We start from the raw sequence: 280,984 nt of genomic DNA, 5'->3' as shown, positions 1-280,984 counted from the left end.
TTAGAGGAAATCTAGATAAAGCTCCACCCACCCCTTCTTACTAACGTGTACTCTGGCAGAGCAGTGACCCGCTGGGGAGTCTCGTGGAGGGTAATCCATTTTACATCCCTAAATAAACTTACCTGTTCCCTTTGGGTGGTCCAGTATTTCCATGAAATGAGTTCATAAAAGAAAAAGGCATTGAGGAAATTCAGAAGACCCTGTCAGAAAAGGGCAAGAAAGAGGAAGAGGAGGTTTGGGAAGACTCTGTAAAATATAAAGGCTTTTTGGTCAGTGACAGTGAGCATAGTGGGCTGAGGAGAACGAGTCGGAAATGAAGCCTGTGGACGTCTGACTGTGAGAACTGATGGCGACTGGTAATACCCAGGCCTCAATGTTTCTTTGCTGGAGAGAACAGCTAACCTACTAAAACTACAGACAAATGGTGTAAGGCTGTAACATCTTACGGAAAAAAACCAGAACGAACTTTTTGGCCAACCCAATAAAATAACAAATACTACACAGTTCCAAAAATGGGATTCTGATTTAGAACTGGAGGCATCGAGACTCCTCTGCCTCTACCAGACAAGGTCTGCAAAAACAGATAAACAAAAAGAAACTAAGGATTCAAAAGTGACCTCACCAATAAAGAACATGGGCAATCATACGAACAGTTGATTAGAATTAGTTGTTTAGAAGCCATTTGCGTTTTAGGGTAGGCTTCGCTATGATGCCTTATCTGAGTAACTGCTTTAAAAAATAAGCTTATATCAAATGGATTTGTGTACATCTAAGAGACATAAGGTTGAGAGAATCTTGCTGCTTCTGAAGAATGAAAACACACACACATTTGTTCTATTATCTGCAAATAAGCACTTTATTATCAAACGGTTCAGCATCAGAACAAGGTTTCCAAAAGAGGTTTGTTTCCCTACATAGTATCATATTGTGAAAGTACATGTTAGGAGACTCTACATCCTACATCCTGTTCCATTTTCTCATTTGTAGTTGGGTAACTTGATCTAAACAGTATAAATTCATCTCTTTCTTACTAGTGCTGTCCATGAAATGTAAGCGTAGTTCCTTTTCGGCTAGTACTTTATAATTACACTGTGCCAAGTTAAAAGACCTGTTTTATAGTGACATAAAAGTCAACTACAAGAAAAACAAAATCATTTCTACTTACAGAGGCAAATCTCTCTTAACACAGAAGTAAAGGACATTGTGCAATTATGTAAGGCAAATGAGCCCAGAAACAACATTCATTCAAAGATAGTACACTTCTTATTCGATAACCCCGTGTGAGAAATTAATGACTCAGAGTAAAGACAGAATTAAAATTAGCCCTTGGGTCTTTGACAATTTAATTGCTAAGGCCTTTTGTGAATTCCAATTAACGCTCTAAATTAGCCACTATTTCTTAGAATGATGTACAGAAGAATATGAGCCTCAGACGTTTTAAATTTGTTTTGTGAAAGTTATTCCTTCATCCAGTATCCCACAAATAAAGCTGTTCTCGGGGCATAATTAAGATTTGTATAAGCTGAGTGCCTTACTCTATGCAAGACACTGTGCTGAATGCTGCAGGTGTGGTAGTGACAGCATTCCTTGTCAAGCTATCTATGTGGTATCAGCCTGTTGAATATGGAAATCTGGCCAGAATAGCATATACTTAGACCCATGTACCTACCAAAAGTCTCCAACTTAAGTGACTCGAAAGAGGAAACGGTAAGTATAGTAAGACATTTCAACTTTATTCCCTTGAGCTTAGTCCCATCTGATCAGAGAGCATTTAATGCCTTCTCTCTAGATTGTGGATTTCAAAAGGTGGGGAAGACTGACCACCATCCTTCTTTTGACAGAACATTAAGTATTCAGCCAAATGTAGCTCATCATAAATACTATTAAAGAGAAACTATTCTCTGGCTTTTGCAGGGAGAATGGAAATGCTAAAAATTCTTTCCTGCAGGTGAGGATTAATTTTTAAAGGCTCCAACTCTGCTTGCTTTGCTGATAAAGTTCTTCAAGAGATCATGGTCCATTTCTGCAAAGCCTGACGTCTGTGTTACTACAGTCAAATGGTTTATGCAAAACCTGAAGCAGAATTCTTCTAAATCCTAGGAATGACAACAGAAATTTAACAAATAAAACGAACAAATTTGTTTTAACAAATTCACATATCCCAATGCAATGCAACGTAGCACAAAAACTCCTAAAACACATAGGCAAGGAAAAAGGATTTGATGGCCAGCAGAAGGCAATGGGACAGCAATGCCTAAAGAACAGCTGTAAAACTATATAGCTAATATGAATCTATGCTTGCAAAAATTTAAATAACAGAGTAAAGCATTCAAGTGCCTCCACACTAACCAATGCAGAAAATGAGACTTTTTCTTCCCAGATAGGCGCCTAGATGTTTTGTTCATTCCACTTTCAATATTTATGCAGAGTACGACATTCCTCTTGTTTGTCTGTTTAATAAATATTTATTTATTGCATGAATGCACTGAGTAAATTGTTTAAAAGATTTTCTTTATGTTGAGCCCAACACTCCTCTTTTATATTCTTCTAGGGGCTTAAGTAGTTTTACCTGTAAGGAGTTTGTGAGAAAAGCTTAAGCCATAAAACAGTCATCTTGGGAAATGCTTCTCTGCAGTCATTAACGGGCCACTGCTCTTTCTCCTTTACAAGAAGATAAAGGCTGGGATGATTAGATTTCATCAGATCACACATAGCTTCAATAATCTGAAGTGGGAAAATGCTTTGAAGAAATCACGACTTTCTGCTAAGAGAAACTCCACAGAGTGGTGATTTCTGGCTTACTGTAATGTACACCAGGCCAAAAAACAGTACTGTAGGGATTCTCTTGATTAGATCTTCAAACCTGAGATCAGAAATAAGGTGGCTGGACACTTTTTTGGTCTGAGAGAAATGAGAGCTGAAGTCAGGCCAGCCTGCGGAGATTCTGATATGTCTCAGACCCGGGGCTCTGCTGCCCTCCTGACGCAGCTCCTGCCATGCTCCTTAACGTCTTTGCTCGAGTCTCCTTCTAAGTGAGACCTTCCTTCCGTCCCAGACCACGACTGAAAACTTCAGCTTTAATCTCAGCCTGCCCCCCACTGCCCCACTGCCCTTCTCTAACTTACTTTTTTATATCACTTATCACCACCTAACAGACCATGTATTGTATTCGTCATCTATTGCCCTCACCAGAAAGTTCCAGGAGGGCAGAGATTTTGGTCTGTTTTGTTCACTTCATGTACCCTTAGTGTCTAGAACCACGCCAGGCACTTAATGGGCACTCAGGGAATATTTGTTGAATCAATGAATAAACATTGCTGATTTTAAAATATGGGGGCAATAGAGAATTGTATTAAAATGTGTCGTTTTGAAATCTGTCCAATACTGGATTGCATTCCAGCTTTACAATTATTAGCTTACTAAGAATTTACTTAATCTCTCTGAGATTCAGCTTCCTCATTTGTAAACTGGAACAAATAATAATAATACATATATTCTTAACAAGGTTCTTTTGAGAACTAAAGGAGATATGAACTGTGCTTCAAATAATCCCTGGTGTGTATTAATTACGTATTAAGTGTAGTCAAGCATGAGGGATAATTTGCTGAAAAGGTCCATTTCTTGCTTATTAGAGTCAGCAAGTAACAATACTAGTCAACTCAAATATACTGTTCTTTATTTATAAAAACTTTTATATTAAGTATACATTGAGTCTATTTTACTTGTGGTCTATTACACTTATTTAGGGTACCACACACAGACAGCCTGTAGTAAAATACAGTGCCTCTACAGGCAAAGTTGGACATTCATTAAACAAATATTTAATGAGCACATACTATGTGTCAGGCACTATCCTAAGCACTAGGGATATGGTTGTGAGCAAAACAAAGTCCTTGCCATTTGCTCAGGGAGCCTGCTTTCTAGAAAACAGGGCTGAATGGTAACCATACAAATAATTCACATAAACAGGGAATATGAAAAAGTCTTGGACATTAATTCTAGTTCAGATGGAAACACTATATGCCCACAATCTCATCATCTGAGGCAGCCCACCAGAGTCCAGTATTATCAGCATGACTTTAACAAACTCGTGAAAAAGCACAGTTATTGTCTGGCCATGAAGCCTTCTGCCTATTGTAAGTGCGCAAAGTATTATTACCTTGATGAAAGACAAACATTCACTATGCTTGTAAATGTCAATGCTTCAAGGTGGGTAAGATTTTTTTAAATGTTAAGTGAAAAAAATCTAGTATTTAGAAATATATATTAGGTTGGCCAAAAGGTTCGTTCTGGTTTTTCCATAGGATGTTACAGAAAAACCCAAACAAACTTTTTGGCCAACGCAATACATAACCTAGGAAAAAATCAGAAGGAGCTGTATGAAAATGTTAGTGTCCTCTGGTTGAGGAGTCATTTCCTTCCTCATACTTTTTGTATTTTACAAATTTTCTTTAATAAGCACACTATTACTTATATAAGCAGAAAAGAAGTTATAACCTTTTTTCTGCCCACGACTAAAATGTCCCTGTTTTCTGACCAAAGGAAAGGATATCCTTAAGGAAATCGACTCCAAAAAGTATGGCCTGTTTCCTAAAGATTTAACTCTAAGACAAGTTTTCTTTCCTTTCTTTATTATCAAAACAATACATGGTCACTGTAGAAACTTCAGGAAAAACAAGCAAAGATAAGGAAATAAAAATCATCCACAATCCCACCATTCAAAGATAACCACTGACTGTATTTTTCAGTCTTTTTTCCTATGTAGATAATAAATTTTGGTCTTTTTAAATTCAGCTATTTATACTTAAAAAAATTTTTTTTACTATTTTTATTTAAAAAATAAAAATAAATATACTTATTAAAAAAATAGGAGCACAGTTCTTCAGTCAATGATATATGTTGAATAGTATTAACATTTTTTAGTTTAAACAATCCTTTCCTGTTCACACTGACTTTTTCCAATTTTTAAAAATTATAAACAACACTGCAGGAAACATCTTTGAAGATAAAACTTTGTCTGAATCCATGGTTACTTCCTTAAGATAAGTTTCTATAACTGAATTCCTTAAAGAATTACATTTTTAAAGCTTTTAACACATATTTTACCAAACAGACCCCCAGACTGATTATACGAATTTGCATTCTCCTCAGCAGTTTAGAACACCCATTATCCTGAGCCTATACTATTTCTAAAAATAGACTCCCTGGTTTGACACTTGAAAAATTATACCTTATTTTCATTTATATTTTTCATTTGTTCATAAATCCATTTGGTCCATTTTCTTCCATCAAACTGCTCATGTTTTCTTTTTGTTTTTTTTTAAGAATTATGTATTAACTATGGTGAACTTGCTTCGTGATATTACAAATATTTTCCCCAGAGTATCACTCACTTTGGTTTTTTCTGTTTATTTTTTTGTGTATAAACATTTTTGTTTTTTTGAGATCAGATCAATCCTTTCTTTTATGGTTTCTGCCCTTGAGGTCCACCCTAACTTTATATAAACATTCCCTTATATTTTTTCTGGTACTTTATTTGTATACCTCAGATCTTTAATTTACTTAGACTTTCTTTTAGTTTAAGGCATGAAGTAGACAGCTAACCATTTCTTCCAGAAGGTGAGCTCCTTGAAAAAGGATGCTCTTCTTACCTGAGCGTCATACTTCACGGCGGCCGAGAGCAGCGCGATGGCATTCTCCTCACAGATTCCTTGCTTGATAGTTTGTTGGCAGAGTTTTTTCAAACGATTTTCTCTATAAAATGTAGCCAAATCTAGCAATCCTGGTGGAAAGAGATGTTTCTTAGGGGAGTGATCTCAAGCACCCTGATTTAAACTCACTCAGCCTGTCAGAGATGATTTTGAATATAATCCTCAGTGAAGGGCTGTGGAAACAGAGACTTGGGCTTACTCTGAGCATGTGGCTCTACCTGAGAACGCAGCTGCACTGAGCGAGTGCAATACACAAACAAGCAGCTATGGAAAAACAGGAGCAAGTGAAAATGGCCCTAGTCTTTTCCTTAGAAATGCTCTAGTTAGCCCTCCCCCTGAATTATCAACATCTTCTCCAGCAGCATTCACACGTGCTGTAATAGTGCCCATCTTCTTCAAAAAGAAAAGAAATGCCTTTCAGGCCTCCTGCGACCCTGCCCCATTTCTCTGTTCCTCTCCTGAGCGAGCCTCCTGGGGAGAGAGGTCTCTGTTTTCTGCCTCTGTTCTCTCACCTCCTATCCCCAACTTAAGCAGAAGCCCAACCCCTCTGCTCCCTGACACCACACCTGTGATTGTCACTAATGGCTCCCATGGTGCCAAATCCAAGGGGCTCTCCTCTGATTTCATCTTACTCAACATTTACACAGAATTTGATGGGGTTAAGGATGCTCCCCTTCTTGAAATGCCTTCCTTCATTAGTTACTCTTCAGTCTCCTGGCTGGACCATTTTTCCTGACTTCCACATAGCTGAATGCCCCAGAGTTCAATATTCAGACTCTTATTTCACTTATTTCCCTAAATGATCTCCAGCCCCTCAGTTTTAAATACCATCTGTAAAAACTGATGATTCCTGTTATATTATCTGTCATCTGCTTTCCAATAACTCAACATAGAGTGATTTAGATGGTTAAGTTAATTTTAATCTACCCCAAGGGATACTATGAAGCACTCCAATCAAGAATGGTTGGCCAAGGGCTTCCCTGGTGGCGCAGTGGTTGAGAGTCCACCTGCCAATGCAGGGGACACGGGTTCGTGCCCCGGTCTGGGAAGATCCCACATGCCACGGAGCGGCTGGGCCCGTGAGCCATGGCTGCTGAGCCTACACGTCCGGAGCCTGTGCTCCCCAACGGGAGAGGCCACAACAGTGAGAGGCCCGGGTACCGCAAAAAAAAAAAAAAAAAAAAAGAATGGTTGGTCAGTTTGCATTTGAAAGGCCCTTGTCAGGGGCTTCAGTTATGGCTACCTAAATCTTCATTAGAGGACGTGTTAATTAGCATAAAGAATGCTACAAACACTTCGTCACTGGTGAAATGAGTGGCACTCAGGTTATGTGGCTTGGATAGAGATACTGTGAGGGTGCTTTTGGCCCCTGTGTGATTGGGGTTCAAGCACCATGGGCTCAGCAGTCCTACTGCACCCTTGGAGTGGTACATTCGCTGGGTCTAATTCAGTCCTGGTTGCCACCTGATCCAAAGGCTAGCTGAATCCTGATTCTAGAATATTGTCACGTTTACTTCACGTAAAGGTTACTTTACAATAACCTTTCACGGAAGGTACTTCATAGAGGGCCCAAAGGACAGAGAGCCAGGATTTCATCAACCTTACAACATTAACTGTTTTTATATCTGCTAATAAGTTTTGTACATGTGGTAGAATTTGGTAGAAATTTCTCCTAAGTTTGGTAGAAACTTGCTTTCACTATAACATGACAAATATTATCAAAATTATAGAAGAAAGGCCTACGGCCCTCTGAAATCTTTTGAAATCTTGAGAGTCGTGAATGGCCCGATTGTTTCTGGTCAGTTCTCAACAACTCCCAAATTCACATCAACAGCCCCACACACTCCGAGCCATCAGACTCCCATATGCGTGTACTCACAGGTACTGCCCTGAGCCTCCACTCCAGGGGGCCCAGCTCTGCACCCGTTCTAGGCACCCCCCTCTCCACAGGCTGGCCAAGGAGCCAAGTGCCCACTCCTAGACCACACTTTGTGCTCCTGGGACCCTGGGGTTCCCTGAATAATCAGCCCTGAAGCCACATATGTCGGTATTTCCTCCCCTGCAGACCACGTGCAGGCCCCCAGCGCCCAGGGGTGGCCGGGGGGGTGGACTGGAGCACGGACATGCAGGCTGGGTGCCCACACACCCCTGGGATGCAGGATGTAACCGGTGGTGGGTAAAGAAAGAGGGCAGGTCCTGAGCTGGAGGCCAGAGGCCTGTCCTTCCTGTGCCACTGTGTCCCAGCACAGAACTCCACGAGTCCTACAACTCTAAATTCCAGCTGAAACTCCTACCTGGCCTTTCAGTTCTTGATAAGGTATATTTTTCAAGGTATGAGGATTGAACAAATTTTATCTGAAATTTTTTAGCTTGACATATAACTTTAAATTTTTAGACAAATGGTGCACAGGCCTCCATTTAGACTCTTACCCAGGGCCCTGCAAATGTTAGGGGCGGGCCCATAAAAAAAAACCTGCCACGCAGACATCTGAAAAGCAGCTCAAACTCCTTTGATTTTTCAAACTCAAGAGCAAAACCTGGTGCTCTCCACACTCAAGCCAAATACCTCAGAGCAATCATCCTTCTCTCTTTTGCCCTCAAAACCCACATCCCATCCACCAACAAATCCTGTCAGCTCCCTATTTAAGATATATTCAGAATCGGATCTCTTTCAACACCTCCACTGCTAGACCACCCTAACCCAGGGCACCACCATCTTAAACCTCAACCATTACAGTTACTGATCTTTTAAAAACAAATCCTCTCACCCCTGGAGTATAAGCTGCTGGTGCCTCTCCCTTCATATGTGCAGAAACCCATTCTCCCTTTCTTCCAAAATCGTAGACTACGTGGCTGAGCCATGACCATCTAGAAATAACCACCTCCCCCAACTTCCTGTGCAGCTGAGTTAAGGCCTTGGTTATCTCTGGTCCATGGTTTAAAAGAAGTGGGACTTCCTTAACCAACACTGGGATTTGCCCTTTGTCCCTTGTCACTGTCCCTTCCTCCATCCTGCTGCCTGTAATGCACATGTGGTCTTGGACATGAGTGCAGGGGCCACATGTAAGGATGCCTTGCACTGTATCCCTGTGTGACAGAGAGAGAGAAACTGTCGTGTTTAAGCCACTTCCTTTTTTCATTTTACTGCTAAAGCAAATCCTAAATAACGCAACCCTCGTGCTCAAAACCTTCCAAGGCTGTCCATCACGCCAAGAATAAAACTCGAGCCCTTCACGGTGGCCTCCAAGGTTGTACCTGGTCTTGCCCAGATCCAGCTGCCTGGCCTCAATTCCTCCGACTGCCGGTCTCATTCTCTCCCTCCAAACCACTCGGGCCTTCCCCCTCCCCACTCTTCCTCCTCCCCTCCCCCTCCCCCCTCCTCCATGTGCTACCTGTGTTCTTGTCTCAGACCCTTGCACCTGCTGTCTCCCTTGTTTAGAACACTCTTCACCTGGGCGTTTGCATGCTTCCCCCAGCTCTCTGCTCAGCACATGTCCTCACAGAGGCCTTCCCTGACCTCCCAACTGACTGCTTTTATTTCTTTGTTTAGGGCTGGCCTCCCTCCTCCCAGCAGCAGCTCCACAGGAGCAGGGCGTCGGTCTGTCTCATTCATAGATGCAGAGGGGAGCACAGCACATAGTGGGCCCCGGGCGCTCAGGTAGTGTGGGAGAAAGGAAGGAAAACTATAAAACTTAAGAAATCAGACTTTTGTTTACCTAAGGAAAATTAAATGCTGATCTGGTAAAAAGTGTTATTGGATTTATACGTGTAAAATGAATATTTAATTGAAAGATTTGAGAGCTGAACTCTTTCTTCAGTTCCTTACAGAAGTAACTCCTTAATTCTTCTGTCCCATGGGCCAACAACATAGCTGACAGCTGTAAACTGAAATTTAGTATGTTTTCACCTTGTGCCCGCTGGACGCCCTGTGCTGCTTTCCTGCCGTCAGTAACCCTGAGGTGCAGTGATGCACCAGATCACAGTGGGCCGCCCCGAAGGGACAGTCACAGTTACGGAGACCAGCAGGGCTGTCTGTTACATGCATTTTATCATTTTTATAATGTAAATATCTTGAAGGCAGCAGCTGTGTGGGAGCTAAAAAGTCGTGTACAGTATCTAGTAATTCAGGAAGAATGGCACCTGTCCCACAGTGCTGATGGTTTCATAATTCATCCATATCTCATTTTATCCATCCAGTCAACCTTTGTGTGAAGTGGGAACAAGGGAAAAGCATTTGGGTTCAACACACAAAAGGAGAACTGCTTCTGTGATTACCCTCACAGCCACTTCCTTTTAGGCTCTACACGAAGCACCTTTCTGCCAATCTCTTGGTCAAGTCTGGTGGCAATTACCTACAGCCTCCTCGGGGGACAGGCTGATGCTGTCTGTGTACAGGTACTCCAGGAAGGCTCGGTAAACAGGATATGAAAATTCACTCATTTCTACAATATCATCCTCACTGTCTTCCAACGAAGAGCGAAAGTGCTCACACCTGAAGGAAGAAAGAAGCATATCAGGTCCTGGCTTCTGCGCAAGAGCCCATGACCTTCCTGAGGAGTGTGTGCTCGTGGCGGTTAAAGAGGAAACAACTAACACGGAGAAAGGAAAAACACAGCACCACGCAACTTCGTGTCCTTGCCTGGGCCCCTCGCTTCCCCTGCCGGCCGGAAGTCCGCAGTCGTTTATTCGACGAGGCTACAAATGCTAACCTGCTGCGGGGCGGCTGCCTCTGCGGCCACGAACTCCCAGGGGCCCTCCCACACCACGTCCGCGGAGCAGCACTTATAGAAATCAGGTAGGTTTATTTTCATAAACTCTGAGTAATTTTGTTTCTTCTCCTCCTGTTATGAGTTGAATTGTATCCCCAAAACTCATAGGCTGGAGTCCTAACCGCACTATAACAGTATTTGGAGAAAGGACCTTTACAGAGGTAATTGAGTTAAAAGGAGGTCATTAGGGCGGACCCTAATCCAATCTGACTGGTATCCTTACAAAAGGGGGGATTTGGACACAGGGAGAATGCCGTGTGAAGACTGGAGTTACGTTGCCACAAGCCAAGGGCTGCCAAAGACTACCAGCAAACCACCAGAAGCTGGGACAGAGGCATGCAACAGATTCTTCTTCAGAGCTCTCAGAAAGAACTCATTCTATGAACAACCCTGATCTTGAATTTCTAGCCTCCAGAACCACGTATACATATAGCTGATTCACTTTGTTGTACAGCAGAAACTAACACACCATTGTAAAGCAATTATACTCCAATAAAGATATATATTAAAAAAAAGAAAACAGAGAATACAGAAGAAATGCCACGTATAATGTGTTTACCCCACTGCACGGCACGCTCATAAGAGCAAAAAGAGCCTTACCTTTTTTCAGAATCACAGACGTGCCTAACATAGTTCCTTGGAACTAGAAAACAACAAACATATTTATTTCAATTCTTGGAATAAATGATTCCTTACCTAATTTTGAGAAGGACTTTATGCGCATAAATGTACTTTCCATCCACCAGAAATCTCAGGTCTGCGGTGCTGGGATTGTCAAATTCTCTCTTCAGGGACTCAGCCACGGTGAGGTGGCCGTCAGGTTCTGGGGGGCGGGGGGGCGACACCAGCGCTTTCTAAGGAGGATGCAGGCCCAGCACGGCTCTGCTGACACGAAAACACCAGTTCCCCAAATAACTGCCCCACTGAGCTATGCGCTGTTTTCCTAAATACAGATTCCCGCTGCTGCAATCATTAAGGATAAGAACCTCAGACACATCTGCTTATAAATCTGGCAAAACAACTACAGTCCCAAACCACCACACTAAATAAAATTTTTGAAAGTCTGAGTAAATATACCAGCTAAAAATAAAAGCTATAGTTTCCCAATCCCATCAGAAAGCAATCCAAAGGACTTTCAATTTAGTATGAGATACTGATTTCTAATACTTTTGAGAAAAATGAATCGATCCAATGAGTTCCCTTTCACAGGAGCTCATTAGAGGGAAATAAATTGCCTGATACTGCACTGAACAAAGTCCTCACTATCAAAAAATGAAAACACCAGAAGTTCTCGTTCTAGCTTTCAGGCCACCACCCCGATGGACAGCAATCAGCTCACCCACGGACAGGAGGCGCCAGGTGACGGCGGGCGTGGCGAAGCAGGCGAACACATCGTCGGTGGAGGAGAAGTGGGTGAGGTGAGGCAGGGTCACCGACTGGCCCCGGCACTGGCCCCACATGTACACGTGCCCTCCCTGCGTCTTGGCTGCAGACGTGTGGGTAGAGTGGCAGGCCGCAATCTCTGTAATTCTAGGTCCACAAACACACACCAAGTAAACACGGTAAACAGGAGAAGAAACAAGGTGACTTTTTCTTCCCTTAGGTCTAACTAAGTAAAAACAAAAACAAGACTTAAGACACCTAAGCGTCTCAACTGTCAGGCACCCAACAGTTATTTATATGTAAGCTGTGCCTCAGTGGCACTTATGGAAGGTCTGCTTGTTACCACTTCTAGCCAGTAGGCCCAGAAAAATATGTACCATCCTGTTCTGAAATTCAAGTATTAATACAATCCAAGAGAGCAGAGACCAAAAACAAAGACGAAAAAAAAAAGTGATTTAATTGTTTTCTTAAAACATTACTTACTAAAGCAGATCAGAAAGATTTGGGCCATCTCAACCCAGGGTCAATAAATATTTTCATCAAAACTTTACCAATTTTAGGGTTAAATGAAGCCTGCTGTGGGTCACCCCAACTCACACTGCAAACAGTAAGTGCAGTGGTTCTGACTCACCGGACTATATCATCCGGAACCCAAGAGAGCAGTTTTCTGGGATCAACCACATGTTAGACCCTATTTCAGTAAGTTCACGATTGATAGGCAGGTAGTTCTCAGAACACTTCCTAGTGGAAACCACTGTTTTGTTGAGTTGAAAATAATTATTTTCTCTCAGACTAAGCCACCATACAGAATTAAAGAAAATAAACTATTTCCCCAAGTGAAGTACCATCTTGATTCTGTCTCGGGCAATGGTACCAGCATCCTCACTGACTTAGGCTCAGAACTTCAGGGTCATCTTTTACTTCTCCCTCCTCATGTATCTCTTTCTTCAGAACATCCGCTTGACGAATAACAGCAATTCTTTCTTTGTAGCGCCTCCCATTTGCCACACCCTCATCAAGCACCCATACCCGGACCAACACAACTCTTCGGTCTCCCTGCCTCCGAACTAAATCGCACAATGCTGGCAGGTTAATGATCCTCTTGAAACACCATTCTCATCACTACATTCAAACCTTCATTGACTTCCCATAAGACAAAAATCCAGACACATGACCTTAAGGCATTCCCTAATTTGCCTTCCATCTATGTCCAGCATTCTCTCAAATCACCTTTGCCCACACACTCTCTGTTCCAATCAACAGATGTACTCACTGCCCCTCAATGTCATTATGCACAAAGTCCTTGGTCAGGAATGTTCTTTCACACTTTGGGAGACCACTTACAATGACAGCCTCTCTTTTCCCTGATAACGTTCCATGAAAAATGTAACTGATTGGAACACAATTGTGTCCTTCTATGCTAAACTACTCAACATCAGGAAATCAAAATAACTTCATTCCCACATTCACTTCTGAAATGTTTACCATTAGCCTCGGGAGAGGGGAACAGCCTTTGCCATTCATTAGAGGAGGTGGGACACTGCTTCCACAGCACAGGGGTTAAGGACGCAGAAAAGCTGGGAAAGCTGGCCCTCCCTGAGATTGGCCTTGAGGCATTTACCTGGAGCAGCCAGTGCCATGCGGGAAGTCAGGGGTGGGGCTGAGGCTTGGCTGACTGCAGCAGCTGCTAGAGCAACCGAGAATGGAGAAGGTTTAGAGGGAAGCTTCAGGTCTCAGCTTGGGACTCGACCATCAGCCAAGGCGCCCTGCCTTTGCCTGAGGTCATCTGTCCTTACATCTGATTCACACCAAGAAGCAAATGTGGAAGTTCAGATTTTCCAGTCATACAGGCAACAGACAATGACTATAAACTGAGCTAACCTTTACTGTCAGGATGTCTGGCATATTTCACACTTTATTTTGTAGCCATTCTTAATGGAAAAAATTACTATATGTTCATAATAAATAGGTTTGGTGTCACCTCAACGGAATGATCTGCAACAATGGCACAGCTTAATGTCTGAGAAGCACTAGACATGAAACAGCAGAGAGTGAGACAGAATGCAAAACAGAAAACGAGGAAAGAAAAAAGGTAATTTGTAAGGGAGGAGAATAATGGAGAAGAAATCATGATTATAAGAAGACCAGAGCACTGTTTCCCAATCCTGGTTCTGTACGAGGCCAACACATAATAATGACCTCAAGAAGTCACAAAATACACAAAAATTCAAGGCAAAGTTAGTTTTGGATCAATCTAACTTAAGCTGTGTTTTTAGGGAACTTTAAAGACATGCTGGTAAATCAAAGTACTGAAAATTCAGAAAGACTGGGAATGACTGGGTTAGAGAAGAGAATCATTTTAATTATTAAAATCACTTCTATGTGAACATAAACAGTGTTAGCATTCCTCACCATAAATAGACTTAATCAGGTTTTTCTTGGGTTGCTGTTTGAGCAAATAATTCCACGTAGACAAATTTCCCCTTTCTGCTTCTGTGAACACGTAACCAAGACCTGACGACCCACCCCGCCCCAAGTTCAATGCTGTTCGTTCTGATTAGCCAAGCCTCCCCGTGATGGGCCCCAAGAGTCAGGAGTTCCCGAGAGATAAGTCATAACATATCTGCAAAGTTTCAGTCACTGAAAAGGGCGGGTAGGTGCCGAACAAGTCCCAGCAAACCCATAGGTTCCTCCCTTGCAATATTTGTGCGATGGGGAGCCTGCAAGCTCAGCAACCACCACCTGAAATTCAAGCACGGAAAACTGAGAAAAGCGGGAGCATCTCATTCAAAACACGCACCCCTGACATCCGTAGCCAAAATCGTGTTTACGTGGACAAGACCAAGTGTGCAAGTATTTAGCTATTTCTACTTTTTTTTACATATATAATTCAAAGAAATGTTTTGAGTTATGAAGTTTTTGAAAAAGACAGAAAGCAATAGATAACTCTCCAGTGCCACGTGCCCTGACACTCACATAACTTCCGGGCCCTGCTTCTCTGCCTCTTTTGCGCTTTCCCACTGAGCCGCCCTACAGTCTGTCTGTCCCAGTGTGACCACAGTCAGAAGACCTGGCACTCACTCTGGGGCTGTCAGGACCAGCGGCGCAAGGTGGGGCGCGTCGCTGGTGGGCAGACGGCAGCGGACTCTGTGCGTCCAGACAGAGGAGTTCAGTTTATTTTAAATGTGGCAGCACGAGAAAAATGGTAAAGCGCCATACAGACAGTCCGTTTTTATACCCATGTTACCTCTGATCCTTTAACACTTCTTCGCTATTTTGTCTAAATACCAAAAGTCCCCACTGACTGGATTTGCTAGCTGGAGGCATTTCTGTGATTATTCAAAGCCTCAAGACTGTCTCTTCTCTTTTTACTGAGCGGCTCTGAACCACCTTTAAGAGAAACGAAAGTAACATGGCTGCTTGCATCTCCTGTGTGCCTGCCAGCTCGTGACCTTCATTACCTTTCCTCTTCCCCAATTCTTAAGGAGTCTAGGGTCTTACTGTAAGATATGGGGGAAAAAAAGGTTCTTTAACCAATTTAACATAGGTTAAATAAAAGCAGCCAGGTTCACAATACTCAAATGAAAATCAAGGGAGCTGAAAATGACCATTTGGTTCTTCATTTTCATTGCTAATATTCCAGTAGAAACATATAAAAGAACTGCTACAAATGCAAAATAATTTATCCATATATTTACTTAAAATCAGATATAGCAAAAATTAATATGTAAAATAAAAATGAAAACAGCAATATTAATTTCCACAATGATTTCAACCCTGGCCTAACAGAACAGATAAAATGTTCTTGTCTGTGCTCCTGTGTCAAGCAATGAAGAGTGAAAAGGCAGTGATATACCCATGTTTGAGAAATTTCAAGAGACCTTCAAAAATAGTAGGATAATCTGGGGGAAAACTCTGGATATGCTACTCACTTAATACAACCTTGCAAACAAGTGCACACTACTCAGTTTTAATTTTTTAACCATTTTGCTCTGCTTCACAGTGATAGCCTGGGAGTTGAAGTAATGAAACAGCCCTATTCTTTTCAACTGGCAAATTTTATAAGTAGCGGCCCCCATCTGAGATACTTTCATCTTCCTAAACCATAGAAGATAGACCTCCAACGTTATCAACTTCTTCTTAAGAATGTGAAATAGAAAACAATGAGAATGCGGGGGAAAAGGTCTTTTTTGAGCGAGAAGAATAATGCGGAAAAGCTGTTGGAGGTTTAGTCATTGTAGTTTGTGTAAAGTAGCTATTGGAGGTATAGATGAAATACGGGTATGTGGAAACAAAATATTTAACATCAATCAACTTGCCTCAAAATTCTAAAGCCAATTTTAAAAAGGAATGAATGGTCTTGTTCAAGAATATTCTAATACTAGCAGTCAATTGCCCATAATTCTATACAATGCCTAAGTTTAGTTTAATCACGAAAGAACACTGAACTTATTTTGAAAATGCACATATTACCTGTCCTTTTCCACAACAACAGGAGTAGGGTAGGACTGGTTACTTTTATTGCCAGTGCCCAACTGGCCGTAAGAATTTGCGCCCCAAGCATACACTTGACCTTCATCTGTTAATACTAACGTGTGTGCATAGCCACAGGCAACCTGGAAAGAGAAAAACCAAATCCACTCAGGCTTGAAAACAGAAAGAAACATGTTTCACAAGATAGGTTAAGATTCAAAAAATGAAAAATAAAAAAGGGAAGAGGCAGTCTGCCAGAGAGGCAGGCATTAGGTTAACCAGCATCCCTCCAGATCTAGCTTAGGCCCCGTGTGTGGTGAAAACTGCAGTGAGATCAACATGAGTCCTTCAGTGACAAAGAGTCCAGTTTATTCACCTTTAATACGGCATTCATTATGCTCACAGAGATCAAGGGGTGTGAAGTGAATAAGAAATAGACACTTCTATTTTTTAAGAATTATTTTCTCCTTTTATTATAAAAGTAAAAGATGTTCAATGTGAAAAAAATATAGGAAAGTATAATTATGAAAGTCATCTCAAGATCAGGATTTTTTTCTATTTATATATAAATATAGAGATATGCACTGATAGCTTTTTAAAAAAGTGATCATATCTGTATAAGTAGTCCTGTATCTTTCTTTTTACTTAACATTGCATATAGCATTATTTCCCTACCATTAAAAATCCTTTGTAAGCATCATCTCTGTTAATATAAATTTAGTCTTGATATTAATTTATTTAACCATTAACTTACTGTTTGGTTAGGTAAATTGTGCTGCTATTATTTGTTATCAATTTTTTTCTTTCTTTTTTTTTCTTTTTTTTTTTGCTATATCTTTACTACACCTTCTGCAAGTCACTTTCTCTTTGGTTCCTTAGGATAATGCCCTAAATTTAAGTAGAATTACAGACCAAAGGGTATGAATATTTTTAAGGCTCTTGATACATACTGCCAAAGTTTCCTTGGAAAAGATAAAAATTTACATCCCAACAGCTATGTATGAGAGTGCACTGGAAATATAAATTTTCTGATAAACATCCACAACTAAATTCAGGAAAAGAGCTTTAACCTTTACTTCAGTCAAGATAGCCAAGCAGCTTACTTTTTCATCCTGCTAAGACAACTGAGTTTTTAAGTACATTGGTATCCTTGCCCCTGTAGCCTTAAAAACAGGCAGCATGTGAAGCAACAGTGGACATACCCGCTGGACACGAATGCCTTGCAAAGCTGCTACCCTACAGGGGGTTGGCTGGTTGCCGCTGCTGCCGAGTCCCAGCTGCCCGTTTCCATTGTAACCCCAGACATAGACCTGAGAGAAGATGAGAGACTCAATGCCCACGAAAGATGAACAGAAGCATTCCATGTCAGTATGACACTGAGAAGGTAGACAGGCTTTTTTAAGCGACACAGAAAATAACTTTCTTACCTCCCCAGTGTTCACCACTGCCATCGAGCACATCTGTCCACAGGCTATGTTCACAACTACTTTATTCTGTAAGCAGCCAGTGACTCTTCGAGGGATCGGCTGATTAGCTGTTGATCCAGACCCTACCTGCCCGGAGTTATTATAACCCCAGGCAAATACCTATTTGAAAGAAGAGATCAATAAATGAAACACACTAATATATAAAGTGTCTCAATTGGCACTTACGGTGCCTCATCTTTGCCCTCAAAGTGCTTGATAACCATAAATGCTCACAACACAGGCAGGGAAGTTTCCATAGAATGCATTCTTACAAAATGTATTACTTTATTTTTTTTTTTAAGATTTTTTTGATGTGGACCATTTTTAAAGTCTTCATTGAATTTGTTACAATACTGCTTCTGTTTTATGTTTTGGTTTTTTGGCCTGAGGCACGTGGCATCTTAGCTCCCTGACCAAGGATCAAACCCGCACCCGCTGCATTGGAAGGCAAAGTCTTAACCACTGGACCGCCTAGGAAGTCCCAAAGCATATTACTTTATAAAATTTGGTTACTGGCATTACCTACACAAACAGCAATGATTATAATCAAATATCATATAATCCTTATAAAAATATCTACTTTGCTTCAGCCATATTTTCCAGCATTTGGGGATTTTTCTTTTTGCAAATAATCCCCTTGAGTATAGCAACATAGAAGTAACAATACATCCTTTTAAATTTTGCAGTTATAGAAATCCTTACTACATACAGGCACACTTCATAATATAAACACCATGACTATGAACTGCTAACAAGAGTAAGACTGAATTTGAGGTAGGTGGTTATTTTAATCAAATGATCATATTTCCAGGACTGCTACAGGAATCTATATAATGTACTGAAATTAAAATCTTATTGAAATCTTATGATCAGTGGGATTTATGCTGACTATTCTCACCTCTCCATCAGATGTTAGCACCAAAGAATGGTAAGACCCACAGGCCACTTCAATGACTTGTTTGTTTGACAAATTAGTAGAGATATGACAGGGCACTAGACCATGATTAGTTGTCCCATTGCCCAGCTGACTGTAACCATTGTGACCCCAGGTAAAGACTTCTCCTTCTGAAAATAAAAAGAAACATAACCAACTTTCAAAACATCTATTCTTATATGAAAATATATATATTACACACTTCCACAAATGGAAACTAAAACTTCATATGCAAAAGCTAATCAACTTCCCTATTCCACAAAACTCATTTTATAAAAGAATACATTTGGGAAGTTTAACTACATTCTACCTCAAAGCAACAAGATAAAATTTAAATGGATTCAGTTATAATAGCTAGAAGATAGGTTTTTAATAAACAACAGAGAAAAGGCTGCTAAAAGTAAGAGAAAAAAAAAACAGATTGAAATTAGACTGACTGTAAGGTCATTTAACTTCTCTGAACCTTAATTTCCTTATCTATAAAATGATCTCCAAGTTAACTTTTTGAATCTTTGTTATATTACTTATTGTGCAGTATAATACATATTCAGAAAAGTTCTTAAACTGTATATACACAGTTTTATAAATAATTGCAAAGTACACATCCATGTACTACCACTCAAGTCAAGAAATACAATCTTATGATCACCCCAAAAGCCCCCCCACGTGTACATCCTGGATAACAGGATTTAGTCTTTCTTGGTTTTGAACTTAACATAAATGGAATAATACAGTATATACGCCTTTCATCTGTATTTTTCTACCCTATTGTCTCTTTGTGCGACATTCCAGATAATTTCTTCTGATCTACCTTCCAGTTTATTAATTTTCTCTTGCTGTGTTCAAACTGCTGCAAAACTTGTCCACTGATTTTTTCATTTTGATAATTATATTGTTTATTTGGTTCTCTTTCAAGTCTTCTATGACCTCTTCAGGTATCTTCAAGCTCATTTTTTATTTTTTCAAACATAATAAGTACAGCCATCTTATAAGTGGTATCTGGTAATTCTAATATCTGATATTTAGTAGTTGTTTTTTGCTGTCTTTTTTGCAGGTTCTTATTCAGGGTGCCTTGTTTCCTTGTACCTGCTTATCTTTGACTATGTGCTACTAATTGCCATTGAAAAATGATTTTCGATGGCATTATATTCCTTCAGGCCTAGAATGAAGGTACTTTCGTCTAGAAAGAATTTGCATTAACTTCTCTCATGTTCTTAAGGCACTTTAAAGGTACCTCTCTGATAAATCCAAGGCCTGAGATTTCTTGGACCATCCAATCTAAGGTGAATTGGAATACAAATCCATGGATACAACACCTCAGGGGAGGTTTTCTTTCTTTTTTTCTCCTTGCTTTGCTCAGAGCCAAGGAATTCTTCTGTTGAGTCCCTTAGAGATGAAAGAACTGACTCATCCTTGCCCTGAGAGTGTAGCCCTTTGTGGTCCCAGCCTAACATGTGAGGTCTTTGACTTGTGACCCCTTCACCTCATAAGTACATCAGACCACAACACTCTTTAAGTGCATAGGCAGATGGCTTTAAGGCAAAATTAGCTTCAGGGTCCCCTCTAACTTCTTAGTTCATACTTTCTCTTAAATATATTTGGTCTAATAATTCCTTTCTGCCTTATCAGTGTTTTGATGCTTTTAGAAAATTAAAAAAGTATATTTTATATAGAATTTGTATTTGTTTTCACTGCAGAAATGGTCTGAATAATCCAGCCTGCTACTACTGGCAACCAAAAATCCCTAAAACTTATTTTTAAAATGTGAAATAAATATACGAGAGTATTTATAAAATTTATTTTCCATTTAAAGAACACTAATAAAATGAATACCCAGCTTGAGGGAAACTCTAAGGTATGTTTTAATTATGTTGTCTTCTAAGTCTGAATGCATGAAATAGCCATAAGAATATTTAATTCTTTATACTATTAATACCAACTAGAGCCATCAGTGACTGTTTAAAGTCAGGATCACAGAACGCTAACAGTTAGAGGGGATCTTCGAATCTAGCTTTCATCGCTCTTCTCGTAGATCAAGAATCTCAAGTTCAAAAAGTCCTGAGTGAGTTCAGCATTCTAATGCAAAATAATTACACATATCAACAAAAGGAGTTCACTGGGCTTATCGCATTGTCATTCTTACACCCAAAGTGCCAATAACTGCTAGATTCCATCTGCTACATTATCTTACTTTGATATTGATACTGATATTTCATATTGTCCAAAGCACAGTCAAGTTCCCAGGGCAGAGGCAGAAAGCCAATCAAGAAGTATGTTCTCAGTGTAAGGGGTGGTCCTAGTCTTGTTCCTCAACAAAGAAAGCTATGGCTAAAATTCCACCCTGTGTTCCTAGGTTACCTGCTGTTGCAAGGACAACATGTGGACCACTCCCATAGCTGAGGCAGGCAATTTTTTTGCCACTTAAAGAATCCAGTCTCCGAGGTTCAATGGTGCTCTGGACATCACCTAATCCCAAACAGCCACAGCAGTTTGTGCCAAGCACAAAAATCTGTGGGAAAAACCAGAGTTAGTTCAAGCAGTTCTATTTCTGACAAACCTGTACATTGAAACAGGCACAGTTCCCCTAGGGAAACTGCTTCATTATTTAATAAATAAGAATCTACTCTCCGTGCATTTTTTTTTTACCTTAATTCCTTCCTTAACTCCTTAGTTCCCCCAAGATCTTCAATTCAGCAAATCCATTACTGAAAATGTAATTTTTTCTTCAACATTACCTCATCATTTACTGTAGTATATAAAACTTCGTTGCCAGCACTGCCAAAGACACAGGCCTGACGAACTAACTGCAGTTCTTCCTCAGAACAAAGGGAGAAAATTGGCCACTTTCCCACATCTAACATCTTCAAAGATGACAGAGTAGCCTGTACTGGCTGAAAAAGAATTAAAAAAATAAGTAAATAAAATAAATCTATATATATATTGACTAATAATAAAAAATACATTTTCTTTGCCCCCTTCATTTCTGTAGAAGAGTTAGCATTGGTTTGAGGAGGAACAAACCCTATCTATTTTGGGAACTGCCTTTACAAGCCTGACTGCTTCAGGACCCTCTCACTGCAACCAAGAGCCAGAGGTCCTGGATGGAATCAAATCTCACCTATTAATTTTCCTCAAGGACACAGGAATCATACAAGGCTGAACTCTGGGGAGGTGAATGTCTGGTAAGCACTTTCAGTGTCGGTTATATCTTAAATGTAGCTCTGGAAACTAAGCTGCTTATGAAAGCAGGAAAAAAGGGAGAAGACTGCTGTTTCATCTGCTGCCCAAGTCTTAGCAAAACAAGTCCTTGGGAAAGAACAATGCCAAAGGTGACACCAAGGAAAAAGTCCAGAAGGTTTCAGTTCATGGGTCAGTTCTGACCATTCAGTTTGAGCAACTGGTGGGTTCCCTCATCCCCCCACTCAGGTTTGGGGATTGGTAGGACGAAAACACCCAGAAAGGACATGTATTCGTTTGCTACAACTGCTGAAACAAAGTACCACAAATTGAGTGGCTTAAACAACAGAACTTTATCTTCTCACAGTTCTGGAGGCTAGAAGTTCAGAGTCAAGGTATCAGCTGGTCTGGTTCCTCCTAAGGGTTGTAAGGGGAAGATCTGTCAGGCCTCTCCCCTCGGCTTGCAGATGGCCCAATTCTCCCTGTGTCTCTCACATCATCTTCCCCCACATGCGTCTGTCTCTGTGTCTCAATTTCCCCTTTTTTATAAGGATACCAGTCATGCTGGATTAGGTCACCCTCATGACCTCATCTTAACTAAACAATCTGCATCTGCAGTGAGCCCATTTCCAAAAAAGGTCACCTTCAAAAATAATGGGTATCTCAGTCAATTTGCTAAACCAAAACACCATAGACTGGGTGGATTATAAACAACAAAAATTTATTTTTTATAGTTCTGGAGACTGGGAAGTCCGAGCTCAAGGCGCCAGCATGATCATGTTCTGATGAAGGTGCCCTTCCTGGTTCAGAGCCAGAGTCTTCTCACTGTGTCCTCTCACTGTGTCCTCTCGTGCTGGAAAGGGCTGGGATCTCTCTGGAGCCCCTTTTATAAAGCACTAATCCCATTCATGAGGTTTCTCCCCTCAGGACTTAAACAATTCTTGAAGGCCCCACCTTCTAATACCAATACCATCACCTTTGGGGGTTAGGATTTCAACATATGAATTTGGGGGGGATACAAGCAAACCCACAACAGGATGCATGAAGATCATGAGCATTTGCACTCCCATAAGAGCATTCAATGTGGACATGATAAAGCTGTTTTTATTTATTTATTTATGGCTGCATTGGGTCTCCGTTGCTGTGCACAGCGAGCGGGGGCTACTATTCGTTGCAGTGCATGGGCTTCTTATTGCATTTGCTTTTCTTGTTGCGGAGCATGGGCTCTAGGCGCGTGGGCTTCAGTAGTTGTGGCACACAGGCTCCGTAGTTGTGGCTCACGGGCTCTAGAGTGCAGGCTCATTAGTTGTGGCGCACGGGCTTAGTTGCTCCGCAGCATGTGGGATCTTCCCAGCCCAAGGATGGAACCTGTGTCCCCCTGCATTGGCAGGCAGATTGTTAACCACTGCATCACCAGGCAAGTCCCTGGTGTTTAAAACAGATAAAGCTGTTTTAAAGAGAGCTTTTACTTATTTGCTACACTGGAAACATTTTTACTTACATACTTTTCAACTTCCCAAAATTTTTAAGATTATAATAAGATGCATAAATAGCCAACATGCCTATCAAATGCCATGTCTAGCCATTTCCCTCAATAATCACCAAACTCTAGCTTAATTTAAAGGAGCAAAGGATTTTCTAAGCCCTATCTTTCCCATCAGATATTAAATCAGTCTTACCAGATATATGTCTAGTAGAGAGCAGATCAGACTAGCTACTTGTTTTAGAAAGGATATTTGTGCTTTTCACCTTAGGAGTCAGGGGAAAAAATTATTTATTTATCCAGCCATTCATTCATTCATTTATAGGACTTGGCTCACAAGATTATGGAGGCTCAGAAGTCCTATGTTTGCATTTATAAACTGGAGACCTAGGAAAGCTGGTGGAATAATTCAATCCGAATCCAAAGGCCCGAAAACCAGAGGAGACAATGATGTAAATCCCAGTCTGAGGGCAGAGGATGAAATGAGACGTCTCAGGTAAATCAGTGAAGCAGGAAAAAAGGGATGAATTCTTCCTTCCTCTGCCTTTTGTTCCAACCAGGTTCTCAACAGATTGGATGACGCCCACCCACACCAGGAAGAGCCCACCCATTTACTGAGTCCACCAGTTCCAGTGCTATTCTCATCTGGAAGCACCCTCACAGACACACCCAGAGACAATGTTTAACCTGGGCACTGGGGGCCCACTCAAGCTGACATGTAAAGTTAACTATGTGAAGACACACAGTGAAGATGGAGGCAGAGACTGGAGTGATGCAGCTATATGTGCCGGAACACCAAGGGTGCCGGGAGCCCCCAGAAGCTGCAGGCTTCTTCCCTCAAGCCTTCAGAGAGCGTGGCCCTGCGGACACCTTGATTTCAGACTTCTGGCCTCCAGAACTGTCAGAGAGTAGATTTCTGTTGTTTTAAACCACCTGGTTTGTGGTACTTCATCAGGGCAGAAACTAATACTAAGAAACTAACACAGAGGGGAAGCAGTTTGTCACTGCTAACAGCATCACCCTTAGTGAGTGGCATAGCCTGAACCAGGGGAAGATCCCCTGATGCCAAATCGGGCCACTTCCCCCCATGACACCACCAAACTGTAAGACCCTGCCTGGAGAATGATGTCTTCTATTATCTTTTGGGCAGCACCTAAGGCCACTGTGGGGCTAATGACAGAATCTTGTTCTGTTACCTTTTAGTCTAAGCTTCTACTTTAAATTACCCACCTCCTTATATTATGAAGGATTCTTACTTTCTGTGAGGTGTTCATTTTAATTTTTTTTTTCTGATTTAAGTCTATAATTTTCAGAAAGAACAATGTTTGGGATGTGGCATCAAATATTTCATGTAGACGTGCTAACGTGCTAGTTAAAAGAGTTCTTACGTAGTATTTCTAATCTTCACAAGTGTAGGACATACACATTGCTATCCTCATTTTACATATGAGGAACCTGAGGGCCAGAGAGACTGAGAAATATTCCAAGATCACCAGCTTCTCAGTGGGCAAGCCAGATTTCTTTCCACAAATCATCTGTTGCTAAGTAAAAAGTTCACATAAAAAGTGATAACTCCTGGGCTTCCCTGGTGGCACAGTGGTTGAGAGTCCGCCTGCCGATGCAGGGGACCTGGGTTCGTGCCCTGGTCCGGGAAGATCCCACATGCCGTGGAGCGGCTGGGCCCGTGAGCCATGGCCGCGGAGCCTGTGCTCCGCAACGGGAGGGGCCACAACAGTGAGAGGCCCGCGTACCGCAAAAAAAAAAAAAAAAAAGTGATAACTCCTGGCAGGCCTAGTGTTTGCTTGCACTTGTAGGGCTTTGGCTGTTGTGCTCATGAAGTCCTTAATGAACAGGGCGGTAATGCCCACTGTGGGTTGTCTTCCTTCATGGAGCTCACAATTTAATAGAAAACAAATAATTCCAATATAACCTAAATATAACAGGTGTGAATACATTGCTTTTTAAATCTCTGCCAGAAGGCTGGCTACTGGAGGTCAGTCATCAAAAATTCATGTTTCTAAGTCTGTGGGGAAACTTCTTCATAGGGAACCAATGACTTCATTTATGAAATGCACATGTTTATACTTTTTTGAAGTAAATATTTAATATCAGTCTCCAGGAATTGAGTATCTTCTCTCACAGAAGAAAAATACATTCTTCTGTCTGGCATAATCTTGAGCATATATAGTTATACACATTGTACATACTGTATACATATGTACATATATAGCATATATGTATACTCTGTACATATATATACATTGTATATAGTAAGAGTGTACATAATATAAGGATGCACACACTTTGGGAGCCTCAGTCACACTACAGCCAGCCTGCACGATAGCAGGCATCTCCGCAGAAGGCACCCAACTACCTCTGGGCCCAGCTATTAAGTAAGGGACTGGCTGAGCAGAAGCCAAGAGTGGGCAATAAAAAAACTGTAGGGGAAAAAAAGCACTACCAGGGAGCAAGAGCTCGGCAATATACATCATCAAGGTCGTGTCCCAGGAATCTGCATCCTAGCTTGGAGCCTCCATCATGCACCTGTCACCAGCGTAGGTGAGAATTAACCCCAGGCCAGCTTACCTTCACTGCTTTGCTCACATCCAAGCCACCTCTCTCATCTTTCACTGGCATCTGTTTGGGAAATGCAAAGCAGTAAAATTTTTTAATATTAGCTCAAGGAAAACATAATTAAGGAAATACATCTCCATAAAGTTAGAGACCAAAATGCATTTTATCGTTGCTTTGAGTGTGTGCTCCCTGTATTAACTCTGCTTCTCCATCCATATGAAGAACCAAGTGGATTATGATACTTCATTTAACTATGGACAACTATTAAGTTGTCACAGTTCAATTTAAAATACCGCATATAAAAACAGAATTAAAATTACATGTTGGGCATGCCTAGCAAAAAAAAAAAAAAAAAAATTCTTAAAGAACAGCCAACACCTCACGTTTTGAGAATTTCCTGGCAGCATAACACCATGTAATAAAGTAATTTCTTTGCTAATTCCATGAGTTTTTTATTTTACAAAATCTGTGCCCAGAAGAAAAATAATGAAATTTTCTATGAACATTCTATAAGACTTTCAGGTTCTATACATTGCTTTTGTAAGCTACTTTCCTACAGGAGCTCACAAATGAGCACTTCGAGTCAGCACGCGGCAATACTATGGTTCAGTTCAGAAGCTGTGCTGTTTTTGTACACTACGCTGGCTGTGATGATGATTTACATCGTTTACTGAATTTTGACCGTATTTTATTTTTTAAAAAGTGGAAAACAGAAAAATGAAAGTGAATGGTGGCAGTTAATATTAAGCTGTCAGCAGTGAAGAGCAGATATTTCATAAATTTCATAAAATCAACATGAGATAGAGATCGATGCGCATGCTGAAAGATGTGAAACTTTTAACATCACTTGCACACTGACCGGACTTAAGCTGGCTGACTGTAATATTCAGATGTGATGGAAACGAAATAAAGAATATCTGCGATGAATTAAGAACATGTCATCTAAGATTAAGTATTTTGTCATTTTTTTTAAAAGCTCTGGCAGTGGAGCAAACATTGTTCAACTCAGACCCTTTTGCAGGACAGCATTTTCTGTGAAAGTAGGGGTGGTGTGGCTCCTCATCTAGCTCAAACGTCACCGCCTCTGGGGACCCTTTCTCTACTCCTCACACAATCCCCAGAGCCCCCTGCTGGTCCCTCTGGCATTCTCTACACCCATAACAGTGATGGGCCAGCCTCTCGGTCACTATACTGAGAGCCCCTCAAAGACAGACACTATCTCATTGATCTTCCTATTGGATGACCAATAGAGGTTTGATGAAGTATGTTTTATGTGACAGAAAATATATGCTCCAAGGGCATGATTTTTCTAACCTTGACACTTTTTCCATAGAGAAGGAAAAGTTCTTCTTCCATATGGTCTTCCATGGTCCTGTGCAGTCCTTGGGGAAAAAGTATGTGGTAAAATCAAGATCCCATATGTCGAGTGAAACTGGGCAGGTTAAAATTACTTTACTTCTAATTAACAGAGAAAATAAGCTAAGCTCAAATATGGTGAAGGAAAATAAGGGAATTAAGTTTGGGGCATGGGAGTTAATAGCTGTAAAACCCAGTAGATGTTTTAACTGTTGTTCTCCTATGAGAATCCTCCTGCTGAGGTGTGGAAAAATAATCCCAAGATAAACCTATATTCTTAAATCTATTAGGGAATGAGTAGAAAATTTTCATTTCAGAGTTGACTTCCTATAGATAAGAAAAAATAAACTGTAGACCTTGGTCAAATTTCCCCTGGGATTGGAAAGTTCCAAATCACTGTGAAGAGTAGACTTATCAATTCTTAGCTCCACTGAAGAGTGTATGATTTGCTAAGGGGGAGGGAGGGGGGAATGAATGAAAAGAATAAAAGGATGAAAGAATGAATGAACAAATGTGACTTGTTATCTTAACAAAAAATCTGAAACAACAGCCATCCAGTATGTAGCTATAGCACTGAATGTGCTTGCCTTAATGAACCAGCTCCACAATGACTACCTTCTACCACATACAAGTAACAGCAGAAGCAGCCCTATCACGTAACAGGCAGTATGTCTGGACTGTGGTTAAATCATTACACAGTTATCACTAAAAATAAATATGAATAAATATTCTCTCTCCCCTCAGAAGCAATTTAATGAAATCATGTTTAATAATGTTGATATTCTGATTCATTAGGCTGGCTCCTATCTACTCACATACAACCCATATTTCAAATGCCTAAAATCAGAACATTTTATCTAATACTACCTACAAGCAGTTAGAGCCTTGCAATAGATAAAAACAATAACCAAAATAAGGCTAAGTCTTAACAGTGTTCCTTATCAATGTTTTATATTCACTTGAGGATACTGGTAAAATTCTGTTTTCTTCAGCTGTAAAAGGTCTCTCAGCATATAAGGAATAATAAATAATATATTCAGAATAATTATTACTCAAACTATGGCAATTAATACAAATCATTATTTCTAATGTTTGGGAAAGATATGCTTGTTGTGAAAAGGATCACTTAGACTTTTCTCACTTATAAATTTCTAAAACTTGATCTGGTTGCCATCATGGAAAAATAATTTCATGCAGCAGCTATTCCTATATCATCTGTCTTCTCTATGAATTTTCAAGCTCTTTAGGAGAGAGGACCGTGACTCATTCATTGCTATAACTACCACAACACATGGCTCAGAGCAGAACACAAGATATTCGTTGAAAGCATCTTCTGAATACAGCTTTTTGTAGATTGCAGACAGCCTATATTGGGGATTCTTCTCTTTTTGGCCTCATCTTAACTGGAAATACCTTTTCCATAACTGCCCCAAGTTTACTGGAATAAAAAATAAAAAGATAAGAGAGGGAAGAGAAGAAAGAGGAAGAGAAGAGAAATTAGAAGAGGAAGGGAATTCAAAGGCAAAAAAGGAAACAAACAAGAGAAGGAAAAGGGATCTAATTAGAGAAGTGAATGCCCCTCACTGGACTTTAGGACTCCTTTGTGTCCCTAGCAGAAGGGAAATCTTGCTAATATGCTGAGATCACTGAACAGTAATCCTGGGGTTTGTTTTGTTTTGTTTCCCCACCCCATCCCTCTACCATTGTAGGTAACCAGCTTCACTGGTTTCTGGTTTCTTCTTCTGTTTCCTTTTGCAAAAATAAGCAGGCATATATATGTGTTTTTATTCCCCAGTTCTTTCTTGTACAAAATATAGCATACTTTGCATACCCTTTTGCAAGCTTTTTTTTTTTCACCTAACAATGTATCCTGGAAAGCACTCTATATCAGCTAATAGAAATTTTTTAACACCTGCATACCTTGGGTTTTTAAGGAGAAAAATGAATAGCTCTTTTCAGTGTCTTTGATCAGTTTCAAGTAGAGTAACTCTTTAAAAATTAGAATGGTGAAAAGCAGGTCATTCCGTTTATTTGACTAATCAGGTTAAGACATAATTACATGTATGGCATATGAAAATTACCATATTCAAAGAAATAACATTCAGTAAAATTCAATTAACACTAAAGATAATATTAACATCATTTCATTTTTGTCAGTCAGAATGTCCTTGAAGATTTAAAAATGATTCATGATTAATTACTATTATACAGTACTGTGAAAAAAATGATGTCAAAATCTGTAGCATTGTGGAGAATGGTTGGCTTTATTTATTTATTTATTTCCCTTTTGGCTGTGCTGCGCGGCTGGCTTGCGGGGATCTTAGTTCCCCGACCAGGGATTGAACCTGCAACCTTGGCAGTGAAATCACGGCGTTCTAACCACTGGACTGCCAGGGAATTCCCTGGTTGGCTTTTTTTTAACATTATTCCAATGTGATACAAATAAAATAGAGAAAACTAGCTTTCCCAATTTGCACTACTTGAGGAATATAGTTTGCGGAATATATGTGAGGATTATAGTTATCTCAACCTGTTATATGTGATATCACCAGGCTATTGTTATAGCAACGTTATAGTAATATATCAACATATACGTCTTAAAAATCCATAATACGCACATAGAATACCACATCCATGATGTGATAAACATGAATTCTAAATAACAGCAACAATAATAACAGTTAAAATAAACAGTTACCCGGTGCCAAGCACTAAGTGCCTTATATTACCTCATTTAATCTTTACAATAGCCAAAAAGAAACAGGTGTAATCATTGCCTCTGTTTAATGGACATATTTCAATACTTTGACTAACAGTCACCAGTCAGTCAGGGTCAGAGCCAGGACTAATTCCAAAGTCCTTGCTCTTGGACCCTCCCCTGTAATGCAGGGATATTTTAAGTTTTCCTGTGTACATTCCAGATGGTTTTACTTTGTACTGACTGGTTAGGAACATTCCCACCAAAAATGTTTGTACCTGATTGTTTCTAAATTTCTGGAGGCCAGTATTCAGTCATCTTTAACCCTGTTCCTTCTAGATCCTTGTGAAGTTGTCGTCTAGGGTAAGGTAAATGTGACTGAAAATGGAAATACATAAATAAATTCTATTAGAGAACAAAAGAAAAGGACAAGAATATACCATCTTGAAACTTTAACAAGCCAGTATTTATCTCAGAAAAATACAGTTAAAAAATTGTATCAGCTCTATTTACTGTTAGAAAGTCAGCAGCAGAGGTGCTCAATTATAAAAAGAATTAATATTATAAAATATAACTTTCAGATATTATAAGTTTTGGGAAAGGGCTTCAACAATTTGGATGCTGAAACTTACAAAACAACACTTAACGTTTAATCTATAGTATTTCAACATAAAAAAATGCAAGGGAAACCATTTGGAAAGGGAAAAACGCAAAATTTTCAAATTTTTGGAAGAAAGTATAGAAAACATCTTTATGACCTCAGGGCAGGGAAAGATTTCTTAAATGAGACACACAAGCATAAACCACAAAGGAAAGACTGGTAAATTTTACATTAAAGATTAAAACTTTGGCATAATAAAAGACAAAATGAACAAAGGGAAAAACATGCCACAGAATGGGAGAAGATATTTTCAACATATATAACTGATACCTAATTAGTATCCATAATGTATAAAGAACACCTAAAAATCAGAACAAAAAAGGCAATCCAATTTAGAAGTGGACAAAGGATACAGGCAATTCACAGAAGAAGAAATTAACAAACATATCCATGGAATTTATCATGGAAATGTAATCACAATCAGATAGATCTCACCAATCAGATCGGCAAAATTAAAGGGGATAATACATAGTGTTTGCGAGGATGAAGATCAGAAGGCACACTCATATAGCTAGAAGGAATGTAAAGTGGCACAATCACTTTTAGAGCAACTCAACAATATTTAGGTCAGAGCAGTGTCTTTCAATCTTTTTTGATACATATATGTACCTGAAACAAGAGTTTCACAAAATAATTCTTACCCTTCCTATATGAGATGCTAAGGGATATCCTCTTTCCTATTTTTTTCTATTTTACATTATTCGATTCTACCCTACCCTATTTTGTCCTTTTCTATTTCATTTTTTCAATGTTGGTTTCAGCCCACTAAGATGATTTCAATATCATTAATAAGTCATGTCTTGTAGTCTACAAAACAATGGCCTAGATGAGCTCTAGTGCGTATACAAAATTGTTTGCAATAGCAAAAAACTAGAAATAGTGGATAGAATTGATCAACAGTCTCCATCAACAGAATTTATAAACTGTGGAAAGTGTATACCACACAGCAATTAAAATAAATTATCTAGAATCAACACAGATAAGTCTCCAAAACAATTCTGATCAAAAATCACTAAGTCACAGAATGATGCATATGATACACTATTTGATAAAGTTTTAAAACATGCAGAAAACCATACTATTTTAACGTGTAATGGATACTGACATACACATGGCTGGACTTTGATGGAAATGTTTCATAAGAAAGTTTTGATGGAGATAATGTCAAAGGCAAAATTTGCCATGTAATTCTATCAATGAATTGGTGTGATATGGCTTTTCCAATTAACAAGACAGTTTTCAAGATTTTAAGCTTAAGTTAATCATCTGAGTATGGGAGGATAAGGTTACCCAATATTAAGGAAAACAAAATTGTAGAATCAGAATACCACCATTCTAACACTGCCTTTACTGCGAACATAGGAATTCAACAGAGCCTTGATAATGACAACTCATAAACCACAATTTCTTTCACTGTCAGTAAAATAAAATTTTACCAACACCATAGGAAGATAATAACTCAATAACATAGAAAAAGTACAGTATCTTAAATGCCATGGAAGAAAAATATGAAATAGAAAAAAGTGTATCAGAACGTGTTTTTTACTTCTTGTCTTAACCTGCTTACAAATTTCCCCCTTTTCTGCACAGGAGGGAGACCCAGGGCAGAGGCTGGCATTTGTATTGGGAAGCTCTTCTTCATGGTGACAGTGTCATGGCATAAGATCATCCCATATGATACGTACTGTATGTTGCTTTATTGTTTTTTTTCCTTACGTGTGTTTTGGGATACATGACTTGGCTCATATATATACTTAATTACTCACATTAAAAAGTGCCTTGTGTTTTGAAAAGTAGTTTCTTATGCATTTCCTCACTTTGTTTCAATGTAATAAAAAGAACTATGTTATTATAGAGTCTTACTGTACTGATATTTGCCTTACAATATAAAAAGAAATGGGAGAATAGGTACCTTCTTCAGCCAGAAGCTCCTGGCACTGACCTCTGCCTTCAGAGGCTCCAAACTGGACACTCAAGAGCCAATGTTCCAAGTTTTTGCATGAGTAATTTTCTTTTTTCTTTTTTTTTCTGGCCATGCCATGCAGCATGCGGGATCTTAGCTCCCTGCCCAGAGATTGAACCCATGCCCCCTGCAGTGGAAGCACAGAGTCCCAACCACTGGACCATCAGGGACTTCCCACAAGAGTAATTTTCAAAACCAAATATGTATCAACTAAGGTAATCTTTTGCATGACATTTCCTATTTTGACTGTTTTTCTAAACTTGTAGAGTTCAGTAATTTATTTCCATATTATCCCTGTTTGGGACAGATAATTCCTTTTCGTACATATTGTATTTTGAGAGTTTTCCCTATACTCTTAATAACTACACAGTTGAAGATCAGTGGACAAGATGACAGTCTTTCAGTAACTGAACAAGATAAACATACCCATCCCTAATCCTCTTAAAGAACAAATAATTCACTTCCCTGTACAAAGCATATAATAAGCAGTCTCTACATGTTATTAATGGTAATCAGTATTAATCAGTGTGTCTGCTAATATGACAATGTGTCGTATTACTTAATAATGCTTCTGACCTAAATGAGTTAAACTGATTATAGGACATTCATTTGCCTAATTCATTCAACAAACATTGACTTAGTGCCTGCAGTGGGCACTAAATTGAAAGCAAATACATAAAAAAAAAAAGAAGTAACTTGGAGCAAAAGGATATCCAGCTGGTAGCTGCCTGTGTCAATATTACCCCAACCCAGTAGTATGCAAAGGCCTTAAGAGCTAATAAACTAGATACACTGTATCTGAGAGAAGGCATTTTCCATGGAAATTGTTCTCTTGCAATTAACTAGAAGCTTCTAAATGCTGGTATCTGTTTTCTAAAAGTGATCCCAGAAGGAAAAAAGGAAGAATTTTTGCAGAGAAAGTCCAGTGTCATGTATATTTTAAAATTCAACTTAACAGTATGAGGTCAAATCTAAAGCTATGCTTGAGACACATAATGTATAGAAAAGTTTTCTTGCAATACATAACTCAATGCTCTCAACAAATTCTCCCATCTGGGCAACACAGTTGATGATGCTTTTATAATCAAAGAAACAAGGCATGAAGGAAAACCAATGTCTTTTAGGACACCAGCATACAGTTTACAGTATCAGTGTGTTAACGAGCTCCAGACCAAGTACATGTCAGTGGGATAATGAGGGTTCCCACCTATATGCTTAGCTGAGTCATTAAATGGTATGTCATCAGAAAGCTAGAAATAATATAAATACGTATAAATGTAATATAAAATAATTAAACATGATCCCAATTATCGCTTGCAAAAAAGGATGATAGGCATAATTTACCTCCACTTGAATGAGCTGCCATAAGTCAATGACAAATAACAGTAAGATACCCTACACAGCTGCTAACTAAAGTGGGACAATTATAAACAGGATGGACAAAACTAAAAAACTAAAAGCCGAACTAAAACTAAAGCACAACCTCAGTGGGAATGGTATTGCCATATGTGTATGATAAACAGCAAACTGACTTATGAAACACAGAAACATAGTTGCTATTTTAATGATTTCACTGTACAAAGGTTTCCAAACTTCGCCAAGAGTGATGAAGTAGAGCTTTAATCCAAACCAAAGTTGCATTTAGTTCGAAAATATTACTGAGCTCATTAAAGTTGGTCTTTTCGGCCAAGCACAGCAAAAAGTGTCACTTTCAAATACGAAAAATAATCAACGTAAACTATACAAATATTTTTAGATTGTTATACTAGCCAAAATGAACTGATACTTGAGACATTTGTAAATCCATTTGAATTTTAGATTCTTATATATCTAATACAATTTTTTTTAAAGCCCTTAACATGCCTATTAAATAGAATACTAACTGTTAACCATCTCTGCCCCACAATGTAAATATTCATTCAACATGGTAGCCCCTCTTGGCCTTGGCTCATTTCCATTTATGATTCAAACTGTTCAGTCAAATACATTCAGCGTAATACAGAACATATTATAATGGGGTCACAATTCATGATTTACTCACATTCTGGTATTTGTCAATGTCTTGCTCCCCGGGGAGACAGAGGTACTATTGGGTTGGCCAAAAAGTTCGTTCGGGTTTTTTCCATAGAATGTTACGGGAACACCCAAACGAACTTTTTGGCCAACCCAATAGATATGAGCTCAGGTTAGATTAGCAAGGCTGAAGACACATAGAAGACACACCCCAGTGTCACAGGCATGCTGAAAGAAACTACTACACCTTAAATTCCCTGGAGACTTTCACGTTAAGATGAGGTCACTGTGTGAATTAGACACATGTTCCTTCTGGATAATGAAAGCGAGAAGGATCATATCAGCCTTCCATTGAAGGACACTATGAATATCCCTTTCAGGGAGGGAAGCTATTTGCTCCTTTTAAGTAAGTATCCTCATTTAGCCCTCCATTTTCATGAAAAGGAGTCCCTGATGCCAACCTACAACGCTGATCATTCCATTCCATCATTCCATTCTCTTCCAAAGATATTCTCATATCTCTTTCCTGGTCAATTTTGATTTATAGTAAGTCAACTCCAGTAAACCTCAAAAGTAACAGCATCTTAGGGGCATTTTAATTTCACTTTAACCACGTGATAAAACCAAAATTAAATATGACAAACTGCTAAAGTCATAAGCAAATCCCATGGGTACTCTACATTTATAGTTTTAGATTAATAGCTTTTGATATTTAAACACAGTGTTTGTAATCCACTTAAGTAAAGGACCCAAAGGGAAAAACACTTCACTTTCTAAAATTGTTCCTATCAGCCTCTTTCACTAAGCATCCTTTAATTACGGAGTGCAATTTGGCTAGGCTTGTCTGGTTCCTTCAGAAATCTCAAAGAGCAATAATTTAGTAACTTAAAGCATGACATCATACCAGGTGAATCTTCAACACAGTTCCAAATAAAGAAAATCAACAACCACTCTTAGAAAACAACTTCACCTAGTCATCCACAGTCAGCGGGACATTAAGAAGCAACTGCAAAGTGCAGTAAAACGTGAAGAAAATATACATGTTTTTTTTCAACCCATCTGTAGTATTCGTTTGGCCAGTCTTTTCCATTCAAGAGCCCAGTCTCTTCATTTAATTTGCTGCATTAAAGTAAAATCCTGAATAATGTGAACTTTTTGGAAAAAATATTTTTTCACCTATATACTACAAAGGACAGTTACATTTGTCACAATGGACATGCTGTGGGGCCCCATGAAACACATAGCAGAGAATGGTAAAACAAACAAAGTTCTCCCAGAAAGATACTGAATTCTAAAAACCAGTTCTCCATCATGAACATCACCTTCAGTTTATCCTTCAGACCCACCATAACCATGCTGTTGAAAATTGCAAGGCACACCTGTACTCAGTCCCCTTTCTCTGCTCTCCTTTTTTCATTTTTTATGGCACTTATAATTTTCTAACCCAATAAATAATTAATATGTTTACTGTTAATCATGCTTTGCTAGAATGTAAGCTCCAGAGGGAAGAGATCTTTGTCTATTTTGTTCACTGACATACTCTAAACAGCTAGACAACCTGATACAAAGTGGTCACTCAGTAAATGTTTTTTGAATGAATGAATGCACACTGCGACTTCAGTATAAAGTACTTCTGGAGCCAAATACCAATTTCATTTATACAGTTAACAAATATCTACTGAGCTGCCATTATGGGGAAGACAGCACATACACATACAAATCCAGAGTATCAGATAGTGATAAATGCTACAAAAGCCAAATAGAGCAGGATAAGGAGATGGACAGTGAGAGAAGTGGCTCTTTTAGATGAGGCAGTCATCTCTGAACTGATGGCAATTAATCTGAGATCTGAATGACGTTGGGTGCCATGCAGATTTGGGTGGAGGGGGAAAGTGAGCTTTGAGCATCGAGAAAATAGCAAATGCACAGGCCTAAGGGTGGAGGCCGACTTGGTAAACCCAGTAACAGCAGTTAAGGCCTGCGTGGAAGGAGTGGGGTGTGCAAGAATATAGCATTCCACCTGCCTTTACCTACTACTTAATAACGTGTATATTGCCTAGTGCCCTGGTTAAGAGAGATTACATTTCACCTTTGAGTACTCAGATTCTCTGATAGTTAAGGGCTTCTTCTATTCTAGCCTCCAAATGTCCGTATCATCACATCATATAAGATTACAAAGCACACAGTAATGACGTTAAAAATCATTCCAAGAACATCCCCAGGAGTCACGAAACTGACTTAAGTACCACTGCCCAGGAAGGTGTAAAGCCAAGCAGGAACGTAGTACTAGAAGGGTGCAAAGCCAGGAGGCTCAATAAACATTAAACAGGGACTGTCAATTCCCAGTCTGGGGGAAAGAGCGTCGTTTCAATTAAGTCGCCAAGCGCGGCATCAGGCAGCTCTACGACATGCATTTTGTTACAGTCCTGGGCTCTAACTGTTCCGACTTATTATGTAATTTCCCAAAGAACAAAAGCAAAAAGTTCACTCTGAACTAGCCTTCCAACTCAGGCAGGAAGTTCTTTCTCGGCCAGGGCAGAGCACTTGGAAAGTTTTCAGCGTCTGAAAATCCCTATTTCCGGGGCTAAGCAGGGTAGTATCTTCCAGCTTAAAATAAAGATTTATGGTGATTTCTCCCCATCCCTCCACAGCAGTTCGAAAACAGCTTCGCCGAGCTTAGTCAAACTTTCTGCGCTATCCCTCGACATCAAGACCAAATGTCGAACGCGTAATAATGAGTTTAGCGAGCCGTGGCCGGAAGCTGGGTGAATATAGATACACAGAACGGGAGCCGAGGGTCTAGGCGACATAAATGAAAACAGCAGCCTAACGAGGTCGGAGAGTGCGAAAAGAACTCCGAGGCAGGTGCCTCCCCTGCGCTGGCCGAAGGAGGAGAGGCCTCCAAGAAGGCAACAGCCCTGGTGCGAAGCCAGAGACAACCTTCGCGGCGGCGCGCCACTTCCGCCAGGCAACTCACGCATGCGCAACGCCGCCTTGGCCCGCAGCCTGGGTCAAAGTACAATCCGGGAGCCGCGCGCCCAGCCCCAGCCAGCGACTTTGCGCACGCGCGGCGACACCTCGGCCCTAGGCCTGGGCGAGGGTGTCGCTCCAGAGCCCCACTCCCAGCCCTCGCCAGACGACCTGCGCACGCGCGGAGACGCCTGGGCTCGCGGCGCGGGCGGGGCTGTCGCCCCAGGGGCTACTCCTCACCGAAACCTCGCCCGGAGCTCGGGCGGCGGGGGCGGTGTGGGGAGAGGTGGCTCGCCGCTGGGGAGGTCTGAGAGCGGCCGGCTTCTAGCCTGGCTTCCCCCCCCCGCGACTTCCTACGCCATCCCCTATGTCCTTACCACAACGCAGGCCCGAGCCACATCCGCTCCGCCTCCCAGGTCGCCGTTACTGCCCGCCGCCGCGATGAGTTGGCGCCTCCCCTTGAAGTAGCCCGGCCTCGGCGGGACGCGCTCGGGTGACCGACCGGGGAGGGAAAGAGGAGGGGTGCACGCCCGTAGGGAGGGGAGGGGAGGGGAGGGGGCCGGGCGACGGCGCCTCGCCCCTCCTCTCCGCTGCCCCCTGCCGCCCCCTGCCGCCCCCGCCCCTTTCTCGCCGACTGTCTCGGCTCCGATCAGACCCCTAGGAGTGGACACTAGCTCTCCCGCTGGGTCCATCTCCGCCGTTTCCCCGGGGATTCCGCCGTGGGAAACCCCCACCTTCTCCAGGGTTCTGGTCCCCAGAGTCTTGGGAATTTGGAGATGCCTGACCCGGAAGGGTGAGGCGCGCGGATGATGCGGCAAGCTCTTACACAGTCCCTCTCCCCCCGTCTGTGCCAGCTTTTCTACTGGTGGTCCCTCCATCAAGGAGCTCAGATCACTTCTCGCCACGGTTTCCCTGCTTTCCCCTCACTGCTGTACCTTTCTAATACAGAGGCCGAAATAATGAGTGATGGGTGCTGAAGGGATGACCTGCCTACCTGGGGACCAAGGTCTTCTGGAACAACCGCACTCTCTCTTTATTAATTTGCAGTGATTTCTTGTATTACACTGCACTTCTCTTGGCCTTAGTAGATTTTAGTAAAATGCATCACAGCCTGATAATGTGCAATAATTTCTCCCACTTTACTACACTTACGTCGGCCCCAGTGGGTTTTGGTAAAATGCTCCACAGCTGGTGTTATTAGCTGTTCCTATGGAGTAAAGCTGACTGCTTTCACACTGGCTTTTTAATGACGCAGGTTCAATGTTCAAATGATTTGCCAAAAGTAGAACAGCTGGATGGAATAACTGATTTCAACCCAGAATGACCATGTCAGTCTTTTGTTTGGTCTGGCTTTTGTCATTTCATTGGAAAAGCATCATTCCAGAATGTCTAGCTGCTTTTATGGCAGCTGCTATAGTTGGCAGATAATTATGTCTATCAGCGCATAGTCCTTTGAGCCCCAGAAGGAGGCTTGCATTTATTCGATTTTATAGGATATAAGCCGGGCAGAAATCTAACATGCACGGCATTGCATACGAAGAACTTCTCCCCCGAAACAATGTTATCCTTTGGCCTTTTAATGTAAACTGTGATATAGCCATAAGTGAAAGGACAGCTTAGAGTTTTCATTCGAAAAGGATAATCAGAAGGAGCTCCTTCAACAGTATTTATCTAAGGCGGAGGGTGGCCAGACTAAGGAGAGTAGTCAGATGAGGTGGGGTTATCACTTAAACATACCTTCCTTATACAACAATTATTTGTGATATGTCTGTCTCACTAGATTGTGAAACTCTTGAGGGCACAGATCATGCCTTATTAATACCTGTATCACAAAATGCTTAAGAATTGTTTGTGGAATCAAATTGACATTGATTATGTGCCTTTAGTTCCTCAAATATGTTTTCCTACTGCATTAAAAGACCTAAATAGGAGCATGAATCCATAGTCTACTTTCATTTTGGATGATTTGTGCCAGTTCTGGGCCTGACAGCCTGGATAGACGCACCTCTTAAGTGTGGTTGATACTAATCCAGATAGGCTTTAAGTCACCTTTTCTTATACCCTGATCAACCAGTTTTCTTCTTCCTCCTTTCCTTGTGGCAAAGCAGCATAACGCTGAGTCCACGTTAAAAAATCACTTATTTTTCCGTTCAGGAAAAGACTTTTCCTCTGATCACCATCAAAGCTAAAATTCATCATTAAACAAGTTTAGGAATTCTTTCTAATTCAAACATTCAATATTTCCTTCCACTTTGTCCCTGTATCCAGACTACATTATATTTAAGGCATTTTAAGGGATTTGAGTCACCATTTAGAGAGCAAAATTATAGAAAACCACTTTCATACAAAATGTCACACATAATTTACAAATCAACCTGTATAATAATCCTTTCCCTGCAGAAATAATGTGCTTTACAAATTAGTATTTATTTTTTAAAATTAGGGTATTCTTAAAATAAGATAGATACTTCTTAAAAGTCCTGAAGTTTTTAGTCCTGAGATTACTCCTAAATGATGAAAAACGAAAAGACAGTTTATAGCATAGACTTTCTCTGATATCTACCACTGAAACCAATTGCTAATGGGGAACTTAATGTTAAGATGTGATTACAGCAAGAATGATCAGAACAGAGGATTCAACAGGTGTAGTCCTGGAATATAGAATAGGAAACTTCCGGCAACAAATCTGACCCCTAGAGCAGCTGGAATGTGGAAAGAAATTGTTAGAATATCTCTATTTTTATCTAAATTAAGAAATCAAACTTTACTAGTATTTAATATGGAGACTGACAATACTGCATATATTTTGTGATCAGAGTACATGATCAAAAATGTGTAGAAAAAAAAATGTGTAGAAACCAACTTCCTTAGAGTACCATCAGCTCTGCAGGCAGGCATCTGATTTCACCACGTTTTGAATTTAAGTAATATCTTAAATACAATAATTTGGATTTATATAACATTTTAAATATTACAATCTTGAAATATATATAATATTTCGTTTTACCTTTATATTAACTTTTACTATGCAATAAGTAAATGTTTATTGTTTAGTCACTTTTAACATTAGACATTTATTCAGCAAATCTTGGTAATTTATATAATGTTTCTTTGCAGTAACTGTAGCTTTGTACCATCAGATTTAGAAAATCATAGAGCTGAGAGAGATTAAATATAAATCTTCATTTTATAGATGCCGTGATTGTGAAGTAAGTTGTCTCAAGTCCTTGGAATCGTAGTTGCAGTGCTTCTTCCAATCCATCCTGCCACTCGTAGGACAAATAGCAGGATTTCGTTATCTACCACATGAACGATAACAGCAACGCCATTGAACAAGATGCGAAGGTACAGGTACTTCTCATAGGACTCTAAGTAGAAGAAATTCTTTCTAACTTTTTACTTTAAAATAATTATAGATTCGCATGAAGTTGCAAAGATAGTACAGAGAGGTCCCATGTGCCTGCCCCATTTTTCCCCCTAGTTATATTTTGTAAGTGGAGGAAATTTATCAGTTAATATGTTTGTTCTCAGAAAAAGCTCAAACTGATAGGTTTAACAATGAGAGCTACAATTTTTTAAGCACCTATTTTATGTCAGCAGCTTTACCTATATTACCTCATTTAGAGCTTACAACAGTCCTGTAAGGCAAGAGGTTATCCTCAGTTTACAGGTAAAGCAACTCAGATTCCAAGAAATTAAGTCACTCCTATCAACTCTCAAGGCCAGATCTTCCTGCCTTGCATGTTCCACTTTTTCCACATTATGGACAGTTGAAGGTCATACATTCCTTACACTGTATTCCAGCTGAATCCTGACAATTATCTAACAATAAAAACATTTTCTGTATTATTATCATTTTTTAAAAATTGTGTGAGTATTTTCTCAGAAGTTAAAACTGTTTCTTTTTAAAAAGAATGGATATATATGTATATGTATATGTATAACTGATTCACTTAGTACACCTGAAACGAACACATTGTAAATCAACTAAAAATTTTTTTTAAAAACTGTTTCTTTTTAGAAAATCTGTGTACAAAAGAGTGTGTTTCATTAAATATTTCCATTTTATTTGGGACCAATAATTTTCCCCAGGGAGTTCAAAATTAAAAGCAGGAGGGAAAGATCACATGTAAGTTCCTTTCCAAAATCTTTGATTACTTTGATCTATTGACTTAGTATTGCTAAATTCTTTGAACTAGAAACTTTTACTCTGAGACATTATAGGTCACTATTTTAGAGATTAAAATTCCCATCACCACATCTGTCAAGTTTATCTACTGTTTTAGTTCTGGTTGCTTTAACAAAGTACCATAGAATGGATGGTTTATAAGTAATGGAAACTTGTTTTTCACAGTTCTAGAGGCTGGAAGTCCGAGATCAAGGTGCCAGGAGTGTGCAGTGGGGAGGATGGTGAGCCTGGGGCCAGGGGGACCATGTTAAGGCTCTATTGCATCAGCCCAGGCAGGACACAAGGAGTCCTTGAACTCAGTGTGACAGTGGGGTGGGCTTAAAGACCGAGGACAAGATGGATTTGAGAAGATTTTGAGAAAATATTCACATGGTTTTCCATAATAATAGGTCAAAAGACTGCAGTATAGTGTAGACATGGCTTTTTTATGCACTGGGAAACCAAGGAATGAATGTGACTCACCTTATTGCAATATTTGCTTTATTGTGGTGATCTGGAACCCAACCTCCAAGGTATGCCTAAGTGGGTTGCATGAGTTTTTTGGTTTCCCAGTGCATGTAAGGGTTGTGTTTGCACTGTACTGTAGTCTATTAAGCGTGCAATAGCATTATGTCTAAAAAATGTACATACCTGAAATAAAAAATGATAAAAAAAATGACAAACATCATCTGAGCCTTCAGTGAGTCGTAATCTTTTTGTTGATGGAGGGTTTGAAATACTGTGAGAATTACCAAAATGTGACACGAGACACGAAGTGAGAAAACGCTGTTAGAAAAAATGGTGCCAATAGACTTGCTCAACAGAGTGTTGCCACAAACCTTAAGTTTGTAAAAAAACACAGTATCTGCGAAGCACAATGAAGGTGTAGTACATTTAAAAAAATAGGTCAAAGCAATAGGAATGTTTTGATTGATGCTGAGAACATCTTTGATAAAATTCAATTGTCAATATTCATTTTTGATAAAAGAAATTTTGCTAAATGGCTACATACACACACTGAAAACTAGCTTCATGTTTAATGGTGAAACCCTAACAGCATGTCCATTAAATATAGTAATACAGTGGTGCTACTTATCTCTAATTAATGCTATAATGCTATTCTGGAAGTACCAGCGAATGCAGTTAGATAAGAAAGTAAAGTAAGGAATATTGAAGACTGAAAAGGATACAGAAAATTTACCATTATTTATAGATGATGCAGCTAATGCAATTAGATAAGAAAGTAAAGTAAGGAATATTGAAGACTGAAAAGGATACAGACAATTTACCATTATTTATAGATGATGCAACTAGATTTTTTGGCTAAGGGGTGCTCACAGCCTCTTTTCCCTAACTCATTGTTCCATTCCAGTTTTTGGATTGATCTAGTTCAAAGGCACTTTACAGTTGCCTGCCCCCAGAGAAAGGAGCTGTTATTGTGCCATCCTGTCTAGTGGGAGGCATTGAGAGTGGCTCTTGTGGCTCCATTTTTTTAAGGCTTGAGAAAAAAAAGTCAGAGCTTCCTCTTGTGAGACAGCCAACATACTAACTCCATTTGTGACTTTACATTCCTTGTGCCTGAAAGGCAAGCTCAGTGAGAATCCAATTGCCCCAAGTATTGTAGCAAATGCTTTTTTACTCTAGTACATGCTTCTCCTGGCCAAGTGCTCTGGCTTGTCCTTAGCCCGCATTGCAGGGGCAAGAGCCAAGATCCAGGACAGGTTTCAGGGCCTGCTTTGGTTCTGTCATGTAGGCATATACAGGGTAATGGTGTAGCCTGATCTCCCTGAGTTCAACACTAGCGCCCAGGGCAAGTTATCAGATAATAACAGTGATCACTTGCCTTGCTTTGTTTTTCTGTGCACGTGCATGTACTTTTCTTGGGGACCTTAAAGAAAAGCAGGTCAAGAGCTGAATTTGAGTTTTTCTGGATCTCTTTGTCAACCACCACCTTAATTGCTCTTACTTTTGGCATGACCAAAATATACCTTGAAAACCCAGGAATATAAACTGAAAAACTTTTAGAAATTATAGAGTTTAGTGACGTGACCAGTTACAAACTCAATATACAAAAATCAGTTAGAAAACTATAAAACTACTGAGACAGAGGAAGGCAAAATTGAGAGGAATACTGTTTTTTTATTTTTAAATTTTTAATTTATTTTTTTAACATCTTTTTTGGAGTACAGTTACTTTACAATGTTGTGTTAGTTTCTGCTGTATAACAAAGTGAATCAGCTATATATATACATATATCCCCATATCCCCTCCCTCTTGCACCTCCCTCCCACCCTCCCTATCCCACCCCTCTAGGTGGTCACAAAGCACCGAGCTGATCTCCCTGTGCCATGCGGCTGCTGCCCACTAGCCATCTATTTTACATTTGGTAGTGTATATATGTCAATGCTACTCTCTCACTTCATCCCAGCTTACCTTTCCCCCTCCCTGTGTCCTCAAGTCCATTCTCTATATCTGTGTCCTTATTCCTGTCACCTGCCCCTAGGTTCATTAGAACCTTTTTTTTTTTTTTTTTAGATTCATGTATATGTGTTAGCATTCGGTATTTGTTTTTCTCTTTCTGACTTACTTCACTCTGCATGACAGACTCTAGGTCCATCCACCTCTCTACACATAACTCAATTTCATTTCTTTTTATGGCTGAGTAATATTCCATTGTATATATGTGCCACATCTTCTCTATCCATTCATCTGTCAATGGACACTTAGGTTGCTTCCATGTCTGGCTATTGTAAATAGTGCTGCAGTGAACATTGTGGTACATGACTCTTTTTGAATTATGGTTTTCTCAGGGTATATGTCCAGTAGTGGGATTGCTGGGTCATATGGTACTTCTATTTTTAGTTTTTTGAGGAACTTCCATACTGTTCTCCATAGTGGCTGTATCAATTTACATTCCCACCAACAGTGCAGGAGGGCTCCCTTTTCTCCGCACCCTCTCCAGCATTTGTTGTTTATAGATTTTCTGATGATGCCCATTCTAACTGGTGTGAGGTGATACCTCATTGTAGTTTTGATTTGCATTTTTCTAATGATTAGTGATGTTGAGCATCCTTTCATGTGTTTGTTGGCAATCTGTATATCTTCTTTAGAGAAATGTCTGTTTAGGTCTTCTGCCCATTTTGGGATTGGGTTGTTTGTTTTTTTGATATTAAGCTGCATGAGCTATTTGTATATTTTACAGATTAATCCTTTGTCAGTTGCTTCATTTGCAAATATTTTCTCCCATTCTGAGGGTTGTCTTTTCATCTTGTTTATGGTTTCTTTGCTGTGCAAAAGCTCTGAAGTTTCATTAGGTCCCATTTGTTTATTTTTGGTTTTATTTCCATTTCTCTAAGAAGTGGGTCAAAAAGGATCTTGCTGTGATTTATGTCATAGAGTGTTCTGCCTATGTTTTCCTCTAAGAGTTTTATAGTGACTGGCCTTACATTTAGGTCTTTAATCCATTTTGAGTTTATTTTTGTGTATAGTGTTAGGAAGTGTTCTAATTTCATTCTTTTACATGTGGCTGTTCAGTTTTCCCAGCACCACTTATTGAAGAGGCTGTCTTTTCTCCATTGTATATTCCTTCCTCCTTTATCAAAGATAAGGTGACCATATGTGCATGGGTTTATCTCTGAGCTTTCTATCCTGTTCCATTGATCTATGTTTCTGTTTTTGTGCCAGTACCATACTGCCTTGATTACTGTAGCTTCGTAGTATAGTCTGAAGTGTGAGAGCCTGATTCCTCCAGCTCCGTTTTTCTTTCTCAAGATTGCTTTGGCTATTTGTTTTTAGATGGGAAGATTCAATAATGTAAGAATGTCAATTTTCCTAAGATAAATTTGTAAGTCTAATGCTATCCTAATAAGAATCTCAATGATATTATTTAAATAATTTAAAAATCCATTTGAAAGTGTGGTTTGGTAGAGCCCTTTTGAAGACAGTTTGACTTTATGTGTTAAATTTGTCCTTTGACTCAATAATCCCACCTTTAGGAATCTATTAATATGAAAAGATGTATGCAGAAGGATGTATGTCACAGCATTTTTATAATTAGGAAAAAATGGAAAACAGCCTATATGTTCTATGACAAACTAATTAGATTAATTCAAGTATGGCAAATACTGTTGGTTGCCTACCTAAAAGCCGCCCTCTCTCCCTTCCTTCCTTCCTTTCTTTTCTTCTTTCTTTCTTTTACTTTTTATTAGGAAAAATTTCAAACATATACAAAAATAAGCAGAAAGATTAATAAGCCCCCAAGTACTCATCATTCAGCTTCAGCAATTAGCAATTCACAGCCAAAATTGTTTTATCAATACTTCTCTCCACCACCACATTATTTTGAAGCATCTTATCATTTCATCTGTAAATATTTCAATGGATGTTTCTAAAAGATAAGAACTCTTTCATAAAAAGCATAACCAAAATATTATCATACTTTCAAAAACTAACATGAATTCCTTGATCATGGGACATCTTTTCAGAGTTCAAATTTTTAATTACCTTCACAAGTACCATATATATTTTTTAACAGTTTCAGTGACTCAGGATTCAAATAAAGTCTACTCATTGCAATTGGTTGATATGTCTTTTAAGTCTCTTTTAATCCATAGGTTCCCTCTTCAGTTCCTTTTGTTTCCTTGAAATTTATTTGTTAAAGAAACCAGGTTATTTGTCCTCTGGATTTTCCAAAATCTGGTTTTTGCTGAATGCACTCTTCATGCTTTTCATAAATTGGCAATCTAGAGTCTTGGTTAGATTTGGGTTCTTCTTTTTTTCTTGGCAAGATGACTTCTTAGATGGTGGCGTGTCCTTCCATCAGGAGGCATGTGATGTTGGATTGTTTCTTTCTGTGAAGTTAGTAATTGTTGATGCTCAATGCCTATATCCATACTATACTGGGCACAGTCAACTGAATTAGATTAACATCTAGTGTTATAAATGGTGATCTCCTAACTCCATCATTTCTCCTCCATTTATTAGCTGGAATACTTTTATAAACAGAAATTACTTTCCTTGATGATTTGGTTTCCCAGTGAGAGCAAGATAAGCATTTAATTCTTTCTCTTAACTTGCTAGTTTACAAAATAATGAGTTGTTTCACTAACAGTCTCCAACGGTGACCAAATGAGTTTGTCTGTCGGTATCATTGTGAATTCATGGGTTTAAACTTGCTTCATGTGTTCCTTCCCTTTTTTCTTGCTCACAGAACCCTGTTTTTGTTTAGGTAGTGATGCAGTCAGTCACAGAGAAGAAATCCTGGCTTGTGTGAGCGCATCATATCAATAGATTCTCATTGGCAGTGTCTGGGGTCGACAGGTGACTAGTCCCCGATGAAGACACTTATGAGGAAGGTCACGCTGAAGAAAGACCTCTCCACCCACTCAGCTGCTCCTTTCTTCTCTTCAGGCTTTTTTCATATTGTCTCATGATGACTTGATATTTGGAGAGCTGCTGCTGAAGCTTGGAATGTCCCAATGGATACACATGATACATATGCACAATTATGAACTTACATTGCAGTTCTAGACTTATTGACAGGGAAAGATATCTATGATATGTTGCTGATATGATATGTAACATTAAAACTATTTACATAAAATTGAACACAATTGTGTATATATGCACCAAGACCTGCCTGGAATTATGTTCATTTAAATATTAAGAGTGGTCATCTCTGAGTAGTGAGATGTTGGTGAATTTCTACTTTATTCCTTATATTTTTCTGTAAGGTTTAAGGTTTAGATTTTAATGTGAATAATCAACTTTTTAAAAAAGTATGATTCTGGGCAATTCTCATCTATCTCATGTTGCTTATAATGGATTTTTTTTCCAAACAAATATGTCCCATCATAAAAATTCTTTTTTATAAGACCGCATAACTGGCATCACATGATTTTTCTCCATGGCATAATCATCAGACAGGAAATGTTTTGATTCTGGAATAACATTTCCTGATAAACATTTGTTGGAAACATTTAAGCATTTCCTGATCTGAAAATTTTTGAGATTTTTTTTCTTTGTGTATCTTATTGTTATAATTAACAATACTCTCTAGCCCAGTGGGACAGAATCAACCTGTTGCAGGAAAAAAAAAAAACTTTGAGAAAAACATGGATTTTATTAGGAAGACATTTTCCAGTCACCAAGAAAATAAAACTGGCACAATTTTCACCTAGTGGTAAAAATAATAAGTAGTCTCCCCTTAGCCTACATTTAAGAAATTTAAATTTCTTTGGCACATTTAATTCTTGAAAGAAATTGCATATGCTAAAAGCAAAAAAGATGTTAAAATCTTTTAGGCTTTAAGAATAGTCTAGGCCTCTAGAGTAAAATTGAAAAAGGGTCTTTCTTCCAGTGATCACTTCGTTATTAAGTAGTGTATTGTTTAGCCTCCATGTGTTTGTATTTTTTACAGATCTCTTCCTGTAATTGATATGTAGTCTCATAGCGTTGTGGTCGGAAAAGATACTTGATACAATTTCAATTTTCTTAAATTTACCAAGGCTTGATTTGTGACCCAAGGTATGATCTATCCTGGAGAATGTTCCATGAGCACTTGAGAAAAATGTGTATTCTGTTGTTTTTGGATGGAATTTCCTATAAATATCAATTAAGCCCATCTTGTTTAATGTATCATTTAAAGCTTGTGTCTCCTTATTTATTTTCATTTTGGATGATCTGTCCATTGGTGAAAGTGGGGTGTTAAAATCCCCTACTATGAATGTATCACTGTTGATTTCCCCCTTTATGGCTGTTAGTATTTGCCTTATGTATTGAGGTGCTCCTATGTTGGGTGCATAAATATTTACAATTGTTATATCTTCTTCTTGGATCGATCCCTTGATCATTATGTAGTGTCCTTCTTTGTCTCTTCTAATAGTCTTGATTTTAAAGTCTATTTTGTCTGATATGAGAATTGCTACTCCAGCTTTCTTTTGGTTTCCATTTGCATGAAATATCTTTTTCCATCCCCTCACTTTCAGTCTGTATGTGTCTCTAGGTCTGAAGTGGGTCTCTTGTAGACAGCAAATATATGGGTCTTGTTTTTGTATCCATTCAGCCAATCTGTGTCTTTTGGTGGGAGCATTTAGTCCATTTACATTTAAGGTAATTATCGATATGTATGTTCCTATTCCCATTTTCTTAATTGTTTTGGGTTCGTTATTGTAGGTCTTTTCCTTCTCTTGTGTTTCTTGCCTAGAGAAGTTCCTTTAGCATTTGTTGTAAAGCTGGTTTGGTGGTGCTGAACTCTCTCAGCTTTTGCTTTCTGTAAAGGTTTTAATTTCTCCATCGAATCTGAATGAGATCCTTGCTGGGTAGAGTAATTTTGGTTGCAGGTTTTTCTCCTTCATCACTTTAAATATGTCCTGCCCGTCCCTTCTGGCTTGCAGAGTTTCTGCTGAAAGATCAGCTGTTAACCTTATGGGGATTCCCTTGTGTGTTATTTTTCCCTTGCTGCTTTTAATATGTTTTCTTGTATTTAATTTTTGACAGTTTGAGTAATATGTGTCTTGGCGTATTTCTCCTTGGATTTATCCTGTATGGGACTCTCTGTGCTTCCTGGACTTGATTAACTATTTCCTTTCCCATATTAGGGAGGTTTTCAACTATAATCTCTTCAGATATTTTCTCAGTCCCTTTCTTTTTCTCTTCTTCTGGAACCCCTATAATTCGAATGTTGGTGTGTTTGATGTTGTCCCAGAGGTCTCTGAGACTGTTCTGAGTTCTTTTCATTCTTTTTTCTTTATTCTGCTCTGCAGTAGTTATTTCCACTATTTTATCTTCCAGGTCACTTATCCGTTCTTCTGCCTCAGTTATTCTGCTATTGATCCCATCTAGAGTATTTTTCATTTCATTTATTGTGTTGTTCATTGTTGTTTGTTTCATCTTTAGTTCTTCTAGGTCCTTGTTAAATGTTTCTTGCATTTTGTCTATTCTATTTCCAAGATTTTGGATCATCTTTACTATCATTATTCTGAATTCTTTTTCAGGTAGACTGCCTATTTCCTCTTCAATTGTTAGGTCTGGTGGGTTTTTATCTTGCTCCTTCATCTGCGTTGTGTTTTTCTTCCCATTTTGCTTATCTCACTGTGTTTGGGGTCTCCTTTTTGCAGGCTGTAGGTTCGAAGTGCCTGTTGTTTTTGGCGTCTGTGCCCAGTGGCTAAGGTTGGTTCAGTGGGTTGTGTAGGCTTCCTGTGTTCTGGTGGATGAGGCTGGATCTTGTCTTTCTGGTGGGCAGGTCCATGTCTGGTGGTGTGTTTTGGGGTGTCTGTGGACTTACTATGATTTTAGGCAGCCTCTCTGCTAATGGGTGGGGTTGTGTTCCTGTCTTACTAGTTGTTTGGCATAGGATGTCCAGCACTGTAGCTTGCTGGTCGTTGAGTGAAGCTGGGTAATTGTGTTGAGATGGAGAGCTCTGGGAGATTTTCGCCATTTGATATTATGTGGAGCTGGGAGGTCTCTTGTGGACCAGTGTGCTGAAGTTGGCTCTCCCTCCTCAGAGGCACAGCACTGACTCCTGGCTGCAGCACCAAGAGCCTTTCATCCACACGGCTCAGAATAAAAGGGAGAAAAAGTAGAAAGAAAGAATTAGTAGAAGTAGAAAGAGAGAAAGAAAGAAAGAGAGGAGGGAGGGAGGGAGGAAGGAAGGAGGGAAGGAAGGAAAAAAAAGAAAGGAGATAAAGTAAAATAAAATAAAGTAAGATAAAATATAATAAAGTTATTAAAATAAAAAAATAATTATTAAGAGAAAAAAAATAAAAATAAAATGGATGGATAGAACCCTAGGACAAATGGTGGAAGCAAAGCTATACAGACAAAATCTCACACAGAAGCATACACATACTCACAAAACGAGGAAAAGGGGAAAAAATCATAAATCTTGCTCTCAAAGTCCACCTCCTCAGTTTGGGATGATTCGTTGTCTAAAGGAGGGAAGGAAGGAAGGAAGGAAGGAAAGAAAGAAAGAAAGAAAGAAGATAAAGTAAAATAAAGTCATTAAAATAAAAAATAATTATTAAGAAAAAAAATTTTTTTTAAAAATGGACGGATAGAACCCTAGGACAAATGGTGGAAGCAAAGCTATACAGACAATATCTCACACAGAAGCATACACATACACACTCACAAAAAGAGGAAAAGGGGAAAAAATAATAAATCTTGCTCTCAAAGTACACCTCAATTTGGGATGATCCGTTGTCTATTCAGGTATTCCACAGATGCAGGGTACATCAAGTTGATTGTGGAGCTTTAATCCGCTGCTTCTGAGGCTGCTGGGAGAGATTTCCCTTTCTCTTCTTTGTTCTCACAGCTCCCAAGGGCTCAGTTTTGGATTTGGCCCCGCCTCTGTGTGTCGGTCGCCGGAGGGCGTCTGCTCTTCCCTCAGACAGGACGGGGGTAAAGGAGCCGCTGATTCGGGGGCTCTGGTGCACTCAGGCCGCGGGGGAGGGAGGGGCACGTAGTGCGGGGCGGGCCTGCGTCGGCAGAGGCCGGCGTGACGTTGCACCAGCCTGAGGCGCGCCGAGCGTTCTCCCGCGGAAGTCGTCCTTGGATCCCGGGACCCTGGCAGTGGCGGGCTGCACAGGCTCCCCGAAAGGGGTGTGTGGATAGTGACCTGTGGTCGCACACAGGCGTCTTGGTGGCGGCAGCAGCAGCCTTAGCGTCTCATGCCCGTCTCTGGGGTCCGCGCTTTTAGCCGCGGCTTGCGCCCGTCTCCGGAGCTCCTTTAAGCAGCGCTCTTAATCCCCTCTCCTCGCGCACCAGGAAACAAAGAGGTAAGAAAAAGTCTCTTGCCTCGTTGGCAGGTCCAGACTTTTCCCCGGACTCCCTCCCGGCTAGCCGTGGCGCACTAACCCCCTGCAGGCTGTGCTCACGCCGCCAGCCCTAGTCCTCTCCCTGCGCTCCGACCGAAGCCCGAGCCTCAGCTCCCAGCCCCGCCCGCCCCGGCGGGGGAGCAGGCAAGCCTCTCGGCCTGGTGAGTGCCGGTCGGCCCTGATCCTCTGTGCGGGAATCTCGCCGCTTTGCCCTCCGCACCCCTGTGGCTGTGCTCTCCTCTGTGGCTCCGAAGCTTTACCCCTCCGCCACCCGCAGTCTCCGCCCGCGAAGGGGCTTCCTAGTGTGTGGGAACCCTTCCTCCTTCAAAGCTCCCTCCCACTGGTGCAGGTCCCGTCCCTATCCTTTTGTCTCTGTTTATTCTTTTTTCTTTTGCCCTACCCAGGTACGTGGGGGGCGTTTCTTGCCTTTTGGGAGGTCTGAGGTCTTCTGCCAGCGTTCAGTAGGTGTTCTGTAGGAGTTGCTCCATGTGTAGATGTATTTCTGGTGTATCTGTGGGGAGGAAGGTGATCTCCGCGTCTTACTCTTCCGCCATCTTCCCGGAAGCCCCTGTATGATTCTTTTATGCAATATGTTTGAAATGACAAAATTTTAGAAATGGAACACAGATTAGTGGTTGCCAGGAGTTAAGAATGGGGGGAGAGGAGAGCTGGATGTTGTTATAAAAGAGCAACAGGAGGGATCCTTGTGGTGATGGACTGTTCTATATGTTGGCTGTGGTGATAGATGCATGAACCTACATATGTGATAAAATTGTATAGGACTGAGTACATGTTAAGCTGGGGAAATATGAATAAGGTCAGTGGAATGTATCAATGTCAGTATCCTGGTTGTGATATTATAGTAGAGTTTTGCAAAGTGTTGAGGGAAACTGAGTAGAAGGTACTTTCTGTATTATTTGTTATAACTGTATGTGAATCTACAATTATCTCAGTAAAAAAATTCAATTAAAAGTAATCTAAATCAATTTACTAAATCTAAATTTCTTTTTCTACTATAGTTCCATTCTTTATCCTTTACCTGATTTATTTTGCACACAGTTACAAGATAAATAATTATACACAATAACAAGGTAAACTTATTTTGCAGATTACTTCTTAAAGAGGAAAAAAATAGGGAGATGGATACACATGCTCCCAATAACAAACAATAAACAGAACATTCTTGGATCTAGTGGTTTTTTCAACTGAGTCAGTTATATTAAGAATTATCTTCTTTAATTAAAGGAGTAGAATTTCAAAGAAGACACTTGCTTGGATGTGATCAGGCGGCACTTTTCTTTGATAATGAAGTGCTTAAGACCTTCTGTTCTTAGAATTCATAGTAGGCACAGCATCGTGGAATTGAAGAGACGTAGCTCTTCAAGTCTATCTGTTCCATCTCCCTACTACTGCTGAATTGTTCTCTATGCTGCACTTATAATAAATGATGATTACTATGATTAATACTAATGGCTCCAACAATATTATGCAGCATAATGGCTCCAGCAATTATACTGAGAAGTTTGATATAGGAATTATTTTCCTGAGCTCATGCTAAAATTTCTTCTTGTTCAATATTATCTTGTTATTTCTATTTATTTCTCTCCTAAAATACCCTCCCCATTACTTCCCCTGTAATGATAAGCTCACTGAAGTGAGGCCCTTTCATTTTGCTTTCCTCTTCACTGCCTGAAGCACTGCGGGCACTCAGTAAATGCTGTTTCACTTTTGATGTTGACATCTTCAAATGGAGACAGGTGGCTTCATGAGTTAAGACAGTCATTGCATCAACCAGGATTAATTTGATAATTTGCTTCAAGCTCATTATAATTTTGGCTCTTCTTCAAGCACCCTGATTTTTAAAAGATTAGTGCTGATTCCCCAGACTTATTCATTCCTTTCAGATTTGAAAAATCTGACTCAAAATGCTCAGGAACTTTTTATGGTTTCATTGTTTACAGTGATATTTAATGTAAAAAATATATAAGATCATAATAAGGTTGACTTTAGCCAATTAAACATTGATAAATATTAATATTGCTATTTTCAGATTTATTTTTTATTAAATAACACAGATCCATAGCAGATTAGCATATGAACTGGTAAATTTACAAACTCTTAAGCAGAAGAATAACGTGCATAAAAAACTGACTAAGCAGCTACTGTACCACTTGCTGCTCTGATGTTTTCAAAAACTGAGAAACACAAGATAAAATGAACAAATTACAGGAACTACATCTAATAACACGACAGGTTAAATAAATTAGATTCTATCGCCTGAAGAGACCATATTTTCTACAGTGCCTGTCAGAACAGTGCGTTCAGTGAAGGTGCTTAGTGAATGTTCATTGAAATGAATTTACAGACCCACTGGATATACAAATTCTGCTGTTGAAAGCAAATCCATAATTATCCTGATGCTGATGCTGATAAATCAGAAACCAAATCTAACGCAAGTAGAGTTTATGTTGACCAGTGTGTCTTGTTTGCTGAATGTGACCTGTAAAGAAAAAGTGATATACTGACTTGAGATATTTTAGTGCCTTATCTGTGGGAAGCACCACTAACCTGAGAGAAAGAGAAAACATACACGAGAGATTCAATAAGAGGCAGTGAGAACTGTGTCTGAGCCACAGAAATAGTTACATACACAGAGTGTGGCTTCACATTTAGACGACCTGGGAGATTCCAGGTGTGGGTTTCTGTTCTGCTATGTGGTCAACCTCATGGCTCCAAATTGCAGACCTGAATTTGGTACAGTTTCTCCAGATCAACTAAATAGTTGATACCAAACTTAAAACACAAATTAAGGGCTTTCTGTATGCCCAAACTTGGACAAAGTATGGGAGAACACTAAAATTATTTTTTTTGCCACACCACGTGGCCTGCGGGATCCTATTTCTCCGACCAGGGATGAACCCGGGCCCCCGGCAGTGAAAGTGCAGAGTCCTAACCACTGGACCGCCAGGGAGTTCCCCAAAATGATGTTTAAATGGTTCCTTACTTGGTGAACGGGAGAAGCCTGATGGTGTTAGTATAATGTGGGAGAAGGTGGGTAAGATTAATAGGCACAGTGGGTGTGGGTTGAAACTGGGAAGCGGAGGATGCAGAACGAGGGCTCCTGACCACGATTCCTGCCCTCTCCAGTGACTTAGATATTAGGATCTCCAGAATGGTTGTCCGCTTAACCATAATGATCTCCTTGCCTTGAATTCTTCCCATCGACCCCCTTTTCAGTGGTATCTCAAGATTGCTAAAACCAAGAGTAAACGGCAGAAAACATTTGGTTCCCAGAAATACTTGACTGCCTCCTCTGTTGGACAAGATGGTTTCTAGTGCAATCTATTCTTCAATGAGATCAGAAAATGTTGAACTTGGTTTTCTTCTTCTGAATCCCTCTCTGAATTTAAATGCACCTAAATGTTCCCAGAAATCAGTGTTTAAGGCCTAGAGCCATATGCCCTTTGCCCATATCTTTCTAGGAGATGTATATGATACCCAGCACTACGACTATAATAAGGTTGCAATTTAATTAACAGATATATCTCTTTATTGTCAAAATAGCCAAAAATAATACAAATCCATCATTTAATGGAAAAACACTGGGCCAAATCTGTTTTGTCCAGCAACTAACTGCTGGCCTTACATGAGTCACCAGACTTCCCTGGCTCCCAGCTTCCTCATCTATAAAATAAAAGGCTTCTCCTTGATAACCCCCCCAAAGTCCCTCCCTGCTCTGACACTCCCTGATTCTGTAGAGCACTGAGAGAGAGTGAACTTTCCCTCATTTCTTTTTTTAAATTGGGGTATAGTTGCTTTACAATGTTGTGTTAGTTTCTGCCGTACAATGAAGTGAATCAGCTATATGTACACATATATCCCCTCCGTCTTGGACCTCCCTCCCCCTCTCCCCTCCCCCCTCCCCGGCCCCATCCCATCCATCTAAGTCACCACAGAGCACCGAGCTGAGCTCCCTGCGTTATACAAGGTTTCCAATTATCAATTCCATTCTTCTGGTTGCTTTGTATCCAAACCCAAATTGCTTGAATTGTTTAAGGGGAATTATCACATTTAAATATGTGTTTGAACTATAAGGGACAGTGGCCAAAGGAATCTTAACATAAGGCCATGTGACCCTTCACTTAATTGAAACAGCTTCCTGTTTCATCAACCATCCAGTCATCCACGCTTGCACTGGCCTTGAGATGCTTTTAATAAGCTGTGTGACTCACCAGGAAAACAAAAATAATAGGTTCTGTTAGTGTTTTAGACTGTTTGCTGGTAAAATTGTCCAAGGGAAGACATGATACAAAGGTGCCAATCAGCATCTTGGAAAGAGATTGAAACTGAGGTTGTGATAAAAAAAGCAGAAGGACTCTTAAGATCCTCAAGTTTTTTAAGTAGAAATAAAGAATGATAAATAAATGCTATCCTTTCTCTGGGGTAATTGGTGATAACAACTCACACACACACACACAAAAAAATCATGCTATTTCAGCAAAGAAAAGTGATGATAATAAGAGGCCATGGCAAATAAAGAAGGATGTTTACGCTGGTTTAAGGAGATCATCTTTCTTTGTCGGTGTTTTACTTCCTTTTCAGGCTGCTGACCTAGTCTATTTTGATAGTGATAAGAGGCACTTTGAGAGGTTTTACAAATACTGACTCTGCATAAGTTTGCAGTTATCAGTAAGCTTGGCCCCATGCCACTTATGTAGGCAAAAGAAAATGAAAATAAATGGTGCAATGCAGAGTTTGCCTTGGAATTGAGTATTATGGGAAGAAAGGGGGAAACGTATGTGAGCGTGTGTGAGTGTGAGTATGAGTGTGTGTGCGTGTGCCCCAGATGAGGCACGCTTGTGGGTGGGGAAGCTCTTCTTCAGAGGACCGTGAGATTTAGCCTAGGGAAAGCGTGAGGCCTCAGACTTTAGTTTCTGTAGACTTCAGGTGATATTTCATCTCTTCATATTTTGTAGACATTCTTACAACTGGGACCATGAAAGATGGGCTCTTAAGATTTGATGGGGCCCATCTGAGTTTGTCACATTAAATCAAAATGTCCCCCTTCTCAGAGACACTACAGGTGGGTTCCAGGCTTCTGAATAGGTGCTAGCAGAGTGACAGCCTCATCAATGATATTCTGGCCTTTCGTGCCCCAGGGTCCGTGACACGTAGGTCCCTTAGGTGTTATGAGACTTTAAGTCTTTTGCTGCAATGGGGTAGGACATGATGGAGACAGAAATTTTATGTGTTTAATTCAGTTGCACTTGTTATTAAACTTCAATCAGTCTATTTACAATGCAGTATGAAACCTAAGGTGATGTCTGAATCAAATATTCTATTAAACAAATTGCAATATGTAGTGGAACTTTATTATACTCTTTCCATCAAGGTGATTATCTGCGTGCATTTACAAACGCCATATACCAACACTTGCAGTTTTCAGTTCTTCATATATATTCTATAACACATACATATATAAGTATGGGGTGTGTTCTTTCCTTTTAGAAAAGCCTATACAGTAAAATCTGAAGTTGGGAAACGGATAACCCTCAAAGTGTTTTTTTTGTGTTATCACAGAATTCTTTACTTTCCAGAATAGTTTCCCTATTCAATTCCCTCTCCCACCCCAAATTGTTCTGTTTAGCATTCTATAGTTTTGCCTTTCCCAGAATGTCATGTAAATGGAATGTAACCTTTTCAGACCAACTACTTTCACTGAGCAATATGCATTTAAGACTCATATGTCTTTGCATGATCTTTTTTACACATGCCTGTAAGTCTTTGCTTTTCTGCTTTCTGGCATAGCACAGGCTCATCTTGTATTCCATCCCCCCACCATCCTAGCCCTGAAACTCTTCCTTTTCTCAAGGAGTCCAGTATAATGGCATTTAGAAACCAGTATCTGGGCACACAGTGTGTTTATTGCTACTGAGGTATCATCGTTTCTAGGGCCCTTCAGTAGAGAGAGTTAGAGTATATATTTATTTAAGCCATGGCTGAATCACACTGAATCCTCTGTTCCTCATCCAAACCACAGGGTTCTGCCTTTAATGGAAAGGTATTCTACATTCATTAACTCAAATCAGTTCCCCCTAGTCAGGAGTGTTTCTTGTTTGGCATTCAAGTTTGGAACCATTTATTTCTTATTCTGCTCCCAGCCTGACTCAGTAAAGGGAAAGCTGATGTGAAAACTGATTAGCTTTTAGGAACCACTTTTCCCAAGCAGAATACAATAGTTTCCATCCCTTTTGCCTGGCTCTGAAAGTGCAATCTGTTATTTCTTTTAGTATCAATATCAAAAAAAAAAAAAAGCTTTTGAAGATCCTAAGTACTTCACATGTCTCTAAGGTTCTGAGGACAGCCCAACTTGTATAGCTTTCTCCAAGGAGAGCGCAGGAGAGAGAACAGAAAGGACACGGGCTGACTGTCTCGTGATCTCTTACAGTCTACATTTGTATTTCTTAATATTTGGAGTCTTAAGACTAGGAGAGTTTACTTCTGTTACCAGACAATTAAGATGCAATGTCTTAACTATCCTTCTTTTCTGTTGCACCTCAAGGGTGTGCTGTGGAGAGTGTTGCAGAACTTCGTATCTTCATTGGCTCCAAAAGGCTGCCCTATTTCCTCAAAAGAAATGTGTTTTTCGTAACAAAGCTGGCTTAATTTTCAAGTGGCATGGTATAATTGAAGTGATGGTAACAATGACAGAAGTGCAGGTTTCCTGCTTCTTTCCTTTCAATGAAATCAAAGGAGGAAACAATATAGAATGCAAACATGCAAACGGAAGATTTCTTTGTCCTCCTACTGCGTTTTGTTTGAGGTTCCAAATTCAACATGCAGCTAAGGCAAGGAGGGCACGCTGCAGCTGCAGCCAGGATTAACTGCACTGTCTTGTTCTTTTGCCAAATCCATTCCTGAAACAAAAATGAAACAGTCGGGCTTCCCTGGTGGCGCAGTGGTTGAGAGTCCGCCTGCCGATGCAGGGGACACGGGTTCGTGCCCCGGTCCGGGAAGATCCCACATGCCGCGGAGTGGCTGGGCCCGTGAGCCATGGCCGCTGAGCCTGCGCGTCCGGAGCCTGTGCTCCGCAATGGGAGAGGCCACAACAGTGAGAGGCCCGCGTACCGCAAAAAAAAAAAAAAAAAAAAAGAAAAAAGAGGCCGAATACACGGTGCAGAGAGTGCTGCGCTTCGGAAAATCTCTACTTGGGGCCGGTTTTACCACTTAAGGCAGCAGTGGCTTTGAGCGCAGCGCTCGTTCGCTCTGAGCCTGTTTCCTTCTCTGCAAAATGAGAATAAAATTCACCACCTTGCTTACCTCATAAGGGCGCTCGAGGCTCAAATTAAATGCGGTAATGTCAAAGAGCTTTGTGAACTCTAAAGAACTATAAATATAAGGTGTTATTAGAAGTGGTTGGAAGGAAATGATGAGACAGCTTAATTTATTTCAAATGACTCAGGATCGAGGAGAGCTGTGTGAGGGTTAGATATTGTTATTGCTCTATGGTAAGAGGGGAGAGAGGGCAGGGCTGGCAAGGGGAACGGGGTGATTTCTCCTCTCCCCCAGGAAGGAGGGCAGAGTTGAATCACTTTCTGAAGAAGGCAAGAATTATATCACAGGGGTTTTGAGACTGCAACTATGATGATGAACCAGGATGTAATTAACAGGAGACAGAAAGATTGTAAGAGGGGCCGAACGTGCTCCAGAAATACCGGAAGTGGAGCAAAAGATGGGGGGTTGCCTAGAAGTGGAAAGAAAACAAAGGAAGTCAAGACTGATAAGGACAGAGGCGGGACAGCTGCTCACGGCACGCAGGGGCGGCTGCACAACTGAGAGGAGGTGAGAAGGCATTTTGAGACTCAGGACCAGAGGGCCCAGGGCGTCAGCAACCCCAGGGGCAAACCCTGGAGAATCAGCTGGAAAAGGGCTCCATATCCTAGACTAGTGGTTTTCAGACACCTAGAGATTTACTTATTTACAAGTGTCTCCTGTGTGCCAGGTACTGGACTATGTGAAACAGAAAAAAATTGAAGCTGCTTTTTTTTAAAACCCATTATGATTTATTCTCTACAATACTTTGTTGAAGAGTTCAGTGATTTGCACTCAGAAGTTATATGGCCAAGAGGCAACCAAGTGTAATACAAAGAATTGATCTAAGGTCTTTGCACTGAAGGCCATGCAAAAGTCTCTGCTTTGTTGAAGCCAGGCTTGGAGAACCCAGGGCCTCCCAGCTTCCCTCTGAAGCCTGTTGGCACCTTCCAAGGCATCTGTGCAGGGACATAGGGTTCTACCGAGAGGTGGAGATAAGCCCACTCAACCTTGTTTCATCTCTGGCACCCAGCACCTGAGAGGTACTCAGTATTGCCCCAATGAATGAATGTGATAGAGGATAGGTGGTCTACAGGAGAGAATTCAGATAAGTGGGTTCAGGGGATTCTGTAACTACATCATGAGGCTGTAACTTATCATCCACGCATAGTGGATATATGAAAGTTTTTCAAGCTTTAGACGTGGAATGTGGCTGGTTTGTCAGGGGTGCGGGAGGCCCCTAGTTAGGGGTGTGTGTCCAGCCACAGGAGCCAAAATTGGAGAGGGTAAGACAAGCCAGAATCAGAGGACACTTCTATGGAAAATATCTTGGTCATTTCATCATGAAAACACAACCAGTCCACTACTCGGCTCCTACACTAGTGGGGCAGAATCACAGATAAAAACACCTAACATTTATTGGGTGTTGACTACTTGCCAGGCACAGTAATAACCCCTTAATGCTGTGTAGTGACCAAATAATGGCCCCCAAAAAACATCTATGTCCCAATCCCTGGAGTCTGTGACTATGTTCCATTAGACAGCAATGGAGGAATTAAGGCTGCAAATGGAAAGAAGGTTACTAATCAGCCGACTGTGAGATGGATTGATCATCCTGGATTATTTGGTGGGTCAGTGTAATCCCAGGCGTCCTTATAAGTGAAAGCAGGAAGCAGGCGTCAGTGCCAGAGAAGGAGAGGTAACGGCAGAAGCAAAGGTTGAAGTGATATGATGTGAGAGCTCTACTGGCCATTGCTGATTTTGAAGGTGGAGGGGGCCATAGTCCAAGGAATGTGGGCAGCCCCTAGAAACTGGAAACACAGGGAAACAGTTTCTCCTCCAGAGCTTCCTGGCCCTGCTGACACCTTGATTTCAGCCCAGTGAAGCCCGTTTCAGACTTCTGACCTCCGAACTGTAAGATAAAAATTGTGTTGTTTTTTAAGCCACTAACTTTGGGGTAAAGTTGCAGCAGCAATAGGAAACAAATACAGGTTTTCTCACTCCCCCTTTACAACTGCCCCATCAGATGGGTACTTAATATTGCTATTTTGCAAATGAGTAGACTAAGGCTTGGAGGGGTTGACTCATTTGACACAGAGGTGAGTGTATGGCCTGACTCTGGAGCCACTTGAAGATGGTTTTACTTCTTCATTTCACAAATGAGAGAACTGAGGCCCGGAGATGGGTCGCAATCTGCCTCACACGCAAGTTGCTGACAAGACTCACTGTTCCTCCGTGGGGATAGGGTAGACCAGTGCTTCACAAACACACAGGTGCCCGCAAGTCCCCAGCAGTCCTGCTAGGATGCAGGCTCAATTCAGCAGGTCAGGGCTGGGATCCAGGATGCTGCATTTCTGACCAGCCCCCAGGCGAGGCCAATCCTGCTAGCCATAGAGTAGCAAAGCTGTACCAGTCCTGTGCCCTGCTTTGGGGGTTCTGAGCAACCCAGAGCCATCAGACTGCTTTGGGCATCTAGTGGGATGAGGGGACCCTAGGGAGGGAGACACAGGAACAGATGCCTCACAGTTGTGTGGTCAAGGAGATTTAGGGTCTTAGAGGGAAAGGTCAGAGTTAAAGACAAGGCTATCACTCACTGGGTACCTTTGAGAAGGATGTCACTGAAATGTGATGATTATCGTTGTCATTTGAAAAGTCATTCAGAATTTGCTGGCATGGGTCTGGCATCACGATGGCCTTTACTCTTTTATGGGACAACACATGCAGGTCGAGGACATTTTCCTGCCGCAGAGACAATAGCTACATGTGATTGTGTGGGAAAAAGCAAAGGTCTCCATTCCCTGACATATGTTTTATGTAAAAATAATTTCTTTCGAGAAAAATAAGACAGTCAGTTTATCCTTCGAGAAACATCTCTAAAGCTTTGATGAAATCAAGGAGCTCTTGCCCCTGGCCTCTTCCTCTCCTCAGCCACAACACCACGTACACAGTGGACTGCAAACGAGGACAGGTAGGTAGTTCAGTCTGTAACTGCAGTTGTGTTTCTCTGAGTCTTCATTTTGTGCTTCATTTTAAAAGAAGTATGTGACGTGTGGGGGGGAGCTGCTGGGAGTTTCCCTTACCCTTCTTCACTGCGATTGCGGAATTGCCAGCTCTCCGTGGCTCCCGGAGCTTCCTGAAGGCTGGGAACGTTCTGCTTTCATTTTGAAACGACAGCCAGGCACGCAAGCAAGAAATAGCAGCTTTTGTTTCAGATACAAGAAATCAGAAGAGATATGGGAACATATGTATATGTATAACTGATTCACTTTGTTATAAAGCAGAAACTAACACACCATTGTAAAGTAATTATACCCCAATAAAGATGTTAAAAAAAAAAAAAAAATGAAGGACCTGTAAGCAACAAAAATAAAAAAAAAAAAAAAAAAAAAAGAAATCAGAGAAGGAAGCCAGCGTTTTGCTGTTTCCTAGGGGTATAGAGTGAAAATATGCCTCTGTGTACTTACAATGGCTCAAAAATGAAAGGATTTTTTTTCCCACTCATCTACCTCAGCACTATTAACCTTTAAAGCTCCCTAATCTACAGTTTGAAAATGGACCTTTAAAGTGTTTCTAGGGACTTCCCTGGTGGCGCAGTGGTTAAGAATCTGCCTGCCGATGCAGGGGACACGGGTTTGAGCCCTGGTCTGGAAGGATCCCACATGCCGCGGAGCAACTAAGGCCGTGTGCCACAATTACTGAGCCTGCGCTCTAGAGCCCGCAAGCCACAATTACTGGAGCCCACGCGCCTAGAACCCGTGCTCCGCAACAAGAGAAGCCACCGCAATGAGAAGCCCGCGCACCGCAATGAAGAGTAGCCCCCGCTCGCTGCAACTAGAGAAAGCCCGTGCGCAGCAACAAAGACCCAACGCAGCCAAAAATAATAAATAATAAACAAATTTATTTTTTTAATAAATAAACAAATTTATTTTTTTTAAGTGTTTCTAAAATAAGGTTTCTACAGACTTTCTTAGCTCTAGGGTTTGCTTCTGAGGATAGTGGTAATTCTTCTGGAAAAGAATAAAATATATCCATTAGTTGTCGGGATCAGTCAGCAAGCACAGAGCAGCCCTGTGAAGTACAAGGGAGGTATCCGGCTGGGCTCTTTGCCTTCTTCAGGTCTGGATGCTCCGAGCATGACAGGTCTGGACACCAAGACCTTTAGTGGGGAGGACTCTGGCCAGCCTGGGAACTTGATGTTATGGGCAGTTTTCAGTTATCAGTGTGGGGTGGTGAGAAAACACAGTTTGGGAGTCAGACAACCCTTGTTAGTGTGTTTTCTTGTCCAGGGCCCCCAACCTCTTTGGTTTGCTTCACTATGGGCTTGTGTCCTTATCTGCAAAATACAAATAATCACACCTCCTCTCAGGATTATTGTGAGGATTAAAGGAGATAATACAAGTGGCACAAAGTAAGCCCCTAAAAATATTTGCTCGTCCAAGAGCCAGAAATAAAGAGACTTTCAAGAATAATTTCTGTTTGACCATGGAATGTATTATGTTACTTTCTGCCTTGAATCATTCTCCTCATTTTATTTTCCTTGGCCTACCAATAATATCCTTTTTATTTCTTTTGCACATACAATTGATGATGGGAGAGACAGATCCAAAGGACAATTTGTGGCCATCTGTTGTGGTCACAATCCACAGAATGAATAAATTCAGGCACATAACTGGACAGATGGCTGTTTTTAGAAAAATGGGTAATAAATCAATTAATTGATTTATCCTGGTGATGTGAAACAAAGATTCAATGCCAGAAGAGACCTTCTTTGGTGCCTACTAGTAATTGCTGGGGACCAGGAGACTTAGACTGGTTTTCCTTTCTTTCCTGTCTCCCTTCAATTCCCCCCACCCTGCCCCTTCCCCTGCCACCTGGCAGGGAAAGTGCTTCCAGGGTGATACTGATGGGAATGCTCCTTCCTTTGCCCTCTGCTCATATCCCTTAAGCCACATAGCCAAGGTCAGCTCAGGTGAGCCAGGTGCCAGCCCTACCTCTTCACCTTCCCCAAGCCCATTCCTCCCCCACCCCCATCCTCAGGGCAGAAGTTGTAACACTTTACATCGGGGCAGAAGGATTGGAGTGCTGGCCAGTTTCCTGCCTAATTACCAGTCAGAGCGAGTGAAGCTTAAACTGCAGGGCACTTCCTTTGCACTGGCCCTTCTAAGGCCCTAGAAATAGGTTCTCATGATCATATGGTTTTTTAAAACATAATATTTGCAAGAGATACTTTAACCACAATCAGTGAAGATCCTGTTTCTTCTCTGATTTCCCTTCCATCATTCTTTCCCATCTGGCAGTGGCATTGTGGGTTTCCATGGGTATTTGGGGGGAGGTTGAGTTGGAGATACATCTAGTTTGGGACTGGTTGCTCACGGGGTCTGCTACCCAGCTATGATTCCAACTTCTCTTCACCAGCACCCTGGGAATTCCCTTTGCTCACACTCTGTGTTGGAGCCCCTGTTTCCTAGAATCTGTGTCTTCCTCTTTCGTGGTCTAATTCCTTATTTTGGTAGAGCACATCCTTCTGGAACTTTCTGAGAAGGAGTCGGTAGAGGGAAATTTTGAAACACTTGCTGGCCTGAAAAAGGCTTTATTTTACTTTCATATTTAATTGATAGTGGAGCAAGGCAGAGAATTCTAGGTTGGTGAGGAGTTCCCTCAAAACTTTGAAGACGTTTCTCCATTCCCTTCTACCTTTTGGTGTTGTCGAGAAATCCAATGTCATTCTTTCTTAGTCCTTTCTGTAAACTTTCAGGGTCTTTTCCTTATTGTGGGTGTTCTGAAGCTGTGCAGTAGCATGCCTTGTTGGGCCTTTTGTCTTTCAGTTTTCTGTTTCTGAGCATACTTCAGTTCTGAGAAATGTATTAGCTTCTTAATAAATGTGTCCTTGCCATTTTCTTTGCTTTTTCTTTCTGGAGCACCTAGTATTGTTTTATATTTTGTAGAGCTCTGCTTTATACCAAGAACAGTTCTAGGCTCTTGGGACATAAGAGTGAACAAGAGATAAAATCCCTCCCCATGTGAAACTTGTATCCTTACAATGGTGGGTCAGATATTGGAGTCTCTGAATTAATCCTCTAACTTTCTTGTCTTTCATATTTCCCCTCTTATCCTTTATTTTTCTAATTAAGACTGTACTTTTTAAAGTAATTTTAATTATAGAAAAGTTGAGCAGATTGTATAAAGGGTTCCCATATGCCCCTTTTTCCTGTTTCTTTCCTGCTTCACTTTCCTCTGTTATTAATATTTCTAAGCAGTGTGAGACATTTGTTATAATTGATGAACAAATATTGATACATTTTTGTTAACTAGAGTCCACAGTTTTCATTAGGCTTCACTCTGTGAAGTACAGGCCTGTGAGCTTTGACAAATACATGTCATGTACCCTCCATTACAGTATCGTACAGGATAGTTTCACTGTCCAAATCACCTGTGCTGCATTTATAGCCCTCTCTCCCTCCAACAAGCCCTTGGCAACCACTGTTTTGTTTTTTTATATATATATATATATATATATAGTTTTGCCTTTTTCTAGAATGTCATATAGTTGGAATCATACAGTATGTAGCCTTTTTAGATTGGCTTCTTTCACTTAACAATATGCATTTAAGGTTCTGCCTTATATAACTGTTTATGGCTTGATAGCTCATTTCTTTTTAATGCTGAATAATATTCCATTATCTGGATGTATCACAGTTTATTCATCTGTCCAAGGACATCTTGGTTGCTTCAAAGTTTTGGCAATTATGAATAAAGCTGCTGTAAATATTCGCATATAGGTTTTTGTGTAGACACAAGTTCCGACTCATCTGGGTAAACACCTAGTATCATGATTGCGGAATCGTATGGCAAGACTGTGTGTGTGTGTGTGTGTGTGTGTGTGTGTGTGTGTTTCCAGCTTTAATGAGATATAGCTGACATACGACTGTGTTTTACTTTTTAAGATACTGCCAAACTGTCTCCAAAAGTGGCTGTACTACTTTGCATTCCTACCAGCAACGAATGAGGGTTTCTGTTGTTCTGCATCCTTTCCGGAATTTGGTGGTGTTAGTTTTTTTGGATTTTTAGCCACTCCTAATAAGTGTGTGGTGGTGTCTCGTAGTTGTTTTAATTTTCAGTTCCCTGGTGACAGATGATATGGAGCATCTTTTCATTTGCTTACTTGCCATCTGTATATCTTCTTTGGTGAGGTGTCTGTTCAGATCTTTTGTCTATTCAAAATTAGGTTGTTTGGGACTCCCCTGGTGGTCCAGTGGTTAACACTCCATGCTTCCACTGCAGGGGGGCATGGGTTTGATCCCTGGTCAGGGAACTAAGACCCCACGTGCTATGTGGTGTGGCCAAAAAAATAAATTAAAAAAAAAAATTAAGTGGTTTGTTTTCTTATTGCGGGGTTTGAGTTCTTTGAATACAAGCCCTTTTTATCAGATATGTGTTTTGCAAATATTTTCTCCCAATCTGTGACTTGTCTCCTCATTCTCTTAACAGTGTCTTTTGTGTAGCAGAAGATTTGATTTTAATGAAGTCTGACGTCAATTTGGATTTCTCCTATGGTGTTCTATTTAAAAATGTATGCCAAACCCAAGGTCACCTAGATTTTCTCCTATGTTATCTTCTAGAAGTTTTATAGTTCTGCATTTACATTGAGGTCTGTGACTCATTTGGGGTTAATTTTTGTGAAAAGTATAAAATCTATGCCTAGATTAATTTCTTTTTCTTTTGCCTGTAGATATACAGTTGTTCCAGCATGATCTGTTGAAAAGATCTCTTTGTTTATTCTACTTCTGAGAGATTTTCTCATCAGCAACAGATATCTCCATCTTGGCTTAGAGTAGTTTAAAAAAAAACAAACCCTGTCTTGGCCATGGAAGGACTGGACCCATGCCTTCAGCACCCTCCTTTAACCCCCAGCATCAGCATGTGTTTCTGTCTGTACCTCATGGTCACTGTGTGGTGTCCATCCTACTGGGCTCCACCCTATTTCCTACTTTGCGGTTGATCATATTGGCAGGTCTTCCGTAGGTATGAAAATTCCAACTTGTGGAGAAAATAGATTATTTAAATTCAGTGCAAGAATAGGGACTGACTTCCTGACACAGAGAAATACTGAAAGGACACAGAGACACACAGAAAAGGGCACTCAGAGAGTCACCGTAGTTTAGCGGTTCCAAGTATAGACAGCCTGGGTTCAAATCCCGGCTCTGCCTCTGCCTGGCCATGAAAGCTTGGATAAGACATTTAAACCTTTCTTGACTCAGTTTCCTCATCTCTAAAGTAGGGGTAATAATAGAAATTGCTTCCCAGGGTCGTTTGTAGATTAAATGACTTGTTTCATGCAGAAGGAGTAGAACGATGCCTAGCACACAGGAAGAGGTGTAAACATGTTTGCTGTTATCGTTACTGCCTGACTAAGCGTGTGAGTCACCAAGAGCTCAGAGTCACTTCAGTCCCCTTGTGTAACTGGTCATTGTTCACTTTGAGACAAGACAAGCTGGGGCTGGAATCACAGAGGCAGCTGAATCATTCCAGCTCTTCCAATCCTGACAAGCTTTCACGTTTCAGTGCTAATTTAGAGTGAAGAAGTACCTGCATCAATGATAAGTGAAAAGGTTTACACAACTTTAGCGAACTACTCCATTTTAATGGCTTCCCAGAAGTATCAAGACTCCAATTAAACTAGTCCCAGGAATTAGGACTGTTTATAAGGTCACCATTGGATTGTCCCAACTCAGTACTGGATGGGGAACACTATATCTAGGTACCAGGGAAACTTCAGGTTCTTTTCTGATAACCTGACCCTATTTGCTTGGCTCTGCTCCTATCGTAACCCACACTACCTCTGGTCTTAGCTCCCACTTTCAAAAGCAGGATGTTGTCCAAAGCCCTCTCCATCTCCCCAGGAAGACCCCAGTTTTCACACCAGAATTTGATCTTTTATTGAGTTTGGAGGCGGAAAAGCTCCCAAAGGACTTGGGATCCAGCCCAGAGCACTAAGTTCAAAGGAAATAACACTGCTCCTTCTAATATCATCACGTAAACAGAAAAGGTCAATTTATGTAGTGAGACATTCTGGGAGAAAAAAATGAAATAATTTTTTGAAGAGTTCCAAGATGTTTTAAAAAGTTTCTTTAAACGTTTTCCCTTCCCTCTTCTTCTGATATATGTCTTACACCTGGATTCAGGGTATGGTTGAAATGTCTAGGCTTGATTGCTGGAAGAATGTCATCATCAAGTTCAGGTGTATGAAACACGGATCTCTAAGAAATTGTGGCTAACCCTCACTTTCTCAGTCCTTGACAGCAAGGTCACAAAGAAATGGAAGGTGGATTAGTTCTTTTAGAAAGTGTAGAGGAAGAGGTGGAAAGGTTAGAAAGGTCAAGTCTCTTGGAAGCTTTGTGTGGGAATTCCATCACTTTATCTTCAGGATACAAGGTAATGATGGTGACGATGGTGATGACGGTATGAGGATGATCCACTGTGCTCACCCTAAAGCCTTTCATCTGTAGACGAAAAGTGCAGCACAGCCACTAATTAATTCTACGGGCAAGGTAGGCAAACATCATTGTCTCTGATTTAATGGTTAGGAATCCAGGCAAGAGGAAATTAAACCCTTTACCCAAGATCAGAAATGAAGAGTCCCTGCCTCCTTACTTTCCACTGGCCACCCTAAAGGTAGCTACAGAAGGGCTTTCTTTTATTTCACAGAAAGAGCTAGCTCCTTGCCGCATCTGACCCTTCCCTTTACAGCGTTTGATAAGGGCAGGAAAGAGATCTGGTAGAATGACGCCTCTACCACGGAATGATTTTGAGGGCTGCTACATCTCTACCTAACCATGGAAGCAGAAGTGTGGGAGGTGTACATGAAACACTAGAGTCAACTTGAAGGTAAGAACTATATAACTTATACTTTTGTGCCACCTACAGTACTCAGCATAGGATCCAGCCATAGATCTTCACCAATCTTGATTCTTTCTCCATTGATAGTTCTGTTCTTTGGCAAGGAGAAAAGATATTTCCTTTTCATCTAAAGTCTACTGAGCTAGTTTAATTTTCCTGTTCCAAGAAGGAATTTAGGGAGTGTGGCAGAGAAAGTGTAGCTGACCACAAAGGATTCATGTTTCTTCCCATATAGAGTTGTTTTGGGGAAGAGACTACCCAACTGGGAAATATATTTCCCAGAAGTTTCGCATCTGGGTGACTAGTTCTGGCCAATGGAATGTGAGAGGAAATGGTGTGTGTCATTTCCAGGTTGAAGGAGTCGATTATCTGATATCCTTCCTTATCTTTCTACCCATTGCAGCCACGTGTTGAAAAGGACTTGGGTTCCTCCATCCCCCATGTACAGGGGAATCACCAATGTCTGCATCAGACTTAAGGCAAGTGAGAGGTCAACCTCTCTTATTTCATTGAGATTTTGGAGTCATTTGTGACTGCAGTAGGCCTACTCTGACTAATACAGGTAACCTTTAGAATACATCCAATGTGATAAACAACAACTTAGAGAGGAAGCAATTAGGGCAAAAAGAAAGCAAGGGTAGGAAAATAGGATGAAAACAAGTGCAAAGCACACACGGAAAATACATGTCCTGTGGGACTGTGCAAGTTGTTGGAAGTGGGCAACATTTTTGGCTTTGAATTTCCCAGCATCCAAAATAAAGAGGCAAATTCTCTGAGATGCAAGATTCATAATGCCCGGAAGAGAAGACACACTAACACTGAGGAGAAATACACATTTTCCTGGTTATTCAAACCGAGAGACATTTCTCCTAAGACGCCTGAAAAAGGGGATCAATGCTGTCAGCTGGATTCGGCCACATCCTCAATAGCACCGGTACAGTGGCTCTCACAGAAATGTTCCTATAGCTGACATAATGTTCCTTGATGCAAAAAGTGGCAGTCTATGAAAAGCCGGTTCAGAAATGGTACTTTTAGGAGAGGCTAAGAAAATGCAGGGCACAAAGGCAGATGTCTGACGGTCTGGCTTAATCCAGTGTCCCAAGACCCCAGTGGGGTGGCTTCCTCACTCTAGCACAGGCTCTGGGGGGTATCCCTAGAGAATCAAAACCATCTGCTTCTGGACGAGCCATGAAATATAAGCCCAGCCACACCATCCTGCAAGAAACAGCCTGACCCACTGCCGGGATAATCTTGTCCTTTGATCGGATGTGCCAGGAGGTGACCCAACACCTGTCTTGCTGACCATAAAGTGAGGAAGTTCCCCTCCCTGACCTGCTTGTTTGAGTGGATGGCCCCAGTGTGGGTTTTCATTCAGTTTCCACATCTCAAGGGCGGTGATGGGAAGGAAATCAAGGCTGCGCCTACTGAGATCACCCTAGGTTTCCTAAGGTCCACAGGTGTGGATGAGAAACATCTGGTCAGGAAGCCAGTCCCTGGAGTGAGGGCTCTCAGCCACGCCATCGGGAAAGAGGAAAGCTTCTCAGCATCATTCTGGCCAGCATTCAAATCCTTGGGGTTTATGGAGCAATGAACTGCTTCATGCAGTTGCCCTGCCCAGGTCTTCAGGATGAGGTAGATTACATCTCCAAATGTCTAATCCTTCCCGCAGCCAGGTGCTTAACCACACTGGCAGGGATCATACATCTCCCTCTGAAGGAAGTAACCAGTTGTTCTTGGGAGAAATAGGGAATGACTTGACATTTTTCCCAGAAGGCATGTTCTCCATTTGCCCAGTGGGACAGAAAGTGGACATGTGTCAAAGATCTCAAAGCTGCTTTAACTCCTGTCCTCTCCTCTCCTCTTTTCTTCTCCCTTCCCTTCCTCCCTTTAAGACACAGATGGAAACAATATATTAACTATAACCATGGATATTGTATTTACCAGTGATACTTATTTACAAAGGCTGATACCAGTAGGATACAATATCCTTCTCTTCTTTTTGAAGATTTTCATGGAATCTTCTTTTTTTTCACTCAACAAACATTTGTTGAGTGCATCCAGGGAGTTGATGGAACAGTTGGTTAAGAACACTGGCTTCTGGCTGGCTCACCAGATCTAGATTTTATCCCATATGACTTTATCAGCTGCTGGACCTTGGCAAACCCAGAACTTCTCTAAGCCTTGGTTTCCTCACGTGATTGTCTGGGAGGTTTAAGGGAACTGATGCTGCACAATGCCTAGCAGGAGTAAGTGGGAGTTCTGCTTGTTAGTATCCGTTCTCTTCAGGCTAGATAGATATAGATACCAATAGAGATATAGCTATAGGTATATACTATACATGATAGGCATAAATAGGTGGTTCATGGTCTTTAATTAATTCAGTCACTTTATTATTGTTATTTTGAGCAAGATAGATCGTTCACAATCTTCTTCTGAACATATTGTAAAACATGTTAATTTTTCTAAATCTGATACAGTTAAATTGGATTTACTTTAAGAATTCGGATGAATTTCAGACTCCCTTTGAGACTGTAAAAGAAACGATGACTATCTGAAAAAAAGTAAGAATCAAAACACTAAGCTAAAGCTCTGTGGCTGGTCATCTCTTTGCTACTTGTATCCTTTAGAGCCCTTGCCAAGACCTTTAATTCTTCGGAGGAAGGGGTGTATGGGGCTGACATTTTTCCTCTTCAACTAATTTTTCACAAGCTTCAAAACCGTTATCCTACCCAAGGGTCACCAAACCTCCTGGGATCTGAATCACTGAGAAAGTGCCTGGAAGAGTGAAGTTCTGGGCTCCGGGGGCAGCTGATGCTCTTCCCCAGGGGCAGGTGTTATCCCGGCCTGGCCTGGCTGCTGCTGAGGCTTAGGATGTGGCTTTTAACGTCGTAAGTTCCCTCCTGAGAGCCTCCGATGCTGTCTCTCTGGCATCTCTGGGGCTAATCCTCTGCAATACTCTTACTGAGCGTAAAGAGAGGCCAGAAAGACTCTCAGGGAACATGGAGGATAGCGTCTTCCCTTCCCTCCTTCCTCTCACCCTCTTGACTTAGGGAACACCCTGGCTACAGCTCCATTTGAAGGTGGGCTAGGGCTGAGTCTTCCAGTTAACAGTAAACTGGAAGGAACTTTCCAGTAAACTTCCAGTTCACCAGTTTCCTGGTCACTTTCTTCAGTACCTGGATGACAGCACTGGTTTCTGGGACTCTGAAGCCTATGTATAATAAACACTGCCTTTACCTTGGGTCTTAGTCTGATTGAGCTGCTATGACAAAAATACCTTAGACTGCATGGCTTAAACAACAGAGATGTATTTTTCACAGTTTTGGAGGCTGGGAAGTCCAAGATCAAGGCACTGGCAGATTTGGCGTCGGGTGAGGGCCTGCTTCCTAGTTCATAGACAGCAATCTTTTTGCTGTGTCCTCACACAGTAGAAGGGGTGAGGGAACTCTCTGGATTCTCTTTTATACGTGCAGTAATCTCCTTCATGAGGACTCCCTCTCATGACCGTGCAAGAAAAACACCATCTCCCAAAGGCCCCACTTCCTAATACCATGACATTGAGGGTTAGAATTTCAACACAGGAATTTTTGGAGGGCGTAAATATTCAGTCCGTTGTATCTGGTGTTACCATCTGGAAATAGGAAGCCAGTGGTTCGGTCTGGAATAAGCCAGTGCCTGAATAAGCCAGCTTACCAGTGGGTCAGGATCATAACTAGCCTATATTAAGTGAAGAAATAGGGCACAACCAAGGCCATGATGTCATGCAGTGTGGACGCTCGTCTCCACAAACCACAGAGTGTGTATGTATTAATTTGGTCAACTGCTTGGTCCTCGCCGTTCATTTCTCAGTCTACCTTTCCCTGCCTGCCTTTCCCTCTATGGAAGGGCCCAGGCTGGTATTTAATACACGTGGTAAACTCAGGGAGAGCTGCTGGATGTTTTGTATGCGCAGAGAAATGTCATGTGAATATGGGCATTTAGTCAATAACTCTTTGCCTTTGGTGGTGGTGATGACAGATTCCTTCCTGGCAAGATATACAGTTCCTGATATAGTGAGCCTTATATTTTTGCAGTTAACTGTGTGCTTAAATATATGTATACCTAATACACTATATATAGTACAATATTTATGAATGTGTATACACACACACACATATATATACACATATCAGACACAGGCACACATGTAAGCACTCTGAGATGCTGACAATTTTAGAAAACACAAGAGGACTGGAAGTAGAAAGCAATCTTGTGGTTTTTCTTGTTGTAGGTTATATTCATAACTTTCAGTCCCTTGAGAGCAGCAAATCCCTTGACATTGATGTTCTGTCTGGGTGGTGCCGTGGTGCAGGCAAGCAGACAGAATGGCTGAGTGGAGTCTGTGGCGCTCCTTTTACACCTGTCCAGACGTCTCAGCAACAAGGCCCACCCTCTGGAAAAAGCCACCTCCCACACCAGTCCCTGATGCTGGAATTTCTTCCACCGGGAGCAAAAATTTCTATTTCAGTTCTAATTAAACAAATATCAAATACCCTAGTGGAGGCAGCCAACACTCACAAGTTAAAACTTCCCTGAAGGCAGTTTTTACATCTAGAAAGAGAAGTGTGTAGCCACTTAGCTGGGGGTGTGAGGGGGACACCATGGGGAATAGACACATTCTTGGAAAGAGGAATTGAAAGTCTCAGAGTCAAAACTCATTACTTCATGCTTGCTCTTTCAACCTCATCTTCCTTCCCTGTCTCATCTTTGAAGAAGCTTTCAATTCCTGACACAGCAGTGTCCAATGCGAGCCATGGATTATTTGCCATGCTTTACCTGTGCTTGAAATGTAAATTTTCGACCATTTATTCAAGACCTGACAATAATTAACTCGCTATCAGGAAATCACATGATTTTCTTAGTGAAATGGCACCAGAAAATAATTCCCTGGAGTCACTGAGAACTGTAAACAACTATAGTTACATTTAGGTCATTTCGTGTCAACCAGTGCCAAAGTCCTCTGTAATTATAGATGGTGTCTGCCCTTTCTGGGCGCTGTTAGGCTCAAGCAATCTGAGTGAAGTGGGCTTTCAGGCATGTGGGTGAGTCTTGTAGACACACAATTGTCCTGTGTGTTTAACCAAAAGCTTCCCTGGAGCTGGAAGTAGCATGACTGTCCAAGTATCCAACACTTTTTTGAGCACCTACTTAGTATTGGTTACTGTTAGATTCTGGAAATCAAGAAACTGGTAAACAAACAAACAAAAAACTACTGTTTCGGCTCTGAAAAGATTTGCTTGACACAGAGGCCTTTCTGTTATGATCAAACAGCTACTCTCTTCTCAAGCCCACAAATGCTAAAACTCATTCTTATTTGAATTAAAATTATCTGAAGGCAAATAAGGAAACTTAGCCTAGAAAGAACCACTAGAAAAAAAAAAAATTTTCCAGCCCTGTAACGTTTTACCAACGCTGCCCTCTGCAGGGCAAAACTAGAATCTCAGCTCAGCAGTTCATACAAACTCCCCAACACTGGTCAGTTTGCAGAGACATTGAAGGTCCAGGGATCTTCAGACTTTGCTCATAACCCCCCTAAAATAGTTGTGAGCAATTATGTGCCCCCTGTACATTTCAAGGATGACATCTAGATTTGTATCCTCAACTTCATAGTTGTAAAGGATGAACTTTCCCACGTTTTCTAAGTAATTGCAGCTTGAGCCCCCCCTAGTGGTTGAATAATGCTCTCCCTCTCCGTATCTCATCGTGCGCAAAGCCAGCCCTCACTGTCAAGCCAGTGGTCAAATTAGAATTACTTTCTGACAGGAGAAAAAAGTTTACTTGATTGCTTTCCATTCAAGAAACTGTTTTTTGGTGGCAACCATGGCACTCTTGTCTTATATTAGGGCAGTACTCGTGACTGTGGCACTGCCCCGTTAGGATTTTCTTTGAGAAAGCTCCTTTTGCTTTGCTGTCATGGGACTTTTCTCTTAGATCTGAAGTTTCCTTTTGCACTGTTGTTTGGTGCACGTTTTCACATCTGGGGACCGTGTGTGTGGTAAGATGTGGGATGGTTGGAGGTGTATGTCTTTCTTTTGTTAAGTGGGAGAAAGGGGAAAGGGGAGGCATACACAAGAGTGAGGGCAGCCCACCGACTGAGCTACCACAGGTGCTTCTGGGGCAGTTTTCAGAGGGAGAACACGATTGTGGAAGATGTGGGAGATGATTTCTGAAGGCTGACCTAAGGGGTAACGTTCTCCAGTGTGCTGTCCTAATTCACCCAAGGAGCACGGTCACCTGGGGGTCACACTCCGGCCACAGCCGGGGTCCAATAGGTCACTTACGTTCAAGTGACTCCTCTTATCCCTCCACGCTTGCTTTGGCCTTTACAGACAATGACTTTGCTTCAGGGTCACCTGGAGGGCAGGACTGTGATGTGTCTCTGTCATTGTTTAAAGGTTAGGCTTCCTGGAAAGTAACTTTTTCTTCTCTGTCTCTCTTGAGGTTTTGAAGATAACTTTTGGTCCCCAGGAGCTACTTGTCAAAAAGTAAATGCCACTGTACGGCAGCTCCCTGCACATATAGACGGGGCAAGAGGGGTGCCATCTGGATAAAGAGCCCGATGTGGATGCAGATAACGAAGCCAGAGGGCCTGGGTGAGAGTGGGGGTGTGGAGGATGACCTACTCTCTGCCACAGGGCACCTTGAATGCCAGAGTAAGCCGTTCGAGGTCCTGCACCACCTGACCCCAGCCTACCTTTCCAGGCTCAGCCCCTGCACTCCCCTGCATCCTACTGATGGGACTGGCACGTGCTTCCTTACACACCCTATGCTGTTCCCTCCGTCTGGCTTGCCTGGACCCTCGTCTTGGTCGTCAAAAGCCACTTTCAAGGCTAAAATACTGTTTCCTAATTATTCCCTAGTCCATCCTCTCTCCTTCCTCTTAATCCTATAACATTCTGTACTTTTTTAGGGCATGCATTGTATTTAGCCTTGTGTTATAATTATTTGACTACATGTCTCATGGCCCTTTGAGGAGAGAGAGGCAAATTAATCTTTATATTTCCCAGCTGTCTAGCTCAATATCTGCTATGGAGCAGGGGCTCAGAAAGTATTTCCAGCCCCAGGTCCATCCCATACCACTGCTATGTGAGTTTATAAAATACACCTTCCAAGTATATGCAGATTTTGTTTCTTCAGATCAAAGCAAGCATTTTTTCTCATCACACATCTAAAGGATGACAGGATAAGTTCTGAAACTTGGTAGTTTCTTCTGGAATTCCAGCCAAAGGCATCTGTGAGAGTAGGGGAGTTATGAGTGTGATCAGGGATTTTTGTCATGGATGATGACACACTTTGGGTGACATTTGTAAAGCACTGCCTGGTGCTTCTAGGTCAGTAGACCTGAGTTGAGTGATGGAGGGCTGTGCATCAAAGGAAAACCAGGAAGCTCAATTTGATTCATGCTTTTTTTACCCCCTCTCCTATAGGAGATATTCTGCTCAAGACCCAGATTCATTTGTTGATTTAGGTAGTTTTTAAAACATGCCAGTTACACAAAGGTCTTTGGGAATGGTTCCAAACGTTATCAAAGACATAGAAACATAAAATAAACAGAAATCGAACTTCAGGGTAATGCCCTAAGCATATTCTAACCCCAGCTAAATGTGTGGATTAGATTTAAATGATGGTCATGTACCATCACTTAATGGAGACAGGATACATGAAAAATAGAAGTGATAAAAAGTTTCCACCTAAATCATATCTAAATTGGCAGGGGCCAAGCTCATTTAGATATTGATAAATCTGCAGATAGAAAGGAGAGTAGCTGGAATGGCTCTGCAGTGTGATAGTTTTCCAAAATAAATCAGCTCAGTCAAACCAAAAAGTTGAGAAAATGGAAGCTGTGTAAATTGTCTTATACACAAAGCATAAAGAGTGATGCGTCTGGAAAAGTGTGATTTTACTTGACCCTGAGAGAATGAAAATCTCAGTCATCAAGTAAGAAAGCAAATTTTTGAACGGAAATATATGCCAAGTCACATGGCACAGCACGACTGTTTCTTGCCTGGGGGCTTCTTGTCCCAGCTCTACCGCTAACCAGCTGAGTTGACTTTGCCTGAAGATCTGCCCATTTTTATACTTAAAAAACTGAACATTGGCCTGTGAGCGCAGATAGGAACACTTTGGGTGGCTAATTAGTCTTATTAAAGAGTCAGCCGCTTTTTAGATGCTGAAGTTAAGAGAATTCATCTACCAGCTCTCTCACCCAACCTGCGCTTCTTCCCTGAGCACCTACTACAAGCTCTGCACGCCTGGCACTCGAGTATTTGACAGCCAGGGTGTTCCCATGGAAACCAGTTCTACTCCGGGAGAGTTTTCCAGTCTGGCTATAAATTGGGGTTACTGAAGGCAGCCTCCATCCCGCTAAGAAACAAAGCCAGCCTTTCACAGGAGCAAGATGCTCTCAGTTTGCCGAGTGTTTATCCAACATCCTCTATAAAAACCCTTTGTGGTGTTCCCTGGACGACCTCTTGCTGACCTTTCTCTTATGTTCTAAATGCCATTCTCATGCCAAGCTTATTGAGAGTTTTCATTCTTACTGCAATAGTAAGGTTGTCAGATTTAACAAATAAAAATACAAGATATCCAGTTAAATTTTAATTTCAGATAGAAAACAAAGAATTTTTAAATCTACAATATTTGGGACGTACACTAAAAATTATTCATTATTTTTCTGAAGTTGAATTTAATGAGGTATCTTGTTGGCAACTCTATACAGGGATTCAAACGTCCTAATTTTCATATCCACTGGAATGTTTGTTTCTTCTGTTGCTCTCTCATTTCAGGAAATGATGCTACATAACCCAGGACTACTTTACTTACCTAAAAAGAATATGCACTCTCCCTCCCTCAAAAGTTATCAAAAACACATAATAGATACACTTTTCATTAATGACTGTCCTGAGGTTTGTGTATTCTCTTCTCTGATAAATCCTAAAATGATTGCCTTTCAGTCTTCACCTCATTTCCATCTCTGTCACCACTTGTCTCCCTTTCTTAAATAAAAAAAGAAAAATCCTTTTTTTTCAACCACTGAAGGACAGTGGTTCTCAAACCCTTTATTCGTGTGGGCTATGGAATCCCTTGAGTTCTGAATCTAATAATAGAAGAGCTACCCGGTACCTACTCTTTCTGTCGCTAAGTAGCGCTTGTATGAAGTAAAGGGAGCCCTCACATTTTAAATATTTGGAAAAGACCCCTTATTTTCCTTTTTCTGAGTTAACCTGATAATCTGGGGGACGGTTTAGGAATCAGGAACAACCAAAGTCTTCACCGCTGGCTTCTGCCCTGACTGTTGCCACAGTCAGGCGTTTCCACCCACAGGAAGGCTGCAGTCCCTCTTCAGAGTTTGGCCTCCGACCAGCCTCTGACTGCAGCTGAGTCTGTGTTGGAACCTGCTGACAGTCTCTGGGTTAGCTGGCCTAACACGAGCTAGTGCTACACTCTGGGAGGCGACAGGGAGCTTGATGACACAGAAGAAACAGAGCCAGCAGGACGGGTCATTGTCAAGGGTGGACTTATTCCTGATAAACTGCGTGGGGAGATGCAACAGGAAGGTATAATCACAGGGGAGTGTTTGTACCATCAGAGATAAGCATGTGTAGGATCAGGCGGGTAAGCATACTCTGACTTCTGAAATGAAATAAGTTGTTTATAACTTGGCCACACACAAAGTTCAAAAACAACCACCAAAAAGCAACACCCAGGAAGTGAACACGGGTAGATACTGGGGCACGAGACATGAGGGACAGAGAAGCAGAATCCCCCGGTGGGTACTAGAAGCAAACTAGGCAGAAAGAACATTTTAGAAACACTTAGGAACAGGACATCAATTACACAAATCTCCCTGGATTGACTCATGACTCAGACACAAGAGAGAGGACTCCTCTCACAGGATCAAGTGCCAACGACCAACACCAACAGTCAAGGTCCGCACATGTCCCAGCCTGTCCCTCAGATCTCTCTTACTTGCCAACGGGTGGGGTCAGCCAGAAGGTCACAGGGCATTGAATCTGTCTCTGCTGGTGCTCTGTTAACCCAGACCACCTACTGTATACCCCACCTAGCCAGGCAGCATGGCCTCCTTGCATTCCCAGAACACTCCTGGTGCTTTTTCCTCCCATGCCTGTAATAGGAAAGCCCTCTCCTTTGCAGCTCTCTCTGCATAGTCCCCCCTCACCAACCCCATCTTGTCTGCCCCATCCAAGCCTCTATTCTTATTAGCTTGAACCCGAATCTAGCAGGTGGGTGAATATGCATGGGCCTTCCCCATTGAGCCTCAAACACCTAAGGGAAGGAGCTGCCTCTTAACCTGTTTTTCTACCTACATCTCCTGGATTGGTACAGAACCTGGAACAGAGTAGGTCCTTAGTAAATGTTTGTTGTTGGACTAGGTAGATGGATGGCTGGGTGGATGGATGGTTGATGGGTGGATGGGTGGATGGATGGATGGGTGAGTGGGTGGATGGATGAATTTGTGGGTAATGGCCGAGTGGTAGAAATCCACACTGACCAGGAAACCATCCCTACGTTCTCCCTGGGCTAGGGAAGCCGCAGAGCAGGGGAAAGAGCATGCACAGAAGGCAGAAATGAGTTGAGGGTTTTCACCTTAGCTTCTTCATCACTGGACATGTAACTTTGGGTGAGTCACTGAACCCCTCCAGCCCCAGTTACCATTCACTTATAAATTGGTGACAAAAACACCTATCTGTCAGAAGTTAGGGAGTTAGCCTGGATGGTGTCTTGAAGTCTTTTTCAGCTGTTTCTCAGCATTTATTCTTTCCACACCTTCTCCCAAGACAGGCCACAGTGAGGAAGTTTCCCTTCACAGAGCTTCTGGGGTAGTATGTGGAATGGGGGAAGCAGCTTCATAATGTTTTATTGGGTGACGATCCACAGGGCCTGAAGTTTTCCAGCATCCTCGACGCTAGTATGCTAATAATACTTGTCAAGCACTTTGTAACCTCTATGCCAGCCTACCTCAAAATACAACCTATGAATTTTTGCCCAGCTTCTACTGTTCCTCCTGGACTGAACACATTGAACACAGAGCCCAGCTTGTTCCTGTCCATCTCAGAAGGCAGAGCCCTCATTTATGAGAAGTTTCCCCCTTACAGACTAGAAGAATGTGTCCTGACAGCCTGAATGGGCTGCTCAGTCTGTTCTCCTTCCACAAGAGAAAGGATTAAATAATCAACTTGCTTTAACACCAAGAACCCGGAGATCAAGGCTTGGTGAACACATTTTTCCAGAGCGGCAAAAAGTATTATAAAAATTCCAGTGATGCCTGAGATGCTGGTCCTTGGAGCAACTAGAGCTGGTGTAAATCATTTCCCCGCAGAGTTCTAGGTCTGACCCTGGGAGGAGTCCCCCACGCCCACCCTCCCACTGCAGACTGACGCCCCCTCATCCCCCCTCCCCCAACTTGGGGAGGTAGCCAAGTGTGCGGTGGATGGGTGGGTGGAGGTAGAGGGTGAGTAAAGCAAGAAGGAGCAAACTAGGGTTTCATGGCAGCTTTGCTTGACCCCTGGAATTCAGAGGACCCTCGCTCAGCAGGGTCTTTTGGTGGCTGAATATTGCTTTGGGGCAAACACTCCTTCCCCAACCCTGAGCATCATGCCCCTTCTGTGTATATCTTTGACACACCTGTTTTGACCTCTCTGTCACCTCGTTCTGCGACCTAATGAGGGTGTCAGGTAACATGTCCACGTTTGCCTCGACCCGAGGGTGCACGTACATACCTGTTTATGTGACGTGTGTGTGGGCCTGTGAGCTTTGCCCTGGCTCCTGGTTGAGAGGTCACCAGGCCAGAAGCTGGTTCTTGTGTCTGCTGGGCAGATCCTCAGAGCTGTTGGCCCCCAGACTGCCTGGACATAGCCTGAAGGAAAATCGCTGGGCATATTGTGTTTGGGGACATAGCATTTAAACTTCCATCCTCCACAGACTTAGGGGGTTTAGAGATAAGAGGTTAAACGGAAAGACACCCTGCGCTTTCTTCCACTACCATCCGCTGTAATCTTCCTGCGGTGACCCTGGCAGATAAGTATCATAACTTCTGCATTTTTCACGCGAAGAATCTAAGAAGCAGAAAGCTGAGAGAGGAATTCAAGTCCTTGGTTCCGGCTTCTCTGGTCTTATCTTTTTTTTTTTTTTTGCCTGGAGGTCTCCCATGGCTATGATTTAATTTCTTTTATGCAGTAGTTGAAAGTAATAATGTATTTCCTGTAATCCTTTCGTGTGTGTGGTAAAGCAAGCTCTTTGTTTAACAAATGTTTCAAACCTCCAGGAGAATATAAAGTGGAGATTCCTGCCTCTCCTACAGCCTCCCTCTCCGAACCATTTCTCTGAGGTAACCCGTCAGAGTGTGGGGCTCAACCCCAATATTCATCGCGGTGATTCATTTCTTGAAGCTTTCTGTCTCTTATCAAGTTTCTGCCTCAGGGCTGCCCTTCCTTCACTTGATCATTTCCTCACAGCTTTCCGCAGTTTGTTGTCACAGCTGATGTCACACCAGTGTGTTCACTGCCTTGGGGCCCGGCTCAACCCTCGAAGGGACTCGAGCTACCCTCTCGTGGTTTCTCATTTACGTCAGGAAAAGTCTCTCTGTTCTTGGGGATTTTTTTGCTTTGTAATCATAGTGTTTTCGCTTGGGGAGTGGGTACAGAGGTGGACAGGGGGCTAGGAAAGGTGGAAAGGGAAATCACCTTGTTGGAATAAATGAATGAGTCTTCCCACAGAGAACGAGTTCCTCAGCGTGTGAGGCTTAGGAGGTCTGTGCTGAGATTTTTGCAGCAGCCCAAATCATCCTTTCAAAGAAGGCGCACCAGGGTTCAGCTTTCTGGCTTTCAGGGAAGGATTTGTCACGGTAGCCAAGTGTTTTGATTGATTAACTTAAAGCTGGGATTCTCTATAAATGCAGATGGTCACACCTCCTCTCACCCAGGGACAGAAATGGGGAGTAGCTGAGGAAAACGATGTGGAGTTGCAGTTACTGGCTGGTGATGACTTCACCTGAAATGGAGTTCTCTCAGAGTAGGCGTCTCTGCTTGTGCTGCTGCCTCGTCACAGTCTAGACATCGCAGAAGGTGACCACCTGAAATGGAGGCTCAGCTTTTGCCACCAAGGCCGGCTCATGACAGTGTTGGAAATGGGAACACAGGGTGCCAATGAGGACTCTAGATCAGAAGGGGAAAACATGTCACCGACTTTCTGATCTCCGTAGATACAAAGGAACACGCATTTTTGGAGTTTTCTCGTGTATCAGATTCTGACCTCACTCTTACTGGAAACTGCAGTAAAGTGTGGGGCCGGGCAAGGACTCAGAGAGTGACAGGAACAGATGCAGACCCTCCCCCCCACCTCATCAGAGAAGTTAAGGGGAAGGCAGGCAGAGCCAGGCTTGGCGGTCACACCACACTGGGCTGCCATTCACAGCTTGGTGAACTTGGGCGCTAAACTTAACCTCTGGGGCCACTGGACGTCAGCGGACGTGGGGTTTGCCTCGGGGGGCGCTGAGGGACCTCAACAGTATGTGTCAGCAGATTGCTTAGCACAACGCACATAGTAACTGCTTAACAAACACCAGCTTACACTTGACCATGACTTTGTTCCATTTGGTGTTTATCATTTATTTCCTTTTGACACTTTTCTCGCAGAACCTCAGCAGAGAGCTGAGGTCAGCTGGCCTTTCTTCCTGCCATTCCTCAGGGCCTGTGAAAATGGTTTAATTGCTCTCAAATCAGAAGAAAAAACACATTTTAATGAATACATAACAGTGAATCCAGCCTGTATTATACTAATCTTTATACCAGTGTGGTCATGAAATATAATTTTTTTTTTTTTATGAAGGAAGGAGCCATGAAGGTGAGGGGCCTTGGGCCCTCAAAAATCATAATTCAGTCCTGCAGGTTCTAGAACTCACAAGAGTTGGCAGCTTGAGCTGCTTTTTGGCAAAGGCCGGGGAGGGACCAAGCCAACAAAATATCCCTTGGGGCTATGTACGAGACATTGTTCATCAGTTATGGAAAAGCACAAATCTTTTCCTGGAGAAAGCGCTCAGCGTCCAGATATGCAGAGCAAACAGTTTGCCCAGGTAACTGAATAGGTCGAGTGTGAGGGGACATCTCGTGGTGAGAGCTTGGGGACTCAGCATGGGGGATGACGGGGGCCACGTGCGGGCATTTTTCAAACAGCTGAAGCTTGCATCTTAAATCCTATGTGGGTGCTTGCTGACGCCAGCCATTTTTGAAGGAAATCTCTTTATAATGCACCACATTCCCTAGCCATCTCTGGGCATTTGTAACTTTTATCAGTGGTATGTATACACACACATGTTAAGTCCAATAGTACTAAGAGATAAAGAGAAATAACAGTGGCTCCCTGCTTCACATTTCTGTCTTTCTGGCTCTGCATTCCTGCTCCTTGAAGGCAATCACCTTCAGCTCCTCTAAGCCCCTTCTATTTTTCTGGTATTGAACTGAATATTTCTAAGGAATATACACATACATCTATTTCCTGACTTGTCAGTTTCCGATGGGAGCTATTGTCATCCTGTTGTGGTAGATGAAGATTTAGCTGCCTGGCATCCCCCATCCCCACCTTATTTCTCCTCTCCGCTCCAGCTGCCAATTAGGTTATATCATAAGCTCTTTTTTTCTTTTTTTTTTTTTTAAGTCTATATTTAGAATGTTCATTATTAGTGCTGGGCAATGTCCACGCTGGGTCAACCATTACATTCCTTCTTATACAATATTTAGATTGTCCAGAGTTAATATTTGTCTCACTTGGAATATTTGTTTGGTTACCTTTTTGTGCCACGCTTTAATGCTTCCTAAAGAGGCCAAGTAATCTGTAGAACATGATCAAAGACATCAGGCAATTTACCTGTTCCTTTTCTCCCTCTGGAGCCCTGTTGGGAAATGGGGTGATCTCACGCCATTCAGGGGGCTCCCCTGCTGGCCTCCCGGTGCCCCGCTTTGCTGCACTCCTGTGTGAGAGCCTAATGTTCTGGATCTACTGCCTTGCCCTTTCTTCTTTCTGTATTCATTCTTTCCCTTTCTTCTCACATTTGCTCTCTTGATTGGTAGCTTCTTGAGAAAGCAGACATGAGACATAAATCTTGACTTATTGTGCACCTGAAAAGGTCTCAATTCTACGTAGCAACTGATAGATTGAGTTCCTAGAATTTTGGAACACCTCTCTGACATATTCTAGCTTCCAGCGTTGTTGAGAAGTCCAAAGTCATTCTGATTCTTAGTTCTTTACATTTGATTGGAAGCTTTTAGGTAGTTCTCTTAACACCAGGGGTCCTGAAATTTCATGATGCTGTGTTGTAGGGGTCCTTTTCATTCACTGTATTTAGTGGACTCCTTTCAACCCAGAGACTTATTTCCTTCAGCCTGGTTAAATGTTCTTGTACTCGTTCCTTGAAATTTCCTTCCCTGTGTTTTCTCAATTCTCCCTTTCTCCCATCTCCTATTAATAAGGTATTATACCACATGATACCGAGCTTTCTTACCCCTTCCCAATTATCTCTTTTTCTTATTGTGCTACTTTCTGCGTCATCATATTAAGCGATCTAAGTTCTACACAAATAAAAATCTCTGAATCTCTACAATCCTTTAGCATCTTCTAAAACTGTGTGGACACTTCTTGCCCATCATTGTTTCCTCTTGTGTTCTCTTGATCCTTGTGCATTTATACTTTTAAAATTCCTTGACTGTCACTTTGGTAGGGGTTTTCAGAAGAAGGATTCTGGTGAGCAGTGTTGGTGGGGATAGGGACAGAGTGGAGGTTTCAACACTGTGGCTACCAGCTGGTTTTGTTTCTATCTTGCTGCTGATCTCTGTATTCCATAGGACCTAGACACACCATTGGGTTCGGTCACTACCTCCCCTTCATCCTCAGTTTATAGAGGGAGAGGATATAATGGAAGATTTCTAGATTGGGGTCCTACAAAATCAGCTCAAACTCTAGTTCTGTTCTTCATTAGCAGGGTCAGCTTAATCCAGGCACTAAATCTCACTGCTGCCATGTCCTCCTCTGTGACATGGCTCTCTCACCTCTATGCCAGGTGGTCATTATGAGCATCAGATCAAGAGATATCATGTGTATACAGAGAACACACGAGTGGTTACCAGAGGGGAGAGTGGTAGGAGGAGAGGCAAAATAGGTGAAGGATATTAAGAGGTACAAACTACAAGTATAAAATAAATTAGTTACAAAGACATAATGTACAGTGTAGGGAATATAGTCAATATTTTATAATAACCTTGTATGGAGTATATTCTATAAAAATAAAGAATTACTGTGTTGTACACCTGAAACTAATACAGTATTGTAAGTCAACTATACTTTATTTTTTCCTTAAAAAATTTTTTTTATTAAAGTACAGTTGATTTACAATGTTGTGTTAGTTTCAGGTGTACAGCAAAAAAGTGATGTCACGTGTAAGAGTGTTGTTAAACTGTAAGAATTACGAACATGTTAGTTAGACTTGACAGTGAACGTAGAGCTGACAGCTAGATGCTCGGGAGGATCTCATGTCTGGAGGCAGAGCGCGGGGTGTTTAATTTCCTGGCTGCCTCCATGACTCCTTCTGAATACTTGCTACAGACAATGGCTAGACTACTGGGAGCCTTGAACTTGGAAACTCAATTGCCTGTTGGGGAGGAAACGAGGATGAATCAACATATGCTGCAAAGGACTGACTCTCCCCAAGAGATACAGAGGAGCAGCTGGGGAGACTCTAGCAAGCCTCACCCACTCTCAAGCAAGATGACCAGGTGCCCAGGTGTAGTCACCAGGTGCGGTGATTGCAAGGTGGGTGCTAGAACTGGCTTGTACCTTGTCCAAAGAGAGAATGTGACACCCCAAGGGCAGATCTGCCAAGTAAAGGGAGGTCATGGAGCTAAGTGCTGTCGGTGTCTTCAGCACCCTCCAGTGAAGGTGCCAGTGGGGACACGTGCCCATCCCATCTGCTTGGCAGCTCTATTTTCTTAGCAGAGATGGCTGTATCACTCCACCTAAGCCTGTCACCGCCAACAGGGCAATTTTCCTTGTCCTAATTTTATGTTGATTACAGAATTCTTCGTTCATTCAACAAATATTCACTGAGCATATGCTATGTGAGGGGCATTCTTTTAGGTGCCTGGGATACACTGGTGAAAAAGAAAGGCAAGGTGCCCGTCCTCCTGGAGCTTACTTTCTACGAAGGAATAACTTTTTGAGTGCTCATTCACAGTGCTAGGGGTTGGAGTGAGAGTAATAAGGGCTCATACTGGCCCCCTAGGGACACACAGTTAGTGGATATGGTTTTCCAATTAGATTTTCCCATAAGGAGAGAATGGTTGATGAGCTAATTCAGATACCTAGTCCCTTTGGTACACTAAATATTAATTACCTGCATTCTGGTCTCTTGTGAGTTTGGTTAGCTTGAGGTGATTTCAAGATTGGGTTTCCAGACACAAAGGACATATAACAAAAGCCTGGAAAGGGCTGACCCCGTACTGTTGATTTTCCTTAGCTACCCCAGGCCTGGATGTCCCTCCGTAGTTTCTCTCTCGTGTCCCTTTCTCTCTCTAACCTCAACAGAGATGTTCCGTTAGGTCATCCGTAATCACAATGTCTCTTGCAGAGCACACAGAAGAAAAGATAGAAGAAAAGAGCTTTCATATATTTAATTCTCTGGTATTTCTTGAGACCTATTATATACCAGACACTGTGCCCATCAGATGAACACGGCAGTTTCTCCCCACAGGAGCTCAAAGTCCCGCTGATGACAGGATAGGTAGAAGAAAGCTCTCTTGATGGACAGAGTTGAATTCTAGTCCTGGATCTGCGGCTAACTTGGGAGAGAGACCTCTGCTTCCTGGGCCTTCGAGATCTCACTTGCAATGGAGAAGTTGGACTAGCTGAGCCCCTGACTTTCTGTGTCAGGAAGGTATGTGGTGGGACTGTCTGGAGAGTAACCAAGAAGGAAAACAGTATGCCGCTTGGAAGACAAGGAGAGAAGAGCAAGGATGCGGGCTTCTGCTCTTTCTGTATTTTTCCACCACCAGAAGCTTTCCTCTTTCCTCAGCAGTCCTGAGGAGTCACCGTCCCTCAGACATGCCAGCCTTGCCCGTGGTTTAAGTGCTGTCTGCATAGCCACAGAGTCAGGGAACACAGACTTCAAGGAAAAGGAGAGTTTTCCTTAGGAGAGTTTATCATTCAAAATCCATCCAATGGAGGCACACATCTTTATTGTGTGAGTTGAATCCTATTTAGAAATGTATTGACAACGGTGCTCACCAATGGCCTAACGAGTCAGCTCCATTTATAGGAGAGTTTTCTTCAGTCTGGTCACAGAATTCATTGTCATTTCCGTTTGCTCCTCATTGAACGCCTATTACATGCAAAGCTCTGTATGTGTATTGTGGAGAGGAAGAGTTGTAAAGACCAGCATAGAAAGGCAGAGTTTTCACTGTAATGGAATTTATAATTCAGCAGGACTTTGAGCAAACTGAATGTTAGTGGAACCATGCATTGTTTAAAAAATTATAGACTTCTATTAGACAATATTTCCTGTGTTTGGGGGTCCACTTCAGATTCCCAGAGGGTCTTCCAGGGTCCACCCTCAGGTTCAGTGATTCACTAGAAGACTCACAGAAATCAGCCAAGCTGTTATAATCATGGTTATGATTTGTTACAGTGAAAGGATATAGACTAAAATCAACAACAGAAAAAGGGTTATAGGATGGATTTTAGGAGAGACCAGGCACAAGCTTCCAGTTGTCTTTTCCCAGTGGGGTCATGTGGACAATTAATTCTGTAGGCAACAACGTGTGGCAATGCACATGAAGTATCACCAATAAGGGAAGCTCACCTGAGCCTTGGGGTCCAGGGTTTTTATTGGGGTTCTATCACATAGGCATGGCTGACCGCTTGTGTGGTTGACTTAACTCCAGAGATCAACCTGATACCACATGGCCCAAGGGTCCCATCATAAGTCACGTTGTTAGCATAAACTGTCTGGTGTGGCCAGAGACCCTTAGGTAATCAAAGACAATTTTATCTGACAGGATATTCCAATGACTTAGAGGTTATCTCCTAGGAGCTGAGCAAGAATGAAAGCTTTCTCTGAAATGGGCAGGGTTTGGACAACCTAGAATTACTGGTCCTTTACTGTACAGTACCCCCAATGAATTCTTATTGTTCAAAAACTTCAGACATAACAGGTAGTTCTAAAGCACTCTTTCCCATGTCAGGAGCATCTTTACAAATTCAGCATGCACCAGAGCACTGCGGCTAGAATCTCTGTTGTCATGTGCACTTGGATTCTTTCTCAGAATAACTTCAGTTCCTTGTTAGGAAGGAAGAGAGATGATGCAAAGTGCACTTAACATTAAAATAAGCCTCACACATATTTCCCAAGAAATTGTCAGAAGGACTTGACTCCAAGTACATTCCATTTGGATCCAGAAAAATAATGAGAAAAGCTAAAATAAAAATTTTCTCTTGGGAAAGGAAGACTACGCGTAAGAGGCACTTGTCTTCAAGCCAGCTTCAAATATAAAGTGGATTATGCTAGTTCCTCTGGGATCACTGTGGAAGGCTGTATGGACTTAGAATGCTAAAATCGATAGAATTTGTTTTGATTCTTGGCTTTGCCACTTCTTAGTGACTATAGTGGGTTGACTTGTGCCCTCCCCCATAGATACATTCAAGTCCTAACCCCTGATACCTGCGAATGTGACCTTATTTGGAAATAAGGTCTTTGTAGATATCATTAAGTTAAGGATCCAGAGGTGAGATCATCCTGGACTTAGAGTAAGATGCAAATCCAATGACTGGTGTCCTTCTAAGCGAAAGGCTAGGGAGATTTAACGTACACACAGACACACAAAGGGGAAGACCTTGTGACGAGGGAGGTAGAGACTGGAGTGATGTGTCTACAAGCCAAGCAATGTCTAGGTTGGCTGCTGCCACCGGAAGCTAGGAGGGAAGCGAGCAAAGATCCTTTCCTAGATGCTGCAGAAGCAGCCAACCCTGCTGACACCTTGATTTTGGACCTCTGGCTTCAGAAACTGTGAGAGGATACATTTCTCTTGTCTTAAACCACTAAGTTTGTGGCAATTTTTTATGGAGCACTAGGAAACTAAGACAGCAAACTTGTGCTATTTTCTGAATTTATCTAGTCCATTGCTTTCATCTATAAAATGGTAATACCCACCTCCTGAGGGGATTAAATGAGATAACATATACATAAGAGTGAGAATTTTTTCTAATTTGAAATTTCTCTTTTCCTAGAAAATTGTAAATGCTTCATCAAGATACTGTACTGTTTTCAGGGGTTCCAGGGTATGGTTTTATATTTTATCAACATGGTGACCACGAACGCAATGGAGGATGAACTTCAGAGAGAGATTCTATGAAATCTTGCATGATTTCAGTGCAAAAGGATAAGAAGAGAGAAGTATGAATTAGAATAAGTTAGCTACCTAAGCTCTCCTTTAGGAGATACACATGTCCTTCCACTAAGACAGCTATGGCTGAGTGACTTCATTGCCTCCTGGAAAGGTCAGTCCCAGGGGCTGGGGGGCCCACAATGGGACGCTGTGTCTAGTGGCGCTCACTGCGCCCATGCATGGTGGTGAACAGAACCACTGTCTCTTTCCTCTGGGTCCTCTGTGTTGATGCTGTGCTTTGACACAAAATGCCAGAAGGCACTGAGGGGCAAGGACTAGGTCCTTAACAGCAAAAATTATCCCCCCGTGGAGCAAGAATTCCTGTTGCTGCAGGAACAGAATTTCCATAACTTACCACTCTGGCTCTGCCTGTCCCTCATGTTGGCATGCCAACATGTCATTGCTTAGCCTCAAGTCTAGAAGAGCAGTCTCTGGTGTAGGTGCCAGGAGCCATGTGATGCCATGGCCCCACATAAATTTGTCCTTGTCATTAGAAGGACTCATATTGAAGAAGCCCTAGACGCTCCTTCAGGATAATCAAATCCTGTGCTTATCAGAAAAGGGGGGTGGTTAGAAACTTAATTTATTGGAAACTATTCTGTGCCAGGAACAATGTTAGCTGCATTTATGTACATTTGATCCTCATTTGATTAACTAGGAAAGATCCTAGTTTAAATTGGATCTGGGGGATATGGCCTAAAAATACATTGACCCAAGAATTCAGTCTTCACAGGCCATTGGGAGGAGGATTATCTACCTTAAGATGCCTTGTTATGGAATCACAGTTTTGTCCCAACAGAATCATTCGTTCATTTTGGCTCACCCATGCAACAAATATTTACTAATTTCTTTCTGCATGTCAGCTTTCATGAACAAAACAGGCAGAAGTCCCCATTCTGAGGCACTTATATTCTAGCTTGAGGAGAAGACATAATAGATTGGTAAATTATATGATATGTGAAAGGATGCTGTGCAAGATGGAAAAAATAGAGAAGAATAACAAGTTTGGGGAGTGTAGGGGTTGGTAGATTACAATTTTATTTATTTTTTGGCCACATGGCTCGTGGGATTTTAGTTCCCTGACCAGGGCCCAAACCCTAACCCTAATCAGGGCCCTTGGCTGTGAAAGCACAAAGTCCTAATCACTGGACTGCCAGGGAATTCCCAAGTAGATTACAGTTTTAAATGGTGGTCAAGGTACACCTCACTGAGAAAATGACACCTTAGCAAAGACTTGAGGCAGGTGAGGGAGGAACCATATGGGTATCTGGGGAGGAGCCTCCTAGGCAGAGGCAGGGGTCCTATGGTGGGAGCATGCTTGGCTTGTACAAGAAACAGTAGGAAGCCATACAGCTAGTGAGGATTAAGGGGGAGGTGAAGGCAGGAAGAGGAGATTGTAGAGGATCTGCAACTGTAAGTCAGCAACTGTAAGCACTTCGACACGGAGGATATTAGAGGGTTTTGACTGGAGGAGTGATATGATTGGAATCACCTTTTAAAAGGATCACTCTTGGGTCTGTGTTGATCTAGACTGTAGAGGGCTGTATTCACTTCCTTGGGCTGCCTTAACAAAGTGCCACAAACTGGGTGGCTTAAAATAAAAATCAATTCCTTCACAGTTCTGGAGGCTAGAAGTCTGAAATCAAGGTGTCAGCAGGGTCATGCTCCCTGGAAGAATCCTTCTCGACCGCTTCCAGCTTCTGGTGGTTGCCAGCCTTCCTGGATGTTCCTTGGCTCATGGTAGTAAAATTCCAATCTCTGCCTCTGTCTCCACATGGTCTTCTTCCCTATATTTTTGTGTCTCCAAATCTCCCTCTCCTTATTGAGGACAGCAGTCATTGGATGAAGACCCACCTGAATCCAATATGACCTCATCTTAACTTGATTATATCTGCAAAAACCCTATTTCCAAATAAGGTCACACTCACAAGTACTGGATGTTAGGACTTCAACAAATCTTTTTTGGGGATAAGATTCCACCCCTCAACAAGGGCCAAGGGTGGCAGCAGGGAATCCAGCTAAGAAGCAGTGGCAGCCCAGAGATAAATCCACACACATATGGTCACCTTATCTTTGATAAAGGAGACAAGAATATACAATGGAGAAAAGACAGCCTCTTCAATAAGTGGTGCTGGGAAAACTGGACAGCTACATGTAAAAGAATGAAATTAGAACACTTCCTAACACCATACACAAAAATAAACTCAAAGGGGATTAAAGACCTAAATGTAAGGCCAGTCTCTGTAAAACATAGGCAGGAAAACATAGGCAGAACACTCTATGACATACTGTCAGACACACAGCATCACAGCAAGATCCTTTTTGACCCACTCCCTACAGAAATGGAAATAAAATAAACAAATGGGACCTAGTGAAACTTAAAAGCTTTTGCACAGCAAAGGAAGCCATAAACAAGATGAAAAGACAACCCTCAGAATGGGAGAAAATATTTGCAAATGAAGCAACTGACAAAGGATTAATCTCCAAAATACACAAGCAGCACACGCAGCTCAATATCATACAAACAAACAACCCAATCCAAAAATGGGCAGAAGACCTAAACAGACATTTCTCCAAAGAAGATATACAGATTGCCAACAAACACATGAAAGGATGCTCAACATCACTAATCATTAGAGAAATGCAAACCAAAACTACAATGAGGTATCACGTCACACCGGTCGGAATGGCCATCATCAAAAAATCTACAAACAATAAATGCTGGAGAGGGTGTGGAGAAAAGGGAACCCTCTTGCACTGTTGGTGGGAATGTGAATTGTTACAGCCACTATGGAGAACAGTATGGAGGTTCCTTAAAAAACTAAAAATAGAATTACCATATGACCCAGCAATCCCACTAATGGGCATATACCCTGAGAAAACCATAATTCAAAAAGAGACAGGTGGAGCTTCCCTGGTGGCGCAGTGGTTGAGAGTCCGCCTGCCGGTGCAGGGGATGCAGGTTCGTGCCCCAGTCCGGGAGGATACCACATGCCACGGAACGGCTGGGCCCGTGAGCCATGGCCGCTGAGCCTGCGCGTCCGCAGCCTGTGCTCTGCAACAGGAGAGGCCACAACAGTGAGAGGCCCGCGTATCGGAAAAAAAAAAAAAGAGAGACATGTACACAATGTTCATTGCAGCACTATTTACAATAGCCAGGACATGGAAGCAACCTAAGTGACAGATGAATGGATAAAAAAGATGTGGCCCGTATATACAATGAAATATTACTCAGACATAAAAAGAAACAAAATTGAGTTATTTGTAGTGAGGTGGATGGACCTAGAGACTGTCATACAGAGTGAAGTAAGTCAGAAAGAGAAAAACAAATACCATATGCTAACACATATATATGGAATCTAAAAAAAAAAAAGGTTCTGAAGAACCTAGGGCAGGACAGGAATAAAGACGCAGACATAGAGAATGGACTTGAGGACACAGAGAGGGAGAAGGGTAAGCTGGGGCGAAGTGAGAGAGTAGCATTGACATATATACACTACCAAATGTAAAATAGATAGCTAGTGGGAAGCAGCCGCATAGCACAGGGAGATCAGCTCCGTGCTTTGTGACCACTGAGAGGGGTGGGATAGGGAGGGTGGGAGTGAGACCCAAGAGGTAGGGGTATGGGGATATACCTATACATATAGCTGATTCACTTTGTTATACAGCAGCAACTAACACAATATTGTAAAGCAATTATACTCCAATAAAAATGTTAAAAAAAAAAAAAAGCAGCAGTGGCAGCAATTCAGGCGAGAGATGTTAGTGGCTTAGACCTGAGTTGTAATAGAAGAGTAGTGAGAAGTGGCCCGACTCTGGACGCATTTTGAAATCTGAGTAAAAGTATTTCCTGACATATTGGGAGTCAAAAAGAGAGGCATCAAGGATGTCTCAAGGTGTTTCACCTGAAAACCTGGAAGGTTAGTGTAGTCATTAATTGAAATGGGGAGGCTATGGGCATAGCAGATTGCGATATGAAGGCTAGATGTTTGATTTTGAACATGTTTAAGTTGTCTTTCAGACATCCAACTGAAGATGTTGAGTAGAAAATTGAATATAGAAATCTATGGTAATTCAGGGAGAGGTCTGAGCTAGAGATGTAATTGGGAGTCATGGGCATATCGATGGTGAACTCGTCTTGGCCATTCTATAGACACTATATCAGAAAAATATTTACATGGACGCTATAGCTGGATATCTGGAAGTCATTCTGATGTTGAAAAAGCATTTGTTAGGCTTCTTAGCATAACGCTCAAAGTCACTTACCCTTTCATAGGAAATGAATATGACAAAGAAATGTGGTTACTTAAGACAGTAGGTAAAATTCATTGAGCTCCTACTATCTGCCAGATTTATTACATCAGTTCTTTCATTTAACACTTAAAATAACCTTTTGAGATTGGTACTATTTTTGGCCCCAAATTACAGAGGAGAAAACCTAATTTTAGTGTGATTAGGTAACTCACCCAGAGACATCCAGCTTCCAAGTGGCATGGTGGAGATTCAAAGCCACGTTTGTCTGAGGATGAGGTTTGAGAAGCTGGGGACTGTGCTATTTAACCTCACAAGTGTCTGTATTCATTTTGTAGCACTGTCCAAGGAAAGGACCTCTCATTTGGAGTACAATTCTCAAACTACCTCCAATTTCTTCTAGTTTGACATCAGGCCCAGCCATCACAACTCTGCTGGTTATTCTTAACTAATGATTACCCTCAACCCCTCTTTTCTGACAGTGTGTCTGCATTTCCCATGGGTGAGTTTAAACCATTTTCTGTTCGGGAAGGAACGCTAACCAAGCTGTGACATCAGGGCCTGTCTGCCTCCAGCTGGAGCAGATGACTATGGCTGCTTGGACCCTCCATCCTGGCCACACTGCCTGTCCCCAAGGTGTTTCCACAACCCCAGGGCAGCCGTCTGAGCTGCAGGGCAGGTCAGAGCCTCTGGCTTAGGCTATGGCTCCATGTTCTTTGGAGCAAATACAATGCAGCTGCACATGTTCACCAGGCACCTCCTGGTCTACCCATTCCTGACACCCCAGTCCCGGGTCGTGCTGGACACTGCCTTCGCCCTCCATCAACGCCAGGACCTCTCGTGGGGGAGCACAGTTGAATTTCTCAGTCTGACTTGGGCTGTTGGTTTGTCTTCACTCGACTCTCAGTGTTGGGTGATCGATCACTTACTGCTGATAGCAGTCAGCTCTTCCTTTCCCTCCGCTCACACTCCTGCCCCTCCTCTGTGCCCCTAGGCTTTTTAAGGTGATAATAATTATAATTATGATGACAATAGCCAACATTTTTTCAGTGTTTATGATGTGCAAGGGGTTTTACGTATGATTACTTCTCCAAGCCTCACAAAACTCAATGAGGTAGATATCACCTTTTATAGGGAACTTGAAGCATAGAGAGATAATATAATGTCCCCAAGGTCATACAGCTGTGGATGGGATTGCAGGGGCTTGAACCCAGGCCCTCGCCCTCCAGGACACAGGCTGCCAATCTGACTGGACTTCACCACATACGCCCCACCCCACCCCCCCGATGTTTTCTTTGTAACGATAAGTATAATTATAATTCCATTCAGGAAAAATGTCACTACTTGTGTCTACTGCCCCCCTAAAATTTAGATAAGGAGGCCCAAGGAAAATTAAACCATATTCTGACTGTTGCTGGATATAGTTTACTCTTTCCTCCCTCCCTCCCTCCCTCCCTCCCTTCTCTCTCCCTTCCTTCCTCCCTCCCTCCCTCCCTCCCTTCCTTCCTTCCTTCCTTCCACTCACCCTTCCAGATAATAGCCTTGGAACAAGATGACAGCCTCACAAAAGTGGGGTCATGGGGATTGTCTCACACAGCGAACACAAGGTCAGCTTTGGCATCTGCTCACTGACCAACTACTCTAGATCTGGGTGACTTAGCAGTGACAGACCCAGGTGAACACATCCTCAGAGGTCACTTGATGATGATTTTTCTAACTTCATTCCTTTGGAATTTCCTAGGAAAAGTTGGTTCTCTTTCTGTCATCCCAGTGGCTAGAGGGGTCCTTGGCATTTCCGTGCTGGCTGGTCAACCACGAGGACAGGACTGATGAAAGGGACAGGGTGTGAGGTACATTTGGATGGATTATGATTCAGTACCATTGTTATTATCCATTTTAGTTTCTGTATATAACCAGTTTACTCAGGATCTAAGTTCATGTGTCTAAAACATAAAATGGTCTTATTTTTTCTAGTAATTTTGCCCAGCTGGTCTTGTGAAACTTTACCAGTGGGTAGCTCATTCTTTATTGATATCTTGGCCAAATTTTACAATTCTTCAGGCCTTTTTGTTTTGGAACAGTCTCATTTTGGCATTTGAAACTCACTTCTGTTCATTTCAAAACTTCCATCTCAAAAGTCATTTCAAGTTCTTTTTTCCTCATCCTTCTTGTAACAAGTAAACCTGGCTTGGTTCCTGGGGTTTGTGAAGTTAAATATGGTTTGTACAACTGTGGTTGAGAGCAGGTTTAAGTCCTCCAGCAAGATCAGAGTTTATTTATGAGACAACATTCCAGACCACGTGACTCTGTAAATGGTACTGGCTCCCTCTCCCCCCTTCTCACTGTCCCTGTCCACATGAAAGATGGGCCATCCCATAGCCTCTTGCTCCTGGGGTTCTTCTTTCCTGCACGTTAAGTGGCTTTGATTTGATATCAGCCACGTGACGCAGACCTGGTTGTTTTCACTAGAGTCTCTTTGACCTACTGGAAGCATATACATGTTTGCCTTGTCAAATGGTGGGTGTACTGGCTGTTCCACTGCACAGCCCTCTTTGCACGTTGCCATCTTTCCAAGTTTCTCATCCGCTTGCTCAGGTAACAGGGGCAAATTAGCATCTCTAATAGATAAGCTGATGTTCAACCAGGGAATGAAATGCAACTCTCCCCTTTTTGTAGTTCCCCCCCCTCCGAATCTTTGGAGTCTTCTACCTTCCTTTGGAGAATGGGATGAAATATCTTTTTCTCATGAACACTATATTAGTCAAAAAGCCAAGGGTTCCTTTACTTCCCAGGCTTCTTCTTAGAGTCCGTGGGTGTGGGATGGGGTGAGGGAGGGAAAGTAGGATTAGCTCTGAACTGGTGCCTCTTGCCCTTGGTAAAGAACTAATGTCAACTGACGGCTGCTCTCTGAATGTGGGGTGCTTAATGTTTCTGGCTAATTCCAGGACCACAGGAAAAATCTCACTTGATGTCCTATTACATGTAATTGCACATTTAAATAGTTTAGTGTGGAATTTACCCAAGTTATTTTTCAGCAATAAAGGACAAACTTATTACGATCCGTGTGATTGTTATGAAGGCTGGCATCCATTCTTCCCTTCCTCCCTGCCAGCAGAATTGGGATTTTATTCATGAAGAAGTCCTCCTCTTTTTCTCTCTCTCTCTCCCCCATTCTTTTTCTGGATCTTTTAAGAATAAGACACAGACATGGTAGCCCTGTACTCCTTATATTTCATTGTATATTTTCTAAACACAAGGGATTTTCTTACATAACCACAGTATAATCATCAAAACCCAGAAATGGACATTGATAAAATATTATTCTCTCATCTACAAACGTTATACATATTTTGTCAGTTGGCCCAATAGTATACTTTACAGCAAAATAAAATCCTAGATCCCATGCTGCATTCTGTTGCCACATCTCTTTAGTTTGTCTTTGGATTTCATGACATCGACGTTTCTTTTTTTTCTTTTTCCTTTTTTGGCTGCACCCCACGGCATGTGGGATCTTAATTCCCTGACCAGGGGTCGCACCTGTGTCCCCTGCAGTGGAAGTCTTAACCACTGGACTGCCAGGGAAGTCCCGACATCAACGTTTCTTAAGGGTAACAGGGCAGGGAGTTTGCAGACAGTCCCTCGATCTGAGTCTGGCTGATGTTCCTTGGTGGTGAGGTTCAGCTTCCCACTGCTCAGCACTTCCCACCAGGACACACCCAAGGACGAGGCCGATTCCTGGCAGAGAATTTGCTTTCTAACATGAGCTTTACTGACTCACGGCGCCTTGCCTCTGCTTCTGACCACACTTAGGATTTGCCAGTCGTGCCTCTGTGCTGACTGCCTTGAAGGTCATTTCTCTCCTCCCCACCCCCTAACTCAGCAAGCTGGTCATCAGCGCGGAATGGAGGGCAGATGCTCGAGACTCAGCTAATAAAACCAGATCTATTTCTACTCGTTTAATTTTGGGGAGAACTTTCTGCAAATATGGACGGTCCTCCCATCTCCCACTCACTATTCCTGGTGTCCCACAGCCCTGCTCAGGGTTCAGAAGATGACCCAAGAGTAGTTCACCTGCTAAACTCCAGGCTTCCAGGGATGGTTCCCGAATAACGTTCAAAACGGGATTTTAGTGCCCACCTTTCATTTTTAGGAAGGGAGAAGTCACAGTCAGAGTTGATTGGCTGATTTTTTCATTTCTAAAGCACACGCTGTCCTTCTGATCAGGTCCTTCGTCTAGATCTGTCAAAAATGGACTTTATACACATGTGCTTGGAAGTCAGCTACAGTCTTCCGAGACTATCCCCTGCTCCTCTTGAGAAGGGATTTTCCCAACACTGGCTTCTGTGCACTTGGCTTTCCTAGGTGAGGGAGGGACTCTGAGGTGCTCTACTGAACTCACACAGAGTTCTGGGCCATGAGAGCCAGTCATAATGTTTCCTTTTCTTTCTTCTGAAATCTCAATAAAAGAAGCAGACACCCCAAGTGGCTTCACATCTTCTGTGTGGGCGTGAGATGTGGTCTAGTGCATCCTCTTCAGAGTAATCTCTCTCTCTCTGCACCAGAGTCTCCCCAAGAGTGGAGGGGTGACACTGGGTTGCGAGGTGCTGATGACTTCATCTGTGGGTTGCCGCGGTGCCCAGGAGAGTCCCTCCTACTCAGTGTGTCCTCAGCTGCCTTTACAGACAAGGTACCATGGAGCAGACGTCAGCGATAGGAAGTGCCCTAGCCAGAGCACACAGTGGAGAGGGTGGGGATAAGAAGGGAATCTGGCTTTTGTCCCTATCAGAAGAGGAAATTTGGGTGCACAGAGAGACAGCACAGTGGCACTCACATAGAGGAAGGACCACGTGAGTCCACAGTGAGAAGCAGAGAGGCCTCAGGACAAACCAAGCCAGTCAACACCTTGATCTTGGACTTCCAGCCTCCAAAACTATGAGAAAATAAATGTTTGCCGTTTAAGCCATCATTTGTGTTATTCTGTTATAGCAACCCTAGGAAACAAGTACCGTGGGTACCAATGATCTGAACTCCCCTCCCGTGTCAGAGGAATTAGCTGCTGAGAATCAGGGTTCCACCTCCCAGTAAGCAAGCTGAAAAGACAGGTGGGCGCTTCTCCTGCGTCTTCAGCAGCTACCGGGGCGGGGGTGGTACATGGCCCAGGTTTGACCCATTGTGGAGTAAGGTGTGCGAACATGCAACGGCAGCTTGGAATCTGCTCGGGTGGAGGTAGTATCCCCCTTTGTCCAGGGGCCCAGCTGCCCTGGCAGTAGTGGGCGAGGCCAGGGTCTGGCAGTGGTGGGGACCCAGGGTGGTGTGGAACATTCAGGGGCAGCAGCAGGTCCCCACCCAGGCTGTCCTGAGCCATGACCCAGACAGGGTCAGTGGCGAGGCGCCCTTTGTTCCTCGTCCTTCTTCCAAGCCTGGTTCTCCAGCCATCCTAACAATTCTCCCAGCTCCTCAGTGGAGCTGGAATTCTGATAGATTTCCCTTCTGCTTAAGCTGCTAAAGCTGGCTTCTCTTTTTTGCAGTCGAGGCATTTTGACTGGTATAGTCATAAAGATTTTGAATAATTGGCCTCGCTTTCTGGCTTAAACATTCTTCATCTGGAATTCCTTTTACTTACCCATCTTCTATGGCCCTCCCATCAGAAGCAGAGTGATGAGGTTTTCTCTGTTTTCCATCTCAACAGACTCTGGGACTGTGGATCGCCTCGGTCCTCACAGGCTGCCTGAGAGTAATCGCTCTCCTCATTCAAGCCAGGGTCTGGGGAGCTATGGATGGGAGCCAAGTCTGCATCCTAATCTTCAGCCTTAAATCAGATGTCTCACAACTGTTCCTTAGAGCAATGTGTTTGTACTGAAAATGAAGAGAACAACGAACAAGGTTTCTTCCCGTGGAGTTCACACAGAGCTCTGTGTCTTCGAGCACAGCAGAGGCTTACACCCCAGGTCGCTGTAGAAGCATCTCGTGCGATTGTAGGAATACTGGAGTTGAGCAGATCACCCAGTGACATCAAACAGCCAGATCTCTCTTTTTATTTTAAGAATTTTTTTTTCATGTTGACCATTTCTAAAGTCTTTATCGAATTCGCTACAACATTGCCCCTGTTTCATGCTTTGGTTTCCCGGCTGCCAGGCAGTTGGGATCCCAGCTCCCCAACCAGGGATCGAACCCGCACTCCCTGCACTGGAAGGCGAAGTCCCAACCACTGGACCACCAGGGAAGTCCCCAAAGCCAGATCTCTTTCGTTAAATCCCACCTCCTACTCCAATGCCCCTTAGTCACCAGTTTTGAAATCAGAACTTCTACTACCAAACAATATTAATTAATTAACTGATTTATTTTTAAAATTAATCAAGACACTGCTCCAGAACTTTGAACGAATCTCTTAATCTCCCCAAAGCCTGTTTCATTAGAGAGTAACGAGACCAACTTTACAGGGTGATTTGAATTTAGCAGGATCCTAAGTTCCATTCACCACTAGGGGTCAGAAAATGTTGAGTATATTTGGAAACCTGGTAGGACAGGCTTGGCTCTAGGACTCTTGTTTTTACCTTAATGGACTCCTGAGGGAGAAGGTCATTCAGGTCAGAGATCATGAAGGATGTCAGTGGGGTAAAGCATCGTCCCCCATGTCCTGTGCTGCAGCCAACCAGTGACTCCTGGGGAACGCCAAACCCATGTGTGATGGGCAGTGAGCCTGGCCAAGTAACTTTTGAAAAGATCTATTTGTTTGCTTGGTGGTATAGCCAAAGACCCCAGAGGCCTTAGGAGACGTTGGGATAAATAAAACGGCCTAAAAACTTCTGGGTTAGAGACATAGGGTTGAGAAAAGGAAATAACATTGAATGTTGGAAAAATATTTGTGGGCTACAGGTGCTATTCTCGGACTCCTGGGAAAGACTGAAATGCCACGTGTGAAGCATTTACCACTAGATTGATCAGCAAACATGAGGGTGTATTAAAAGAAATAGTGCTGCTGAGAAAGGTGAGATAACCCGTAATTTTCAACCTGTAATTTTCCTTCGATCTCAACTCTCTATAATCATGGTAATTTTTGTTGCCTTCGTGTTTAGATAAACCCCTCTGTACAAACATACTCAAGGCTTTGGTCCTCAAATTGAGCCAAATCTGTGGTTTAAGATGTTCAGCCTCCTATAAGAGAAATCTATGTGCACTGCCCACTGTTGATAAAATATCCAGGGTATTTGACAGCAGTATTGGAGTAACGAGGGTTGGGAAGGAAAAGGAGATTGGAAGGGGCAGGTTCAAGATCTTTTGACAAGATGTAGTATCCCAATTAATTTCAGAGCCTGGTGGAAGTGGGCAGAGATTATTTCTTTATTCTTAGCCCCATCCAATACTTTTCCTTGTCTTGTTCCTCAATACGTAATTCAATTAAAAAAATTAAAGTGAAGATTTTGCTCACCCATCTTCATCAGCAAACAAGATACCTAGCCTCCTACTTTACTGAAAAGTCACAGAAAGCCCTTAAGGGAAATCAGAGTTGTCCAAGATGGTAACATAAGAGGCTCTGAGCTCCCCTTCTCCCTTAAATAGTAATTCTTTATATTAAACTTTGCCTGTTCAAATTCTGTCTCCAGACTGGACACTGAATGATACACATCCTAATAGCTCACTGTTAGGACATCATAGGATGTGACCCTCATCCTTGTGGTCCAAGGCAGCATCTCCATTCAAGACATCAAAACAGAAGAAATGATAAAGAAGAGACAAAAAGTGGTCCCTTGACACTTCTATTCACATCTAATTGGCCAGAACTAAGTCACAAGGCCACAGTTAGCTGCAAGGGAAACTGAGAAATGTAGTTTTTACCGTGGTTGCACAGGTGCCCAGAAAAAATTCCATTCCTATGGAAGAAAGTGGAATTGAATGCTGGAGACAAACAGCAGTCCCTACTACACGAGTTAGAAGTGAAATCAAGGAATCAAGGCTAATTGCCTGAGCAAAAAATATAGATGATGGTGCCATTTATAGGGATGGGCAAGACTGGGAGTCCAGCAGGTGGGGGTAAGGATGGATGGAGAAAGAATCAAAGATCCTGTTGTGCCATGTCAAAGTTAATATTCTCTTTAAAAGTTCAAGTTAAGCCATTGACCACAAAAAACTGGAACTCAGGGGAGTCTTAGCATATAGATGGCATTTAAAGCTCTACGATTGGATGGGATCGCCTAGGGAATGAGTATAAAAGGAGATGTGAATAGAGTACACAGCCGGATGCTCCAACATTTAGAGGTTTAGTAGAGAAGGGGAGACAGCAGAGGCAGCTAAGAGGGAGTAGCCATTGATATTTGATGATATTAAGGGTTGTTCATTCTTTTTTTAGGTGTGATAACGATGGTGTGGTTATGTTTCTTACCAAAAGTCCTTATTTAGAGAAACATACTGAAATATTTATAAATGACATAATATGTCTGGGACTTGCAAATGATTTGGAAGGAGGAAGGGGGTAGGAGATAGATGAGACAAAACCGGTCATGAATCGAAGCTGAGCGGTAAGACCATGGGAGTTCATTACACTCTTCTGTCTACTTTTGTACATATTTAAAACTTTCTATAATAAAAAAGTAAAAAAAAAAAAAAAAGGGGGTGGGTGGGTGGGTGGGTGGGAAGCAACCACACAAGTAAGATGACAACCATGATAAGAATATTGTGGTGTCTTCGCAACGAGAAGCCTGTGCACCGCGACAAAGAGTAACCCCCGCTCGCCGCAACTAGAGAAAGCCCGCATGCAGGAACGAAGACCCAACGCAGCCAAAAATAAATAAATAAAATTTAAGGAAAAAAAAAAAGAATATTGTGGTGTCCTGAAACCTAGTGAGAATGTGTCCGTGAAGGAGGCAGTGGTCAATGGGCAGTGCCGCTGAGGGCAAGGAAGATGCAGACAGAGAGCTGACCACTGGATTGGATAAGACAGCTGTCGCTGCTGATCTTGTTAAGAGTGATTCAGAGGATTGATGAGCACAACAGCCTGGCTGGAAGGGGGGTTGTGCAAGAGAATGGAGGATGGAGGAGTAGAATAATAAAAAGATAGACAATGGCTTTGCTCTAAAGGAGAACAGAGAAATGAAGGAATAGCCAGAAAGGCGTGGGGTCACAGAATTCGTTTAAAGGTCATATTAATACCTATCACTATGGTGATTGGAACGATGAAGAAAGTGATGCTGTAGGAGCAAGAGCTTGAGTAGGGAGAGATGGCTGCATGGAGAGCACAGGAGAAAGGTTGGCTTTGGAGAGGAGTGGTAATCTTCACTCCTTTGTATCAGTCAAGAAAGCAAAATGTGTGGGTCCCAACACAGGTGTGGGTTTGGTGGTGGGAAGATGAGGTAGTTCTCATCTAATTGTACAGATTTACTCAGTAGAGTATCAGATGAGGTCACAAGCTGAAAGTGAGGGAAGAAGTTTCTTGGAGGTTTGAAGAGGGAGGAGAAGATGCCAAATAATAAGCTCCAAGAGAGCGGACTGGATTTACCAGGGAAATGTAGGGTCCGGTTAAGAGCTGTCATCAATTTTCAAAAAAGCAGTAGGATGTTTGATTTCCTTTATTTAGTTTCGGCCGCTGGAGTGCAGACATGAAGTAGGCAGACAGCTGAGCTGCACTAGGGCTAGAGTTTTGCCAGGTGACTTCAGCGGCAGGAGAGAGATAGGAGACCAAGGGTGTTTGTAGGAGAGGGGCTAGAATGCTGGACTCTGAGCTGGGGAAGGAGGGAACGGAGAGGGTAGCTCTTTGTATGATGTGTGCGTACGTGTGCGCGCGTGTGTGTGCACCTGTGTACTGGGTGTCAGAGCGCCTTGTGATTTTGAAGTGTAGCTGGAAAGGGGGAACTCGAGTGAGCCAGGAGGTGAGGAGGTGGTGGCCAAGCATGAGCAGGTTGGTTGAAATACAGGATTTGGAGAACGTGTGGTTAATGGTGTAGACGGAGCTGAGGCTGCGCCCCTGGGATGGCTGAGATGGGCTGGAGAAAGTGACCGCTGGAGCCAAGAAGCCAAGAGGCTGTAGTTCTGGTCCTTTCCTCTCCCACCAGGCATCAAGCAGATGGCTCTACATCCCATCAGACCTTGGGAACTGTTGACTAAATGTTGGGCCAGAGGCCAGGTACAGAGGGGAAGTGGGAGCAAGGATGGGTTTAGTAATGAGTGTGGAGAGGGTGGAGAAGGGAAGTAAGAGACGGAAGAGCAGTTTCTAAATCATCTCCTGTCTCCTTGGGTCTGTCTAGAATGCTGCCATTTGTGGGAGTTTAATAGCCTCTAATGGAGCAATCTGAGGTCCGCGGGAAGACATATTTAACTCGATTCAATGTGACCAACTTAACTAGGCACCTACTGTGTTGAGAATGGCAGGCTCTACACTGAGAATGCCTAGGGAAGCTTATACTCCAGTTAGAGAGAGGGTATAAACCATGCATTAAAATGTCAGGCAGCTTCTGGTAAGTGCAAAACTGTAAATAAATAGCCTTACCTACTGTAGACAGTGAAGTAAATTCCTTGAGAGGTTTGTTTGAAATTGTAGAGTCTCTGGAAGGCCTGCTTTAATGCAGTGTGGGATGGAGGTGGAAGGGGCCACAAATCAGAAACTTGCAAACTGAGAGAGTTGGATCGTTTTCTTGGTAATTATCCACAATGCCCCCTTCAAAAATGCTCTGAATCTGTATTCCTCAGAGAGAACAGTTTTTTTTTCTTAATATCCTTATTGGAGTATAATTGCTTTACATTGTTGTGTTAGTTGCTGCTGTACAACAAGGTGAATCAGCTATACGTATACGTATATCCCCATATCCCCTCCCTCTTGGGTCTCACTCCCACCCTCCCTATCCCACCCCTCTAGGTGGTCACAAAGCACGGAGCTGATCTCCCTGTGCTATGCGGCTGCTTCCCACTAGCTATCTATTTTACATTTGGTAGTGTGTATATGTCAATGCTACTCTCTCACTTCGTCCCAGCTTACCCTTCCCCCTCCCCGTGTCCTCAAGTCCATTCTCTATGTCTGCGTCTTTATTCCTGTCCTGCCCTAGGTTCTTCAGAACCTTTTTTTTTTTTAGATTCCATATATATGTGTTAGCATATGGTATTTGTTTTTCTCTTTCTGACTTACTTCACTCTGTATGACAGTCTCTAGGTCCATCCACCTCACTACAAATAACTCAATCTTGTTTCTTTTTATGGCTGAGTAATATTCCATTGTATATATGTGCCACATCCTCTTTATCCATTCATCTGTCGATGGACATTTAGGGGCTTCCATGTCCTGGCTATTGTAAATAGAGCTGCAATGAACATTGTGGTGCATGTGTCTTTTTGAATTATGGTTTTCTCAGGGTATATGCCCAGTAGTGGGATTGCTGGGTCATATGGTAGTTCTGTTTTTAGTTTTTTAAGGAACCTCCATACTGTTCTCCATAGTGGCTCTATCAATTTACATTCCCACCAACAGTGCAAGAGGGTTCCCTTTTCTCCACATCCTCTCCAGCATTTATTGTTTGTAGATTTTTTGATGATGGCCATTCTGACCGGTGTGAGGTGATACCTCAATGTGATTGGTCTGTTCATGTTTTCTATTTCTTCCTGGTTTAGTCTTGAAAGGTTGTACTCTCTCAGAATTTGTCCATTTCCTCCAGGTTGTCCACTTTATTGGCATATAGTTGCTTGTAGTAGTCTCTCATGATCCTTTGCATTTCTATGGTGTCAGTTGTTACTTCTCCTTTTTCATTTCTAATTCTGTTGATTTGAGTCTTTTTCCTCTTTTTCCTGATAAGTCTGGCTAATGGTATCAATTTTGTTTACCTTCTCAAAGAACCAGCTTTTAGTTTTATTGATCTTTGCTATTGTTTCCTTCATTTCTTTTTCATTTATTTCTGATCTGATCTTTATGATTTCTTTCCTTCTGCTAACTTTGAGGGCGGTTTTGTTATTCTTTCTCTAATTGCTTTAGGTGTAAGGTTAGGTTGTTTATTTGAGATTTTTCTTGTTTCTTGAGGTAGGATTGTATTGCTATAAACTTCCTCTTAGAACTGCTTTTGCTGCAGCCCATATGTTTTGGGTCGTCATCTTTTCATTGTCATTTGTTTCCAGGCATTTTTTGTGATCCTCTTTGATTTCTTCAGTGATCGCTTGGTTGTTTTGTAGCGTATTGTTTAGCCTCCATGTGTTTGTATTTTTTACAGTTTTTTTCCTGTAATTGATATCTACTCTCATAGGGTTGTGGTCGGAAAAGATGCTTGATATGATTTCAATTTTCTTAAATTTACTGAGGCTTGATTTGTGACCCAAGATGTGATCTATCCTGGAGAATGTTCCATGAGCACTTGAGAAGAAAGTGTATTCTGTTGTTTTTGGATGGAATGTCCTATAAATATCAATTAAGTCCATCTGGTCTAATGTATCATTTAAAGCTTGTGTTTCCTTATTTATTTTCTGTTTGGATGATCTGTCCATTGGTGTAAGTGGGGTGTTAAAGTCCCCTAGTATTATTGTGTTACTGTTGATTTCCCCTTTTATGGCTGTTAGCGTTTGCCTTATGTATTGAGTTGCTCCTATGTTGGATGCATATATATTTACCATTGTTGTATCTTCTTCTTGGATTGATCCTTTGGTCATTATATAGTGTCCTTCCTTGTCTCTTGTAACAGTCTTTATTTTAAAGTATATTTTGTCTGATATGAGTATTGCTACTCTAGCTTTATTTTGATTTCAATTTGCATGGAATATCTTTTTCCATCCTCTCACTTTCAGTCTGTATATGTCCCTAGGTCTGAAGTGGGTCTCTTGTAGACAGCATATATATGGCTCTTGTTTTTGTATCCATTCAGCCAGTCTGTGTCTTTTGGTTGGGGCATTTAATCCATTTACATTTAAGGTAATTATTAATAAGTATGTTCCTGTTACCATTTTCTTAATTGTTTTGGGTTTGTTTTCATAAGTCTTTTCCTTCTCTTGTGTTTCCTGCCTAGAGAAGTTCCTTTAGCATTTGTTGTAAAGCTGGTTTGGTGGTGCTGAATTCTCTTAACTTTTGCTTGTCTGTAAAGCTTTTGATTTCTCCGTCAAATCTGAATGAGATCCTTGCTGGGTAGAGTCATCTTGGTTGTAGGTTTGTTCCCTTTCATCACTTTTAATATCTTGTCACTCCCTTCTGACCTGTAGAATTTCTGCTGAAAGATCAGCTGTTAACCTTATGGGGATTCCCTTCTATGTTATTTGCTCCTTTTCACTTGCTACTTTTAATATTTTTTCTTTGTGTTTAATTTTTGTTAGTTTGATTATTATGTGTCTCGCCATGTTTCTCCTTGGGTTTATCCTGTATGGGACGCTCTGTGCTTCCTGGAGTTGACTGACTATTTCCTTTCCCATGTTGGGAAAGTCTTCAACTATGAACTCTTCAAATATTTCCTCAGACCCTTTTGTTTTTTCTTCTTCTGGGATGCCTATGATTTGAATGTTGGAGCATTTTATGTTGTCCCAGAGGTCTCTGAGACTGTCCTCATTTCTTTTCATTCTTTTTTCTTTATTCTGCTCCGTGGCAGTTATTTCCACCATTCTGTCTTCCTGCTCACTTCTCCGTTCTTCTGCCTCAGTTATTCTGCTATTGATTCCTTCTAGAGTATTTTTAATTTCTTAGTTTCTTAGTTATGTGTTGTTCATTACTGTTTGTTTGCTCTTTAGTTCTTCTAGGTCCTTGTTAAATGTATTTTCTCTATTCTGTTTCCAAGATATTGGATCATCTTTAGTATCATTACTCTGAATTCTTTTTCAGGTAGTTTGCCTATTTCCTCTTCGTTTAGTTGGTCTTGTGGGTTTTTATCTTTCTCCTTTACCTGTAAGATATTTCTCTGTCTTCTCATTTTGTCTTATTTACAGTATCTGAGGTCTCCTTTCCCTAGGCTGCAGGGTCGCAGTTCCTCTTGCTTCTGTTCTCTGCCCCCGGTGGTGGGGTTGGTCCAGCATCTTGTGAAGGCTTCCTGATGGGAGGGAATGGTGCCTGCGTCCTGGTGGGTGGGGCTGAGTCTTTTCCCTGTGATGAGCAGGGCCGTGTCAGGTGGTGTGTTTTGGGGTGTCTGCGAGCTTAGTATGACTTTAGGTAGTCTGTGTGCTGATGGGTGGGTTTGTGTTCCTGTCTCGTTTGTTGTTTGGTGTGAGGCGTTCAGTGCTGGGAGCTGCTGGCAGTTGGGTAGAGTTGGGTCTTGGACTCAGATAGAGGCCTCGGTGAGAGCTCTCAGTGATTAATCTTCCCTGCGGCCAGGAATTCTCTAGTGGTCCAGCATCCTGGACTCGGTGCTCCCACTCCAGAGCCTCAGGCCCGACTTCTGGTCAAGGCACCAAGACCCCACAAGTCTCTCATCCTGGCCATAAAGGGGATTAAAAACAAAAAAAGACTAACAAAACCCCAGACAAATGATAAAAAGTAAAATCAAACAAACAGAAACAAGGAAACACGCACACACACAAAAGAAACCGAAACAGAACAAAATAAATCAAATAGCAAGAGAACAGCCAGACAAACAAAAGAACCCAAGAACGAAATCAAACAATTAAGCAGAAACCTGACAAAAACTCAAAACCAAAAAACAAAACCAAAGCAGAGTGCCAACTGAAGAATGAAGCAAAGAAACAAAACAAACGGACAAAAGTCATTTTTAAAAAAAGAAAGAGAAAGAGAAAGGGGAAAGAAGACAGAAAAACAGAAAAGCAACATAGAAACAGAAATATTAAAAAAATAAAATAGAAAATATATTTTTAAAAAAAGACAAAACTCAGGAAAAATGGTAAAAACAAAATCAAACAAAAACAAGGAAACACACACACACGTAAAAGAAACAAAAACAGAACCAAATAAAAAGCAAGAGAATAACCAGACAAATAGAAGAACTCAAAAATGAAATCAAACAATTAGGATTAAAACTAACAAAAACACGTAACCTAAAAGCAAAACCAAAGCAGTGTGCCAACTGAAGAGTAAAGCAAGGGAACAGACCAAACTGATAAAAATGATTTAAAAAAAATAAAACAAAATAAAAAGGGAAAAAACAGGACAACAGAGAAACAAAGTAGAAATGAAAATATAAATATATATAAATGTATATATAAAAGAAAAAGAGGACAAAAAAGGGAAAAGAACACAGACCAACAGAAAAACAGTAAAAATACAAAGTATAAAAAAATAAAAAATGAAAATGTTATAAAACACAGAGATCCCAAAAGACTAAATTAAAAAAAAAACCTAAAACAACAACAATAAAAACAAAAAAAAAAAGAAAATGAAACCAGAAAAAAAAGCTAGAACAAACAATAGAATGAATCAAAACATAATAAAATTAGTAGTAATAATTTTGTTTCCCTGGGGTCTCTGCTGTAAGTGTCCTTGCACACGCCGTGAGCCACTGCCCACCTCCACCTCCCCAAGAGGCTCTCCTCTGCCTCTGGGCTGGTCTCTGGACCTGCTGTGGGCTGGGGGACCACTCAGACTCTGATCTAGCCCAATTCCTGTGTGTGCTGCCCCCAAAGTCCACAGCTGCCAGAGCTAGACCATTTTCGTTTGTGGGAACACTCATTGTCTGCTCAGATATTCCATAGACACAGGGTCTACCTAGCTGATCATGGGGATATAATCTGCAGCTTGTAAAGATGATGGAAAGATTTTCGATCTTGTTCCTTAGTCACTCCGTCCCTGGGGTTCAGCTTTGGTTTTATCCCCACGTCTGTGTGTGGTCCACCCACAGGAGTCTGGTCCTGAGGCTTCCTTGGAGCTCTTGGGTCTGCCCCTGTAAGGACCAGGAAAAACAGCAGCCTTATATCAATTTCCTTGATGCACCCTACTAGGTTCCTGGGGTCTCATCTTTCCAGGCTCCTAATTACTTAACAGAAGAGTCAAAGCAGAAGAGTCTTTCTATGAGCACCAGAGGAAGGAATTTATAAACACTGACATCCCTGGAGTGTGAGAAAATCAGATTTCAGAATGCCTTCTCCACTGCACATTTCTCATCTGTTTATCTGCAGACCCACTCCTTTACCAAACCCGCCTCTCTCCACGCCACCAGGATGGAGCCCAGGCTCCTTTCCTTCCGCAGCATTGCCCCCTCCCCATCAGTGCAGAGGGTAGTGCTAATTGTACCCTGGGCTGTCATCATCAGGAGTCTTATGGCTCATCTACAAGAAGCAAAGTGAATTGGCTCGTCTGGGCAGTTCCAAGGACTTGGTACTTGGACCTCCCTAATGACTTGGATGAAATAATACAATTTCCTGGGCTCTGCAGAATTCTGAAGTCTCCAGCTATTAGAGCAACTGCAAAGTACCCTTTCAGTACTTAAATGCCTGATGCATTTTGTGTTTTTATTTTCTTGGGCCATCTATTCTGCTGAGCATGCCCAGTTTCCTTTTAGTTTGGCATACCCAAGAGGCCCTTGCTGCCCCCATCCTCAAGCTGTTAAGATGGAGAGAAGCCTGATAAACTGAGGAAACATTGGTGCCAAATGAATATGTGTCACGTAAATGCTTGGCAAGGCTAAGGGGAGCTATTGGTTCTGTTAGTAAGTAGAAATTCCCTCATATGGGCAGGAGGGGTTTATACTAGCCAAAGGAACTATGGTTGGTATCCCTGGCTTTTGCTAATGGTAGGAGGATGCATAATTACTCAACATCTCTGAAATGTAGCATCCTCATCATTTAGGTATTATCAGATGGGACCATATCAGAGTGTCACTGCAATCACTACATGAGAAAAAAAGAAACAGGGAAGGTTTGCACAGGTGATGGAAGAGCTGAGAGACTAAAAGAGGGACTAAGGTAACAGAGATTAGTACAGCGAGAGGCTATGGCCACCATAAGCTTCATGGACAGAGGGAGAACATGGCCTTCCCCAAACTCGGGGTTCACTTAGCAGAAGTTGGGCACATGGTAAGTTGGGAGCAGGAGCTGGAGCCACAGAGGAGACACAGCTGCCATCGGAAATGCCACTGGAGGATCAGATGGGAAGAAATTCTCCCTTTCACTAGTGCCAAATCAAGCCAGAAGCTTGGTGGGCCTGGGAGTCTGAGCTGTGCAGCTTTTAACGGAGGGCCCTCCCCACCCACACCACTGACAGCAAGAACAGGGGAGAGGCAGGAACAGAGTGATAGAGGGACCAAGTGAAATGGTCTGGCTCCTAGGTCTTCACCTGGGGTGACAGTTTGTTTCCAACCTATCTCCTCCTCTCTTGTCCTTGTCCCCAGTCTTTCTCATGCCTCTATTTCCCAAATGTCCCTGAAGTGTTCTGCTCAAGCTGGGTCATTCTTCTGTCTACAGATGGGAAAGGAGGAGAGACAGCAAGGCCACAGCACCATCAGGCCAGCACCTGCTGTTTAAATGCCTGCACGTGCAGCCCCTGAGCCAGCCAAGCACAGAGGGAGGTCGGGCATCCCTGCGCCCCTGCTGCTCATGTGCTCTGCCCAGAGCTGGGAGGAAGTGGGCTCTTTCGGATCCCCAGGTGCTCTGGCCCTGAGCCTGGTCTCGGGGTGTGATATCAGGGGAGACACCTATATTAGTTCTTAAAGCCCTGGCCTCAAACTCAGGCTCAAGCCAGGGAAGGTGGAGAACAGAACATTCTTTAGGATTTTCTGGTGGCTCATTTGTCATTTATCTCAAGAGCCCGCCCATTATCTGCCATGTTGAACTTCATGTTTACAAGCTCTCTCCTTACATTCTATTACTGAAACTAACCCAGAGCCATCCACAGCGGTCTGTCACCCCAAATTTGGGAAAAGCTTCATGCATCAGTGGGAAAAATTCACACAGTGAATGCAGTTTATTCTCCCAACTACAGTGCATCCTGTTGATGGAGTAGAATTCAACCATTAAAAGGTTTATGCTGGGACTTCCCTGGAGGTCCAGTGGCTAAGACTCCGAGCTCTCAATGCAGGGGACCAGGGGTTCAATCCCTTGTCAGGGAACTAGATCCCACATGCATGCTGCAGATAAGAGTTCGCATGCCACAACTAAAGATCCCACATGCCGCAACTAAGACCTGGCGCAGCCGAAATAAATAAATAAATATAAAGTAAAATAAAATAAAATGTTTATGCTGATATGGGAAAATCTGTTAAAGTGTATGTGGGAAAAATCAGGATGCAAATTTATGGCAAACAAAGGAAGCAACAAATGAGCAAACAGCATAGAAAAACGTCTAGAAGGGAGTGCACTAAAATGCTGTGTTTTGGCAATTGGTAGCATGATTGACTTTTGTGGAAAGAAACTAAGTTTAGTTTAGGAATTCGTTGTGTTCAGTAACTGGTTGCACTTATCTTTGTATCCTCCTTCCTCCCCCTTCCCCCATGGAGGGGTCCCACTGTGTTTCCAAGACCAGACAATCAGCCTGCAGGCATCAGACCAGACTATCTCTTGACTCTGTTCGAGGTTCCTACCTGGCCACCTGCCACCTCAGGCAAAGATAAGAATGAAGAAGGCACTCAGCTGCCGGGGACTGAAGCCGCAGAGGACAGGGAGAGAGCCTTGAGAGCTGCAAGCTGGGATCATGATACCGTCGTTGGGATTTGGAAGAAACCAGAAGGGAATGATGAGCAATTACAGATTTAAAACTAAACAAGCAAGTTCAGATTCTCTTACATACCTGCATTTTGTTCAGGCTCTAATTCGGTGGACCTTTTCCAGAATACTATGTTCTAAGGCAGCGGTCCCCAACCTTTTTGGCACAAGGGACTGGTTTTGTGGCAGACAATTTTTCCATGGACTGGGGGTGGGGGGGGATGGTTCAGGCGGTAATGTGAGTGATGGGGAGCAATGGGGAGCGGCAGATGAAGCTTCGCTCCCTTGCCTGCCGCTCACCTCCTGCTGTGCCACCCAGTTCCCAAGAGGACGAGGCCCGGTGCTGGTCTGTGGCCAGGGGCGTTGGGGACCGCTGTTCTTAGGCACTAATTTATCCTAAGTGACTTGACTATTTGTTTCCTCTAAAAGGCCTAGGATGGGCAGCAAGAGATTTTCGGGGTCTGAAGCAGAGGAGCCTGAAAAGGAGGGGAAGAGTTCTGATAAGGGAATGAAGAGTGGGAGGGATTCTCCATGTTTACACTCTCCACAAAGCAAGCTCTGGGTAACTCCATTGTACAAATCATACAAAGGGAAATGGACCTGCTCCTTCCCCAAGGCTGTCAGCTGGTCCCCTTAAGGTCTAGACCTGGAGTCTCCTGACTCTCATTCTCATGCAATATTCTGTGAGAAATTCACCGCCTGTTAGAATTCTCAACTTGGCAACCCATCACCAATTTGCTCAACGTATTAAAAAAGCACTTCTGGGACTTCCCTGGTGGCACAGTGGTTAAGAATCCGCCTGCAAAGCAGGGGACACGGGTTTGGGCCCTGGTCCAGGAAGATCCCACATGCTGCAGAGCAACTAAGCCCATGCGCCACAACTACTGAACCTGTGCTCTAGAGCCTGCGAGCCACAACTGCTGAGCCCACGTGCCACAACTACTGAAGCCCACGTGCCTAGAGCCCGTGCCCTGCAACAGGAGAAGCCACTGCAATGAGAAGCCCACGCACTGCAACGAAGAGTAAGCCCTGCTCGCGGCAACTTGAGAAAGCCTGCCCGCAGCAACACACCCAAATACGTAAATGGGAAGCTACGTTGTTCCTCTGGAGGAAGAATTAAACATGGGAGATTGAAAATCAAAATATTAAAACAAAAGAGTTTTTATTTTAATAAAAATAAAATAAGTCCTCTGTGGTTTAAACCCACTGGATGGTTAATGGCAACCGAATCACTTTCTCCTTAAATTTTAGGTCTTCACGGTTGGTGAAGGTAGGTGTGTGGGTTCCCTAGGACTGCCGTACAAGTTGCCATAAACTTGATGGCTTAAAACAACAGAAATTCCTTCTCTCACAGTTCTGGAAGCCAGATTTCTGAAATCAGGGTGCTGAGAGAGCACCATCTGGAGGCTCTCGGGGAACCCTTCCTTGCTTTTTCCAGCGTCTAGTGGCGTCAGGTACTCCTTGGCTTATGGCTACCCCACTCTGTCCACTTAAGGCGGCCTTCTCTGTGGGGCTCTGTCAAAAGTCCCTCAGCCTCTCTTATAGTGATCCCTGTGATTGCATGTTCAGCCCACCTGAGTGGGTCCTTAAATTAGTGACAGCTTTTGTCATAAAAGGCAATATTAGGCCATCTTTCCAAACGTCAGAGAAGCCACACTGGAGAGGGTAAAGTATTTTAACTGTCAAATATGCTTTCTTTTTTTTTTTTTTTTTTTTTTTTTGCGGTACGCGGGCCTCTCACTGTTGTGGCCTCTCCCGTTGCGGAGCACAGGCCCCGGACGCGCAGGCCCAGCGGCCATGGCTCACGGGCCCAGCCGCTTCGCGGCACGTGGGATCCTCCCGGACCGGGGCACGAACCCGCGTCCCCTGCATCGGCAGGCGGACTCTCAACCACTGCGCCACCGGGGAAGCCCAAATATGCTTTCTTTTTGCTGACTTTTTTTTTTTTTTCCTTAAGCATGAATGCTAGGAGAAGCCCAGTAACTGCGGTATGAAACTCCAGTGGTAGATTTTGTTCCACTCAACATCAAGGGATGCCTGAGGAGTGAGCACTCAAGAGATGGCCTGGTAGGAAGGAGGTCCTAAAGAGTTTTGGTGGATTCCTCACTTGCCAGTCCGCTGGGGCAGGGTCCCCTAACCATGCTTTGGGTCCCAGTAACCATGTCAGCATTGCCTTTTGCATAGTTAAACTGATGTGTATCCGGTATAACTAAGGGATAAACATTAAAACCATTTAAGTGTTTTAACATATATCCGAGAATTCTGATTTGTAAAGAATTGAGCCATACTGAACACAATTTAATCTGATTCAGAATAAATTTATAACATCTCCAAAAAAATGTACAGATTCCGAGGCTAGGATACCTTTGGTGCCACCGTTCAGCTCACTACACTGGGTAATTCTTTTCTCGTTTGTCTTATCCCAGAATGAGCCCAACTGCCCATAAAATTTGTTGTTTTCTAACGTTCATGAATTTTCAAGTTTTACTTTCATTCTTTCCCTTGGTTAATGACCTAAATAGAAACATGATTTCCATGGACTTCTTCCTTGTGTTCTGAAAATAAGCTACTCTCTCTGGTGCCCTAATGACTTAACAGTGGTCCTGATTGTTTAAAAATCCCAGATTTGTGTTTACAAGAACATACCTGCTAGATTCAAGCTCACCTCTCTAAAAGTCTAAGTAAACAGCTCTGTGACTAGTGCATTAGTGTAATCAGCAAGAAATTGGCCCTGATTCTCCTTAACTCACCTTGTCATCTGGGAACAAACTTTGAGATCTCCTTCAAAATTAGAGTTGATTCTCATCTTTTGAGGACTTCCGCAGGCCCTTGAGAGTTCCAGAGAATTTCTCCGTGCACTTTATGCATTAAACATGCTGCCATTTTTTTGTTTTGTTTTTTTCCTCAAGGTCATCAGGAGCAACAGGTTGGCAAATGTGTTGATTCATTTCTCTGCTCTCAGGATTATCTTCTCTTTAAAGCCATGGACTCTTTCCCTATCTACTCCAAAAAACTGATTTCATTCTTCATCCTGGCAAATCTGATTAAAATGGGATTTCATCTCTTTACATCATCAGATCAAGTTGTACAAAGAAAGACTTTATAATGGGTACCTTTCAGTGAAGTTCCTGTCTATATAGGGCTTACAAATCCCAGGATGTTCTAAAAATAAAATCTTAAAGAGATTTCTCCTTTCCCTGAGGTTTACCTGCTGAGAGGTAGGGAGAAAAAAAAAAGAAAAAAAAGCTTTTCGCTCCTTATCTTTCTAACACTCTTGAAAAAGAGTCTTGTTCTGCTCCTTGAAAACCTGACGTGCAGAGTTAGCTCTGGCATTAGAGGGTTGAATTTTTTTCACTTTTTTTTTTTTTTTTTTTTGCGGTACGAGGGCCTCTCACTGTTGTGGCCTCTCCCGTTGCGGAGCACAGGCTGCGGACGCGCAGGCTCAGCGGCCATGGCTCACGGGCCCAGCCGCTCCCCGGCATGCGGTATCCTCCCAGACCAGGGCACGAACCCGCGTCCCCTGCATCGGCAGGTGGACTCTCAACCACTGAGCCACCAGGGAAGCCCTAAAATGGTGCTTTTTGTTTTTGGAGATGAACAAATAATTCAGTTGGACTGGAGTGTGGGTAAGGAGCAAGAAGGGCACTAACAGGAAACATGACCAGAAAGGGAGGCTGGGGTGGGACCTTGAATGTAGAACCATTTGTAGACTCAGGCATGGGGAGTTGCTGCCCTGCTTTGGAGAACCCCCCTCTAGGCCTCTTACAGCCTTCCAGCCCCTCCTGTCCCAAGGGGGCTGGGAGACTGGGGGGCCAAAGGCTGTGCCCATCTCCCAGGCCCACTTCCTGAGAATTCCCCAGCCAAGTGTCCCCAGGGGCTGTGTGGCCTCTTCCCCAGGTATGTTGGAGCATACATCTTGTGTACCTCTATGTCCTAGGAATGGCCAAGGGTGGCTGTTTGCAGGGGCGGGGAAATGGACATGAAGGCTGGAGTGTCCACAGGCCTAAGTGTGGGAAGAGAGCAAGGGCTTTGCCAGCTCTTTGGAGGTTGGCCACATTCCAGCCAGAACCCCAAGGAGTCTGAGAAGTCTGTACAGACAAATAGCCTAGGAGTTTAACAATTTACAAATAAATATGTAATATTATCAGAAGTAGTAATGGTGATGAACACTATAAAGCAAAATAAAGCAGCATTAAGCGGGTAGAGAGTGTGTGGGGAGGTCTCTTAGGAAGAGAGGTCAGGGAAGTCATCTCTGAGGTGGTGGCATTTAAGCAGAGACCAGAACGAAGTGAGAGAGTGAGGGGTGCTGGGGCATTGCAGCACGTGTACACACACAGAGCAGCAGGCAAGTCCTCGTGGCAGAAGATGAGGTCGTATAGAACAGAGGAGGGGCTGATCAGGTCTGGCCTTTGTAGACCATGGTCAGGATTTTTGTTCTGAGAATGTTGGGAATCATTATGGAGTTTTGAGCGGGGGAGTGACATGATCTGATTGACTCTTTAAAAACCCGATTGTAGAACAGCAAGAGTGGAAACAGGTAGACAGCTAGATAGGCTGCTACTACTGCATTCTTTTTTTTTTTATACTTCCAATTTTTTACAAAAATATTTTTACTTTAAAAAATTGTGGTAACATATACATAACACAAACTTTACCATATTAACCATTTTTGAGAGTGCAGCTCAGTGGCATTAAGTATATTCATATTGTTGTGCACCCAACACCACTGTCTCTAGAACTTTTTCCATCTTACCAGACTGAAACTCTGTACCCATTAAATAACAGCTCTTCATTTCTACCTCCCTTCAGCCCCAGGCAACCACCATTCTACTTTCTGTCTCTTTAGATATTACATGTAAGTGGAATCATAGAGTACCTATCTTCGTATGACTGGCGTATTTCACTTAGCATAACGTCCTCAAAGTTCATCTGTGTTGTAGCATGTGTCAGAATTTCCTTCCTTCTAAAGGCTGAATAATATTACACTGTATGTATATATCACATTTTGTTTATCCATTCATCCATCAATGGACACTGGGTTGCTTCCACCTTTTGGCTACTGTGAACACTAGTATGGAAATATCTCTTCAAGACCCTGCTTTCAGTTCTCTGGGGTATATACTTAGAAGTAGAATTGCTGGATCATATGATAATTCTACTTTTTAAAAATAAATGTATTTATTTTTGGCTGCTTTGGGTCTTTGTTGCTGCTTGCAGGCTTTCTCTAGTTGCGGCGAGAGGGGGCTACTCTTCGTTGCGGTGCATGGGCTTTTCACTGCAGTGGCTTCTCTTATTGTGGAGCACGGGCTCTAGACACAAAGGCTTCAGTAGTTGTGGTGCATGGGCTCAGTTGCTCCACGGCTTGTGGGTTCTTCCCAGACCAAGGATCGAACCCGGGTCCCCAGCACTGGCAGGTGGGTTCTCAACCACTGCGCCACCAGGGAAGTCCCTGATAATTCTATTTTTAATTGCCGAGAAACTGCCATATTGTTTTTCATAGTGGCTGCACCATTTTACATTCTGGTCAGCAGTGCACAAGGGTTCAATTTCTCCACATCCTTGCCAACACTTGTTTTTTGTTTTTGTTTTTGCTTTTATAATAGCCATCCTGATGGATTTTTTTTAACATTTTTATTGGAGTATAATTGCTTTACAATGTTGTGTTGGTTTCTGCTGTATAACAAAGTGAATCAGCTATATGTATACATATATCCCCGTATCCCCTCCCTCTTGTATCTCACTCCCACCCTCCCTATCCCACCCCTCTCGGTGGTCACAAAGCACTGAGCTGATCTCCCTGTGCTATGCAGCTGCTTCCCACTAGCTATCTGTTTTAAGTTTGGTAGTGTATATATGTCCATGCTACTCTCTCACTTTGTCCCAGCTTACCCTTCCCCCACCCCCGTGTCCTCAAGTCCTTTCTCTACGTCTGCGTCTTTATTCCTGCCCTGTCCCTAGGTTCATCAGAACTATTTTTTTCCTTTGATTCCGTATATATGTGTTAGCATATGGTATTTGTTTTTCTCTTTCTGACTTATTTCACTCTGTATGACAGACTCTAGGTCCATCCACCTCACTACAAATAACTCAATTTCGTTTCTTTTTATGGCTGAGTAATATTCCATTGTACCTATGTGCCACATCTTTTTTATCCTTTCATCTGTTGATGGACACTTTGGTTGCTTCCATGTCCTGGCTATTGTAAATAGTGCTGCAATGAACATTGTGGTACATGACTCTTTTTGAATTATGGTTTTCTCAGGGTATATGCTCAGTAGTGGGATTGCTGGGTCATATGATAGTTCTGTTTTTAGTTTTTTAAGGAACCTCCATACAGTTCTCCATAGTGTCCGTATCAATTTGCATTCCGACCAACAGTGCAAGAAGGTTCCCTTTTCTCCACACCCTCTCCAGCATTTATTGTTTGTAGATTTTTTGATGATGGCCATTCTGACTGGTGTGAGGTGATACCTCAATGTGGTTTTGATTTGCATTTCTGTAATGATTAGTGGTGTTGAGCATCCTTTCATGTGTTTGTTGGCAATCTGTACATCTTCTTTGGAGAAACGTCTGTTTAGGTCTTCTGCCCATTTTTGGATTAGGTTGTTTGTTCATCCTAATGGATTTGAAGTGGTGTCTCATTTTTGTTTTGATTTGCATTTCCCTAATGATTAGTGATGTATACCATCTTGTCAAGTGCTAATTGACTCTTTGTATATCTTTTTTGGAGAAATGTCTATTCAAGTCCTAATATGGCATAAAAATATGCCTATTTTTATTTATTTATTTTTTTGCGGTTTGCGGGCCTCTCACTGTTGTGACCTCTCCCGTTGCAGAGCACAGGCTCCGGACGCGCAGGCTCAGCAGCCATGGCTCACGGGCCCGGCTGCTCCGTGGCATGTGGGATCTTCCCGGACCGGGGCACGAACCCGTGTCCCCTGCATCGGCAGGCAGACTCTCAACCACTGTGCCACCAGGGAAGCCCCCTATGCCTATTTTTAAATTGATTTTTTTTTTTTTTTTTTTTTTTTTTTTTGCTTTTGAGTTAAAGGAGTTCTATATATATTCTGGGTATTAATCCGTTATCAGATGTGTGACTTGCAAATATTTTTTTCCCATTCTGTAGATTGCCCTTTTACTCTGTTGAGAGAGTCCTTTGATGCATAAAAGTTTTAAATTTGAATGAAGTCCAAAGCCTGTGCCTTTGGGGTCATATCCAAGAAATCATTGCCAAATCCCTGAAGATTTTCCGTTGTCTTCTTCTAAAAGTTTTATAGTTGTAGCTCTTACATTTAGGTCTTTGATCCATTTTGAGATAATTTTTGTATATGATGTTAGGGAAGGGTCCAGCTTAATTTTTTATATGTGGATATCCAGTTTTCCCAGCACCATTTGTTGAAAAGATTGTCCTTGCCAATAAATGGTCTTGGCACTCTTGTCAAAAATTATTGGACCATATATGTGAGGATTTGTTTCTGAGCTCTCTGTTGTACATCATTAAGCTATATATCTGTCTTTATGCTAAGCCTAAACTTTTTTTTATTACTGTAATTTTGTAGTAAGTTTTGAAATCAGGAAGTGTTCATTCTCCAGTTTTGTTCTTATTTTTCAACATTGTTTTGGCTATTTGGGGGTCCCTTTAGATTCCACATTGTCAGAAGTTCAGAAATAGCTGAAGCAAAACCAGTGAATCCCTGAAGTAAAAGTTTATTGTGCACATACTGAAAAGATACTTTGCAAACTGGGAGCATTCAAACCAAAACATGGAATGAGGCTCAGAAGTATATTGCTATAAAGCAGCTTATATAGGGAGAAAGCAGTGACTGTTTATTCTTCACAGCAGTTGGTTATAATATTAGAATTTTCAGTGATTACCTCATGTCAACCTTCGGAAATAGTTCAAGTTTTGCTTATGATTTTCAGAGGCCTGAGCAAGAAACGACCCAGGTAGTGTTAGCCTTGCAAGTAAACTAAATTAAGCTTTATTTGTGTAACTAAACTGGTTTTGTCTGCCCAGGGAATTTTCTAGGCTGATCTCCATTTGTTTTCGATTTTACCAATTCCTCTTTTTGCTCATTCTTCCAGCAGCCTGAGAGTATCACCAACCAGTATAGGGTCATTCTCATTTACCGCTCGCTGATGGATAGTCAGGCCAAAGAATGGCATATTCACTGTGTCCATTAGTTGAGTCATCAGGCCAGAGGGCCATGTAGTCACCATCTTCATTGTTTATGCGGTTATTGTTGATTTCACCCAGTAATCTGATGACAGTGGATACCACTTGGTGTGAGAGTGGCTGCTGACAGGCAATAAAAACCCTTGAGAGTATACAGTGCCCTAGAGAGGTTAATATGATGACTATAAGGAAAATTTGGGGGTGGCCAAGAAGTTTGTTGAGGGTTTTCTGTATGATCCTACGGAAAAATCCAAATGAACGTTTTGGCCAACCCAAGGATTGGAAAATTCCCTGGTGCAGAGATCCCCAGGAGACAAGATTTAAACAATTAAATAACTCAAATGGGTTATAATCAGATTCAGGGTTTACCTCTAAATCAATCTACAATCTTTTTTGGATAATGTGTAATTGGTTTTCAGTTTTTAAAAATTATTTACATAGACAAAACATGATGTATTAGCAAACATATCCTTATATCCTCATGGTTACAAGATGAACACGAGGATGTTTTAAGTCAGGAGATGTTATTGCAGGTGAGCTTCCACCTAAGTTACACTTCTATATGGTGTGAGCAATCAGGTAATTTAATGAGGCATTTCCATGGAAACAAAAGAAAAACAGAGGTTAATAGCAAATTATAAATTCCGTTTCTGAGCAAATTAAAAATTCAGTCTCTGAGGGGTGGGACAGGGAGGGTGGGAGGGAGATGCAAGAGGGAGGGGATAAGGGGATGTATGTATATGTATAGCTGATTCACTTTGTTATAAAGCAGAAACTAACACACCATTGTAAAGCAATTATACGCCAATAAAGATGTTAAAAAAAAAAAATTCAGTCTCTGAGTTTGGAGAGCAGCCAGTTGGGAAAATTTCCAGATGTCAAGTTTGAGCATCTTCAGGTGGAGGGGGGGCAAGCAGTGGCAATCAGATAGATTTTCCTGGTTTGCAGTGTGAAAGTCTCAGGTGATTTTTCTGAGTGGTCACATAGCCAACAGGCATGAAATTGACCCCACGTGAGCTGTTGTGATGATTTCTCTGAAGTTTACTTTAACTCGTCCAGCTTTAGCTTGCATGACTTTGGAAAAGGACAGTTTTAGTTTCCAAGCCAAAATAGTGGGAAAAAATCAGAAATATTTGTTTGGAAAGTTCAAGCTAAATATTGGAGGAAACTAGAAGAATTCAGTTTCCATTCCAGTCAACAGGTAGAAAACAAAACCTGAAAGACAATTAATAGCACTAGAATCTGATATCCACAAAGGTGTATTACTAAAATACAATTTTTCTCTCTATAATCATCCCCCTTTTTTAATCAAAGCTAATCACAAGATTAATTTGTTTGAAAATTAAGTCTAGTTTCAATGAACTTGGCCTCATTATTTATATAAGTGCAGCAAGAATAGTGACTGACTATATATACATATATATATTTTTTTAACTGTCTTTTTTTAAAATTAATTTATTTATTTTTGGCTCCGTTGGGTCTTCATTGCTGTACATGGGCTTTCTCTAGTTGCTGCGAGCGGGGGCTACTCTTCGTTGAGGCGCACGGGCTTCTCACTGCAGTGGCTTCTCTTGTTGCGGAGCACGGGCTCTAGGCAGGCAGGCTTCAGTAGTTGTGGCATGTGGGCTCCGTAGTTGTGGCTTGCGGGCTTTAGAACGCAGGCTCAGTAGTTGTGGCACACGTGCTTAGTTGCTCTGCAGCATATGGGATCTTCCCGGACCAGGGCTCGAACCCGTGTCCCCTGCATTGGCAGGCAGATTCTTAACCACTGCACCACCAGGGAAGTCTAGTGACTGACTATATTGACTATTTTAAATCTCTGCTGGAACTTTTCATAAGGAATCTCAGCTTGAACTTTCAAAAGCCTCTCAAGGCCAGGAAGCCAAGACAAGGACCTGTCTAACTGTGTCCTATTATAAAGAGATTAGATTTTTATTGAACATAGACAAATACGTACATTGTCATGAAAAATAAGAATATTTACTAAGAAATTCAGAAATTCTGGAGGGATCAGGCAGAGAGAAAAAGACAGATGTGTTAACCTTTGCTGCCAAGATATACTTTACCAAACTGTTGTTAGTTACAGATAGATAGCTTTAAAGAGAGGAGAAAAGGGGTTCTTTGAATCTCAAAAGCAAAACATTAAAGAAGCAGCAGTGTTTTAAATGAAGTCATAAAAATTATAATCATCCTCATCAGTTCATTTAGTATCCTGTAATCAATTCTTGTTTATCTTGATCTTTTGTTAGCAGTTTTCTGAATTCATCAGTTTTCCATCAGAGTTTTAGAAATTCTTATTCAGTTCAGTGTTATGATCTTAAAGTTATCAGAAACCTGCATTCTGAAGTACTTGTCAGGGTCTTCTCCATGAATTTCTTTGAAGAAAGCATTTTTTTGCAAGAACACTTTTGCAAAAGCATCAGGGTAAAGCAATAACCATCGACAAATGTCAAAAGACAAAAACAGCCATGGTTAAAGATCTGGTGAAAGTTCGCATACAGACACACACAAATAACGCAACTGACAAATAAATTTAGTTATTTCTGTGACATACATTTGAAAATTATGACTGATAACATTATATCAGAATGTTAGGAATTTCATACCATTTCTAGAACACTTATGTATCTATACAAATACAACATAAAGAAAGCTTAGTATCACTTAACTGACAATGATTCTTATATAATTTAACATACCAAATAAGCCTAATCAGTTTAACTTATCTCCTTTAAAAGGTGAGAAAACAAATCTTTTGAGATGTTCCAGGGGCCTTCTAGAAAATCCCAACTTGCTTCCAGGTCAGAAAGACTCCAATTTAGAATTTGATTTTGAGAAGTTTGTCAAAAATGTCAAAACAATTTGACCCAGGTCAAGTTAGTCTTGCAAAATAAATTAAGCTTAATTTAATTTATTTTAGTTTAGCTTTAGTTGTGTGACTAAACTGGTTTTGTTTGCTCTTGGAATTTTCAAGGCTAGTCCCTGTTTGTTTTTTATTTTCACAACATGAATTTTAGGATGGAGTTTTTTCTATTTCTGTAAAAACATCGTGGAAAATTTGATAAGAGATTGTGCTGAATCAGTTTGGGTAGTATATTAACGATATTGTCTTCCAATTCATGAACATGAGATATCTTTCCATTTATTTATGTCTTTCATATCTTTCAACCATGTTTTATTTTCAGTGTACGAGTCTTTTACCTCCCTGGTTAAGTTAATTCCTAAGTATTTTATTGTTTTTGATGCTATTATAAATGAAATTTCCTTTTTGGATTGTTCATTGTTAGTGTATAGAAATGCAATTGATTTTTGTGTATCCTGCCATTTTGCCAAATTTGTTTATTAGTTCTAGCAGGTCTCTGTGTGTGTGCACGCACATGCGTGTGCGCGTGTGTAATCTTTAGCGTTTTCTACATATAGGATTATATCATCTGTGAACAGACGTAATTTTACTTCTTTCTTTCCAATTTGGATACCTTTTATTTCTTGCCTAATGTTACTGCAACATTCAAGACATGCTGAGGATTTTAATGAAATTGTGAAGGTGAGAAATGGTTATGAACATATGAAATGGCTTAGAACATATTTTGCAGGTAGAACCAATGAAATTGTTGGCTTGGATGTTGGCTGTGGGAGCGAGAGAGAAGTTAAGGATGATCTCTAGGTTTATGGTCAGATCAACTGGCTGAATCACTGTAGTGCTTTTTGATTAGATGGGGTAAATGGGAGAGCATGCACTTGGATGGGGACTAGAAAAGCTGTATTTTGGCCATAGATGTGGACAATATAGTTAAAACAAGAAAATATGATGAGAAGAGGTCAGAAGACAGACTTTTGGGGCAAGCTCACATTTAGAGAAAGGATAGAAGAGAATCAGAAAGGGAAGGGAAAAAAAAGAGAGAAAAAAAGAAAGGGAAGCAAAGAGGAAACAATCCAAGGGATAGAATAAGAACCGAGAGAGTCGGAGAGACGAGGAGAACTGGCAGTGGTTAACTGTGCAGAACAAATTGAGGAAGGAAGATGAGGACTGAGAAAGGACCTTTAATGTGAGCAATGAGGATGCCATTGATAACTTTTGACAGCATTTTCAGCAGAATGGGTAAGGCCTCCACCCATGTGCAAGTAAGTTGAAAAAGCAAGAGGGAGATGGAAATTGCTCTAAATAGCTCAGAAGTGCTGTACTTATAAGGTGGTGCTGATGTTACTGCTGTGTGCAAACAAAAACATTTAGGAGAACTAAAAGCCACTTAAAACCCCTGAGTCTAGCCCATCACATCCCCTTGATCTGTTGTGAAAGATGCTGATAAAAACAGTCATTAGAGGGGCAGGGCTAATGCAGGTTTCTCCCTTTAGATGTAGTCCCTAAGTGGAACTCTTACCCTCTTCACACTCACACCAAAGTTCTATAGAGCACAGATGACTTTCTGACCAGAGTTCCTTATTCTCTTGCTATTGGCTGACACTGTTCATAAAATACAGTTTGCTGTTTCACTTTTCTTTGAAATGAGCAAACTGAATTACTTGGAGGAGGAAGACGAGGTAGAGGAGACAGAGCCAACACAGCTGAAAGAAAGAAAACTCGTGAGCATTTTAATCTTTGCTTTGTTAACTCATTGTTAAGAATTATGCTTTGCTTATCGCTTCATAGTAAGAAGAATAATTTTTAAAAAGTAAGTTTATTTTGTTCTACTATAAACTTTTTTCTACCAGATACATGATATTTTAAAAAATATTGGGAAAGTACAAAGAAGTAGAAGGAAGCAAAAACCACAGCTTCTATTGATATATTCAGGGCATTTCTTTCCATTCTTTTTTGGGTGTCTGCTTATGATTTTAGTTGATTTTCATAGTTGTGTTTGTACACAATGGATACATTTATATTCCTTTTATCCATTAGAGCATACATTTTCCCACATTGCTGTAAATACTTCATAATCATAATTTAAAATTGCTACATAGTATTGCATTGAGGAGATTTACTCTACTTTACCCAAGCATTCCCCTATTTGGGGCCATAAAGCTTTTTTCCTATTTTTATAGAGTGGGTCATTTGATTACGTAAGATATATATTTTTTCCATTCAGAGTCTTGGTTTTTGAGGAGAGGAAGTTAGATTTGAGAATGTAGATTTTAGCAGTTTTACTGAGAGGCACAATGAGAGGGAAAGAGTTTGTGTGTGTGTTTATAATCTGCTTATAACCTTTGGGACCATAGTCGGTGGTTCTCAACTCTGGCTGTACATTCCGTCAGAATCACCTGGGGAGATTAGAAAATTACCTTTAGAATAATTGAAAATTAACCTCTGGTGATGAGCCAGTCATCTGTAGGTTTTTTTAGTTTGGTTTGGTTTGGTTTTTGTTTGTTTGTTTTTAACTTTCAAAAATTTCTCAGGTGGTTCTAATGGGTGGCAAGCGTGATAACAGCCGACCTAGGTTATTTGAAATATTTTCCTGTCTCTGATCCATACCTGAGAGTAATACACTTTAAGGGAAAGGGAGATACACTATCAGGCAAGCCGCCCAAATCTTCCTTTCAATACTGTATAAATAATGCAAAAGTAATTTGGGTGAAACGTCAAACTTCTAGCAATTTCTGTTCTCCACCTCAATCCCATAAACCCTTGAGATGAGAATCTACTTGAGAGTTCCAATTTACTAATGCTTTAAAGAGATGGGTCTGTTTCCAGTGCACTGGTGGTTAGAAGTTAGAGAGGTGGAGGCTCCAGAATGTTCTAAAAGTATCAGAATTAAGTCCAGCATCTGTTAGTGTTCCCCCAAGGTGCCAGCCTTCCTTTCATTTGCAAACTCTTCAAGGATCAATGAATGACAAGGTGGGCATTTAATATCTGGCCACTGCCATTAAATTTTATTAATGGCGAACAGAACCTGCTATGTTCGGAGCAGTGAAATAAGTTCCACGAAGCTGGAGTGGATTTTACTGAGGAGAGTGGTGGCGAGGTGACAGTCCGTATTGGAGGGCCCTGAGCTGGCCCCTGTGACGGAAGGAGGGGCTGGTGGAAACCTTCGGTAATAAGGGCATGTCTGCCTCAGAGGAGACACTGGGCGGCAGGGTGGTCTGGGGGAGTGGGGAGCCGGCAGTGTGCTTTGCCCCTTGCTCTCTCCTTTTTAGGTCACACAAGCCCACTGTCCCCAGGCTACTGGCAGCTGGCTAGGGCTCTTTCCTGGGCAATTCCCCTAGTTTTCAATTTTTGGAGACATAGGAAAACATTTTCTTCTCATCAGTTTCTTACTGTCCTTTACAGGCATCCTGCACCTGGCATACTGAAAAGTTCTTAGGCTTTTTTTCCCCTGGTAGCCGTCAGGCTCGCGTAGGCTTGCTAATGTATCGAAAGTGTACGATGTGCCAGGCTCGGTGCAGCTGGGGGGCGTGGATTTCAGTGTGCTGCCTGCCTGGTCCCCTCAATACACCGAAAGGCTGAGTACTTGCTAATGCCCACACCACCAGTAAGGGCTAGAGCTAGGATTTGGAGCCTGTTGGGATCTACTCCCCAAATTTTCCTATGACTTCTTAACGCCTCTGAATCCTTCCAGGAATCCTGTGCTGTTTAACTAACTACCTTGGTAAATAATTCCTTTGCTCCAAGAAGTGAATTTAATGATGGGATGTGAAATGCCAAGGGGAAAGGCAGAGAGGGAGTTTTCATTTGGGTGAGTGGGCTTTGGGGGAGCCCCTGAGTCATGTCACTTAGTCACTTTGATTGTGGACGGGGAGAGTCCTAATGCTGACACAATCCCTTGGAAATTATTGGAATGAGTAGGGCAGTGGCCTCTGAGATAATACTTGCTGATTTTCTATATTTGGAATCAGAAGACTTAGAAATCAGAGACTCAGCTGCAGAATGATTCTGTGGCCTTTCTTGGGTCAGAAATTGGGTTAATAACAGATACCTCCCATCTTCCTTGATACACTGATGAAGTGCATTCGAAAATGATTTTTAAAATGCTTGGGACTTCCCTTGTGGTCCAGTGGTTAGGACTCTGTGCTCCCAACGCAGGGAGCCCAGGTTCGATCCCTGGTCAGGGAACTAGATCCCACATGCGTGCTGCAACTAAGAGTCCGCGTGCCACAGTGGTGATCCCGCGTGCTGCAACAAAGACCCGCAGCAGCCTAAATAAATAATTTTTTAAAAAGCTCAGGTATTTTTATAAAATTAAATCCACAATCAGCTTTATAGGCTTATATATTCTATTAACGTAGAAGAACCGAGAAGTTATGAGAGCCAGAGAGAAGACAGCACTAAGTCAAAATAATGCTTTAAAAAAAAAAAAATGAAGCCATATCTCCAAGGAGCCCAGAGCTCTCCTTACATGGTAAGTTTTCTCTGTGTTGCATTTGTGGTTGTTTGGTTATTGTGGGGCCTGAGTGTTAGTGGTTCGGATGAACATGAAAGAAATGCTAGCTTTGGGAGAACATTAGAGAATGAAATAAGGCGATTCAACAAGGATGGAGGTGGGAAGAAGGATGTCGAGATACTGCCGCGCGTGTCGCTCTCAGAGGCAGAGAGGGCCCTCATGGGCTGGGATGCCAACCTTCTGCTATAGGGTTCAGCCCTGCCATGTCCCTGGGATAAGTTGTTCTCTGGGAGAACAACAAACAATGACATTGTGAAAAGACTCCAGTTTTAAGGTGTAGTTATCCCCAAAAGTGTCCCTAACCCACAGGCACCTTTTTGCACAGGGAAATTCTCAAGAACGGAATTTCAGAAGAGAACACGCAAACTGACCGATCAGGTAAATAGAGGGGAAAAGCTTGTCAGCAAAAGAGAGAAAAAAGGCAGCTGTTGCTAAACCGTCAGCAAGACGCTGCTACTTAAAAGATCTGATATCTTGACCATACCAACACTCTCCAGATTATCAGTGTTCACCCATGCTGTCTTTGTCCTGATGGCAGCTCTGGCAATACACTTCTTCTTGAGGTGCTTCTTCCTCCATCTGCCCGTGTGCATTTGGGGTGATGGATGTCATTTCACCACACACTCTGTGGTCTGAGCAAAAGTTCTCCTTTTAGTGGGAGAAGGCCACAGCTACTGTGCACTGCATGTCCAGCCTCCCCCCAAACGGGGCCTGACAGGCAGTATTTCAAGAGGGCCCAGCAGCCTGAGGCAGAGTCCAGGCAAGGAAGGCTTTGGTGGGTTCTCAGGCATCAGGGAAAGTGCTAGAAGGAGAGAGAGGCAGGTGTCAGCTAAAGGGCCCATGTAGATCGGCAGCAGTTAGGAATCGCTAAGAAGCTGACAACCCAATACCTGTGATTTCAAGACAAGATTCTAATTAGGAAACTTAATACCATAGAGTGTGTCTGGTCTTTAGAAATAAAATAGAAAACCAAGATAATGAAATTCAGAAGTTATTTGGGAGGGTTCTGAACTTCATCTGAACTTTCTAGAATTGAGTCAGGAAACCGGGCTGAAAGACTGATTAATCACCAATATCCCCCTTCCTACTGGCCCAATCCTGGTGGGTTCCTGAGGAATCTGGGGAGAAATGGTGAAGGGGGGCTGGACAGTTTCCTTGTGATAGAAGCCAGTGAGAGGAGGCGATTACAAGCGGGAAACTGCTCAGAGCACTCGGTCCCCCAAAGGATCCTCTGCCTGGTGGGACTATTCCCACCCTTGCTGCAAGGACTCACTCAGCTCTTCCCCTTGATGGAAAACAGATCAGGTCCAAAGACTGCTCCTCAGGGCTTCAAGCTCTCCAGGGACCCCCAGAAATCTTGGGAAGAACACATTGACTTTTCTGTCTGCAGAGCTCTGGGGCAAGTCTGGCACAGTTTGGTTGGGATCTGGGAGGAGAGGTTGGGCCCTACGAGCTTTGCATCTTCCAAATGTGGACTCCTAGCCAGAGGACAGATATGAGACAATGAAACTCTACTTAGGCCATAGGCCCTGGAGGGCAAACTTCATGGTCAGCCTGCAGGGAGAATTATCAGGCCCAGGACCCTGGCTGAGGAGTCCCTCTGGGGCCCAGAGCTGTTAAAGAGATCTTTGCAGCACAGAGAAAGTAAATTAGGGAATTTGCTCCTGGGGGACTTCCAAAGTCATAAATGCTATTTAACACCTACTGGTTTACAGCAGATCTGCAAGCACCCCTTTCAACGATGGGCTGACTTCACAGCTATGAGGTGTGGGGAAGTCAACGGCATTCAGAGGGCAAAGGAGCATTAGGCTGGTGGTGTGAGACGTGACTTGCACTTTGAGGCATTTGGGGAGAGACAGGGTGGGGGATCAGTAGCAGAATGCTCTGAGGTGCTGACTGCATGGAAACAGGGCCCCAGGTTGTTCACACCCCTGCTCCCTATTTATTCTGGAGGCCTGGAGACCAGCTCAGTTCCTCATTCAAAAGATGTTGTAATCTCAGATCTTTTCATTTGTATTTCTGTTTTGGTCTCCAAGCATTTAATTCACTTTATCCCTTGAAAAAATTCTAAAAGTGCAAGACTGTTCCTGGGAGGCTAAAGAAGTCTCCGAAGCTTTACGCTTCCACCAGGACATTTGGAGCCAGTTACAACTGAGGGCTGAGCCAGCAGTGTTGGATTTCAAAAACGAGGCACTCACTGATACTTCTCTGTTTTGTGGGGCATATTAGTTTTGTACTCCAGGGCCTCTGGGATTTTGAGGTTGTAGCATCTTCCAATCCAGAGGGTCGAATCCTCTCTGCACAACTTCAGGGAGCTAAGTCTGTGAGCCTTTGCAGTAATAACAGCTAATGATGCTGAAAGCTCAGCCTCTGTGCACTGGTGCTGCATCAGATCTCGGAGACAGAGTTTTGGGTGAAGTAGAAAAGAATAGCTTTATTGCTTTGCCAGGCAGTGGGGGACACAGTGGACTCCTGCCATTGAAACTGTGTGTCCCAACCCAGGAGGATTGGATGAGTTTTAGAGCAAACGATTCAAGGATGGGGCTGCTGAACAAGATTAGCGTGTGTGCAGCACCTACACTCCTAATCTGGTCTCAGGTGATCTGCTTCTTCTTTTTTTTTGGCCATACCAATGTGGCATGTGGTCTCTTAGATTCCCCCGACCAGGGATCAAACCGTGCCCCCTGCGTTGGGAGCACGGAGTCTTAACCACTGGACTTCCAGGCAGGTCTCTCAGGTAATCTTCTCAATGAGCTTCTCTGGTTTCTTTAATCTGGCCTCAGGTGGTCTTCTCTGGTATGAAGAATGCTGACATCTTCCATTTGTTGGGTTTTAATTCTATGAAGAGCTTAAAGACATTGTTATGTGTATCCCTTGAGGCAGAACCAGGACCCTGTCCCAAGGCTGCACCCTTGTTTCTTGGCTGCCCCTCCCTTGTCTCTGCATCCCTCACTTTCCCGGATTAGCAACTGTTTGAATCTGCCCTTTGAATCTCAGGGAAGGTCATGGACGTTGGAGTCTGTTCCCTATAAGAAAAGGGGGACAGAAAGGCTTCTGTGCCAGGTTTCCCTAACATATGCTGCTTTCTCCTCTGGTTCAGGCTCTGACCTCAGTGCCACTCACATGTTTTCTTGCTTAATCCTCACAACAACTCAGAGAAGTAAGGACTATTGTCTTCATTATCTCTATTTTACTGATAAGGATCTGAGGCCCGGAGATAAAGGTGGCTGTCCAAGGTCACAGAGGGCTGGTGAGTGAAAGAACCAGGATTCAAACCAGAGTTTGTGTTCTTTCCTTCTGCTCTACTACTTCTTCCCTGCAGCAGAGAGGAAACCTTGTCATTCCTTTCACCATTTGAATCATTAAATCATCTCTCAGCCTTTGCTTTTATATTTTTACAAATGCTCTGAGATCCTTTTCGCCTCTTTAATCATATGCCTAAGCCCACACTTTGAGATTTAATCATAGTAGTAAACGTCATTGTGTGCTCACCCTGTGCAAAATACTTCACGTTCTTTATGCTGTTTACAGATAAGGAAACTGAGACTCTGAGAAGATAAGTTATTTGTGCAAGATTCCCAAGCTTGAAAGTGGCAGATTTGGCTCTATGACCTTACACCAACATTTCTTTGAACTTCAAAAAGAATGTTCTATTTGCCATTGCACAGTATGCAGTAGCTCTGGGAGCTAAAATCCAAGTTATGCTCTAAAGTTATTAGGGAAGATACAGAGCATTATTGTGGAGAGAGTTGTGATTTGCAGGTTGGGTTATTAAAACAGAAGCTTCCCACTGTGGAGAACTTCAAACCCACAAGGACATGGCGGTTGGACGTAGACGTCAGTGAGGAGGAGAAGAAGACTAATGGGGCTGTGAATTCACCTGGACCATCAGATTCTGTAATCTGTGTCTAACACATGCACTTTATGAGCCTGCTATGGCAACTCATTTGTCTAGTGATTAAGAGTTTACCAAGTTCCCTCAAATATGTGTTTGGCATAATAAGGTATGCAAAATCAGTAGAGGACTGTCTCTTCCTCTTGCAAGTCTCATAATCTGGAGAGGCCAGTGTAATGTCTGCCTAAGATGTATCTATCAAAGCACATGAAGAATTAATTTCAGGCTGCTGTAGTTGATTTACAAGTGCTGCAGGAGTGATAAAAAAGAGAGAGACCCGTGAGAAGTGTCAGTTGGGTAAGGTGACAGGCAGAAGGTGATACAGGTGTTGAAGAAGAGGATTTGGCTTGACTAGAGTTGGGCACCCTGCAGATCGGGGACGAGGGGGATAGAGAAGAGGGGAAAGGCAGAGATAAAAGAGAGCAGAGTGAATGGCACAGGTACGTGCCTGAAGAAGTGCAAATCCAGGTTTCTGCTGCCCGACGTTAAGAAGCAGCAAAATAATAGCAATAATGTCAGCTTTACGGTTTTCAAAGTGCTTTTACATCCATTATTGCATTTGCTCCTCTCAGAGCTCTTTTCTGATATGGAGTCCAGGGGCAGCATAACCCTCATTTTACAGACACAGTTCCCCAAAGAAGCTAAGTGATGTGTTAGTCAAGGCCATGTGTACCTAGAAACTGGCAGACCAGGACCCAGACTTCTGTGCTTTTCCCACCATCTGTCACTTTGTGGCAGGCTCCACTAGCTGAATCTCATTTACGAAAATACAGGTATTGCTGGGACAAGGGGTGCAAAGTCTTAGAGCTAGAAAGTGGGACGGTTGGGAGTCAAATCACATCTACTGGACTTCAGGTTCGGTGTACATTCTACTCTAGCCCTGTTCAGGTGTCTGATGTTGAAAAGATAGGACAAGAAATGAACAGAAGAAGGCATTGAAGTCATTTGTAGGAGACGGGCTGAGAGTAAGAAGGTGTCTCAAGAGAAGAGAATGCATCTTCCCTCCCTGACTTCCTCCAAGAACAAGCCCTTCACAGAAGCTGAGCTGAGATGTTCTCTCTCTCCTCTGAGAAAGTGTTCACTTTCTCAACCCCTGCTCCTTTATCAGCTTCCTGGCCTTGGGTCCCGCCCCACCCCCTCTGAACGCTGATAAACTTATTGCTAAATCTCCTGACACTTGACACTTTTTAACCCCACTGACCACTCCCCCCTCCTTGAAGTTGCATTCTTTTTTTTTTTTTTTTTAACCTGGGCCCTCAGCAGTGAAAGCGTGGCGCCCTAACCACTGGACCACCAGGGAATTCCCAGAAGTTGCCTTCTTGATTCGTGTCTTATCATTCGGCCAGTCTTTCTGAATCGTCTTTCCAGGCTCCCATTCTCTCTGCCTGTCCCTTAATTGTTGACGTTCCCCGAGATTCTGTTCTTGACCCTCTTTCCTTCTCTGCTCTTAAACCCCTGCAGGAGCTCCTCCGCTCTTCTGGCTTCAGGTACCAAGTGCTGATGGCCCCTAAATTCATCAGGCTGTAGACTGTAATGGGACAGTTCTTGCATGTGTTTTGTCGACTTAAAAAAAAAAAAAGTACAATGCAAGAGTTGCAAGTTAAGTTTTAGTTGGGGCAAAATGTGGACTGCAGCCCGGGAGACAGCACTTCAGATAGCTCTGAGAAACTGCTCCAAAGAGGTGGTGGGGGGAAGAGGTCAATATATATGTGATTTTGGTGAAGGGGGAATACATGCAATCAAGCACATATTTTTGCAGAAGTTCCCATCAGGGTTTCTGCTAGTCACGAAGAGCAGACGTCACCATGAAGGAATTTAGTGCTTTTCTGGATACGAGGACATGCAAGAATTGGGCTCATAAAATCAGCTACTGAAAATATCTAACTATCTGAAGACCTGTTCTGCCAATTTTTCTCAGAGCACCAAGTGTCTCATTCCTGATCTCCACCCTGAACTCCTTTCAGGGGGTGTTGAAGGTCAGCAGCTGCAGTGGCACCTGATTTAATCCTTGGAGAGGTAGATGGCAAGTGCTAATTTGTAGTTGACCGTTTCATAAATGCTTCAAATTCAAAATGCCCCAACTTGAACTCATTTTACCACCCCAAACAGCAACTTCCTCTTATTCTTCTTCTGTTCTTTTTATCAAGGTAATGTACCTTTCTCCTCCTCAAAATACATGAGAGGGTCCTTGACCATCCCCACCTCCAACTGCCCCTGACCTTCCATAATTAGTCCATCCCCAACTCCAGTCAACTCTCTTTCCTTCCTACTCTCAATCTCATCCAGATATGTTCACCCCCTCTTTCCTGGACAGTCACAAGAGCATCCCCACGTGTCTCTCAGGACCTAGGCTTGCCTTCTTCCAAAAGGTCCTCCATCCGCTGCCAGAATCACACCTTTAAAATGCAGATCTGCTCTCCACAATTCAAGGGCTCTCATTGCCGTCAAGATAAACCCCAAATTCCCCAGTGTGGATGTAAGTCATTCTCAAACTACCCTCTGCCTACCTCGTCCTTCCTTTCATGCCTCACCTAGACTATCATATTTGCACTTCCTCAAACTGTGTCCCTGCATCTTAGGGTCTCGGTCTTTGGGCTCTGCTGCCAGGTCACAGGCTTGTTACCTGAGAACCGCAGGTAAGCACACCTGTGGACTTACAGTCCTGGTCAGTGCTGATAATGGGGGCAGGATGTGTGACAAGGTCTATCCTGGCAAGGCATCAAAATATATATATTTTTTCTAAGTATAAATAAAAATAACTTCTGTGAGGTTTTGAACAGTTGCAGCTTTGCAGGGACCATGAAAACATTCTAATTATCCACATAAGCTCTTCGTCCTCATTAGCCTTTGGTCACGCAGCATGTTTAGTTTTCTTCATACCTGAAATCTGGAATCTCCATCTGCTGCTGCTTTGCATTGTTTCTTCTTTGTTGTTTTATTATCAGTAAGGCTGCAAGAGACAAAGCCTCAATTCTTTCTTTGTCTCAAGACCGCTTTCAGTCCCGGAAGCTGTGCTCTCCCTCTAAGGCAGTGCAAATTACACTGTCAATTTATGTCCTAATTTTCCTTGAATTTACCTCTTCATCTGTTTCTCAGCTTCCTGTCACATACTTAATTGGTCTGGCTGATTTTTACAGACACTTCTAACAGGCCATTTCTTTTTCTTTTCTTTTTTTTTTTTTTAAACAGTCTAGTGAAAGTTTGCAGTGTGGTGTAGTGAAGTGTATTTTTTATGGGCGGAAAAGAACAATCAAAGTGGTTTAAAGATTTCTCAAGAGAAAGTGGCGAGCTTAATGGAGTTGTGGATCTGAGCTGGCCCTGCTTTTAGCCTGTGGCGGTTGGCTAAATGAGCCTTCTAGGAAGGGTGTTTGTGTATTTTCTTTCTTTAGCTTTGCAAAGATTAAGATGCTCTTGGAATCAAAGTCCCAGCTTCTGTAGTTATCCTCTTCCTACAAGTGGGGCTGTTTGATAGCCTTGGACCACTCCCACTCCCGTCCCCCTCCAGCCCCTCCAGGGCCCAGAACCAATCGCAATCTGAGGCAGAGGAATTGAAGTAACTCTGGGACTCAGTGTTACCCTTGGGGTAGATCTGATCCTGATCTGGTGCCTCGACTCTAAAATTGGGCATCTCTCTTTTTCCCGAGATTTGGTCCCCACCTCAACAGGGGAAAAGGGCCTCTGTCTTGGCGTCCCTGGCCTGCATCTCTGTGCCCAAAGTATTGTCCAGCACTGAGGTTCTCCATGACTCAGGGCCTGCCTGCAATGGCCGACCCTCCTCTCAGATCCAAAGTCCTCTTCTTCCATCATGGCCTGGAAGTACAAGGGCCTTGCTGCTTGCAGACTGACCTTCCCTCGTGAGTTATGCCTTCCTCCCCAATTGCTCAAGAAGTCCCTGTTGCTAGGGTCTGTTGTTGGTCCCCCCATATCCCTCAATTCCCTTGTGGAGCAACTGTTACCATCGTTTTTATGATCTCTTGTCTGTGCTCATACCTGCTGGATCCCATGCTCTGCCTGTGATAAGGGACTTTCCCCAGCATCTGTAGCTGTCCTTGCACACTTGCCACCCCCAGTGAAGGAGGAGTGCAGGGCGGGGTCCCAGGTGGCCCATCTCATTGCAATTTACAGGCCCTGTCGGTCTTGAGATGGGAGAAGTGGTTTTAAGGTCTTCATGGTCAAAAAGTTTAAGGACTTGATTGCTTTCAAGTCTATTTCTACTTTTTCAGACCCTTTCCTGATATAAGCTTTTCCTAAGATTATATCCGAATCCTGGCTTCGAGGTCAAGGCTGTGTGGACAAGACTCTGTCCTTTTCAAAAAAGGCCATTTGTAATGGAACACATCATGAGAATTCCTCAGGCTTAGCTCCCTTGCCTGTCTCTTTGCCCTCTGAGCTCTGTGTTAACCCTGGTTCCAGTGCTCTGCCCATCCAGAGCTGACACATAACTGTGACACCTAATCCAACCCCACGTTGGCTTCATGGTCTGTGCATGCTGCCTGTACTATTTCTAGCATTTCAACTCTGTACTACCTGATTTGGGGTCTGATCCTTCTGTCTTGGCCCCGCCAACCGACAGAATCTCTACTTCTCTCTAATGTTGAGTTAAGACAAAATCTCCAAGCTTCTGTTTTTGCTGTATTCCCTTTCCCAAGTCAGGCCTACAGACTTCCAGCCTCTATGTGATGATTTCTCTGAACTGTATCTCCAAGCCCAGCTAATGGCCTCACCATTCTCCCTGCAACCCAAGCTAGAAACTTCAGACTTGCTGGTGAGACAGATCAGAAGGGAAGGGAGAGCCATCATCCGTGCAATCAGAACTAAGGCCCTGGAGTCATCTCAGAAATAGGATGTGACATATCAGCTTCGCACAGGAGAAATTTCATCCGGTCAGTCTACTCCTAGGCCTCAAAAAAATCAATTTACGCAAACCAGACTCACAGGGGTCTAAATTTTCACCCACAATTCTTTTTTTTTTTAAATTTACTTATTTTTGGCTGAGTTGGGTCTTTGTTGCTGCGCTTGGGCTTTCTCTGGTTGCGGTGAGTGGGGGCTATTCTGCATCGTGGTGTGCAGGCTTCTCAGTGCGGTGGCTTCTCTTTTGTTGTGGAGCATGGACTCTAGGCACGTAGGCTTCAATAGTTGTGGCACGCGGGCTCAATAGTTGTAGCTCGTGGGCTGTAGAGCACAGGCTCAGTAGTTGTGGTACATGGGCTTAGTTGCTCCGCGGCATGTGGGATCTTCCTGGACCAGGGCTCGAACCTGCGTCCCCTGCATTGGCAGGTGGATTCTTAACCACTGCGCCACCAGGGAAGTCCTTTACCCAGAATTCTGATTTGTATATTTACAATGGGCGATTTCACTTTACTGGAATCTTCCATTCACGATCCACAGTCCACACTTCCGGAGAGGCCTGACTAAGCTGAGGGGTCATCAGAAGCTTCTCTGGCAGACTGAGAGCAAAGGAGTGGAGAAGGCTTCAGATAGTTTCACAATAAAAAGGTCAGAATAATCTGAGAGTAATCAGTGTTTCTGTAGAGTATACCTTTGTAGTAAACACCAAGAGGAGTGTACTTTTTACTTTGCATATGAATGTGAGAATTGAGGTCATCAACTCTTCCCTGCGGTCAGTGGGATAACAAACGTTGAAGCTAGATCATTCCTGCGCTGATTCATGTGAGTGGAGCAGCTAGGGAGCACTTACTCGGTGCCAAGTGCCCTGTAAGACTCTCTCTATCTCTCATGTAATCCTGACAGCAGCTCTATGAAACATATGTTACATATCCCTACTGTGGGTTGAATTATGTCCCCTGAAAGATACGTGCAAGTTCTCACCCCAGGTTCCAAATAAGCACTGTCGTCTTATTTGGAAATAGGATCTTTGCAGGTATGATTAGTTAAGATGAGGTCATATTGGATTAAGGTAGGTCCTAGGCCCAGCATGACTGGTGTTCTTATAAGAAGAGGAGAAGATACAGACACGGACACACAGTAGGAAGATGATGGAAAGATACAGAAGGAAAATACCATGTGACAGAGTCACGTGGCGTATGCGTCTACAAGCCAAGGAATACCATGGACTGGGGGTAACCGCCAGAGGCTGGAAGAGGCAAAGAATTCTTCCCTAGAGCCTTCAAAAGAAGCATGGCCCTGCTGACACCTTGATTTCAGACTTATGGCCTCCAGAACTTGAGAAAATACACTTATGTTGCTTTATGCCCCCCAGTGTGTGGTACTTTGTTAAGGCAGCCCTAGAAAACTAATACAATCTCCATTTTTTACAAACAACATAATGGATGCCCAGAAATGCTCATTTCCCCAGTAGGAAATGCTTAGAACCCCTTGACTTCAGATACTTGAACCCTTGTTGACTGATCTGGCCCATTAAGTAGGGATCCTCTTCTTTTTCTGTCAAAACCATTTTCTAGATAAATTACATAATAACATCAGCATTTCACAGGGAAGATTTTGTAGAACACTTGTGGGATATTAGATTGTGTTAGTGTGCAAAAAAGTTTTCAGAGTCAGAAAAAGGAGGCATACTCTGTTATTAAGAAGACTTTTTTTTTCTTTTAGGACCTCTTAGAGCCTTTAACATGAGTTATGAATCTCCAAGAGAGGGACACTAAAGCTTGCTGTGTTTCTCAGGCTGATCTGAACACAGAAGCCTTTTCTTACACAAAGCATCTCGTGGAATTTGTAGTTTATGGAAGATAATTTGGGAAGTGCTGAGTTAAAGAAAAAACTTTTTTTTTTTCATTATTTACATGCCAACCGTGTTTTCTGAGTTGCACCTCCACACGGGTCTCTGAAGGAGAATTGAAAAACATATTTACTGCATCAGAAGTATATTTACAAACCATATATTTTGGGTAGGTTAATTTAACTAATGTTTTACCATACTTCTTTTAGTTTTTAGATCATTATGTGAATTCTCAGAGTCAGTGTCTTCTAGTCAAAGGCCTATAGGAGCAAACCTGTAGTTGAACACAGTTGGGTTTATTGATTTGTGGTATCAATGCAGAATGCACACCATGGGAAATTAGGACATCTCAGAAAGAGAGTGTTAGGAAGGAATTATTATAGGATCTGTGCTTGTGTAATTTGGGGCTTAGATTCAAAAAGGCAGGATTTTGAAGCAATGAAAATGGTTATTAGTTCTTAGACTCTGAAAAACAGGGGTCCAGACTATCATACCCAGACAAAGAAAATACCCCCCCACACACAATCTACCTGTTTTTTCCTAGACATCCAGAAGGTTCCCCCTACCTCTGCAGTCATGGGCTGTTCTGTAGTGTTTATCTAGGTGAGGCAAGAAATGTCGAGTATAAATTTCTCTTTGGCCAGCAAAGAAGAAATTAAGAGCCATGTGATTATCCATGACAACTCTGCCTAATGAATTTACATTTAAACCAAGGCTTGGTCAAAGATACACAAAGCTGCACACTACTTAAAGTGGTAAGACAGATTTTATTCAGTGATATACTATTGCAATAGGGAAAAGAGTCCAACGTGAACTGAACTCAGAGGTAACTGGATGTTTTAAAGGGAGAGAATGAAGGAAAGGAGAGGGGAGTGAGCAGGGGCTCAGTAGAGCCAGGGAATTAAAAAATTACGGAAAGTAGAACTTGGTGGTGCAGTGATTAAGAATCCGCCTGCCAATGCAGGGGCACAGGTTCGAGCCTGGATCCAGGAAAATCCCACATGCTGCAGAGCAACTAAGCCCACGTGCCACAACTACTGAGCCTGCGCTCTAGAGCCCATGCTCCGCAACAAGAGAAGCCACCGCAATGAGAAGCCCACACACCACAATGAAGAGTAGCCCCTGCTCGCCGCAACTAGAGAAAGCCCGCGCACAGCAACCAAGACCCAACACAGCCAAAAATAAATGAATAAAATAAATAATTTTTTTTAAAAATTACAGAAAGTAGGAAGGGAAGGTTGATCCAAGTGGAAAGCATCTGGGTTTGCTAACTGGAGCGTATAGAAGTTAGGCTCTAAGCTCTTTCCACAGAGGCTGGAGGCAGAGGCCCTGTGTCCAGGTACGGGCTGGAACAAACAGAAAATTCTTTCAGCAGGCTTGAGTTTTCTCAGGCTATGTAAGAATGGGAGGGTATGGTCATCCTAGAGATGCAGCCTTGAGCTGTTAAAAACCATATTAGCACTTTTATGTTAGCTGTTATTCAAGTCTGTGTAGGCCAAGGTTGACACCTGGTTGAGAAGAGGACTCGGAAGAGCTTGGCTAGAGTTTGATCAAGAAGAGAATCTTTGTCAGCTTCCAGAGCAGAAGCTGTGTAATTGATGACCTTCTCCAGGGTCAGAGACAAGCTTTGGAGGATTCTCATTTGGGCACTGGGCAAAAGTCCCCCCAGTTTGAGGATTCAGCTTCAACCAAATAAATTAATGTTTATTCTGCATTCCAGAAATTTATCATGAAATGTAATGAAGCATACAGTAAAGACGTATAGTAAAAGTATAAGCATACAGTAAAAGTGTAAGCATATAGTAAAATATAGCCAATAGTTTTTGACTCACGTTTCAAAGAGAAGCTAGTATTTCTCTCTGTTTCATTAAAACCTGGGAAAATGTCAGCAGGAAGTAACTTTCTATATCTGTTTCTTTTTAATTCAGCATGGAGAGAAAACCTGTGTCCTTAGCTCCGTCCATCTCCATATCAGAAATGGAACCCAACGGCAACTTCAGCAATCACAGTAGCAACAGGAACTGTACGATTGAAACCTTCAAGAGAGAATTTTACCCCATCGTGTACCTGGCAATATTTATCTGGGGAGCCTTGGGGAATGGCTTTTCTATATATGTTTTCCTGCAACCTCATAAGAAGTCCACATCTGTGAACGTTTTCATGCTAAATCTGGCCATTTCCGATCTCTTGTTCACAGCCACACTGCCCTTCAGGGTTGACTATTATCTCAGAGGCTCCAATTGGATATTCGGGGACCTAACCTGCAGAATTATGTCTTTTTCTATGTATGTCAACATGTACAGCAGCATTTATTTCCTGACTGTGTTGAGTGTTGTGCGTTTCCTGGCAACGGTTCACCCGCTGCGGCTCCTTCATGCCACTAGCGTCAGGAATGCCTGGATTTTATGTGGGGCCATATGGATCTTTATCACGGCCTCCTCAACACTGCTGCTGAAAAATGGCTCTGAGCTGAAGGGCAATGTCACCTTGTGCTTGGAGCTGAATCCCAAGAAAGCCACTAAGCTGAAGACCATGAACCACATTGCCTTGGTGGTGGGCTTTCTGCTGCCATTCTGCACGCTCAGCATCTGTTACCTGCTGATCATTCGAGCTTTGTTAAAGGTGGAGGTCCCAGAATTAGGGCTGCGTCCTTCTCACAGGAAAGCGCTAACCACCATCATCATTGCCTTGATCATCTTCCTCCTGTGCTTCCTGCCCTATCATATACTGAGAACCCTCCACTTAGTCGAGTGGAAAGTGGATAAATGCAAAGAGAGTCTGCATAAAGCTGTGGCCGTCACACTGGCTTTGGCAGCGGCCAACAGCTGCTTCAACCCTTTGCTCTATTACTTTGCTGGCGAGAATTTTAAGGACAGACTAAAGTCTACACTCAGGAAATGTCATTCACAGCAAACAAAGTGCAGCTTTCCTGTGTGTGCGTGTGGTTAAAAAAGGAAACAAGAGTGTGAGGGGTTATTAGGTGAGGCTGTCCCTATGTCCTTGTGTCCACCTTCATTCACACGTAGTCTGCAAATGACTGTGTATTTATACCATTTCCAACAAAGGTCGATTCCCAAGATTGAACTGACCATGACTTTTGTTCATAAGACCTACTTCAGAATTTTCATTCAGTGTATCTTCAGTGTTTGAGTCTAAATAGAGAGTATAGCAGGAAAAATCCCTATCAGAGTCTTGCAACTTGAAATGTCAGACTGGGAAAAAATGCTGAGCATGGTGACTGCTGCTTCTCATCGGATCCTGTACCAGATCTCTGGCCCACTAGGCATTCTAAATTCTTAATTTTAAGGCCACCCCAACATTCCTAGCTTCTCCTCTTCCCTCTTCAATCCCCTGAGACATAGCCAGTTAACAAAGCTACTGGAGGCCCCAGAGCAGATAAGAAAAGCATCCTTAGAACTCAGGAGAAAGACTTAAGACTGTGAAGAGGAAGGCTGTCCTCTAACAAAGTAGAGTCAAGATCCCCAACAAGCACAGAGGGACAGAAACAGGGAGAAGAGAGAAAGGGGAAAAAAGAATTTCATTTTGCGCTAGGAGAGGGTCTCTAGCACACTGAAGGCAAAGGGCATGCCTCTCTCTTGTCAGGGGGTGAGGAAAACAGGAAGAGTAGGAGGAAGACCCGGGGCATTGCCCTAGCAGGTGGAGGGATTATGTGTGGAATAGGAGAGAAGGGGATCCATTTGACTCCTGAGATTTGGGCCCGGGCTGTTCACTGCAGTTCCCATCCTGCAGGTTAATCCACTTGGATGGGAGCCAGAGCAGAGGAGGTGGTGCTAAGGGTTTGGCTGGGCACTCAGAGAGAGGGTGGGGTAGAAGGCAAGTTGCAAAGATTGTGGTACCCCTGAAATTCTATTAACATTTTGGCAGAACATGAGTAGGGTGGCTTTCTTCTGAGAGAGTGTAGCAAAGCACTGGATTGTCGGAGGGAGATCCTTTCTGTCCAGTGAAACAAGGCTAAGGAGACTACCTACTGCTACCACCATGACCGCTGTACTGCCAACAACTGAGTGCCCTCTCTGTGCTGGGCAGGCTGCACAAGGCACTCCCCATCCGTTACTTCCATTTCACCCTCACGCCAAAGCCCTTCATCTTCCTTTTACAGATGAAATCAAGGAACTTGTTCAAGTTCACACAACTTCGTAAGAGTTGTAGAAACCTCTGTGCAGAGAGGTTGGCTGGGTGCTTTCCCTCCCATTCCCCTTGCAAACCTCCATAAGGATTAGTTGAAAGTCTGAGTAAGAGTTCTCCGCCCCCATCAGGTACCTACCGCTTCTCACTCTCATGAGAAGACTGAAGGCTGAAGTTTTCTCTGGAGTTGTTGACCCCAAGATAGAGTGGAGGGTGGGAGGGTGGTGGTCTGAAGCTAGCAAAGGACTGAAGGAAAGTCTTTATAGAGAACAAGAGCCCCAGAGCCATTCCCTCACTCAGTTGCAAGAATGCCGACAGACTCATACCTTGTCAAGACAGAAGCCTGGAGGCTCCTCCTATGGGGAAACTGCCCGACTCAAGGAAAAAGACCAACAGACACAGACTTTTGGGGATTCTCCCAACACAAAAGCTGCTGCCGGCCCTATTACTTACCGGACAGGAAGCCCACACTGCAACTAATCCCTTCTACTCATCGAGAGCATCTAATCAACCTGTTAGAGCCTCACTCTTATTATGAGCAGTCAGTGACGACCACACATCAGAGGAAAGGGCCTGAACATGAGAAACCAACAATAAATGAGAGGGTAGATAGAGACGTTTTCAGTATGAAAGGTCTCAACATTCTTATCACCCTCACACTTTTTATTAGAAACCTACTGGAGAATTTGCTTCTCTAAAATAAGAGATTAACCAGGATAAAGGAAAACCTGACATCTAGCAAACAAGGAGTAAGATGAAGAAAACTCCCAGCACGTTTGTGCGTAGCAGAAAAACAAGAAACTAACTGATCTGCATACGTTGGAGGGATTTATATTTTTCTTGGATAGCGTGGGATGAACTAGTAAAAATACATAGGAAAATAAACAAGTGAAAAGACAATGCAATTATTAAATGCTAAGGAAACAGAAATTGTTGTTTAAGAAAGGAAATATAACCATAGTACACTACATGGCTCAGCTGTGAACAATATATACATAGTGTAAATAGCAAAATACGGTGATATAACTTTTTTCAGGAAATGAGGGGGAGAGGATGTGTATGGGGGGAGGGGTATAATAAATCTATGTTCCTATATTTTATCACAGAAAATTTGTAATAACTAAAGCTAAAGAATGACAAATATCTGTATAAAAATGTTATTTAACAATAGAGGATAAAGCCCAGAAGAAACAGTGAAAAACATTGACAGGGATTGCCTTTGGAGAGAAGTTGGGTGTGGGAGGATAAGGTGGGGATTTCTTTTTTCCTCTTAATAAGTATTTAACTGTCTAACTTGTGAATATGTATTGCTGAAATAAAATAAAAATAAAGTTGAAAATTCAAATTAATTCTGCCTTAAAAAAAAAAAAAAAAAGACGAGGAAGAAAAGAAAGGAGACCAGAAATGGAAATTGTGCACTGAGAGAAGAAAGGAAAGCAGAAAAGGACTACATTTGAATTTGGGCCCGTGAGGGAAGCCCACCCAGCCCTGCCATGGAAAGGGAGCTCCCTTCTGGGGTGAGGGGAGTCGCCTTCTGAGGTGAGGGGTGATTTGGTATGTCAGGATTTTTTAGCTGTAAGTAACAGAATACCCAACTCCAAGGGGCTTAAACAACCACTATACTGCATAACTGAACCATACAAAGGGAAGTTGGACTTCAGGCCCTATTCAACCAGGATTTCTGCAAGCCTTTCTCTCCAAGTGTTGTCTTGGTCCCATGGCTGAATCACCTCATGGAAACAAGCTGATTGCAAGCAGCCTGAGGCTATATGTTTCCTTACTTGTATCCAGGAGAAGAAACAGGGTATCTCCTGCCCAAGTCATCTAACAAAAGTCACAGGGTTCCTTTTGATCAGACCTACTCAGATTGCATACCAGCTCCTAAGAAACCAAGGAAGAATGGATTACTCTGACTGAATGAGGATGGTCAGAGTCTACACCTAAAGTGGGAGCTGTGGGTAGAAGATCAAAATGGCGGGTGGGAAGACGCAAAACTCACTTCCCCCCACAAACACATCAAAAATACATCTACGTGTGGAACAATTCTTGTTGAAAACAAAGTGGAGTGGCAGGAAGACTCCTGCACGACCAAGGCTGTAAGAAAGATCCACATGGAATCAGGTAGGAAGGGAAGAGAAGCTATTGGGTCAGGACCTGTGCCCCTGGGAAGGGCCTCAGCAGAGAAGGGAGATTACATAGGTAGAGACCCTCCCTGGGGAGTGAGCAGTTAAAGCCACACATTGGGCACCCTTACCTGGGGTTTGACACCAGGAAGACGAGTCCCCTTGGCTGGTTGGAGGGCCATTGGGACTAAAAGGAGGGCTATGGGGAGCCGGGACTCCACTCGTGGGGAGCATGGACACAGTTACTTACTTCCAAAACAAGGTGGAGAGAGTGGCCGGTTTTCCGCGACCGCCCCAGCACGTGTCCCAGCCTGAACCAAGCAACTGCTCCAGCCCCTCTTGCTTCAAGACGCAACTCCACTTTGGGGCAAGGGCTGCTGCGGCCAAGGAGAAAGCTCGGCTATGAGACACAAAAGGAGCTCAAACCGAAAATGGCGTCTGAGCAACGCTGGGGCAATCATTACTGGTGCATGTACAGGCAGCATGTCAGAAGCAGTCCTGATCTCTGTCTGGGTCTGGACCTCCACAGTCCATGCCCTGACCCATGCAAAGCACCCACACTGATCCCACCTGACCTGCAGTACAGCTCCACACCAGGGTAAGGGTGGCAAAGGCCAAGGGAGAGCTCAGCTGTGAGGGACAAAGGATGCTGAGACCCCAAGCGGTATCTGAGCAGTGTGGGGAGGCAGCTACTACTGGGGCTTATACAGACAGCCCATCAGAAGCAGTCTGGGTCTCTGACCCCAGCCAGATGCCACAGCCTACGCTGCAAGCCATTCTGAATGCTCACACCACTCCTCTTGCTCCAGCACTGCTTCCCGCTGGGGCGGGGTGCTGGTGCTGGGAAGGGGGAGAGCACACCTTTACAGGGAAGAGAGCCCGCTTGGATCCGACCCTCAGGTCTTCTGCTCCAGCAACTTGGGACCCACCCCCACCCCCAATAGGGCAGTGACAGCCACTGAGCAGAGAAGAAGCCCCTGCTCACACCTGGCTCCGGCTCTCCCCCCCTCCATCTCCAGCTCCACCTCCTTCCAAGATGATAGCTGCCAGCATAACCTGAGGAAAGATGGGACTTGTGTTCAGATCCAGCTCTCCCACCAAAGCCACTGGTACATGCAGTATGTACAGGGATGCTCCAACACAAGGACACCCCCTTAAGACCACAATAGGTAACTGTTTCATCTAATTTCATAGAGACAGAGAAAGTTAAGCAAAATGAAAAGAGAGAGGAATTTGTTTCAATTGAAAGAGCAAGTGAAAACCCCTGAAGAAAACAACTAATGAAACAGAAATAAACAATTTACCAGATAAAGGGTTCAAAGCGTTAGTAATAAGAATGCTAACTGAATTAGGGAAGAGAATAGATGAAACCAGTGAGAATTTTAACAAGGAAACAGGAAATATAAAACAGAACCAGTCAGAACTGAAGAATACAATAATTGAAATGAAAAACACACTAGAAGGAATTAAGAGCAGACTAGGTGATACAGAAGAAGGAATGTATAGGTCAGCTAGAAGATAGAATAATATAAATCACCCAATCAGGACAGCAAAAAGAAAAACAGGACTTCCCTGGTGGCGCAGTGGTTGGGAGTCCGCCTGCCGATGCAGGGGACACGGGTTCGTGCCCCAGTCCGGGAGGATCCCACATGCTGCGGGGCGGCTGGGCCCGTGAGCCATGGCCGCTGAGTCTTCGTGTCCGGAGCCTGTGCTCCGCGACGGGAGGGAGAGGCCACAACAGTGAGAGGCCTGTGTACCGCAAAAAAAAAAAAAAAAAAAAAAAAAAATAGAATGTAATTCCCCTCCTCTTGAATCTGGGCTGGGCTTAATAACCTGTTTGGACAACAGGATACAGCAGAAGGGACATTCTGGGACTTTAAATTACAACAGGCCTTGAGGCTTCTGCCTGAGAGTTTTGGACCTTTGCTCTTGAGATGCTCCCTCTTAGAATGTGACTGCTGTTCTATGAGAAGACCAAGCTACCTGGAGAGATAACGTGAAGGTGTTTTGGTTAACAGCCAAGTTCCTAGCCGACAGCCAGCATCAACAGCCAGCCATGTGAGTGAGCCCTCCTGGGTGGACAGCTAGGGTTTCAGACGACTCCAGCCCCAGCTTCCCTCTAGCTCCCACCCCAGGAAACTCCCCAAGTGAGAACTTCCTAGCTGAACCCAGTCAAACCATGGGCAGAATTTAGCAGGCAGACACTGTGGAAGAGAAAAGTAAAGGGAATTTCAAGTTGAGGGACATGGATAAAGACCCAAGCAAAATCTAGTGCTTTTTGAAAATTGTAAGCACTCTGATGTGGACTGGTGGACTTACAGGTATTCAGGGGGGCGGCAGTGGGAGACCATGGAAGACTTCTGAGCAGAGTAATATAATGAGTAGAATTATCCTTGTATGAAGAACGTTACTCTAGAAAGAGCTTCTAGGCTAGATCTTCAACATAAATATAGAAACATGTTCTAAAGCTAAACAGAACTTATTCTTGATTACCTTCAATTACAAATGATTCATTCTCTCTTCTCTGCTAGAGGAGTTAAGTACGAATTAATTTTATTAGGTTTGCCTGCAAGGAAATGGGATAAATCTCTGAGCATAGGAGCCGTTCACTCTGAAAATCTATGATCCTCACTAGCAGTCCTCAGATTGCCTCACTCTGGCCACATTTGAACTTGTGCTTTTTAGTTTTGGCTGAGTGGACTCTTTAGCTTTAAAGAAAAACAAATAAACCCACACCTGGAAAGTCTTACTGAGTATATTTGTAGTCCAGTGTGATCATCTGTGTTTTTTTTAAAGCTTCACTGGTGATCCTGATGAGGTATATTTTTAGATCCTCTTTTCAGAATCATACAGATACCCAGCTACCCTCTTTGGAAGAAAAGTCATTTTTTACAAACAGTCCTCCATTTCAAATTTGAATATACTCCAAAATAACTCCTAAGTATCTGAGTCCTGCTTCAAAGGAAAAAATAAATCTAAAAAAGAAGTATGCTTATAAAGGGGAGTGTTTTAACAAAGAGTCACATGAGCTGGGATCTTGCCTCAGCTCAGATACTTTCCAGCTATGTGACCTCTGGCCAAGGACTTAGCTGTCTTTGCCTTAGTTTTCTCATCTGTAACACGGGAATGACAATACTCACCCCATCTAGCAAAGCGGTCCTGAGGACAAAATAAAATATGAAAACATACGTCAAATCCTTTTGAAATCGATGAAACCCCACAGAAATGCCAGCTATTCTATGCTACTAGATTTTTGCATAAATAGAGTTCATATTAATCACCTTACGAGTTAAATGCCTTTGGGGGGTCTGCCCTGCAAATGAAATCATGCAGTGAATGTTTACTTAAAGCAAATAAGTATTTGGGGATGAGTTGGTCCCTTATTTGTCCATTCTTTGTATTTGAATTTTGCTATTTTGACTGTTCTGAAAATAGGGTGTACTTGTGTCCTTACTTAAAAGATTGCAATGATTATGCTGAGCAGAATGCAGCACTGGACAGAGGGAGTTCCGATGCTGGCATTCGCTCATGTGATGAGGGAGAAGCAAGCCTCCTGGAATACCTCCACATGCCCACCAAGGGCTCCCGGAACAAATGACTTCAGTCTTCTTTACATAAGAACTGATGTCACAGAAGCCTAATTTATTATGACTCAAAGGCACTCTGGGTCTCCTTAACTGCCTCTCAAATGCTGACATCTATAAACAACTTCTTTCCTAAATATAGTTGCAACAGGGAAGAGCTAAATCAGGTTCCACGATCGATCTGTTTCTTTGACTTTAACCTTCGTTGCTTTTGTTATTATAATCATACATAATGGCCTGCCTCAGGGAACCCTGCCCCTCTGCCTGAATGTTAAACCAAAGTCCCTTTGTACAAAGTCCAGCCTTGTGGGTGTTCTGAGATACTCTGATCCTGTCCGCCTACGGATGGCTGCAAGAAAGAGGAAATGAACACATCCCCTCCCCGAGGCTGGCCATTCCAGGGGACATTTGCAAAACTTAGGGCCTTTTTACTTAACTTCCTCATCTCCTCCCCCTCTAAAAGAAACTGGCATCCAAACCCCAATAAGATGGTTTTTCAGAGACACTAGTCTGCCATCTTCTCGATCTGCCGGCTTTCTGAATAAACTCACGTTCCTTGCCAGAACACCTCGTCTCTGATTCATTGGTCTGTCGTGCGGCAAGCAGAGCGAGCTCGGACTCGGTCACATAGTCACTTCCAGAAATACAGGAATAAAGCCACCACCTCAAACAAGAAAGGTTAGACTCTCAAAGCTGTGTGCTAGGAATCAAGAGTAATGCAAACATGGTTGAATTCAGTCCTGACCATCTGTTCTCTAGGGAATCTTGAAATGCACGACCTTAAACCAGAGGTTATGGGGTTTATTTTGTGTTGGTTTGTTTCCATGTTGCCACAAGGCTGCAAAAAAGAGAAAGCCACAGAATAGTGAGGACTAGGTTACAGGTCCCATACAAGACTCGAGGCTAAGTTTCTAGAAAGCAGTTGAGTGCAGTGGGGAGGTCGTGGACTCACAGTCTGGGAGACCTGCATCTGAACTCCGGCTCTGAATTCTCAGGCAAGGAAGGCAATCTCTAGAAGCTCTGATTTTCTAATCTGTAAAGATGAAAGTAGTGAAATCTATCTCACAGTGTTGTGAAGATAATACGGGATAAAGTATGTAACGGCAGCCAGGAAAGTACTGGGTACAGAGTAGGCACTCAATAAATCTTGCTTATTTTGTAGGGAGAACCTGTAGGGGAGGAAAGAGATTCTTTTTTTTTTAGAGTCCCTGGCAGTGTCTGAAAATGAAACTGACAAATATAGATGTAGTCAAATAAATCTGTTTGGGCTTTGTCCCCGGATCCTATCTTAGAGCTCCTAAAACCGTTGGCGTTTCCTGAGTGATAAGAGTGTCTCTCTCGTTTCTCAGAAGATTTCCCCTTCAAGAACACCGAGTTTATCTAATGAGGTGCCTTAGGGTGGGACCCCTCGATAGCCTCAGGGTGGGGTGGGTCATTAGAAAGACCAAGTGATTAGAGGGTTGGAACTTTCAGCACCATCCACTGAACTCTGGGAAGGGGAGGCGGGGGCTACAGATGAAGCTCTGTAAAACCCTTGAGCTTCAAGAGTTGATGAGATTCTGGGTTGATGAAGCAGCCACATGCTGGGATGGTAGTGCACACAGTTCCAAGGGGACAGAAGCTCTGCCCTTGGGACCCTTCCGGACCCCTTATGTACCTCTTCATCTGGCTGTTCATCATAGCCTTTACTATATTTTTTTTAATGATCAAAAATCTGTTCATTACTTTTTCTTTTTTGTCTGCTCCTCATGGCTTGTGGGATCTTAGTTCGTGACCAAACCCGGGCCCCAGAAGTGAGAGCACCGAATCCTAACCACTGGAGCGCCAGGGGATTCCCTAATATCCTTTATAATAAACTGGTAAACGTAAGTAAATGTTTTTCTCCGTCCTGTGAGCCACTCTAGCAAATTAACCACACCCAAGGAGGAGGTCAGGGGACCTTCCAATGTATAGCCAGTTGGTCAGAAGCACAGGTAACAACCTGGAGTTGCAATTGGCATCTAACGTGCAGGAGCGGGTGGGCAGTCGACGGGACTGGACGCTTAACCTGTGAAATCTGATGCTCTCTCCAGGTAGATAGTGTCAGAACTGAGTTAACTGCTTGGTGGCGTTGGAAAAACACGCACTGGAACAGATGAACAAAAAAGGAACATACACATTTATTGAATATAAATTTTACATGACACAGGAGCCTTAATAAGGAAATGAAGACCTGGAAGAAAGAGACCTGAGTGTTTTTATGCTAGGCTTGATGAAGAGTGGGCAGTCAGGTAGAAATATGACAGCTTAAGGAATATAAGGTGAGTGGAGTAAACTGGGGAAAACCTGGCAAGGCCTGTTCAGATTCTGCTTGGAGTCCCTTGGTCTTCTGAGACAAGGATACTCTCTTCCTCTGGGTATAGGGAGGGCACGCCTCACATGAAGGTTTTATGACCTGTTTTCTGGGAAGAGGGGTGGTGGGAAGGGTCAGAGTGACCTTCCTGCTTCTGCTGTTCTTTCAAATTCCCTCAGCCCCAAATATTCAATACGCCAAGGTGCCATATTTTGAGATGGTGTGTCCTGAATTCCACCACACCACAGGGTCAGAAAATTTGAACTATTACAGTCGTGCGAAATAGTCATGAAAGAGAGAACCAAAACAGAATCCCGGCTCAGTGTGTGTGTGTGTGTGTGTGTGTGTGTGTGTGTGCACTCGCATCTGTCTGTGAGGTCATTTGTAGGTCAAAAGGGAAACATTTCAAGCATTGGATGTAAGTTCCAGCCTTGTGGGTTTTCTGAGATACTCTGATCTAAATAACATCATCCTCTATCTATACACCAACTTGGACACAGTCATTTTGCAGGAATTTTAAGTTTAGTCCATTTGTAGTTTTCTGAAGGAAAGTCTTTGGGTCCATTTGGATGATACTGCAGAGAAAGCTGCTTCCTTTAAATCATTCTGTGCATCAACCTTGCACATTTACTCCTGTGACTTGTGTAAAGCCAGGTATTTTTTTTGGTCCAATCATAGCATGGGGTCGTATTTAAAGAAACACAGCCTGGCAACCAAAGAGTAATTAAGCACTTAGAATCTTTATTATAACCCTTCCAGAAAATGCCCAAGAGGATTTGTTTTCTTAGCATATAGCAGTTTTCCTCCACTCTCCTCTCTGTCATTATCTCTCAAACATCAGGCAGCTGCTCTAGAGTCCCTCTACACCCCCCCATGCGTTCTTTTTTTTTTTTTTTCTGGCTGCGCAGCTCGGCATGTGGGACCTTAGTTCCCCCACCAGGGATCGAACCCGTGCCCCCTGCAGTAGAAGCACAGAGTCTTAACAATGGACCACCAGGCAAGTCCTTACGCTGCATTCTTAATACCCTCCACTTCTCCCCAACTTTTTGTTACCTAGGGGTGATGCATAATGTAGTAATCTTACACACACTTTTATTAAATGATTAGCATTTCTTTGAACATTAAATAATCAACAATCCTCTAAATACTCTCAGACTACTTACATAACTAGTAAATCAAAATATATAAATTTAAGAGTGAATTGTCCCAAATATTTAAACATTGCAAACCTAATCCAATACTTCCAAATGTTAAATTCAATTCACAAATATATTAGTCTTGTAAATGTTTTAACACCTTAAGAGACAGTACTTAGACTATTATAATGATTACAAAATCAGTAGGTTTACATTAAACAAGTAACAAGATTGTTAATATTATGGAAAAAAACCCTCATTTAAAAATGTCGCAAAATACTTTCACAGTTATTAAACACATATACCTTATGATTGAGAAAAATTTCCCATAAGGGAAGCATACATATTTACCCTTACATCCTTCCCAGTACAACGCCTTATGCATAAATGATGTCAACAGCTGTTTATTAAACTGAATTTTATATTTAGAACTTCCCCAAAGCACTGGTATTATCTTCCCCATTTTATAGGTGAAGAAATAGAGGCATAAACAAGTGCATCTCGGATTCCAAATTACCTCTTGCTCACCCCTCCTGCGAGCAAAACTGCCCTTCCTAGAAGTCAGAGGGAGCCTTCCTCTCTGATTTGATGGTGAGGTAGGCCATCGCCAGGCCTGCCAGAGGTCCTGTGATGCATAATAAACAGAATACAGAAGTAACTCATTGGAATGTGTTTTAGTGACCTCAGGCTGCTATAACAAAATTCCACAGACTGGGTGGCTTAAACTACAGACATTTTCTTACAGTTTCAGAGGCTAGAAATCCAAGATCAAGGTGCCATCCAGGTTGGTTCCCGGTGTCAACTTTAAGTTCTCAGGAGGCAATCAATCAAAGTGTTTATTCAGGATCGAAGAACTGCAATTCAGGGTACACAGATTTGAGTAGCAACCAAAATAGTGTCCCTTTAGGGAGTGAAAGTCGGGAGGTTTTAAAGACAAAAGGAAATGCTGCGTAAGCTGTTTACAAAGAATTTTGATTGGTGTGGACAGCCGAAAGCTTGCCTTGGCTACACATGCTTTGGTTGCTAAGGCTGTCACTAGGCAGAAGCCCATTGCTGGAGCAAGTTGCAGGTGTTCTTGCAGAGTTCTCCGAATATTTGCTACTTGGCCCAGTTCAAAAGTTCACAGTTCCACCGGAGTGAGGACCTGCATAAGGCCCACCTCCTATATGTCCCCCCAGCTCCATTGAAAACCCCTTGACATGAGCGACCCCATCTTATTTCACCTTTCACTCTGGTGAGGCCTCACCTTCTGACTTGTAGACCACTACCTTCTCACTATGTCCTCACATGGCCTTTTCTCTGTTTGCACAGAGAGGGAGAGAGCCTCTTGTATCTCTTCCTCTTCTTATAAGGACACCAGTCATATCACGTTAGGGCCCCGCCCTTATGATCTTAATTACCTCCTTAAGGTCCTATCTCCAAATACAGTCACATTGGGGTTAGGGCTTGAACATATGAATTTGGGGGGTGACACAGTTCAGTCTGTAGGAGAATGCACCAATAAATTAGAGGCAGAGCCCCCGAAGGCAACATGACCCTCCTCAGCCCAAGGGTTCTGGGCTCCTCTTGATGGCAGATTCCACTCTCCACATGGGCTACGTGAACTCAGAACTTGGGGTACGCCTCTGCAAAGAATAAGGGAGGTGTTAGGAAGCTTTGTTCTTTGTATTCTTGATCTCGTGTATAACTTCACTCTGATTGTTGGTTGGTTTGCAAATGAACCGAAGGAAAGAAAATGTCAAGAGAGCCCAAAGCATCATTTTTGCTGATCTTCAAAACCAGACTCCCTCTCATGATAACTCCTTAAAGAGGCAGCATGGTGCAGTATAAACAGCACTGTATCTGGGACCTAGCGCCCTAGTGACTGGGGCTCAGGCTCCCCTGCCCCTCCCCACCCTCACCCCTGACCCCCCTTCTCTCTTATTCCCTCCAGCAATGCTGTCCTCCTGCTTCCTTCCACTCAAAGCCAACAAGCACACTCCCACCTCAGGGGTTTTGCAACAGCTATTTCCTCTGCCCGCAGTACTCTCTATCTGGCATTCACTTGGACCATTCTCTTACTTCATTTTATTACTTCACTTAAATGCCACCCCTCCTAGAAGAGCTCTTCTCTGACGACACTATCTAAAAGAGCACCCTTTCCCCACTTCCATCAGCTCTGTCCCCAGACGCTGCTTTATTTCTCCTTATAATATTTATCACCATCTGACACTTGTATATATTTATTTGTTTATGGTTTGTCTTTCCCAATATATTGCAAACTTCACAAGGGCAGATTCGTTGGTTCTGTTCATAGCTGTAGCCCAGGCCTAGAATAATGCCTGAAACAAAAAAGGTACTGAATACATATTCTGAATGAATGAATGAATGAATGAATGAAGCACTTAACCTGTTTCCTCTTCTCTAACCTGGCTCTTCCTCACTTAGGTCTAGCTCTCAGGGGCCTCTGGCTTGCCCTTGGCCTCACTAAGCTCTAGCATCTCAGGCAGGCCCTGACCTGCCATCGCCCTTCAGCTTCTACAGCTGCGCCAGCTTCCTGCTGTCAGCAAGCAGTGGGGGATGGGCTGCCGGGAGTGTGTGTGAGGTTCCAGAAAGGCCAGCTTCCCTGAAATGGCGGCTTTCTCATGAAGCGGTACGGGGTAGGGCCGGATGGGGGTGGGGTGCGGATATGGAAAAGCTGAGGGCTCAGAGCCAGCTGACACCTTAAACGCTGGGGACAAACCCGGGAATGGCCAGCAGAGTAACGTTGAGAGAGGAGAGGCTGGAAGGGGTTTGCTAAAGACACAACACAAAGCAAAGCATTGTCCAGTCCATATCTGCCCAAGATAAAAGTGTTTCTGGAACAAAGGCAGAAGCCAGCCGATGAAGCAAAAGGGCCCGAACGAGTCTGAATGTCAGTGCAAAAAAGGAAGAGACTGGAAGCTCCGTGAGAGAAGCCCTGCTCACTGCTCTCTCCCGGGCCCTAGAGCAGTTCCTGGCACATCACAGGGACTCCATCAATTTGCAGTCTTTTGGAAGATGCACTTAGAGGGCACGTGGTAGGGGTGTGTGTGGTGAGACCTATCAAAGGTAGCACATGGGAAAGACAGTGAAGATGGACAGTGTCCAAATGAAGAAACTACTTAAAGAGGCAACAGTGATGAGATGGAGAGTCTGGAGAGGAAGGGTCACAGGCTGGTCTCAGGGGCAAGTTACTTAATTCCTTTGTGCCTTAGTTTTCTGGTCCGGAAAATGGGTACAAATGCTACTTACTTTGTAGACTGCATGTTTTTGGGTTTTTTTTGGCTGCTCTGCAGGGCTTGTGGGATCTTCATTCCCCAACCAGGGGTTGAGCCCAGGCCCACAGCAGTGAAAGCAACAAGTCCTAACCACTGGACTGCCAGGGAATTCCCAATTGCATCTTAATTATGTACAAGAGCCCAGCATGGCCCTGGCACGTGAAGGGAGTTCTACTCAAAGGCACGGAAGACAAGAGGGAGGAAGAAGGGCCCAAATGGAGAGGTGGGACAGGACAGGGAGAGAGCCGTGAGTCAGTGAAGAGGATTCAGGCTGACAGAGGAACCTAGGGGGAGAAATGAGGGTTGCAGAGAGGACTAAGAGAGTCCAAAGGATCAAGGAGAGGGAGCTTTGTAATGGGATGGACAGGAGTGAGGAGGAACAGGGGAAGGGGAGGAGGGAAGGAAGAGGAATCTGGTGACTGAGGTAACCGAGACTTTGACAGAGACCCAGGGACACCGCGACCCGCACAGCCGCTGAAGCACTGGCTCTGGTTCTCCCTCTGCTGAAGGCAGCCTGGGGGACCTCATGCCCGCCTGGGCGGATGCAGGGCAGTTAGGGCCCAAGGAAGTCACACAAGTCTCAGCAGGAGGCAGAGGCTCATTAACGCAGGACTCATCAGGCTCAGATGCCTGCTGGGGAGGAGACAGAAGCGCAGTAAATGCATCTCATCATCCCGAGCAGGAAGGAAATGAGACATTTTAGAAGTCATTGAAAGGCAGATTTTATGTTCATTTGAAATAAAATGTTTGGTTAACCAGTTGCTCTCTGAGTGGCTTCCATGACTTTTGTTTTTAGTTGAAGTGGAGTTGGTTCACAATACTGTATTAATTTCAGGTATACAGCATAGTGATTCAGTATTTTTACAGATTATGCTCCATTCAAAATCATTACACGATAATGGCTATAATTCCTTGTGCTGTACAATGTATCCTTGTTGCTTATCTACTTTATACGTAGTAGTTTTGTATCTCTTAATTCCATACCCCTAATTTTTCCCTTCCACTCTTCCTCTCTCCTTTGGTAACCACTAGTTAGTTTTCTATATCTGAGTCTGTTTCTGTTTTGCATATATATATTCTTTTGTAATATTTTTTAGATTCCACGTGTAAGTGATATCATATAGTAAACACTGTCTGACTTATTTCACTAAGTATAATATTCTGTAGATGCATCCACATTGCTGCAAATGGTAGTATTTCATTCTTTTTTAATGGCTGAGTAATATTTCATTGTGTATATATATATATATATATACACACACACACACACACACACACACACACACACACACACACACATTTTCTTAATCCAATCATCTGTTGATGGGCACTTGTGTTGCTTCCATGTCTTGGCTATTGTAAATAGTGCTGCTATGAACATTGAGGTGTATTTTTTTTGTGTGTGTGTGGTACGCGGGCCTCTCACTGTTGTGGCCTCTCCCGTTGCGGAGCACAGGCTCCGGACGCGCAGGCTCAGCGGTCATGGCTCACGGGCCCAGCCGCTCCGCGGCATGTGGGATCCTCCCGGACCGGGGCACGAACCCGTGTCCCCTGCATCGGCAGGCAGACTCTCAACCACTGCGCCACCAGGGAAGCCCTGAGGTGTATCTTTTGAAATTAGTGTTCTCATTTTTTCCCAGATATATACCCAGGAGTAGAATTGCTGAATCATATGGTAGTTCTATTTTTAGTATTTGTCTTTTTCTGACTTATTTCACTAAATTTAATATTCTCTAGGTCCAAACACATTGCTGCAAACGGCAGAATATCATTCTTTTTTATGACTTCTGGATTTTGTATGTTCAAAATAGATATCAACTTGGCACTCACTGGAAACACCATGAGCTCAGGCTTGTTCTAACTGTGCAAGGTCTGAGTCATCTCGTCAATGACTTGATTTCTCATCAGACTCTTTGCATGCTGAGTAAAACCTCTCATAACCCTCATGGGTTTCTCCAAGGACCAGCTTACCTCCTGTGCACACAGAGCGTCCTATGTTACAGGCTGGAGTAGCCACCCAAAATTGGTATGAACTCTCTTGGGGAACAGTGTAATCACTCTCACTTATTGAATGCCTGGATCAAAACTATTTCCATAGAACGCAAGGATGTTATTTGCATTTTTCACTCCCATTCTTCCATGGTGTACAATAGAGTTTTCTAGAGGCTACTGATGTGTGATATCACAACAGTTTGCATGTAGAACATATGTGCGAATGTCAGACATTAAAGAGGTTTGCAAAAATGCACTGTCACTCTTCTAACTAAATACTTTTTATTTTGACAATACAGTTATTTTTCATAAAAACATGTTTTTAAGTTAGCCTGTGATGGGCTAATTGATACGTATTTTTGGTTACTCTTTTTTAAATTGCAGTATAGTTGCTTTACAACTTTTCTTGCTAATTAATTTTTTTTTCCTAACGAAATAGATATTTTAATGAGAAATTTAATTGAAAAGTAAATCTTAGTTTTTAATGTCGTAAATATGATAGAACCCACTTAAACAAAAGCTCTTTGAGGGAATTCCCTGGTGGTCCAGTCATTAGAACTCGGCACTTTCACTGCTGTGGGCCTGGTTTCAGCCCCTGGTCAGGGAACTAAGATCCCTGCAAGCTGCACGGCCAAAAAAAAAAAAAAAAGCTCTTTGAGTCTTCAATAATTTTTAAGACTGTAAATAGATCATAAGACCAAACTGATTGCAAGCTGAGTGAGACTGTGTACTTACCTTTTCTGTGTCTTTTCTTTAGTCTTCAGAACAAACCTGTAAGATAAAGCCTTCGATCTCCAGCATCCAAAAACACAAACGAGTTTCAGAGAAAACCCACACCTCTAACAAGAGGCAGATCTGGGATGGGGCATGCCCACTTTATTCTACCCGCTTTTCTACAGTGTCTCCTCGACATCCATTGCGGCAAAAGGAAGTCTTATGTAAGAGAAAGAAACCCACAACAATTAGTGATTTTGCAAGAGGCAAAATTCACTCTCCAAAGCTTTCTGAAAAGTATGCTGTGTTACTTTGTCTCAAGGGAAAGAAACAAATTTAGCTCAAAATGACCTCTCCATCCCTGGCCCTCAGCACTTGCTCGGCCTTCGCCAGGCAGAGTTCTATGGTAAGACATCAGCCCACCATGTCTGCACAGCGCCCTCTGCCGGCCCCTCTCCGCTCCAGCATGGCTTGGTCAGGTCTGGTGGCCTTAGACCAGGTTCCTCTTTCCTGTGAGAGCCCACGGGGACCAGTGGCATCTTCCAAGGGTTGGGAATTCCTCCAGTGGCAACCAGGCTTTTATATGAATATGAGAGGCTACCTTCACCAGTGAACCAGCCCTTGGGACCACTCCTGGTTTGCAGGTCCATTTTTCTGCCTGTTTTCCACATCCAGAGCTCAGAACACACACAAAGAACCACCTTTTCCTCTCTTGTGACTTGAGGAGGAAGCCTGGCATGAGCTTTGAGCCCACACAAACCTAGCTTTGAATCCAGGCCCTTCAACCTGTAGCTTGGCAAATTACTTAACCTTTCTGAGCCCCACTTTTCTCACTTTAAAAATGGAAATGTTAATATTTCTCTTGTAGGGTTACTGTGAGCTTGAAGTGGCACAGTGCAGAAGTAATTGGCACAGGGCTAAGCAGTGCTGGTTTCTGGTTGCCCACTTCTGCTCTACGCTGACGCTGAAGGTGACACTGAGCTGCATGAAATGTCACCACACCCTGGTTTCCTCCCATCAGGGGCAGGAATGTGTGCAGCTCTCAGGATGTAAGGTTGAAATAAGGTAGGTTTAATGCAGTAGTTCCTAACCTTTTCACAAACATTACACAGCTCATTCTTCCCTTAAAAGACTTTTTAAAAAATTATATATATTTATATATATAAATTATATATATATGCATATTTTTAGCCATGCCGCATGGCTTGTGGGATCTTAGTTCCCCGAGCAGGGATTGAGGCCATGCACCCTGCAGTGGAAGCTCGGAGTCCTAACCACTGGACGACCAGGGAATGCCCAAGATTTTATTTTTGTTTTGGCTGTTGTGGGGTTCAGAGCAATACTGAGCAGAAAGTACAGAAATATCCTATATACTCCCTTTCCCCAGATATCCACAGCCTTCCCACCATCAACACCTCCCACCAGATGGTACACTTGTTACAATCGATGAATCTACATCAACACATCATTACCATCCCAAGTCCATAGTTTACCTGAGGGTTCACTCTTGGTGCTGCACGTTCTATGGGTTTTGACAAATGTATGTAAGAGAAATGCATGTGTGCTAAACTGAAAGCAAGGGTCAGAGGAAGAGAGAGATTTGAAGCTATTCCGATGCTGGCTCTGAAGATGGAGGAGGGGGCCATTCGCCACGGAATGTAGGTGGCTTCTAGAAGCTGGAAAAGGCAAGGGAATGGATTCTCTCCTCGAATCTCCAAATGGAACACCGCCCTGTCAACACCTTGATTTTAGCCCAATGAGACCCGTATCGGACTTCTGATCTACAGACCTGAAAGACGACAAAGATGTGTATCACTTGAAGCCACTAGGTTCATGGTAATTTGTTTCAGCAGCAAGAGGAAATGAATACTGGGAGAAGTACATACCTCTGGGGATCAGAGTACTCCCACTGCTGGTGGGAACTTCAGGGCTCACTTCATTATCATCAGTGCCACTCACTTCAAAACTTGGATTTTTTTGCATTTCAGCAATTCTCAAAATATGGCACCCACAGCACTGAAATGTCTGTTTTCCTTATGTGAGGGGTTATTTATCGCATTAGCCTGTTGAAGTGATTATTCTCATTCATAAAGCCGAATTTAATTAATTTTCATATTTCAAGGGCTTGATAGCTGCTAACTATATCCACTTGGCCAGTCACTCCATAAAGCAATCTGTGTTTGTCCCTCTTGCACTTGTTTGCATCCTAAAAGGCTATACATACTTCTCGTAAAACTGCTCGGGATGCCAAGCCAGACTGGCAAATTCTCTGGAGGGAAGAGGATCCGCTAGTAGAACGCAGCTCGAGAATATGTGGCAAACAGATGAACACTAAGAGCGTTGCTTTAGTGGATGGGAGAGGGTAGAAGAGAGACAGTGCTTTTCCTTTCGACTCCGTGAGGATCCGGAAGGTGGAGCTGGGGGACTAGAGCAGAAGCGGTGGCCCCCAGCATCTACCCGCAGACAGCTTCAGAGGCACTTCCCATTCTGTGCAGCCTATTCCTGACCTTCCTTGTCTGGGGAAGCTTTCCAAGGGCTTTTTCAGATTTGGCTTCCGGTTGCCTCAGAGGAAGCCCAGGTCTGCGAATGCTTTCACGCCCATCCTGGCCATTTCAAATCTCCTGCTCAGGGACGCACTGCCTTCAGAGCCGACTATGTCCTCAGGGCTCCACCCGGGTGTCTGGTGGCCCAGCTTGCAGTGCCATGTTTTATTTTTGTGAGTCAACATGTATAGCAGCACTTATTCCCAGACAGGCCTGAGGGTGGTGCTAGAAAGTGCTTCAAAAGAAAAGGACAGGGCTTCTGTGGTGGCGCAGTGGTTGAGAGTCCACCTGCCGATGCAGGGGACACGGGTTCGTGCCCCGGTCCGGGAAGATCCCACATCCGCGGAGCGGCTGGGCCCGTGAGCCACGGCCGCTGCGCCTGCGCGTCCGGAGCCTGTGCTCCGCAACGGGAGAGGCCACAACGAGAAGCCCGCGTGCCGCAAAAAAAAAAAAAAAAAAAAAAAAAAGTAAAGCAAAGGACAAATTATTGCTGGATTTCTGTGATGCATAATCAAATGGATAGCATCGTTCAACTTATTATTACACGTCTATACAAGTTATGTGTTCTAAGTTGAGGAGTTTGGGCTTATTCCTTTTGATAGTGAAGTCACTGAAAATTTTTGAGCAGGCAAATGGCATAGTGAAAGTGGTGTTTTAAGAGTTATATTGATGGTGGTGTTTGGAGGGGGTTGTCATTAAGGAGGAAAAGAAGAGATACAAGGTGGGGGAGTAGTTTGGGGACTATTACAAAGAGCTGATATGAAATCATAAGAACCCAAACTAGGAAGACCCCAGAGGGAAAGAAGAATAAGCAACAAATAAATACAAGTTGGAGAGCAAGCAGATAGTGTGCTTAAAGAAACAGCAGGAGAAGCAATGACATCATACGGTGAAGGTGGAAAATCTGGAGCTTGTTTGTATTGTTGGCTTAAACAAGTTAAATTTGAGGTCTGGTGAGACACCCCAAGTGAGAGGTGAAATGGCCAGCAAGACACTGGAGATTTGAGAAAGTGACTGAGAATGAATTCCAGGCTGCAAACATGATTTGGGTGGCATTTGTGTGGAAGGGATAGCTGAAGTTGAGTATATAGTCACTTTATTCTTTTTCAAAACTGTTTTAGCTATTCTAATTCTTTTGTCTTTCCATATCAATTTTAAAATCAACTTGCCTCTACCTACAAGAAAAATCTTGCTGGGATTTTGATAGGAATTGCATTAAACCTATAAATCAACGTGAGGAGAACTGACATTTTAATTATACCAAGTCTTCCAATCCATGAACATGGTATGTCTCTCCATTTATTTAGATCTTCCTTCATTTCTTTCATCAGTATTTTGTAGTTTTCAGCATACAAGCCATACAGATGTTTAATTTTATTGGAAAAAATCCAATAACGTAATTTTAAAATCATTGGTACAGATGATAAGTACAGAGACACAGGGTTTTGAAATGGAATTAGGTGTCAAAAGCAAATGTTATGTATTTATCTTTTCTCTCCACAGCAGCAAGAAAGAAGGGAAAGAAGTAAGAGCTGCCAAGGGCAAGACCCAACAGCAAAGGGCTCCAGGCAGTTAGAGATACCGCAGGAGAAGCAAGCCCAGAATGGGGCAAAGCGTCCCTGAGAGGAATGTGCAGAGGTACCCCAGATGGCCTCTACCCTACTTCACAGTGTTATCAAGGAGTACCCAGGGCCACTACCAGCTCAGAGTGAGACGTGGAGGCCTGGGATCTCACAAGCAGGAGACACATGAGCCTTTTTACTGAGGAAGCCCTATATGAGATTCCCAGTTTCCCATCCAACTATGGTAAGGTAGTGTATATGAATTTGAAATTGCTCAATGACCAGGGGACTCAGTCCTAGAAAGTACACTATGGCAGCTTGCTCAGATGTCACATCCACTGTGCTAATGTACTCTTCTTAATAGCTCAGTGTTTCTCCTTATTACCAACAGTGGTGGCAGTAAACTCACCCTTAACATTTCCCAACTGCAAAGCCACTAAGACACAGCTTCCAGTTAAGTCTATTGTGGTCTCTACCACAGGGCAGAGGAGCTAACACCAGGAAAGGTCATTTTTTCCCTTACACTTTTGCAAAGATAAAAGTAAAACTGACTTCAAATATTGAGAGTTTTTGCCTTGAAGTCTCATCTCCTCCACAATAACACATGATGGAATTCAGAAAAACAAAGAAAATGTAAATCCATGAAGAAAATGACAAATTATATTATATCTGAAAGAAATAGGATTTTGTTTTTAAAGGCAAGTACGATCTTTCTCCAGCAGGATATAATTTTTGGCTCTTTTGTCACAAACAAATCACTAAAAGGAATAGCATTTTATTATTGCACAGAGCAATTCCTGAAGAGAAGGAAATGATGCGTGTGCAGTGTCTTGTCAGGTTTTTCTTCAGGCTTATGGAATATATTGAAAACACCAAGGTAGACATCTATCCAAACTCCACACAGAAACCCACAGAGGAATGGAGCAGACTCCAAGACCAAAAAGTGTAAAATAGCACACAATAGAACATTGGTCTCCACGAGCATGTTACAAATTTTAATATAAAGCTATCTAATAGAAATTAGTGACACCTGCTACTCAAGATTACTTGAGAGAGTTCAGAACTAATACTAGAAGAGAAAACGGGCACAGTGAGTAGAACAGTCCACAGCTGGGCATTTGGAAGGGGGCCCTGGAGGAAGCTAGAGCATGATTTTGAGGGGTAGGAGGAGTGAGCTGGGAGCTGGTGTGAACAGAGTCTTTCCTTCTGTGATATGGGCTTTCTTGAGCTGGGGGGAGTCACTGTGAGGAATGTCACTCCAGAATGAACATTGTGAACTCCTCAGCTACTTGTTTCTGTAGGCAAATGTTGTCTAAATACGACACGGGGGAATTAAATGATGATTTGATCAGAGTTGGAGGGACCACAGGAAGTAATCAGAAAAGGGAACAGTGGCAAAGGCTCAGTGGTCTCCGTGCTTCCACTGCAGGGGGCATGGGTTCGATCCCTGGTCAGGGAACTAAGATCCCACATGCTGCGAGGCGTGGGCCCCACTCCCACCCCCCCCAAAGAAAAGGCTCAGTAGTGCTTACTGTGGGCCAGGCACTGTTCACAGCACAGTTTACAGATGAAGAAAGTAAGGCATGAAGAGGTTAAGTAAACTGTCCAAGATTATTCAATGTTCCTAACCACTACACTATGAAAGTGGTTTAACAGGATGCTAAATATGATTCACAAATAGAAAAATTGGTGCCAAGTCCTCCCATTTCAGAGCAAGTTGCCGTGGCAAATTCCCCTGTTTTGGACTTACAACTATGGCCCCGTCACTGCCATTAAGACCGGAAGGTTCCCATTGCTGCTACAGAGACTTAAAGGAAATGCAATCACTGAGAGAGAAATTCTTCATGAGAAGAGAAAGGGCCTGGGAGGGGAGATTTGGTTAAGAGACACAGCAAAATACGGAAAAAACAGGAGGCTGGGATTCAGGAGGCCATTGAACAACCATTTAAACCTGAATCAAAGGGTTAAGTCTGGAATGTCTAACAAGAAGGTCCAAAGTGTCACCAAGGTGAAGTGACCCAACTAGGCAGGGAGTAAACAGAAGAGAGACAAATTGACCAGGCAACAGCCCAATCATTGTGTGAAGCCAAATCTGGTTGACTAAAATACACTGCATACCTGTAAATTACCTTCTTTATGGTTTACTCATAATTTGGCAATGTGGCTTTGCCCAATAAGCATCCAACTAACAGAGCTGTGCTGAAGACCACTTGGGGGGTGGGGAGCAGTACCATGGAGAAACAGCGGGGAAGGTGGTCTTCCCAAGGTCTCACCTTTTAGAGAAGAGCCTGTAGTTCTTTCTCACCATCCGTGGCAGGTACTAGCAGCAACAACAGGGAGCCCTCTCTTCCGTCCATTCCATCACAGTGGTTTCCTTCTTCTCTGCAGTTATGTTTAATAGGAAAACAAGATTCATCCTCCCAAACTTTGGCTTTGAGGTTGCACCAGGGTGTAACATGGGATCTTGACCACACAAAGTGGGCCAGTCCACCAGGTTCACGGTGGCTGACCCTGGAGCTTTATTACAGAGCATCTTTATCAGGCTTCTCAGAGCTTCTGGTGAGGGCCAGGACAGCATTTACACATCCATTTCAGTCCACAAGGGGGAAGAAAAGGCTTTCTTCTTACCTCTCTCTCAGAGCTTTTCCTCTGCAAAGCGGTGTTCCTTTCAGAATGAGGCTGCCAGCATCCTGCCAGACACAGAAAACAAAAGTCAGCCCCCAAATGAGCCAACTCCTTGGCCCCTCCCTGAAACTCTCTAATTATAAGAGTGTTTCCCCAGTGCTCAGCACATGGGACCTCTGGTCACTCATGTTTTCTGCTTATTTTGTCTGAAACGTCCTTCTCTAATTCCCTCCTTCCTTGTGCCTGCCTAATTCCCATTCATCCAATAGGAATTAACTTGGTCACTTCCTCCAGGAAGTCTATCCTGATTGCCCCCAGGTTATACCACAAGCTACTCATATATTGGCTCCCAGCACCCTGTACTTACCTCACTACAGCATTTATCAATCTATATCACATTTTCTCTTTTCTCCATGAGGGAACAGTCTGTGTCTGGATCATAGCTGATAACCAATATTCAATAGAATGCACATTTAGGGCCTTGACAAATATTTGCAGGATGAGCTGATGTTGGAAGCCGGCAGGTGCAGAGAAGTGAAGACATCATTAAGGAGTAGAATGGTCAAGAACGCAGCTACTGGTGCCTGACGGGCCTGTGTTAGTATCCCAGTCCTGCCACTTACTAGCTAAGTGATGTTAGACGTCCCTAAACCTTAACTCCCTCATTTATAAAATAACAACCACAACAATGACAGTAATAATTATTAGCTTTGTTTTTATTACAGTACTTACCTCAGGATTGAAATAAGGATTAAGTGAGATGTTCTTAGTGCTTACAACAGAACTCAGCACTTTCTAAAGGCTTGACAAACATTAGCAATACACCCTCCCCTCCCCCAATGCTGGCCTAGTCCTTTCTCTGCCAGGGTGGATTTTGAAGAGAAAAATCATTAATTGTTTAGAAAATCCTGAAATTCATATTTGAAGAAAACAAAATCGGATTGTTTTTCAAAGACAGCCTCCAGTCGGCCAGAAGCCGGTTAGTCATCTTTTAAAAGATGAGTAAATATCTTTTGAGCCGTCATCCGGAATGACTCACAGCCACAGAGGGTCTATTTCCAAGGGTGCACTTGAAGTGTTTCTCAAGAGCCATTTTTTACTCCCAAAACTCACCATTAGGTGGCAGCCGAGCCGGGGACCCTCGGAGAGAAGAGCAGCCTGACCCTTAGAGGGCTTGCAGAGGCCGCGGTGCTTGGAAGCAAATATCTGACTCATCCAGGGAGTGTTAGCCCAGAAAACGACAAGGGCTTCTTTCAACAGCGTGTAAAATATAACGTCCCTGGACCCAAAGTAGTACAACAGACACGGGAATCTTGAGTGTAATCTCCCCAGAAATAAAAAATTCAGGCAGTTGACCAATGAAGACACAAGAGCATATCAACTATTTCAGACACATGTTACAATACTGATCCCAAGATAATTAAGTGATACTGCAAGCAGCCTCATCTAGTTGTGTGTCTCCCCTGCTTAAAAGCCTACAGTGACCCCATCGGGGTTTCTCAACCAGTGGTGGGGGTGAAGGTGGGAGACTGGCATCAGGATCTCCAGGGGAGCAGCCCTGGTTTGAGAAAGAATATCCAATATGCCTACTTTTTTCATAATACCAACACAGGAAGCAAAGCTGGATGGGTTCTATCTAGTGGCTGTATGCAGAAGACAGAGTGAAAAAGCATTGAAAAGGCATGGAATTTTTAAAACAGGTATCAGAAGCATGGACCCAATATTAACAACAATAATGATAATGAACATTTATTAAGTATTTAATATGCACAGTGCTCTCTGCCTTTTTCTCTGCTTTATTTCGTTTAGTCCTTACAGCCACCCAATTATTAATAGTCCCACTTGACAAAAAGAGAACTAAGGCTCAGAGAGGTTAAATAATTTGTCTCCAGGCACACAGCTAGAAGCCAGAGACAACATTCAGATCTCAGCATTCTAACTCCACAGTGCACAGGAAGTCTGAGGTGGCCGGCAGGACTCCTGAATGCTCTGAAAGGTTCTCTCCTGCCTCTTCTCCTCCCAGGTACATCCAGACCGCTTGGTGAACAAACTGCCTGGCTGGACATTCCAGGAGCTAAGGTGTCTCCTGAGGTTACACTGAAGGGGGAGGGACTAAAGGATAAACAATTCCATCGAACAGGTGTTGGCCGCTGGCCCTCCACAACTGAGTACAAACCAAGGCATTCACTGTTCCAAGATGGAAGCCTCCACAGTTAGAACTCTCCAGCCCAAACAGGCTTCAGCTCGTGGTTGTTAGAGTACAGTGCTGCTTGCCACGAAAGCTTTGGGAATCCATCTGGTCTATCTTTCTTCTTTCAAGGGCAGCAGGGTCCCAGCTCACCTTGCTCTCTCACGTGCCCATGTTTTGCTCATGCCCTACCAGCCACTTGTCATCATCTCAGACGGTGCTTCCTCTGCGGAACCCCAACGGCCACCATCCGTGTTCCATGCGCTCTTACGCTCTGCTCCCAGGGGACTCTGTCACGGCTACCACCGGATCATTTCTCTTACTGCATTTTACCCGTTTGTTTGCCTCCCGCACTGGACGATGAGCTCCCTGAGGGCCCAACTTGCTCATCCTTGGCTGTGCAGTCCAGCCCAGTGCCTGGCACAAAAGAGATGATCACCATTCCAAATTTTACTGAATGAATGAAATCTTAAATATCCTGTTTGTTCTCAGGTTGGAGAGTGGAATACCTTAAAGTTTCCAGCAGTCCCCAGCCTTTTCAGCACCAGGGACCAGTATTGTGGAAGACAATTTTTCAGGTAAGGTGGGGAGGGGATGGTGCAGGCGGTACTGCGAGCGATGGGGAGCGGCAGATGAAGCTTCACTCGCTCACCCGCTGCTCACCTCCTGCTGTGTGGCCCAGCTCCTAACAGGCCCCGGACGGTAGGGGTCTGTAGCCCCTGGAGTGGGGACGCCTGCCTTAAACCATACAACTGGCCCATATTTAAGGGCAGGAGCGGGCTGTGTGCAATCCCAGTTCTTGGCCCCCAGTCTCAGCTACGTTCCAAGACGGAACGCAAGTCTGGGACGCCCTGGAGATCGCTGAAGCTGTTAAAGGGACATTTGCAATGTCCCCCACGGGGCTTCTTCAGGAGCCTGTGGGTACTTGACAGAAGTCCCTCATTTGTAGCAAGGAGTGAGGGGCAGTCCCTCTGGCCCCCATCTTGATTCGCCCTCTGGTTCTCAATGATAGCTGGGGGTTCGTCCAGGGAGGAACTCAGCTGTCCCGAAGTTGGTTTTTCTCACAATTAACTTCAGGCCGTTTGTCTTCCTTTAGGCGTGTGGCGCTACAGGGCTGGAGCCCTCACCCACTGTCCTAAATCCCTTGCAGATTTAGATGTGTGCATTTTTAAACTATAGAGATGCAGTGTCAACTCACTGCTCAGAGTGTCAATTTAGTGCTCTCCCTGGGGACAAAAGCACCGCAGCGAGCTTGCTGTCTCGCGAGAAATACCTTCTGAAATCACCCTCTCCTGAAAGCTCCGTCTCCTGAGTTTAGAGCAAGTTTCTGGCCTGCCTGCTATAAGGGCAGAACAAAATGCATATTCCCCGGTCCTGTCTTGCCAAAGATCTCAAAAATATACTGTGACTATTTTACGCTTACGGTAAAGTAGAGGGACTAATATAACAAACGTCTGTCCTCTGTCACCCGGCTTTGTCACATGTTAACATTTTGCTATATTGTTCCCAAATCATTTTTCTTAAGAAGTAAATTACAGATATGGTTGAAGATTCCTTGGGGGCAGGGGCTCCACAATCTCATTCCTCTCTCTCTTCACTATCTTGAATTTTTATGTTTATCATCTTCAATATTCTTAAACATTGACTACATATGTATGAACCCATAATCAAGGCTTAGTGCTGTTTTGAACTATTTTGGCAGTATAAAAATGATATACTACGACACTGATCATTCTGTAAATTGCTTTCTTCGCTCAATAATATTATTTTTGAGATTTTAAAATATTGATACGTGTAGGACTAGCTCTTTCACTCTAACTACTGAATTGTAAGAATAATTGGAATTGGTGGGTCATACATTATAGACACCTTTAACTTTACTAGATATTGCCAAATCATTGTCTAAAATGGCTGTATTGATTTACAGTGCCAATCACAATAACAAAGTTTCCATTTCTTCATGCCCTTACCAACCCTTTTTTGGGAAAAATTCCCTTGCTTTATTTATCTGTCCCTAAGCCAATATCACACTATCTTAGTTTAGGTACATCTTTGCAATACGTGTTGTTATCTGGTAAAAGAGGTCTGTTTCACCTGCTGGTCCCAAGAGGAGGATGAGAGACAGGTGAGGCAGAGCCTAACTTCCTCAGCTGTGCCTTAGCTGACCTCTCTCTCCTACTCACAGACACACACTGGCTAAATAAATGCTTATTGATGAGTGCTACGGAGATTTTGTGGTTGTTTGTCACTTAGCATTAGAAGAATGTTGCAAAGATGAAATGAACAATGAACTTTGAAGTGCTTGGTACAAAGTAAGCCCTCTATAAATATAAGCTATTATATTATTCAATTTCAGTTAATGTCAGTGAATTAGCTGACTCACTCAAGTTGGAGACCGGGGGCTCATCCATGATTCCTATACTGTCCCTTCACATGCAGTTACCAAGTCCACTGATTCTACTTCCTTGGTATTTCTCACACTGGTTACTTCTCCCTTTCCTTGCTGCCATGCGCTGGTTCAGGTCCTCATTGCTGCTTATATGGATTACTGGGCTCCCAACAGCCCCTCTTGTCCTTCCGATTCTTTCTCCATGGTACTGCCAGAATGATATTTCTAAGATAAATTTTAATCGTGACAGTCCTCGGTGCCTTCAGAATGATACACTTACTAGCTGTGTGACTGTGAGTAAGCTACTTAACACCTCCTGTCTTTGTTTCCTGATCTGTAAAATGGGGATCATTATAGTACCTCTTAGAGCTGTTGCAAACATATGATCTAATTCACGTGTAGTGCATGGTGCGTGATAAGCACTCAGAAAATATTAGTTTTTCATTTTCGTTCTTTGATACCTGTAATGGTTCTGTGAGGCTGGTTTTGTCTCCAGAATCTTCATTACTTTCCTTCTTGTTAATAGTATCTTAAGTCTCAGCCCTGAGGTTTGAGTTGGATTGACCCCATCCCAACTCTAGAGGTGAGTCCCAATTGACTTAAGCCAATCAGAGTATCCCATCACCTTAAGCCAAGTCAGACCAATGAAAGCCGAAAAGGTTTAATTCCAGTGATTCAGTTTGCATTACCGAAAAGTGGACTCTCCTTTCCTGGAGATCCTGGACAAGACTACTTGCCGTCCCAGGAGCTACAGGCTGCCACTGTCGGAACACAAGTAAAAAGCTAGCTTTATGAGGAAGCAACTCTACAGAGGGCAAACTAGAGGCTTGGAATGAAACATGATTGAGCTGCTGATTCAAGCCTCACCTGAAGCTAGCCCTCTGTCTTGACTTTTCATGAGCCCGTGAGTTTGATTTATTGTTTAGGCCAATTTTAGATGGGTTTCCTACTACTGGCAACATAGAATCTGACATATGGTGCCTGAAAATGGATTCTTGAGCGCTCCCTCATCTTCAGGCCGTATTGTTTTAGGTGACGCTGACTCTGAGGTCCATACTTGCTGTGGTGGATTGAATGGTGGCTCCCCAAAAGAAATGTCCATCTGGAGCCTGTGAATGTGACCTTATTTGGAAAAAGGGTCTTTGCCGATGTAATTAAATTAAGGATGTCAAAATGAGATATACTGAATTAGCAGGGTGGGTCCTAAATCCAATGACAAGTGTCTTTATAAGAGACAGAAGAGGACACGACATGGACAGAAAAGAAGGGAAGGCCATGTGAAGGCAGAAGCAAATTTTGGAGCGATGCAGCCACAAGCCAATGACTGCCTGGAACCACTAGAGGCTGCAAGAAGCAAGGAAGGACTCTCTCCTGGAGTCTTCATCACTAGAGCCTAGGGGCACTTTGATTTCGGGCTTCTAAGCCTCCAGAACTGTGACAGGATCAATTCCTATTGTTTTAAGCCATCAAGTTTGTGGTAATTTGTTAATTAGGAAACTGCTACACTTTAGGTGGGCAATTTGCACATCCAGAACTGCCACAATGAGGGGACCCTCATCTCCAGGAATTTCTACCCTATATAGGAGAAGTTCCCTGAGTATATTTATTCACATCCTCGTCTTCACTATGGTTCTTCCGACTGTATCTATAACACAAGATTACTTTCCATATCCATACCCTGAAATTTTATCTAGGTCTTTTCCCCCCCTTTTCTATCAAAATTTAAATCAAAGTAGGGTGGCCATATGTGCCACTCTGCCTGGAACTGTTCCAGTTTATACCTCCTGTCCAGTGTTATTAACAGCACCCTTTCACTCTCAAAGTGTCCTAATTTTTGTCATGTGTCTTTAAAAGCTGAGCTGGAGACGACGAGGGGAAAATGGCGGAAGAGTAAGACGCGGAGATCACCTTCCTCCCCACAGATACACCAGAAATACTTCTACACGTGGAACAACTCCTACAGAACACCTACTGAACGCTGGCAGAAGACCTCAGACCTCCCAAAAGGCAAGAAACTCCCCACGTACCTGGGTAGGGCAAAAGAAAAAAGAATAAACAGAGACAAAGGGATAGGGACGGGACCTGCACCAGTGGGAGGGAGCCGTGAAGGAGGAAAGGTTCCCACACACTAGGAAGGCCCTTTGCGGGCGGAGACTGCGGGTGGCAGAGGGGGGAAGCTTCGAAGCGGGTGGCAGAGGGGGAAAGCTTCGGAGCCGCGGAGGAGAGCACAGCAACAGGGGTGCGAAGGGCAAAGCGGGGAGATTCCCGCACAGATGCTCGGCCGGCCCTCACCAGCCCGAGAGGCTTGTCTGCTCATCCGCCGGGGCGGGCGGGGCTGGGAGCTGAGGCTCAGGCTTCGGTCGGAGCGCCGGGAGAGGACCGGGGTTGGCGGCGTGTACGCAGCCTGCAGGGTTTCAGCGCGCCACAGCTAGCAGGGAGGGAGTGGGGGGAAAAGTCTGGACCTGCCTAAGAGGCAAGGGACTGTTTTTTGTTTTTTTTTTAAATTTTTTATGTTTATTTATTTTGCGGTACGCGGGCCTCTCACCGTTGCGGCCTCTCCCGCCGCGGGGCACAGGCTCCGGACGCGCAGGCTCAGCGGCCATGGCTCACGGGACCAGCCGCTCCGCGGCACATGGGCTCCTCCCAGACCGGGGCACGAACCCGTGTTCCCTGCATCAGCAGGGGGAGGCCCAACCACTGCGCCACCAGGGAAACCCCGAGGCAAGAGGTTTTTTCTTCTCTCTTTGTTTCCTGGTGCGCGAGGAGAGGGGATTAAGAGCGCTGCTTAAAGGTGTTCTAGAGACGGGCGCGAGCCGCGGCTAAAAGCGCGGACCCCAGAGACGGGCATGAGATGCTAAGGCTGCTGCTGCCGCCACCAAGAAGCCTGTGTGCGAGCACAGGTCACTGTCCACACCCCCCTTCTGGGGAGCCTGTGCAGCCAGCCACTGCCAGGGTCCCGGGATCCAGGGACAACTTCTGCGGGAGAACGCAAGGCGCGCCTCAGGCTGGTGCAACGTCACGCCGGCCTCTGCCGCCGCAGACTCGCCCCGCACTCCGTGCCCCTCCCTCCACCCGGCCTGAGTGAGCCAGAGCCCCCGAATCAGCGGCTCCTTTAACCCCGTCCTGTCTGAGCGAAGAACAGACGCCCTCCGGCGACCAACACGCAGAGGCAGGGCCAAATCCAAAACTGAGCCCTTGGGAGCTGTGAGAACAAAGAAGAGAAAGGGAAATCTCTCCCAGCAGCCTCAGAAGCAGTGGATTAAAGCTCCACAATCAACTTGATGTACCTGCATCTGTGGAATACATGAATAGACAACCAATCATCCCAAATTGAGGAGGTGGACTTTGAGAGCAAGATTTATGATTCTTTCCCTTTTCCTCTTTTTGTGAGTGTGTATGTGTATGCTTCTGTGTGAGATATTGTCTGTATAGCTTTGCTTCCACCATTTGTCCTAGGGTTCCATCCGTCCTTTTTTTTTAAATTTTCTTTTTTTAATAATTATTTTTTATTTTAATAAGTTTATTATATTTTATGTTACTTTATTTTATTTTACTTTATGTTCTTTCTTTTTTCCTTGTTTCCTTCCTTCCTTCCTTCCTTCTTTCTTTCTTTCATTCGTTCTACTTCTACTAATTCTTTCTTTCTACTTTTTCTCCCTTTTATTCTGAGCCATGTGGATGAAAGGCTCTTGGTGCTGCAGCCAGGAGTCAGTGCTGTGCCTCTGTGGCGGGAGAGACAACTTCAGGACACTGGTCCACAAGAGACCTCCCAGCTCCACATAATATCAAACGGCGAAAATCTCCCGGAGATCTCCATCTCAACACCAGCACTCAGCTTCACTCAACGACCAGCAAGCTACAGTGCTGGACACCCTATGCCAAACAACTAGCAAGACAGGAACACAACCCCACCCATTAGCAGAAAGGCTGCCTAAAATCATAATAAGTCCACAGACACCCCAAAAAGCACCACCAGACGTGGACCTGCCCACCAGAAAGACAAGATCCAGCCTCATCCACCAGAACACAGGCACTAGTCCCCTCCACCAGGAAGCCTACACAACCCACTGAACCAACCTTAGCCACTGGGGACAGACACCAAAGACAACGGGAACTACGAACCTGCAGCCTGCAAAAAGGAGACCCCAAACACAGTAAGATAAGCAAAATGAGAAGACAGAAAAACACACAGCAGATGAAGGAGCAAGATAAAAACCCACCAGACCTAACAAATGAAGAGGAAATAGGCAGTCTACCTGAAAAAGAATTCAGAATAATGATAGTAAAGATGACCTAAAATCTTGGAAACAGAATAGACAAAATGCAAGAAACATTTAACAAGAACCAAGAAGAACTAAAGATGAAACAAACAATGATGAACAACACAATAAATGAAATGAAAAATACTCTAGATGGGATCAACAGCAGGTTAACTGAGGCAGAAGAATGGATATGTGACCTGGAAGATAAAATAGTGGAAATAACTACTGCAGAGCAGAATAAAGAAAAAAGAATGAAAAGAACTCAGGACAGTCTCAGAGACCTCTGGGACAACATTAAACGCACCAACATTCGAATTATAGGGGTTCCAGAAGAAGAAGAGAAAAAGAAAGGGACTGAGAAAATATTTGAAGAGATTATAGTTGAAAACCTCCCTAATATGGGAAAGGAAATAGTTAATCAAGTCCAGGAAGCACAGAGAGTCCCATACAGGATAAATCCAAGGAGAAATACGCCAAGACACATACTAATCAAACTGTCAAAAATTAAAAACAAAGAAAACATATTAAAAGCAGCAAGGGAAAAACAACAAATAACACACAAGGGAATCCCCATAAGGTTAACAACTGTTCTTTCAGCAGAAACTCTGCAAGCCAGAAGGGACGGGCAGGACATATTTAAAGTGATGAAGGAGAAAAACCTGCAACCAAGATTACTCTACCCAGCAAGGATCTCATTCAGATTCGATGGAGAAATTAAAACCTTTACAGACAAGCAAAAGCTGAGAGAGTTCAGCACCACCAAACCAGCTTTACAGCAAATGCTAAAGGAACTTCTCTAGGCAAGAAACACAAAAGAAGGAAAAGACCTACAATAACGAACCCAAAACAATTAAGAAATGGGAATAGGAACATACATATCAATAATTACCTTAAATGTAAATGGACTAAATGCTCCCACCAAAAGACACAGATTGGCTGAATGGATACAAAAACAAGACCCATATATATGCTGTCTACAAGAGACCCACTTCAGACCTAGAGACACATACAGATTGAAAATAAGAGGATGGAAAAAGATATTCCATGCAAATGGAAGCCAAAAGAAAGCTGGATTAGCAATTCTCATATCAGACAAAATAGACTTTAAAGACTATTAGAAGAGACAAAGAAGGGCACTACATAATGATCAAGGAATTGATCCAAGAAGATGTAACAATTGTAAATATTTATGCACCCAATATAGGAGCACCTCAATACATAAGGGAAATACTAACAGCCATAAAAGGGGAAATCAACAGTAACACATTATAGTAGGGGACTTTAACACCCCACTTTCACCAATGGACAGATCATCCAAAACGAAAATAAATAAGGAAACACAAGCTTTAAATGATACATTAAACAAGATGGACTTAATTGATATTTATAGGACATTCCATCCAAAACAACAGAATACACATTTTTCTCAAGCGCTCATGGAACATTCTCCAGGATAGATCATATCTTGGGTCACAAATCAAGCATTGGTAAATTTAAGAAAATTGAAATTGTATCAAGTATCTTTTCTGACCGCAACACTATGAGACTAGATATCAATTACAGGAAAAGATCTGTAAAAAATACAAACACATGGAGGCTAAACAATACACTACTTAATAACGAAGTAATCACTGAAGAAATCAAAGAGGAAATCAAAATATACCTAGAAACAAATGACAATGGAGACACGACGACCCAAAACCTATGGGATGCAGCAAAAGCAGTTCTAAGAGGGAAGTTTATAGCAATACAATCCTACCTCAAGAAACAGGAAACATCTCGAATAAACAACCTAACCTTGCACCTAAAGCAATTAGAGAAAGAAGAACAAAAAAACTCCAAAGTTAGCAAAAGGAAAGAAATCATAAAAATCAGATCAGAAATAAATGAAAAAGAAATGAAGGAAACGATAGCAAAGATCAATAAAACTAAAAACTGGTTCTTTGAGAAGATAAACAAAATTGATAAACCATTAGCCAGATTCATCAAGAAAAAAAGGGAGAAGACTCAAATCAATAGAATTAGAAATGAAAAAGGAGAAGTAACAACTGACACGGCAAAAATACAAAAGGTCATGAGAGATTACTACAAGCAACACTATGCCAATGAAATGGACAACCTGGAAGAAAAGTACAAATTCTTAGAAATGCACAACCTGCCAAGACTGAATCAGGAAGAAATGGAAAATATGAACAGACCAATCACAAGCACTGAAATTGAAACTGTGATTAAAAATCTTCCAACAAACAAAAGCCCAGGACCAGATGGCTTCACAGGTGAATTCTATCAAACATTTAGAGAAGAACTAACACCTATCCTTCTCAAACTCTTCCAAAATATAGCAGAGGGAGAAACACTCCCAAACTCATTCTACGAGGCCACCATCACCTTGATACCAAAACCAGACAAGGATGTCACAAAGAAAGAAAACTACAGGCCAATATCACTGATGAACATAGATGCAAAAATCCTCAACAAAATACTAGCAAACAGAATGCAACAGCACATTAAAAGGATCATACACCATGATCAAGTGGGGTTTATCCCAGGAATGCAAGGATTCTTCAATATATGCAAATCAATCAATGTGATAAGCCATATTAACTAATTGAAGGAGGAAAACCATATGATCATCTCAATAGATGCAAAGAAAGCTTTTGACAAAATTCAACACCGATTTATGATAAAAACCCTGCAGAAAGTAGGCATAGAGGGAACTTTCCTCAACATAATAAAGGCCATATATGACAGACCCACAGCCAACATCGTCCTCAATGATGAAAAGCTGAAAGCATTTCCACTAAGATCAGGAAAAAGACAAGGTTGCCCACTCTCACCACTGTTATTCAACATAGTTTTGGAAGTTTTAGCCACAGCAATCAGAGAAGAAAAGAAAATAAAAGGAATCCAAAAGGAAATAAAAGGAATCCAAATTGGAAAAGAAGAAGTAAAGCTGTCACTGTTTGCAGATGACATGATACTATACATAGAGAATCCTAAAGATGCTAGCAGAAAACTACTAGAGCTAATCAATGAATTTGGTAAAGTAGCAGGATACAAAATTAATACACAGAAATCTCTGGCATTCCTGTACACTAATGATGAAAAATCTGAAAGTGAGATCAAGAAAACACTCCCATTTACCATTGCAACAAAAAGAATAAAATATCTAGGAATAAACCTACCTATGGAGACAAAAGACCTGTATGCAGAAAATTATAAGACACTGATGAAAGAAATTAAAGGTGATACAAATAGATGGAAAGATATATCATGTTCTTGGATTGGAAGAATCAACATTGTGAAAATGACTCTATTACCCAAAGCAATCTACAGATTCAATGCAATCCCTATCAAACTACCACTGGCATTTTTCACAGAACTAGAACAAAAAATTTCAAAATTTGTATGGAAACACAAAAGACCCCGAATAGCCAAAGCAATCTTGAGAACGAAAAATGCAGCTGGAGGAATCGGCTTCCTGACTTCAGACTATACTACAAAGCTACAGTAATGAAGACAGTATGGTACTGGCACAAAAACAGAAAGATAGATCAATGGAACAGGATAGAAAGCCCAGAGATAAACCCACGCACATATGGTCACATTATCTTTTGTAAAGGAGGCAGGAATGTACAGTGGAGAAAGGGCAGCCTCTTCAATAAGTAGTGCTGGGAAAACTGGACAGGTACATGTAAAAGTATGAGATTAGATCACTCCCTAACACCATACACAAAAATAAGCTCAAAATGGATTAAAGACCTAAATGTAAGGCCAGAGACTATCAAACTCTTAGAGGAAAACATAGGCAGAACACTCTATGACACACATCACAGCAAGATCCTTTTTGACCCACCTCCTAGAGAAATGGAAATAAAAATGAAAATAAACAAATGGGACCTAATGAAACTTCAAAGCTTTTGCACAGCAAAGGAAACCATGAACAAGACCAAAAGACAACCCTCAGAATGGGAGAAAATATTTGCAAATGAAGCAACTGACAAAGGATTAATCTCCAAAATTTACAAGCAGCTCATGCAGCTCAATAACAAAAAAATAAACAACCCAATCCAAAAATGGGCAGAAGACCTAAATAGACATTTCTCCAAAGAAGATGTACAGACTGCCAACAAACACATGAAAGAATGCTCAACATCATGAATCATTAGAGAAATGCAAATCAAAACTACAATGAGGTATCATCTCACACCAGTCAGAATGGCCATCATCAAAAAATCTACAAACAATAAATGCTGGAGAGGGGGTGGAGAAAAGGGAACACTCTTGCACTGCTGGTGGGAATGTGAATTGGTACAGCCACTATGGAATAGTATGGAGGTTCCTTAAAAAACTAAAAATACAATTGCCATATGACTCAGCAGTCCCACTACTGGGCATATACCTAGAGAAAACCATAATTCAAAAAGAGTCATGTACCAAAATGTTCATTGCAGCTCTATTTACAATAGCCAGGAGATGGAAACAACCTAAGTGTTCATCATCGGATGAATGGTTAAAGAAGATGTGGCACATATATACAAAAGAATATTACTCAGCCATAAAAAGAAACTAAATAGAGCTATTTGTAATGAGGTGGATAGACCTAGAGTCTGTCATACAGAGTGAAGTAAGTCAGAAAGAGAAAGACATATACTGTATGCTAACATATATATATGGAATTTAAGGAAAAAAATGTCATGAAGAACCTAGGGGTAAGACAGGAATAAAGACACAGACTTACTAGAGAATGGACTTGAGGATATGGGGAGGGGAAAGGTAGCTGTGACAAAGCGAGAGAGGCATGGACATATATACACTACCAAACGTAAGGTAGATAGCTAGTGGGAAGCAGCCGCATAGCACAGGGAGATCAGCTTGGTGCTTTGTGACCGCCTGGAGGGGTGGGATAGGGAGGGTGGGAGGGAGAGAGACACAAGAGGGAAGAGATATGGGAACATATGTATATGTATAACTGATTCATTTTGTTATAAAGCAGAAACTAACACACCATTGTAAAGCAATTATACTCCAATAAAGATGTAAAAAAAAAACTGAACTGGATATATTAAATTCCTTTCTTAGGGATTTGAGATTGGGAAATGGAGAGACTTGGGTGATTAGGAACATAGCTATAGTGAAAGAGCACGAGGCAGCGTTCAAGACTTGAGTAACAATGTTTGTCCCCTAAGGAAAGGGATGGAGGGACTGTCAATACACCGCAGGCTTACACATCTGGAGTTGCGCTCTAGGGGGCGCCATTCACACAGAACGCCTGGTGACTGATGCTCCCTGAAGCTGTGCAATGCGGTAGCCTTGATTGTTTTGCTTCCTGGCATTTCTGTTACAGTTCCGGTTGTTATATATTTCTATCAGTGGTTCTCAGACACTGCTGTGTATTAGAATTACCTGGGGAGTTTAAAAAATCCTGATGCCTAAGTCACACCCCACACTGAATAAATGAAAATCACTTGAGTGAGAGCCAGATCTCAGTAGTTTTAAAAACTCTTCAGGTGAGGTGAACGTGTAGCCAAGTTTGAGAATCACTGATAACTCCCTAGTCCCCCTTCTCCGAGGTCATTTGAACGGTGTCTGTTGCAGCCGAAGGATTTGTATGCGTCGCTCGTCCCAATATTTTTAAGGAGCTTTGACACTTGCCTGGTGTTCTGGATAGCAGGATATGGTCTATGACAGTCTTCTTACTGACCAGCTGTCATAATCCTTATCTAGAAAAATCTCGTGCACTTTGCCTGACACTCTAAATAATGAGGAAGTTAAATTGCTTGCTAATTTCATGAGCTGTTTGAAGAGCTCTTCGCATGAAAATGAGAATTATGTAAAACAGAATCTTGTTTTTGTTCATGCTTCCTGCTTCATTCCTCTTGGTGCTTCTGTGGACAGGATGAGTCATCTCTCAGCTACAACTGGAGTGGGATTTCTTTTAAAATATACAGCAGACCTTGATTGTGCTTTTTTTTTCTTCCAGTATTTCTTACTGGTTTCAGCCTGTTCGTTTTCTATCATGTTTTTGTCCTTCTGCCTGGATATAAACATTCCTGTCTCAGGAGCAGCAGCTGGCAGATGCCAGAGGTTTATACAAGAGTATAGGGACATAAGTTAGGGACATAACTATATTTGGGAATGGCCACTTTGAATGACAAACTGATTCATGCTCTGGAATTTTCTTTATTAAATGGACCTGGAGGAACAGACTTTTCTGTCCACTGAGTGATTTCCTCCTATATTTGCTGGAAGAATCATTGATCATTTGTTATTATTAGCAGCATCCACCCATCCAACACCTGAACACCACTTTTAGAAATGAGATTAAATGATCTGATTCCAGAGAGAAAAATCTCTCATGATCAATAGTGACAGGCAGGACTGCCAGACACCACCATGGTGATTTACTTAGTTCTCTCCGTGAAAAGGTAGAAGAAAAGGACGAGCTAAGCCTTTTCCAGGTAGACATGAAGGCCTGGGCTCATGTATGGAGCTCCAAGCTCCAGCCTGTGATGGGCATTAATATTTCTTGGCTTTTCTATTGAATGCAATGCCAGGGATTTGAACAGATGCCAGACAAAGGAGAGACTGAGAATTCTGGGCCAGGCATTCTCTAGAAGAAGGAAAAGTACTCAGCAGTTTTAGAACACTCCATGCTCTTTCTGTCTTTGCTTTTTTAACATCTGTCCTTCTTACCTGCCTGGTGAACTCATTCTCATCCTTCAAGACCCAGCTAAAGCAGCACCTCTGTGAAGGCCCCTCTTATTTCCTCTGCTGGGACATGTGGATCCTAGCTGTAATATTATTATTGCACTTATCATTCTCTTAAGTTCACTTAGCCATGGCCTTTCTCATTAGTTTAAAAACGCTCTAGAAAATTCCCTGGTGGTCCAGGAGGCATGGGTTAGATCTCTGGTTGGGGAACTAAGATCCCGTATGCCGCATGGGAAGGCCAATAAATAAATAAATAAATAAAAACCCTCTGAAGGTGGGACTGGCTCTCTGATGTGTCCCTTTACCCCGCAGCCTATAAAAGTGCCTGCTGTCACAGAGCTGATACTCGAGAAATGGATGGTGAATTCAGAATACCACTAGAAGGAAGACAAGAATGAACAGTATTTAAGGATGGCTGTGTGCGCAGTACTTCCATACATCATCTTGTTAAATCTTCTTCACAACCTTATGAGGTAAATATAAATATAAGAAATATTAAGGGTCTTTCACTGCTAATAATGGGCAAGGGTGAGTGGGGCTCCCGACTCCCAGTCACATTTGCTCTCCATTCCATGATAGCCTGAGTTACTCAAAAAGCCTCTTTTAAAACGGAACCAGATGTTCCTTCAGATATTCCTTTTCCTTAAACAGAACATGCTAACGAGCACAGTTCACTTCATTTGAAAATGGCCATTCTGACGATATTAACTTAATTTTATTCTCTTACATGCAAAAACGTTGAAAAGCGTAGGTATCTGCAGATACGTGGAGAAGCGTTTTTTCAGGAAAAATATAGCATGACTCATGCACATATTCATATATTAAATTAAGAGCCTCAAGTGGTCTTATGAGATAGGAACCCACAGTACGATGGGCTTCTTTCAAAAGGCCATTTAGAAATGCAGCACAGAGTGTGTGGGCATCTCTGAAACGCGGACCCAACGTGCAGTAGTAACAAAATGATCTCAATCCCACAGGACTGTACTAGAATGACCCCATCTATAGATGAGCTTAGAGTGGTAGAGTAGGAGTGGTAAGGGCCACCATACATTACTGACAATATGCCAGAGACCGTGATAAGCATAACAGGCCTCAGCCCATTGACACCCAGCAAGCAGGGTCTTGAAGAGTTTTGTACACCCATGTTCCTAGCGGCATTATTCACAATAGCTAAAACATGGAAGCAACCCAAGCAATGGAGAAGCAAACTGTGGTATATAAATACAAAGGAATATTATTCAACCTTAAAAAGGAAGGAGGGCTTCCCTGGTGGCTCAGAATGGTTAAGAATCCGCCTGCCAATGCAGGAGACACAGGTTCGCGCCCTGGTCTGGGAAGATCCCACGTGCCGCAGAGCAGCTAAGCCCGTGTGCCACAACTGCTGAGCTCACGTGCCACAACTACTGAAGCCCACGCACCTAGAGCCCGTGCTCTGCAATAAGAGAAGCCACCGCAATGAGAAGCCTGCACACCGCAACAAAGAGTAGCCCCCGCTCGCCACAACTAGAGAAAGCTCGCACAGCAACGAAGACCCAACACAGCCAAAAATAAATAAATTTATCAGGAAAAAAAAAAGGAAGGAAATTCTGACATGTGCTACAACGTGGATGAACCTTCAGCCCATTATGCTAAGTGAAATAAGTCAGCTAAAAGAAGACAAACACCGTATGGTTCCTCTTACGTGAGGTACTTAGAATAGTCCAAATCACAGAGATGGAGAGTAGAATGGTGGTTGCCAGGGACTTGGGGAGTGGGGAGTTAATGTTTAATAGATATGGAGTTCCAGTTTGTGAAGAAGGAAAGAGCTCCGGAGATGGAGGGTGGTGATGGATACGCACTATGCATGTATTTAATGCCGCTGAACAGTACACTTAAAAATAGTTACGATGGTAAACGTTATGATACGCATATTTTATCACATTAAAAAAATGGAGAATCAAAACAAAAATAGAGTATATGTATGTATATAGGTATATTTGGAAAAAGGACGGAAACGGGGAGGGAAGGATGCACGGCAGACTGATAACACTGGTTCCCTCCAGGGTTGGGGTGCGATGGGAACCAGGATTGGGGAGGGGGGGGGCAGATGGAACTTAAGCCTTATTTGTAATGCAAAATGGACGCCTGCTTCCTCCTTTTCTCCCCCTCTGCCTCCTGGTTCATTCCAAACCCCGTTCTACCAGGAGCGCGTCTGATTGGCAGCCTCCAAACCACATCCTGAAGCCTAAGTACTTGGAGGCCTGGGAAATGTCCATTTTAGCTTCCTGTCTTCCCCTGCTGTGATAGAAAAGGGCTGGGCAGATTGTGGAGCTTATCAATACACACAGTAATATTCCAGGCAACGAAGCCTTCGGCCAATTGCCAAATAAAATCAAGCTAAAGAGAAAAGAATGGAAGTGTGAATCACGTGGATTTTTGTATGATTTCTTATTCCACAAAGTCAACTATAGTCTGAAACTGTAATAGTATAAGCACACAAGAGAAAGAAGTGCACACAAACTTTTGACCTCTATGAACCCTGACATTTCTGCCCTCCTCCCAGGGGGTCCCCCCTCCACCCAACTTCCTGAAAGACCCACTCTCACCTCCTCTTGGGATGTTTTCATTCTCTGTTATGAAGAAACGCACCATGATGAAGTAATTTAGAGAAATATTTAGGAACAAAGATGTTCATCACCAAGTTACTTATCATCATAAAACTGAAAATATTTTATATATTCAAAAACAGGAGAGTAGTTTTATTTATGTATTTACGGACTGAGGAAAAAGTGAAAAGCAGCATTTCAAAATGTTACATACAATTATTATGGGTATTTTCTTTTTGTTTTTTAGTGTTATTTATTTATTTATTTTTATTATTATTTTTGGCTGCGTGGTTGGGTCTTCGTTGCTGCATGTGGGCTTTTCTCTAGTTGCGGCGAGCGGAGGATACTCTTTGTTGCAGTGCACGGGCTTCTCATCGCGGTGGCTTCTGTTGCAGAGCATGGGCTCTAGGCATGTGGGCTTCAGTAGTTGCAGCACGCGGCTCAGCAGTTGTGGCACATGGGCTCAGTAGTTGTCGCACATAGGCTTAGTTGCTCCACGGCATGTGGGATCTTACCGGAGCAGGGATCGAACCTGTGTCCCCTGCATTGGCAGGCGGATTCTTAACCACTGCGCCACCAGGGAAGTCCCATGGGTATTTTCTTTGTAGTTCTTTTTTTATTTTCCAAATTTTCCACAGTGAGTTTGTAATGATAATCAGAAATACAGTCATTTGTATTTTTAAAAAAGAAACACATATAACCGTCCTATCTTCCACCACTCTTGCTACCTGTGGCATGGAGTTTCATCTCTTCATCATGTTCATTTTCCAGACAAGAAGTTATGCTCTGCTCTGCCTGCTTCCATCTCACTTTCCATGTCTGAAATCCTTTTGTTTCTGTTGAGAGCAGCTCCCTTCCCACTCCTCACCCCTGCACCAGGGGAAGATTAGGCTTTTAGGATTTAGGGATGGAGAATTTTCAGGTGCTCAAGGTTAATCCCACTGGCAAAGGCCACCGATAGGTGAAGGGAGAGACTATTTGGTGCAGAACTACACCGAGGCACAACCTGAACCCCACAGATGCCCGTGTCACCTCCCCTGACAGGAGCTGTCCAGTGCCATCCAGTTGAGTTCTCAGTTCCCAGCTTCTGAAGCCACCCAAGTCAGTAAATGGATCAAACAGAAAGTGAGAAAGCATGAGCTGTGATGACTATGAGAACCCTGCAAGGAAGGACACCCACAGATCCCCTCTGCTATTGTCATTTAATTACTTACCACGGTCTGGTAATTCAGGCCTCGTTGGCCATCCTTAATTTCACCTTTCAGATCAAAGGTCTAGTCCCTGCCTAGAAATTCTTTATTCCTGTTTTAGATAGTATCTTCATAGCAGGGGAGGAAGCCTCCTACAGGCTGGAGTCAGAAGGCTATGCTGTCACCTGCAGACATCTCCAGGGGCATGAGGAATGTCAGTGATAAGGAATTATTACTGGGTACCTACAGAATGTAGTGCCCTCTGGGCAGCCCAGCCCTGAAGGAAAAGCAGGAGGACAGGCACTAAGGACCAAGAGATAGCAGAGTCAGAAATGGGGACATTTCTGATCAGAGAACTAGGCTTGCTGACCAGGAGGCATCTGGAAAAAATTCCAAAATGCTTTCAGGGCAGAATGATAAGCCTAGTGACGGTGGTACTTCCAGCCTGAACTCCACCCCTTGGTGACCGAGCTCCACCCCTTGGTGACCTAGCTCTGCCTCTTGGTGACCGAGCTCCGCCCCTTGGTGACTGAGCTCTGCCCCTTGGCTGCGTGCGCAATAGCCCTGGGAGGTGATCAAGACTCCAGCAGCTCAGGCCACCGAGAGGAAGGTGTGGTGAGGAAAGGGACAAGTGACACAGACTTTCTGAGGAACTTCTGCCTGTTAACTTAGGACAGTTAGGACATCTGAGGGTCAGGCAGCTTAACGTCCCCTGCCAGCGAGACAGGGCTACTGTCTAGTAGCTAGTGAGGCAGGACAAGGGCAGGGACAGCAGGACCCAACACGTTTGTGTTGAATCGGGAGGAGACAAACACACCAGCTAAAGAGGGGGCCGCTGCAGAGGTGGAGAAACCGTGGCAGGGTGCCCGTTCTGTCCTTGGACCAACTGAGATGAAGGTCTCCCTCACCAATTTATCAGGAGTGACAGTACAAGGGAAAGCCCCCCCTGAAAGCCAGACTGTAAGCTCTGCTAAGTTCCAAGAAAGCACATTCCGTCTGCAGTCCCAAGGCTGTGTCTGAAACATCATAGATGCTCAGAAAATATTTGTTGTCCAGAGGGAGAAACAAACAAAGTGGGAACCTAGAGGCTAGGAAATCTGCACGTGGAGGGTGGACCATTTCGTACTCCTCTCTGTTCACAGGACCTGGATTCCAGGCCTTTCTGAGTCTGTGACTTTGGACAAGTTACAGCTTCTCAGATCTGGTGCTTTGTTTTGGTTTGGTTTCTCATTTGTAAGGTGGAGATAATAAGACTTCATAGGGTTCTTGTAAGGGTTAAATGAGGTCATGTATATCAAAGTGATTTGTAAACTGTGAAGTGTTAGATAAATGTCAACGTTTGCTCTTTTGTGAGGATGATATGATGACTGTGAGGCTGGTGATAGCAATGACGGTCACGATGATGGTTTCTTTTGGAAGAGGATGTGAAATGGCGAAGTGAGCTTTCGAGTATTTCATATGTGGAACAGGAGTGGATGTATTGATGGAAAGAAAGGTTCACAGAAGCCAGAGAACCCAATGCAGGATTTTGCTCACATGGGCTTGTATAGTCACCCTTTACGTTTGTTAGTTTTGAACCCCAGATTGGGGAAGCTCAGTTAAGGCAAGGAGTGTCTTTTGCTCCTGCTACTTCTCCATGCCCCTTACACAGTACATTGCTCATAACAAGCAGTAAACATTTGTTGGGAAAAAATAGTGAATGAATGATTTGATGAAGGGTGACATAGCTACAGTAGGCAAAGAGAAATGAAAATATTAGCTGGGCAGAGATTGCTCCCTGAAAGTAATTTGTTCAGGCAGAATCAAAACTGATCTTGTCACTTCCTGATTTAAAAACTTCACTGGCTCTTCACTGCTCAAAAAACAAAGTCCAAGAGTATTAGGAGGGCATAGAAGGTCCTTCCGAAACTGGATCCAACCTATCCCTCTAGCCTCATCTTCCTTCTATCACTGCATCTCGCCAAATCCTAATTCCTTCCACAGCTGTCTTGACTCAGCCGACATGCTAACAATGCTGAACTCCTTAGGGTTCCCTGGACGTGCCAGATCTTTGCATAGGCTGTTTCCTCCCATTGGCAAACTCCTATGCACCCGCGGAGATACAGCTTCAATGCTCTCTGTTTTGGAAAGTGATCCCTGATATCCCAGGCATTTATTCATTCATAGAACTAGTGTTTCCTTAGCATCTGTGTATGAGCAGGCCACACAAGATGGCTGTTCTCTTGCTCTCTGTACATCCCCTACTCGACCAGTATCTTCTTCACCTACACCCTACTCACCTGACCAACCTTCCCTCTAAATCACAGAGCCTAATCAGTAAGTGCCTATGTACTTGCCCCCGACCCAGCTAGTGATTGTCCTAATCTTTAGATCAGAACTATCTCCATTATGATGGTTTATCAAAGAGGCAGTGAGGTGCACCCCTCTGCTGGTTTCCCTGGCAACCCATGAGCCAACCTGACATCAGTTCCCCCTATAACTGGTCATCTCCCTCTTCCCCTGGTAGCAAAGACCACAGCCATGTCCTGCCCACCATCTGCCACACGCAGTGGGATGTCACTCCACGCAGTGGGATGTTGCTTCAGACATGTAAGATCCCCCATCCATTAAACCACTGATGTCTCTGTCACTGACTCTGGGCTCTTTCTTTGGTCTTGTGGTTGGGCAAGTACAGGGATTGCAGGCCTGCAGGGTGCAGCCTAACAACCTGCTGTGAACCAGATATTGTTCTAAGTGCTGGACATAGCAGTGAACACATCAGACCAGGTGTCCGTCCTCGTGGAGCATTCATTCAATAAGAGGGGGGTGGAAATTAAAAAAGAAAGAAAGAAAATCAATGTATACTATGTTAGCATGTAGTAAAAGTGAGGGGGATGGGGCACTGAGAAAGGGGTTGAGAATTCTATTGTATTTAGGGTGATGTATCAGTCAGGATAGGCTGGATTATGTTGCAATAACAAATAACCCCCTAAAATCTTAGTTTTATAACAAAGATTTGCTTCTAGCTGATGCTACATGATCACAGAAGGTCAGCTGGGACTTAGCTCCACGTTCCTCACTCTGAAGATAAGCCCAAGCGAACGTTTCTTTTTTCTTTTGTTAAAAATTTTTATCTTATATTGGAGCATAGTTGATTAACAATGTTGTGACAGTTTCAGGTGTAGAGCAAAATGATTCAGTTATACATATACATGTATCTATTCTTTTTCAAATTCTTTTCCCATTTAGGTTATTATAGAATATTGAGCAGAGTTCCCAAGCAAACATTTCTGATTGCTCTGACAGAAGCTAGAGAAAAGGAGGGGAAGCATGCACCAGCATTAAGGGTTTCACCTGAAAATGGTGCAAGTCCTATCTGCTCACGTTTCATTGGCCCAAATGAGTCACATGGTCACACCTGAGTTAAACAGGACGTGGAAGGGCAATCCTACCATCTTCCTAAGAAGACAGAACTGAGCTTGTGTGAACAGCCCTAATGATTGCTACACGTGGTCGAGGAAGGCCTCTCTGATGATAAAGGGACACTTAGGCAGAAAACTCAAGAAAGTAAGAGCTAGCTGGTAGATATTCGGGGCGGAGGACTTCATCCTTCTGGGTTCTCAGGCCAAACAGCTTAGAGACATCCTGACTCTTTCTTCTCTTCCTCTACAGTCCACATAAAATCCATCAGCAAATCCCATTGGCTATGCCTTCAAAATACATCCAGATTTAAGTGCTGCTCACTGCCTGCACCTCTGGTTCAAGCCTCATCATCTCTCCTCTGGATTATTGCCGTAGCATCCTAATTGTTCTCGCTGCTTCTGCCTATGGCCCCTGCAGTCTGTTCTCCCTACAGTAGCCAGAGGGACCCTTTTCAAATTTAAGTCAGAGCGTGACACCCCTCCGCCCAAACACGTGTATGGCTTCCCATCTTTCTCGGAGTAAAAGCCACATAGTACTTACAGAGCCTCACACCGTCCACACCCCACCCACCCAGTCCCACCCTGAATGCTCTCTGCTGTCATCCACAGCTCTCCCTCTCGCTCACTTTGCTTCTGTGATGTATCATCCAATTTGGTCAATAAGGACTTGAGTGCCTACTCTGTCTTAGAACCAAAATATAAGCCAGAAATCATAGTTAAAAACAGAGGCCTACACTGTACTGTAATCAGTCTGTTCTCCTATATTTCTCCCCTACTACACTAGTACCTCTGTTTTCACGTTATTCATCTGTGTATCTATATGCCCAGCACTATGCTTGGCATGGCTTTGTGATTGATACATATTTGAGCAGAGGATGGACAGATACATTAGATAGATAGAAAGACAGACTGCAAGTTTATTGGAATTATGGCATGTGCTGTGGATTCTCTGAGGTGGAATATGCCAGCCTCCAACAGCTGGGGCCATTTGCAAGGGAAGCCTAACAGCAGAGGGCCCTATCTGAATTTGATCGGCATTATCAGGGAGACGATAGAAATGCACAGACTTTCTTGTATGAAAAAAAAATAGATTCCAGATCTGAGATGATTTAGTCTTGCTAGATGAGTCAACCCTAGGAAAGAAACACGGGTTCAAGTGGTCAACCACAGTCCATTTACACACCCCTTGGTTTGACTTGAACTTTGAGGAGAGGAAAGAAGATGGGTTGATGAGGTCAGAAATAAAAGTAACATATGACCTGTAATATTGGAGGAGACTGTACGAGGGCCCATCAAAACTCTATTTATTCATTTATTTTTTAAAGATTTACTTATTTATTTTTGGCTGCATCAGGTCTTAGTTGCAGCACGTGGGATCTTTGTTGAGGCATGCAGGATCTTTTGTTGCGGCACTTGGGCTCTTCATTGCAGCATGCAGGCTTCTCTCTAGTTGTGGAGCCCGGGTTCCAGAGCGCATGGGCTCTGTAGTTTGCTACACGTGGGCTCTCTAGTTGAGGTGCGTAAGCTCAGTAGTTGTGGCACATGGGCTTAATTGCCCCGCGGTATGTGGGATCTTAGTTCCCTGACCAGGGATCGAACCCACGTCCCCTGCCTTGGAAGTTGGATTCTTTACCACTGGACCACAGAACAGTCCCCAAAACTTTATTTAAACTAATAAGTTTTCTGTCTACAGCTTGTGGTTAAAATCCTCAAATGTGAATATATAATCTTTCCACTTCCACCACATCAATTTCAGAGAACTCAAATTATTAGTGTGGCCCAGAAGCAAGTTTATTTAAATTGCAGGCTGTAATTTTGCAAAGAGAAATGCTAGTGTTTAAAGTAAAACCAGAGACAAAATTCATCCAGAAGATACCAAAAAACCCGAAAAGATCCTTAATAGATTCCCCCACAAAGATGATTCCTTCCCCCTTGGAAAGAAGAAAGTTACTCCCTCTGATTGGAAAAGAGACAGCATGTGGTCGTACTGTGTTTCATGGAGATGCGCTCCTGTGGCTGGCTCACCTTCTGCCATCTTCTGCCACGTGATTGGGAAGTTTGCCTTCCTAGCGCTAGCTGAAAGGAAGAGAGTCAGAGCAGTTTTCAGGAATGTAGGGAGACCACCAGCTGAGTCAGGAAGTCCTGGGCCCCCCCCCCCCCCCCCCCCCGGTTGTTGACAGAGAACTCACAGCCAATACAGGATAACAAGTGTTGTCAGTGATTAGTGAGCCCTTCAAACAACTGAGCCTGTTCTAGATCTTCAAGCGTTCTGCCAAGTGAGGAAATTCTTCATCTTCCCCCAAATTAAAAGGTGTGTCCTGTAGATTATGTAACAGCACGCACAGGCAATTTATATTCTCTGAACACATAGGGACGTGTTTATATGATTACAGTATATTCTATGTGAGCTCTAGTTGTGTCTCGCAACCCAAGTAGGTGGTAAGCTCCTGATTAGAAGGGATCATTTTTGTCTACTTTTTAAGCAAAATTAATGGCGTTTGTATAGGGTTGAATCCTTAACAGAAGATTAAAATATGCCAGTTGATTGAAAGAGTGAATGAATGAATGAATGAATGAAAGAAAAACACTGCCATTGAGAGGAAGCAGCAAGAGTAAAGAGCTGCTAAAATACCTTGCTTGGTTCTCTTTAGAGGATGAACAATATAGCTTATGCACCATAGAAGCCTACTGATTTTGGTTTTAAAGTATCAACAATATAAAAAACTCTGGAAATGATTTGCTACGCAAAGAGCAAAATAAGAAAAGAAATATTTGGGGCTTCTAAGTTCCTGAAAGGGTAATGTAAGCAGTATGGTCTGTTGGTAAATTTCAGATTAGGTGGCAATGTAAATTAAGTGGCAATTTCAGTTTAGAAGACTGAGGTGGGTACTAGAATAAAGTCATACAGTGGGAGTTAAAAGCAAACTTAAAAGGGATAAAACCATGTACGTTCACAGCATGCAACTGAACAGCCTAGAAAGTTTAGGCTCCCTTTCTGCGGACTTTCAGAAAAGGAGCCTTCCAATGAGAGGTTTATTTTCATGAGACGTTTGTTCCTGTGGTGATCTGCATAACTTTGCTACTATCTACTTGGCAATAAATCATTTGTGAAGAGATGAAAAAGTCTCTCACTAGCTGACACAGAACCTCTTTGCACCAGTTTGCCTCTGTACTTCACTAATCTCTATTCTGGAAAGAATGAAATCTCCCACATCTTACATGGGCTCAGTGTGTCAATCCCAGGGCACTGGTGAACATGGCATTCACTTTGTATGAATCTGGCTACAGCAAGGACAACCTTCAGGTTACATGAAAATGAGAATTAAAGGTACCAGACATCAGAGCAAAGACAACTTAGGAGCTCAGAGCAACAGAAACAGAAACAAAACAAAACAAGCAGAGGACACAAGGTGTAGAAACCCTCAAGCCACCTGGAAATAAATCATGCTCACCTAGGTCTCTCCCACAATCTCCACAGGTGTTTGCTGATGGATGCGGATGGCACTGGCTCCACACACAGGCGTCCCTCCGTTGCTATGCCCCCTTTGGATTAGATAAATGGAGCAAAGCACCCTCTGCAGTAGGCTGGTCTATGAGTCCAAAGACCCACGTTTTGGGTTCTGATCTGCTTCTTATTAATTTGTTGAATGTACCTTCTCTTAACTTTAGTTCTTTTATCTCTAGCTGGTTGAAAGTTTAACTTTAATTTTTCGCTTCTAGGTTGTAGATAAAAGTGCCTGCCTGCCTTGTTGTAGGGGAATAAGTGAGGAAATGCACTTGAACATACCCTAGAGATGTGAGCTCCAGGAAGCAGATGATGGCAGGATTTTTGAGTTGAGGGTGAAAGAGATAGAGATCATAGGGCATCAGAGGTAACTACTAAAACAGAACCTCAGAGTCGACTGTCACAAAGCTACTGGATTTTATACCCAGTGTACCCAGAGACTAGGCTCAGAGGGATGGACTCATGCAGACCAGACTTACAAGAGATCAGTATTTGAATTACAATGTCAATTTATTTAATATACAATGGGAGATATCCCTTTACAGTGACAAGAATGTTTGTAGCTACTATCCAAGGAATCCCCCTCCTTTATTATCATGGCCAGAAGGTTGTTTTAATGAGAAGATTGGACAGGGTTCTCAGATGCGGTAGAAAATAACTATGTAAATGGATGTAAGTACAACAGGAATTTATTAAAATTATATTGGACATTTGGAATTGTGATTGGCTATAGACTCAAGTTCAGGTACATAGGCAAGAGCAAGGCTCCAGATCATGTCTCAGAACGGGTAAGGAGAAGACATTCCTCTTCAGCCGCTGGGCGTTAGGTATTGCACTTTGCACTGAGAAGCACTAAGAGTTTGAGATATTGTTAGTGGGAATAACAACTGCCCACCACCATCCACCCCTTTGGCTGTCCAACATTAACAGACACTCTTCTTCATCCGAAATGCTCCTGCCTGACAAAATGTAACCGTCCCTCATACAATCATACAATTTCTCACTCCTTCCTCAAAAAGACAGCAACACCGAATCTCATCACGGACTGCATCCAGCTCATGTCCTGGAAGTCTGAGTGGGACTCTTCTACTTCTAGAAGAAGAATAACTGTACTGATATTCTATATTACCTATAATATCCTACGGACTTGATATTAAAGGAATAAAGGTATGGTAGTAGTTAAGGAAACTACTACCAATTCATTCTATACAAAATAATGGGGGAAAGAGAGAGAAAAAGGAAAAATAGTTAAAATATGAACATGACACTATAGGGAAGAAAATACAGAAAGAAAATATAACTCTGAAGAGTCGAGACTGTCTGGTTGCCTGTTGTCCCACCATCAGTACTTAGCAGGGTCGACCAGCAAGCAGGAGGTATTTTTCAAAGGTGAATAGTGCCTTTACTTGCTCTCAAGCCTTAGGGATCTCCTCTGTGACGATCGCACTGAGACCTTCTACAGGCTTCATTCAACATCATAATCTGCAACAAACCCTTGGAGGCTTGTTGCTCTATCACTGCAACCTTGACCAGCTGGAGAGAGTTCTCTTGCTCCTGGTTCTACTCAAAGCTGCTTGTCTTTCAAAAGAAACAGTACACCCAAATGTACTATATGTTTTCTATAAAATCGAAACATTTCTGCTAAGCATTTTCTTTTTCTTTAGTGGCAGGGGTTACAAGATGTAGAAACAAGTTCTCAGCTTTTAACGTTATCCCATCATGCTCCAGACTGCTGGAGCCTCAAAAATCCTCCCTGATGTAGCAAGCCTAGGATTTTCATGGGCGTCTGTCTCCCTACATCTGGCATCCTCAGTCATAGCAATGCTTATCGAGCTCCAGCAACTTTTTGCTCCCAGGAATCTATCTCATCAATGTAGTGGAACAGCATGATCTTCTGTGAGATGATAAGATAATCGAGGTCCCTGCAGGTTGACTTGTGTGACACAAGGACAGGAAGTTGATGTGTCCCTGGGGCAATACACTTAAGGTATACTGCTCTCCTCACTAGGTGAAAGCAAACTACTTCACGTATTTTCAGTTTGGGGGGATAGAGATCAACAGTTGCATTCCTACACCGTGGGATATATATATTTGCTTTAGTAAAGAGACCACATCTAGAAGAGTAGTTACAATTGTCATTATTTCCTGATTAAGCTTACAACAAATTGCTGTCATTATCCCAAATCTATCATTTTTAATACTGTCAGAAGGGCAATCAAGTAAGGATGTGAAAATAATCCCACTCCTGTATCTTTTCAGGTCCATAATAATGGCATTTATGTCGTCAGTTTTACCAAGGATGAGGCAGTGCTTTTGATTTACCGAGTCAGGGTTTTCTAATTGATCTTTTCAACTAGAATAGTTTTATTCCATGGGTCCAGGGCCCAGCGAGAGGATTCTGAAGATTGCTAAGTAAATCTATGCCATCAATACCTAAGAAACTAGGGCAATAACTATGGGGTCTCACTGAGCCTACTGTGAAGTGAACTCAGGTTAAATCTCCGTCTATTGCATGACCCTGATAAACCTCCACTCTGTAGATGACAGTGGCATTCTGGGTCCCTGGAAATTAATGTTGCTTAAGGATAGTGTCTAATGTCCAGAATAGACTAGGTATTTCTTCTTCTCCTAGTAAGTGACCACAGGACCCTTTGGAGAAGCTGAAGGAAGATATACAATAAAGTGCGTGTCAGATGATTGCAGGGCCCTTGTCTGTAAACTGACTCAACCTGGGAATTGAGTGGGAGAGAGTGACTCTTCTGTGGTGGTTAAAGTAAAGCCTTTATTCATAATTCTTGGAGTTTGGAGGGGGGGTTTACAAATTAAGTAGTAACTTTATAGTCTGCTTCTCTATATTGGTTCTCAGAATTCAAGAGCAATTAGATCACTGGTTCTCAAAGTGCCCCTGGATCAACAACATCAGTACAACCTGGGAAGTTGTTAGTTAGAAGTGCAAATTCTTGGATCCCGTCCATACTTACTGAATCAAAAACTCTGTGCCCATGCCCCCAACCTCTCCTTTCTCCCTTCAGCCAAAAGGAAGTCTTTCTCCCTATATCCTGTGACTGACTAGGGGTCCAGAGGGAGGCACTCTTCGTTCCCACAGTTGCAACTTCCACACAGGTTTGGCCAAGACCACCCTGCTACATTCGATTTAGGAAAGTTATAAATAAAGGAACTGGGGAGATTTTAAATTCTGGAAGCATCATAGCCAACAGTGACTTTGAGTATGGGAGGGTGAGAGTTTCAATATATCTTGTTACAGTGGTTTGTCATCATGACTCACACTTAGCAAGCTTCCATTTAGCAGTGCATCAGCATTTTAACCCAGTAAGCAAGTGGACTTTAGTCATTGTCCCAGTGCTACGTAAATAGATGTGTTCTCACTAGCTCAGAGATCAGCTTTTCCTGCTGTCGTCAATCCTTGGGAGCTCATCTCAAGGATGACACACATCCCTGCCCCACACTCCACCAATACACACACACACACACACACACACACACTCACACACACACACACACACACACACACACATTCCTCTCCCACCCTCACTCCTCTCCAGAAAGTTCTGTTCAGGCCCTGGCTCACATCCAGCCTGATGCAAGGACATGTCTCCTAATTGTCTCTGAGTCCCAGGTCTGGTTCCCCTGAGCAGCATCATGACCCATATCTCCATAGTAAACTTGTGCTTCCTTTTGAGAACATGATGGTCTTTTGGAGGATACTCAGTGGCACTTCTGTTAATGAAGAGCTGTGTTCTGACAGCATGCTTTGTGATCAGGAACTTCATTACCGTGGTCAGAAATAAAGTTGGACACGTAGGCGTGCACCCCTTGAAATCAGTAAAGGTCCTCATTTCCTCCTAATACCAAATTCAGTAGGTGCTTTCTAATCATCCCACTTGATTCCTCTTCTACCTCTGACAGGATTGAATCAGGGAAGCGGGAGAGAGTGATGGAAATACACAAACTGGGTTCAAATCCTTACTCCTGCATTCCTAGTCATGGGACTCTGGACAAGTTACTTAACTTCTGAGACTAACTTTTCTTCATCTGTAAAATAAGTAAGGTGATTTACAAGGAAGATTATTATGCATATATGAGCTACTGGAATACAGATAGTCTTTGATAATGAGTAGTTATTACTGCCCTTGTTGACGAGTTTTCATTTTTAAACTCCTCCCTTGGATATTGTGGCACCTCTATACCATGGTTCTCTTTCTATCTCAATTTCCATTTCTCATTCATTCATTCAACAATATTTATTAAACGTCTACTATGTACCAGGCATTTTACTAGGCACTGGGATTACAAAAATTACTAATACACAGTCTCTATTCTAGAGAAGTTCACAGACCAGTGGGGAGCGAGACGTACAGACAAATGTGACTCGACACGATAACTGCTATACTAGAGGTCCACTCATGGTGGTCTAGACACAGTGGCCTGAGGCGCCAACAGGAACCTGGGAAGTCTTCCAGCTTGAGCTAAGCCTTGAAGGATGGGTCTAAATTTGGCAGGCAAACAAAGAATGGAAGCTTGTCCCAATCCAAAGGAGCAGTATGCATAACATTAGTGAAAATCACCTAGCTGGTGGCAAAATCAAAGGCCTCAGACAGAAAAAAATGTTGGACGATACCATTTATTTTAGTCACAGACCAAAAATGATGTGATCCTTTTTGTGCACAAACTTTTGGATATGGAGGCTGTCTCGCATATGATCAAAGTGTTTAACATCACTTAGGAATACACTGATACAACAACTCTCAAAATGGCCAACAGTGTTGTCTTGGCTTTTGGCATATGGTATGAAAATCGCTCTAAAACTCTAGAATCACAATCTGCATGAATGAGATGCTCACACTGGAAGAGGCACATGAAAACTCAGATCAACTGAGGAAAAGCACGTTCAACTTTCATGTAAAACTCACATATATTTGTTGAGTGGAATGGTCAGAAAAAAATCACTATAGGTTAAAATTTTTTTCTCTCTTTCTCTTTCCTCCTCCTGTCCAGGGGTATAATTGATTTTGCCCAAGTCGAATCCAAGTATGATATGACTTCCCCTATCTGAAGCCTTTTTATCAGAATTTGCACAGAATTTGCTGAGACTTTCTTTTTATGGGCTGGAACATTAACGATGAAGTCCTGCAGTCCATGTTTTTATTACAAAAACTATAGAGAAATTTAATAGAGTCGTGTTTAAGAGTCTTTTAAAATAATTACTGAGTTTGCTTGGACACCCTTATACGTTGCTGATGGCGTTGATGTTGATCCCCTTTTGAAGAGCAGCTTGGCAATACTTATCGAGTGTCATGATGGTGATCATGATGATGGTAGTGATTATATTTATTGACTGTTACTTTATTGTGTATTAATCACTGTGCAAGTAATTTACATGTATTAACCTACCACATTCCCCTCAGTAGTACTACTGTTATTATTCCTATTGACAGATGAGGAAAGTAGAACACAGAGCTTAAAAAACTTGCCCAAAGTCACACAGCTAGCAAATGGCAGATCAAGAATCTAAACAAAAGCACTCTGACTTATACTCCAGAGACTATGCTCTGAACTATTCACTATACTGCCTTCTACTGTATCAAATTCTAATATCTCTCTACCCAGTTATTACATTTCTGGGAATCAATCCAGAGCAAAAAAAAAAAAAGTCCTAATCATGAACAATGTTATATGCAAGAAGATTTATTGCATAGTATTATATGTCACTGGAAGCAACCCAAATGTCCAGACATTGGGGAACAGTTAAGTAAATGATGTATGTCCAGATAGTTGACAACTTCATACCATTAAAAATGGTGGTCTTGTCTTCCACATAAAGAAGATGGATTGAATATATGCATCTACTATTACTCCTTCCCTAACTGACAGTGAAAGGATCTTTTTAAGAGGCTTAAGTCCACAAGGACAAGAGTAAAAGAAGAGGAGACAATAGCAATTTTATTTGCAAAGCCTGAAAGTAGTGGATTATCAAGAAGTAAATGACTTAGCACATCAGAGAAAGTGGACTCATAAACGGGCAGTGGGGTCAAAGTATGAATCAATCTAATTTATATTTGAGGCTTCTTTAAAGGCTCAGAAATTGGTGGCATCCACTTAAAAGTGGAATGAAGGGAGGGGGCAACTAAAATAAGGGGCAAGGGTTGACAGTCTAAGAAGCACTTTGATATCCCATTTCCCATTATCCTCTCCTATTCTGCACAACCAGGAGACTATCCTTCCTCCAACCCTGCATATGGTTGAAGGTTTGATCCTGGAGAAGATGCTACACAAGCTTTCTGGATTAGATGGATCAAAGTGTCTCTGAACTAGAGGGCTCTTCCAGCAGCACCTGAAACAATTCATCACTCTCTCTCTCTTGAAACATTTTTTCAGTTGGCGTCCAGATAATTCTCCCTCTTGATTCTCTGTTTTCTTAACTGACCCCTCTTTTCAGTCTCCTGTTCTAGTTCCTTCTCATCTCCTCAACCTCTAAATGTTGATGTACTGCAGGATTCTATGCTTGGTCCACTCTTCAATCTATATTATTCCCTAGGCAATTTCACCCAACCTCATGACCTTAAATACCATCTCCAGAATTTATGTCTCCAGCCTCTTCCTTGAGCACCTTGAGGACTGTGATTTATAAGAAATTTACATGTGGTCATTCAGGTGATAAAAATATTTTTTTCATATTTATTTGGTCTTTGTCCACAGTTCCTGGCTAATAGCTCCCCAAACCCTTGGAATTTCCCGAGCCATAAGAGCAATGAGAGCATCTTTTGTTATATTTGGTCTCTTGTGCTCAGTTCCTGAAAACACTTCAGAGCCATAAAGGTGAAATGGGTGTCTTGTTATTCACATAAAAAGGCTTTTCCACCACAACTGGATTTATGCTAATGAGGCGACTTCTGGAAAGCACCTAAGAATGGAGGCTGGTTGCCAAGGTAACCAACCAGAAATAGATGATTAGGACTGATTTGCAGGGATAGGAGAGAGGGTGGAGATTGAATCAATCGCCAATGGCCAGTGATTTAATTAATCATGCCTATGTAATGAAGCCTCCGTAACAAAAACCAAAAAGGAAGGGTTTCTGAGAGCTTTCACGTTGGGGAAACAGAATGCTTCCACAAGCCACTGTGCTGGATCCCAAACTCCATGAGGACAGATGCTCCTGTATTTGGAAACTTACCCTATGTATCTCTTCATCTGGCTGTTGATTTGTATCCTTTAATATGCTTTATAATAAACAGGTAAACTAGTGTGTAAACTGGTTTCCTGAGTTCTGTGAGCCTCTCTAGCAAATTAATTGAACCCAAGGAGGGGGTCATGGGACCCTCTCGTTTATGGCCAGTTGGTCAGAAGCACAGGGCTTGTGACTGGCATCTGAAGTGGAGGGTGGTCTTGCAGGAATGAGCTCTTTGACTTTGGAGTCTGATGCCATCTCTGGGTAAATTGGGTCAGAATTGAGTTGAATTACAGGACACCCTGTTGATGCCCCCAGCATTCCTTGGTGATGTTGTGGGAAAGCTGCCCCTCCACACATTGGAATTGGGTGCAGAACCCAAACAACACCAGACTCATATAGCCACCTATTACTCTACACATACATTCCACAGATGTCTCAAATATGACACGTGTAAAATCTAACTCACGATGTCTCTCCAAAACCTCTCCCATCTCAGTAAATGGCAGTTCCATACTTTCGAATGCTCCGACTAAGACCCTTGGAGACACCCCTGATTCCCTCCTTTCTCTGTCACCTCATAACCAATCCATTAGTAAATCCAGAAAGCATATACAGAATCTAACCATTTCTCAGCTGCAGTTTGGTCGCAGCCCTGGTCCAAAACACCACCATGACTTGACTGGATTGATGCAATGGCTTCCTACCTGGACTTCCTTTTTCTTCCCTTGAGCCCATATGTTCTGTTTTCCACTCAGCAATTAGAATGACTAGGCACCTCCTTACTCACTAGCTCACTATGCTACAGCCATACCCCTCTTGCTCTTCTCCAAAGGTATCATGCACATTTGTGCCTCAGGGACCTTGCTGGTTCCCTTTGCTTGGGAGACTCTTCCTCCAAATATCCACCTTATATTCTTTAGGTCTTTGCCCAATGTCATCCCTTCAGTAAGATCTTCTCTGATCACTCTATTTAAAATAGTCTTAAAATCATGTACACACTAGTATATATAAAATAGATAACTAATTAGGACCTATTGTATAGCACAGGGAACACTATTCAATACTCTAATGACCTATATGGGAAAAGAATCTAAAAAAGAGTGGATATGTACATGTATAACTGATTCACTTTGCTGTACAGCAGAAACTAACAAAACATTGTAAATCAACTATACTCCAATAAAAATAAAATAAAAATAAATAGTCTTAAAATAACCCATTTACCCTAGCTCTGTCTTTCCTTCTCTCCTGTTTTTTTATTCATAGCATTTATCATTTTCTGACAAATCATAATTTTAAAAAATTAATTGATCGATTGCCTGCCTTCCTACATGAGTCACAGAAGCAGATGTTTTTATGTTTTATTCCCTGCAACCTCCCCAGTGCTTAAAACAGTGCCTGACACATGGCAAGCACTCAGTAAAGACTGAATAGGAAAAACCAGACACAGCTGAAGTGAGATTAAGAGGATATTTTCATATTGCAAGCTGACAATCCCTGCTGTACGCCTCCAACTAAAGCCCAAGAATGTTCGAAGGCAGGACTTTGACCCCCGTGCAGGAACTTGGAATAGCATTCTTTGGGGAATCTGCCAGCTCATGGGAAAAGAACAGAAGACACTGACATTGGGCCCTCTGGGAACTTTTCCAGACTGTTCACCCTATAGAGATGATCACAACTAGGGTGACCTTAGCTAGGACTGGTGTGGTTTCCAGGTCCATGGAACTTTCAGTGTTAAAACTGGCATAGTCCCAGGCAAACCATGGTGGTTGGTCATCTTAAGTACCACCCACATTCTCAGAGCTCGCAATCTCTCAGCTATAAACAAACTTACCAAAATATCTAGGTTAACACACATCTGGACAGTCATTAGCTTGAAATACTGAGACCAAAATAAATACTCAGTTAAAAAGTAACTTGGAGAAAACAAAGACTATGCATGGAGAAGGGAAAAAAAGTCATTGATATCCTCAGAGAGATAAGAGAATATCACAACCATGAAAATGGACAGGAAACTGGACATTAAAGATTAGATAATTAGAGAATTAATCCAGGAGATCTAACAGTAAGAGTTCTAAGTAAGAGAGAACAGAGAACACAGAGGGCAGAAATCATTAACAAAAAATTCAAGAACATTTCCCAGAGCAGGAAGTCTTGAATTTTCAGATTAAAAAGGACCCACTTTGTGACCAGAATATTAGGTGAAATTAGATACACACACAGCAAGACACGACAATTTGAAATTTTAGATCACTAGGTACAAAGAGAAACTCCTACAAGAGAGAAAAAACAGGTCACATATGCAAAAAAGAAGTAAGAATGGCCACAGACTTCTGAATATCAGCATATAAATTTATAAGACAATGGAGCAATGTCTTCAAAATTCTGAAAGGATATTATCTTGAGCATAGAATTCTATACCAAGCTAAACCATCAATCTAGTGTGAAAATAGAATAAAAACACTTTCATGCATGCAAAGTCTTAACATTTTACATCCCATTTCCCAGTACCCATCTGGGAAAAAGGGTACATTTTTACATGTACCCTTTTACCAGAAAGCTACTGAAGAAGGCTCTCCTTTAAAACTAAGGAAATAAACCAAGAAAAGGAAGACTACACAAAAAAACAGGGACCAGAAAATGAACAGAGAAGAAGGTACAGTGAATCCCCAGAATACTTTTGAAGGGAGATCTCAGGATAAGAGCTGTGAACGAGATATAAAGGGCAACCAGCCCAGAACAGAGCAAATTGCAAGACTCTAGAAGAGATTTCTTCCAGATGAAATTAATAATTTAACAAATATGTCTGATGGCCTTGGAGGAAGATTTAAACAAGTGATGCAGTATTTGGGATTGAAATTCTCTGAAAACGAAACAGACAAAATGAAGATAACAGGGAAAACAAGAAGTGCAATAAAAGAGGAGTGATCAAAGTTTATTACATGGCTCAGCTGCAAAAGCACGTGTATAGAAAATGTCATATAAACATTGAATATTAATGAGATTAAAATGATAAATAATCCACATTAAGAGGATGTAGAGATGGAAAGAATATGCATAAGTACGGGGAGTAGGTAAAGGAAAAAGGGCTACATCCCTATCTTCCATGCTTAAATAATGCTTAGATAATGTTTCAAACTGAAACATTAAGAGGTACAGTCAAGCATGTTATTTAGAGGTATGGATGTCAAAGGCAAAAGAATCAACCAAAAAAGTTGAAAGAGTCTATGTGGGGAGATGGACACTACAGAGTGAGGGTGAGGGAGGAGGAAGCAAAGAAATGCTGTTTTTAAACTTTGTAGAGGGGCTTCACTGGTGGCGCAGTTGTTAAGAATCCGCCTGTCAACGCAGGTGACACAGGTTCGAGCCCTGGTCGGGGAAGATCCCACATGCCGCGGAGCAACTAAGGCCATGCGCCACAACTACTGAGCCTGCACTCTAGAGCCCGTGAGCCACAACTATTGAGCCTGTGTGCCATAACTCTGAAACCCCGGGTGCCTAGAGCCTGTGCTCCACAAGAGAAGCCACTGCAATGAGAAGCCCACGCACCACAACGAAGAGTAGCCCCCGCTCGCTGCAACTAGAAAAAGTCTGCACGCAGCAACAAAGACAATGCAAAAATAATAAATTAATTAATTAATTTTTAAAAACCCTTGTAGAACTATTTGACTGTTTAAAAGATTTGCGCCTAAAATTCACTAAATTTTTAAGTAAACATTTTGAAGTATTACATAAGTAGGTAAAAGTATACAATTTATTAGTTCAATGCCTTTTTCCCATGTGAACACATTATATAATAGGACCCAAGTCAAGAAATTAAACATTACCAGTACCCAGAAAGTCCCCCTGTGTTCCCTCCCAGTCCCCACCATCCCACCAAGGATAACCAGTATCCTGACTTGTGACATCATAAATCAGTATCCCCTGCTTTTGGAATCTGTATAAATGGAATCATATGTAAGTACTCTTGTTTCTGGCTTCATTTGCTAGTATGTTTGTAAGATTTATCCATGTTGTTATATGTAGCAAGACTGAAAATATTGCTCTGTAATAGTCCATTTAATGAAAACACCAGAATTCATTTATCTGTTTTCCTGTTGATGGACCTTTGGATTATTTCCAGTTTGAGCATTCTTGTACAAGTATGCATGTATAATTTTGATAAAAGTAAAAAAAAATCAGAAAGGAACAACATGGAGATATGCGTTGGTATGAAAAAGCAGGATATAAAATTGATTCAACTATTCATAAACCCATTTAACCACAACAAAAATTTTTAGCATCTCCTATATGCCAGGCAATGATCTACGCACTGAGGTTTCAATGGTGAAGACAATTATGGCTTCTGTCATCCAGGAACTTAGAGGGTAAAGGAGAGAGAGGAAACCTGTAATTATATGTCCAATGACTATTTTGAAGCAGGATTGCCGTGATCTTATCTAACTTTGTGACATTTATGTTGAGCTCTGAAGGAAGAGAAGAGGTTAACTGGGTAAAGGGGCAGGAGGAACTGGGAGGAAGAGCCTTCCAAGGAGGAGTTAGAGAATATGCAAAAGGGCCGAGGAAGGAAAGAACACCGTGTGGACCCAAAGTCAGTCAACCCACAGTGCCTGGAATACAGAGAATAAGGAGGAGAGAGCTGGGGTCTGGACTTTGTTGAAGGCTCTTGGTAGCCCAGGCAAACAAGGACTGAAGGGAATCCACTGAGGCTACTGGTGACTTGAACAAGAGCAATTTCGGTGGCCTGGTGGGGGTAGAATCCAGAGTAGGGTGATTTAGAAATGAATGGAAGGTAATGACATGAATATAAAAATAACTGGAAGGAAATACACGAAAATAAAAAGTTGTGTATCAGGTTAGGATGAGATTATATATGTCTTTTTCTTCAAACTTTCTTTTAGATCTATCATCTACTTGTCTTTTATTTTTTTGGAAAAATGACCTAACCCCTTCAAATTTAAAGATTTACATGAAAGTCAAAAGTTACTGTTGTTTTTTGGAGGGGTATGCATACCAATTTATTCTTAGTCTTTCTGGATTATATTAATATCCTGCCTTGTAAAAATGAGGTACTTTGACTATATCAGAGATACATTGTTTTCACAAAATTGTGAAAACATTGGTAAACGTAGGAATAACAAAGTATGTAGGGCCTGGGGAGTCCTCATTTTCTTGTGCTAAATACACACACACACACACACACACACACACACACACACACACACACACAAATTTTTAATACAAAACACATGGTGTGGTGAGGTCAGTCAATCTGATGATTCAACTTTGGCCCAGAATCAGGGACAGCTTCACAACTTCAAGAGGCTTCATGCCACATGATGGAAACAAAATGGAGCCGATTGTCCCAACAAAGAAACAAAGTATGTTTATGGAAATGGCTTCCTTCTTTAGGGAACGCATACCTTTGCCAGAAATACTCTCTACATATTTACTTATGCTAAAGACTCTATTGAGAAGATGAAAGGTTTTATTTTATTTGAAAACCAAGGCATAAATAATCCAAGTAATGAGCCATATTCAGAGAAAGATTATTCTCCTCCTCATGAATTCTCATACCATTGAACACTATTTCTCTTGTGGCCCTTAATACTTTCTTTGTTACATGTTTATGTCTCATTTCCCTTTATTTAGTAATTCATCTCTAATTTCCTTCAGCACCAGATCTTACACAGAAAAGCAACTTAATAAGTTCTACTAAATTTATTCATACACACATTCATCCAGCATAGCAGTTGACAAGAGGTGGAAATCTTTGCCTTTCACAACTGTGTTTGTTCTTCCTCTTCAAATTTGCCTTGGTTTTCAATGTCTCCTTTGGCTACTAGATCATTGCTGTTTACTGAATGTGCAGAAACCCGACACAGGCTATATTCTCTCAAACTTTGGTCTAAGGTCCTCTGAGTAATAAACAGTAATTTTGTCCACCCAAAATTTGAACCAGCTGCTCATATTACATTCCTTTCCTGGACTAGTTTCATCAACAGCAGCTATATCTTATAATTAACATTATAATGATAATAACAAAAGCCTTTGTAATTAAGTTGCCCATGCACCCTCTATTCCCAAGAAACAATGACTCATCATCCTTAATTTGCAAAACACATTCTTTTAAAATTTTATATTTAGCATAATGAGATACAAAATTAATTTATTCAGGGTCTTACAAAAGCAAAATTGCAGGATGAGAAAACAATTACCAAGTCCCAGGTATTAGTGTTGTGTCAAAATCATTCTTTTAATAGTCAAAGTCATCCATCCATCCATCCATTTATTCATTCAGTATAACTTTATTGTGCTAGACACTGTGCTAAACTCAACAGAAACAAAAAAATTATTGTTATTGCTCTCAAAGAGTTCACAGTTTCATTGGGAAGGCATTGGGAAGTATACACAAGAAAACAGGCAGTTTTTTTTTTTTTTAAAAGAGGAATAAATGCAACGGTTAGATGTGTTGTGCACTTTACAAGCTCATCTGTAGCTTTCTGACATTTGAACTGATAAAGATTTCTGTACTTTCTAGGAGACCAAACTGTTTCCCAAAGACAACCAGATGCCACCACCAATTCTCAGGTAGGAATTTTATATGTAAGAATATTACAATTATTTGAGAACAGTGTTAGGTGGTTATCTGACATAGGCTTTTGAAGTTTTTGGTGTTTTTTTTTTTTCTTTGAAGTCATGGAACTTGTCCTTCAAAGGGAATTTTACAGACATGTAAACAAAAAAAACCACAGATGAACTGTGATGGATAAAGGCAGAAGTAACAGGTTAGAGCCCCATCCAACTGGCTTGCTCAAGATTTCCATGAAACCTCAAAGGCTCCTTGGAACATCATTGAAAACCAATAAAGAAAAGTCACCATCCTTTCAAGTTTGAGTATCAAAATGCCAAATTTGTCCAATTTTGTTGACTATGAAAATTAATTTAGGGTCTAATATCTGAATCAAACTTGGCTAATCTAAAAGTGGTCAGCCTTTGAGTAAGAATGCTCTGCTCTATAATGAACCTCAGCAAAACTTCTGAGGCTCTTCAGGTTCATCAGTGGTATATTTTTTGTTGTGTTGCTCCCTTAGCTGTGTAATATGCAGAATGCTTTCAAAGGTTTTGAATAACTTTGCCCTCCTCTTTCCAAAAACTGAACAAGAATTTTTTAAAAGCCAAATTTATTGAGGTATAATTGACGTATAGCACTATACTGGTTTCAGGTGTACCACATAATGATTTGATGTCTGTGTGTATACTGTGAAATGAGCAGCACAGTTACGTGTAGTTACCATCTGTCACCAAACAAAGTTAACTTTTAGGATTTACTCTCTTGGCAACTTTCAAGGACTCTCCACTTTCAAGTCCAATATTATCGACTATTGTCGCTCAACTTTCAAGTCCAATATTATCGACTATTGTCATCATGCCTTACTTTGTATCCCTGTGATTTATTTATTTTGTAACTGGAAGTTTATAGCTCATGACCCCCTTCACATGTTTTACCCATCCCCAATCCTCCTCCCCTCTGGCAACCACCATCCCTGAACAAGTATTTTTGAACCTAACCATGTATCAGGATTGGAGATGCAGTGGTTGGCAAGATAGACACACCCTTTCCCTAAAAGGAGCCACACACAGAACTACATACTGCTTGAGAAGACCACATAAAGCCTAGGCAAGCATAAAAGAACACAAGTTCCTTATAGCCAGCATTCATACAACTGTGTTATAATTCAATTCAACAAATAATTATTGTTACCTACTAAATGCCACGCACTAATTAGACTGAGGGAGACAAAAAATGAATGCTACCTTCACCCTCGGGAAGCTCATAATATAATATATAACAAGGAAAAGACAAGCATACCAATGGCAGGCTATTAAATGTCAAAGTAGATCACCATCATTTTTCCTTACAAGGGTGAGATTAGAAAGCCCTTTACAATCAGGAGTGGAAAAGCCTGCATAACAGGCTTTTTCTGAACCTGTCTTCCTGGCTGATTAAGATGATAATTTTCTTTGGGGGATCAAAAAAAGGACTTTCAGAAATTCTCTTTTCTTTGGGGAGGGGGCGGGGAAGAAGAGACAGGAGAGAGAGAAAGAGAGAGAGAGAGAGAGAGATCAGCATATGACATTTTCACCCAGAAAAAAATCCAATTTCCCTTGGATTTTTTCTTACTAATCTGTTCCTCCTCTATCTTCCCCTGCCATACTCCCCCACCATCCATCCGGCTCATCATGCAGTCATGCCTTTAACTCCTCACTCACCCTCCCGTATCGAATAAATCCAGCCCTGTTGATTCAGCTTACTAGATATCCATTAAGTAGATATTGAATGTATCCATTTCTCTGTCTTCCCTGCTCAAGCACCTTCTATTTCTAAGCAGCACTTATAAATATTATAATTATCTGCATAATTTGTGGTTTGCCATCTCCAATCACCCCATCTTCCATACTCTCCCCACCTCAGCTGTAAGTTCCATGAGGCCAAAGACTGTGTCTGTCGTGTTCACTACTGTATCCCCAATACTTAAAGGGTCTAACACAGAGTGTATACTCAGTGAGGGGATAGAAGGTGGAAGGGAGGAAATAAGTTGATTGAAACTCAGTAATCATCAGCTCTTCCGTTAAACTCCCTCATGATTATGTGAAAACAAAATGTGGATAGAAATGTATGCACATCATTTGTATTATGTATCAACGTATTTTTATGTGCATCATTATTTCACTGAAATGGTCAACTCCTGACAATGTCAAGTATTTGAGCTAACTATTTTATGATAGATTAAAGATTAAGAAACAATGCAATGTATATGTATGTCAAATCACCACTCCGTACACTATGCACATCTTACAATTTTATGTCAATCATAACTCAATAAAACTGAAATGTAAAAAAAGGAAAAAAAAGAAACAGAGCCACATATCCCTTTAGGAGTTGATGTAGTGTAGCAATATAACCCAGCTGTTCACATTTTGAGTCTTTTAATTAATCTGCTGGTCTGTAAACACTGGGCGGCTTGTGAAATTGAATTTGCTATGCTCATATGGCAGCCCCGCCACACACCCAGCATTTGACCAAGAGTACATCCTAGACACGTGTATGAGTGAATCTGACCTTAGTGTCTGTGATATGCATTAAGTCTTTGGTTTATCCTTAAATTAATTTCATTTACCAGGAGATACAATAGGCTCTTGTGTCCATTGTTGATTCGGGCCCACATCCTCTGTTTGTCAAGCTTGTCTCATAACATAGTCACGAGGTCTGTGTGTCTGGAGTCAACATTTCCCAGATCGACACATTTTTAAAGCAGATTCAGTTTCAACAATCTTTTTTCAGGAGGGAGGGGCCTCCATCTCATCTTTCAAAGAGTAGAACATCTGCTTTGATTTGGTAAACAGTAATGTTTCGTGCCCTGCCCGCCTGCTTCAGAAGCCCACATATCACAAAACCCTAAATGCCACTGGAGGGTTCAGCCTCCAGGCTGGATGCTCTGTGTCCAGTCCAACCCAGCAATTGCCACGAAGTAAAGTCCACCTCATTATGGCCTGTTCCATCTGCCTCGAGCCTTAGAAAAGGTTAAAACTTTGCAGAAGCTTAATGAAACACGGCCTGCCCTGGAGAAATACAGATTGGTTAGTGCTTTATACAGAAATGAAACAAGTGGAATAAAACCAGGAGTGGATCCTCTGAGTCATAGGATGTGGGTGAAGAGTGCTCACTAAACGGAGAACTTAAATACTAATTCATTAAATTGACAGCAACAATATTTGAGGTCAAGGTCTTGCTCTGCACCAATGAGCTGTGTGACCTTCAGTAAATTGAACTCCTCTGGGTCTCTATTTCCAAATGGGAATGATATTCTACCCTAACTTCCCTTCAGGACTGATAAAAGAATGAGATGGTAGGTGTGAAAGCACATTATAACTTTAAAGAAAACTATTACTAGGGAATTCCCTGGTGGTCCAGTGGTTAGGACTTGGCACTTTCACGGCCAAGGGGGTTCGATCCCTGGTCGGGGAACTAAGATCCCGCAAGCCATGGGGCCAAAAAAGAAAGGAAAAGAAAACTATAACCAAAAGATACTCTGAAATGGAGGAAAACCCCCCACATCACTCCTATTGAGAAGTTGAAACACGTAGGTAGGGTCCTTTCAACAAATCTGTTTTTCTAGATGTATATTAAATTTAACGTTTCCTGAGTGAGTCTGTGTTTTAAAGAGCAAGTTTTTAGAACTGGAAAGGGCAGAGGAAGGAAGACAGCTCATGATTCAAAATTTCCACCAGAAACTCCAGAAATTTTTTTTTTTTTTTTTTTTTTTTTTTTGCGGTTCTTGGGCCTCTCACTGTTGTGGCCTCTCCTGTTGTGGAGCACAGGCTCTGGACGTGCAGGCCCAGCAGCCATGGCTCACAGGCCCAGCCGCTCCACAGCATGTGGGATCTTCCCAGACCGGGGCACGAACCCGTGTCCGCTGCATTGGCAGGCAGACTCTCAACCACTGCGCCACCAGGGAAGCCCCAAAGCATTTTTTGAAATGCAGGAATGGATCAGATATGATTTCCACCCTGAAGCAGTCATAAACTAGTAGAAAAGAAAGTGGCTATGAAGCAAAATTGAATCCTTCTCGAAGGACTCTGCTTTTAACGGTAAGAAAAAGAGATGAAGGGTTCTCATCAATTCTCTCTTTTTCCTGGATCAGCAAACAACATCAACACCAGCATATAGACATGCTTTAGTAACTGCTATCTTAAACCCTCCCTTGACTTCATTCCCTTTTATAGCAAAACTTTTTACAAGACTTGCCTATCATCAGTGTCTCCACTTCCTTTCTACACTTGCCCTCCTCGAACCAGTTCAACTGGGGTCCTCTCCTCACCACTCCACTGAGACTGCTTTTGGCAAGGCCACCTGTGGCCTCCATCTTGCCAAATTAAGTGGTCCCTGAATTCAGTGGTCAATATCTTGTATTGATATTTGGCTCCATTTCCTTCAAGAGCTTGAATTCTACAGTTGTATCTTAAAAAGCACCTCTTTTCTCATCATCTGGAAGTGGGGGTGGGGAGGAGGATGGAGAAAAACTCGGAGGTGAAACGAAACACTGAAATGCTTCCCTCCATTTAAGTGACTGATGTACATATGCTGCTCTCAGTCTACTCTACGAAAACGGTTCTATGAATCATAGATGTGGTTATGGGAAGTAGGTGGTGATGTTAGCTTCCACTTTTTGTTTTTTTTTTTTTTTTTTTTTTTTTCACTTTTTGTTTTATTAGGAGCCATGGGGAATGGTGAGCCTGAACCCCTCTTCCAAATTGGAGCTTAGCTTGCTGATCCCACTGTCTGCACCTCATAGAAAACCCCCCTCACCCATCAGGATACCATTAACGGTAGATCTAATTTCCCGGGGAGCCAGTGAGAAAGCACTCTGACTAGAGGCAAAATAACAGTGTTATCTGCCTTCTGTAATGGCCAAGGGATGCTGTTTGGCAGGAGGGGAGAGCTCAGTGTGATAACAAAAAAATCAGCTTGTGTCACTTGTGTGACAGCCTCAAGGTCCCTGTCAGTCTGACGCAGCTATTACATGAAAACACATCTGCTCCTACCCAGACCGTCTCTGTCTTGTCTATGGCTTTCTCCATCTGTAGGAGCCAAAGCTATGTCATATCTCAGCAGCATGTGTAAAACAGAAATAAGAGAGTTTTATCCACTTTTCCAGAAAATATACCAGGGAAACAAGCTACTAGAAAACTGCTTGCTTGTATCTGATGAAGTCAAAAAATCTCAGAGGCTGTGATTGAGAAATGATGCCCTTCTCCAGGGAAAGGAAGCTTGTGAGACTCAGCTGATGTAAATGGAGGCTTCTCTACCTCTGTAAAAGCCTGCTTCTGCTCTTTATAACAGGTTGCATGTAGCCAAGAGAGTGACTACACCAAAGAACACATTCAGAATCAGAAGCACTGGATTCATATCACATCAACAGAGGGTGAGGTCCGTAGAGGCCCTTACAGGTTAGCAGTAGTATTGTAGGCCAGGCCCGTGTCCAAAGAGGCAGCCATGCAAGGGAATGCGCACTATATTTCTCCTAGGACTTCCTGTGGTTCAGAGAAGGGCAGTCTATCGTTTTCCTGAGTGTTACAGTCACCAGCTTGACCTAAGCATGTAAAAATGAAAAGCTAAGTGGGAAAGCCCTGTACAGTCATTGATTTTTCACAAGGAGCCATGACCTTGGCCATGACTATTTTTCAAATCATAGAGCCATAGATCTGGTAGAAACCTGGAGGAAAGGGTTATCCTGCAGAGAATGCACACCAACCCTCAAGCCTGATCTGTATTCCCTTCTCTGTAACAGATTCTACGCTGACCTTCATAGCATATTCTAAGGCTTAATGGCTTCTCAATCAAAAGGCACTGTATCCTGTCTAATTTAAGTCTCCCTTACCACAGTCAAAACCTACTTGGCTGAAGATCATCGTGCACATGCAAAAGGGCTGCTTGTTCTCCTCCACAGAAATGCATTTTAGGGAATTCCCTGGCGGTCCAGTGGTTAGGACTCCATGCTTTCAATGCCAAGGGCACAGGTTCGATCCCTGGTCAGGGAACCAAGATTCCACAAGCCACGAGGTATGGCCAAACATTAAGAAAGATGCACTTTATCTGTTAGAAGACCTTTATTTTTCATTTATGATTTGTATCTCCAACTTATTAAAATGGTTAAGGTGTCTGCAGAGAATTATTAACCATGCTTTCTTTCCTCTGGCCAATAAAGATCTTTCCTTTCCAATAATTCCTCAATGGTTTTACATAGACAAATCTGTTTTGAGCTGTCCCTCTGACCCACGAGACCCACCACTGCTCGGCTTCACCCTGCCTGTCCAAAGCCATCTCCTACCATCTCCACCCGCAACTCTGGTGAGGTCATTTGTGTTGGTCCCTGAGCAGAACACCTTCAGTCCTCCTTTCACTCATGTTGACCCTCTCATCTGATCTGTCATGTGCTCATTTTCCCATCCGACATTCCATGAAACTTTCCATCTCAGCCCTTACTAGTCTCTCTCTCTGCTTTGAACTCCTGAAGAACTCAGTCTGCACTCCACTCCACAATTTAACACTTCCTAATACCATCACCATTCACCACTGTTCCACATGTGATTCTGTCCCCCCTCCCATTCCTTTTTTTTTTTTTTTTTTTTGCGGTACGCGGGCCTCTCACTGTTGTGGCCTCTCCCGTTGCGGAGCACAGGCTCCGGATGCACAGGCTCAGCGGCCATGGCTCACGGGCCTAGGCGCTCTGCGGCATGTGGGATCTTCCCGGACCGGGGCATGAACCCGTGTCCCCTGCATCGGCAGGCGGACTCTCAACCACTGCGCCACCAGGGAACCCTCTTTTTTAAATAAGTATCTTACTGTACTTTAGAACAATTTTAGATTTGCAGGAGACTTACAAAATAGTACCAAGATTTCCTGTATTCCCCTCTCCCAGTTCCAGTGGCCTCCCCCTCACAATGTTACCATCATACACTATGAGAGTCTGTTAGCCAAAATTAAGAAACCAACGCAGATACATTGCTATTAACAGAACTCCAGATCTTATTCCAATTTCATCAGGTTTTCCTTAAAGTTATTTTCCTGTTCCAGGAAACAATCTGGAATAACACTTTGAATTTAGTTGTCATGTTTCCTTAGTATGTTCTTACCTTCCAGTGAGAATTTCTCAGTTTTTCCTTGTTTTTTCCATCACCTTGACTTTGACAGTTTTGAGGCATACTAGTTAAGGATTTTGTAGAATGTCCCCCTATCTGGGTTGATTTGTTTCTTTTCTTATGATAAAACCGTGGTTAGTGGTTTTTGGAGAGAATACCACAGAGGTGAAGTACCCTTCTCATCACATTGTATTGGGGATACATGTCAGCTACAGGACATCACTGGTAATGTTAACCTTAGTCATTTGGTTGAGGTAGTATTTCCCAGTTTTCTCCATTATAAATTTTATATTTTTCCCATTCTATACTCTATTCTTGGATACATGTGTAACTCACACTCAAAGTACCCTCACACTCCTTTTTTTTTTTTTTTTTTTGCTGTACGCGGGCCTCTCACTGTTGTGGCCTCTCCTGTTGCAGAGCACAGGCTCCGGATGCGCAGGCTCAGCGGCCATGGCTCACGGGCCTAGCTGCTCCGCGGCATGTGGGATCTTCCAGGACTGGGGCACGAACCCGTGTCCCCTGCATTGGCAGGCAGACTCTAAACCACTGCGCCACCAGGCAAGCCCCTCACACTCCTTCTTGACCACATAATTATTTCCGCTGCATTTTGTGGAGACCTTTCTAAATTCTCCATACCTCTTCCCCAAGTTCATCTCTAAAGGGAATATAATACTTTAATATGGATTCAATCAATAGAATAAACATCTTTAAAACTTTTGCACATTATAGACTGGTCAGTTGTTTTAATTCTTGTCACATTACCCTACCACATATCTCTTTTGCAGCTATTAGAAATTCACATAGTAAACAATTTTTAAGCTGTCTCTTTCAAGGTGTTTTTAAATATATATAGAAGGGAAACGAGATCCACCAGAGGGCAGACAGCAGAAGCAAGAAGAACTACAATCCTGCAGCCTGTGGAACAAAAACCACATTCACAGAAAGATAGACAAGATGAAAAGGCAGAGGGCTATGTACCAGATGAAGGAACAAGATAAAACCCCAGAAGAACAACTAAATGAAGTGGAGATAGGCAACCTTCCAGAAAAAGAATTAAGAATAATGATAGTGAAGATGATCCAGGGCCTTGGAAAAAGAATGGAGGCAAAGATCGAGAAGATGCAAGAAATGTTTAACACAGAGCTAGAAGAATTAAAGAACAAACAAACAGAGATGAACAATACAATAACTGAAATGAAAACTACACTAGAAGGAATCAATAGCACAATAACTGAGGCAGAAGAACAGAAAAGTGACCCAGAAGACAGAATGGTGGAATTCACTGCTGCGGAACAGAATAAAGAAAAAGAACGAAAAGAAAGGAAGACAGCCTAAGAGACCTCTGGGACAACATTAAATGCAACAACATTAGCATTATAGGGGTCCCAGAAGGAGAAGAGAGAGAGAAAGGACCCGAGAAAATATTTGAAGAGATTGTAGTCGAAAACTTCCCTAACATGGGAAAGGAAATAGCCACCCAAGTCCAGGAAGCGCAGCGAGTCCCATACAGGATAAACCCAAGGAGAAACATGCCGAGACACATAGTAATCAAACTGGCAAAAATTAAAGACAAAGAAAAATTACTGAAAGCAGCAAGGGAAAAATGACAACATACAAGGGAACTCCCATAAGGTTAACAGCTGATTTCTCAGCAGAAACTCTACAAGCCAGAGGGGAGTGGCATGATATACTTAAAGTGATGAAAGGCAAGAACCTACAACCAAGATTACTTTACCTAGCAAGTATCTCATTCAGATTTGATGGAGAAATCAAAAGCTTTACAGACAAGGGAAAGCTAAGGGAAGGCAGCAGCACCAAACCAGCTCTACAATAAATGCTAAAGGAACTTCTCTAAGTGGGAAACACAAGAGGAGAAAAGGACCTACAAAAACAAACCCAGAACAATTAAGAAGATGGTCATAGGAACATACACATCGATAATTACCTTAAATGTGACTGGATTAAATGCCCCAACCAAAAGACACAGGCTTGCTGAATGGATACAAAAACAAGACCCATATATATGCTGTCTACAAGAGACTCACTTCATACCTAAGGACATATACAGACTGAAAGTGAGGGGATGGAAAAAGATATTCCATGCAAATGGAAATCAAACGAAAGCTGGAGTAGCAATACTCATATCAGATAAAGTAGACTTTAAAATAAAGAATGTTACAAGAGGCAAGGAAGGACACTACATAATGATCAAGGGATCAATCCAAGAAGAAGATATAACAATTAAAAATATATATGCACGCAACATAGGAGCACCTCAATACATAAGGCAACTGCTAACAGCTATAAAATAGGAAATGGACAGTAAATAATAGTGGGGGACTTTAACACCTCACTTACACCAATGGACAGACCATCCAAAATGAAAATAAATAGGGAAACAGAAGCTTTAAATGACACAATAGACCAGATAGATTTAATTGGTATTTATAGGACATTCCAACCAGAAACTGCAGATTACACCTTCTTCTCAAGTGCGCATGGAACATTCTCCAGGATAGATCACATCTTGGGTCACAAATCAAGCCATAGTAAATTTAAGAAAATTGAAATCATATCAAGCATCTTTTCTGACCACAATGCTAGGAGATTAGAAATGAATTACAGGGAAACAAATGTAAAAACCACAAACACATGGAGGCTAAACAATACGTTACTAAATAACAAAGAGATCACTGAAGAAATGAAAGAGGAAATCAAAAAATACCTAGAGACAAATGACAATGAAAACACGACAATCCAAAACCTATGGGATGCAGCAAAAGCTGTTCTAAGAGGGAAGTTTATAGCTATACAAGCCTACCTCAAGAAACAAGAAAAATATCAAATAAACAACCTAACCTTACATCTAAAGGAACTAGAGAAAGAAGAACAAACAAAACCCAAAGTTAGCAGAAGGAAAGAAATCATAAAGATCAGAGCAGAAATAAATGAAATAGAAACAAAGAAAACAATAGCAAAGATTAATAAAACTAATAGCTGGTTCTGTGAGAAGATAAACAAAATTGATAAACCATTAGCCAGACTCATCAAGAAAAACAGGGATAGGACTCAAATCAATAAAATTAGAAATGAAAAAGGAGAAGTAACAACTGACTGCAGAAATACAAAGCATCCTAAGAGACTACTACAAGCAACTCTATGCCAATAAAATGGATAACCTGGAACAAATGGACAAATTCTTAGAAAGGTATAACCCTCCAAGACTGAACCAGGGAGAAACAGAAAATTTGAACAGACCAATCACAAGTAATGAAATTGAAACTGTGATTAAAAGTCTTCCAAGAAACAAAAGTCTAGGACCAGATGACTTCACAGGTGAATTCTATGAAACATTTAGAGAAGAGCTAACACCCATCCTTCTGAAACTCTTCCAAAAAATTGCAGAGGAAGGAACATTCCCAAACTCATTCTATGATGCCACCATCACCCTGATACCAAAACCAGACAAAGATACTACAAGAAAAGAAAATTACAGACCAATAACACTGATGAATATAGATGCAAAAATCCTCAAGAAAATACTAGCAAACAGAATCCAATAACACATTAAAAGGATCATACACCATGATCAAGTGGGATTTATCCCACGGATGCAAGGATTCTTCAATATATGCAAATCAATCAATGTGATACACCATATTAACAAACTGAAGAATAAAAACCATATGATCATCTCAATAGATGCAGAAAAAGCTTCTGACAGAATTCAACACCCATTTATGATAAAAACTCTCCAGAAAGTGGGCATAGATGGAACCTACCTCAACATAATAAAGGCCATATATGACAAACCCACAGCAAACATCATTCTTAAAGATGAAAAACTGAAAGCACTTCCTCTAAGATCAGGAGCAAGACAAGGATGTCTACTCTCACCACTATTATTCAACATAGTTTTGGAAGTCCTAACCATGGCAATGAGAGAAGAAAAAGAAATAAAAGGAATACAAATTGGAAAAGAAGAAGTAAAACTGTCACTGTTTGCAGATGACATGATACTATACATAGAGAATCCTAAAGGTGCCATCAGAAAACTACTAGAGCTAATCAATGAATTTAGTAAAGTTGAAGGATACAAAATTAATGCACAGAAATCTCTTGCATTCCTATACATTAATGATGAAAAATCTGAAAGATAAATTAAGGAAACACTCCCATTTACCACTGCAGCAAAAAGAATGAAATATCTAGGAATAAACCTACCTATGGAGACAAAAGACCTGTATGCAGAAAACTATAAGACACTGATGAAAGAAATTAAAGATGATACAAACAGATGTAGAGATATACCATGTTCTTGGATTCGAAGAATCAATATTTTGAAAATGATTATATTACCCAAAGCAATCTACAGATTCAATGCAATCCCTATCAAATGACCAATGGCAGTTTTTATGGAACTAGAACAAAAAATCTTAAAATTTGTATGGAGACACAAAAGACCCTGAAAAGCCAAAGCAGTCTTGAGGGGAAAAAACGGAGCTGGAGGAATCAGACTCCCTGGCTTCAGACTATACTACAAAGCTATAGTAATCAAGACAATATGGTACTGGCACAAAAACAGAAACATAGATCAATGGAACAAGATAGAAAGCCCAGAGATAAACCCATGCACCTATGGTCAACTAATCTATGACAAAGGAGGCAAGGATATACAATGGAGAAAAGATAGTATCTTCAATAAGTGCTGCTGAGAAAACTGGACAGCTACTTGTAAAAGAATGAAATTAGAACACTCCCTAACACCATACACAAAAATAAACTAAAAATGGATTCGAGACCTAAATGTAAGACCGGACACTATAAAACTCTTAGAGGAAAACATAGGAAGAACACTCTCTGACGTAAATCAGAGCAGGATCTTTTTTGTCCCACCTCCTAGAGTAATGGAAATAAAAACAAAAATAAACAAATGGGACCTAATGAAACTTCAAAGCTTTTGCACAGCAAAGGAAACCATAAACGAGACAAAAAGACATTCTTCAGAATGGGAGAAAATATTTGCAAACGAATCAATGGACAAAGGATTAATCTCCAAAATATATAAACATCTTATGCAGCTCAATATTAAAAAAATAAACAACCCAATCCAAAAATGGGCAGAAGACTTAAATAGATATTTCTCCAAAGAAGCCATACAGATGGCCAAGAAGCACATGAAAAGCTGCTCAACATCACTAATTATTAGAGAAATGCAAATCAAAACTACAATGAGGGATCACCTTACACCAGTTAGAATGGGCATCATCAGAAAATCTACAAACAACAAATGCTGGAGAGGGTGTGGAGAAAAGGGAACCCTCTTGCACTGTTGGTGGGAATGTAAATTGATACAGCCACTATGGAACAGTATGGAGGTTCCTTAAAAAACTAAAAATACAATTACCATATGACTCAGCAGTCCCACTACTGGGCATATACCTAGAGAAAACCATAATTCAAAAAGAGACATGTACCCCAATGTTCATTGCAGCACTATTTACAATAGCCAGGTCATGGAAGCAACCTAAATGCCCATCGACAGGTGCATGGATAAAGAAGTTGTAGTACATATATATAATGGAATATTATTCAGCCATAAAAAGGAAGGAAATTGCATCATTTGTAAAGATGTGGATGGATCTAGAGACTATTATACAGAGTGAAGTAAGTCAGAAAGAGAAAAACAAATATCGTATATTAACGCATGTATGTGGAACCTAGAAAAATGTTACAGATGAACCGGTTTGCAGGGCAGAAATTGAGACACAGATGTAGAGAACAAACGTATGGACACCAAGGGGGTGAAGTGGTGGGGGTGTGGGGGGATAGTGGGATGAATTGGGCGATTGGGATTGACATGTATACACTGATGTGTATAAAATTGATGACTATAAAGGACCTGCTGTATAAAAAAATTAATTAAATTAAAAATTTAAAAAATCTAGTAGGGGGTTACTATTATCCTTTCATTATTTTTTTTTAAATATTAAAACTAGGTTCACATACTTAGAAAAAAATAAAAAGAAACGATTTTAGATCCTTTACGAAACAGTTTCAGGAAAAAAAAATTAGGAGAGACAGGTTGTGAAAGAGAAGGTTTATCAATGGAGTATTTTCAGCAACACTAAAGCAATGGAAAAATAAAAATGGAATTTAGAGTTCAGAGTGAGTAGGCTGAAGCAGAAGCACAAATATACTGCAGTGTCAGTGTAGGTGGCAGAATGGCTGCAGGGGAAAGAAATGGTGTGTGGAGCTGTTTCCAGAGGTGTTTCCCCTGTGCAGTTGTGCCAATGAATAAAAAAGTCAGATGTTTTTATTGATTGGACCAACACTGGGTAGAAGGTTGTGATTGTATGACCAATAAGGTCAATTAAATCTGTAATAATTTTATGACTCTACAGCATTCAAATTAATTGGAAAATCACCAGAGTTTTTGCTTTTATTAATACTGTGTTGATCTAGCTGAGGTCAGTGCTTCCTTGTGTTGTGTGGCAGAAATCTAATGCCGCAACAGGAGAGGCTACAACAGTGAGAGGCCCGCGTACCGCAAAAAAAAAAAAAAAAATTTAAACATAGATTTACCATATCATCCATCAATTCCACTTCTGGGCATACGCTCAAAAGAATTGAAAGCTGAGACTCAAACAGATATTTGTACACCAATGTTTACAGCAGCCTTATTCACAATAGCCAAAAGGTGAAAACACCCAAGTGTCCATCATGGATGAATGAATAAACAGAATGTATATGCATGCAATAGAAAATATTCAGCCTTTAAAAGGAAGAAAAATTTGACACATGGTACAACATGGATGAACCTTGAAGACATTATGCTAAGTAAAATCACCAGATTTTTTGCTTTTATTAATACTGTGTTGATCTAGCTGAGGTCAGTGCTTCCTTGTGTTGTGTGGCAGAAATCTAATGCCATGAGACCATCTTCTACCGGAGGGCTCTGGTATCAGTGTATTTTGAACACCTTGCATACTATAGACTAGGCATGGGCAAACTTCCTAGAAAGGGCCAGATAGCAAATATTTTCAGCTTCATGGGCTACATATGATCTCTGTTACATACTTTCATCCTCCCCTCCCCCTCCCCTTCTTCTTCTTCTTCTTCTTCTTCTTCTCCTTCTCCTTCTCCTTCTCCTTCTTCTTCTCCCTTTAAAAAATGTAATAAATATTGCTTGAGGGTTGTGCAAAAATGGACCACGGGCCACTTTTGGCCCCTGAACTGGTAGTTTGCCTACCCTTGTTATGGACCCTTCCTGAATATTCAAAATGTGTACTAGTGCGTTAAAGTCTTTAAAAAGATATGTAGGATAAAACTGTGCTTGCTATGGTTTAACGAGATTTATCTCAAATTTATTTAACCATGGAACTCTTTTTTTCTGCTACCCACTTAACATCTTACGTAATTAGTCTCCTATGGGAAATACTTTGGGAAATTCTGGCCTTTTTCACATAATGAGAATAATAAAGTTTATTGCTACCTCACTCACCCCATATGCAAAATAACATTCCAGATTGCTTAAAAATATAAATAGAAAAGTGTCAGATACTACCTCTGTCACACTGGAGTACAGATAGATTCCCAGGAGAGACTTCAAAAGTACTAAGCATAAGGCAAAAATAATGGAATAGACTACATCAAAATTAAGGATTTCTGTTCAACAAACAGCACAATAGAAAACCTTAACTGAGCATAAGATTGGGGAAAGATATTTGCAATGTCAAAAATCATAAAAGGTTAGCATTTGAAGGAGCTCTTGTTAATTAATAAGAAAAAAACTGGGATCCCAATATTAAAAAATGGGCAAACCATATGAATGAACAATGTTTAGGAGGGAAGGTCAGAATGGTTAACTTGTATATGAATAAGATGTTCAACCTCATTAATAATGAGAGGACTACAAAATGAAAGGATAAAATACCCCTTTATACTAAACCTGGGTTGGATAATAGTCAGTGTTGGCAAGGATGTGGGAAAACATTTTTTTTTCATGCACTCCTAGTGGAGACATAAGACCACAGCAACCATTCTGGAGAAAAAAAAAAAAAAAAAAAATGGCAGAACTCAGTGAAATTCAGTATGTGCATACTCACTCTTGGGTGCAAACCCAGAGAAAAGTATCCATAGATCCAAGGGTAACAAAAGCAAAGCTCATCACAGAATTTTATTTTGTGGTAAGAGGATGGGAGACAAACTAGCTGCCCATCACTAGGGGAATGGATAAATAAAACATGGTAGGAACTCATTTTGGAATACTATACAGCAGTCAGAACCAATAAACTGGAGGTACATAAAGCAACATGAATAGAGCTTTCAAAATCAGTGTTAAGTGAAAAAAGTAAACGGAGCAAGATCTATAGCATGATGTAAATTGTATAAACTTAAAACATAAACATTAAAAATATATATTCATGTATTTATAATGTATATAAAATATATTCTTTTCTTGGCCATTAAGCACATGAAAAGATGCTCAGCATCACTAATCATGGGGCTTCCCTGGTAGTCCAGTGGTTAAGAGTCCGCCTTCCAGTGCAGGGGACGTGGGTTTGATCCCTGGTCGGGGAACTGGGATCCCTCATGCTGCGGGGCAACTAAGCCTGAGCGCCACAACTAGAGAGAAGCCTGTGCTCCACAATGGAGAGCCCACACATCACAATGAAAGATCCCACATGCTGCAACTAAGATCCCACATGACACAACTGGGGCCCCACAAAGCCCAATAAATAAATGACTAAATAAATAAATATTAAAAAATGCTAATCATTAGGGGAATGCAAATCAAAACCACAATGAGATACCACTTCATACCCATTAGGATGGGTCTTATTAGAAAACAAAACAAAACACAAAATAAGAAATGGTGAGGATGTGAAGAAATTGGAACACTTGTGCCTTGCTGGCGATGAGAATGTATAATAGTATAGCCATTGTAGATAGCAGTATGTAGGGTCCTCAAAATATTAAACATAGGGCTTCCCTGGTGGCGCAGTGGGTGAGAGTCCGCCTGCCGATGCAGGGAACACAGGTTCGTGCCCCGGTCCAGGAAGATCCCACATGCCGCGAAGTGGCTGGGCCCGTGAGCCATGGCCGCTGAGCCTGCGCGTCCGGAGCCTGTGCTCCGCAACAGGAGAGGCTACAACAGTGAGAGGCCCGCGTACCGCAAAAAAAAAAAAAAAAAAATTTAAACATAGATTTACCATATCATCCATCAATTCCACTTCTGGGCATACACTCAAAAGAATTGAAAGCTGAGACTCAAACAGATATTTGTACACCAATGTTTACAGCAGCCTTATTCAAAATAGCCGAAAGGTAAAAACACCCAAGTGTCCATCATGGATGAATTGAATAAACAGAATGTATATGCATGCAATGGAAAATATTCAGCCTTTAAAAGGAAGAAAAATTTGACACGTGGTACAACATGGAGGAACCTTGAAGACACTATGCTAAGTAAAATAAGCCAGACACAAAAGGACAGATATTGTATGATTCTACTTACATGAGGTACCTAACTTAGTGAAATTCATAGAGACAGGAAGCAGCATGGTGGTTGCCAGGGGCTGGGAGGAGAAGCAATGGGAAGTTATTGTTTAACAGGTATGGAGTTTCAGTTTGTGAAGATGAAAAGAATTCTGGATGGTGGTGATGGTTACAAAATGTGAATATACTTAACACCACTGAACTGTATACTTAAAAACGGTTAAAATGGTAAATTTTATATTATGTATATTTACCACACAAAGAAGATCTCTTCTTAATATGCCCAAAGCAAGTTGTTTTCTACTGAATACTGATCAATAGATCAGTGTGGGGAAAAAGAACATAAGATCATCTTAATTTTTCTCTTTGACAGAGGATGAATCTTGGGGAAAGTAGAATAGTAAGCGGCATTCAATCGATATACCTAAGACTTTAACATCAATTGCCAAGAGTTGAATTGATTGCACTTTTCTGTTCATGATACAGTAATAGCATCATGCCAAGTCATCTCTAATTTTATCTTATCATTCTTTTTTCCCCTTCATCCCTGATACCCCACCTCTGTTTTGTTTTGTTTTTTATAATAACCATCCCAGTGGGCATGAAGTGGTATCTTGCTGTGGTTTTGATTTGCATCTCCCTGATGATTAGTGATGTTGAGCATCTTTTTATGGGTTTATTGGCCAAGAAGAGAACATTTTAAATTACACAGTAAGTTAAGAAACTCATTGTATATGTATCTCTGGATAGCTTCTACCATGAAGTCTTTTTTTTTTTTAATTAATTAATTAATTTATTTATGGCTGTGTTGGGTCTTCGTTTCTGTGCAAGGGCTTTCTCTAGTTGTGGCAAGCAGGGGCCCCTCTTCATTGCACGCGCAGGCTCTGTAATTGTGGCTCATGGGCCCAGTTGCTCCGCGGCATGTGGGATCTTCCCAGACCATGGCTCGAACCCCTGTCCCCTGCATTGGCAGGCAGATTCTCAACCACTGCGCCACCAGGGAAGCCCTTCCATGAAGTCTTGAACACTGACACATTGACTTGTAGTCTTTGTTACAGGATAAAACAAAAGAAAGAGAGAGAAAAAAAAAAAAAAAAAAAACCCTGAAATCTTTAAGGATGCCTGGAATTGTCAGCCAGTTAATCAGTATTCACAATCATTCTTCTGAGCAGGAACTAATGCTTATCCAGTGTCTTAATCAAGGCAGATTAACTGCAGTAATGACCTCAAAATCTTAGCGGCTTAACACAATAGATGTTTTTACTGTTCATATTCACACTCCAATAAGTGCCAGCAGGGAGCTCTGTTCCACACAATCATTCAGGGACCCAGGCTCCTTTGAGTTAGTGCTTCTGCCATCTTAGGAGAGCTCTGAAGTTCATCACTGGATCCTCTGCAATTAGCCTGCTGTTAAAGAAAAGACTGCACGGCAGAAGTACCCCAACTCTTAACTGCCTGGTCAGGGGGGTGACACCATCACTTTCTTCAAATGCCACTAGTCATACAGCCCCATGTAGATGCAAAGGGGCTAAGAAATGTAGCCAAGGAAGAAGAGAATGTGAATTTTAGTGAAAAGTTACCCAGGTTTTGCCACAGTTAACAAGAGATTAGAGGAAATTTTTAGGTTTGAGAAGTTTTTTTTTTTTTTTTTTGGCAGCTTGTGGGATCTTAGTTCCCCAACCAGGGAATGGAACCCAGGGCCCTCGACAGTGAGAGCACAGAGTCCTAACCACTGGACCACCAGGGAATTCCCAAGAAGAATTTTTTAAAATACAGATTCCCTTTACCATCTGCAAGTTATTTTTAAAATTGTAAATCATTTACGGGTTATAATTTTAAAAATTCTGAACCAAAATATATGGTTTTCCCAAAGAATACATTCTTCTAAGTACCTGGAGTGATAATTTGTTAGCATGGTTCCTGAACTGTTTATGTTCCATATGTAAACATGAGCTCCCTGTGAAAAAGCAGTTCATTTGGGGGTGTCCTGTAAGACATGGGAGAGTATCTTGAGTGTGGAAATAATGTGGATCGATTTTCCCAGATGGAGAAGTAGGATGAAGGTGATGCACCTAAGACTTCATCATTCATTCCATATTTGCATATTCTGTATCAATTCCAAGTGAGATCACAAACTATAGCCTGCCTATGACAGGACTCTAAAGTCAGAATAAATTCCCTATGGCAAAATAATCAAGGCAAAAAACATAAAGAAGACAAATGCACACGTGTGGAACTCAGCAAAATGGGCTGAATTCAAGCTTTTCAGCACACACTCTGCAAAACATAAACACAGAGCAACCACAGGCAGGCTATAAAGTATGCTGGGTTACACGACGCAGTGATAAGACATGACCTGGAAAATGTGAGCTGGCGGGGTTGTCTGAGATTGATTAGTTCTCTGCCCTAATGCTCAGGTAATAGGATGCCTTTCAGCTCCATTCTGCCTATTTCAGTCCAGATTTGTTTTCCCTGCTGCCTTAAAAATCAGAAGAGATCCTGTCACTTTCACCCTGCAATCATACAGAAGCTAGCTTTCCTTGTATTACTTCAAAATACGCCAGCGCAGTTCTTTCTCCTCCACAACACAAAATGCAGTTCACGTTAATCTAATGGCATTGACACACCATCTCACAAAGCTCTTCCTGAGACTGATTCCAAAACAAAGCAGAATGTCAAGAACTGGACAGGAGGATGAGGTAAAAAGACAACAATCTAATAGATGCAAAGCAGGAAACCATAAGCAAGCTGCAAAGTTGGAGAGAGAGATGTGAAACTGAATCAATCTCTGTACTACAGACTTCATAGGGAAACTGAAAAGCAAACAGTCATTCCAAACCCACAAAGTGGAAGCATGATGAGGCACGTCAATGGGAAAGAAGAGAACCAGGTTTGGGGAGTGGCTGGAAAGCCAACCAGACAAATCATACCGAATTTCCCCAGCCCTGCTGTTTCCTGTGTGTACACCCTTGGATAGTTTTTTAATGTCATACCATCTCCACAGCCTTCTTCATACTAATTTACCATTTGTATATTAGTCACCAACTCTGACGATCTTAAGCCAAAGGCATTTGTTGGAAGGACATAAGGGCTCAGAAAATCAACAGGAGGCATTGAACCATTAAAATCGGCAGGAACCGAGGGAACCCAGAGGACCAGGTGCAAGGAGAGCCACAGCCATGCAGCGTGGTGGGGTGATTGGCCACTGCCCGGGTCCTGGTGATGACAGCCCGTTTCTCATGTCCTTTCAACTCTTGTTCAAGATTCCAATTCCTGAGACAGTGAGTCTGATTGGTTGAGCCCATATTATGTGCCATCCCCCAGGGAAAGGGAGGATGGGTTCCTTTCAGGTTCCTTAGAGGAAGGGATGTGTTCTCTATGCCATCAGAATGACACCCGCGAGGGAAGGACAATTCCCTCCAATGAAATCAGGATGCTATGGAAGGGCATAAATTTTGGACAGTCAAAAGCAACAAATGACCATTTTCTACACATCTTCTTGTGGCTCAAAATCCATGACTGACTGAAAGTGAGGGAGGCTGTGCGTGTGTGAGCTATATGGGAAACCTCTGTACCTTCTGCTCAATATTGCTGTGAACCTGAACTACTCTACAAAATAAAATCTATTAAAAAAAATGTTTTAACCCATGACTGATCCTTTTGATATTAAAGTTCTCACAACTCTACATTTCCATGGTACCTCACAAACTCCCACTTACCTTGCTTCACCTCTTAATCCACATCTTTTGAAAGGGTATGAATCTTGGGCTGAATCATCAATGATTTGAGATTTTTAAAAACTATTTTAAAAATTAATTTCATACTCTGCAAAATATTTAATGAATGTGAAGTGTGAAGATAGTCTATTACCATCCCTGTAAATCAAGTCCAAATGAGACATTACCTTTCCAGGCATTAAATAGGCTCCCCAGTTTAGTACATTGGGTTTCCAGTAGACATCTGGGATAAATAAGAGTGTGTGTGTGTGTGTGTGTGTGTGTGTGTGTGTGTGTGTGTGTGTTTTCTTGAGCTGCTGGTTTAGAGTCAACAAAACAGCATGTTCTCCACAAAAATGCTGTTAAGATGCACGTATTTCTCCAGTAAAACACACATGCCATTCAACAGGCATCAGATATTTACCAAGTGAGTCCTTGCTTCACTATTGCTCCACTGCCCGTCGGGGAAGGCTTCAGGCTCAGCCTTCATTTCTGGCTCTTCTGTACCAGCCAAACCTCCTTCCCAGAAGCTCCCACCTCCCACCACCCCCGAAGAGGTTCATCTACACAGTGCCTGCTGCGGCTAATGAAATCGTGGTGTCACACGTACGGCACACCAAGTGACGTGGTGCTTGGACCAAAGTTAACATTTGGTAAACAAGCCAGCTGCCTTAAATTCCCCTTGAATCACTTTTCCTGTTACACAACCATTCAGTAAAGGAAATGCAGTCCATGCAGATGAGTGGTGAAAAGAGGGCATGTCTGTGCAGCCTGCAGAAGGGGAGTGAGACTCCTTCTCCCTTCTTTCTGGGCCACAGGCCTGCAGATGCAGACCCTCTCCAGGGCCCTGCTGTAGAATGGCTTCTCTCTCTCTCTCTCTCCTGGAGACAGAAACTTTTAGCAGCTTACACTAGCTGTCTGGGATGTATTATGTGATGTTCACTCCATACTACCTGCAGTGAGTCCCCAGGTCACGTTGCACTTGTCTAGAACACAGAAATTCTTAACAAAGATGCCCAAAGTGGCTGAAGGAAGAGGAAGCAGTTGATAACTTTCCTTCCATCACTCTGAGCTCCATCACTAACCTGTCTTCTGTGTTATTTTTGGAAGTGATTTCCTCCCTTGCTTGTTGGTCTCTGGTTACTTACCTTACTCTAGCGTATTTCATAAAGAAGATCAGCCTCTTTTTTATACCTTATTTGTCTTCCTTAGAATCACAGCACAGTATTCACATACCACGTACCATGGGACTAATAAAAAAATATAACAACAAACAATACTCTCTGCCTCTTACAAGCTCAATAAATACTTGCTGAAAAACAGCCAAACCCCATCCAAAAAAAAAGAAAACGTCAGTTACACAATGACTCCTGTTTATGACAAATACAAGGACATTCATTCATTCACTCGTTACATTTATTGAGCGCCTCCCATGGCCAAGCACCAGGCCAGGCACAGGGGAGAGGACAGTAAGCAAAACAAGCCATTGTCCTTTCTTTCATGGAGCAACAGATATTGATCAAATAATTACACAGATATGCAAACTGCAATGGTGACCAATGTTAGGAAAAGACACAAAATGCTATAAAAATCTACACTGATGGGATTTGATTAGCTAGACAGGTCAGGAATGCCTTCTCTGAAGACATGGTGCTTGAGCTGAGATCAGAAAGATGAGTGGAAGTTATGTAGCTGAGAAGAGCAGAAAAGAGCATCCCAGGTTAGGAGAAGAGCTTTGGGGTAGGAGGGGTGGCGAATACAAAGAGCTGGAAAGGCATTGTGTCTGTACAGAGGGAGTGAGGGGAAGCAGGGCAGGACCAGAGCCTGAAGACCCAGCCAAGGACCACACTTGAGGAGTTTGCCGTATCAAAAGAACCATGAGAAATCACTGAAAGGTTTCTTTGGCCCTGGAACGAGCAGACGAGGGCTGGGCTTGCAGATGGGGGAACCATGAAACCCGTGGGTACCAATCAGTTTCCCTCACAAGCTCTTTGAAGCATCATGGCGCCTATAAGAACAACATGGACAAAGGACACCTCCGGGGTCCCCCCCTCTGCTTCTCATGCATCTTAGGGTGTCCGCTGTGGCCAGCAGCCTATCAGAGAGGCCAATCCTTTAAGCGTGAAAGGCCCTGAACTATGGGGTTTCCGGTATTTATTTGTGTAAGGCAACAATTCTGCCCACTCAGAAGTCCACAGTACCCTGCCTGAATTCCCAGGCTTGAGTGATGAAATTCTTGCTGGACTATGTTTTAAACTTTTCTGCATCCTTGTTGCAGAACCTGGGAATTCTCTGTGTCCATTTAGGGGCTTTCCATTGGCAAGGCCTTGCTGTTGTTCGGCCACGAGGGTTTCGAAAGATGGTTAGTAATACAGAGGTTTTTGTTCTGGAAGTATAGCTCTGGCTCCAGTGTATGGATCGGTTACAGGAAGTCCACAGTGCGGGGGGCTGGAGCAGTGGGCGCTGGTGCCTTGCACCAGCGTGGAGACGACAAAGGAGGGGAAGTGAACAGAGTTAAGGGGTATTTAAAAGATAAGTGTCAACAGGCTCAGTGGGTGATGTGGGGATGAGATTCTAGTTTATGAATCACACAACTAGATGGAATCCCAAATTCATTAAAAACTTACAATAGGAGGACTCTGTATTTGCAGTTCTGCATGTAAGGAGCTTGGGAGTTCCCACTCTGTCCTAACCAAAAATAACAAGCTGAACAGAATGAACAATTAACAACTCTTCTTGGATCCTTTTGAGAGAGGGGGACACAGGGCGAACTACTGCCCCAAGATTAGAGAGACAGACAGGAGAATACAGGGAGTTCAACTTCTGGGACCAGAAACTCATGAACAGAAGCCGATGGAAGCCAGTGGTGGGGTAGGAAAATCTGAACTGTAATGGGTGAGTTGCTGGAGGCTTAGCGGGAACAACTCCAAGAGTTAAAAACTGCAGGCTGAGCCCCAAATATTGTGAGATTTACCTCCAGGAGCTTGATCAGGTTCCCACAATAAATATCAGAGAAAAAACAATCCCCTTGTGCTTCCAGCAGAAAGAGGAGGAAAGGAACCGCTGTGAAATACGCCAGAGCACTCTGTTCTCAACAAAACCTGCCCTCAGGGGCAGCTAGTTAACCACACCTAACCTGCTGGGGTATTGTCAGAACCTAACTGACCTGGGGGAAGGGAAATACCCAACTCCAGACAGCTCTAGCCATCCTGTCCCACCAAAGGGGGAAGAAGAAAACCGAGAAACACGTGTGAAGTTCACAGTTCAGAGATACAGGCACTAAACTCTGAGACCTAATCAGAGGGCTGTAGAGCATCCCACCTCACCTCACCCACACACACACCCATCACCACCTCATCACTAAAGGCTTATTTACAGCAGTTTCTTTTACCTGGTACATCACGTCCACCCATCAAGGAAAAATTACAAGGAAAACACAGTTTGAGCAGACTGAGCAAGCACCAGTACCAGACAGGGCAGGCATGCTGGAATTATCAGACAGGAAATTTAAAACAACTGTGATTAATATGCTGAGGGCTCTGATGGATAAAGTGGACAGTACGCAAGAACAGATGGGCAATGTAAGCAGAGAAATGGAAATCCTATGAAAGAACCAAAAAGAAATGCTAGAGATAAAAAACACTGTAACAGAAATGAAGAATGCCTTTGATGGTCTTATTGGTAGACTGGACACGGCTAAGGAAATCATCTCTGAGCTAAAAACTCATAATAGTGCCATTCACTAAGATAGAGAACATAGGAGGAAGCCCAGATTATATCTTGGATATGTACATCGTCCAATGGAAAAACTTTTAAAGATGAAATGTTTTTCTTCGGGCTGGCAAGGAACTGTGGTGGTTTTGCCCTGTCTACAGAGAAGTGTGTAGCAACCGGGTGGGGAAACAAGACAGAGAAAAGGTGGACTAATGAGAAAAGACACGGCTTCAATGGAAACCACAGGTAGTTCCTATTTTCCATGCAATTTTATTCAGACTACAAAATAAAGCACATAAAGAAGCTATGCAGATAAATGTGGGAGAAGCCCTAAGATGGAAAGAGCTTCCCAAGTATTTATCATGCATAAACTTTTAAATGTTTTTCTCTGAGGCCAAGTAAGGCAGAGAAGCTAGAAGACTCTAACAGATGACAGCTGGTGTCAGAGGTCAGGCTCTATGGACCAGGCATGGTTGATAAGGTTCTCAGTTTGTGGGAACACACCAAATCCCTCCAGGATCTCTGGAGTTCATTCTACTCCTAAAATTTGTGTGATGCTGAGTTCACTCCGAACAGGACTCAAAACACAGGTTACCGTGTCCTTGATAGCTTGGTATGTTTTTGATCCTGTAAATATGTATCACATCTGCCTTCTAAAGGCCACTAGCTTAAGTTGGCATAGAATTGGAGTACTGGGCACATCCAGCTGGCAATTTTCCTAGTAAGCCTGGGAATTCAAGAGGGGATGGTAGAGCTCAAGAGAAGGCAGGGATTCTGCAGAAGCACAGAGCACAGCAGGGGCCTCTGAACGAGTCCCAGTCCAAGACTCCGCCCTCCCACCCAATGTTCAGGCAGCACTGGCATTATGTTTGGCAACAGAAACATACAGAAATGTAAGGTAATTTGAAATGCTAATTCCAGCTCTACCTAGCAAGTATTGTCAGCCCCCTCATTTCTACTAAATTAATCAGAATCCAACATTTTTATTCAGTAACTGTACTCTAAACAGTTACTAGAAGCTAAAACTTGGTTTTAGCTGTGTCGTTAATTTTTAATTAGTCTGCTACATTAGTGTGTCCATTTACAGATGACAGATCATTCAAACGGTAACACATTTTTAATACGTTTTTGTCTACAGATGTATGTCTACAAATGAGAAGGAACAAAGGGAACTCATTTGCCAAGAAGCAGAAGAGCTGGACCTTTTTTCTGTTTAGAGACAAGCACTACACTGCTGTGGGTGAATATGGTTTTGACACCTGCTGCCGAACAGGGAAGAGAGGCTCTGGGGTGAGTACATTCCCAGCATAGTGATGCTCACTGACATTTTTGCACGGTTTCTTGCAATGCACCAATATCAGGGGCAACCCTGTAAATATTACTTGCACTCTAGGGGGTCATAATCCTACTGTTAAGCTGCAGACAGAAGACTCTGGGTCCATTTTAGCAGAAAAAAATATATAAGGTATTTTATTCCTTAACGCAAGCATCAAAAGATGAAATTAAGCTAAACAAAGGCTATAGCTGACATGATGCTCAAAAATACGGATCGCTGGAAGTTGAGAGGAGCAACCAGGACAGTGGATGACAAACCGGAAGACAATAGGCTCTCGGCAAACTAGAATGATGGGTTCTGTCGGTCGAGTTGAGGTTTAATAAGGATGATAAATACAAGGACTTTCCTTTGCATTCAAAAACCAATTCCACGAGTATAGGTTGGAGGAGATGTGGTTTAACAACAACACAGGAAAAAAGAGTTTTAACGTTTTAGCTTATTTGACAGCCAATATGATGTGACTACACAAGAATAATTAGTCAGATTCCATTTATAAAATATGATAGTATCTGGCCAAAGAGAGATAAGTGTTCTGCTCTAGTGAAACCACGTCACGACCTGATTATGGCACCCATTTCTCAGGAGCACTTGAAGAGGACCCGTTTTAGTTAGGGTATGTCTAGGCACTGATACAATGAGATCTATGGATTCAGTGGCTTAAAGAACAAAGAAGCTCGTTTCTCTCCTATGTAACAGTCCCAGGTAAGTGTTCTAAGATGGTAAGTGGCTCTGTTGCATGTGGTCATTCAGGGAACCAAGTTCCTTTCACCATCATTGCTTCATCATCCACCAGGGTATTATCATCTACTACAGAGTTGAAACAGGGTCACCGTTAGGACCAGGTTACAGTTGAAGGAGTAGAGGAAGGACATGCAGAAGAAGTATCCGCTGTCTTGAGGTGCTGGCCAAGAATTGGCACTCATCTTTTCTGCTCACATTCACTGTCACCCAGTGTGCCCATACTTCACTGCATGGCAGGCTGGGAAAGGTAGCTCAGCTGGACACCCCATCTACCCAACTATAATTCTATAGTAACAAAGGGAAGGGAGAATGGATTTTGGTGGCTAGATCACAGTTTTCTGCTACAAACTCTTGGAGAAACAGTGATCATAATGATGGGAGAAAGTTGCATATCATGTTAGGAACATATTGCATCAGAAGAAAATAAGTATTGTGTTTCCTGTGGAAGTGATTAGACTAGTTTATTCTCTGTGGTCCTAGGAGCTCAAACTAAGATATATAGGTAAAGGACTTTCAAAATAATTATCAGAAGATAAGAGAACTTCCTTCTAGAGGTGGAAAGTCCCTCTTACTAGAGGTGTTTGAGCAGAACCTTTGGACTTCTTTCAGGGGCTTTAGAATTTCTTCAAGCATTCCAAGTGGCCAAACGCCCCTTTCTAGCCCTGGGTTTCTATGATTTTAACTAAACTTGTGTTTATAACTCATAGGGGAAGGGAAGGGAAGGCCGAAATTTCTTAGGAGCTTGCTATGTGTAAGTCCTCACAATAACCTGTGACATAGGCATTGTTCCCATATTACCGATGCTCAGAAAGGTTAAGGACCCAGACCCATCAGGTGGCATTCCTGAGATGGCAGTCATCACTGGTGTGATTGCTAAACCCACGATGTTTCCATCAAGCTGCTGCCTCCCGGGATGAAAGTCAAATCTAAACTGTGTTCCCTCTTGTTTCCTCCCCACAACCCCAAATCCTTTATCTGAAGTGTCAGGGTTGACTGCCTGAATGGGACTGGTTGTTCTGTAGGATTTAGCACAAGTTAGGAGCATTTTAACATCCGATCCTTTTTCCAGCTCTTTCCACTGAGCCAAATGACTGATTTGTCACCCACGCTTTTCCTCAGCCCCGAGGCAGAGCCACCTATTCATCCAGAAGCTTCTGCCTCTCTCACTCCTTCCCTAAGAAGAGCACAGGGATTCTCCTGAAACCCCAGACCAGACCACAGTGAATCATTTGCTGCTTTCACCTGCCAGTGTTGTGGAAAAAAGGTTTCATTTGAAATTAATTCTTCAGCCCTTGTGCATTGAAATGGATGTCAAAAGTGAATTAATCACCACCGAAGCTTCCACCATAGAAAATTTACCCAGATTCCCTCCAAAGAGGATGACTCATGCAAAGCACCTGTTTTGTCTCCTTAGTAACTGCTCTTAGATGTCCCTCTTGTATTTGCATGCAGGCGAGCACAGCAAATTGACTGGGGGAAGGGAAAAGGTTCGCAGCATACAGAGTGTGCTCTAGGCAGAATGTCACCCGTAACACTGTTTGCAGACCATCTCGTGCTTTATGGGCTCACTCTGCGTCTCTGTAATAACCCCAGCATTGATTCAGCCGCAGACTCAGTGTGGGACAGAAGTCTGGAAAATTACTAATGGCCTCAGGAAGGTTTGGTGAGACACAATAAAATTGGTTCTGGTGTAATCTCTGTATTGGGAAGATGGATTCATCTCTGTATTAGAAATGGGCTTTTCTTGCCCTTGCCCTTTGCTGCAGTTAGAGTTAGGCATACAACTCTATCAAGAAGGAGGTGAGCGGGGTCGATGGGAGAGGTTCAATCAAACGACTTTTCCTGCTTAACCACAGGAGATAATATTCTAAGAATTGTTTGGTTTGTTTTTTTTTCACTGTTCTATGTGGTTTTTGTCTATCTCGTTCACAAAGCCCTCCCTCACTGGCATTGGGGTAAATAAAAAGAGTATTTGGATCAAGAGCTGGATACTCGTGTCGCAGTGTGTTCTCAGCCACTAAGGAGAGGGTGCCCGTAAACAGATCACTTGGCTTCTCTGGTTTTCCTCTGGTTATTTTTTTGGCTGCTCTGCGCGGCATGCAGGATCTTAGTTCCCCAACCAGGGATAGAACCCACACCCCCGGAATTGGAAGTGCAGAGTCTCAATCACTGGACCGCCAGGGAAGCCCCTCTGGATTTCCTCTTTGGAACTGAGGGATATAACCACTTGACACCATTAGCCCTTCCAACTCTAAAATTTGACATCATTTCCTGGGATCTTACGAGCTGTAAAGTTAGAACTAAGCAGCTTAACACTTAAATTTATTGGGCCGGAGATCATCCAGAATGGTTACTTATCCCTTTATTTTACAAATCATGTCCAGAGAAGTTACTTGTCCAAGATCACAGAAAATTCAAGTCTCTTCATAGTTTTCTTTTTTGTTGTTGTTTCCATTTTTATCGTAATTTAACATGCATATCATTGCAGTCAAATTGCTCCATAAGACTTGTTATGAAAAACAGTCGTTCTCACCGGCCCTCCTTTTCCTACTGCCTAAAGGCAGCTACTTCAAAAAATGTTTTTAACGTATTTACTTCAATATCTCTAAATATTTTATTGTTTCAGCTTCAGGTATAGCCTAAAACACAAAACACACATTTCTCAACCCTCTCTTCTCCCTGTGTAGTTGTATCATAATTTTGTTTAGATTGGTAATCAGTATTAATTTGATGACATAAATATTATTCACAATATGAAGCATACTATGATTACTTTTCCTTTCTGTTTTCTTTTCTCTGAAGTTAATAATTATCATGTTTTATTTTGCCTAATTTTCTATGAATAATCACAAATCCAACCCGAACTCCCTAGAGTTGTATCTATCTTATATATATATATATATATAATATATTTATTTGTTTGTTTGTTTATTTATTTATTTTGGCTGCATTGCGTCTTTGTTGCTGCACATGGGCCTTCTCTAGTTGCGGCTAGCGGGGGCTACCCTTCATTGCGGTGCACAGGCTTCTCATTGCGGTGGCTTCTCTTGTTGCAGAGCACAGGCTCTAGGCACAGGGGCTTCAGTATTTGTGGCACGTGGGCTCAGTAGTTGTGGCTAACTGGCTCAGTAGTTGTGGCTCACGGGCTCTAGAGTGCAGGCTCAGTAGTCGTGGTGTACAGGCTTAGTTGCTCCGCAGCATGTGGGATCTTCCCAGACCAGGGCTCGAACCTGTGTCCCCTTCATTGGCAGGTGGATTCTTAACCACTGCTCCACCCGGGAAGTCCCTATCTTATATTTTAAAACTCCTGTAGGTGTGGAACAAATTTCATCTTCTTGAAGACAGATCTCCTAGAACCTTCTGATCTGCTTCAGTCTGGACCAGCTGTTCTCAAGACCTACACTGGTCTCCGCTATGCTCTCCATTGACCATTCTCTGGGAAACACCCTGCACCTGCCTCCTGTGTTCGATCTTTGGTTTTCTGGATACTACATCTTCCTCTTTCTTGGTTTAATCTCCAACTTCAGCAGAACGTTTCCTCTAGTAAATTCCTAAGAAAAGGTACATGGGAAGTGCTTTCTTACCATGACTTTAATGTGCATTTACCTCATAACTAATGATATTTGGCACATTTTCATATGTCTGTTGACCATTTGGACATCCTCTTTGGTGAAATGCCTAGTGAAAATTTTTGTCCATTGTTGGGGAAGGAAGAGTGAGTAATATCTTTTCTTACTGATTTATACGAGTTATTACATATACATATATATCTGATATCCAGATATATCAGATATATGTATTATAAATATCCCTTTTTGAGGCTTGCTTTTCCACTCTCATCTTTTTTGATAAAGTTCTTAACTTTAATAAGTCCAGTTTATCCATTTTTTTCTTTATACTTAATGCTTTTGGTATCCCATGAAAGATATCTTTGCACATTCCAATGTTACATTCCTATATTATCTTCACATTTAAGTCCACAGTCAACTTGGAATTGGTGTAATGAATGGTGCAAAGTAGAAATCAATATTTTTTCTAATTAGATATCCAATTGACTTAGTATTATTTACTGAAAAGACTATACTTTTTTCACTGCTTTTCAGTAGTAATCTTTGTCATGAATCAAATGACATAATAGGTGTTTTACTATTTCTGAACTCTATTTTTTTCCTTTAATCTTTGTCTCTCCTTGCATAACACCACACTATCATAATTACTGTAGCGTTGTATGTCTTTTTTTTTAATACATTTATTTTATTTACTTATTTTTGGCTGCGTTGAGTCTTCGTTGCTGCGCACGGGCTTTCACTAGTTGCGGTGAGCGGGGGCTACTCTTCGTTGCAGTGCATGTGCTTCTCATTGCGGTGGCTTCCTCTCTTGTTGCAGAGCACGGGCTCTAGGTGTGCAGGCTTCAGTAGTTGTGGCATGAGGACTCACTAGTTGTGGTGCACTGGCTTAGTTGCTCTGCAGCATGTGGGATCTTCCTGGACCAGGGATCAAACCCACATCCCCTGCATTGGCAGGCAGATTCTTAACTACTGCGACACCAGGGAAGTCCCGCGTTGTGTAAGTCTTGATATCCACTGGGGTAACTTTCCAACTTGATTCTTCAAGGTTGTCTTGATTATTCTTGGTCCTTAGTTGTTCCATGTAAAACTTAGAAGCAACCTGTCAATTTACATACATATGCACACACACATACCCACACACAAACCCTGTGGAGTTTTGATTGAAATTGCATTAAGTTTATAGATCAATTTGGGGAGAATTGACAACTTTTCAATATTGAGTCTTCCAATCCATGAGTATGGTATATTCCTCCATTATTTAAGTCTTCTTTGATTTCTCTCCCTACTGTTTTGTGGTTTCACTTGTAGAGATGTTACACATATTTTAATAAGTATTTAATGTTTTATGCTAATATAAATATCATTAATTTTTTTATTTCTAATTGTTTGTTTCTAGTGTTTAGATATACAGTTGAATTTTGTATATTGACCTTGTATCTAGAGACCTTGTTAAATTCACCTTTTAATTTTAATAGTTTATTTTTATGGTTTTTCAATGCACTCAATTATATTGTCTGCAAATTATGATGGTTTATGTTTTCCTTTCAAGTCTTTGAAATGGAGCAGGACCCTATGGTCCTTGCCCAACCCCACGCCCACACCATGTCCTCAGCCTGCCTTTCGTCTGTAGAAAAACTTCAGCCAAAGAATAAGTTTGATCAGAGAAGTGAGAAAATGCAGAAACAAAGGAAAACAGTCAAAGGAGACCAAATAATAATAGTTTAGTCATTAAGCATAGTTAAGGACCTTTAGTTCCTCCTCAAGGGCTATAGATAATACTCTGAGCCATATCCCGTGAGCTGTTGTAGATACTGAAACCCCCGTCATGTGGAAGAAGTTAACTACATGATGACTAGACTATAGCCATGACATAAGCTGCCACGATTGCGAGATTTGGCCTCAAGGAAATGGGAACAAACGGACCCTGGAACTGAAGATTAACTGTACCTAGAACAATCAAGATGATGGTCAGAACACCGATGACCAATTTCAAAATGACTGTCAGAGCTGACGGTGCTGTTTCTGCATGTTAGCCCCCTCCCTCCGTCTATAAAAGCTCTTGCCCCCTGCTTGTCAGAGGGTAGGAGCAGGCCTTTGGACAAGGGCCTGCCCTCCTCTCCCTGCTCCCCCTCCCCCCCACAGGTGCCAGCCTCCAAAGTAAAGCAAACTTTCCTTTCCACCAACTTTGCCTCGTTATTGGCTTTTGAGCAGTGAGCAGCTAGACCCCACTTTCAGTTACATCTTTGATATTTCTTTATTTTTAGCCTTATTTCATTACCCGGAACCTCTAACAGAATGTTGATTAGAACTGATGCAGACATCTCTGTCTTATTACTGATCTCAGGAGAAAAGCTTTTAATATTTCCCCATTAAGTACAAAGTTTGACGTAGGTTTTTGCAAAAACATTTTTAATTTTAAATTAAAGAACTACCTTTTTATTTCTAGTTTTCTGCAAGTCCTTTGGGAGCTGAAATTTACCAAATAATTACCCTGCATCTATTGAGATGATCATATAATTTTTCCCCTTTATTCTGTTAAGGCAGAGAATTGCATTGATTGATTTTTCTAATGTTAAACAACCATGCATTCCTAGAATAAACTCAACTTGGTCATGATGATTTATTCATTTTATATGTATTTTGAATTCTGTTTGTAAATATTTTGTTTATCATTTCTGCACCTGTGCTCATGAATGTGAGAGGCCTGTAGCATTCCTTTCTTGTTCCATTTTTTATCAGATTTTTATGTCAAGGGATATCTCTGGAATTTTAGCCCTTGAAGTCCTGGCTGCCTTGGTCATTCTCTGAGGTCTTCAAATAGCTGGGTTTTAAAAAAAAATGCTATTAAGCTCTTATAATTGTGCTCAGGGGAGGGTTTGTCTGACACAAGCTATTCAATGATAGCCGCAAACAAAACTTTTGCCTTTTACAAATGTGACGAACCAACAAAACTTCAAACAAATTCCTAACCATTAGTTAGCCTTTTGACCTGTTTCAGTTCCTGAAAAATTCTTTGGTTAATAAAAGTGTAGTTTTGACTTTCAGTGTCACTTAGTGCCCTCATCTGTTAAAACAGAGTTGAAGGGGAATAAATGAAAATTAATTATGGACATAATATTCTGTCCCCATAAAGAAGGGAAAAAAACCCAATTTAGTTGGAAAATGTTAATATATCCGTCTCTGATATTTTTCAAATATTAATCAATTATTATAGTAAAAAGGCACCACAGCACCCTCAGTTATGGAACTCAAAAGTTTCATTGGGGCTTCCCTGGTGGTGCAATGGTTGAGAGTCCGCCTGCCGATGCAGGGGACACGGGTTCGTGCCCCGGTCCGGGAGGATCCCGCATGCCGCAGAGCGGCTGGGCCCGTGAGCCATGGCCGCTGAGCCTGCACGTCCGGAGCCTGTGCTCTGCAACGGGAGAGGCCACAGCAGTGAGAGGCCTGCGTACTGCAAAAAAAAAAAAAAAGTTTCATTAGACAAAAGAAGGTGGACTGACTATTCCTATCCTATGACAACTATCAGGAAGAGAAAGACATTATCTGCGCAGCAAGATGAACAAATTATATTCATTAGTTTTAAATGGATGTTAAACAAATTTCTTGGATTTGGCTAAGGAATATGGGATGCATCCTATAGTAATGAAATGTATGGTAAGATCAATCTGAAACAGACAGAAACATCTAAAAAGGGGAGGGTGAGGTGAGAGTAGAGAAGTAGAGATAACTCTACATTTTTTAAACTGCTACTATGTGCTAGGTGCTTTGCTTGGGGCTTTGCTGGCATTATCTCACTTAATCCCTGCAAACATAATGAGGTATTTTTGTTCCCACTTTATAAAAAAGGTAATTAAGGCTCAGTTTGAATAAATAACTTTTTCCAAAATCACAAAGACAGTAAGTGGGATTCAAATCTAGCTCTGTTTGACTCTAGAACCTATACTCTTCCTACTAAACCAGGCTGAGATTAAACAGAAGAGAAACCAGGTTTTCTTACCAGTAAAGACTAGATTCTCTATTAGTAAGCAAAAGTAAGCAAAAAACTCCTGCAAAAGGGAGTTATGGGAAGGAAGGGTTTAGTTATGTGTTCATGGTTTGTTGCGTAAGGATTTTATTTGGGGTGTGTATTTCCTTTGTCTCTGGAGTTCTTGGTATATTCTCAAATAAAAACATTTCCTGTTTACTACTGACTGGGCTAACATCCAATAACCAAGCAAGATAAACAAATTCCAACATTTTTCCATCCAGTGTAGAGTTAGATTCTGTGTATCTGTGGCTGAGCTGCTCAGTGGTCTAGGAAACAGTGTCAGTTAAGGTCAGGTCATGGGTTAGATCTGCGTTTCCTAAATGTGTTTTATAGAACACACTAGTTTTATGTGATAGTGACAGATATTATTCAGGAAAAAATTAAGCATCTAGGGGTGGTTCATGGCCAAATATGTTTATTAAACTCTGGATTAAACCAAGTTAAACAAATTTATTTCAGACTTTTCTACACCTTAAAGTATTAATATATACTGTGACTATTCAGGGGGAGGTATAGTATAAGTATTTTCAAAATTTACTTGGCTCCAAAATGCTTCATTTGAGGAATATCTTCTAGAATCATTATTACATAGAACATATTTGGGGGAGGGAGGGGTTTAGATGATTCATAGGCCAATTAGTTTTGTAGCAATACACTACATCATTGGTCATGGGGGGAAGATATGAAAGTACTGTGTACTGAAAAAAATGCACAATCTAAAAGTTGAGAATTATGTGTCATTCTGTGGACTTACTGAGGACTTAAGCCCAGGAGACAGCCTCTCAGATAGTTCTGAGGGACCATCTTGAAGAGGTAAGGAAGGACCCAGGATATACAGGAATTTTTGCAAAAAACCAAACAAAAGAACAGGTAGTGGAAACATCAAAAGATTAATTAAAGAAAACTAGATCTCAAGTTAATGAATTTAGCACTTTTCTATGCATGGGAAGATGCAAGAGTCTGCGCTTATTGACATTATCCCTTTGATATGCACCTTAACTATCTAGGGCCAGTATCCTGCTTTTCTCCATCTTGAATCCCATCAGGGTGCACCCTTGGGGTTGGCTGTAAAGGTTGATGGCTTGATGGCCACAACATCCTTTGTTTACTGACATGGCAGGCGACTTTCTTCATCCACAGTATAAACATAGCAGCCCCATGGGCTGGCCCACCTAGTGAAGTGGTATAGATTCCATCACAAAAGGGTTGGCACAGAGCCTGAGGGACCTCCTGAGGGGATACTGTAGAGGGGGCTCCTGCATGGGAGGGAAGTTGGACAAGATGACCTTTAATTTATTCTACATTCTTAGGTTCTTTGTTTCTGTGAAAACCGTAATTCCTTTTAGAAAAATAAAAAGTGGCAACTTATTATTATGTATATTACTTAGGTAACGTCTCTGCAGTCATAACAAAGAGACCCACAATACAATGGTTTAAATAAAATAGAAGTTTATTTCTTACGTGGAAGTCCCAAGGGGAGTACTTCAGGTTGGCAGGTTGACTCGACTCTGGGAGATGCCTCAGGGTCCCAGGTTCCTTCCATCTCATTGCTCTGCTCCCATGGGGCATTAGCCTCTTCTCCATGGCTGCAACTGGCTCCCTGGTATGTGTGCTTTCCACTTAATAAAAGAGAGTCCTGGGCAAGCAATTTTCTCTCGATTAGCTTAGGCTGAAGTGACCTACGTCAGATCGTCCCCAAATTTATTTATTGGGGGACAATCTAATCACACAGCCATGCCTAGCTGCAAAGTCGGCTGGGAAATCCAGTCTCTAACTAAGCAGTTACTAGGAAGAAGAGATTTTAGAAGTGTGGCTCTGGCACACTATAGTTGAGATAGACACTAGTTGGTAATCACTACCTGGGCATTGCTCCATTTAGTAATGGACAGCCAGTTCAGACTGACCAAATCCTTCCAAGAAAAATATTGAGTTCCTGTCAGTGTGATACTCAAGTACTCCAATTTATGAAGCAAGGAATTTCTCAGAACAGCTCTGATTATCTGTCCAGGCTGGAGGATCAGTGCAGCAAGTCTGAGGGAGCTTTAAGGGTCAGTAAACAGTTCATAGCCCATTTCCTTGCAGGCTCATTTCTTATTGTCCTTTAGTTTCCTTAGCTAATTTTTTAAAAATGTCTCAAGAGGGGAGGAAAACTGTCAAATCTTCTAGATTTTCTAGATTTTTAAACAACTTCAGCAACATACAATACTACGGGAGCAAGCCCATGGGATGTGGTAAAAAAGTAAAAATAATAGTAATAAAGCCCCTTAGATAGGAAACCAACTGTATTGTAAATATCTTTCATTTTCTGTTTATTATGATGTTTTGACATCATTAGAAAATCTTTCTGGCTGGGGAGAGACTACCTCTCTGCGCCCAGGCTAGCAAATTCATAGAGATATAAAAAAGGACCCAGCATGGAACATGCCCTTGATATGCAAACTAACCAGTCCAGAGCCTTACTTCCTCTATTGGGCCCATATGCCCCAAGGGACAATATTCCTCTGCCTTAGTCATCCCAGGGCCAGGTGCCAGGCAACTAGGGACCACCCCTAGAGCCCAAAGCCTGCAGAAATTACTCAAAGTAGCCAGTCCTAAACTGTTGACCCTGCTCTGCCTTGCTCTTCCCAAGGAAACTCCAATAAAGGCTCTGGGCTAAAGCTTCCCTTCCCTCCTGTCTTCTGCCTTCTGACACCCCTGGTAAGACTTTCCCATGTGGCCCTGTGTGGTGTGCCCCCGTGGACCCATGAGTATAACAAAGTTTATTTTTTCCTGAGCCTCTCCTCTGTCTTCTCTTGTGGCAAATACAAGACACGAGTTGAGAGTGGTTTATACAGTCAATGGGGAGCCCTGAAAGCAGTCTGCTGGTCTGCCTGCCTCACGTTTCACTTCATCCCTCCCTAAGGATGCTGCCACATGTCCTAGGATTTGACATTCTGCTCCTTTCTTTAGTGTTACTCCCATGCAATGGCAACACTGCCCTTTGCAAAGCCAAGGTCATTACCAAGTCTGCAGAGTAGGTGGAGTCCATATGGAACAATTCAGGGGATGAAATCCCCAAAAGTACTTCTCTGAGCACCTGCATCAGAAATTTCACCATCTCAGAATTACTGGGGATTTGAAAATTTTCAGAGGTCTTCCAGAGATCCCTGTTAAAGTGAAAATGCCTCCAGGAGAGGAAAAATATCATGACTTAATTGTCCTCAAATTATCCCGGTCATTGGGACCACCTGGAGAGTTTTTTCCCGCCTACTAATTCAGAATCTCTGGAGTGGGACCTGGACTTTCCTATTTTATTTTCAACTTTCTGGATGATTCTGTGCCCAGGTTTTGGAACCAGGGACTTACGCCATCCTCAGTTAATAATTCAGAGATTCATCAACAAACAACTGAGAGATGTTTTGAAGAATGGTAATCCAGGAGAGGGAGAAGGGGAGAATGGGAATGGGAAGGCTCGAGAAACAAGCATGGCTCCTTCCCAGTCTCTTGTTTAGACTTGACCCCAAAATGGCTATTTGCAAAACAAGATCCTTCATTAGCTCTTTCAGATCAGACACGTTATGGAAATACCTGATCCCATTCTATTTATAATTGCCAGGAAATATTATGTAGCATTTTATTTTTATCTTTCTGTTTTCCCCTAATTTATAAGAGCAAATAGAACAGGGGTGTTAGGGTTGGAATAATCTTCCAGATCTGGGAAGAATCCTTAAAAGGCTTAAAAGACTCCCTCCTCACTTCCAGGCAGGTCTACAGAACTTCTAGGAAAGGTATTGGTTCCCAGGGTATTGGTTCCCAGGTATAAAGACTGAGAGAGAAAGGCAAGACACAGCATCCAACACCTTCCTTTCTCTGTGTGTATTAGACCTTCAGATCAGGGGCCTGTTCCTTACATCTAACTTCATCTTTTCTGCTTGAAGTCAAGTCTATTTTCTCTGGTTTTCTGCCTTCTGGAGAAATGGAGAACAGCTGTTTGGGGACCTCCTGATCCCTGAAGGCTAAAGAATTCCCCCATTAACAGTCTTTTTTCAGACTAAATAACTCTGATTTCCATAACCTTTCTTAGGGTCTCATTTCTTATTCCTTTATTTTTATAGCTCTCTTTTGGATGTAGTTTCTTATAACAAGAAATGAATCAATGCCAAATATAACCAGAGAGTTCTTTCCTGTCTTTTCTAAGACATTCTCCAATTAATATGGTCACCCTCATTTCTAAAAAAACAGCTTTGCTGACTACTGCTAATTTAGATTCAGTTTGTGGTCCCCATATTCTTGGGTTACTGGGGAAAGTACTTGGTATAGAGAAAATAGCTCCAGGCTAGGAATTCAGAGACTTGTCTTTTAGACCCATTTAGTCACAATTAAACTGTTTACCTTGTTTTTTACTTTTTAAACCCTATTTGGCTCTGCTTGTTACATCTATAAAGTGAATCAGATGAACTAGTTGAACTTTACATTCATTCCCACTATAAATTCTTATTCCTACTTTTTAAAACTTTGATTCATTTCTGATTTCTCAGTAATCTGAACACCCACAGCCGTTTATTTGTACATTTCTTATAGCTGTATCACTTTCTGCCTGTAATATAATCTTTAGATCATATAATGTATGCCATAGCTTTCCTACTAGACCAAAAACTCCTTAAAGGCAGAGCCCGAGTAAAACCATGACTGGCTTTATGACAGTGCTTTACCAATAAACGTTTGTTGAATGAATCTGCGCATGAATATTTAACCTTCCTCTGTCAAGTCAAAAGTAACAATTTGGGGAGTAGGGAAATTATGCTGGCAATGTCCTCTGTGCCCCTGTAGCTCTGTTTCTCCTGTAGCTCTATTTCTGGCCCCCTCATCCTCCACTAATTGTACTGGCCTCTTGTGGATAGTCTATTGTATGTAGATGTGTCAACGACAGGACAGATAACTGTGGATAAACAACGTTGTTTTCCCCAGGAGGAGACTTTAAAAGATCTTCAGTGCAAAAAGAACCAAGACTCCACACTGCTGGTTACAAAGAAGGAAAGGCTAGGGAAGCAGAGAAAAGTTTGAGTTAAAAAAGAAGTACCTGTGTGGAAGAACAGATCCCCTGAGCAGCCCAAAACCAAGAGATTAAACTCTGCCAGGAAGGTTAGAGGCAGAAGCGCAATATTTGGGCTCAGGGAAACTGGGGAGAATGGTCTCAAAAGCCAGATCCTTGTTAGCTCTGGGTACCCGTGATTTCCTCACTTGTAAATACTTTGAACTTCTATTGACTCACTGACTGGAGAGAGCCTTTATTACAGCAGCCAGAGACCCAAAGGGCATGGAATATTGCCATGATGACAACTTACAAATTGGAGTGGGGGCTTGGGGTGAGAGATTGGAGGGCTTCTAGGCTGGAAGCACATCATGGTGGCTCAAAGCTCTGGGGAACACACTGATGATGAGCTGACTGCTGGTTCTACCTCCATCGCAGAAGGTCAGCGTTAGGCCCAGTTAATCTGCTGTTGACCATTCTTATGCTCTTTTCTTGGAAGAAGTTGGGTAGGCCTAATAAAAGACAGTGTGCAGTTTATTTTTCATCTTTCTTAGGTCTTTGACTCAGTGGAATAGAATTTGTTGTGGGCAAGGGGACCAGAATTCAATAGAGACACCACAGACGTTTACGTTCGCACAGAGATTGCTCCCCAGTGCCTTCCATGACCCAGAGATTTCAGGGGTGACCTGGCCAATCCAATAAAATTTTGTGTGTAGAATGAAGATATGTTCTGAGCACCAGAGTCACCCTCTACTCCCCGTCCCCCTTGTTTTCAGCTCATATTGAAAGAATTCGATGCTGCTTCTGATGAGTTGGAGGCCAAGGACTCTAAAGAATAGTACAAGAAGCACCCTCGTATCTGAAGATGATACAGTTTTATTATTACAGGCTAGAAATGGCCTTCCAGGAAAACTGTCCTTGTGATCTGGCTACTTCCAGAAAGAATGGTCCCAAATAAACTGTTCTAAGACCAAGGGCACCATTTCTGGCAACCATCTCCCAAGTTCTTCTAGGCTTATAGCTAGGTATGGAGTCAGTGGAAGCATCTTGCTGTTAAGTATGGTCTCTGGGGTCTCTCTGCAAGAGTTTCAAGGTTGGTTCTACCTCATAGTCATTGGATGACATTTATTTAATAGCTCTTGGCCTCAGTTTGTTCATTTGTAAATGGGAATATAAAAGTAATGATTCTTATAAGGTTGTTGTGAGGATTAAAGGTATTTACACATAAAATGCTTAAAACAGTGCTCAATAAATATTAACTATATATGGCCACTTCCTGTCTACCAGATAATGTCATCAACTACCACACAGTTGTTCATCTTTCAAGAAATTCAAAACAGCTCAATTACTCAAAGCTAAAGATTCTGTAGGCATTAATACTGTGTAGCTTTTGTTTGGAGTTTTTGGTTGTTGTTGTTGTTGAATGGTCCAAATGTTTAATGGTCCACTTGGTTATGCCTACTTTAAAATGCTCTTGGATTAGAATTATTGTGGCAGTGCTCAGTGGTGTAAAACTCGGGCATCTCTCTCATCTATTTGTCTGCGAGTTAGTGAACATCCAAAATAACATCTCGATGACACTCTCAGCCCTGCCTTCCCTTGGCTCAACTCAGAGGGACAGCAGGGGTGGTTTTTTTTTTTTTTTTTCCTTCTCTTTTTATGGTACGCGGGCCTCTCACTGCTGTGGCCTCTCCCGCCGCGGAGCACAGGCTCCGGACGCACAGACCCAGCGGCCATGGCCCACGGGCCTAGCCGCTCCGCGGCACGCGGGATCCTCCCGGACCGGGGCACGAACCCGTGTCCCCTGCCTCAGCAGGCGGACTCTCAACCACTGCGCCACCAGGGAAGCCCCAGCAGGGGTGGTTTCTAGTCAGGCATGGTCCTTGTCTTGTTCCTAAATTTTTATAACAGTATATACCTTCAGATTGACTGATTTTTAAAACGTATGGTTTTGTATGAAACTTGTAATATTGGAGAGCTGCATTCCAGATATTTGTCAGAGGGTATGATTTCTAGCATATTGCTGCAAGTTATAAAGACATCAAAAGTCCTGCTGAGAAAAATAACATTCATGGAGGATTGTGTGTCTTTCCATTCTCTTAGGTCAGTGGTTTCCCAGATTTTTATATTTCACAGGCTGGTTAAAAAAAATTTATGATGGTTACTGACATAGGTTGCTAACTTACTTTACCAAGTAAGGATATAACAAAAGGACAGTCTCTTAAATTGAAGTTTTATGGAAAGTTAATGTTATGGACAATTCGCTACTGACAGCACTGTTTTTTAAATTTTCATCATGAACCCATGGAACTCTCATCACTGAATGCCAGACTGGCACTTGAGAACAACTAGATAATTTATAACTTATCCCTGGATGAAACCAGATCACCAGTGATTTTACACCTGGGATGCATCATTGCAGGTACCTGCAGAAGTGCTTCTACTGAATTGCACTTTGGTATAATCCTCTTGGCTAAATGAAGAGTATCATCAAAAGGGGCCCTGTGAAGCGAGTCACTTCATTTAGTCCAAAGATGTTGCAGACATTATTATTTATATTACCCGGAGTTCTCTCTTGGAAGATCTACTGAAGAAATCTCACTCTGGTCTTAATGACAGTAGTGCTTGGACTTGTCTAAGCAATGGATTAATTCTTTATCTTTTATGTTATGTGACTCCCTTTAGCCCTCTTCACACATTCTCCTAGAAGTTTTTAACTCAACTGCATAACTCACCTCTGTAAGCACACAGAATTTCAAGAAATGTAATTTGCATATTTGCCTTGCTCCTGGCTCCAGCCTCTTCTACCATCATTTTCCCTTTGCCTCACTTTTTTTTATCCATCTGACCTTGCTGCGCTACATATTTCTTTGAACACCATCTTAAATCCTTTCCAGAGCTAGTCAGGATGTACTTAAGTACATAAATTAGTCAACGGAGGCCCACCTGTGACCTAGATAGAGCTTCATGAGGACTTCTAGCTGCCAGGGGACCCAAAAACATATCTAGAACTTGTCTGCACAGATTTCTCAGGGGTGACTGGACAGAGAATCTGTATGCGTAGCCCATTAAGATGCTGACAGCTGATACTGGCCTGTTTCCTGCTCCATATTTTAACAGGAGCTATCAAGGCCTTACCTTATGTAAGTGAGGTAGGAATTTCAAGTGCTGTAGAAAAGCCAGTGGGAAGTCGCTTGGGGGAAAAGGGCCCTTAAATTAGGTTTGTCCAAACGCAGATCTCAATCTATTGGGGGTTATAGAATTAGAGCTATAACTAACATTTTTTATTTAAAAAAATTTTTAAGTTCTGTGGAAAACTAGTTTTTTGGAAAATGAACAGAACCAACAGAGTGTATATGGATGTATATGTGTATGCATATGGAGAGAGAGAGAGAAAGAAAGATGAAGGCAGAGGAAGCGGGAAAGAAAGAGAGAAAGAGAAAGAGAAAGTTTATTTTAAGGAACTGGCTCACACGATTGTGGAGGCTTGGTAAGTCCTAAATTTGCAGGACAGGTCAGCAGGCTGGAAACAGAGAAGAACTGGTATTGCAGATTGAGTCCAAAGGCAGACTGCAGGCAGAATTTTCTCTTTCTCGGGGAAAGTCATTCTTCATTTTGTTAAGCCCTTCAACTGATTAGATGAGGCTCACCCACATTGTAGAGGGCAATCTGCTTTACTCAAAGTCCACTGATTTACATGTTAATCTCATCCAAAAAACATCTTCACAGAAACATCTAAAATAATGTTTGACCAAATATCTGGACATGTGGTCCAGCCAAGGTGACAAGTAAAATTAACTATCACATGAACCTTAGTTTAGATTCACACAGCTGAAGGAAAATGGTGGGTTTTGCCTAAACTACCCGAGTTGCTGTGGCCATTAAGACCAGATGCTAAAAGGCTGTGCCAGTGGTGTGATGGAGCCAGCTCCTGTTGGCTCTTGATTTCTGACTGTGCCTGTGTCTTCCCAAGTCAGTGACATCACACTGGTAGCCTGAAATCAACCGTGGGCGAGTATTTACAGCAAAGAGACTCTATATGGGAGTGGGGCAGGGGGATGGAAGAGGGGAGCCAAAGAGCTGGCCTCCCACCATGCCACTGGATGTGTCAGCTTTTTAATAGTGTGTAAATAAGCCTGTAATTTGGCTTAGTAGTCATACTATCAAGTCCAAAAATGGAATATTTCTAATTCTAATAACAAAACCAAAGTTCAAACAGTTTCAACACATACACTGGTTTCTCTTAGTCACACTTTCAAACTGACAGAACAGACAGTAACTAATACTGTCAACTGATAGCAGCTCATCATGCTGACTGTTTAATATCTATGTGAATTGATCCATGTGGACTGAGCATATGTACTATTATTCAGTTTGCTTAAGAAAGAATTGTTAAATTACTAGAGAAACACAATCAGCAAGATCCAACCTATGGAGAAGTATGTAGGACATATGATCAGTTTCTTCAATAGATAAATTGAGAGGTAGAGAGAGAGAGAGAAACCTAAAGATTAGAACAGCCCTTTTCAAACTTTAGTTTATACCAGAATCACCTGGAGGGCAGCTTGTGGTGTCCCACCTCCAGAGTTTCTAATTCAGTAGGTCTCGGCTAATGCCAGGGAAACTGCATTTCTAAGTAGATCCTAGGTGGTACTGATGCTGCTTATCTGGGGACCACACATTGAGAACCAGTGGATTAGAGACTTATGAGGCGAATTTACAAATTGCAACATATGGACCTTATTTGGACCCTAAACCAACTGTGAAAAAAGGTATATAATTGGGAAAATAGGACTACTGCCTACTTGCTGATATTAATCAACTGTTTTTCTCTTTTTTTAAGCATGATACTTATATTCTGATTGTGTTTTTATTAAAAAATACTTACATTTTAGAGATATATACTAAAGCATTAAAGTTGAAATGATATGATGTCTGGGATTTATTGCAGAATAATCTACGGGGTGGTGGTGAGTAGTGGCAACACTGCAGATGAAACAAGATTGGCCAGAGTGATAACTGTTGAATATGGGTGACGGCTGATTGTTATTATATGCTGTTCTCTCTGGTTTTGGGTATTCCATAGTAAGAAGTTTTAAAAAGAAAAGAATTGCACTTGAATCCTTTTCAAAGTCCCTTTCACTTCTGTAGACACAAGTCACCTCTATTTTTTAATTACTTCTCATTATAAGAAGAAAGGCAGAGATGTCATTCATAAAAAGGGCAAAACTTTCCTTAATTATTTTTTTTAACCAGAAAAGGCTCTAAATTCAGTCAAATCCTGTTATAATTCGGGGTCAAGGATAAAGAATGATTAGAGCACTTCCATCTGCCAGGATACACATGGGGGCATCGTCTGCCCAGTGCAGACTCTGCTCTCCCTGCTCCTCACCTCTCCTCCCTTTTTCACAGCAAACCTGCCCTACTTACTCAATGATGACACCCAGGGGCCACATTGAACCAGGAGGTTGCTTCCCATCAATTTTCAAAGACTAGGAGAGGGAAGGACCCAAACGTTGATGCTCCTTCCTACTATGAGGTCACAGCTGCGACTTGTTCAGTGACAATACCTACGAATTTTATTGCAAATAGAAAAAAAAAAAAAAGGAATACAAAGACATGGTAAGGAGAAGTCCTATTTAAAAAGACAATGGCTTTTCTTTGTATAAGTGTGTTTCCTTTTTCCCCAGTGGTAAGCACTGACCACAGCATTTTAGAACTGGAAGAAACCCTTAGAATATCTGTAGTCCATCCTCTCCATTTAATAAAAGAGGAAATTGATACCCAGAGAAGTCAAATGACTTGGCCAGAGTGAAAAAACTAGCTATTGCCAGAGCCCTTCCTGCATTTTAAAAGCTTTTTGGTTAAATGAAAGGAAAAATAGGAAGGAAAAAACGAAGGACAGACTCGTGGAGAAGCCATGTTCCAGCAAAGTTGTCCAAGGAGGGAATTTTTTAAATGAAATTCTATGTACCTGTTAATTTTTTGTTCTAAAATTGGAAATAGGGTTGGGGGTATAGTCTATCAATGTTCTCAGTTGAAAACATCTGGTGATGAGGGAGCCAGCCACCCCTGCAGTGCTGTTGCTCCTGGGATACAGTGCTGAAAATAATAGCACTTGTGATACTTTTTTAAAAACTAAATTTATTTATTTTATTTTTGGCTGAGTTGGGTCTTCACTGCTGCACACAGGCTTTCTCTGGTTGCCGCGAGTGGGGGGCTACTCTTCATTGCGGTGCGCGGGCTTCTCATTGCGGTGGCTTCTCTTGTTGCAGAGCACGGGCTCTAGGCGCGCGGGCTTCAGTAGTTGTGGCGCACGGCCTTAGTTGTTCTGTGGCATGTGGGATCTGGACCAGGGATCGAACCCGTGTCCCCTGCATTGGCAGGTGGATTCTTAACCACTGCGCCACCAGGGAAACCCTAGCACCTGTGATACTTTTCAGCCAATAAAAACAACTGCTAATGGTTTGGAGCACTGTGCACACTTTGGAGTCTTTAAATGCGTTATGCCTCATGCCACGCTGTCCCCTGACAACTCTGCAAGGTAAATTCTCCTGTCTTTACTGTGTAGATGTGGAAATAGAGGCTCAGAGACGTTAATACGTTGCCCACATTTGTATAGAGGAGGGTCTAAGCTGCCCTTCCCCACTCTTGATACCAGTACTTTTCCTAAGACCACTGGGTTATACCTCCAGGTTGTATCCGGCAAAGGAGCACCAGGCGTGAGTGGAGGTGATGGGTGAAGTGGAGATGAAAATGTAGCCCAGGCTCTGCTCTCCGAGCCATGGAACTGCCTCTGTCTGAAGAAGGCACACTTTTTAAATCCAGCCAAAGGCACTTTCATAGGCCAGTGGTGGCCCAAGTCCTTCCCAATCAATTCCCATGCCTTGGGAATCCTTACAGGAGCCAGTGTTTCTGGAATTTTGCCCTTGTGTCTGAATTGCTAGTTGCCTAATAGACCCAGAACTGCCACGGCATATTTTGTCCAAGGAGGTTGCTGCATAAATATGTCATGATGGGCAGTGGTGCCTGGGCTGGGGTGGGGATGGGAATGGACTGCAGTGGGCACAAGGTAACTTTGGGGGGTTATGGCAGTGTTCTAAAGGGGGATTCAGGTGATGGGTGCACAGCTGGCTGAATCTGCTAAAAATGATCAAACTGTTCATTTGCAGTGAGTGAATTATGTGTATGTAAAGTTACGTAAAATATACTTTAATAGGATGGTTTTCCTTAATGTTATGACCAGATCAGCAATTCCTTAAGTTGGAGTCGCTCTGAAAAGTCACTCTACAAAGATAAAACATGTCCAGGAATGAATACGGTCATGATGGCAATTAGATGATTATATGGGATCTAGAGATTTAAAGATAAGAGCAGGCTTCAGGGGCCTGTGAGGCCTGTGGAGCCACACCGAGCCCTGCACTCAGAAAGACCCCTCCCTCTGTTTTATGGTGTGTGATTACCATCCATCTTGAAATTCTTCATTATTTCATCTTTGAACCTGTGTTTTGTAAGTGAAAGCCGATGGGATAATGGGGCATGTGTGGGAGCAGAGGAGGTAGGTGCAGTACGTGTGTCCAGAGTTCCTTGTCGCCCCCTTCACATATAGCAGATAGTGCTCCTGATGTCCTAAAAGCACAGAATTCTGGTGACCCACGACGCATGGGGGTTCCACAAGGCTCAGAGGGAACACGAGGTAACCGTGTTCCTTCTACAACTAAGTAGGTGGGGGAAGGGGAATGACAGCCCCCAAGTTACCACACTTTTTGTTTGAAATAGAACTTGCTTCCAACACAGAAAGATGGCAAAGGAATTCTAAGAAGTAGGAACAACCGAGAAACACTATCACATCCCTTCTGACTTGTGTTACTTCCCTGTATCAACCACCCACTTCCGCTGAAAATGATGACATAGAAGAAAAGGCAATCCCTGGTTCCCTTTCCTTTCCATCCCTCCCTGGCCAACAGTAAACTGAAAGTAGAGGGTGTTGATGGAATGTACTTAATATTACATATTAATAAGTGAAATGAAAGCAGTTGAGTTAGTTCTGTGCGATGTTTCCACTATTCTAAGAATGAAAGACGTATGCATGTAACAGCTATGAAATACTGATTGTATATCAGTGATTCCACAGGAGTTAAACGCTCTCACATTTGTATTGAAAAACTGCATAATATACAGATGAATGATAAAATTCATATTAATAATTTAAAAATTCTGATTTTTCTTTACTTAAAATGACATTAAATAGCAAATTAAAAAACGCCATGACTGGGACTTCCCTGGCAGTCCAGTGGTTAGGACTCCGTGTTTCCATTGCAGGGGGCACGGGTTCAGTCCCTGGTCAGGGAGCTAAGATCCCACAAGCCACGTGGTGCAACCAAAAAACAAAACAAAAACCCACCATGACAAGTTGAGAGACCGTGGAAGAAAGGAAAATGTGTTATTTTATATGCCTTTAAGAGCACTTTTTTCCTGCTTTTTGAACAAGGGGTGCTATATTTTGGTTTTACACTGGGCCTCACATACTCTAAAGCCAGCCCTGTTAAAGACAACTGTTAGCCTCCCATTTCACATATGACAAAACTGAGGCTGGAAGACATTGTGTCCAAGATCACAGTTGGTAGACCAGGTTCTACAGCCCAGGTCTAACTCTGGGCCAGTCCTTTTTCTGCCATTCTTGCAGCTGTCAAAAAAAAAAAAATCCCAAAACAAAATAAAAACCAAATTAGCTTAAAACTAGGGTCTCCTATACAGTATTTCAATTCAGCAAGTTCAAAGAATGACCAAATTAGATACATTTGCATCCGATGGCTCTCAGAGGCTTTGAAGATGGCATTGTGGCATTCTGTTTAGAGCAAGTAAGCATGTTTTCTGAGCCTTGAATTTCCCCATCACTAGAGAGCTTAAATAGATTATAAATACAGCATAGAGAGTATTCGTGGGAAACTATTAAGGCTGAATATCTAGTTGTAAAGCCAGCTGGTTTCCAGTTAAGTTTTGAAAAGAGAAAAATACATATGCTACATTAAAATGTGGACAGAGTAGGGCCTTGGCCCTGCTCCCTTGAGTATTTGAAGGTCGGTGCGCATAGTGGATACTGGGATCAGATGACCTCACTGGACAGCAAGAGACAGGAGACTGGCTCCTCCTTTGATGCAACTGATAGTCAGAGACAGAGAAGTAAATACGACCAGCCCTCTACTTTTTGAATTCACAAGCAGTAACTATCAGAAGTAAGCTCTTCACCACCTTCAGAGAAATCTGTATTTTGAATCACAAGATGTGACATCCAAAAATAAAAAAAAATAACCTTAATCAATCTAGTTTGAGTTTTAAAGGTTCTTCTTGGTTAAATGTGTTGCTGATTAAATCTCTTTGCAGCCCTAAATGCTTCGAGTCCCATCCCAATGTAGTTTATTCATTACCCACAGTCTTTCCCTTCTTCCTCTTCTCCCTTTACCCCATGAGGTGTCACAGACTCATTAACAATTCCTACAAAGCGGCAAATAAAGACTAAGAATTATATTCAGGGGTTGGGAGAGGGGAGTGACAATCCTAAAAACATTTATTGAGCACTTACAATTTGCTGAGCACTGCGCTAAGAGCTTTATGTTCATTATCTCAAGGAAGCCTCACGACAGTTCTATAAGCTAGGATTATCCCCACTGAAGGTGACGAATCAAAATCACAGAGATGGAAGTAATACAAAGAGGCCCCTAGGTCACACCAAATCTGGAATGCAATCTGATATCAGTCATCTAACAGTCTGAGGTTAAGATACTCAGATGTCTGTGCATATATTTTTCCTTTTACTTCCACCTTATATCTTCTCATTCTTTCCCCCTGCTCATCATTATAGCATCCTGATGGTGAGACACTGTTCGTTCGGGTGGTTGAGTATGGACAGAGATGTGCCGAAACCAAGGCCACCATAGGCAGGGTCTTTTTGGGAATTAGAAAAAGGCACCTTCCCCCTGAGCTGACACTGAACAGACTGGATTTACTCTCACTCTCTGCTACCACCCTTAGTCAGGGCACAACCCCTGCAGTGTACATGGAGGCCCTGAGCTTATCCCAGTCATTCTGAATAAAGGTCGTTTGAATGTCCAGTCATTTCGAATGACAGCGATATGATTACACTTCAGGTAGTCACACACGGACTATCACATGTTCCAGGGAGAACAAACTTGTCCTTAAAAGGAAATACGAGGTTTTCACCAAATTAGTGGGCTTTTTTCCGCAGTCCTTTCTCTGAGCTCCAACTCCCAGGAGATTGTCTGAATAAAGACTGGAGAGTTGGGTGTTGCTGAATAGACTCATTAAACTCAATAACACTCAATCAGCAGACATGCAGGGGAAAGCTCTATGTGTTTTGTACATTAAAGATCCTGAGAGAGAGCAGAGAGCAACCATTAGGGAAATAAATCAAATCAATAACAGTTTGCTTGAACACAATCCAAGCCAGTGGGTAATGGTAAGAACTAGGTCTGCTTTCAAAACAGTGACCTGATTCTGACCCTAATGATAACTTCCCTCCCATCCAACCAAGAACGATTACAGCATTTGACTTGTCTGAATCTCCATGAAGCCATTAATGTAGAAAACAAAAACAAAAAAACTGAGTCATTTCCTTTTATTGTAGGAGAAACCTTCATTACTATGGAAGTCTGGAAGTCTCCAGAATTTACAGCAGGGAATCAAATCTTTCTTCTCACTGATAGGAGAAAGAAAGAAAGAGTGGGGTGGGGACAAAGGGAGGGAGGGAGGAAGAAAAAAAAAGGAAGGAAGGGAGGAATAAATCAGTCTTCGGGATGGCTCAAAGTTCTAACATTTCCAGGTAGGTGCAATACACATTCTCATTTCAAAGGCAGATGGTCAAGATTCACATATTAAATTATACTGGAGTCTTGATTTTTCAAGAAATATTAGGTCAGGGCTTCCCTGGTGGCGCAGTGGTTGAGAGTCCGCCTGCCGATGCAGGGGACGCGGGTTCGTGCCCCGGTGCGGGAGGATCCCACATGCCGCGGAGCGGCTGGACCCGTGAGCCATGGCCGCTGAGCCTGCGCGTCCGGAGCCTGTGCTCCGCAACGGGAGAGGCCACAACAGTGAGAAGCGTACCGGAAAAAAAAAAAAAAAGAAAGAAAAGACCCCTGTGAACCATCACAGTCTTGCTAGTCTTCAATAACTGGATAATAGAGCTACAATTTAGTTTGAAGTGTGTACGGGGAGAATCTACAGCGGGAATCCAAGCCCCAGAGAATGCAAAGTCAAGCCTGCTACTAATAGGAAGTCACACCGGTGGCAGCAAATCCTCTAAAGTAGCAAGTTTCTTTTCAGGAAATACTGTGCTAAGATTAAAGAAAAAAAGTTTGTAAGAAACGGAAGCAAATGTCAAAGAGATAGCAGATTTATTTTCAGGATTATGTGAAGCACAAAAATGAAAGGACTTCCACTGTGCAGTGTTGTCATGGTTACCTGATCTCTTATCAAAAAGGAGAATCAAACAGAGAAGGGAAACCTAGAAGGCAGTAACCAGAGAGGCCTGCCCCTCCGCAAATGCTTTTCATCCAACTGAGGTTGTTTATGAGGGTATAAAATAGGGGATGACATTTTGCTGCTCTAGATAATTTTTAAAGGATCTTATTTTGCTGTGCAGAATAAGGACTTCATTCTGCTACGATTTCTAAAATGTGAAAACACGGTGGTTAAAACATCATTGTTTGCAAGGATTTCTAAATGAACAGGCGGAAAAAAGTCTACCTTTAAAATTTCCTCTCAATTCACTAAAAAATAATCTTTTCCTGAACTTAGACTATACCTGAATTGTTTTCTTAAGAGAGCTACATGTTTCACCTCTAAGATATTTTAGAGGATTTTACCTGGAGGCTAATAGTTTAAAAAAGAAACTGGCAAATTCTTTCTAGAGATTCAAAAGAAAAACTCCTTGATTTCTGCTTTATAGTTAGCATGGATGCTAATAGCATGAATAGCAGAGAATGGAGGAACAATTTACCACTGTCCTTCTCCACCAGCTCCACCTGCCCCTACAAATGACTCACCCTCGTAAACCATTATCCTAGAGAAGCAGAGACTTGGGACTGTTTCCAAATCACAATCCAGTCCTCAGCCACCTAACAACAGCTTGCAAAGTGCCCTTACCTCCAATGACAGGTAGTTGGAATCTGCATAAGGTCCCTAGCATGAAAAGACTGGGCTGCAGAGAAGAAAGGCAGTCTGACCCATATTTATTTCATCTACTTGGAGAAGAGGCGGGAGCAGGGCTGGAGGGGAGCAGTAAAAGTCAGTGTTTCTTTAACAGCTCAGTCTTTGAATTACTCCCACTTCTCATTTCCCCCAGTAGAAAAACACTAAGCCCTACTGGGTAAACCTTGCAAAGAGGGCAAATAACCCTTGGACTCACAGTAACTCTGACTCCTCCGGTAAAGAAATGACGAGAATCAATATTCACTGAGATCCTGCTGTGGGCTAGATGTGGTCCTAGGTGCTTCATATGTAATGTTTAGGTAATACAAACAACATTGCTGTGAAATAAACAGTGTCCTCATTTAAATATGAGGACACTCAGGCTCAGAGAAAAAAGGTAACCCGCTCTAAGTCACAAAGAACTTATTTCTCAACTCATTCATCGCACCATCCAACACCAGTGAGGACAGAACACTAAGTGGTCTCATCCAGATTAGTTCTCCCCATGAAGTATTTTGGAAATTTGTGGAATTTATCTTCCAGTTTAGCCCTTTACATATTGACATATATATTGTTTCAAGTTATATTTTTTATATTTCTCTTTCATGTTACAATTGGTATTTCATATTTATTTTTTATTATGTGTATAGTTAGATTGCATTACCTGAGAATTTCATTTCAGAATGGGAAAGGGGCATCTCAAAATACGTTATATAAAGGGAGGCCCTGAGTCTAAGGAGCCTGAAAACCACTGCACTAACTCGTTACTCCCAAGTTCATGGAGAGTTGATTCTAATTCTTCTCTGAAAGTTGGGACACAGAAGCATTTCTCAAGTCTAAACTGAGAAATCATTGTTACTGACATACAAGTGTAAAGTTTCTTAAAATAAACTAAACATATTTCTAACCAGAGACAGGGGAGAGGAAAGGAAAATCCAAATTCATTTGAAAGGATAAGTTTCCTTTTCACTGGAAAATCCATTTCTTTGATATATCAACCACTCCATCTCAAATGCTTATTTAGGGTCAGGAAGCAAGCCTAAGGCCCTGCCCTGCGGGTGTGAGAGGGCAAGCTGCTAAGAGAAGCAACAGCTACAGTGTGGGTGTTATACAAGGAGCTAGAAATAAGAGATAATTAAGGCTTCATTTAGCCCTGGGAAAATGAAACAAGAGGGCTTCTCTTTTGTTTTGTTTTGTTTTGTTTCTAAGTCCCATGTGGCCAGAGCCATGAAAAGGGGATCCCCAGGTTATTTTACTTGAAAAGCCTCTAGAATCCTAGCATATTCTCTGGGATATGCATTCACTTGGGCATTTCTCCAGGGAAACCTGGGCTTTGGGCTACTTCAAAGTAGTATGTCCAACTAACTCACCTATTTGGTTTTATGTGGGATGCAGAGACACTGCCCCTCCTTCCTACTCTCAGAAAGAAGAGTAAAGAGAATACCAAAAATAATAAATTCACTTCCATTCTTCTTTTGTTATTTTGGATCCAATACCTTTCAACAAGTACCTCATTCAACATGTATACAATATAAGAAGAAACCACAGGATTTCTCTAGAACCAAATTAACTTCTCAAAGTTTATTTCTTTTGATAAGAAACCATGTTTTAATGGAGGGAGGGAACTTAGTGGTAGGAAGCTGAGGTTTCAACTTTTATTCGGTCTGTATTTTTACAAGAAACAATATTGTTTTTTCTTTATAGAATACTGAAAGATTAAATTTCATATTTCAAATCCTGTGGAGGCTCCAAGATCCAAATACAACATTAAATGTGTGTGTTTGACCCCGTATCCTCTTTACATTAATAATACAGCTTATATATGAGTATGAAGTGACCAAAAACAGTAACACACAGCCACCCACCACCAGTGGGAACAACCTGTGGGACCGACCAGCTATATGCTGCAGAATGAACTCTAGTATTTTGACCACATCTAAACAGGAAGGAATATTAGAAATAAAACATGGGCCACAATAAGTAATGAGAATTAATAATGCGAGATTAATCTTTAATATGCCTCCATTTTATACAATTATGGATTTAAGACCTTTGTTCTGGGTTCTGTCCTTACAGAATAGAATCTAAGTATTTAAAATTGAAATATAAAACCTTTACAGCCCTTTATACTTAGGAGTTTTTAAAATAAACTTCTCATTTTCCATAAAAGAGGCAGCCCAGAGTAATAAATCGTGGGTTACATAAAACCCTGATCTGGTATATTTTTAAGGGATTTGACTAGGATGGTCACATTGTACTGTCAATAGAAAAATTGTCTTAGGTCTACCAGGCAAACTTTAGATAAGCAGGTAGCAAGCACAGGGTGTTCCTGTGACATTACTGGAATCCAGAGGAAGGTCTGTGGAGCTTGAGTTGTCTAAATGACCCTTGAGAGAATACCTCTTCTAAGAATTTTCTCTCTGAAACTGAGAGACCTAAAGGTCAAAATCTATTTGGCATCAAAAGCTACTAGAGTGGACCCCAAGCCAGGTACATTAAGGAGTCCTTTCACATAGGTCCCTATGGTGCCTCAACGAAACACAATCATTTCAGTTCTCTCCAACCTCAACCCCGGGTACCTATGTATCTCTTGTTTTATTTTACCACCATTACTTCTCCCATTCATATTACCCTTATTTGTCACTCCTATGTTCAAACAAACAAAAGCATGAAGTAGTCAAAATGATCTACCTTCAGTAACAAAACAAGTCATTCACAGCAGAAACCTGCTAAGTACTTGGTAATCTACTGATGAATTAAGGAGGGGTTTACACATCCCTGGAACTTCATGAATCCACCACACCCACAGAAGACCATGCTTGTCTTTGGTTTCCTGAAAATAATCCCTGTTTATTTTCCAGTGGCAAAACTATGCAGACTCAAGAATAGGAAGGATGAGAACAACATAATGAAACCAATATCATATGTGGCTCCTATACACTTAGTTCCTATAGAACTAAGGAACTAAGTTCCTTTATCGTGGTTACACTTAGATAAAACTTAGAATAAAATTAATCTGACAAAGAGCATCATGACCAGGACACCTGCCCCAAGCACAGCCAAGCTCCCTCAGTTTCCTGAGTGCCCCCTTAGGCATGCAGTTTCCTTCCTGGTCCTCTCTCCTTCCATCTTTGCTACCCCTCACCCCTGCACTTGTCCTTGAGCAGTTATGTAATTGCCCACTTCCCCTCAGGTTAAGCGTTAAAGACCTGAGGCCGAGGATAATCTGTGATTTCGGGCTTGTGATTATTTGCTAGGATTATCAACAGGATTTTCATGTTGAAGGGAAGAAAGGGACACTCAGGGAAGAAAGAGAGTTCAACAACATTGGCTCTGAATCCTTAGGATATGATGAGCCTTGGGTCCAAGGGATGGAAGAGGAAACAATGGGACCAGTTCTTAGAAGGTCTAGAATTCAGCCTCACAACCAGGCAAGCCAACACTATTACTACTACTACTAATAATAATAATAAGAAGAAGATCTGTTTTATGCTTCAGAATGATATGTCTTCAAGAATAGAGCTGGTTTACCTCAGGTGTAAGACAATTTCAAGGTCAAGAAGGCTTCCGTGTTTTCTGAGTAAATCTCCACCAGTCTCTCAATAGTGCATGCACTTCCTTTAACGTAGGGACAAAGTTTTTGTCCCACCACAGTTAGAGATGAAAGCCTAAAAAATGTAAATGCATAGGAAAGGTGACTTAACTGGTATTGATCTGCTTCAGTCAATGTGCAAATGATGGTACCAGGAGTTTTCTTGGTTCCCTACTCTGCCTCGTCTCTTTAGGTAAAAATTTAGTGTTTTTTGCGTCTGTCTTTCCACATGCTCCCTTTTGAGCCTTCATCAATCAATAATCCCTCTGCCCTCCAGTATTATCAATCTCATTCTTTCAATATCCTAAGTGCCAAGCACTGTCCTGGGCACTGGGGCCATCACAGGGGATAAAACAGATAAAAGTCGTTTCCCCAAGGAAAAAAGACAAAGCAGGGAATAGGAAGTCATGTGTCAAGGAGAGAATGCTGCAACTTTAAGTAGAGGGGTTGGTGTCACCCTAAGACAGTGATACTTAAAACTTGAAGGAGGCAAGGGAGTGAGAATTCCAGGCAGGAGAAGCAAGTGCAAAGGCCCTGAAGTGTGACATATGTGGGCTCTAGGTATATGAAGGAACCAGTGAAATGAGATCAGTGAGGTCTTAGAGGTCATGGCAACTGGTTTTTCTTCTGAGTGAGATGGGAAGCCACTGGGGGATTTTGGCCAGAGGAGTGATGTGATCTGAATTACACTTTAATAGGAACATCCTGGCTGCTGTGCTGAGAATAGATTGAAAAGCACAAGGGTAGAAGCAAGGAGCCCAGTGGCTGATGCATCAAATCCAGGTAAAAGATGATGGTGGCCTGGAAAGACCCTCGTCACTAGGGAGTTAGCAGTGGAGGGGCAGGACGTGATCAGATTCTGGATATATTTTGAAGGGGCACCCACAATACTTGCTAGTTAATAGATACAGGGTATGAGAATAAGAGAAGAGTCAAAGATAACCCTGAAGCATTGGGCTTTGACAACTGCGAGAATGCAGCTGTTAAGTGCTGGGATGAGGAAGGTTTTGGAAGGATCCGGTATGGGATGGACTCTCAGGAACTCAGTTTTGAATGCTAATTAGACAACCAAGTGGAGATGTTGAACATGCAGTTGGATGTACAGCCTGTAGCTCTGGGGAGAGGTCCAGGCTAGTATTTAAAGTCATGAGATTAGGGTGAAAGCACTATGGGCATGAGTATAGACAAAAAAAAGACAGGAGGATAAGGATAGACGGTCAAGTGAAGAGAGCGTGTCAAGAGATAGGAGTGATTGCACGTGTCAAATGCTGCAAATAGGCCAGCAGGAAATGAGGACCATGCATTGACCATTGAGGTTAGCCACCTAACATCTTTAATAACCTTGACAGGGAACTTTCAGTAGAAAGGTGGGCACACCCTTCCATCCCACCAACACTCACTGGAGTTAATGGAGGAGAGAATGAGGGATGAGAAGTTAGAGACAACTAATACAGAAACCTCTTTCAAGGTGTTGTGTTGAGAATGGAAGGAGAAAAACAGGCAATGGCTTGAAAGGGGAAAGTGAATTCAAAAGATTTTGCTTGCTTTTAAGATGAGAGAAATCTGTTTTTTAAAAAATATTTATTTATTTATTTGGCTGTGCCAGGTCTCAGTTGTGGCATGCATGTAGGATCTAGTTCCCTGACCAGGGATGGAACCCGGGCCTCCTGCATTGGGAGCACAGAGTCTTAACTGCTGGACCACCAGGGAAATCGCTAAGATGAGAGAAATCTCAGTGGATTTGTATGCGAATGGGAAAGATCCAGTAGAAGGGAGAAAACTTACTGTGGTAAGAGCAAAAGAACATTACTGCGTCAATGTCCAGAAGTGATGGGACTGAGTGGAAGTAAAGGGATTGGTCTGGGCTAGGAGTACGGACAATGGCCCGTGCTTTCCACTGGCTCCCTCCCCCTCAGCCTCCTTGAGCATCTTTTGGCTTCCCCATTACAAAATGAAACAAACTTCAGTTGCATCTAGTTATGCCCTGTATCTTTCCTTCCTTCCCTTAATAGTCTAGGGTCTGTAAAATATTGTCTACACTTGCTCTGCTCAGTTAGCTCCCTCTCCCTTGTCAGCTTGAGACGATCTGGCTCTGCCCACCAGTGGTTCCTGAATTACCTATTTCAATGGACTGTTTTCCATCTTTTTCTTTTTCTTTTTTTTTACTGAACTCCTGTGTCTATTGACTGTTTCCTTTTTAGAAACCTTCCACCCTTTACTATCTGGTATACCCCTCTTCCTGGCCTAGCCTCTTGGCCCTCTCCCCAGACCCCTGTTCCTCTGCTGGATACTTCAAATGTTAGAGTTCTGTTGCATTTTCTCAGCCATCTTCTCATTTGACAAAGGAGCATCACTTATCCAAACCCAGCAGAGACACCAGAATTTCTCTACAGGGAGAGCGAGGAGATTTGCCTTGAAGCTGAATTTACAGAGGAGTCTACCTTTACTTGCATTCTGTCTTTATTTGGGACAGCTCGTTGGGTGCCGATATAGGTTATAGGAGGACTTAATTCTCTCCCCACCTCCAGTCACCTTTAGTTCCTCTGAGGTCGAGTTTCCTCTGAGGTCAGCTACCACTTACACATGGGCTATTTTTCCCAGTAAGCACTAGAAGTACCATATCTTTTCAAAGGTCAAGGAAATATTTGAGAAAGAAAGGAAAGGAGGGAGGAAAAGAAAGAGGAAGGGAGGAAAACTGAAAAATGAAATGAATAAATATTTAATCAACATCCTACAAGTCATGTGAAAGAGTCATCTGCAATGTAACTCATACGATTACCTACTTAATATATTATACATAAGATATTTTGATATATTTTTATAGGATATGGAAAAGAGCGTCCAAAGCTAAGAGTGCTTCAGGTCTACCAAACAGAGTTATTTACTGAAAACCAACCCCAAACTTCTTCCCGAGCTCATACTCTCCTTTCCAATTGCCTACTGCACACAGTCACCTCAGTGACCCCGGGAATCTGAAATACAACGCATCCCAAATAAAATCATCTTTCTTCCCAAATGTGCTTCTACAGTTTATGCGGTAGAAACAGCATGGGCTTGGGTATCAGCCAATTTTCTAGGTTCAAAGTTCAACTCTTTGAGATAGTCATGTTGTGGAAAATACGAATTTAAAATGGGACTTTCTCATTTACTAAGAATTGCATTGCAGGAAGGCAATTCCCTTGCCTTCCTGATCACCAGCCAGAGATATAAGCATCTGAGTGCAATAAACTCTGGTAAGGGCTGTGATAGAATGTTGTCAGGGTCTAGTGAAGAGCAAAGGAAGGAGTGGGCAAGAATGTCTTTGGAGAGGGAACAGGGGAGACTTCAGAGAGGGTAATACTGGAGTTGCATCTAGACAAGAAAGACCCATGCAGCCCAGGGCATGGCTAGAAGAGGGGAGGTGGAGAGGATGAGCGTGAACTAACGTGGTCACCTAGGGCCACCAGCAGATCTCTGGGCATAACAGAGGAGGTTGGGAGAGGGGCTTGCATTGCATCAGGGATCCTTGTTTACCAGGAGCCAGAGTTGCCATTTTATGCTGAGGATAAAGGGGAGTCACAGAGGAAATCTGAGCAGGGGACAAATATGATCCGATTTGCATTCAGGAAAAGTAACTTTGGTAGACATGAAAGGGATAAATCAGGACCAGACTGGAGTGGAGAGAATCCTAACAGATGATTGTAAACATCCAGACTCTCTGAGATGATGAGACTGAATGAAGACAGAGCAGTGAGGAGGAAATCAAGGGAGAGTTAGGAAGGAGTTAAGGGGTAAACTGATGGTCACGATTGATGCTGGGTCACAGGGGTGGAAGGACAGGGCTGGGGTGGGGCTGGTCTCTGGCTCAGAGGCTCATCTGATTCTCTAGAGGACTAAATGAAATCATGTGTGCCTGACATGTGGTTGAAGTGCAAAAAATATTATTTCCCTTCCTTTTCCTCCCTTATTCCTGGCACCGTCACCTTCCCAGGGACTGAGACCAGAAATGCGGGAGACTAATTCTAGTCTTCCCTGTCCTTGACCCTGCACAAGCAGAGTCACCCGGAGCAGATGCCACCAAGTGAGAAAAGGGGACAATAGAGACCAAAAGGGGGAAGTGATCCTCAGGAAGCTGACAGTCTGCCTCTGACCTGAGTTTGTTTTTTGGAGGAGTGGGCCAACAGGAGCCTGGGTGAAGGGTGTTCTGTGACTTGCCCACCTGCAGGGCTGGAGGCCAGATGAGTGCTTCCTAAAGCAACGGCCCTGCCCCCTACTTGCCCATCCTGCCTGGTTCTCTTCTCTCCTTTCCCAACTCCCATTCACTGGCTCCCCAGTTATCAAGTGCTTGGCTAGCTAGCTGCTGAGACTGGAAATGAGTCTGAAAGTTTATCCATGCTCTCCCCAAGGGAAATGGTTAATAAACTAGATTGTAAACAGAGCCAAATACAGTTTAAGGTCATTTTTACTTTTATTAATAATAAGGACTGGAAAAGGCAAAACTATGGGGACAGAAAATGGGTCCATTGTTGCCAGGTATGGGGAACATCCCAAAAGTGAAATGTTTTATACCTTGGTTGTAGGGTTAGTTACATGACCGCTATGTTTTTTCAAAAGGCATGGAACTAACTGTATGTTAAAAAGCATAAATTTGACTGTATGTAAATTATACCTCAATTAACCCAACTTTAAATAAACAGACAAATGAACAAATAAATAAACAAACAAATAAGTAGGTAGTAAGGGCCCAGTAAATGTTTGCTAAAGTGATAGTGACTGATAGTGATAAGGTATTAGCTGTCACCACTGCAGATTTTACTCCTTCCTGGAATGTTTGCATTTCAATAGAGGGTTCTTAAAGCTGGAAAAAGCCTTGAAGGCCCAAAGAAGTTCATATCCAGTAGGATGACTTCTTTCAAATGCAAGGTATTTTTTTACAATCTGGAGAGAGAGTTCTAGATGAAAGGAAAGGCCAGTAGGAGAGCCAGGAGGCAGGGAGTGGGTAGACCTTGCCTGTCTCGAAACTTACAAACCACAGAAAGGCGATACCTTCTCTAAGTAAAGTCATCCTCCTCTACCAATTACCCACCATTTCCATCAGAGGCCTGAGTTTTCCTGGATTATTATCTTGACCCATGACATCACATTCTTATTGGAAAAACAATTCTTATTTACCGGATGTAAAACGATACTACACCTAAGTTTAGATTGGAGAATGAGAATCAGTGCTTGGCAGCTGGAACAGGGACTGTTTAAAGTCAACCCAGAGGTACAAACTAGGTATAAAATAAGCTACAAGCATATACTGTACAACACGGGAAATATAGCCAGTATTTTATAATAACTATAAATGGAGTATAACCTTTGAAGATTATGAATCACTATATTGTACACCTGTAACTTATATAATATCGTACAACTATACTTCAGTAAAAAAAAGAAAAAACAAAGATAAAAAAAGTAATAAAATAAATAAAGTCAACCCAGGCTGAAATCTGTCCCTGCCCCACCACATGGGCCAAGCCAAATGGTGGCTTTGAGCCGACCACCTTTCTCTTGTCAGCCTGAGCTGCCAGTCAGGTGGCAAAGGACTAGAACTGTCTTTTAGCCTCATTCTGCCACTCAGGTCTGCCAAGAACCGGTGGGACCACCTAGACGTCCTTGAAAGGGAAATTCTATCTGTTTCTCTAAAATTCACTCTCTGATGTTGTATTACCAAAGCACCTCACTTTTCTTTCTAATTCGAAATTTCTCATCACACAGGACAAGGATCCTCCCTTCCAGACCATTCAGAGAACTAATTTCTTCCTAAGCAATTCAAAACCCAAAATGCCAAACTCCTGATTTTTTTGCCCCCCCGCAAACGTTCTCACCGCCTCATTTCCCCTGAGTGCATGGGAGCACGCGTTTGCACCGATGAGGTAGCATCTGTCACCCTTGGCAGCAAAAAGTGGAGGAGTGACACTTTCCCCTGCTTGTCCCTGACACTCCACCCTGGTGAGGGGTGTGGGAAGGGTACTGTTTGTTCCCAGGTCAAGTAGTTCATCATTGTTGCCAGAATTATCTACTCCTTGCCTTCCCTGGGTTGCAGGGTCAGGAGAAGGAAGCATTTGACCACTGTGCTGGAGAGGAGGTATCAGTGACGGGAGCAGTGATGGCCTCCTCTCCTTGTCCATCGGGCCAAGGTGTGTGGGAAACTCAGGAGCGGCAGCAGCTCCCAACACCCCAGTCGGCTGCCCCTAAAATCGTGGTTACCTAGCTCTGCCTAAGTCTGTCCCTAAACCGCCCCTCCAAAATTGAAGCCTCTTTTACAACACTTGATCTGTTGCCTCCAACTCTGCACTTTCCAGACACAGCCCTTCTGGGGCTTTCGGAGCCCCACCTCCCTCCCCACCCCCAAAGAAAACAAAACACAAGATTCAACCTGTTAATTGCTTCCTTCCTACCAAGAAGGCAGCTAGTTGACTACACCTGCTGAGACTGTTCTAACTTATGCCTGCAGAGTTGATGAAAGGGTTCTACCTCTTTTGAAGTTCAGTCAAAGCTAACTTTTACTGAGTGCTTACTATGGGGCCAGACATCATGCTAACCTCGATAATGCCAGTTAATCCAGGCATGGAAACTGAGTTGCAGAGAGGTAGTGGCTAGTGACAGACGCAGCTGGGATTGAAATGCATGACCTACCATAATCACAGCTACACTAAACTCTGGGCACTAAACTGGGTCACTGGTTCCTCCTGCCCTCCCCATCCACAACTCCAGTCTGTTCTATTTGGGATTGAGGATCCAACACGGGGGGACATGGAAAGAGCTTTACTAGACTGAAGGATTTATGGAACTCTTCCAGAAAATTCTGTGGTCTATCCAGTCAAGTGGACCAACAAAATCAGGAAACAAACATGTATAGGAAGGGGTCCAGGGCAGGTTAAAGGCTCTGCTGCCCAAGTCCTTTTTTGTTATTCTTTGAAATCAGTAGAAATATAAAGTTTTCAACGTTTATCATAATGTAAGAATCTGGCAGTGTAATAACTATAAATATTGTGTTAGGCATGTTTAAAGTAATACTTTTTCTGATTGTAAATTTTAAACATTCTCATTGCAGAAAATCTGGAAAATACCCAAAAAATTAAATTAATTAAAATTAATTACAATTAAAAATTTAAGTACAAAAATACAAAATGAATCTTACACGCGTTTCCATCACCCACAGTTAACCTCAGTTAATATATTGGTGGGTTTCCTTTCAGTCATTTTTTTCTGCATAAATATGTATATATTTTCTAAGGGATGACTCTGACATAAAAAGATATATACTTGGGTTTTCACTGAATATTATGTTAGGTAGCATTTTTCTTTGTAATTAATCTTTTGGAAAATATCATTTTAATGACTGCAAATTATTTAATAAACAATCATTTATATAACTATCTCCTTAATGTTGGGCCTTTGAGTTTTCCCCAATTTTTCACTATTACAAGAAATGCCATTTCTCTCAATATTTCCTCAAGATTGTTTACTAGAAACAAAATTACAGGGTCAGGTGACCTTTTAAAGTTTTTAAAACATTTTTTCTACATACAATTTAATGATTCTAAGTATTCATATTGTTCTTTATATGGTTGGCCACAAGAAAATATTGAGTTTATACTAAATATGTCCTTGTTAGCTTTGTATAGCTAAAACCCTTTCAGAAAAACTATCACCTTGACTTGAATAAATAAATGTTTTAAAAAAAGAAGAAAATAAAACCGCTGGAAATCATATCTATCTTTACAGAATAGTAGGTGTTTAAAGGCTTCAGAAGATCTTGAGAGAATCTGTTATGACTGAAGATGTCTACAGAACTTAAAAAAAAAGATTTTTCCCCCCAAATGAAGAACTTGATAATAAGAAAAAATAAAAGCACAAGAAGGTTGAATTTGTGGCGAATGTTAAATTTGAAGAGATTCTTGAATCTTTGATTCATTCCTTTCTGAAAGCTTTTTAAGATGTTAGCTTCCTAAGGTTTTTATGTTCTCTGCTGCATTTAGCAAACCAGGTTAAATGTGGATGATAAAGACTGTTAGGAAGAACATTATGCTTCCATGAGTCACTATACTTAACCTTCAATAGCTAGGAAGCCAATTATCTGCAACCTGAGCTGTGCAGACCCTTACTTTCTTTCCTCTTCCTAATAGGTATCCAGATTTATGCTCATTTAACATCTCCTTAGGAACGAGAGCAAACGTAGACAGAAGACATGAAAGAATATAAACCTCAAATCTATCGATTTTGTTACAGTCAACTCTAAATGAAGCAGATTTTCTGTATGACATGGGCAATACTGATTAGTAGCACCTACTACCCTGAAGGAACACTGCTGGGTGCTGGGGAGACAAATGAGCTTAGGAGACTGTCAACCAGGCCAGGATGCTGTGAAGCTGGGCCAGAAAAGGCACAGTGTCGGCAGCTGACATTGGAAACAGCAGCGATACTCATGATATACTTCACATTTAGGTAGTGAGTTTTACAAATGTCGAAGGATCTTCATGTATGTGTGGTCATTTAGATCCCCTAACACTACAATACGTTTCTGTATTCCAGAAACGGGGCACAGGCCCTCAGAGAGCTTAAATGCCTTGCCCAGTGTCACAAAGCCTGTAGGCAGCAGGATTAAATATCAAAGCCAGATGTTCTGATTGCAACACTTGTGAACTCCCATGCTGCCCTCTTACAACAAAATCTTGTGTCCTACTGGATGCCAAATCCTCCATTAGATAATAGAGGATAACTGAGCTCCTTCAAGGAGCTCAAGACATATCAAAAGGGGCAGATACAAACTGAAAGTATAATACTAAATGATGGAAGCCGCAACTGAGATTCATGGTAGGAAAGTACTTTGGATTTCAAGTGTGGCCAAACTGTCTCATGAGGAAGCAGCCACTAATGTAATGATAAGGAAGGACTTTGGATTTATCACATCTCTCCTCCCTTCCAGTACTTGCCCTAAATTCCATAAATCCAGACTAATTCTTCTAGCAGTACAACATGGTGGGTTAAGAACTTAGGCTTTGGATCAGACAAGCTTGGGTTTAAAACCTGGCTCTGCCACTACTAGCTCTTGAGCAAGTTGACCTTGAGCAATTGATCTTGAGTAAGTTGCCAACCATGCTAAGCTTCAGCGCCCAACTCAGTCATCTAAGAGGACTGTAAGAGCTAAATGAGATAATGCAGTAGAAATTCTTAATACTTTGCCAGGTGTACACCAGGGGTTTAATAAATACTAGGATGATAATGAGGATGATGAGGATGATGATGATGATGAATGGGTAATCTGATTATTAGAGAGGAGGAAGGATATTGGAAAGGAAGAATGGTGATAGGACCTTAAGAGAATTGTTTTTACCTAACTCATGCCTTGCAGATTCCAGCTAGAAATCAAGGAATTTGCAGCAAGCTGGGCAGCCACAGGTTGGGGCGATAAGGGTGGAACCTCAGTGTTCCTTGGAAGGCAGCAAAACTGGATTCCTGAAGTGTCATGGTTTCCAAGACAAGTTGAAGTCTCCTCATTGGGCAGTAATGACATTCACCCTGACTCTGTCCCCCAGCAGAGACCAGCACATTCTGGAGCTCCTCTCAGACCCACCAGCCTCTCTCTGACCCATTCACAGCCCCTCAGGGATTCCTGCCACAGACTGAAGTCCTCACTTGAGTCTTAAGCCATGTTTCCTTCACCAGAACAAATAATCCCAACTCTATTTGACTTCCCAACTCTAGAACACTGATTTCCTTCCTATAATTCTGCTATGATATAATATAGTATTAAAGAGGATGCCCTAAACTCCCTGAGTTCAAATTCTGGCTCTGTCATTTGCTGGATGTTTAATCATGGCCAAGTTAATTATCCTCTGTACCTCAACTGCCCCATCTGTAAAATGGGAACAAGAATATTATCTATGACACAGGGATTTGTGAAGATTAACTAAGAGTTTACAGTTGTGGCTGACGCAGAATGAAGTGCTCAATAATGTTAACTGCTATGATTTTCCCCCTTCAAAAATGATGATTCTGGTAAATGCTAACTGGGGAAATATATAACAACTATTACTTACATAAAATATGAGATTATTTGTGGGGTTTTTTTGGTTTTTTTTTTTGAAGTACGCGGGCCTCTCACCGTTGTGGCCTCTCGCGTTGCAGAGCACAGGCTCCGGACGTGCAGGCTCAGCGGCCGTGGCTCACGGGCCCAGCCGCTCCGCGGCATGTGGGATCCTCCCAGACCGGGGCATGAACCCGTGTTCCCTGCATCGGCAGGCAGACTCTCAACCACTGCGCCACCAGGGAAGCCCTATTTGTATATTTTGATTATCAGTTTTAATTCCATATTCTCTCAAGCATGATAATTGAGAGTTCTGTTTTGGAATTTGTTTGTTTAGATTGCTTCCCAAAGATGATATAAATGATGCCAAAATATCTACTAATAAAGAAGGGACAAAATGCCTATTAATGACACTTTAAATCTTACTTAAATCTTATTGTCAACTTTTCTAAAAGCTCCAGAGTTAAAAATGTCAAGAAGAGGTGTGTGTGTGTGTGTGTGTGTGTGTGTGTGTGTGTGTGCGCGCGCATGCCCACCCTTTATATCTGTCAGAGTTCCATATGAGAGCATCTAGATGAGATAAACATAGGGATTTACTCAGGAGGAGCAGAAGTGGAATTGCTTGATATTTAAACCAAGGAAGTCCTGCTGCATATGCCCAAGCATCCCTTTAATTACTTGGTTATGTACAGGAGAAACTTGAAGCTACTGTCTGCTATTGTGTTTTCTAAAGTAAATTTCATATTTTTTATCATTATAAAAGTTATACTTGCTCACTGTAATAAATAGGAAAATATAAATAAGGTAAAAAAAGAAAATAATCATCTATAATTAGAACTCCCAGAGTAATCCAGGGTAACATATTTTTTATATGATCCAGTCTTTTTTCTATACATGAAACATATAGCAATTCTAAAGTGGAGGAATGTTTCACAGTGATCAAAGTGTCATTCTACCAGAAAGACATCACAATTCTAAATCTGTATGCATTCAATTACATAGCTTGAAAATACACAAAGCAGAACTCAGCAGAACTAAAAGAGAGACTTTACCTCTCTCAATGGCTGAATGATTTATTGTTTTTTAAAAAGGCAAAAGTTATTAAGAATATAGAAGACCTAAACAACTCAATTAAAAATTTTTATCTAATTGACATATATAGAACACTGCATTCAGTAATGACAGAATACACATTCTTTTCAGTGCATATAGAGCATGTCAAAAATTGATCATAAAGAAACCTCAGCAAATTTCAAAGTATTGGAATCATGAAGGGGCATATTCTCTGACTAACATGAAATTAAGATAAAAATTAATAGCAAAAAGAACTAGATAATCTCAACATTTTTGGAAGTAAGCCATATACTTCTAAATAAGGGCAAATAAGAAATCTCAACAAATACTAGGAAATATTTTTTTTTTTTTTTTTTTTAGGAAATATTTTTAACTGAATGATAACTTGTGCAATTTTCTGAACATATCAAACCTTGTGGGATGTAATTAAAGCAGTGGTAGAGGGAAACATATAGCCATATTTAACACATATTTAATAGATATGTTAGAAAAGAAGAAAGACTAAAAGTCAATATTCTAAGCTTCTATCTCAAAAAGCTAGGAAAACATACTAATCAAATGAAACAAATGAGAAGGTGGGAAATAAAATAATAATGGTAAGAACAGAAATCAGTGAAATAGAAAACAAACTTTCAACCGAGAAAATCAACAGAAGCAAAATTAGTTCTTTGAAAAGATCAAAATAATAAATAAAACTCTAGAAAACTGAGAGAAAAAAAGAGTGAAATTACAAATTACTAAAATCAAGAATGGAAAAGGGGACATAATTATATACTTGATAGATATCAAAAGGTATTAAAGATATATATTTTTTGAAACGCTTTAGGCCAATAAATTTGACAATTTTAACACAGAATAATCTTTTAAAAACGTTACCAAAACTAACAGAAATAGAAAATCTTAATTAAGTTTTAAAAACCTTCCAATAAAACAAAACAAAACCTTAGGCCCAGATGGCTTTGGCTGTGAATTCTTCCAAACATTTAAGAAAGAAATAACACTGATTCTGCACCAACTCTTTTAGAAAATAGAAAAGGACATGTTTATGAGGACAAGTATAACCTTGACTCTAAAACCTGACAGGGTTTACAAGCTACTTACTCTCATGAATATAGATCCAAAAATCCTAAACAAAATATTAGCAAATAAAATCCAGTGATATATAACAAGGTACTATGTCACAAAGAAGTAGAGTTTATTCCAGGAATGCCAGGGTTGTTTAACATTTTAAAATTCATCAATGTAACTCATAATATTAACAGATTAAAACAAAAAATTATGATCACCTTGATAGGTGTAGACTAGGCATTTTATACAGTTAAATGCCTTTAGGGGATAAAAATGTTAGCAAACTAGGAATAAAAGGAACTCTCCTTAATTTGATAAAGAATACCTACAAAAATCCTACATCAAACATAAAATCGAACAGATTACTGAAAGCTTTCCTCCTCTACTGAGGAATGAAAAGAAGATGATTCACCATCTTCCCAAGTTCCTAGCCAGTGAAATTAAAGGCAAAAGTTTATGAAGATAGAAATACAGCTGTTATTATTGGTAAATGACATGATTGTGCACATATAAAATCTAAGAGTCTGTAAGCTATTAGACCAATAAGTTAACAAAGTTATGTATTTAAAAGTTAATATACAAAAATCAATTGTATTTCTATATATCACCAAAAAAGGAAAAATATATTGAAACATAAAACTTTTTACAATAGTACCAAATACATATCAAATACTTGGAATCAGTCTAAAAGATGTATAAAACATCCATACTGAAAACTAAAAAACATTACTGAGAGAAATTTTTAAAGGTTTAAGTCAATGATAGGATATCTCATTGAAATATGAGATATTAAATTGAATTGAGTTCAATTCAGTTATGAACTGAAATTGTGACTATGTCAACTCTCCCCAAAATTGATCTGTAGACTTAAGCCAATCCCAATCTCAATTTCTGTACGGATCGTTTGTGTGTGTGTGTTTGTGTGCGTGTGTGTGTGTGTAAACTGACAAGCTAAAATTGATATGGAATTATAAAAAATTAAGAACGCTAAGATAATCTTGAAAAAGAAGAAAAAAGCTAGGGGACTTATACTGACAAATACTAAGACTTATTTTCAACTTCTGGTAATTGGAACAGGGTGGTATTGGTGTCAGCATAGGCAAATAGACCTCTGGAACAGAACAGAATCCAGAAACATAGAATATTACCTAATTAAAATAACGATGACTCTGACTATAGTGTAGAAAGGATGATCCATTTTTTTTTAATGGTGCTGGGTCAATTGGATATCCATATAGAAAAAAGATGAATCTTGACTACTATCTACTATGCTGTATCATACCACACAAAAATCAATTCCAGATGGGTTATAGCTCTAAATGTCAAACAATTTAGCTTTCAGAAGGAAATAATGGAAAATGTCACCATGATAGGCAAAGGTATCTTAAGTAGAGCACAAGAAGCACTAGCCATAAAGGAAAGAAGCTGGTAAGTTGGATTAGTTGCAAGAACAATGGGCCACTGAGATTTAAAGTGCTGGATCCGAGTGAGAATGTTTGTGCTTCAATCAGAGGCAGCTCTACCAGGAAGCTAAGCTTTAAAACCCTTCCTCTGCACAGGTTCCTTCCAAGGCCCTGGCAATCCATTCACGTGGTCATATATTTTTGTAAATTGTACACATCTCAACCTTTATCAATCCTGGAGTGTCCCAGGGCATGCTGGCTACAGTGTCTTTTCCTATCCTATGGCATCTGTCCCACTAACCCAGACCCAGACTCTGTTCGCAGTGAGCTGGTAGGGTACTGCCAGTCGAGCAGAGAAGGCAGCTCTGAAATCTGTTTGCCATCCTTGTGATTCCTTTTGTCCAGATTTGGGATTGATGCAAAGACTGGGGACCATCAGCAGGTATGGGTGGGTGACTTGGAGAAAAGAGAACTGTGAGAGGGGAAAGATGATGGGATATGTGGGATGACAAAGACTATCTCCTTGACCCAACTTTGCTCAGGTTCTTTGGAAACTTCTTCTCAACTAGGAGCCAACCATTGAACTTCTGTGTCCATCTTTACATCACCCAGTTTTAGCAAAAATCCTGCTATGTCAGTTTAGCAAGAATCCTCACCCTCCATATCTGATCAAATTTTTCATCCCCCACTCTTGGTATCTAATCACCGGGCCCCGCCTTCAGCAAAAATCCTACCAAGTTGATTTAGCCAGAATCCCTCCTTACCCCTGATGTTTCCTCTTAGTGATTTTCCATCCACTGACCCCCACCCTGATCCTTGGCTATTAATCCCCACTTGTCCATGCTGCACTCAGAATTCAGTTCTATACTGAAGTCTCTCTTTTCCCTCCTATTGCAATAGTTTTGGGTTTTTAAAAAATACATAATTTATCTTCACTGTTTTAACTAGTGTCCAGCTCTAGTCTCTTTGACAGGAGTCAAAGGACCTGATACCCACCAGAATTCTAGAAATGCTTGACTTGACTGACAAAACAGACTCATATATGGAACGGAGCACCATTTATACCTAACTGCCATTCAGTGCAATAACAGTTCCATATATTATTATTAAACGTGTATCCAATTAACTTTGATGACAACCCTCTTCCTAGTCTTGCTGTCTCAGTTTGGTAATCCAATTGTGACGTTAAAAACTCAAGAGGATGTTGCTTTCAGGCAACAGTAAGGTAGCTAGGCTACTACGGTGTCAGTTCCCACGCAGGGCTGGAAGTGACTCATTTTCTTGTTAACTTGTGCTATATATACTCCAGAAAAATGAGTTGACATTTCTAAGAATACCTGATGGAAAAGAACAGAAGTTTTTCTTTCTCTCCCTGTCATTTGAAGCTCTTAACTCATACACTGTGCAATGTATGGGGAGGTAAAACACGCAACTCCTCCCCAAAAGCCGGGAGTAGAGCAGGCTCCCCTACCACTGCCAACCACAAGCCAGTATCAGATAGTTTCTCTAACTCTGAAGACATTTTCTTTATAAAAATATAGCAGTGGCTGACATCCTTCATCATGCAAACCAACAAAGAGCTATTAAATACCTACAACAAACAGAGCTCGTTTCTTCTTTTCCCCAAAGATTATTTTTGATCCTTTGATGGAAAACTTGGGCTAGATAAAAAGGAAGCACAGAACGACAAGTCATCATCCCCCAAATATTTTATTCTCTCACCTCACAGCTCTAGATACACCTGGGAAAGATGAAGAGGGATAGATGAAAGAGTGACTATGTACTTTAAGTCATTCCTTTAAGTAATCTAAGATGATGAAAAGAGTCACCCATGTTAAAATGCAATTTACGTCTGAAAGTGTTCCCTGTGTGGAAATTGCGATTATGGAAGAATCAATGGTAAGGCCTTTTGGGGGTGAGGTTGGTTGACTTATGCCTTGAGTACAGCTGTGTTATTGGGTGAAACTGGGCTTACTGGCCAGGTTAGAACAACATTATTTATTTCAACTTCTCAGGACACTTCTTTCTAGAAGAGAGGCAATTAACAGGAATTAAGGAGGAAATGTAGGAACAACAGCTAAAGTAAAATGAGTTTGGTCTTTTATTTATTTATTTAAATTAATTAATTAATTAATTTACTTATTTTTAGCTGCGTTGGGTCTTTGTTGCTGCGCGCAGGCTTTCTCTAGTTGCGGCGAGCGGGGGCTACTCTTCATTGCGGTGTGCAGGCTTCTCACTGCGGTGGCTTCTCTTGTTGTGGAGCATGGGCTCTAGGCGCACGGGCTTCAGCAGTTGTAGCTCGCAGGCTCCAGAGTGCAGGCTCAGTAGTTGTGGCGCACGGGTTTAGCTGCTCCGCAGCATGTGGGATCTTCCCGGACCAGGGCTCGAACCCATGTCCCCTGCATTGGCAGGCAGATTCTTAGCCACCAGGGAAGCCCCAAGTTTGGTCTTTTAAAAGGTAAATTCCAGTTAGATCCATCTCTTAGGGAGGGCAATGGACCCAGCTGTCCTCGGCCCCATGGTGGTGCTGCACCTCACTCTTCTATTTTGGAACATTGTTAAAACTCAATTTAAATTTTTCTGTCTTGAATAAAGATAACCCAAGGGGCCTATGAAAGACGCTAGCAGAGTGTTTCCTTTCCAGTGCGATTGATTAGGAACTTAACACTGACGGGGTTGCCCAAGGCCCTTCACCCTTGGGGAAGGTCCTGACCTTATTTGCAAAACCCATCTCATTCTCTGAAAGTGCCAAATAAATGAAATTTTCAGTAGATATGCCTATTAATTTTGTATTTGTGCAGATTCCCTGATCTCTAGGAATCCTGTTTGACCAACGCTTGATTCGCCTACTAGGCACCAAGTGCTGGCACCTAAGAGAGGTTTTGCTCCAGAGCAGCGATAAGCAAACACTAAATAAAACAAAACAAGAGACTTGAAAGCCACGTTCCCAGGCTAATCTAGGAAGCAGGCCACATTCATCATTAGCGCTGTTCTTATGGATAGACCTTTATCCTGCCCCATGGCTGTCTCTTCAATCACTAAATTGTAGCCTTTCTAAACAGCGCCTAATGCTCCAGATCAGTGGTTCTCCAACTGTGGGCCCCAAACCAGCAGCATCAGCGTCACCTGAAAACTGGCTGGAAAGGAAAGTTCTTGGACCTCATCCCAACCGGAAGTTCTGAGGGTGGGACCCAGTAACCTGTGCTTTACCAAGTCCTCCAGGTGATTCTGTTGCACACACTGAAGTTTGAGAATCACTGTTCCATACCACCCACTCTCTCTTCTCTTCCTTGGAATGTACTCTCTTTCCTCCAATCCATCTGGACTCTTCTCTCTGCTAAGACAACCAACCCAATGCTTATGTTCACCAACGACAATAGTTAAAACATTGGGTCTCTCTCAGTTAATAGGTATTTTGAAGGCCAGACTTCTAACACATAAGTGAGAATTTCTGGCTGGCCTGGTGTTGGAGATTCACTCTGAAGGGGGACTATCAAGACCGTCATTCTCGTCTGTTGGCTCACTTCCAACCCCAGACAAGACCTGCGCTTCTACTCCAGCCCCCTTTGCATGGGAAGGTAGAACTGGAGCCTGATGCTTCCCCACAGTTGCAGAGGGAATCACCTGGACTTCAGGGGGGTAGCAGCCCAAGGAAGCTGGGAGTCCGGCAGGTCTGTGTCCAAATGAGCCTGCTTCTCACCCGTCAAACAAGACACACTTTTTAATACAATAACCACTGTTACCTAATGAGCAGAAATGTTCCACTTTGAACTAATATGATAATATTAATGATAGTAAAAATATCTAAACTATCTAGTAAAAATATCTGAACATTTGTTGAGAGCTTTCTATGCACCAAACACTGTGCTAAATGCGCTAAGTTACTCACTTTAATCCTCCCAACAATCTTATGAAAGATGTACTTTCATACTGTCCCATTTTACAAAAGAGAAACTGAGAATCTCACAGAACCATTACTTGGAATCCTCCCTCCCACTCTGATATATGAAGCTTCCTTTCTGGCATGGCATTCAGCGTGGGTAAGTCTGGCTGCCACAAGTAAATAGAGTAGTAGATGGGAAACAGTCACAGAGCGAAGCTTAGTGCAAACTTTTCAGACCCATGTTCTGGGGTACACCAGCCCAGGCTCTCTCCTAATTTTTGCAAGGCTTGAAGTTACATAACAGTATAAATAGAAGCCCACTTACCATATGTCTAAATATTTTGAAGTTATAAATTAGACTAGCAAACCGCTAAATAAAATATCCTCTTACCTTTGCAAAAGTACATTCATAACAGCTTGGAAAGCCAGGTTCAGATTCTGGACTCCTAGACTCCACAGCGTTTTGCGTTGGAACTTGATCATGGGGAGTGAAGTTGTTCCCTGCCATTCCTTTCTCTTCTCGTGCTTGTCTCCAGAGCCCACCAGGAAAGGCCTCATGTGTTCACAGGTGGATATAGTAGTTGACATGAGACCGGCTGGGACCTGGGACCCTTTGCTGCAGTGCTGCAGTGCTTGCACCCGGACACACCTCACCTCAAGCAACGAAATACAAAGATACTTTATGGGACTAAAAATAACTGCATGCATGCGCAGTTGGGGCAAATTCTGGACCCAAAAGATACAAAGATACAAAAAAACCCAACTGCCACTTTTGAAGAGCTGGGAGCAAAAAGAGGGTGTGGGAGCAAAAGCAGGGCACTGCTCATGCCCCTGCACACTACACCACCTAAGGGGTGGGCAAAACACCTAAGCCACCCCTCTGGCCCGACCCTGGGACACATCTCTACCCTCACCCCATATAAGAAGCAAGCTTGCTCCCCCCTCAGGGAGCGAGCAAGCAGGGGAAACTTGTTTGTTCTCACTCCCCCCTGCTGCAGCAGGGGCCCCAATAAAGCCTTGCCTGAATTTCTTGTCTGACCTCTAGTCAATTTCTATTGATAGTGGAAGGCCAAGAACTCTGGTCAGTAACATACACATCCCAACTTTGTCCCCAGACCCCAGTAGCAAACAGCAGGGCCCCTTGGCCAAGGCTGGGCTGTGAGGGGAGTCCACTCTCAGAAGGACAAGCTGTACTATGGATAGAAAGGCATGCAGGCCCAGAGCATGATGTAGAGGGGTGAACCGTGATTCTGGGTGGGGCTATCCCCATGGCCCTAGGGAAGGGGCACAGGCAGAGGAGGGCCAACTCAGGGCCTCTATATCACAGATCCCAGGGTAGCGGCCTTTCTTGCCTCATCTAAGGGCAATTCTGCCCACACTGTCCTCCAGAATTTCTGAGAAAGAGGATTACTATTCAAATAAGATGGAGAAACACTGGATATTGCACACTCTTCTTGGAAATTTATAGTCCAGGCGTATCTCACTTTATTGTGCTTCACTTTTCTGCCCTTTGCAGATACTGTGATTTTTTATAGATTAAAGGTTTCCTTTGTCAAGCAAGTCTAATGGTGCCATTTTTCCAACTGCATTTGCTCACTTCATATCTCTGTGTCACATTTTGGTTATTCTAGAAATATTTCAAACGTTTTCATTATTATATTTGTATGGTGACCTGGGATCAGTGATCTTTGACATTTTATTATAATTGTTTGGGATGTCATGAACTGCACCCATATAAAATGGTGAACTTAAACAACAAGTGTTGTGCATGTTCTGACTGTTCCCCCATCTCTCTCTCTCCCCTCAGGCCTCCTTATTCCCTGAAACACAACAATACAGTAAGTCCCCTACATACGAACCTTCAAGTTGCGAACTTTCAACGATGCGAACACGTGTTCGCATGTCCAATCACGTAAGTTAGTTCATGTGTCTGGCAGATGTTGTCATGTGCGTGCATCCTCTACAAGTGGTTGTGCTTTTGTGTACTTTACTGTACAGTACTGTATAGAGTACAGTAGTACAGTATCTTTATTTCAAGCCCAGGATGTCAGAAGCAAGCGTAAAAGCAGTAGGGATGTAGCTGGTACTCCTGTGTATTCCAAGGTACTGTCCTGTAAGATTAAAAATTGTTAATTTTGTATTTGTTTTTTGTGTTTGTGTTTTGTGTGTTTGTTTTTTGTGTTTGTTTTTTATGTATTATTTGTGTGAAAAGTATTATAAACCTATTACAATACAGTACTATCAATATATAGCCGATTGTGTTAGTTGAGTTAGTTGGGTTAATTTGATATATTTGATATATGTATACATATATCCAAATATCACATTGCACACCTAAAATATATGCAGTTTTTATTTGCCAATATTATCTCAACAAAGCTGGGGGAAAAAACAAAGTTATTTTCTATTTTCTAGATCCCAATCATAATTATGTTTAGAGCTGCATAAAATAACATAACTGCCCAACATAATATATTTTTCAGTGACAATTTTACTTCATATGTATTTCCAAACACTAATCTACTGAAAAAATATTTCTTATTATTATATAATTCTGCAGTCCCCACTCTCAGGCCACTTCACATACCTTTCTTATTTATCTTCCCTTTTTTTCCCAATAATAGGCTATTATGGAAAATTTTGAGTACATGTCTGAATTGTGTGATAAAGCTTTCCTGATTTATTTATTTATTTTTGGCTGTGTTGGGTCTTCGTTGCTGCGCGCGGACTTTCTCTGGTTGCAGTGAGCAGGGGCTGCTCTTCGTTGCGGTGCATGGGCTTCTTCTTGCGGTGGCTCCTCTTGTTGTGGAGCATGGGCTCTAGGCAGGTGGGCTTCAGTAGTTGTGGCACACGGGCTCAGTAGTTGTGGCACACGGGCCCTAGAGCGCAGGCTCTGTAGTTGTGGCACACGGGCTTAGTTGCTCCACTGCATGTGGGATCTTCCCAGACCAGGGATTGAACCTGTGTCCCCTGCATTGGCAGGCAGATTCTTAACCACTGCGCCACCAGGAAAATCCCTTTCCTGATTTTTTTTCCCCAGTCTTTGGTTCCTGATGTGAATTTAAGCTTTATCAATTTGATTTTAGCATTGCTATGTCCATAGTGTGAAAAAAACTTTTTAAAAAGACTCTGGGGCTTCCCTGGTGGAGTAGTGGTTAAGAATCCACCTGCCAATGCAGGGGACACAGGTTCGAGCCCTGGTCCGGGAAGATCCCACATGCCGCGGAGCAACTAAACCTATGCGCCACAACTACTGAGCCTGTGCTCTAGAGCCCGCGAGCCAAAACTACTGAAGCCCGCGCACCTAGAGCCCGTGCTCCGCAACAAGAGAAGCCACTGCAATGAGAAGTCCACGCACCGCAACAAAGAGTAGCCTCTGCTCGCTGCAACTAGAGAAAGCCGCACGCAGCAACTAAGACCCAATGCAGCCAAAAATAAATAATAAATAAATAAATACATTAAAAAAAAAAGACTCTGACTTCATAGAATAGATTCTAAACAACTCTTCAAGTTCACTATTCTACTCCCCTTAGCGTCTTATTTTGCCTTTCTTTCAAAATGGAAATAAGTGCAGCCTGGTAGGTAGATAACAAAGGAAAAATTCAGGAATGCAGAGTTGAAAATTAGATAAAACCTATGTTTTTCTGTAGCCTGAAACAAATTCTTCACTTTTCTCCCATCCTTTAAATTGGAGCCTATTGTGAGGATTTGCTTAGCATTTATAAAATCCAGAAAAAGAAAAGGAGTAGTAGTATTGAGTGAAAGTCAAGAGAAGTGTTTCATGTTGAAGAACAATCACAGTGTGTATTTATGTTTACTAGAAAAAACATAAAGGATTCCCAGGAGGCTAATCTTAAAAGTTAGTCACTGTTAATTCCAGGTGAAGCCATCCTCACAACTGCCCTTATTCCTCAGTTGAAAATTCCAGCCACACCGTTGCTGTGGTGACTGCTGCAACCACTTGCTTGTTTCAGCTGAAAAAACATATTCAGGTTGTCAGACTGTGCCACTGGATGATTTTGGCTCAGAACATTAAGGTCACTGACATTGCCTTCTCAAACCATGTTATCAATCCAATATGCGGCAGTAAAAGAAAGTTGAGACAGAGCTCTTGTCTAGGCTGGGAGCCAGTCAGGGTCTCACGGGATGACAGTGTCCTTGGTCATCTCATTTAGAGTCTAGTCCTTAACTTTATGGCTGGAGGGTCACTTCTATTGGTGTACCTAGAGACAGACTCTAGGGTGCCAATTAACATTAAGCAAATTCACAAAAAAATAATATATAAACTGGAACATCTATTATTTTCATTGAGAAATATAATCATTAAGAACACTGGGGGGCTTCCCTGGTGGCGCAGTGGTTGAGCGTCTGCCTGCCGATGCAGGGGACATGGGTTCGTGCCCCGGTCCGGGAAGATCCCACATGCCACAGAGCGGCTGGGCCCGTGAGCCATGGCCGCTGAGCCTGCGCGTCCGGAGCCTGTGCTCCGCAACGGGAGAGTCCACAACAGTGAGAGGCCCGCGTACCGCAAAAAAAAAAAAAAAGAACACTGGAATCCCCATGCCCATTGGTCTCTGTGTGGTACCTACAAAGCCAAATTTAAGTGGGAAGATTGCTCTGTTATTTGGGAACCAAAGCCAGGGGAATAAGTGAGATGGTTTTGGTGGCTGTTATTATTAAACTCAACAACTCCCT

At 42.1% G+C, this 280,984-nt stretch overlaps 3 protein-coding genes and 1 long non-coding RNA gene across 10 annotated transcripts; 3 read left to right on the top strand and 1 right to left on the bottom strand.

Moving 5' to 3' along the window:
* Positions 1-354: 354 nt before the first annotated feature.
* On the bottom strand, positions 355-38,176 carry RCBTB2 (RCC1 and BTB domain containing protein 2). 3 transcript variants are annotated; one of them, XM_079902815.1, is made up of 15 exons: positions 38,009-38,176; positions 30,303-30,402; positions 27,285-27,352; positions 25,983-26,033; positions 21,472-21,627; positions 21,095-21,245; positions 18,701-18,867; positions 17,764-17,922; positions 17,539-17,646; positions 16,337-16,479; positions 11,820-12,010; positions 11,081-11,123; positions 10,064-10,203; positions 5,652-5,782; positions 355-2,096 (listed from the first exon to the last, which is right to left on the bottom strand). In XM_079902815.1, the coding sequence occupies exons 3-15, from the start codon at positions 27,336-27,338 to the stop codon at positions 1,956-1,958; spliced, it is 1,635 nt and encodes a 544-aa protein (XP_079758941.1). In that variant the 5' UTR covers positions 27,339-27,352; positions 30,303-30,402; positions 38,009-38,176; the 3' UTR covers positions 355-1,955. The 3 variants fall into 3 exon arrangements, with proteins under 3 accessions (XP_079758941.1, XP_079758940.1, XP_079758939.1); XM_079902813.1 differs by lacking the exon at positions 11,081-11,123 and adding an exon at positions 11,177-11,303 and having other exon boundaries at positions 408-2,096; XM_079902814.1 differs by lacking the exons at positions 11,081-11,123; positions 27,285-27,352 and adding an exon at positions 11,177-11,303 and having other exon boundaries at positions 407-2,096.
* On the top strand, positions 38,004-48,311 carry LOC307176536. Its single transcript, XR_013824810.1, has 3 exons — positions 38,004-38,124; positions 40,825-40,976; positions 47,027-48,311. It is a non-coding gene; the product is annotated as an uncharacterized lncRNA (long non-coding RNA).
* Positions 48,312-51,353: 3,042 nt separating this feature from the next.
* On the top strand, positions 51,354-143,406 carry CYSLTR2 (cysteinyl leukotriene receptor 2). The gene is given in 4 exon segments (XM_079903321.1): positions 51,354-51,575; positions 100,436-100,547; positions 140,157-141,159; positions 141,162-143,406. Coding segments are annotated over 2 exon segments (1,038 nt in total). The 5' UTR covers positions 51,354-51,575; positions 100,436-100,547; position 140,157; the 3' UTR covers positions 141,198-143,406.
* A 13,501-nt stretch (positions 143,407-156,907) lies between these two features.
* Positions 156,908-278,414, top strand: LOC307176923 (uncharacterized protein). Of its 5 annotated transcripts, XR_013824951.1 has the most exons (9): positions 157,813-157,939; positions 158,402-158,598; positions 161,580-161,714; positions 166,944-167,029; positions 170,695-170,847; positions 180,129-180,289; positions 204,228-204,277; positions 229,463-229,614; positions 278,097-278,414. XR_013824951.1 is itself a non-coding variant. In XM_079903462.1 (3 exons), the coding sequence occupies exons 1-3, from the start codon at positions 157,880-157,882 to the stop codon at positions 161,650-161,652; spliced, it is 330 nt and encodes a 109-aa protein (XP_079759588.1). In that variant the 5' UTR covers positions 157,813-157,879; the 3' UTR covers positions 161,653-162,147. The 5 variants fall into 5 exon arrangements, 1 of the variants encoding a protein (XP_079759588.1); XR_013824949.1 differs by having other exon boundaries at positions 156,908-158,598; XR_013824950.1 differs by lacking the exon at positions 166,944-167,029.
* Positions 278,415-280,984: the final 2,570 nt, after the last annotated feature.

Source organism: Stenella coeruleoalba (genome assembly GCF_951394435.1).
Source record: "Stenella coeruleoalba genome assembly, chromosome: 18".
In the NCBI taxonomy this organism is placed as follows: domain Eukaryota; kingdom Metazoa; phylum Chordata; class Mammalia; order Artiodactyla; family Delphinidae; genus Stenella; species Stenella coeruleoalba.
The sequence above is the reverse complement of the archived record's forward strand: the minus strand, read 5'-3'. Positions and strand labels throughout refer to the sequence as shown.

Bases quoted from the DNA above. Each gene is read 5' to 3' on its own strand.
- LOC307176923 (XM_079903462.1), top strand. From the start codon at position 157,880: ATGACCTCTCCATCCCTGGCCCTCAGCACTTGCTCGGCCTTCGCCAGG. The intron at 157,940-158,401 runs GTAAGACATCAG...TTTCTCTTGTAG, and splicing joins TCGCCAGGCAGAGTTCTATG to GGTTACTGTGAGCTTGAAGT. The intron at 158,599-161,579 runs GTAGGTTTAATG...TTCTCTCCACAG, and splicing joins GGATGTAAGGTTGAAATAAG to CAGCAAGAAAGAAGGGAAAG.
- RCBTB2 (XM_079902813.1), bottom strand. From the start codon at position 27,338: ATGGAAGACCATATGGAAGAAGAACTTTTCCTTCTCTATGGAAAAAGT. The intron at 26,034-27,284 runs GTTAGAAAAATC...TTTCCCAAACAG, and splicing joins TCTATGGAAAAAGTGTCAAG to ATGCCAGTGAAAGATGAGAG. The intron at 17,647-17,763 runs GTAAGAAAGTTA...ATCTTCTCTCAG, and splicing joins CAGTGGTGAACACTGGGGAG to GTCTATGTCTGGGGTTACAA.